Source organism: Cyclopterus lumpus, chromosome 9 (genome assembly GCF_009769545.1).
Source record: "Cyclopterus lumpus isolate fCycLum1 chromosome 9, fCycLum1.pri, whole genome shotgun sequence".
Lineage (NCBI taxonomy): Eukaryota > Metazoa > Chordata > Actinopteri > Perciformes > Cyclopteridae > Cyclopterus > Cyclopterus lumpus.
The window spans coordinates 12,355,732-12,644,089 of NC_046974.1; the positions used below are offsets into that span (position 1 = coordinate 12,355,732).

Genomic DNA, 288,358 nt, shown 5'->3' on the forward strand with positions numbered 1-288,358 from the left:
GTAATAACTGTGTGATTAGAGAAAAGTAAAGTTTATTTCGTAGTTTTGGTGAGAATTGGCAGGAACAAGGATTTTCCTCCTGCTACCTCACCTTTTCTGAAGCTCGTGGTTCACTCTGACACCTCAGAGGTTTTCTACTGTGTTTACACTGAATGCACACAGTCAAATTCAGCTGCTCCACTCAACAAGGAGATAGGGTGGAAGAGGTTATGTCATATGTGCAGCTTTACCTGCATGCACTGTGTGTGCTCCTGACTCTGGCGTGTCTGGGCAGTCCGCTTTTACCCCAACACGCACAGCAGGGCCCTTTTCCCCTCTGCCACACCCAATCATTAAAGGCTTCAGTGTGTGTTTGTTCACTAATCACAGCAAACCAAGGAAAGCACACCTTACAAAGTGGAATGACCTCAATTGATACAGCTGTTTGCAAGTTATTCCAACGTCAACATATAGATAATAAAGACAAAAACAAAAAAACCTATGCATGAAAGGTCTTGTGGTTCAAGATATATATACTTTGTAAGAAATGAATGCTATTGTATTTTCATCAATGTTTACACTTCTTCCCCATAACATTCCTGTTACTATTCTATACAAGAGGCCATATTCTGCATGGTATATGGTGTAATCTGAATAAACTGGTCTGATAGCATATCCAGCATAGACTGATAATCAACTAAGCACATGATTACAAGACTTTATCCAACTCTATCAGTAGCAGATATTGAAATAAGTGTCATCTATCGAATGGGACTTTCTGTACATAAGCATTAAAATCTCTCCAGTGTCTTGTTTTCTTTGCACAGCAGCTCATGTGTCCGTGATTTAAACACCCACCAGTAGCATCACACACTGTCCTATGTTGTGCTATTTACACTACAGTGATCACCAGATGATGAGCAGCATACAAAATAACAAGAGTTTTATTTTTTAACAGGCTTTTCTCTGAGCTTTAACCCATAGCTGTCTTCTACTTGATTCTGCCAGTTCAGTGGAATGCTTATTAGTTTATCTCTGTATTTGTACATAAATAGTGCATGCACTGGAAAACATGTATGTTTGCAAATAACTTTGCATGTAAAGATTTTGCAGAAAGTTTACACAGATCAATAAAATCTAAAGAAAAGTGACACGCCTCCTTTGTGTAAGGACTTATCGGAGTCATGGTTTGACTTTGTGACAATGAGTGAAAACCATCACAGAAGATGAAAGTGGAGCTGCATACAACATATCATAATGAACTTCACTAGTAAAAGTTAAATGAAGGACACAGTTAAAAGAATTCAATGGATATGGAAAGAAGATGTCCTGATGATTGCTTGCTTCTTATTTCAATGGCAATGTTACCAGTATATTGTGCATACCATTATAAATCACATATAGCCATCAAACAAAAGCCTATCTTCAGTCAGAATTATTCAATACTTTATTTTGCCACACCTTAACAGTTGTTCCTATTTTTCAGTTGGAAACTATAGGTAAAGACAGCTCTGCAGCTTTTTGGGGGTAAATCTAGGTGGAGACTAAAGTCTAGAGGAGTTTCTTATGGGGTCAGATCAGTCTCAATAATTGCAAATGCACACAGAGAGACACACAAATGCAAACACAAAGATTTACAAATGCACACAGAACAATTTACAAATATGTTTGATTTACAAATGCACACAGAAGGATTTACAAATAAATTAGACTCACAAATGCACGCAGAACGACGTGTCTGTGTTTATTTATTTGTCAATCGCACTACATTTATTTGTGGATTCTTGTGTGCGGATTTATGAGACTCCTCTGCGGTGGCTAGATCCGCAAATGCGTTTTTTCAACATAGTCCTAGCTGTAGCCAATCAGATGTCGCCCTCATTTTCAGCAGATCACATGAGCGCATCTCCCCCTCCCCTACCCACGGGGCTGCCAGCGTTACAGTTGCGCAATGTGCAGAGGGATACACAACTAATGTAGCTACACTCCCTCACCCCCATTGTTGTAAATCATTGAAAGTTCAGTATAATCTTGTAAATCTTGTAGAAAATCTTGGCGCGGCACGAATGACGCGAATAGAGCGAAGCGAAAAGTTCGCCAGCTGTCATTCAGACGTCGTCGGTGAAAGTCCCCGAGCTGTGATGTAATGTATAAATATATATATATGATATTAATGTTATGAACCCAAACACGAGGGCGTTAGATGTTCCGACGTTTATGGGATGTCCGCAACAAGTATAAAGCAGAAATAGTGGATGACGGAAGTTATAACTGTTTCCACGGAGTAAAGCCACGGAGATAAGCCACGCCCCTCTAAGGCGCAAATAAAGCGAATGATTTGGTTTAAAATGAGACCGATATCTGATTGGCTACAGATAGGTCTGTTTAAAAATAATGCGGATCTAGCCACCGCAGGGGAGTCTCATAAATCCACACACATGTGAAGCAATCCACAAACAAATGCAGTGCGATGGACAAATAAATAAACACAGACACGTCGTTCTGCGTGCATTTGTGAGTCTAATTTATTTGTAAATCCTTCTGTGTGCATTTGTAAATCAAACATATTGTTCTGTGCGCATTTGTAAATCTTTGTGTTTGCATTTGTAAGTCTCTCTGTGTGCATTTGCAATTATTGAGACTGATCTGACCCCATATTATGAATTATTGGTCTGAGTCTCACTCACAAACCCGCAATAGGGAGGCGTGTCATATTTCTGACGAGCCTCTATTGTGGAAGACCAATAAGAGGACCTCTCGGCACAACCAGCTCACACCAGAGGCACACATGCCCTCGTCATATAGAAACAGACGCCTCTACGCTGGCTGGTGCAGAAACATACACCGAGGCTACATTTCATGTGGAATAATTCGTCCAGACGTTCATTTAACCATTCAAAGTTTACTGGATTAATTACACACTCATTTTACATTGAGATGCAAAGCAGGTGCATACAAGTTGTTTTCGTCATATCGTCGCTAATTTTATTCAAAGCACAACATGTGATCGGCTCAGGGCTCTCCTGTCTCAGATCGAGTTCTGCAGCACACAGACAGAAGCGCATCACGTTTCTGCGAGAGGACGCGGACGGTGTGCGCTCCTTGTACACCAGCCTGTGGTCCGACGATACGCGACCGGTAATATGCGAGGTAAATACCGATCCAATTGTCACGGACAGATACTGCAGGATTTGCGAGAGGACCGGAACCCAGGGCCAAGAAATCACCCAGAGGTTTAACATCAGCATGCTGTTGTCTCCGAATTCTCCCTGTGCGCTCGTCTCCTCCTCCAGTGTGCCAAAGTTTACCAAGCGCACAAGGAGAGCTGGGATAGAGGGAAAAGTTCGGAGGAAACGGGCCTGGATATTCCCGGGGACGCTGTGGTGCGGTACCGGTAGCAAGGCGGCCGGATACGAACAGTTAGGTGAGGATGGTGAACTCTGATTTTATGATTTTGTGACTTTTCCTCCATTGTGTGCCTCGGGTAATTGAGGTCATCAGAGGTCAGAAGAGACATTCGGTAGGGGTCAATCACACTATGGTTTATGAGCCCTCTGAAAGAATGTGAAAAACAGACCAACGGGGATTTTTCGGGGCACTCTGTTTGGCCCTAAATCATCCACACTGTATGACATTGTAGATTTTTACCATAGGAGATTCAATTATTATAAGATATGTATTATACATTTATTATACAGTGACTATGAACTTCAACATTAAATTCCCCATATTCCTATTAGACAAACATCACTAGTATTTGTCATGAGATTAAAAACCCAAACTGTTATTTGCATACATATTTTAGAATGATAAAGATCACTATTGCTTTGTTTTTATTAAATGTAATTACATTGAACTGAACTGAACTGCTTGTCAATGTAGAAAGCATGACAAAAACAGCAACATATTTGTGATATTATGTAAGATAATTTTTTTTTTTTAGATAACTGCCAATGAAGAGATGACTTGCATCATAAGACATTTTCTTTTAAAGTGGGCTTGACATTTATATAGTATTCACATCAAACATATTTTCTTCAGTAGGTATTTTATATGAGATATCTTGGTTTTACGACCCACACATTTATAATGATCAAATAACTGTTTTTGAAGCTTTTTGATTTTCAATTAGGCAAGAGCTGCTTGAGGACTTCCTTCCATGCAAAGTGCCCTTTGATATGTGATTGCATACTAATCTTGTTTTCCTGCACAGGGATGTTTGAGAGTGCAGACAGATGCTGCCGTGAGCATGACCACTGCCTGCATGTCATCCTGGCTTTCACAGTGAATTATGGAGTCTTCAACTCCAACTTATTTACCGTCTCACTATGTGACTGTGACCAAAGGTGAGCCTCAGAATGCACACCCCTGGGTGACTAATGCTGAGTCCAAATATGTACTGCCTCCAGGGAAACTGCTGCAATCTCCATCTCCCCTCGACCTGTCCCCATAATGTTCTGGCAAGCATAGTCAAGTCAGGATAGACCAAGTGTTGCGGAAGTTGTGTGCATTGGCATTTTATACCTTACACTTCTTACTCCTCTCTGGAATGCTAGTATCATACTATTCATATTCCTCCAGGAGTAATATATATACATCACTGCAATTAACCCTCTAATCTTTCAATGTCAAGAGTCAACACGTTGCTTTTTTCATTTTGTGTTTGCTGGGCATAACATTCCTCATTTTTTACAGTCTTTTTCATCAGTCTTTTGATCTGGTGCTGACAGGTGCTAGTGTAAAATGTTTGCCCTCCAACTCTAGGTTTTCATTTGCAAGTAACTGACACTCCTTTCAAGAATTCCCCTCCTTGGTAAATATAGTATCTATAAACAGTTTAGTCTACCCCAAAGATGTATACGAAATAAGCCAGCATTCAAAGATATCTATCCTCCTTGTGCATTTTAATTTTGATTGGACTGTCACTTGACCTCCGCTTGTTCTTTTTACACCACCCAGGTTTCGACAGTGCCTTCTCGGGGTGAATGATACCATTTCCAGCATGGTGGGCTACAGCTTCTTCAACATCCTGCAGGTTCCCTGCTTTGAGCTCAAACAGCAGAAGCAATGCACAGAGATGAACTGGTGGGGAACGTAAGAGACACACTTGTGGGATTTCCCGAAGCTTTAACTTGCATATTGTTAGACGCAGCAGCTAGTGCACACTATATTTCAGTGGAAAATGCAGGAATGATTAAATGGAAAGCCAGAGCAGTAGATTGCTTGTAATAACATGCCTGATATTCATTCAAAACTCACAAAATTATCAAAGGCACCGTGCCACACCCCTGATCTGTTTCTACAACTTTATTTATCAGGTAACTAACTGTCTTTAAAACAAGAAGTAATGAATACTAAACTAGCAGTCTAATGGCACTGCAGTGACAATCAATATAATAACCATAATCAAAGATGTGTGTGTGACTGACTGATTCTTGAATTTCACTGTCACTGTAATACTCTTCCTTTAAATGACAGATCATGATCCCAAATAGCAATACAAAGTATACCTAAATAGATATGCAATAAATGTGGTATATTTAATTTGAAAATACAGCAGATAGAGTTTTATTCATGGCTTTGTTTTAACATGCATTGTTGCTCTCTACAGGTGTAAAGTAACCAAAAAGGCTCCCTATGCTGTCTTCAAAAGCCCCCTTCCATTCTCTGCTGTTACAAGCAATAATGGGGACAACACTGATAGCAACATGGTAGCAAGGAGCAAGGGGAAGCATGTGACCGAAAGCTTTGTGATCAACCCCCACAAAAAGTCCCCCAAAGGTGAACGTAGGTGTAACTCCAGAGACCGACTCAAAGGAGACACTTTCTACCTCAGAAGGACAGAAGGAAAAGGATGTAAAAAACACAGGAAACTGAATACAACAACACCATCCCAATTGCCCCCGATGTCAATAGTGTACACCACTAGTCCTTCAATAAAAAAAGGTATTTTAAATGCTTCTAAAAGTACTGTGATGATGCCAATTAAAAAAAGAACTGGAAAAAAAAAGAGCAACATGAACGGTCTGTCTGATTACGTCACACAGAGGCAAAACTCTTATCCACAAACAACATCTGCAAGACAAAGCAGCCCATCATTAACACAGAAGCCAGCGCTGCAGCTACACTTATCAACAACCATCACAGCAGTGACCAAAAGTCACAAAGAAGTTCCAAAACAAAGTCGTTGTTGTGGATTCAAGATGCCTCTAAGAGGTGACACATTTCAGCCTCATTGTAAAAGTTGTCTAGAACAAAAAAAGACATTGAGCGTGACACCTGTTACACCCTCAACAATTACATATGGATTACCAGTCAAAATGGCAACAGATATGACTCTAAGGCTCAAACAGACAACAGAAACCCCCAAACAAGACACTCTACAAAGACTCTGGAGTGCAGCTACTTCTGCAACGGCAGTCATAACAAAACCGGATATATCAACCTCCATTCATAAGAAAGGCAAGCCACAAAAGCAGAGGAAATCCCTTCTACGTCAGAATAATACACGCCAGGAGCACATGGGTAGTACCACAGCCCTAAGTACAGGTGCAGGAAGAGACCTGATGCAAAATATTTCATTAAATAATATGACAGGTGAGTGCATGAGGAATCCATTACATCTGCTGGAGCCTTTTTCAGCATAATAGTTCACTATTACACTATTAAAACCATGTATTTAGTCATTATTATTATTATACTATGATGGGCAATGCTGCCACTATGAACAGTTGATGATAACAGCTGACATTTTGAAAGAGCCCACAATGGCACTGAGAATATTCCACTTAAAAAGGAGGCCCAGGGCATTATTCTTGTAAGGAGTTATAGCGACCACACTATCCCGATGTGCCCCCTACAGGTGGGACGGAACTTTCACCACAGACGATAGCTTACTAAAAAATGTAGAAGAAATGTGGGTACAGTTTGATATTTTACAAGATAACCAGTGTTTATTTGTTACTCCTTCAGAGAATCAACTCCTGTGTGGAAGCCTCATACTTCTGGATGAATGTAAATACAACATCCTTCCTTTGGAGAAGAAGTACGATCTACAGAACAGGGAGTCAAAGACTGCATACCATTGTGATTGCACCAGCCGGTAACATTTATGCATTCCTAACCAGCTTTTCCCCATATTTGTATATTCACATATGTAAATCTCACAGATGAAAAATATATTTTTTCCTGAATTTACAATCATTCCGATATATCCCAGGGACCTGATTCACAAAGGAGCTGGAAAACTATACTGAGTAAAGAATTGAGCATAACTTTTTCTCCAATCCACATTTTAGGTTTAAATGAGCCCAGGTTTTAATCAAACAATTTGTCCTTTTAATTTAGTAATCCTACTTCCTTAGACTAATCAATGTTATACTACTGTGTTTACTGCTGTATATACAAAATTATATCATTAGACATTTTAAATGTTGTGTTGTCTTGTGTGTTTTGGCCACAAAACCAATAATTCAGCATAACGTTATTCTCCTCCCAGGAACAGCTTTACAATGTGGTCTATTGAGGCCAATTATAATAGCCTTACAAGCCTTACTTACACAGCTTTCTGAACCCATCCAAACTAAACGCTGTTATCCCAGTAATCCATTATGACTTTGTTTAGCATTCCTGAGCTACTTCGAGGTTCGACCTGCATATTGTAGTGTGATGAAGTAAGCAGGCCAACGTCATCATAAGGTCTAAATGAAGCACAAGAGGTTTACTTTTCTTTTTGTTTTAAGAACTATTGTGGTGGCGCCATTGAAAGTAAAGCTGTTTCCAGGAGAGTTTCCACATTGTGTATTAATAGAATATTTTACAATAAAACCAAGGTAATAAAACAACAGCATTTCTTTTCACCCATTAAAATACCTGTCAATAGACCTTTTTCACAGAAGACAGTGGGACTTGTCATGATGCAAAACGCACAAGTGTTACTAATAATCATCACAATGGCTTTGTTCAATTAAGCCACGACAGTGTGACAGTGAACCAGCAACAATAAACCTTTTTCACAGCATATATTTTGTTCAGTCAGAACAGGAAAAGCACAGATGATATTAATAACATTAACAATGGCGGCATACCATTTAGTTTTGCTAGTTCGAGAGCTCTTGCATTGTGCATGCTTGCTCAATAGGCCCTTTTCACAGCAGCTATTTGACATGTAATTGCAGGATAAATACAGGTGTAATTAATAACAGGGATTATGACACGTGTTTACCTTGCTATGACATGTCAAAATGGCTGCATGTGGTTTTTCTTTATAATAAGTTAACATGTCTGCTGTGAAGTTGGCTGGCCTATACTTTTTGGAATGATGGCAGGTAACATATATGTTTTAGTGATGTTTGATTATGTATTGTGACTCCTAATACTGTATGCACTCACCCATAGGCTACAGTAGCACATGCATGCAGACTATTATTGTTCATTCCTATCTGCAGCATGTTAAAAAGAACGAGGAAGGCCTTTCCCCACAGGCAGCTTTTTCTTTCTTTGTCTGTTTCTCTCTCTGAGTCACGCACAAAATGCATATACCTTGATATACATCACACTCTATTGTTTCATTCCTGCCGTGTTGCTCACTTTTTTTGTATGTGAGGTTGTTATTGTCCTCTACTCGTCTTTTTGTCTCTGTTACAGCTTGGCTGTTCAGATTGGAAGCTTCAAGCAACCCAGTATTCTCCCCAAGCTACTAATGGATTTCGTCTCTCAATACTGCTTCAAACTGCCAAACGAGAGAAAATGCCACCGTCGCAAAAGGTTTTAAGCTCTGATAAACTTATTCATGTTAATCTTAGACAACTTTTGGCTAGAGGAGTACCAGTCTAATGTGTGAACTCAGTTTGCTTGTATTTTAGATTATCAGGTTGCTTTCTGACACTTTTTCTGTTTCTTTTCTAGCTGTTCTGGAGGCTTCTCTAAAGCCTCTGACCTACTTCAAGCACTTAGTGTGATGGAGGAAAAAGACACTGCTGGGGTGCAAAATGCAGGCAACGGCAGAAGAAGAGGGATTCCTACTCGTCTTTATAAGCGATGCCTGAGGCAAGTAAGGGAAGCTGATGTTCTGGCACAGCTCACACGATTTTAGACTAAGCTTCTGTTAATAGCAACAATGAATTTGATAAGCTTCATATTTCATGTAGCGTTTTCTGTTTCTCTCTGGCAGTTTGTTAGAAAAACATTCAAGGACTCAAACTCTTAAATATATAATATTTGTAAGTATGCCATGGATGTAAATGTCATATATTTATAAAGACTTGCAATAAAAACTGAAAACCGTCAGACCGTGCATTAAAAATGTAATAAAAAAACATTTCTTTTTTGTTATTTAGTTGTGATTAAAATGGTGTGTCATGGGAATTTGTGGCATCTTATTACTACCTCCACTGCATATTGATTTAGTTAAAAAAAATAACTAGATCCACACTGCTTTCTAAAACAATACATATTTGTTAACGGAAACAAACACTGTTACACGTCAATGTTGTGTGATATACAGTATATACTCTCATTTTGTGATATAGATGTATATGTTTTGCTTTGTTTATAAAACATAATTGATCCAAAAATGCATTGTGATCTATCATTACATTTCATGAAATCCAGCTCTTACAATGTTGCGCATTTACCTCCCAAAATATTTAACCAGGGCCAGGTGTCAGAATTTAGGGGTCCCAATTTGATGGTATTCTTTTGTCATAGGCTCCATAAAAATGTTAGATCCTGATGTTAAAAATAGAAAAATATTTTTCTCCACTTTTATTTTGCTTTTACCGATTGTACACTTTAATAGAGTGATAATAGGCAAGTAAAAACAGGCTATAGTTGTCACCTTTTAACTTCTCACTGTTCTTTAAAAATGTACCTTATGTGACAAAAAAATAAGTTTTTGTGTGACACACAACTCAATATCAAGGTTAACATAGTTAAGTGCAATAGTTTATCTCTAAAATGTGGTCAAATTTTAAGTACAGATAGCAAATATACAGGCTCCTACTCCCAATGGCTCCTACTCCCAAACTGAAGGTTTATCACACAATTGTACAACAAACTCTGAACTAAATGACAATTGCCACGTGTCTTATTAGTACATGTATATGTTGTGCTGTTAGACAACAAAATATACTGATGAATTTTTGACAGCTTTTATTCTGGCCCGCGGTGCATGCTGGGAGCCCCAAGTTGGCCTTGGAAACATGGCGTCGCACTGACAGCTGGGAGACTCTCATTATCTTGTCCAGCCACTGACACGGCGCCCGGGCCGTGAGCGAAGCTGTCTGCGTTCACATGTATGCTGTGATAAAGAGCTTACTGCGGATGCGGTCTTCGTCCTGAAAAGACACTCGTATTAACGGTGCGGCGCAGTAACGGATTTAGTCCTGGTGTCACGCCCACTCTGCTTGGTAACGTTATAACGATACCTTACGGTAAGTTAGCATCGCTTCCAGCTAACCGAACCAGACAGCTAACAGCTACCGTTAGCTCGACACGAACACTCCGGTTACGCGAGGAGGAACCTGCCACAACTGTCTGTTCTCTGCCCGGCTGCGGTCCGTCAGCACGTTTCAGCCGGCCCCGTTAAACACTATTGTCAGATAAGAGGGCGACTGTTTTTGTTGTTGCTCGCTAGCAGGCGAACTAGGGCGTTTCTGTCATTCTGTCACTGAATTTTTAATGTTCGACCCCTTTGGCATCGCTGTCGGAGGAGAGAGCGATGGGCTCCGGGGCTGTGGATTCGTCCCAGTGGCTTTCGGTGAAGGAGGAGACCATTTTCCTCCACGACGGACTCATTCGGGTCACAGATCTGGCCGAATTGCCCAGTGAAATTGGAGTGTCGGAGCAGGGAGACACAGAGCAAGAGGTGGGTGAATGCCATCTCACACAGGCGCATGTTTGTACGGTATATAGAAACACACACTCATTGTTGTGTGTGTCTTTTTGTTTATTTGAACGTAAAGCGTTACATGTGTTTTCACTGCCGGCTGCAACACACCCTAGCTAAGTGCAACGGCACGGCTAACGTTGGCAAGATGCTTGCTTGTGTGCCGTTGGCCCGCTTGTCAATGAAGCGACTATTGTCAAATAATTTCCTGTCATCTCCTCCAAAATACAAGTTTTCCAAACCTTTAGGTTTATATCACGTTAAAGGTTTATATAACGTGATGTTATAATTGATTTGCAATTGTTGCAAAGCTTCAACTTTATTAGTAGTGCCGGGGCAGCAGCTTTCTTAGACAGGCAACTTATCAGATTGCACCACTAGTGAACCTCTCTTTGGATCCTCAAATGGCAGTGTGGAGACCAGTGTTTTCTGTCACAACATGTAAGCTTAACCACAGTCGATTGCTAATTGAATATTGCATAGCTCTAATGGTATTTGAATAGTGGAAGTGCAGTGACATAATTTGATCTCAAGTGTTTACTGATCACTGCAAGTGTAGCACACATTACAATGATCATACACAATCTCTTTCAATAGCTAATACCCTAAAATCGTGTTCCCTAAACGCATAGAAGCAATATGTTATGTTATGTCACATTCTGGGTTTTAGGTATATGCTGTGTATGACCGGTGTGGACTTTTTATACCTTTTTTAAAAAGCTATATTTCTTCTTTTATTTTTTCTATATTTATCAAGTTGTTCCTAATTTTTATTTTGTGCCTTGTGCAAAGCAGAATGTATTTCAATTTTAGTGTAAAGGTATAATGTGCCCTAAAGTGCAGTGGATTTTACCTGGAATTTAGGCTTTTACTTTGAAGGCCACATTTCGAAAACCGGACGTGCTTACATTGCTAGATTGTAGCGTCTTTACAGTGGTGCTGATGGAAACTTCGAACCAACAACATTAAATCCTCGATATTTCGGTATTATGCCTAATAAAGCTAGAGCTCGTAGTATCCACCAGTCGATGGACTACATTTGGCGGCCTAGTGTTCATTTCTTAATTGTATTACGTTAGCTATAATATGGGTAGTACCCATAGAAGCATGTGTCATTTAGGGCAACATTGAGATTTTACATGAAAAAACATGTTTCTCAAAATGTTTTCAAATCCAGAACCCTGTGATTTGAGTCACGTGTATTAAACTTGACTTTTACAAGAGATCACACCTGCAGTCAAGCATTCCCAATACAGACTCTCCACTTCATGGCTGGCACTTTGGTATGTTTCTAATGTTTTGCACCTATTGGATTTTAACAAGAGTATGCTTGCAAATTCCTGGTTTGTGTGCACACATGTCTTTTTTTTTTTAAATAATTGTTTTGAAAAAGTCTTTATGTGGACAACATAAAGCAAGCTAAAACACTCAAAATGAAAATGACTATCCTGAAGATATTGTTATTGTGCTAATATTCAAAATCATGTTTTTTTTTTTTAAAGGATGCTATAACGAATAGTCACGCTCATAACAATGTGATCAGAGAAGTGGCAAGTTCTCACAGTTCCACACTTGTGACAAGTTGTCACAGTCACAATTTTTTATTATTTTCTTTTACAAAGAGTATGTTGAGATTGGCTTTTTGTGCTCCTCAACAGACACTGGCTGCTTGATTTTAATTTGTTACAATGTACAGTGTGGTGCATTCAACTGTACAAATCCAGCTGTTTGTGTTACCAGAGCCTCTTTTGATCTAACCTATTTACCAATTGTTTAACTGGTGCTATTAATATTCAGCTTGTTATTCTCCAATTCAGTGCCACATCATATTCAATACTAGTAATGCTATTATAATCAGTCATCTATTACTGGTCAAGTACTAGTTGTTCTAGTAGAAACACAACAGCTGCAGATGGCTACTTTACTATTCACCCATCAGCCACATGCTGTCCTAGTGTAACTACATATGTTTAATCAGCTGCTTTGACAGATGACAAATCACTGGTTAATTAATGAATGTGAATGGTCAGGTTTGAACCCCTAATCTGCTGTTTTTTCATTTTGTTAAATTGAACATCATACATACAGTGACACAGCTTCTTTCTGAACTCAGTTTTTTGTTTAAGCTACTCAAGATCAAGAAGAACCAATGTGGATTTACTAGTAAAGGCAGGATAACTGACAGCTGGACTTTTTTGGTTTAGCGACATGCATGAATTTAGGGCAGCTTTTACTTTTATAAGTCTAATCTTTGTAGGCAGTATTTCCTTTTAAGTGTATTCTAATAGTGCCAGCCATGGTGACCTACAATAAAGAACACTACATTTTTATGAAATATAGCATTTTATGTACTCAAAATGTTCAACATCCATATATACACCATGGATTTGGTACCTACAATATTAAATACAAAGTATGATTACATTATCCCTAGGATCCTAAAGCAATTTTAACCTGAGCAAAAGTGATAACATGTAGCCTATGTGTGTTAGACTTATTAGGTTGCCATGTTAATTAAAACATTTTGGAAATGAGATTGTTCTCGTACAAATATAGAAAAACTAAACTAATCTAAAATGATGATAGAAAATCTGGCCAATTTCACATTTATATAGCACATCTGCATAGAAATAAAGTAGCCATGTTCTTCCTGTGTATGGTAGATCAAAGCATATTCTGTCCTCTTATTCTAGGTTAAATTGATTCTCTCTGTGTGCATTTTCATGGCTGACTGGTTTGGTCATTCAGTGCTGTTGTCGTAGGTGTTATAATGCTAACTATTTTTACCCGTAAGCAGTCTTTTGCAGAATAAGGTGGAGAAGGCCGAGCATAGTCAAGACGTGTTACTGTAACATTAGTAGCGTTTCAATACAAATTGTGCCTGCTAAATGGTATAATGGATTTTTTTTCTAGTCCATGATTCTTTGGCCACAGAGTGTAATCAATATCTGAAATGCTGCCTAAGTGCACATGAAGCACATTGTTTCACTTGTGATAGGCTATCCCAAATGTGCCGTGCTATCTCTGACCATTATTTCACAGTACATAGACACAAGAGTTTATTCTGTGGAGGTGATGCATAGTTGTACTGTGGAAATACTGGAAGTTCTACCAATGAATTATAGCCATGTAAAACATAATTAACAAAGTTTTAACAAAATAATTGACTGCATATTAGCCTACAATGTAACATGTTGACAAACAGATTTTTTTTAATCTACTGATGGTAGACTATATCTACCTGTTCTTTTGTTGAAAGACGTCAGTCTAACATGTTTTTTATCATCTTGCTGTTTAAGCATATAGACTATGGATAAAGCGTTAGGTAAATTAGGTTAAGTAGAACACAACCCCGAATTCAAATCAATGTCACTCTGAAGTGGGAAAAATATTTTGCATTTGAGAGACCAGGCCAGTTCTCACATTGTGTGTCTGTCTGCCATCTCTAAATGTAATTCTTTTCTAAAAAGTGCAGACAAATTGCCACAATTTTGACTTCTTTTCGTCTTTGCTATCTTCCTGTGTCCTCCAGATTCTAACATTTGAGACAAAGAACCCAGTAGAGCTCGCTGAGCGTCTGCGTGCTGTCTGTGGGAATCAGAGCAATGCATATGCGCGCCTGCTGGAGTACCGTCTCAATGCTCTGCGTGGCCTGTGGGGGGCGCAGCGGCAGCTGGCCCTGGAGGAGCAGCAGGAGCGCGAGGGGACCGGAGGGGCCGATGAGGAAACCTTGGCATTGCTCAAAAGGCAAGGTCTGCTACAGCAACCTGAGCAGGCGCCCTTCACCTCCCGTGTCGGTCTGCTGCTGGTCTTTCCCCTTTTGCAGTCCCAGACTCGCAGTGACCCTGCGCTCTGCGGTGTCACAGCAGAGGTACTGCTGTCTTGCCTCCGGGATTGCCAGCCTCTCAGCCTCAGCAAAGAGCCTGCTGACTGCCTCAATGGCCTTGAGGGGCTGCTTTGCTCTTGGCTGGAAGATGGTGCCAAGGAGTCAGGCCAACCACAGGGACAAGCTCATACGCAGATCCTGCACACACACAGACAGAGGGAAAACGCTGCTGCTGCACTTGTAGCACTTGCCTGTGCCAGGTGAGGCCATACATTTACTCCTTGCTGTCCCCCATCCTAATTCTTAGGAACCCTCGGTTGGCTGTTGTAGACAATGTATTGAACCAACAATATTTGGTAAAAGGTTAATAGAGTAGCCAAACACTTCACAGAAGGCCTGTTGTTACTTTATGCACAAGTAACAATAACTCATTGAGAAATAATTACAACGGATCATAAACCTCACGGTTCGGATTGTATCACAGATTGGATCATGATTCGGATCAGCACAAAAGAAAAAAAGGAAGTAAATATAACTTTTGGAGATTCCTGATAATTTTTTTTTTTTTACCGCAGATACTAATTGACGATCATTGATGATCCATATTGGCAGATACAGATCTCTTAATTGTTTGATTATAGCAGCTAGTCTACAAGTCTCCAGTTTATTAGTATTTTTTTTTTCTTACACCATCCCAAAAAGTATTTTTAACCACTCTGAATTCAGTGTAAACTATTATGAATTCTAAATGTTATGCTTTTACTTTGTTCTAGTAATTTATTGGAGTTTTCCTTCATAAAAACACACAATAAAGAAATGATAAGGAAATAAAAAAATTTAATTTTTTTTTAATTTTAATGATGTATTATAAGCTGCTTAGACTGTCAGGTAGTTAAACAGATCATAATTCATCTCTCATATCTTTTCATCTTCTCCTTCAAACAATTGTATTTATTGAAGTTTATCAATAAACTAAATTTTACGAGATTACATGTGAACATATCATAATAAAGTTATAATTTACCATTCCCCAATACTAATTTTAACTGAACAGAGCCTAAACGTATCATAATGTAAGTGGATACCTTTGTTCCCTTCATGTCAATTTAAAAACAGATTTGTTGTTCACAGTGTAACATTATCAGGGATCAGCGAACAGAAAGCAGAAATGCCAATGTCTTGATTGCATAATTTACGAAATATTGCTGATAACGATCGTCAGTAAAACTTTATTTCAGATGGTTAATGTTAAACTATGTAATTAATCCTCGGTTCACATGCGAGGAGGGAGCTGTACGGATCCCGGGTCGACAATGGTCTGTTGCACCACTAGTCAAGATGCAGGGGTGAAGAAAATATCTTAGTGAAAACACTTAATTACTAACTCCACTCACAAGCAATCGGAGAGTCAGTTATTCCTGGCAGCCAAAGTCAAGTAAGCACATCACTGTTTCTCTCTTCAGTGTACATGTTACATAAATGATCTTGCCTGATCCAATGCACAAAACCATCCGACACACACTGAAACAGTCTTGCTTTGATGTTTGCACTATTATATAAAGGTGTCGCTGAAACAACCATACATACTTAAATTAGTGGGCACTCAGGCACTCAGTGGCCACTCTTTTTTGTGTTTGTCACCTAGCCTGCAAAAGAGCAGAATGTGCTTGTTTTCATGAATTTGCGCCTGAACTCCAACTACTGCTGGTGACAACTAATCTTGACATGTTAAAACCAGAACTCTCCACTCTTTGTTCAGCCTCTGTTAGGGCTCTTTGTTGGGGGGAATCATCCAGCCCTTTTCATCAACAGTGTAATATTTGTGCTCCCTTGCTGCCACGCAAGTTTGGTGGCAGGGAAGGTTGTTGGCAGTAAAAGTGATGTAATCACTGTAGGTTGCTCATTACACCCTGCTAAGTGTCGCAGTGCAAAATAATCTATCTGACGGATTCAGAAAATAGTTTTTGATTCAGATTTTAAAAAAGTACATGGAATCCCCTCCATAGTATTATTCCACTTACAGTTCCAGAAATACTTAACAAAGAGCTTTTACTTGTGTTTCTTGGTGCTGCCTCCTGACTAATCTGCTAAACTATTCTCCAGGGGATCTCTGAAGACCTTCATCCACACAGTTCACCTGCTGCAGAAACAAAGTGATCTGGGCCAGCTCCCTGTGTCAGATGTCCTGTATAGGTGATGGCAGTATTCAGGTTAATTTTAAAGATAAATATAAGTAAGTTTCCCAACATTTAACCACCCTGTATCTCTCTTGCTTCAGACTTTTGCTCCTGGAAGGAGGCCCAGGCTCTCCATCATGCCTTCTGGGGGGCAAACACAGTGTTTCCTGGGGTTTTGAGGACATGCTGCCTACACCTGATAATTCTGCTGGAGGAGCAGAGAGTAAAGGTAAAAAACCTTTTCTAAAAACCTCTGTGTGATCAGCCTCTACATTTATTAAAAAAAACATGAAAAACTGGCCACAGAAATACGCAGTTCTCTTTGCTGGTAGTGATGAATTATTTCTATCATATTGCCCCTTTATAATACTGCCCTGCTTTTTGTTATATTTATTCACCTTCAGAAAATATATATCAGGGATACAGGAGATGATCAGGAGATACAGTATTTCCATAGAACAGGTTTGCATATTTACATTTTAAGGTAACCTGACATTAGATCAGATGGGATGTCTGGAGGCATTATAGTCCCCGTCAATGAAACACTAAGCAAAGCATACAGGTGCCATGACCTTGTTCAGCACCCAAATTCCTTGCTCCCACTCTTCACTTCTTCCATACCTCCCCCTATTTGTCTGTCCGTCGTTGCCCTTATATTGAATCCATTGTACCTGTATCTAGCAGACACCGACCTGGGACGCTGTCTAGCCACAGACGGGCTCTATCTGTATACTACTAACTCCTCTGGGAGAGGAATAAGCAAGCTGGGCTCTGGTTTACATGGGACACTGAGGTAAGGTGACTCTCCTTCTTGTCTGCCTTCAGCAGCATTCAGAGAATATCAAGAAAGAAAGACAGAAAAAGAGGGTGAACACTAAAAATATCCTTCATCACTTACGCATCCCTTTGCACTGTGTTATTTCCTGGACATTTTAAAACTAATATCTGCATTACACAGTCATACCCCCTCTCTGTCTTTTATTGATTTGGTTGATTTTTTTAAAAAAGGACAAAAGGGCATTGTGTTCTTTGTCTCTTAATTCCATGCGGTGGTAGCAAATGCCCCAGTTTGTAAGCGGAGGGCACACGGTGGTAGGATCCCCAGTGTGTTTTTACTTGCAGAAATGATACATGTTTAAGTCTGTGAGTTAGTTATTTGTATGCTAGAAATATCTCTTGTTTTCTTGATTTCTTACGAAACAACAACTGTTACACATTTCTAAAAGGTATTGGGACCCATACTACAGCAATTAGTACAAATCTTAGCAATTGCATGTAAACATTTAGATTTGTAGACCCACAACAGCTTTGAACTGGTACGCCAACTTTTTCTTTGAAGGACATACTCTTAATTAATTGTCAATGTCAGCACTGAAGATCAGCACTGAATATGTAAACAAGAGTTCTGTTGGAAGAATTGGGATTTTGACGTGTTCTATTAGTACACATACAGAACACGTAGATAGATGCTCTGTTTGTGCTTGTGCAGGGGTTTTGTGTACTGTCGAAATGAAGAGTTGGAGCCTGGCTGGGTGGTGTTCTGCAGTGGTCGCCTCCTCCACCGTCCCTCCTCTTTTGATGCCAAGCCTCATCAGCTGTGCCAGGTCATTGACCCCTTCACCCTCCAGGTACTGTATACTTTCATTTCACGACTATTTTGTATTTTATGTTTAATTTAGTAAATTAGCCTTTGTAAGTCTTGATGCTTGTGTGCAAAATTATCTGATCATAAAGCAAGGGTTACAGATGTAACTACGCTTCTATGAATATACTTGGACAAAGAACCACACCCAGTGGGTGAGGGGTGGCAACGTTCACTCTGTAGTATCTGAGACTACATGTGCTCAGGGATGCCCATGAGGCTGCAGCACATATATCCTCCATGGGCACACCTCTGAGGGTTGCCCATGACATGGAGGCACTCCTGGTAGAATGGCTTCCTACTCTGGATGGCAGAGCACGGCCGTTTGCTCTCTATGCACAGGCAATGGCCTCCTCTATCTAGTGGGACAGGCGCTGTTTTGAAAGAACCATCTGAGTTCCATCTCAGATAGGATTAACTCAGCGACAAAGCTTGTATCTCGCCTACTCGCTATGCCGAAGTAATGGCAAGGACAAAAAAAGTCTTTGCCGACAGCCATCTCAGCAATTCCCATGGAGGAGCCTTCGGGGTGCTCAGGGGACGCAGTCGCTGAGCCCCCTTTTTTAAGAAGAGGTACACCAGCCTGTGGCTTCCTACCGTCTCATTGTCAACTTTAGCATGCTGCCATGAAATAGCAGCTACGTACACCCTAAGGGTAGAGGGGGACAGGCCCTTATCATCTAGGAGGGACTGCAGAAACTTGAGTACAGTAGGAACAGAGCACTGTATTAGGTCCTTGTTGTGAACCACACACCAGTTGGAAAACATTCGTACTGTAGACGCGTAGATAGCGCTCTGGCATTCAGAATAGTCCTCCTGACTGGTTCTCTGCAGCCGCTCAGTAGCTGTTCGGGCCCTGCAACGGCCAGGCCCATAGTTGAAGGTGGCGAGGGTTGGGATGCCAGATCCGACCCCCTAGCTGCGATAGGAGGTCCCTCCTGTCTGGGAGGTGCCACGGCATCTCGCAGCAGAGTCTGTGCAACAGGGGAAACCAAGTCCTGGATGTCCATAAGGGGGCCACCAGCAAATAAAGGTGGCCCTGTTGAAGAACCCTGAGGAGCATTGGCAAGATCAGAGGAAATGAGTGGAAAGCATAAAGAAGGTCCCTCTGGCCACATGTGAGCCGGGGCATCTTAACCCAGAGGACTGGTCCTCTCCATCAAGAAGAACCCGTGGGGGCAGTGGGTCGATATCTCTGAGGCAAAGACATCCACCTCTGCCCTGCCGAAGAGACCCCATATGCTGTGCACCACCTCTGGATGAAGCCGCCACTCCCCTGATGAAGGCTTGTAACGGGAGAAGGAATCTGCAACCTGGTTCCATTTTCCTGGTAGATACATCGCCCAAAGGCTGGTCAGGCAAGGGGTTGCCCAAGTCAGAAGGGCACGGGACACACGTAGCAGCTTTGCAGACCTGGTGCCCCCCTGATGGTTTATGTGAAACACGGTTGGGGTGTTGTCCAGCTGAACAAGTACATGTTTTCCTCTCAAGTATGGCAAGAAATGTTTGAGTGCTAGGTGCACGGCCCGTAGCTCCAGAACATTGACATGCTCCATGCGGTCCTGAGCGGACCACTGCCCCGAGCACACTGCACCCCACCCTGAGAGGCAGGCGTCTGTTGTGACGACCTCCCGACGGGATGGAACCACGCCCATGGGGACACCCCTTGACAGGTATGCTCTCTCCCTCCACGGTGATAGAGCAAGAAGGCATCGCTGTGATACCTACAGTCCTGTGCCTGTGGCACCTGGTATCCAAGCGAAGGCTGTTCAGCCATCTCTGCAAGGGGCGCAGCAATAGCAAGCCCAAGGGAACAACAGCTACGGCAGCTGTCAATTTGCCCAATAGGCAAAGAAAGAGGATGTAGGGCAACCGCCTGCCCCCTCGGAGTGAAGACACTCTGCTAGTTATACCAGCGGCAATGTTACACGAGTCAATGTACACGCTATCAGTATCGCCATCGACTTAACCTCACTAGCGTCCTGCCAAGTTGCCCTGAGTGGGACACTCTGTTCACTGAAAGCCGGTCGCGACAGTGTAGCAATCTAGCCACACCGAGCGGACACACTCTCGTTAGCTCTCCAATCAATTAGCAGGAGTGAGAGCGCTCTGCCAACCGTGGAATCTGCTGTTGTAGAAAACAATGTTAGTCGATCTCACCCGTTGATGTTTCACGGTGTAAATGTGGCCAACCTGGTGATGACCGAAGATAGGTGTGTCCGCCGGGCCTGCTCGGTGGCCCGAACATAGAAAACGGACCGTTCCCTCCTAAGAGGGACAGCTTGTCACAGCCTTTGGAGGGCGAGAGACCCGCAACTCCGACCAGTGGCCAAGTGACGAGCTTTGTGGCTTTGTTGTTATAAAGACTCGACCTGTGTGTGTGTGTGAGAGACAGAAGATATCCACTGCTAAGTACTGCCTCTGGCAGTCAGGAAGGATGAAATAGAACTAAAGCTAAGTTCAGTCCAATGTGGTGATTAAAATTCAACCAGCTCTTAATTGAAATGACAAGCATAGCCATAGCTCGGGCTTATGTTCACAATGTGATTTTCAGGTGTGCCAGATTGTGCCCATGCCAGCCCACCACTTCCCTGTGGGCAGCAGCATGACCACGCTGCACCTCTGCTCAGATGGGACCTACCTGTACTGGGTCTGGTCCCCGGCCAGTCTCAATGAGAAGACACAGAAAGGCCATTCTGTCTTTATGGATGTCTTTCACCTGTCTGTGAGTAGTATATGCCCTTCCATATACAGTGGTTTCAGTGTTTTGTATGTCCTTGATAAATCCTTGATGTTTTCTCTTCCATCCATGTCCATGGTGCAGACACAGACAGGGTTGTGTGTTGCAGACATCTTGCAGGAGAGGGTTATTCTAACTCGCAAGGAAGGCGAGTCATCAAAGTGCTTGAATGAGCTTCTCTTGAGTCGAATGTCACGCTTCCGAGCCTCCCATTCTGCCACATTGGCTGCTCTCACAGGCTCTGCAATCACCAACACTGTCAAAGAGGAACAGTCTGGTAATTCATCAGCACAACTTTTAGTCATCCAAAAATCATATGTGCTTCATTGTGCAATATGTATGGATTAGAATACTTTTTGGTGACACTTTTATGTTTAACTCTTTAATAGCTGTGAACACTAGCTGTGGACTCCCTCTAAAGACCCTGAGAAAGACCCCGATGTATGTGTGTGGAACCTATCTAGTGATGCTGGTCTCACCTCCTGGTGTGTCTGGAAGCTCTGCCACACGCTCCCTATTTGGAGGTACCAGCAGCCTGTCCTCTCTCAAAAGTAAGAGCGCGCACACACAGACACTTGAAAATCCTCAGTGATGCATTACAAAGACTTTAAAAAATAAGTAAACAAAGCATTTTACATCATGTTAAGCTGCTGCAGAATAACAACTATTCTGATTACAGCAGGAAGTCCAGTAAGGATCAATGATATGTATAGTATATAACATTCAAGGGGTACATTATAATTGCGTGGCTTTTGTGATGCTAAAACTGTATAATTAAGACAAAAGAGAAACGCTATATTGAAATACGCACATAACTTTGCTGCCAAGCAAATAGCGTATCTGTGCTTGTGTGCACATGTTTCAATTAGGTATTGTGCAAAATCTATTGTGGAATTGGGTATTGTGCAAAACATTTATATTGTAATCATTAATTATGTATTACCCAATGATTTGTACTATCAAATTAATGAGTTTATCCACTAAACCTAACTTTACATTTCTGCTCAGTCTTAGCTTCCAGCTTGGTTTTTAACCTGGCTGACGGTCAGTTCAGCAGCCGTGCAGACCTCATTGATGCGCCTGGAAGTTCTTTAGGCAGGGGAGCCCAGGTGGCGGGGCTAGGTGAGCTCAGCGTTTGTTACATTCTCCTCTTATGTGTCAAGCTCACAGAGGATAGTTACACAATGCATGGCCATTTTAAATGACATATCATTCTGTAATCTTTGACTTCTTAGGAGCATGTTATGACGCATTGAACAACTTGATCTGGACCTGCTCCAGTGATTACATAGATCAATGGTGCAATCCTGGGAACCAAGCCTTTCATCATGTGTGCCATAGACTCGGTGTCAGCCATGTCATCAAAGAACCCAAAGGTAGATAAATACTGCCTGGAAACCACCAGATGTTCTTTGTATCGGGTCAAGTCAGACATTTGAACATCTGCAAAACTTGTCCTTTCACAGAGGAAACTGTGGGCACTGGCGAGGTGATCAACCAGCTGCTTCATCATGTAGGTGCTATGTGTATCCATCAGCTCAACCTACTGGCGGCTGGCAGCAACAGCCTGCCGCTGGGGGCCCTACTGGGTAAACAACATCCCATCGAGGCACGTCACTTCAGCAGCATCTGTGACATCATGGAGAAGGCCATGGTCAATGGAGATACATGCATCATCCGCTGCATCTTGGTGGTGTTCCAGGTCAGTTAGAGGTGTAGCTGTGGACAGTTTCGCTGAAAAACAATAATTTTCTTTGTTTTTTAGTTTTGTTTTTTTCTCTGTTCTGTCCAGGTGGTGTTTAGGTTTTTCAATCCTCAGTCAGAGCAGAATAGGGAAAGTGTGCGTCGTTCAGGCCTACTCCTGTGGCAGCTACTCATGGCTCCGAAGGATCAGATAGGAGCAGAGATTCAGAGAGAAGTGTGCCTGGCCATCAGGTAAGTTGGAAATTCCACATGTATATAGATGTTATATGTGTAATGGATACAAACGGATGTTATAGTTAAATTGCGTTTTACTTAATCAGTGATCATAATGGTATTCACATAGGCTTTCTTTGTTTACTTTCTCTCTGTCTATGTAGTTCAGGCCTGAATACTTTGTATCAGGGGGAGGCTGAACTCAACAAACTGCTGAAACTGGTTTTAACTGAGGGTGACTATGACAGTAAAGACACCTTTTGATATAACTGCCATGTACACTGATTTGTGATACATTTAGCTAATATTCTGCGTATTTGTATGTGACACTCAGGTGAAAGGAACAGTGGCCTGTCTCAACTTCGGGATGTCATCCTTACCAACTTGGCAGACCAATTGCAGAAGAATAGATTTGGGAGTGAAGAAGAGGACTACTACAGGTAAGTGGCTATTCTGTAACTATAGAGTGCACTATAATTTCTATTAGCCTTTGATAACGGCACAGAAAAATGTCATATGATAGCTTAAAAACACAAGTTAGCTCCCGGTAGGTCTATACTTGTGAATCACAAAGTGATAGAAAACGCTCTCTTTTACAGATTGAATGATGAGCTGCTGCACTGTATCCTGAAGACTGTAGTACGGGAATCCTGCCTCGTCATTACCAAATGTCAGACTGTCGCTCGAGACGACTTCCAGAAGCTGCTCTCCACTGTGCCAGTATGACTCTCAGTTCAGCAGAATTAAATGCCATCTGTGTTGATTAAGATCACATGTTTTGTGAGATTTCACTTGCACAAACTAAAGATGGTTTTCCCTCTCTGTAGGTGGTCTCCCCTAGTCTCCGCTACCTCATGGCTGTTCAGAACCACCTCCTCAGTAACACCATTCTCATCCGTCCGGATGATAGCGACGACAGTGACAGCTCCCTACAAGGGGATACAATGAAGGTACAGGTAAACACCCCCTTTAAATACCCCTATCTCTGTGCACGTGTCAATGAGAGACCAACCCACCAAACAGAGCAATGGGAGAATGTTCTTTTACTGCACTGCATAGTAATTTATGCTCATTGCACTCTTAATAATATCAGTTAACAGTGCGATACTAACTAAGGACATGTTTCTTCTTCTTATCACTAATCATGGTTACTGATAAAAGGATGAAAGTGGAACAGTCTCATGCAATCAAACAGCTCAGATTAAGCTAATACAAGCTAAAAGTTTGTTTTAGTATGCAGACATAAAATTAAGGAAATTCTGTTTGTATAACTTCCGTATTGCATGATGGTCATTGAAAATCTTGAAAGCCGTGTTACGTAAGTTTGGGCATATTATGTGTGCGTGGTCCTCAGGAGCTGCAAAGCAGTATCCTATCCCTTGCAACCAAGATCTTGGTGGGATGTGATGAAGTGCTGGAGACCCTGCAGCAGGTGACCACAGCTCTGATTAACAGTGACATCGCTGACAGAGAAACCAGGTGAACTTTTAACTGCATCTGTAAAAAAATAAAACCTTTTTCAGGGTGGGAAATGACTGTTCTGTCAGCCTGCCAAAGTAGCTGCTGGATACCTTCTCAAAATCTACTAGCTATCTACTTATTTTATTATATTGCATGAGCAGACTTTTAATGTTAATCTGTGGTGTCATCTGTATTCTCATCAAACCATGTTACTGACAAAAAATACAACCAGACATAATGTTCTTTTTGTTGGCTCTAATGCTCTATTTCACTGTGAAACAAGATTTCGCTAAATTTGGGGAATACCTCTTTTAGGAAGAAAAAAAGGGGGTGTAATAAATCATTTATGGATGCAGTTTTTTAAATTTGTATTACTGTGGCTTTGTTTTACATTACAAATGTCCCTATTTCTTGTCTTGTTTTTTTTTTCTTTGGATTCATACCACTAACATTCAATGTGTTCTCTCTTCTTGTTGTTCAGGTTGAAAGGCCTGGAACAGGTAACTAAGGCCACCATGCTTGGGCACCTGCTGCCAGTGCTGCTCACCTCTTTGATGCACCCCAACCTGCAGACCCTCACTCTAGCTGACGCCCTCATGCCTCAATTGGTGCAGCTGGTCCTCTACACCAGCCAGGTTGGAGTCTTGCCAGTCCAAAAGGCAATTCTTGCATTAAATTAAAGGTTCTTGAGTAGAAAAAGTAGTCATCATTCAAGTATTCATTTCCAATCTCTGTTTTCCAGACTGCCCTAGTACTAAAGACTCAGTCTCCACTTTTCACTGAAGAGCCTCCACCTATGGGTGGTTCTCTTGGGCTGGGGGCGAAGGCATGTGCTGCTGATGACAAGTACGTTTTCTGAAGGTCCACCAAGAGAATGTTCACAAATAATTCTCATTAAATCCACCTGATTATATATTGGATCCTTTTGCTGGATAATTAAGTATTTTCATAAATAAATGATCTTGGAAGAGGTTAACATAAGTGCCAGCTGTTTTGTCTCTCACAAACTCGGTTTTCAAAAACCACATATTTTATTTGTATCCTTGATATTAGAATTCTGGACGAACGAGAGGAGCCTGGTTTCCTGACTGGGCTGAAGATCCCTGCCCCATGGGCTGCTGGGAAGACAGTAGAGACGGTGCACCCTGTGAGGGACAATTATAAGTTCAAGGAGACGGTACACATCCCAGGGGCCCGCTGTCTGTACCTTCGTTTTGATTCTCGCTGTTCCTCACAGTATGACTATGACAAGGTACTGACTCTCTCAATACACTGTAGGTCCAATGGCCATCATCCCCTGTAACTCTTGCATACATTTTGTGTAATTTGACAGGTATAGCAACAAACCTGTTGGGGATATTTTGCACTAAATGTATTCTCTGATGTTTTAGTTGGTTCTCTATGCTGGTCCCAACACCAACAGTCGTAAAGTAACAGAGTATGGAGGGAACACTCTGGGATATGGCAGTCGCAGTGTCTTAGGGACAGGATGGCCCAAAGACCTTGTCAAGGTAAAATAAGCTGTTTTACACAAATGTATACTGTGAGCACATGCATTCTCGAAGAGCTACAGTTTGTCTGTGTCCTGTTTTAGGTTGAAGGAGACACAGTGACGTTTTCCTTTGAGATGAGGAGTGGACGTGAACACAACACCCCCGATAAAGCCATGTGGGGGTTCTCCTGCACTGTCAGAGCTCAGGTAAAACGTGTGACCACTGGCATGTCCCAAACGTTTGTAATACTGTTGTTGAATCAAACTGGCAGTCAGTGTGGAACATGAAAAACAACAGCTAATTCTGATGATGCTATTTGTTTTTGTTTTTGTTTTCAGGAGTCATCCGAGGATGTCTCTGGAGGCCTCCCCTTCTTGGCAGATCTTGCCCTGGGTCTGTCAGTGCTGGCTTGCTCAATGCTCCGCATTCTCTATAACGGGCCAGAGGTGACAAGAGAGGAGGAAGCCTGCCAGGATTTGCTCTGCTCAAAGCTGCTGCAAAGGTGACAGTTATATGAAATTGATATTGATTGCCAGTGTGATTAATATAGTACATTGTAAGAAACGGTTTATTGCCAAATGCGTTTGGACATACAAAGAATTTGGCTTTGTGATTGGTGCATAACAGTATCCACAATTAGTTTACGTTCTTGTACTATTACATATGAATGGTACCTCATTTAACACAGAAAAACTGCTGGCATCCAAGATTACTGACTGATGTTTTCTTTTTTAATTAGGTGTCAGTGGCAGGTGGAGGCGAATGGTGCAATCTCTCCTGCTCTCACGCCCAGCCCTTCCCCTCTGCCACTCACTATTGAGGAGGATCGGGAGTTCACTTACCCCTCTGATGTGCTCATCCCACCCCCAGGCCTCATGCCAGGGACTTACTTTGACTTACCTCGTATCCGCCTCCCTCCAGGCATCATGGGTAGGCTACGAGAGGTGTCTGGAAGGGCTCGACCACAATTCCGTCCCAGCATCAAGTAAGAGAGTCATGCTGTCACGGTACACAGGGTATGCAAGTAACATCATTGCTGTTCATAGAAAAGAAACTCAGTAAAAACATTGCTGAAATGATTAAGTGCTGCCAACCAGGCTTTCACAAATCCAGGCAGAAGTACAGAAGACTAAGGAGAGGCGAAGCAACATTTTCTAAGAATGTGCAATTGTATGTAGTGTACAGAAATGTACAGATCCAAGCCCACAGTTTATTACATATTGTATTATTTAATAAAATATTCAAACTGTTTTACAAATAATCAGACTATCCCTTTGAAGTCCTTGTAATTCTGATCACAAATTCTGTCTTAAAATAGAACATTTTGACTTTTGGATGTCGTCCGGCTTTGTTCATACAGTACATTATTGATTCAATTCCTATGGCTGTTTTTAGTAGTCACCATTAGTTTTCCTCTCGGTATTGTAGCTCTTCTCATTCATAGCAGCCATAGTTGGTTAGTTTTTGTTTGTTTATGGGATAAGGAATGTGATATTGCTTTAAATTGAAGTGACAATGTAAAACCTTTGTTTTTTTGTCAAAATCATAACTTTTTTTTACTCAACCATTTATTTCGTCAGGGAGGTGATCAGGCCAGATGTTATGGAGGAGGTTATAATATCCTGTGTCATAAAACACCTCAGCCTGGTGGATGCCCTTCAGTCACTTGTCAACTACCAGTACCGTGAGGACCACGCCGAGGAGTACGACCTTGTCTGTAAGATCATGGCTGAGACCTTCAAGAAGATCAATGCTATGGAGCGTCAGCTGCAGGTGAGCTTCTGTTAACACAGTAATTGAAAGGTGTTGTTGCGAAGCTAAGCCACATTTACATCACCTTTTTATAATATCGTTAATCACCAGTATGCTGTTGGAGTTCTGCTGGGAGTCTTACTCTGTTTAATTATCTCTGGTGTTACTTTCAGAGTGTTGGAGAATTGGAACAGAAGTGGCAGAATGAGGTAGAGGAGGCCCAGCAGGGAAAGCTGGAGAACAACACTCCTTTCTTTCACGACTACCACTTCTTTGAGGTACCCTGCTCTTCACACAATTACCAACTTTTCCTCTGGAGATTATACCATTACCACAACAATTTGCTTTGATATTCATAATTATTTTTTTCTTCTTCATTAGAACAAAATTAAGGAGCTGGAACTACTTTGCTCCCTGAAGGAGGTTGCACTAGATTTTAGTGATCTGGAAAATGTTGTCCTTGGCTTGAGGCAAGTGATTAAAATAATATCCTTGCACTTGGAGCAGATGCCATGGGTCAGATTGTGTAGTAACATTACATGTCTGCAACTACAGGGAGAAGTTCTTTCAAGAGGTGAACGTCATGCATCTCAGAAGTAGCACTTCACTGGCCAAAACTAAGGCACTCGTGAAGAGTCTGATGAACCGGACTGAGCTGCTGCTCCATGTAACCATTGCTCCACATTGCAGAAGCCTCACCACCACACCTGCTGGCACACCAGGTCCAGGTACGCAATATCTTATGTGTCCTCTTATGTTACTAATTAGCAATTATTTAGTATTGATAACTAACCTTGTTGGGCAGCAGGGTTGGGATTAGATCTTTGTTCCTTTTTAATTAGATGTTTAAGTTGCATAATGTCAAACACTCACACTATTGAAACATCCATCCACTTGTGTTTCTATGGGTACAGTTATGTAACTTATATAGGAGTCAGACTTTAATAAATTTAGATATATATTTTGTATCACAGCCTTATTTTTGTGAATCAATATTTTCATCTGTCAATGTTTTAGTTTTCAGGCCTTGTTTGAGTTGCTCCAAGACATCAGTCATGGCAGACACAAATGCTGTGAGTTTGATTCTCATCTAATTTCTCCACAATTGTTTTGTTCCAGCCTCTAAATCTGTATCAGACGCCAAGACGGTGATCCCCATGGTGAAGCAGCCGGTCTTCCTACGCAGCATGTCAGCACCCTCCGATTTGGAGATGATTGCTAACCAGGACTTAGAGTTTACACACGCACCTCAAAGGTATTTGCCTTTTTTTTGTTTGAGAATCATGTAAGTGAACTGGAGGTGAATTCATTTTTAACCTTTAGACGGCGACACCACCCTACTAGTCATCGCAGCAGCTCATTTACCCTGCTGCAGTCTCTGGCCAACGAGGACAGCCGTGACAAACCAACATACAGTGTTCTGCTGGGGCAGCTCTTCGCCTTTATCGGAACTACTCCTGATCAAGCTGTAAGTCTTCTTTTTTGTGTGACTTGTTTGTTGCCATAGCTGCATGCTAATCTTTAAGTGAATTATAGTCTGACATTGAGATCCTTTATACTGGTTATTTCTCTAGGTGTCGAGCAGCAGTTTTCTGTCTGCTGCGCAGACGCGATGGAGACGCGGTACTACACGGAAGCAGGCGCTTGTTCATATGAGGGAGTTGCTCACTGCTGCTGTCAGAGTTGGTGGCGTCACCCACCTGGTGGGGCCTGTGACTATGGTACTGCAAGGTGGCCCACGGTAAGAAAGAGGGGGCTATAAGCAACAGCAACAATCCCATCCTAGTCTACTTGTAATACAAGTGCAATGTAGTATTCAGATTACAATATAAAACATTTTAATGTAACTGTAAAACGATGCTCGAATGTGTCTGGTTCATGTGTGTGTGTGTATATATATGTGTATATATATATATATATATATATATATATATATATATCTGTGTTTGTGTGCCAGGATTGAGGAGCTGACCTGCGGTGGAATGGTAGAGCAGGTGCAGGAGGCCTTTGGGGAGACCATGACATCTGTAGTGTCACTATGTGCTCGCTACCCCATTGCTTGTGCCAACAGTATTGGCTTGCTTTGCACAATCCCCTACACCAGGCAAGATGATTCATCTTGCATTCTCTCTTTTTTCATTTGTCTCTGTATTACTCAACCTTCAGATTCCTTACCTCCATTTGTTATCTATGTTGTCACAGGAGTGAAGAGCAGTGCCTGGTTCGGAGTGGTCTGGTCCAGCTCATGGACAGCCTATGTAGTTTAAGTGGTCAGAGGGAATGCAGCTCGAATGAGAAGCAGACCAAAAAGCAGAAGGTGGCAACCATGGCTTGGGCTGCTTTCCAGGTTCTGGCTAACCGCTGCATTGAGTGGGAGAAGGTGGAAGGTAAGTTATGCTTGGATCAATATACCTCAAAATATGAACTTGTGCACATTAAGAATGTTTTTTTTTCAAATGGCCAGAGGAAATGGTTACACACTAAAATGTTAGTAGTTTGTTGTAATGGTTTGTAATTTTTTTCTTTTTTCTCTTTCAAGGCGGGTCTACAGATGCAGTGCACTCTGGTCTGGCACGGCAGGTGTCCAGCCTGCTAACAAATCACCTGGCCAGAGCAACAGAGTGTTGTGGTAATCAGGCAGCTGGCAATGATGCCTTACAGGATGTGCTCAGTCTGCTCAATGACCTTTCCAGGTAAAACGTTTTCATGTATTTTTGGTTTGCATCATGTATGAAAAATCATCATTTATTTGTATATATGTAATTTTTGTTTTGTATTTCAGGAGCCACATAGGGAAAGCTATCCTGAGCCAACCGGCTTGTGTTTCTAAGCTCTTGTCTCTGCTGCTGGATCAGAGACCTTCACCAAAGCTGGTGCTTATCATCCTGCAGCTATGCCGAGCTGCTCTGCCTCTCATGAGTGTGGAGGACTGTGGTAATGTGGCCCTGCCATCGTGGAGCTACTCAATTAACACGCTAGATGCTGAGCAACAAGATGCGAGTGACCCTGCCTCACGCATTGCTGCCTTGCTTCTAGCCAAGCTGGCAGACTATGTCGTACCAGGTTGGTTTCTCTTACCTAGAAGTACTAAATATATATTTAGTAAATGTACTTTTATGAAAACATTTAAATACCAAAACATGCTGGATAGTAATAACGTTATTTTCTCCCACTAATTATTATTTTTTACAATATTACCTTTTTTACCAGGCTGTCAGACCCTCCTCTCCCCCAGCTCTTCTGAGCCAGACACTAGTTTGTCCCGTGCCAGTTCCAAAGGAGCGCTGAAGTCTGAGGATGCTGGGGAGGAGGGCGAGGCGGTTGATGGCAAGCTATCAATCTTTATCCACAAGAGAGAGGACCAGTCATCGCATGAGGTCCTACAACCGCTTCTCAGGTAAGTTTTCCACAAATGTCTTTGCCATTTCCCATTAGGGAGCTTAGTCTGGGTTTCTATGACATGAGTGTTCTTCCATCCACTCCAAAATGTAGCAGCTCAGAGGGACGCCCCTTTCGGCTTGGCACTGGAGCGAACATGGAAAAGGTGGTAAAGATGGACAGAGACATGACAAAGGTCAGATTTTAACTGAAAAGAAAAGAAAAAAAAAGAAAAAATCACCCATAATTTAAAAGCACATACTAACAATAAAACGTCCGTGTGTTCTGTAGCTTTAATCCAAGTGTCTTCCTTACCGCTGCCATCCTTTTTAAACCATCTCTAGAGTGGCAGCTGTGAAGTGATCACAGAAGAGGCCGCTGCTGCCCTGAGGAAGGCCAACAAGTGGGCTCAGTCGGGTCTGATAGTGAGTGTTGGTCCACCTGTAGAGACTCTAGTCCAGGAGACCACTGGAGGCGTCACCACTGGTGACAAGAAGAAAACTGCTCAGACTGCTGTGTGTAGGGACAGGAATGCTGAACTGGCCAGGTAAATAAACAATAATTATTTTCCTGTATATATGATTCATCATTCAGTTCTAGGCATCAGTACATTAGGTGTGTGTGTCTGTGTGTGTCTGTGTCTTATCAAACAGTGTATGTGACATTTTCTGACTTTTACATTTATCTTGAACAGGTCGGACCCTGTCAGGCCATTCATTAGTGGTCATGTGGCCAACAGTATGGCTGCTGAGGTTATTGCTCTGCTGCATAGCCTGCTCACTGCCCCGGAGTCCAACACCGCTCAGATCTGGACTAGCACTGCTGAAAAGGTAAATAACTACTATGTGTTGGACTTTATCAGAATGTTTCTGCTCATTAATGGTAATTGATAACATGTTGCTTAAAATAGGGTTGTAAACAAATATATAAATAATCAGAATTTCTATCTAGACTGATTTGAATGTGGTTCTGTATGATGCTGTTTCTATTAGACCTAATACTTTCTCCATTGGGGTGTGTTGTAGGTTCTCTCCAGGGCTCTGATGTTTATCCCTCAGCTGGGGAAGTATGCTGAGAGTATTCTGGAGAATGGGAGCAGCAGTGGCAGGAAACTGGCTAAGCTGCAGGCAATTGGCAGACAAGCTGTTGCTGCACTTTGTGCCCTTGGAGGCTTTAAAGAAACTATTAAGATCGGCTCTGAAGTCCAGGTTAGTGAAGGCAGAGGAATCGGTGAACATGCTGTACTTTCACCACAGAAAAAAGCAATTCAACATGTAACATTTTCCCCTAAAAGCTTAGAAATGTTGACATTGTTACTGTGATTCCTTTGCAGGTTGTAGGTAAAGGAGTGCTGGGCAGTGTGGGCATAGTTATGTCCATCAATGAACAGGAGGGCATTGCTACTGTGAAGTTCCCTTCTTGCGAGTATAGGAGAGCTTGTCAAGCCTCAGACATCCTCACAGTCCCTATTTCACGCCTCTGCACACCCAGATCGGAGGTATAGGTTTCAGCTTTAAACACAAAACGGTCCTTTTTTTATGGGAGTATCTGCTTCATTCTCACTTGTGTCTCCCTTTCTACCCTTCCCCAACAGGCTCTTCCCCTCTATAAGCTCTCAATTACAGAAAAGGTGGTACAGGCAGTGCAGTCCATGCTGCTGCCACAAGAGGGCAGTCTCTCCATTCACACTTCTCTGCCAGCTACAGGAGATGGCTCCAGCCCGGTAATGGCTGCAGTTCGCTTGTTGGCTGAAATCAGAACCAGGTTAGTGAACACTTGTGTAGATCAGCATATGTGCTTCAAAAAGGTCAGCCTTTCTTTTTAGCCCTCCAAGTCATCAGTTTAAACTGTTTTTTCCTTAATTGTTTAAGGTTGAGTTATGTTGTTTTAATGTGCTGTATTTAAAATGTAGGAACCTTTTTGAAACTGATCCTGTGATTAAATGTAAAAAATCTAATTGCAGTTTCACTGCAAAAATCCTTATGTTGTTAATGGTTTTCAGGGCATGTCTGGTGATGGCGCAGCTCCTGGAGGATAGCTCCTTCTGTGAGGAATTCATCCAGCAGTGTCCTGCTGCTGTCGAAGTTCTCAACCTTGTTGCCCAGGAATGTAGCCCCGGTGAGCATGCATACTGGCATGACAAATCATTTGAGTAACCAAAAGCATTCATGTACAATACAGTGTATTTGGTCTGTAATACATCTTTCACTTAGTTCTGTCATCTTGTGCAGGGGAGCGTCTCGGCATGGTCGAGGCTCAATGTGAAAGAGTCAGAATGCTGTACCGGGACTGTGCTCGGCCTCCTCCTCCACCACTGCAGACGGACAGACGCCAGGTGGGAGTTATTATATAGTATAGGTTTTGTTTTTATTACTATAACCAACAACGCCAGCAAGAGAGACCCCCGTCATGCAACATACATGTGGACTGGATGCAGCTGGAAATACATCTTGGAAGAAGGTGGAAAAATAATTGTTTGTTTGAAGAGGGAAAAGCTCAGTTATTGCTTTTTCTGTCTCTGCAAAGAGAGACTAAATTCAGTCTTAAAAAGTGTTTATGGAAAACCACTCAAATCTGTTAAAATTGACAAAGAGCTAAAGGCCAGAATATTACAGTATGAAATTAATATATTGCTGCAATCCTTAACTCACATTTTGATAAATTTAAATCACTTCTCTCCACATTCCTTTTGTCTCATCAGCCCAAGGAGATCACTTGGTGTCCATCCAGAGTGTTCCCTCCAGTCCGTGCCTGCATGTTCTCATCCCGTCTGACCTCTGTCACCTTCTTGGCTGATCCAAGTGCTGGAGGAGGCCTGCCCAGAGGCACCTTCATCTATGCCACCTGTCCTGTGCCAATTCAGGTGGATACATGCTTTAATTTATACCATCTCAGTGTATTCTAGTAGTAGGATAAAAGCATGCACTGATACTGCAGCATGTCCAAAGTCTTTAATGTTCTTCTTTTTGCCCCTGCAGGCCCCATCTTTTTACTGGGAGATAGAAATTGTCTCCTATGGAGACTCTGAGGAGGACAGTGGCCCGATTGTGTCCTTTGGTTTTGCCACTGAGGCAGAGAAGAGGGACGGAGCATGGACCAACCCTGTCGGCACATGTCTGTTTCACAAGTACGTTTGCCTGCATATTAACTGAGATCCTCTTCCCACTGCTGTGTCTCGGACTTGAGTGCTGACTGCTATTCTTCTCTTTTGTGGTCTTCCCTTTTTGTGCGCGCGTGTGTGTGTGTGTGTGTGTGTGTCAGTAATGGTAGGGCAGTGCATTATAACGGCTCCAGTCTGCTGCAGTGGAAGAGTGTCAGGCTGGATGTGGCTCTACTTCCTGGTGAGACAGTAGACAAAATATATTTTTCTTCATATACAGTCTACTATCTCTTTTGTTTGATGTAGTCAACTGAGAAATCCATACAGCGATGTATGTTATGGATTTTAACTAAACTCCTTAAAGCATTGTATCCTATCTGGCTGCCCTTTCAAAAGAAACTAATTTGCAAGCATATGCTGCTTCCTAAACTCAAGCTGTATCTAATTATCGCATGTTTTAAAATATGTCATAACCTGTTGACATTAAGTTATTATTGAGAATGTGAACGTACGTTTTCATGAACACAGGCGATGTGGCTGGAATAGGGTGGGAGCGTTCTGAGGGCACTCCTCCCCCACCTGGTCAGGCCCCTAAAGGCAGGGTCTACTTTACCTACTGTGGCCAGCGGCTCTGCCCCATCCTTGAGGATGTAGCTGGTGGAATGTGGCCCCTGGTACACATTCAGAAAAAGGTGGGTTTCTGTTGATATTTCTAAGCTATAATTTGATCACTCACAATATTTCATACGTATTATACTGTATAATTTTCTTTGCGGCTTCAGTGACATCATTTTCCCCTCAGGGTTACTGCAGTTAATCTTCTATTCGTCTTTCCATTGTTTTGTAGAACTCAAAGATCCGCGCCAACTTTGGAAGCAGGCCGTTTGCATACGCAGAAGGCCAAGCACACAGAAATGCGGCTGACTTGTGTGTAGACCTTGCAGAGGAAATAAGTGCAAATTTTGAGGCACTCCCCTTTGCTATGGCCTCAGACAGTGATAATGATGCAGGTGCAAGTGTTACCTCGGACTCTGGTTCTCATGGACCCCCTTGTCGGATTGCAGCCGTGGCAGTTTCCCAGCAACGTATGTTTATCACCAGCCTTCTCTTCTTAAAGTTCATCCTTGTCATTTTACTTCTTTGAGTTAGCAATGTATTTGTTTCTCCTTTCCTGTTGATACAGAGTACAACAGCGACCTGTCGTGCCATTACAAAGTTGAGCTGAGCTTTGAGAACCTGGTCACCTCTGGTCCTGAGCCTCATCCTCCTCCTATAGCAGATGATGAGAGTGATGACGAGGATGACGATGATGTCCCAAGAGTGAGTGAGGTCTCCTCTTATCCACACTAAGTGGACAACGCTCCAAATTAATTTCAAGTTTCCACTCTTCATTGTTCATTTGTATTTGTGTTTTATTCTAGGAGGACCACTATGCCTTGCTGGTAAAGGCCTGGGAGACCAAAGTATTCCCTACAATTCGTAGGCGGTTTCGTAACGAGGCTGAAAGAAAATCTGGCCTGGACCAAATCAAAGGAGCTCTGCAGCTAGGTAAAGAATGAAGAAAATCATTTAAATCATAACCTAAAAGTCCAATGTAACACATAGCAAATTACCACAACATATAACACTCTTACCCATGTTGCCAACATCATTTGATCAAGGAGTTGACTGGTCAATAGTGATTTGTTTAATATTTTTAAATAAAGCTGTCAAGACATTTTACTTTGCAATTGATTATGCAGCTCCTTTGCATGTTTGTTCCACAAAACACTCTTCTACTGTCAAAACTATTACTACTTTATTGTTAATAATTCATCTGAGCTCATGCAATATACAAGTAGGGCACTGTCATAAATAATTTTTCGGAATGTATTGTCCTTTGAGAAATCAGTACACAGTGAAGTTACCTTAGTGCTTCAAGTAAATTTGACAGGAAATTAATTGACAAAAGGAGTTTAAAGCATAAGCTTGATGTCACATTTTTTCTGTTCATGTTACGGTAAGCTTATTTGGTAATTATAAGTTAAACAAGGATACCTTTGACACTGTTTGTCTTTGTGGTCTATTTTACTGACAACAGGCATGGTTGACATAGCAAGACAGACAGTGGAGTTCCTTTATGAAGAGAATGGCGGCATTCCTCGTGACCTCTACCTCCCTACCATTGAGGATATCAAGGATGAGGCCAACAAGTTCACGATTGACAAAGTTCGCAAAGGTACTATTCACCTACATTACTACCCGTATACACTTTAAGTTCAAATTGGCTAACTTCAGGGTATGTTGTCAGTAAGCACTGTAATATAACTGCTGTTTAAATAATTTGCTTACTCAACACAGGCTTGACTGTGGTCATCCGCTCTCCGGACAGTAACAATACCAACAGCACTACAGGAGGGACAGCCCTGCCCAAGTTTGCCATTCGGGGCATGCTGAAGACTTTTGGTTTGCATGGAGTAGTGCTTGATGTGGACTCTGTAAGTACAAATACTTGATGATTCAGTGTTTTGCGACATTATTGGAAATGTATACACTAACTGGTTTGGTGTAAATCAATGAATGAATCATTTTATTATGAAAGACACATTTACACCAAACAATACCAGTTTTTCTTCCCACAAGGGGAGCAGGCTGGTCACATATTAATTCAAATTATTTTACCAAAAGAAAAGGGAAAAGAAATACCTGGTAAAGATTCTCCTCTTGAGCTCCCATGAGTTCCTTAAATATGGGGCCAATTAAAATGTCTCCTTTTCATACAACCATTTTGTGTCGTCGTGACTCATATCCATCATCTGAGTCATATCCTTTATATCAATAAAGTTTCCAGTACAAACAACCATAAAATAAAATAAAGGATACTCATTGATTCACCCACTGGGACGAATTAGACTTCCAAAGCAGTGTTTCAATATCAAAAGGGAAATTACCAGCTCTTATTTGGACATGAATATATCTATCTTTTCTTTATTAAAATAAAAATAAAAATGTCAGTAGAATAATCATATTTAATTTCTCAATAAGTACCCAACTTAAGTTGATACATTTTCACTTATCAAACACCTGCTCTTCTGCAACATACAAAAAATCTATATATATATATATAATGTGTCTTTTGTAAACTTCAACTTTCTAGGTGAATGATCTAGTACAGGTGGAGACCTACCTGCGCAGTGAGGGGGTGCTAGTGAGGTATTGGTACCCTATTGAGATGCTGGAGCGCCCGCCTGCTGGATCTCGACGGACTGCGGCTAATGGCTTAGTCTCCTTAGACAGTAGCAACATTCAGATTCATAGGTAATGTATGAACCTAATGGGAATGAGCATAATAGAATTGCATCCTGCACCGGTGCTTAAAATAGTGTCTTGTTTGGCCGATTTGCTGCAGGGAACTGCTTCGCTGTGAGAGCGCGCTGGCTCGGCTATACTGCCGTATGGCCTTGCTCAACATCTTTGCCCCAAAGAGTCCCCACACCTTCACTCGTCTCTTCCACATACCTGCTATACGTGACATCACCTTAGAACACCTGCAGCTGCTGTCCAATCAGCTGCTGGCTCCACCCCTCCCTGGTGAGTATCTATTTTTCTTGTGAATCACTGAGTCTCTCAATGTAATAATAACGTTTCCGTTCCATTTACTCTGAAGTTGTTCTTCTTGTAGATGGCACTATTAGTTCTAGTTCTATCCTACTGGCCCAGTCGATGCTTCACAACCTCCAGGGCCAAAGCTGCTCTCCCTCAGAGCTATTCTACCAGGGCAATGCTCAGCCCATCCGGGAGTGGCTGACAGTGGCCATCACCCGTGCCTTGCATCAAGGAGAGGAAAGCCTGCTGGAGCTCACTAAGCAAATCTGCTGCTTCCTACAGGTTAGCTCTGCCAATCAATGCCTGATTTAATAAACTTGCCTCTGGCTACCTGCCCAGTTTGTAAAAATGCTAATCTTTTCATACAATTCTATTCATTTTGACAGAATTCACCAGAGCAGTTTACATCTGAGGAGTTTCCTGTGACTGAGTCGAAGGTAAGCATGGATGTCAGCTTCCCAGGTGCTGCATTTGTGATCGTATCGTGCAAGGAGAGCCAGCTAGGCTGCCGCAAAGAGTGAGTTCCTCAGTAATGTTCAACTTCAATTCATGATTAACTCATATTTCTCACCAACCATTTTCTGTAAAATGTTTTAAATTATCTCCTGTCTTTTCAACTACATTAGCTCCAGCCTGTACAAGGCCCCATGGGCTCGAGTCATGGTGTATGGCCTAGGTCACAAAGTGCGTAGAAATGGCCAGCTAAATCTGATGGAGGCGGTGTGCTATCCTCTAGATGCCTCACCTACCAACACAGGCCTTACTCCCCCTCCCACCACCAACCAATACCCCTCTGTTATCATACCCACTGATAAAGTGCACATCAAACTGGGTGAGTATCTGAAACCAAAAGAGGAATTCATACAGACTGCTTCAACTTCCAAAGATTAAAAACTGTTCCCGGATTAAATGTAATTTAATATCGCATTGTCTTGATTCTAGGGGTGTCACCTCCTCCGGGTGCTGTGTTGGTGTTGCACTCCTTGCCACTGGAGTTTCCTCTGGCCATGGCATTTGCTGAACAGCTGTTGACTTGGAAGCTGGGTGATGGCAATGAGCAATCAGAGGACGAGCTGGACACTGTGCCCTCTTCTGTGCTGCTGCAGGTGTTAGAACTTCTAGGTAGGTTGACCACCAGCTATGACTTTAACGATTTTCTTTTTTTGACAGTTGGATATTATTGAAAATTTTCTGATTTTAAAAATACATACAAAGACAAACATAGGATGTGTTACCTCTTTCAATGTAGGATTTCAAGTCTTTGCTTGATTTTTCAAAACTGCACTCCACCTTACTTACAAAGTCATACAACTTCCATCTTATAAATGTTATTCCCTACTCGTTTCTTTGAAAGCTTGCAAGATAAATAATAACAAATATACTAAACTTTCAGTGTTTTCTTTGTTCTTGTTGTTTTTATTTTAGGTGGTTTGCTTTGGACTACTGATCTTGCTCCCTCCATAAAAGAACTCCTCTTTCACTTGTTGGCTGAGCTTTTACGGAAGATCCACCACTTGGAGCAGCGCAAGAGCCCCGCTGGTCTGTCCAGCTCCATTGCTTTGCTGCTTAACCCCTGCCTCGCAGTGCTCATGGCCCTGCAGACAGAACTCCGAAAGCTCTACGACAGGGAGACGCAGGGATGGACTGCTGGAGGGGCTGGAGCAGGGGGGTCTTCGTCAGGAGGTGTTGCGTTGGCTCTCGGGGCGGAGCAGAGCCGGTTTTCCACCTATTTCCACGCTCTGATGGAGGTGTGTCTGGCTGTGGCAGAGGTGACACTTCCCCTAAATGTTGGTGGATCTTCAGTGGGAGCCCTGTCCTCCACCAGTGCCCCCAACCTTAGTGACTCTTCTTCATCCTCATCATCGTCCCCAGGCCAAACGCCGCAGAGCCCCAGTCTTCTATCCAAACGTAAGAAGGTGAAGATGAAGCGTGAGAGAGCAGCGGCTGCAGTGGCGGTAGCAGTCTCTGGGAAAAGGGGAAGTAGAGGTCCACGGTTGTCAGAGAGTGACAGTGCCCTGCTGAACATGGCGGGTAGTAAACCTGAGGACATGCTGTGGTTTCACCGCTGCCTCACTCTCCTGATGATTCTTCGACATCTTGCTAATAAAGACCCACAGGGCTTAAGTGTGACCAGTGACGCAGTGACAGATGCCTGCCAAGCCCTGGTGGGCCCCACTGCCCACAGTCGCCTGCTAGTGCTCTCAGGTATCCCCACACACCTGGAGGAGGCCGTGGTTCGAAATGCTATCCGCAGGGCTTGCAACGCACATGGAGGGCTCTTCAAAGATGAAGTCTTCATTCCTTTGCAGGAGGAGGACCCCAAGAAGCCCAAAGCTGGAGCTGAGGTTTCTAGTCCTCACGATGGCAAAGCGGGACCTGAACCTGAGCGACCCTTCCCCAACAACGGAGGTCCTGAAAGTCCTGACAGCTCGAGCAGTGTGACTCCAGCTATGAGTGTCAGTGCTTCAGCTTCTACCAGCCAGACTTCGATCTGCAGCTCCTCTCAGGGAGTGTCCCGCACTGCCAGTGAACTTTCTGTCGATCAGGAGCTGTTGGCTGTTCCAGGTCTCACTCCTGCTGCTGCAGCTTCAGCTGTTACATACCCCCAGCAGGGACCCCAAGACCCCCAGACTGTCTCTAGTCAGGAGAGTCTAGACACCTCGTTGTGTAGTACAGGAAGCCTGGGGAGTCTGGGCAGCTTGGGGGAGCCACTCGACAGCGCAGAAACACCGTCCATGTCAGATGGGGGCTCTATGCATACGGTCACCTCACTTGAGAGCAATGCAGTCATGGCTAGGCCCATCAAGGGTTATGCTGTCATTGAGGTGGGTTGATTAAAAGCCCAATAATAGATCTAAACCATTTGATTTTGTGTTGTTTAAATACGCTCGGTTTTCTTGTGTTAATCATAGGTTCGTTCTCGGGCAAAAGTGGAAAAAATCCGTGCCAGTCTTTTCAACAGCAGTGACCTGATTGGCTTGTCCAGTCTTGAAGGTGAAGAGGAACTAATGGAGATGACCAATGAAGAGATCCTCACAGCCTCCAGTGTTAACCAAAGCCTGTTTGACACACAGGGAAGCTCTGCCCTTGAAGACTACTTCCTGGACAAGTCAGTCAGAGGTTGGTGTTTGATTACCATCTTTTCTGTTTTTTCTACACCATTCCACGAGTTCTGCCAAATATTTAATAATCAATCTCCATATTTCAAGGTGACAAGCTTGTACCCGGAGCACGAGATGTCCTGACGGATGTGTTTAAGAGCTGCGTGCACTCAGAGCAGATGCTCAGCCTCACTCCGGCCAAGCCAGTGAAAGTGTCTGACATTTACCTCAGCAAGGAACAGATCAATGCTCAGACCCCTGGCAACCTACTGCATACTTTCTTCACCAACGTTAGACATCCAAAGAAAGTACTTGAGGACCAGCTTACTCAGGTATAATAGAACACATTGGCAGCAAAGATGTCATTAAATGCTGAATCCTTCAGTGATCGTTTTGAAATTCTCCCCTTCCTCCCTCTGAAGTCAAGCACAATAAGTACATTGTTAAACTACACTGTATGTACCTTCATGTGTGTCAATATGATTTATTTGTACCAGATTCTTAGAAAGTACGGCACTCCCAAGCCCAATAAGAACAAATACAGCAAAGCAGGAAAAGAACAGCACCAAGGCAAGGTAGTGAGCACCAAAAGGCCCATCACCAAGCCTCCCACCAGGGAAAAGTCTGTGCTTCACAGTGTCAGGTGAGTAATGTGTTTTCAAGCACAAGTTTAGATACATTTACATTTTGGCACAATAATGCTAATGATTAAACTTGCCGGTCTCCTGACTCTACCAGGACTGCTCTGAGTGAAAAGAAGACCGTCCTAAAGCCAAAATCTCCGGAAAAATCAAGAGCTGATGAGAAGGAAGTGGAAAAATCTCCTGCTAAGAAAGCTGAAGGTGGGCAGTAATGAGACACACTTTGACAACACAAGTCACTGAATACCAATGTTTCAGTTCTAGATTGTGGGGTTAAAGTAGTGTTTGCAAAATGTTTCCAATGGAGACTAAATTGTTTCTTAAGAATTACATAATTATCTGTATCCAGAATCGCCTTTGCTCACCCCTTCCTTTGCTTAAATTTGTGTTTCATCATGAAAATTAGTCTATTAACTGATCAATCCAGTGACAAGCAAAGATTTCGGCTTTTGTATTAGTTTTATAACACTTAAAATGTAAAGGTAGTCTTTAGCTTTCCTACAAGAGTTAAATCTGAGTTCTGTTTGGAAACCAAGCTGCCTCACATGCTGCTTTGTCTTAAGTTCTTGAGGAGAAGTACCTGACACTGGAAGGCTTCCATAAATTTGCTGTTGACCGTGCCAAGCAGGACATCCGCAGTGTCTGGAGGGCGATTTTGGCTTGTGGTTATGACCTCCACTTTGAAAGGTGAGACTGGGGAACGTCATACCCCAAATAACCAGCCGGCAGAATGCTGTAAGTTGTAAATTGTCACATAAGCAAGCAACATGTGCCCTCTTCAAAGAAACGGGTCACTTCTGATCAATTTCCAAGCATATAATTCAATTTTAAATGTCTTCATTGTCACACTAGTTATGTAAGTTTAATGCAGCATGACATCTGCCTATAAGGTTTGCACTGAACACAGAATACTTCTGTGTATCTCGCATCCAAACACCTTCATCTTTGATAAATTGCTAAGTGACTAAACATTATGGAAGATCTCTATTTAACTGCAGCTGTCCTCTGTACCAGGTGCACCTGTATAGACACTCGTCACGCCCAGAAGGCCTGCAGAAAGTGGAACTTGGAAATGGACGTGGCATTGGTCCAGTACATCAACAGGCTCTGCCGTCACCTGGCCATCACACCAGCCAGACTACACCCCCATGAAGTTTACCTGGACCCTGGTGATGCTGCTGATCCTCGTGTGGCCAGCCTGCTCAGTAAGTACACCTCTCGTTTGTTGCTGTCTGTCACCAAGATGAACAAAAGTATTTTTGTTCAAATCCAAGGCACACACAGTCAAATATAGTGGTACACATGCATACTTGCTACATTCTGTAAGTCACACTGGCTTAGTTGTTTTGTCATTTAGTACACTTTGACTTGTGTGTGTGTGTTTCCAGATGTACCCATGGAGAGCCTGCGCTTGCGCTTTGCTCTTCTGCAGTCCCTCAACAACAGCTTGGAGAGTTTCTTCCTGCCGCTAGTGGAGCTGAGACAGACACTTACCTATCAAAACAGCATTGCAGTGCTGTTATGTGAGGCCAAAGGTGAGCAGGATCTCAGAGAGGGGACATAATGGGCCAAGTTGGTTCCACTGTAGGAAACCTGCCTTGGTAAATCTGTATAATTTCCCTCACCATCTACTTTCTCCACTGGTTACAGGTCTAATCTTCTACGACACTAAGGTCACTGTAATGAACAGAGTACTGAATGCTACAGTACAGCGTACAGCCGACCATGCTGCCCCAGAGATTACACTGGACCCTCTGGAGATTGTGGGAGGTATGCATTCCTTTTACTTTATTATTTTCCATTTCCTCTCACTTGTACTGGATCTTTGCAAACATCCTTTAAATTGCTCTGGCATCTGTTCTACAGGTGAGATCAGATCATCGGAGAACACATATTTATGCCAGGCAGCACGCCAGCTTTCTTGCGTGCCGTCGTCCCAGCTTTGTGTGAAACTGGCCAGTGGAGGAGACCCGACCTATGCCTTTAATATCCGCTTCACTGGAGAGGAAGTTCATGGCACAAGTTAGAATTTCTCCATCACATCTTTTTTTGTACTGCCCTGCTGTTTTCAGGCCTTACTGTAGCTTCGATGAATCTGTCTCTCCAGGTGGCTCCTTCAGACATTTCTTGTGGCAGGTGTGTAAGGAGTTACAGAGTTCTGCTCTTTCTCTGCTGCTCCTCTGCCCCAGTGCTGCAGCCAACCGTAACAAGGTAAGGTTTTTCAGGATCTGACATGTTTTCAGTATGACCTTTTTATGACTCTCTTGTTCTTCCAACAAGGCCAATATACAGTATGTCCTAGCTTGGACTGACTGCCTGCAATCTCAATGTTTCCTCACAGTTTTGAAATGTCAATGACAACATTAAACACTAAACTGTGGTGACATTTTTGAGTGCAATAACAAAGCAAGTGCTCTGTTAATTACAATCTCTAGAATGGAGGTTTTCTAGTAATCATATCTGGGGGGTGGGGGGAGGGATCATATCTAGCACAATAAAGTTAACCAAAGATGATGCAATATTAATCTTTGTTGTTTGTTGGTGTTCTCAGGGGAAGTACATTCTGACGCCTTGCCCTATCAGCTATGCAGAAGAACAGTTGTTGCACTTCTTTGGTCAGCTTCTTGGCATCGCCATCCGTGCTGATGTGCCACTTCCTTTGGACCTCCTGGGCTCCTTTTGGAAAGGTCTGGTGGGCGAGTGCCTCGACCCGGAGCAGGACCTGCAGGAAGCTGATGTGCTGACCTACAACTACATCAAGAAGTTTGAAAATGTAAGGGACCAGTGGTGTATACCTCATGGTGTTTCCTGCTAATACCATTATTCTATTGACCTTAACGTGCCTTTTGTTTTCTGACCCTGCAGACGAGTGATGAGACGGAGCTGGAGGCCCTGTGTGCTGAGATCTCCTCCCTACACCATTCGGGAGAAAGCCCTGACTCTCCCAGCCGGCCCTGCTGCACATTCACCTATGTCACTATGATGGGTGATGAGGTGGAGCTTTGTCAGGGTGGTCGTAGCCTCACCGTCAGGTACAGGAACCTTTACCTTAACTCAATCAACTTTTTCAAAACTGCATTTAGAATAAGACCGAGCTATTAATAGCCTGAAATATTTTATACATTGTGTGCTTGTTAATGTTTGTGAAGCTGGGAGAATAAGGATATGTATGCGCGGGCCGTGCGGAGTCTTCGTCTGAGGGAGCTGCAGAACAAAGAGTGTATGACGGCGGTACGTGCAGGGCTCGCTTCAATCATTCCCCTGCAGCTGCTCACCGTGCTCAGCCCCCTGGAGATGGAGCTGCGCACCTGCGGCTTGCCTTACATCAACCTGGAGTTCCTCAAGGTATGTATGTTTGGAGGTGCCTGTTGAAATCTGTGTAAACATACAAACATATTTTGCAAACCTGTTGTGGGCCAATCACTAATAAATATGGTTTGCATGAGAAACACCTTATTTTCCTCCAGGTTAGTATTAATACAATGTCATCAAAGTATGCCCTGCTCTCTCCCTCTGTAGGCTCACACCATGTATCAGGTGGGTCTGATGGAGACCGACCAGCACATCGAGTTCTTCTGGATCGCCTTGGAGATGTTCACTCAAGAAGAGCTCTGCAAGTTCATTAAATTTGCCTGCAACCAGGAGCGAATACCATTCACCTGCCCCTGCAAGGATGGGGGGCCGGACACCGCCCATGTTCCCCCTTACCCCATGAAGATCGCCCCTCCTGATGGAGCTGCAGGTAAAGGCTAACACGTTTTCAACAGGGCTGTGATTGGACACAGGGGGTGCTATCTCTGTGTGGGGTTCTTCTTAGTGCAGAAACTACTGATAGTGATTATCAAAGCCCCTCGTCCTGTAATCTGTGATAGACTTTGAATATGTTGTTTGTCATATCTTGTTTTTAAATTAATAGATGTTCCATGTCAGGACACCCTGTTTCCTTTGTCACTATTTAGAATGGCAGACTAAAACAAACTGTCTACTCAGGTTTACTACAGATAAGATACGTTAACACTAATCGTTATCACCTAGACGAGCTGGTAATCACAAACACTTTCTACCCTGCTGCAGTTTCTTGTAAAACTCCAGTAGTAAACATACATAACAAGACTCATTATGCAAGAGAAGTAATTTGAGGTAAAGTGACCTGTTTCTCTTCTCTCCAGGTCAGCCAGACTCGCGCTACATTCGCGTGGAGACCTGTATGTTCATGGTGAAACTGCCCCAGTACACATCTTTGGATGTGATGCTGGAGAAACTGCGATACGCCATCCACTACCGCGAGGACCCTCTGAGCGGTTAGGAAGACTTGACAACCCCATGTTCCCAAGCGTATACAGCTCTTTTACGCTCTGCTGCTTCAACAAAATCACACATTTGATTTCATTTTATTTTGGGTGGCTATTAACGTTTTGCATGTATATCCCTGCTTTTTTTTTGTTGCAGTTTAAACAAATATTACATTTCATGATATGTTTGACGCATTTTTGTGAAGAATTCAGGGAAGATAATCTGACACTGTTAACACGTGTCTGTTCTGGTTGCACTGAGTTTGAGGGTGGCATTGGAGTGAAACAACTGTGACACACTTTTTTTGTTTGCCTTTCCCTTCCCCTACCTTTAACAGAGGGTTTAACAAGTTTCAGTCAAGTTCTGTGAATTTAACAACTAAATAGGATGATTTCAGATCAGCACTTTACAGTTGCAAATTTAATTCAAGATTGCTGAATCCTCTTTCTGATAACATTTTAGTATTGAAAGCCCGGTTTCAGCAAAACTACGAATTGTGGAACTTTGCATTGCTGTGAAGGCAACAAACAAACAAACAAACTGTATCTCTCCTAATGCTTAACCTTGCTGCCTCCCTCTGTCTCCCCTCTGTGGGGGCCTTCGCTGTAGGAGCCTCTCTCCAGAGGGTGATGCTGGATGTGTGTGAAGAGAAACCCATGATTTCCATAGAATTATCTGACGTTTGAGAGGCAGGTACGACTACTACCAGAAAAAAGGAAATGTAAGATGAGCAGGCACAAGATGTAAACAAGTGCTGTACAGGATATTATGTAGTTTACTGCCTGTTTAATATGAACTTCTAATGGACAAACTAACGTATGCCTATATAAACTGAATACATTTTATCCAAGTCTCTGCAGAGAGGGTATTTAAGTCGTGTAAAAAGTCATATTAATCTATTGGTTCATGAAATTGCTCTTTGATTTTTGGAGTAGCTGTGTAGGCATGTTAGGTCAGGTAGATTGGACGATAGGAGAGGCCGGCTGGCTCTGATATGCTTGCGTTTCAGGGTTATGAAATCCTGTGTGGCTTTGTGAAAATGGGAAGAGACCTTTTCAAGAGCTGCCCTCCTACATGGTTTGTGTGCTACTGCTACTGAATGTGCAACAAACCCCCCTCGCACCCCAACATACACAATCTACACGCATAGGGGAGGGGCGGCGGATTATCCTGAGTTCTGCCTTTTCATAATTTTCTTTATTGAAAGAAGAACAGGGTCTTGCTGGTTTTCTTTGTTTGTTCATTTGAACCATAACCAAATATTTAGCTGTGTAAAATGTAATCGAGAGGCGGGGGAGGGGGAGGGGGTGTAAATAGACTGACGTTATGTTTGTTTTTATTAATTGCTAATTCACTTCACCTTTATAATTTTTGGTTTTGGTTTGCACTACTCTTCCAAGAAAATATTTGAAAATGAGCAAACTAGGCAATGTCTGTTGGATATCCAGTTTGTTGTGTTGTTATTTTTTATGAATTTTGGAAATACCAGTAATCGTATCACCTTTTTGTCTTGTACTCAGATGGATTCAATTTCTTCTACTCATGGTGAAACACGTGTTCTTGTATGAGTAAAATCACCATTTTACTTGGATAGAACTGAAAAACATTTGACGCATATTGGATTGTCGAATTGCTTGCAAGTTTTTGTTTTGGTTCAGTTCTTTTGAAGGGTGACATACCGCTGCTAACAGGGACGCTCTCTCATCTACTTCCTCCTCCTCCGGGGGTAGATAAGGTTATAAAAAGGACATGTCCATACAAAGAGGTGTTGCGATAAAATGTGTGCTGTACATTTACTTGATATTTATTACAATTATTTATGGTTGCATTAACTTAACTTTTACTGTCTTACCTCTGCTCATCAGAAACTTAACATATCTAAAATGGATTATACAGATGTAAAGAATCAGATGGCATTTGAGATTTCTGTGTCACAATAAAGAAATGTCTTCATCTACAAATTCAATTGTTCCCTCTTATGTATTTTATATTTTGACCCACAACATGTTTATGCTTACTTTTAAGGTCCCAATGCGATTTGGGAAAAACATGTTTTCTTTTGCTAAATCCTCTGAAAACGGGACATTTGCATACTTTACTGAACAGCGTTGACTTGGTGTAGCAGACATGCCTGTTACTAGTGTGCATAGACAATGGCTGTTGGTCATGATGAATGATGACTGTTTTGTCTCCTTTTAGGACATGCCTTTTATGTAAGGACCCCCTAACTCTGGTTATGTCACCAGACACCTTTTCAAATGGGCCAGGCCAGTTCCAGCTGGATCTCCAGGCATGCTCCTCACCGGCTCTCACTGTCCGTTCAGCTCCTTTTTATATGCTTTTTATAAAGGAACCATCGAGAACTACATGTACTATGTTTCATCAGCAAATATTCCTAACTAATAAGTTTGATATTTCCGCTGCAAACTCAGTTGATAGGAGATATGTATTACATGTATATAGCTCTTCAGCTGACCTGGGTTGGGTTGGGTTGGGTTGTCCTCATATTTTGATTTAATATGTCTAGTTTTAATACCATGTCGAAGGGGTTACCCAAGAGGAATGTCTCCAGTATATTTCAAAGGAACCAACCCTCACTTACAGCTGTCTCCCCTCTCTGCGACATAAGGGCCCGCCCCCTTTTAGTGATCCTCAGACCATTGAGTAGCTAGCAAAAGTGCCACTTCCCTAAAATGCCAGCCAATTGAATGCTGGTAAGTTCAGCAGTCAAAAATGTCTGCTGTGGTCATGCAACATGTGATTGATCCAGTAACGGCTTATGTTTAGCAACCAGTGAGGCCACTTGGTCTGCATGACAATGCTGTTTACTCAAATCCTTTGTCTAGGATGTCGTTGTTGACCAAATTATTATTTTTTAAGTTTCTGGTCGAATATAAAACTTTAAAATGTTCTCATTCATTCATAAGGGATCACATCTGGTTTCAACTATTTCCTCTACTTGTCAAAGCACTCACTGAGAGGGGAACTTAAGTGGAACATAAGCTACTGAGACCAGAGCTATTAATGAATTGTTATATTGTGTATTTCATGGTCATTAAACTGTGGCCCCAATGTGTGGCACTGTGCTGCCACGGTTTAAACATCCCTGTCAGAGGTTCAAATAGCAAATGCAACACATGTACAACATGAAGACATACAGTATACACATTGTATATAATTAAGTACTTTGGATTTTTCCTTTGGATGCATGTTTTGAAGAGGAACATATATGATGATTTCCAAAGTCTATAGTCATCAGAGATATAGAGTCTAAATTACAGCGCGATTGATACTGGATTTTTAGAATACCACTATCAACACACTGGCCAATAGTGGGTTATCTTTTAGCTTCAGTATGAAAATGATTCTTTGGGCACAATATTCAGAAATGTTGTTTATTAATTTTAAATATAATTCAATGTACAAAAGCAGAACAACACACAAGCACACTAAATACAAATGTAACCTATGTACATTTCTTTTCTTCTGAAAGGTTTCTCCAGTCAAATACTACCTCTTATGCTGCGTTCACACCAAAAGCGTTGCGAATATTCACAACGCTTTTGGTGTGAACGCAGCATAACAGAGCAGCATCACAGCCCTCACATCTGTCAGTCTCAGTGCTCAGAATAGTCTCACAGTCTGGAATGATTTGGTCTGTAGAGCACATGAATATGGGGCTTTATGGATTGAGACCAGCTGATGGTGGAAAGGAGGAAACGCTAGATAATACCCAGCTGTTTTTTCAGCCTCCTCAGCTGCTCCATGCTGATGTTGTTGCCACCACACACCACAATGACCACCGGGCCCAGGCGCTGGGCCAGCTTGCCCTCATCCTGCAGCCTTTTGATAATGTTACTGTACACAGCTGCCAGGGCAGCACCACAGGCAGCCTCCACCAGGATCTTCTCATCATCTGCAGAAAGTTGAGATACCAGGAGAGTTCAGTCTCACAGCTGATTGGTGCCATGTTAGATCTGTTCAGGTGCAGGTCACACTCACCTACAAAACGATCCACAGCTTTTACAGCCTCCTGGTCTGTGACCACTTCTGAAAAAACCTTGTGCTCATGCACCAGTTTGAAAGTCTGTGCAGACACCCTCGTCAGGCCTAGTGTGGTTGCAACACTTGAGAGCAAAACAAAGGGTTAGTCTTTGATGCACAAAGAAATTTGGGAATTTTTTATTATTTGAATACAATATATCTAGTAGATTTACCTGGTAATTTCAGGTAAAGTGACCAGTTCCCCAGCCTTAATTGCTGCATTGAGGCTATGTGCTCCCATGGTTTCCATGGCTACAATGGGTACGTCAGCCCAGTCGGCACGACGCAGTCCCTCCACCACTCCGTTCAGCAGGCCTCCGCCTCCCACCGACAGCACTATCGCTCCCGGCTTCTCCTTTAGGTCTTGCTCCAGCTCCTTCACCAGAGACGTGTGGCCTTCCCTGCACACACAAACACAACCATACTCCTTCAGTTAATTTAAATTAAATTAAATTTGAGTGTAATGTGATGTCTGATTTGTGTCTTTCTCTTATCAATAATTAGAATAATTATTAATAATTCTTCCTTGAATGCAGGTGCGCTATGAAACTCTGATCATATTAATAGCAGCCAAAGGGGTGTCAGTAATTTACGGTCTGTTACTAAATTATCTGACAATCCCTAAAAGTTAGCACTGCGATAAGATACCATGCATCTGACATAACACCTCATGCAGCCCCTGTAATCCTGCATTATATACATCACGTGATAAAACAGGCGTTGCTATCAGTCACTTGCACATCCTAAAACTATTTCATTTGTAGAGAAAAGGTAAAGAATAATCTGTTTTAACACGTCTTCGTCTCTTATCTCCTTATGACAGATAGATTACTATGCAAGAATTACTGCACAGTGCATATACCGGTAGTTATGTACATGCAGTCACAATCCCTGAAGGACAGACATACAGAGGTCATCTCACCAGATGAGGGGATCATCAAAGGGAGAGATGAATAGCCAACTGGGGTTATTTGCCACAAGCTGCTGTCCATATTCAATGCTTTCATTTAGAGCCTGAAAGAGACGAGATACAATGACATTTCATCTGGGAAATCATTTTGCATTCTCCGCCTGTTCTAAATGTAAAAAATATGTGACAAGAAATACAACAATTATAATGATTGTAGACAAAATATAACCAGAATCCAACAATACATGTATCTATTCATGCTTAAAATAGAGTATGATTGATGTAACGATTGTAGTGAGCAATCCATGACATTAACTAACCTTGCCATGGATAACCACAGTGGCGCCTTCGTCCTTCAGCCTCTCCACTGTTGGGTTTGGTGTAACACTTGGAACTACTATGGTGGCAGGTACCCCGAGCTGACGGGCAGAGTAAGCTGCTGCCATACCAGCATTTCCTCCTGTTGGGACCAAAAACATCAACGATTACACACCAAAACACACCAACAGAGGCAAAGATAATCACACATTGTTCTTTAGTTGTCACCTGAGCAGCAGACGAACCGCTCACATCCTCGCTCAGCCCACTACAAGAAAAAACAACATTACAGTGAAAAAGGGTACTAATACATCATCCCAGTGTTCAGAGTGAAGCTGAAAACGGGTCCACACTGGTTCATATGGATCTATGCTCAGCATCTCAGCCACACCACATCACTCCAGAGCAGAGGAGAATTACTCACAGTTTTACAGAGGTGTCCAATGCCCCTGATCTTAAAGGATCCTGTTGGCTGGGAGGAATCCAACTTGAGGTAAACGGAGGTCCCGGCTACTTTAGTCAGGGCAAGGCTCTGCCTCACTGGTGTGGCCACATGAAGATGCTCCTGGGTCTTCATCTCACTGTGGTACAGAGACAAGGGCCAAATCCTTTATAGATAATATTTTAGGTTTGCTTCAATTTACCAGTCTCAGATGGATGGCAGGAAAACACGCTGTACTTGGTATCACTGATCCCAAACTTCCTTATTCACTTTATTCTGTCATCTTTCCTGCCTATATACCTACTTGAACTGTGGCTTGGCAAAGGAGGCCCACTCTCCGACCAATCAGCGTAAGGCATGAGGCAGACCCTCCCAGTGACTGCGAAGAGGAGCGAACACTAAGTACGAAGGAAATTCCTCTTCATTGAATTTCATCACATTTTCTTTGACAGTTCTAGAGAATATGAGTCATAAATCTACCTTGTGCTGACACAACTAAGAGTGAATGTTTTATTGACAAATAACTTGTTCTCATCAAGTCATTCTTCTCGCATCCTTCGAGACCTCCCGTGACATGTTTACACGCTGTCCTTTGCGTGCTCCTCTTGCCTCTAAAGGAAATGCACGCGCCGCCGGCATTACCAAAAGAGTCGCGACTATTTTCGCCCGGACTACCAAAAGCGTGAAGAGCCTCGGGGAGAACGGTTCAAACCTGAACGATCCAGTGTGGTGACAGGGAGCTGCTGTCTCGGGATGACTGCGCGACAAAGTGCTTTCATATGAGGTTGTCTTCAAAATGGGCTTTCAATGAAATGCGAGTGGTAGAATGTAACGAAGATTCAGCTATTTACACTTTCTATACATACTTTGTATTATAATGTACGTTTTACTCCATGTCATTCATAAGTATCAGCTATTCTACGTTACTTTGCAGAATTACATTTGACATTAAAAGTAATATTATTATATTATAAAATGATACTAATTAAATTGTCCGGCAGTGGCCTATATAAAACAATAAGAATTAGACCAGACATCAAAATAAAGCGTACATGTTTCGGCATCATAAATATAAACATGCACTATGAATACTTTTAATATTTAAAAAAATGATGTTGGTAATACAGATTTATGTTGTAAGCAAGACTTTTTACTTTACTTATAATAGACTTTTTATATTTTACCACAGTGCGTCTTCCATCACTGCATGTAGGTCAGACTGTCAAACAAGTTGTCTCATTGTGTCAGGTGATCAGCGACCCAGAACTTAAGGGACTGAGCTGCCTTGATTTCAAACACATTGATATTAATGGTCATCTTTTTCTGAATCTTGTAAAACCCTCTTTGCTAATACTGGCCTTGAATATAACAGAGAAAATATGTGAGCGTGCGTGTAAAGACATGCTGATATTTATATTATGGATAAAGTGGAAATAATGCCAAATATTAAAAAGTCTAAATTACCAGCAATTTAGTAGACCGTTATCAAATTTCTGCAAGTAAAGCTTGCGTATATATAGAGCGAGATCCGTAAGGAGCTATTAGTAAAGACTGAACCAGTCTTGAAATCAAACAGGAGCAGTGGGTCAGTGGTCAACATTGTAAATTGTTAATTGAAATGAGCTTGATCTCCGCCCTTTTCTGTGCAGAGACTTTCTTGTCAGAATTTGATTAAATTGTTTGGCGGGAGGGAGCCATTGATACAAAAGTAGAGTCAGCAAGTGATCAAAAGGCCTTTATATAAAAAGTAAAAACAAGAAAAGTGTCAGTATGTACTTACATTTGTGTCTTTGGAACCAGTATAACATGTTGAAACATCAAAAGAAAACCAACAAAAGCTTTACATCATTATTTTATAATTTGTACATGCGTTGCATAATTCTAAACCTTGCGCCAAGAGTGCGAAGCCTTGCCTACTCCAAACATTTTAAAATTCCAACTTTATTTAACTGATTTTTCAGTTGGGAGTCAACTGATAAGCTTCTTCACAGTTCTTCAAAAATCAAGAATTTGGAGGCTTTCCCCTATAGTCCCACATCTTGGTTGTTTTCACAGTAATTTATGGTATGTGTGACGCATAACAAAACTGCACACTACAGGCTTTTTTCACAGCAGAAATTTTCCCTTGTCGGAGCAGGATATTGTGCATTCACAATGGCTCCATACTTTTTATATGTCCCAGGAAAAGCACACATGCACAATTTCAGAGCCCCCAAACTGAATGCAATGCATCCATTATTAATGCTGTTGATTACACCTGTGCTTTTTCCTTTTTCTCAGTTTGGAGGGAATTACAGACTGCTGGTGTCAAGGCCGAAGGCCACTCAAAATTATCTTTACACCATCTGCTGGTGAAGAGCTGCACATACGTTTTTTCATCAGAGACATATAGTTACACTGGTTGGCCTCATATGCTTATTTCTGTAATATCATTTTTGAAATCTTAAGTTTGTATTGATTCATATACCTGAAATACCTGCAGGGTTGGGCAATTCATTAATTATGTGTCAGTAGTGCAGAATATTATGTAACATGGAAATACACTAGTATTTTACAAGCACTATATTTGTCAAATCTAAAAAACAAACAAACACATTATTATATTCTGTTAGATGAAACTTAAGATTCTGAAAGTGTTACATGTGCTGTTGTGCTTAACTTAGGTGTAATTAATATTAATACAAACAAATAAATTTCATTATATTGACATGTTTGTCAGTTCAGCGAGAGTAAATGAAAAAACTGAAGGCACAAGAGATTATGTTGTTGTTTTGTATTTGAAAGTTTGATTGCTGTTCTAACATTACAGTGTTATAGTATCTCTGTTATTGAGTTAATCAAACAATCATGATGTCATTTCTAAAGCACATACAGGATGGTGTTTGATAACATTCATGGACATCAGTTCAAAAAGTTGCATTGCAAAACAGTTCCATTGCAAAAAAAAACAAAAAACATTCATACATTCCAACATTTCTTGCCAGGGTCCTCATTGCTCTGCCAAATAAACATCTGGATTATCTTCAACCGGCTCTTCTTGACTTTAACAGGTGGACCTTGATCAGGTGACTCGTCAGTGGCTGGCCTCTCCTGGACCGGCTGCACTGTGGCTGACAGCTGGTTCCTCTTCAGCTGATCCAGAAGTGTCTATAACTCAAGCAGCTGCTGCTCCATTGTTTGAGCGAGGCATTTTCATAACGAGAGCAAGGAGCCTGTCATGAGGTGTGGGTGAAGCCTGGTTGTCAGAAGGAGGTTCTTTTCTGAGTCATCGAGGAGTGGCTGAGCCTGCACAGAAAGAGGCCCTCCACTGGACAGACCATCATTTTATCAAAGGATTCCTTCACACTGAATAAAACAGGGCAACCTATAAATTAATCAGTCAAATCTGAATGCAAATATGTCTATTCATCCAATGATGCATCGATCCAACTGTATTATTATACCGGACAAACAGTAACTTACTAGAAGCTGGTGTCCATCTCATCCACCAGATTGAGCTGCATTTGAAATATAGTATTCAGTTTTGTATGACAATGCAAAAGGTTTTATTTCAGCATGTCCTAAACAAATAATGTGTTAATTTAGTGTTCTGCTTTTTGTCAGTTCATTGCTGCTGTAAATGTGGATTGCATGTAGCCAGCAGTACACAGGGTTGAATGCTGTGACTTTTTTTGTTGTATCACAAACTTGTTCAATTCAGTTGTCGGCGCAGTTATGAATAAATACAATTTCTGCTTTTTAAAAATATGATGCCATTACAGGTGGTCTATTTTCCTCAGTTGCTCAGATTTGTTGAGACGTATATTAGTTTTGCAGTATATTGGGGAATCATCTCTATCTTGATACCTTTATTTTCATGTTCAACATATGATAATTGCATTGTTTCATGATTTACTCCGCGTTTAAACAAGATATCCCACAATGTCAGTATCTCAATACAGTGGTCTTTTCCTTCAGCCCCAAAGTGCACTATACACATTTCTGAACAATGTCTTACTCACAAAAATGATCCTTTGATTATCCTTTCCTCTGACGCCAACCTCAGGCCAAACGTTTCACTGTATGGTGTTTATCTGAAAAGGTGCATGTGATGCACTTCTAGTTGATTCTGATACATCGATTACTTAAAGATGAAGCATGTGATCATGATTTTCTTTAAGAATTTTGTCAAATGAAAAGTAAAAGCCCTGCAATGCATTGGGTCTCAGTGTTAAAGGTGCCATCCATAAGTTAGGGGTTTTAAGTAAACCACTCCATTGCACCCATGAACTGTGATTGAAACTGAGAAAAACTGTCGTGGAAACTGGAAGTATAGAGGTAATTTGATGAGGCCGTATTTACCATGTCATATGCAGATATAAGCAAACCTGTACAATGTGACATGTGGTGAGTTTGACTACATACAATTCAAAGGTGAACAAAAAAACATGTGTCTCTCGTTGACCAGTGCCTCTCTATAGTTTGTTGACATTTAAGTGGTAGTTGCTGTCAGAAATTCCTGATATATGACTGCAAATATAACTCAAGATGCTGAAATGAACGACTCTTCGCACTTGCGGTTGATAATTACGGTTGAACAATAAGACCTGAATGCAGCATCAATTAGCGCGAGGCGTGGTCAATAATCTGGTGCACGCGGGCGAGCCGCATACTCACCTCTGCCCTCACAGAGTTTATGAACGCCGAAGACCTGAAGTTAGCTAAAGTTGGCATTGAATTCACTTCACTCATGGTTGCAAACGAAGCATAACCTAATGATGCATTATTTAATCTCTCTTTTCTTTTTCTGCCTCAGCCTCCCACAGACCTCCATGCCTCCCTGTCCGCTATGGCAACAGAGGGAAAAAAAGACAAGAGGAAAAAAAAAAGGGAAAAGATTTGACAACATGGCGCACTCTCCTTGAGAAAAAAAGTTTCTACTGAACGCCACATAGCTCAGTCTTTGTGGAATTTCTTCGCAGTTCGTCGACACTTGCGCAACATCGTGGGATTGGGGCTAACTTTTGAACGCCTTGTCAGACGTTAACGGTCGATTAAAAAATCCCGAAGGAGTGTGATGGGATGAGAGCGATAACCCGTCGCACAAATCAACGCCGTCAGACAGGATGGAGAAGCAAGCTACTCGGAAAGAAAAGGTAAATAAGATTTTTTTTAAAATTATTATTATTATTTTTTTTAAACCCCACTTTCTACATTGTCACGCGAGTTGCCATTTGTGTAGTTGTTGGCACTTTTTGCTTCACCGAATAACACTTTTTAGCTCGCGTCCCGGACAGGAAATACCAAATGACCATTGCTGTGGAAACCTCGTAAAAGAGTTGTATCGATTTTCCAGTCACGCACGCTGCAGTGCATGTGTGGGCTAACCTGGCGTAAGCAATAGCCGACGTAAAGGAGGTCATGCAGATTACAGAACTGACTAATAAACCGCACTTAATGCACTTAATGTTCATGCACTTAGTTTGTGCATGAACAGTGAAGCTTGCACAGGGGCAGTACATGTTTGTGCATTTCAATGAGTAAATCTAGTTGCCCAACAAACTGTAAATATGTGCGTTCCAGCAATATTTGTGTGTGAGGGGGTGAGTTCCTCTGCTTCCTTGTGATTAAGTTGGTCTGCATGAGTGTAGGTTCTCATTATCGCTCCCTCTCCACCCTTCCTGCCCGGTGCTGCCCACAGACAGTAGACAGCCCCTTGTAGGAGCAGATGTACAGCAGTCCCAGTGAACCGGTCTGTAAAACCTCTGATGAGTTTCCTTCTCTGTCCTGCTCTTCAGATGAGATCCGTGTGTGCAGCTTTAGCTTGAAGGGAAAACCGACAGGCTCTTGGGCCCTGAAAGAAATAATGAATAATATATATTTTACCGGACACATTTCGAGAGCGAGCCTTGAATCTAAGCATGCGTGACAGTGCTGTCAGTTGTGGACTGTAGGCCTACTGCCTCAGTGTGTTTTTGTTTCCCTGAAAGGTTGGTTGACGGTCCATGGGACTTGCAGCAACTAACCCAGCAGTAAACACTTGTTTTGAAACCTCTGTGCACACACCACACTGGTTTACCTATTGCCGCAAAGATTTACCAAGCCACAGGTGTTGAATTGGCTTTTATAGATATAAAATACTGGATACTTTAAAGTTCAGTCAAAGTATAAAGCAGGACGTTTTTGCCTTGTTTTCACGTGATAGAAAAGATTATTTGATGGTTATAACGCAGAAATGAACAAGAAACGGTGCAAGAGATGAAGGTCAAAGGGTCAAAGAAAGAAACTGGTTGGCGCTGCACTGTAACTGGACTTTGAATCTACTTGATACCCAAAGCCCCCATATTTGCTGCATCTACTCCCTGGGCCTCTGGAAGTAATTACCAAGCCTGCCCTATCCCAGAATTCATACTGAGGAGGTGTGGTGAGAAAGAGGTACAATGGAAGCCGGCCTTAAAAAAAAATGCAACCCTGACGTGAATGTCATGATTCAGTAATACTCTGTAAACCATCCCTGTTAAATGGATACAGGACTCATCTACCGAATCAATGAGACTGTGCTGGTTGGATGCAGCAGCTCCAGTAAGACAGTCACACATTCAAATGGTGGGCCTGCAGTTTGATCATGAGTGAATGGGAACAATAATAGAGTTAATCCTACACTCATGCTGATTTGCTCTAAGGCAGGTATTATCTTGCTGTGGTTCAAACTGTATCGGCACAATGAAGATGTCTATATTACTTAAGTTGAACTTTATACCATTGTTTTGTGTCTAAACTGCAGTACAGAAGAATAACAAGTAAACGGCTGTGGACATCAGAATAGATATGGTCTTTATTTTGAACTAACAGGATGTGAAAGATTAAACCTTGTGCTCAAGACCTCGCTGGTTTTGAACCTTGGTGGATCTGTTTTATATAAAGATGACACTATTGAATTAACGTTACTTGGAATTTAGTGAAAAAAAGTAATATTACATGTGCTTTACAGATGTACAGATCAGAGGTCGAAACACAGAACAAAATCAGCATTCTCACTAGAGTCCTCTTTGAAAAACCCACAATGTTATTTAGACAACAACTTTACTGTACTGCAGTACAATTCAATATAATATGGATTATCTGATGTTTTTTGGTCACAATATACCACAAAAGATATATTAATCATTAATTTAGTTTTACATTATTATTTATATTATTTGAGAATGGGATTTTCCAGGTGACTTTGTAAGCTGTCAGTCTATTAGTAATTTGATTTGAGCTAAATAGAAGTAACAATAGACAGAACCTTCATACAGGTATACAAGGCCAAATATATGGATCATCTCTTCCCTGGTTTTTATGTAAATTTTTCACAACAGACATTGATGTTCCATTTTCCTAACAGGAAAAGCACAAGTGGAACAAATATGATTAACAATGGCTCAGTTAAGTTAGTGCAGTGACAGCTTGCACAGTACCAGAGTCCTGCAGCTGACCAGACTAAATACAATTCAGCTACTATTGATGTTCCTTGATAATGAAAACATGCAAGTGAATTATCAAATGGGACTTCAGTCTATGTTTTTATTGTGTCAGTGGGAGAATATTAGTCCTATATTATCCTGCTTCATATTAACAAGGTTCAAGGTTTTTTATTTGCCATCTGCGCCTAGACCAGCAGTCCAGACACATCGGAATTATTTTTGCAGGGTTCTCCGAGTCAACAGAGGTACAAAACAAACACACTATAATAATAATAGAAATATGAAAAATGAAAAATATATTTAAAAAAAACACTGTACAAAAGACACACTGTACATAGTGGTAAAGTGTATGCAGTATTTAGTATTTACAGTATTAACAGTATTACGTACAGGAACAGGTTATCAACAATAAACATAAGAAAGGAAAGGAGAGTGCAGAGATAATAAGTAGGTAAGTAGTACATCAAACAAATAAACATTCCTTCACATTTTAGCTGCACATTCTAACTACAGCATGATCACTTTGTTATTGATTTCCTTGCTCAAGTGCTGTCGGTTAAGTTCTGAGATTTCTTTAATTCGACTGACTATAGTTTTCTCACTCCTTTTGTCCGTTTCTCCAGTTTTCCATCTTCGGTTCTCGGACAGCGGGCATACCAATGAGATGTGTTTCTGGAGTACAGGAGGCCAGGTATGGTCTCAGCAAAGCAGAGTTCATGGAGAAAGTGCAGCAGAGCAATGACGCTTGTCAGCGTGGTGACTTTCAGGCAGCTGTTCATTTGTACACTAATGCCTTGCAAGCTGACCCACAGAACTGCATCCTCTATAGTAACCGGTCAGCAGCGCGGCTCAAACTGGGACAACACCAGGCGGCACTGGAGGATGCTGAAAAAGCTTGTGAGCTCAATCCCAAGTGGCCCAAGGTAAGTGTGCCTCAACTGGTTAAACTCGGGATACACTAACAATTGTCCAACAGTGGAGCACCATAAGGATCCTTCGTGTTTCACCCTGGGTATAATAACATTTCATCTTGTTAAACAGAAATTAATGACTCTTCTCAAGTGCACCAATAAAGCGTCATTACCAAGGACTGTAAATCTCAAACATAAAATCTAATTTGGGGTCACTGATGTCCAGATCATTGCCAATTTGATCTTTTATTATCAGGACTTGGCTGCATAGATTGAAATGAGGTTGTGCTGAGAAGTGTTACTGACGAGTTTCATTTAATCAAATACTGGGTAATAATAGCACAGCACATAATACGGTAGTATCATAGATATAATATTATTTTATTCACTCTTGCTTTTTTCACAGATAGTAGATGATTTATCCTCAGTTTAAAGTGTTTAAAATTCCACTCGCATGTTCACTTCTCAGTTGCGTTCTTGTGGCTGCTGATCAATAGAAAGTTTTCTGGGGTCTTGTCTTTGATCTTGTCCAAGCCATGTGGACTAACTTGCGATAGATTTCACATTACCTAGCCGCAGAGATCACTGGGAGACCAATTCCTCTCAGTGATAGAAATGCATTGATTTCATGATTTAGCATGGAGAGATACTTTTGTCTTTCTAGAGAGAGATTGATGATAATGTGGTAGAGTGGTATTGATGATAGTTTGTCGCTACCAATGATGCATCAGTGGCCACTTCTTCTTTGATCTGAGGTTGTGCATCTTCAGACCCTCAGGTTGGTTTCTTCCTCTGTAAAAATGTGGCATTGCAGTGAGAACTGAAACTGTCGCCTTTTCATATATGCTGTGTGCTTGCTGCATTGTCCCATATGGGCTGTCACACAGTCTGTAGTTCTTCATATTATTGTTCTTATGAATAAGCGGTTGCTGTCCATCAGTTGTTCTAGATGCTTCTCAGTACAGTGCTTTTTCCATGTCATTTGATATGACCACTTCTACAACAATAGTCTTGCCTCCATGTTGTCACTTCTCCCTTTGGAGCATCTGAGCATTCACAGAGAGTACATCTCCTTCATTTCGGGGAGATTTGACAACCCTCCGAAGCCAAACTATATAATTGAAAATCACTGCCAAAATCATTCTCCTTTCTCTTCTTTATATGCTATCCAAGTACAATGAATCTCTTTGTGTTCTGACTGGGGGATTGCTGGCTTAATCTAGACATGTAGCTCTGCTTATTCTTGGATTTACAGTCTGACAGCTTTGACTCTCATGCTGATGTTTCTGTTAGCAGACTCTGTGCCGATGTATAGCCTGACCCTTGTGCTTTACCTTGTAACATGAGACAAAAGGATTAATATGTCTGTGGTATTGACAATTATACAGAGGGGTGTCTGTTCATGTTTTAAAATAAGTGTATTGTATCACCACTAGGGGTCAGTCTTGTCAAACAGGAAGGCTTGTAAAAGTGTGTAGTCTGTGCAGGACAAAAAGGCAATCAGGCAATTTAATTACCAAGATGCTTATTTTAAATTCTGTGGGTCCAAGGAAATGTTTATCATGGCTGTCATATAGACTTATACATGTGCTTAAACCTGTATCAACACAGCCACCATGGAGACAATTTTACTACCTGATAAATGTACAGGTGGAGGCGAAGGTCCCAACAAATCCATCTTCCATTTCTAAAGAAAATCAGATGTATCAAAAAAACTACAATCACATTTCTGATTTTCTAATCAAAGTTTTGTAATTGTGTCTCATTGAGCTGCAGCAGATATGAATGAACATGCATGCATACTTGTACATGAATTTATTACAACTCCTGTATTAAGTTATTGTTGCCTCAAAGAATTGATTACTAATGGTGGTCTTGACACTTATGGCGTTGGCCTCGGGGAAGGAGAGGTTTGGCGTTGTACAGTCCATCTGCTGCACCTGGATGTTTGATGAAGGAACGGGGATTAAATCACAGAGCTGTACTAGCATTCAGATCCTGTGTGAGTACATAATATCATCAATCATGACCACACTTCTGGATTGGCCCATCAAACATTGACAGGCGTGGTTTTGCTGCCCCCAGCATCAGCGAGCAGCCCACCCTCCTGAAGCCCGCAGCCAGCCTGTGAAGGAACTCCCTGTCCAATCTGTCAGCTTTGCCTGCTGTAAATGCCAGAAAACACATTCCGAAAGAAGAAAGAAAATGTGTGGCTTAATGACCCGAGACAGCTTTAGGCCCTTTGTACCTCACCCTCTTACTGAATATAAAAAAGCTTAAATGAGAACAAAATAGGGTGTCATTTCAGAGACACGTGTGTGTCTGTTCACATTTGGTCTCTGTGAGCCTCTCTGGAAGGGAAACTGTGAGAATATACGTGTTTAATCAAGCTTCTTTTCCTGTGCATGATACATTTTTAAGTGCTTCATGTTTTAAACACTTTTTGGTAGGTGTGAGATTGAAAACATTTTGGCTTCTATTTCCAGTAAGTATTTTGTGATTCTGTGTAGCACGGCAAGTGTTTTTAAGCGTATACCAGTGACGGAGAGCACAATACCCTCTCGAGATGGATTCCCTGTCTCTTCTGCTGCTCCATCTGGTCCCTCCCTCTCAACGCGTTCCAATGACATGTTAAACAAACAGCCCTTTCTGCTATCACTCCCATTCTCATCCGTGAGCGCTGACAGGAGAGTTTCAACTGACACTGCAGTGTCAGGGGAAATATCTCTATCATTTGCATATCTTCTGATTATAGGTTGTGATGGTACCTATCAAGGGTGTTCTGTCTCCTCAACTGTAGTTGCCGGGCACTCTTTCATAATGATGGTTAAAACCCATGGAGCCTTTCTTGCCAGATAAGGCTCTAAGACATTTTTTTGTGCATACTTGAATACATTTTTCGTTTTCACCAACAGAAAAATGTCCATTCACATCCCAGTAGAGGGACCTTGAGTGTTTGCATTGGAAAAGGTCATGGTGTGTGCAGCGCTGAAAGGCGACTTTAATTACAGCGGCTGAATATCCAGTGTGAGTGGATGCTGACGCCGTGATGAGGCATAAAGCTTCTCTCTCCCGCAGTGCTGGGTGATGACGTTGGCTTTTGCTAGTACTGTACGTGGAATAAGAAGTAAAATAATTGTGTGATTTGAAGACCTCATTCTTTGCCACTCAGCGGCGCTCTGCTTTTCATGTGGATGGAAACCAATGGGGTGTAATGCTCCCCTGTTGGTATGACAGTCCGTTAAACTCGCTCTCATCTGATCTCGGAGTGTGTGAAGAACTAAGAACCTGGCTTTTGATCTCCTGTGGAGAGTGGTTATAGCTCTTGTTCCTTTCTTCTCGCTTTCATTCGCACCATCTGAAGTATTTATTTGATAACACCTCGGTGACCTGTGCTATTATTTTGATACATGCTGAATAATGAACTGAAAACCTCCCACTGAAGCCACAGCAAACCTTTTGGTAGTTTTTAAAGTTTCACTTTAAGACTCAAACTTAGAAATTACAATAATGTAACTTTTTTCCTTTTCTCTCCTGGCTGTGCAATTTTAGATTTAATTAAATCTGTAAATTAAAACAGCTGACTGTCAGGGCCCATATATTTCCTCACTAACTGGTAATAATGCAAATAGTACAATACAAATATAAATCAGACAAAATAGAAAATAAATTAGTAACTATGTATATTGGTGCCGCAGTATGCATCAATGATTATTTATAATATCTCTTGATGCATATTTATGATTAGTTTGATTGAAAAGAACTCAATGCAGTTTTCGTCAATGTGCATATTCGCCCGTATTTGGTAATAAACTGTTTTAAAATATGAATGCCTCTCGTTAGTCATGAGAGTACGGATAGACAGCAGAGACTCAGAAAGTTGCTCACCAAGTAGCATTTTCAAATCAGATGAGTTGCTTCTTGCAAATAATTGGGTTATTGTGAAAAATGGGGCACTGGGGCTCATCTACAACTGCACTTCCTTCTGGATCTTGCAACACAAACAAGGCATATTTCAGTATTGTAATTATCAAAAGTAATTACTGATGACTTTCTGAAGTTTTTAGAGGAACTCAAACTATCTAAAATTAAGTGGTGAAGCTGACATTGAAGAGGAGCTCCATATATGTTAAATATATGAATTGCAAAACACTGACATTTTAGCAAATGCTAATTAATTAGCTAGACAGAGGTAGAGAAAAATGTATAGATGTATTAGAAGATTTGGGACTTGCAGCAATGTATTAATTTATCCAAGTTAACTCAATTCTGTGACAGCATACTATATATAACCTATAAGATCTAGTTTCCAGTTCTAGATTGTGCCCATGAGTGTATTACTATAGCTGTTGTGCACAATAATAGAGCCGTTTGTTCACTGGAAAAAGGCAGATTTGATTAAATTGTCTCAAAAGCACCATGGTGCATATCATGGATACATTTTAATATGATTGATACAGACTTCCTTGCCAAATATTTGTTTTATACCTTCCGGTTTTGTTATCTGTAATATCAATGTTTGGTGGTCATTGGTTGGTTGACCTGCTGAACACCACAACCGTTATTTTATGGAAGAGGTTTTACGGATATACACGTATTATGACCATATGCTTTTCCTGCTGTCTCTCTTCGTAAAGATGTGTGCTTGCTGAGGGTTAAAATAAGGTCTTCCACTCTCCCACGGCTGTTTTCTACCGTAGCTCCAGAGAGAGTGGAGTCATGAACCACTAATAAGAGGGTTCCGTTCTACTTCTACCCAGCCGAGGCTTGAATTAATGAACAAATCAAATGAATGGCATGTAATTATAGGCCAGAGAGAGCGGGATGGACAGAGGGTTGGCGCTAGTGGGCACAAACCCGAAATTATTTGTCTGGAAAATCTGTGAATGCGGGAGCAGTTCAATTCTGTCTTCTTCCTTTGCAAAGTAGAACCGGCCATAATGGAGGGAAAGTGACACCACACACACACACACACACACACACGTACGTCTGCTATGTCGTTCTTTATAAAGATGAGATGAAACTCTTCCTGTGCTGCAGTTGTCTGTCTGCTCATCGTTGCTGCTCTCTCGCTCTCTCTCTGTTTCTTTGTAGACGTGACAATCTGCTGAAAGACGCTTCTTTCTTAGATTGCCCTATTTAAGTATTTTGTATCCCATGTGGTAGTATTCATTAATATACAACATAAATGTATTTGAGCTACTGCATTGTTGTGAACCTGATAGATGCAATTTGCCGACCAAATCAAATCCCCTTCTTTCAGTCTAATAACTCACTCAAAATTGAACGCATCAACATCCAACGCAGAATCTGTTCACATTACCATTTTCTACAATGTGTTGCTTCTGTGTCTGTTGAATTGCCAGTGAGTAATACAGCTCAGGCACAACACACACATTATGGCAGTAATATGACTGATAGAATTTATATCCAGATTTGCGCTGCTATTTTTTTTTGTCCACTAACTCAATATTCTGTTGATGTGTTCAGTATTTTTTCCTTTTTTTTTCTTTTGGAACGGCTGATCCCAAATCCTGCTTACCCAGATCGCTATGATGGTGGCCAAGTGGTTTTCCTCTCTGCCACCCAGGCGCCCCACCAAATTGTAGTGTTGAGTAAAATTTTATCTGCTTTCAACAAACACCAGGCACACACACACACATACAGTACAGTAAAAAAAGTTTTTTACACTAACCATAAGCTCTGTAGAATATATATCTTCGTTGCTTTGCTGGATCCCACAAAGTTCGCAAAAAATATGTTTTTAGTGTCTGGTGACATAATGTGGTATGATGTGTGTGTGTGTGTGTGATGACCTCACTCTCACCCCACAGCTGTCTCTCTCTAGGTCCTGGGGGCATGGATGAGTCAGAGCTGTGCTGATGTCACCCTCAGTATAATGTGTAAGGCTTATCAACACCCTATCAAACACCTACTGACCAGCTCACATAGATGTATGATTTAAAATCATCTTCTCCCCAACAATATTCCACCCAAAGTGTGTTTGTGTGGGGGTAATTTGGTTTGGCTAATTTAGTCGGTATTGAGCTTTTTTTTTGTGTGTTTAGCGTTTCAGAAATATTTGTCTTTTTTTGTTATGCCGTTTTGCAGATAAGCCATTCAGAAAATTAGATGCAGTGACCTCTTTGTCCCTAAAGAAATATAATCAAAGCCTAGGTAAGCAACTCGAACAAGAAACTTTCAATCATGTTAGAGAATGTCTGCACACTCAGAAGGCCTTTTCCCTCCGGATACATCAATTGATTACTAGCTTAATAGCTTTTTGCTTGCTATTACATGGCAAGAAATGTCAAAAGGCCCAGAGAAAGCCAGCTCATTGCCATGCTGATGGCATAACAGTGCGCCGCTGATAGTGGATCAGCTTTACAAGGCCAAGGAAATGAGGAAAACAATTGCTCTCTGCTCCTAGAACATAACCTCTTGGGATACACAGATGCTCTTTTTTTCTTTTCTTTCAGGGGTTCATATCACTGTCAGCCTCGTATTGTGCTGGCCCCTCCCATCAGGGATCTTGGAAAGGCTCGGGTCCCGAGACCTGGATGTCTCCAGAATTAGCACAGCACAGCCTGGCTCTGCTGCAGGGAGGAAACAATCCCGTTGGGAAAATAGGGCAGAGCATAGAGCAACCTGCAAGAAGCCCATTAGTATAAACTGCATAAGCAAGATGAATAGCAGAGCTGAGAGTTCTTCCTCACTCTGATCTTCATCCTGAGCCCGTTGTCTACACATCTGAACATTAGGTGACTAGTTCACAAATTCTTTCTCCTGTGTCAGTGCCATCAGCTGTGTCGAATACATACCAATATTAGGCAGATAAGAATAGGAAAAGTCATTCTGCTGATCCATAATATCACAGATGTATTGGTATATCTTGCACCTCTTTAAGGAGGTGCAAGGTTTGGTCTGTTCTTACGCCTTCATGGAAAGTGTTTCCTCTCTGAGCTTGTGTTCTGTTTCATACGGCACCTATTTATGATGTAACCTCCTTCCCAGAATGAGTCATATGCCCTAGTTCCTCCCAGAGAAATAAATTGGTCGGGATAAAGGTGCCACTAATTCTGTTTCCAGGTGGTTGTCTAGCATTTCTGTAGTTTTATAGCAGTTGTGATTGGCTTGAGAGCATACTCTTCTCCTCTGCTGTCTAGCTGTAATTTCAGTATGTTCTTAACAGTCCTAGCTTTCAAACACACTTCTTTGAGATTGTTGTACGATGGTTGTTGTTCCTCCTTAAAGCTCTGAAACTCACACATAGTTGGATCGGTTATCGGTGACTGGAGACCAATTTGGTATTGGAAACCATTATATCAATAAATAACAATTCACATGTATGCATCTATGTATTACACTTTGTTAAGCAATGTTAAAGTCAAGCCTGATATTGAGACACAGCTCACTAATTAATTACTGGTTTTGGATCGGTACTCCATATCGTACCCCAAAACCCAGCTATCATTATGAGGACTGAAAAAGAAGGATCCTTGCATCCCTATCTTGTGGACATGCTGTGGAAGTTTAATGTACTATATGATGGGGCACATTGCTCACAGTGCCATTAATGGTCAACAATATTATTCATCATATTGCAAATAGAAACAGGCCACATACTTTGCAAATCAATGTGTACACCAGTGCAAAATGTCATTACACATTAATGGAACACATTTGTTCAATACTTACATACTTCAAATCTGTCTCTGTTTTATTTCAAAAGCAATCAATTGATGCATCAGCAAAAAAACAGTCCTATTTGTCACCGCTGCTCATGTGGAACCAGAACATGAAATGTAATCAGGCTTTAGTTTAAGTATGACCTAATCCTTTCTGTTAAGTAAGTGCTGCGTGGTCACAATTCTTCTGTAATTACTGACTTAACTGGCATGTCGTAAATGATTAATGATGATTTCTAATACATAAAGGAAGTTTGGGAGGCAGTCAGGAACAAATAAGTTAACTTGCTTCTGTGATAATCTCAGATTTTTTCCTAAAACGGCTAGTAGGATCGTTTAATATTCAAATCCAGCCCAGTTAAAGATGGATCATTTTTTTTCTTTCTAAGTGTCTTAGTGTGTAATGGCCTCCAGTCTAATTCATTCTTCTAAAGTGCTCCTTCTAGATCTCAAGGCTCGTTTTTAGGCTGCTGGATTACTCACTTGTGTCAGGTTATTACAATTAGCTGTTTGAGTGCCTGCACTGTTGTCTCTTACCTAGATACTTCCCTCTAATTCTGTCTCTCCATAATGAGTTTTACAGGGAAATGCACCAGCGACAACAGCAGCTAAATGGAAACGCCTAGAGAGATGTATTAGCTAAAAAAGCAGGAATGCAGGTGGTGTGTTTGTGTGTGCAAAGCTGACAAATGACTCCGATGGTTATGGATACAATCTGAGTATTTGACCAGAGGCTGAGCAGTTCCAGTCAGGCATTAAAACGCACGCACGCACGCAAACATTTTCTCACGCAGAACTCAAGTGTGTTGCTGTTTTCATTAGCTGGACAATCAAATATAGATTCAGTGACCAGAAAAAACATGCACATCTGCTCAGTAGCACACTGAAGCATCTTTGGCCTTGATTTTAGCTGCCAGGCATTGTGGCTGTGAAAACCTGTAGCTTCCCTTGTTGAGGTCGAATTGTGCACACCTCAACAGCATTTTGGGAAGATGATGGCCATGTATGGATACATTTCAGTCCAGTGATGCACATATAAAGATAAGCAGTGTTTAACAGTTGTAATGCCCTCAAAACCACCAGTCTTACGTACTACACAGGTATGTATCACAAGTCCAGTAGGACCAGTAGGTAACACCCTGCCTCCTAAAAGTTACGTTCCCATACAAACTGCATTGTGAGTCACATGTAAAGGGAAATGTGTTTTGTCTGCTTTTGACGTATCACAATAGTACGTTGTGTAGGAAGGAGGTCGTGGTGGACGGTTCAAACATGTTTTGTTTAATGTTGTCGTCATTTTAAACCAAACCATGAAGTCCATTACTAAACCTAACAAAGTAGTTTAGTACCGATAGTCAAGAAGTCCTCAAGTCCATCAATTACCTGAAGGGAAAGTTGAAAAGAACTTTGAAGAGAGAGTTTTGTCCGTTAACTTTTTGTTTCATACAATTAATAATTAACAGTGCAATTTCGTTGTATGGGAACGTCATATTATAGAAGACAGGGTTGCAGCCCGAGTCTACCTTCTGATGCTCCTAGCTCACAGTAGACGCCTTCAGCAGCTCACCACATACAAGAGAATAACCTGCCTGGTCATCAGCGTGGAAAGCCTGCACAGGAGTGATATGCATTGTGCTCTGCTCCCCCTTATGTGGTGATCTTGAGTCCCCGGTATTTGTGGCCCAAATCCCCTGATGTCCCCCACATTCACCTCTAGCAGCCTCCTCCCACGGAGCAAATGTTTTCAATGTCTCGCATTGTGCTCCTTTCATCGTCGGTCTTTGACGTTGCTGCCATTGAGAAAATGTAGTAACTCAACGATTTTGGCATCGTTCAAAATGGAACCGACAATTACGCCTTTCTCAAGGCGTGTCCATGATCATGACTAAAGGCCACTTTTGTTAACCCATTCATATGCAGAGAAAGTGTGTAATTGGAGACGCTGTTGTCTGCACCTGCTTATGTGGTGATATATATGCAAATGAATGGTACCACTTTGACTGCAGGGTTTTTATTTCCTGATCATTCGAGTGTAGATCTTTGCATGTGTACAAAACCAAGTTGGTCTCAGAAGAACGGATTGATTTTTAAACAATAAATGTCCACAGACATGGATGTAGTGTTTATTAGTGTCAATCGTTATCTACAGATATTTTCATACCTTTTTCATACAGTTCAGTTTTATTCTATCTTCTCAATTTGAATGCTTTTCTTTGTCATTTATGTCATTCGCATTAGTTTTTATGTACCCTTGCTGTTTCACACAGTTCTCTCTCTGACCATAATGCAAAGGCTGTCAAGGGTCAGTCACCCACATTACATTAAACAATAAATAACAACAGTAAATAGTTATGTAATAAATATACAAATCTCAATAAGATGGTAATGTGCATAATGGATCAATAAAAAATAAATAAAATGGTCATAATAATGATGCGCTTATAGTGATCAATTTGACCAGTATGGATGTGATCACTGTGAACTGTTTCTACTGTACAAAAAAACCAGATTATCCTTATTTACTGCAACATCACAATAAATAATGTCTCTTTAGGTGGTAATTAAGAATAATTACCTTGCAAATGAGTCCTCTTAAACGAGTGTGTACAAGATTCTCTATCTTCTCATTCATTATTTGATGGACTGTTATTTTAGAAATACATTTTATGTGTGAGAACCAGACCAGAGAACCAATGACTTAGTGATGCAGTTATTATTCATCCTGTTACCTTGATACCCAGAGACCATATGTTACTCATGGCTGAAAGAAATGAAAGGTTAAGCATCACTTCCAAGCGAATCAACACTTAATTTTCTACACACATCTAATTGTGACAATGTTTCCCTATTGGACTACAAGAGCAGGTGGCGAGTCAACAAGTCAACAATTGCTTTGACAATCCACAGATGTTGTGTCACATCAAATGCTATTTTACTTACAATCATGTTATGCCATTGCTACGAAGATTTAAACAATTATCCAGAGAAGGATAATGATGCTGATGTGAACATCAATTATGTCCTCCCATCGAGACAGGTGTCATCCTGTCAGCGCAGCAGAGCGTCAAATCTGGCAAAATCTGTCTTTTGAATATCAAACACTCTACATTGTCCATTTGCCCGCTCGGTCTGTTCCAAACAGTACTTTAAGACTGATACATATGACTAATACCATTTTAATCCTCACCCACAAGCAGGTGCTTAAGTTGGTTATGCACACCATCATCATCTACACTCTTTAATGTTATTCAAATCATACATCTTACTCCGTCATCTCTTAAAGCACATGTTCACTTGAATTATATAGATTTCAGTCATTCAGTTCCAACTTGATTTGAAACAACTGCAGGACTAAATGTGACAAATTAAACTGGGAGAAATGTTGCATCCATAATTGTGGTCTTGTGAGCTCCAGTGTCTGTTTATTATTGATTAATGCTACCTAATTAGCACTTGCCACCTAACTATGTTGGTTAAATGATGTAAGATTGTGAAAGACAAGAAAGCTTTAAAAATAATACTATTAAAGAAACATGTTTTGCTTGTTCAAGACTTTGAAGCTGCACAGTTGGAGTAATATTGTGGCCAATATGTGCTTGTAGTTGTATTAATGGTGGAATCAATCAATTGTGTTCAGGTTGTGCTTGATTAAACGCTACTCACAGCAAATGGTAACAACCACTGAAATCCTTGTCTAGCAAAATAACCCCATTATCAGGAAACTAGTGCAATGCAGTTATTTTTTACTCTCAGAGCAGTTGTGAAGGAGTCGAATCAATCACTTTAATTGTGACTGCAGCAGAATGAATTTTGGCCACGGCCCTTCCAATCAAATGTTTCCATAAAACATTGTTCTGCCATACTGTTCTCTTTTTGTCATTTAACTCAAGGTGACGTGAAGACAAGGACACATTTTACACCTTTTTGTTTGTTTCTGCATTTTCTGCCATGCATGAAGCATTAACACCCGGGTTGTTCCATTAGTTCTGTTTCGCTTTTTTGGGTTTATAACACATATGGTGCAGTGTTTGACATTGAATCAGCCACATGAAATTATCTCCAGTGTTACGCCAAAGAAACGGCCCAAAAGAAAATGAGGTCAGAGCCTTCGTAGTGCCGACAGTCCTTTGGAAATGCATATCTAACAATGAGCTGAAAACGGGAAACGCTTTGGGAAGTTTGTCAACAAAGCTCGGAAATGGCCTCTTTCATTTGACAGGGTCACAATTGTGGCTGAAAAAATCAAAACACTGAGGAGATTTGTACTTTTCACTCATCCAGACTGATGTAAACATAGACTATGACTCAATTATCAGCATCTAACACAACATCGGAACATATTTCAAGACTTGCTGTTGTTAGTCATGTCTAGCAGATCCTGAGTTTATCTCTAACTCTGACACACATTTATTGTGCTTCGTAACTCATTATGGGAGATATTATGAAGACTTGCTTTGCTGTAAAGCCTTGCACACTGATCCTTTTTAAAGGCTGATACGCTTTGATTACAAAGTTGCTATTCAGGGATCACACTGGAATGTAAAACTGTTTATCTGTTATTTTCATAATTTATATCCGCCTTTTATAAAGTTTGTTTACAGATACACAGGCACTGAGCATCATAATGAAATATAGATGTATCGAGGATTATAATGTTTCTAATTACTTCCACAGTTTTCATTGATTCATAAATGGAATAAATTATGCATTTATCCTAAGCATTGGCATGTTTATTTATGATTCAGTCTCCTTACGATTTACGTACTTCATGTAATTGCATATTTGCATCCGCTGTACCACCACAGCTCTTATTTCCCCGAGCAACACTTCTGGCACAGCACATTCATTCATGCCACGTGGGGTTTCATCATCACAAAGTCTGTGGTTATTATTCCACTATCGGGGTCTGTTTGTGGACATATTCAGTTTTCATTTGAGGAAAAACCGGACAGCAAATTAATGCGATATATACTAATATAATGTGATTCATCCTGCTGCTATTTAAGCACCAAGGTTAAAATTGTATGTAAAAGCGTAACATTTTATTTTTCAGAATGTCAGGGTTTGTGCACAACTGGATGTCAGCCGTCTGGCTGTTAGTGAGTTGATACCAAAGCACAATTAAACATGACGCTTATGTGGATGTGCAGAACCCTCAAGGGAATTTAATTCTCTTTTGTCTGACACGTTTGATTAATATATATATATATATATATATATATATATATATATATATATATATATATATATATATATATATATGCATGCATGCATGCATATATATATATATATATATATATATGCATGCATGCATATATATATATATATGCATGCATGCATGCATGCATGCATGCATGCATGCATATATATATATATATATATATATATGCATGCATGCATGCATGCATGCATGCATGTTTGGCCAATTGGGACGGGAGGAGGGGAAGGCTGTCTGACAGGTCTGCAGACTACTGTGACTGAGATCATCCTTTATTGAAGCTCTGATATATGACTTACAATAATGTACTACCTAACTATATTAATATGTAATATTTGAGCATCCTTGGTGAATTGTTAAAGGTTTTCAGTTGCGTGGCCTATGCCTTGCAGGCATCCCTAAAGCAAAGCAGTACTTATAATTTACTAGCAGTTATGTTCAGAGAGTCTGCGCTTTCATTTTATCCACTCCATAAAGAACCTGACGGAATGTGTTAATTTTAGTGGAAAAAACGAACCATGTGATAATTCTAATTTGTTTTGTGAAATGAAACTGTCTCTTTCACTTGTTGAGACTGTGACCTGTCATGCAACCACAAGTCTTAAGTGTGTTCTGAATTAAGTTTTTTATTATTTGTTTAAAAGTTTCAGTGTCGTATGACTCGCATTGGCACATTTTATGAAATAGCTTTTACGAATCTGCTCGTCAGTCTCAAGCATTACTCCTCTTTATGATAACTGATATATAATACCTGTTTGTTTAATTGAATCGAACAGCTTTGCTCCAGCTACAAAAATTATAGTTTTCTGCTAGTATTGACACTAACAAAGATGAAGGCTTTACTCCCATTCTAATCGTTGTTGATGTATGCCCTTGATGAATTGTAACGCATCGTTTGATTGCTCTGCATTTTCTCATCTTTATCCCTGCTGCTCAGTTATGGTCAATACCCCGGACCGTCTGGTAAAATTTCACAGAGAAGATTCCATTGTGTGTGTGTGTGTGTGTGCTTATTTGCAAATATTAGACTGCTACCACATTAAACAAACGTGGTAAACAATGTACCTGCTAAGCGTCAGCATGTAAGCATTGTCGATGTGAACATATTTCAGTGTTGGCATAAGCAAAAGTTCAGCATCACAGCTGCAAGCATCGCTTTAGGCTCCTCGTCTTGTTATAGTGTGATTAAATTGTATCTATCAGAGCATTTGATCTAATACTGATAATGGGAGTAAAATTATAGATATTTTCTGTATCTGCCAAAAAAACTTTTAATATTTATGTCGCCAACTTAATTCTGGAACCAGAATCCTAAATCACGTATATATTTGTGATAATTGGTTTAGAGTTGCATGTTGACCTCGGCCTCATGCTGGGGAAGGTCCAGTGTCTTTCTCATGGACAGAATTGCAAAGCCGACAGTTGCCAACATCAGCATTTCAATCTTTTTATATCCACTTTCGTCCTACATGTAATGGTAACAAGGGTTGAGCAGACTGTCACTCTATAGAAACATTGTTTATGTTTTAGAATGTATTATGTCCAGGGTCGGTAGAGCATCTGTGGTTACTAGTTGGTTGATTGGCTGGTTAACTTAACATCAGTACGTCTTGATGGGCTATGATATGGCTGAAAAACATCTGATACAGCTGTCTCAACCTCTGGTCTGATCCTTCAACAGCAGGAAAGGAGGCTGGGTTTCATTCTGCTATTGAAGGAAGGTTTTATTGGATGTGGCAGACTAATAAAGAGATTCACCTTGGAGTTGAGGTGAGGGGTCAAAGCTGGTGATAAGGGTATAGATGAGAAGGTCTGTCTGTCTGTCTGTCTGTCTTTCTTTCTTTCTTTCTTTTGGGCCCTGGCTCATATTCCACAAATTCTCAGGGGAGAACTGGTCTGGGATTACAGCGTCTCAGCGGCGTGTCCCTGTCACTCACAGAGAAGCACTTCCTGTACGGAAAGAGTCTGAGAGGGAAGTGAGACATACAGGAGGGCCAAAGGTGATAATGAAAGAGATCCTGCAAACTCTGTTTCCACAGGACAAACTATTAGAAAATAGAACTAACCATCACATTTTATATTGAGACATCACTCTTAACCTCGTGTGCCTTTGAGCACTTACTGTACACATTTCAGTGTTTGGTGGAAGTGGAGCACACAGGGCTTATTAGCTTCATGGCTATGCGACACACATTTTTAATGCCATAGATTGTAAACTGTAGTGCTTTGGGTAGGTGGTGATACATGTTCCATATCTGTTCCCTGTGGTGTAACTGTTGTTGTTATGGTGGGGGCTACAGGCATATAGGGGGTTGCACTAATTAGGACCTCTGCAGCCTTTGTGGCATTTTCATTTTTGCAGTTCCCTTGGCAGCCTTTTTTTTATTAAAAAACAAAAACTCTTTACATGGTCATGCATTATTCACACATGTGTCAATCTGACCCTTGGCGACACCATCTCCCAAGACTGCAAACTCCACCACAAAACCAGAGCCCACTCACAGCATTGCAGCGGCATGTAGTGGTATACATGAAGGTAGTTTGGAAAACAGATGCTTGGGGATTAGAAGCGTTCTCATATTTTGTGCTGTTTGGACCTAATTTCTTTCCTGTCTGGATTCAATTCAGTTCTGTTTACTGAAATGAGAGTACATTCTGGTACATCATTAACTATATTTATATGTGAAAGCACTTTAATCAGTAGATCTAGAGGTATAAGTAGGACAAGGACCTGACTGTATTTCACTGGTCATTCTCTTTTTTAATGGAGTGAATAACTGAGAAGGAAAGTAAAAGCGCCATCATTTTGAGCCTGTCTCTATGCTTTTTTTTTTTACGAGTCATGTCTCTTCACCTTTGTCTGTCTGTCTCTCTATCTTATTATGCAGACTGTCATGGTCCCATTATTCCACTAGTGAGGTCTCACAGGGCATGTTTTTCCTTAATAAACAGCTCTCTGTGTTTGTCTAATTTTCCTCATTAAAGGGGATGCGTCTGGCACTGAACTGCTCTGGAGTAATAGGAGTTCCTAATTTGCCCTGCAGAGACATTGCTGCCTGAGGATGGGGGAAGAGACAAGGGCCTAATCATTAATGTTTCATGATTTCATCATGCTTCCCACTCTAGTTTGCTTTATAAGGCGATATGGGTTATGTGTGTGTTGTTTACCTGTGTGTCATTTTACAAGAGAAGGTGAAACTGTAAAAGTTACAGGACTAAAGATAAATTGAAGTTTACTTTAAGATCTTGATTGTTCATCATATTTTTCCATGGGATGAAGTCACCTCCTATTGGCCTGAGTGACAGCGAATCCGTATCGGTGGACAATCAATCACCTTGCTGTGGCAGCCTGGTCACTGGGGGTCACTCTGAGCAGTTACCTGTTAACACAGCTAATGGAGGACAATATTTGCATAAGCCTGAGTAAAGAGGGGACGGCCGCTGGATAGCAGACAAGCTGGGCGGGGCCTTACTCATTGCACAAATGAAACCATTTATCATAGCTTTGTTTGGCTGTATGCACCTTCTCATGAACAATTAATGTGCTGCAGACATTTTAGTGCGTATCTTATCCTGCTTTATCTTACCGTACCTCTCTTTGTCTGCACATCACTGCAGCACAAACCCTCCCGCTGATTGTAACTTTAAGTCAATTTTTTTTTAAATTATCACTTTCTTTCACAGCTGAGGGGCTTCAGCACATAACGCCTTTGGATTTTCCTTCCCTCTCTTGGTGTTAACTGGCTTCTGCGTCTTACCAGTGATGCGTTCTAGGCATTTTCTGACACCTCAAGAAAACACAGCAAACTGTGCAATGCAGGCAAGATTCAAGCGCAGGATTAAGGTTCATCATCGAAATAATTACCCCAAAGATATCTGCAACATTTTGATGCTCCACCGGATCTTTGGCATTTTTGTTGCCCTTTCAACATTGTTATTGTTATTTTTTTTCGAGGAATGTTGTTACTTAAATGGTCCACATTTTTATCTGTGATCGATATACATTGTTGGATATTTACCTAAGCAATTTGGTTTAAGTGCCCGGCTGCCTGAGAGGTTATAGAGAACGAGGCCCACCTGGGAATAGATGCCGATATATCCCGGACAAGAGTTGTCAGCATAAATCAGCTGCCACTTAACATTAACAAAACACATCCATTAGAACATTTTAATTTTTTGGTTTAGCAGACTACTTAATGTTATCTATTGGTTTTCACATGAGGGAACTATTTGTCTCAGCTTCTTCAAATATTAAAGCGCAGACATGAGTTATTTTTGTGTACATGCCGGCCATGTTTTTGTCCACTGCCTCGGCTAACAGCAAGCATCATAAAAAGAGAAGTATGAATAATGAATGATAACAGCGATAGACAATGGTTTGGTTTGGACTCTTTATCTTTCACGGTTACATGTACACGCATGGTGTAACATTACTGTTGGCCGTATTTCAGTCTAAGTGGTAATCAGGGGAAGCTGTTTGCACAGGCTTTGTATACAGATTGAGCGTCTTAGTTTCCCTGAGTAGACCATTGAGCAGGATATTACACTTCATATTTGTACTCTTCTTAACCTATTATTTTGAAAAAATACTTATTATATTCCTCTAAGTAAGGAATATAATATGTATTAATTCAGTTAGTAATATTGCCAATTAAGTATTATATTGAATCTACTCAAAATGTATTCTGTGGTAGTGATTGGTTTAGTACTGTAAGACTACAACGAAGGATATATTGCACTAATTATTAAAAGTAAATCAAACCTTAGACTTACTAAACCTAATTGTGGCTTTATTGGAATTTACAATACAGCCATTAATCCAGCCATTAATACTTGACTTGAATATAACCACAATTATATTTGCATGTAGACCTACCAGTCTGTCATGTCTCACTGCTCTGTGTGAATGTTTCTCAACATGAAAGATCGGATCTTTATTATGTAGTTTTATCAGGTGGGATTAGTGGACGTGTCAGTAATCCACAGTAAAACTACTGGAGTCAAATACAGACATTCAAATCCATTTGGAAAGATTTAAAGTAAAATGGTGACCATTTCATGTGATGTGATTAACTAATGAGTAGAAAACACTTTTTTTCCCTGTATCAATCCAATACACTTGTCGCTGAAACCCATTAATTACAGTTGAATAAATTGCATTAATCATGCAGTTGTTATTTTTCTGTTCATGTACACTACATGAAGCAGCAGCAGCAGCAGCTAGTGTCGGGAGGAAGGACCCCCCTGCACAACCTCTCTGAGGCAGAGTGATAAAACATGCATTCAGAGACCTTGGGAATTCACACACATCTGTGCCGTTTCTATTGCACACACTGTTTGCAGATAGAGATCTTGGGATGAAACATTAACAAACAACTGACACCGAGAGCTAGATCTCCCCGTTTAAAATTCAACACAAGGAGCATAACATCATTAATCTATATCAATATTAAGACTTCATTTTTACCATCTGGGCTGAAATACCAGAACAGATATCGAGAGATTCATTTTGCTGTTACCGTTTCTCTCAACTGTGATACAAACAGCAGTGTTGCTCTAAGCATTGCAGTGAAGATGATAATAAAGATGGATTAAAAATCATAGAGTTGTTGTTAGAAAGCAATTGATTTAAATGTCAGGGAGCATCTCGCCCCTCCCCCTGCTCTTCTTTATTGGATATAGTCACTGGGATTGTGTGCAGTCTGATTTTAGGCGGCTCAGTGAAGCTCGGAGATCCTTGCAGAGGGGCTGGTGTGTAAGGGATTGGGGGAGGGAGGGAGACATGGTAACATCAATAATTCACAACGGTATTGCTAGGGAAACAGGATGTAAAGGTATAGGGGCATCATACCAAAACGAATAACACATCTCTCCAGGCACTGTGCAAATGAACCAGACCTGAGCTCCAACATTTATTTTCATAGCATTTCACAGCAATATAAATGTATTGAGCCCATAAAAATCCTTAACGATTGCATTGATTTCAAAGAAGCTGTTTTCCTACATTCAGCGTGTTTAATTGACTGGTGTGTTGAGGCTTCTGGTTTTATAAACCCTGGAGTTGTAGAAGGAAGAAAAAATGTACTGCATAGGGAGCCCAAAAGAGCATGGGGCTGTTTCCTGGGACTGCTTATTAAATGTCCAATCATAGCCTATGGTGCAAAGGCATTACCACCATAAAATACCTCTTCGCTGTGTAGCAGAAATTGCTTTTGCTTTGTGGAAACTTGAGTGTTTCCTTAGCATTGATTTCTGTTGAGATGGGAGGAAGGGAAATGGAGTTTAGGCTATCATTAAAACTGAAACACAGAGGAATTCCTAAGAATTGCACACATTAGCTGCAGCTTCTGTAGCCTCTACCACAGGTGCTGAGTGGGCTTTATGAAGCACTCCCTCTTGTGTTTTTGGCTGCTCATTCTCGCTGCTTGGAGCTGGTCCCTGTTATGGATATAGGCCTAATCCATTATCACGCTGATTGCCAGTGTGATTTCTGTCACACCCTTTCCCAGGCTTGGGTCAATTACAAAGCCGGGAGTAAACGCATCAGTTATTCATGGCCAGATCACGATCAGACGAAGAGCATGAAGTCTGATGATTACCTTTTTGATAAGCAGTGAATCTGATTAGGATTTGGATCTATGTTATGATGATGAAAGCCAGATTTAGTTCTTATGTCATAGTCTACGTTATACTACCTTTATAATACAGCTCACTATACTAGTGTTGAGCCGCTTTTTTCGTCTTATCCCAACTCCCCAGTGACTCTCACCCTCTTCCTCGCCCTTCCACAATTTTCTCATTAGTGATTAGAGCAGAGTTTCCATTTCCAGGCTATTGACTGTGCTGTTGGAAGCTGAGAGCCCATTACATATGTTGCTCCCACTAATTGTTTCCAGTCATAATGAAGTTCATCACAGTAGAGGAATGGTAGTTAAGGCACATTATATCATATGGCACGTCCAATGCATTACTGTGAATGCAACCTGTCTGCTGTTTCTTCAGTTATTCACTCCAGGATTGTGTATTAATTCAGTGTTGTGAAGGGATTTTGGTCGCCATTAATGGGCAAACTCATTTAGCATACCTCCTCTTAGCAAAGTCAGATCAGATTAGTTTTCTCTTTACTAATGCATTTATTTGGAGGGTAGACAGAAGTATGTCTGCAGCCGACAGTGAGGAATGTTGTATCTGAGCGGGTTGTTGAGCCATGGGAGTCGAGGATTAGATTAATGGGAGTTAACCCTCTATGGCATGACTTTTTAGGGGGTAAAAAAATAAATCACCTTGGGGGTCCCTGATAATATATCAATCATAAAATGTGTCCCCCAGCTAGATTTTGGATTGTTGCCTCAGGTGTGTGTGTGTGTGTGTGTGTGTGTGTCTTTCTAACCATAGTCATTGTTTTTACTGACTATCTTCTGATAATGAAAAAAAATGGACACAGGAACATGTCATGAGCATAACAAACAAGATCCGGCAGTTAAGGTCATTTGAGAGACAATTAGGTCATGGGTCAGCAGAGCAATGTGTTTGTGTTTACCGTCTGGCTGTTTCTGACACTGCTGGCTGTACTATACTTTCTAGCACTTGTCCTGGATATGGTCTTCCTTGCGAGTGGACAGCAAAGCGGCCCAGACGGTCCTCTTGGGGAACACACAAATATCAGTGTGTCCATACATTTTTAAACTCCAGCCTGTACTACTTCTGTGACACTGGGCTGTCTGTTCCTTACCGCTGCGCATGAATGCAACAGATGTAATGGAAGCATTTCTTGCTTCTTCTTCTTCTTAACTCGGAGAATCACGAAGTAACTGCATGTTTTGTAAAGGATTTGCGCCCCTACACAGTCATTGAGAGTCAGATTGTTTGCACTATGTTGCACACTTTGGATCAGAGATACAACATCCATCCCGACGTTTTTACTGACAGTGATACTCAACAACCAAACCAAGTCATGCAGTCACTGAGGCTGGTCGGGTGGCAGTAACACACTACGCGTGACAACCGCCTCAGAAGCTGGTCACCGTAAACTTGCACTTTATTACTGTATGTATAGTTTTAGCACACGTTCCAGAGTTTTGTACGAGAGCTGAATGCTCATTGCCTATAACAAGGGGATTCTTTTTAAGAGAAGTCTAGATTATTTATTAGTGAATAAGGGCAGCTTGTTATGTCAAATGATTCAGAACTTGCTGAATTCTGCTACAGGCTCCATTTTATTTATTTTCCTCTTGGTACTTTTTGCAGCGCTGGGAAATGTAACCCTCCAGTTGACATGTCACTTCTATTTGTTTCTAATATTCAATGATTAAAAGATAATGGAAGTAAATTCTTCTGGGTTTTTTTTATCATGAATTATTACAAATATGCAGTGTTTCATAAAAAAAACAAAAAAAAACCCAGATAAATCATGTATATATTTTGATCGATAATCTTTTTATAAAAGCATCGTAACCCTCTGAGTCAGAATCGATTCGTGAGGTGCCGAGAGAATCCCACCCCATCTCCCACCCCTAGCCATAAATGAGGGTGGGAAAATAAACTGACTGGTAAGAGCTGCCCCACCAGTGCTTACCTTAAACAGAAGAGCAGACACACTCCCTTATCAAAGGCAAATGTCAATTGATGCTGAGATCAACACACAGCTCTTACATTTGACATAACACTGTTCTATGTTGTCCACTGGCCATAGACATTGGACACAGCAGTAATGGCTGCCAACTTTGTCTTTGATTAACAGTAAATGCGTCATATACCAATGTGATGCATTCTCAAAATGAAGTTATTTAGATTGTAGCATTATGTTATATTAAGTAAATTGTATTTACGACACTAAAACCCATTTAAATATATGTTTTGATGAGATTGTCTTTGGAAGTGGAAGTAAAATTGTTTGCCAAATCATGAGCCAAAATTAGACTTTTCCAAATGCACTGCTTACATGCATCCCTAGCTGTGCTGCTTCACCCAAAGGTGCTGGCCATGCCTTGTTCCTACACAACTGGTGGGAATCAAGCTGCTTTATGCATGGAAATAAATCCCTCGACTCTATAATATAAAATCCTATCTTTAAACTGGGTTTTTTTCAGTTCCTTCCTTGCCTACATATTAAGTAGAAATAAATGCAGGTACATGTGCACATTTCTCAGACATTAAGCTCTCTGACTTTTTGTATAGTTGGTCATGCACAAGAACATCATGTTCAACCAGTCAGATCACAAGCCTCCATGTTCAAACACTGAATCACAGCAGAGCCAGAATGACAGGCAGTGTGAAATGGAGAGTGATGACACCGGTACAAAGAGGGGTCTGGTTGAGATGACCCTTAAACAAGGTACACCGCACTCGGCTCCAGTCAAGTGTTTAAAAAAAAAGCTTTTTCCACTCCATCTCAGCCTGCTGGGGAATCACTCACCCCACACTGCTCGCTCTACCTGCCTCCTCAATATATACTGTCATGGCTTCTGTCCATGTCACATCTCTCTTCTGCCACTACACTTCGCTCTGGAGTAAGACTCATAATATGTCTTCTGAGCAGCAGCATCATGCATCGCATCATGGCGTACGGACCTCATTTCATTTTGTTTCATAGTACATATATCAGAATGTAGCATGCCATTACAAAACGTGGCTCGGCCCCAGGGTGGAAGTCTGAAAGAACCAATGCTTCAGTGATCCTGTAGTGTGATTAAATACAGTATTTTGTCTTGGAAATGGTCACCGTCTTGTTAGTAGAGCCGTAGCCATTTCTGAATGATGAACTGGCGTTAGCACCCAGGCAAAAGTAAATAACCAGGCCTATGAAATATTGATGTAGTGCAGGACCTTTTTTTTTTTTTTTTTCAAGAGACACATCTTGATTCTCTTACTTAAATCTCTGTTGCGAGGCTGCTTCTTTTTGTGTGTGTGTGTGTGTGTGTGTGTGTGTGTGTGTGTGTGTGTGTGTGTGTGTGTGTGTGTGTGTGTGTGTGTGTGTGTGTGTGTGTGTGTGTGTGTGTGTGTGTGTGTGTGTGTGTGTGTGTGTGTGTGTGTGTGTGTGTGTGTGTGTGTGTGTGTGTGTGTGTGTGTGTGTGTGTGTGTGTGTGTGTGTGTGTGTGTGTGTGTGTGTGTGTGTGTGTGTGTGTGTGTGTGTGTGTGTGTGTGTGTGTGTGTGTGTGTGTGTGTGTGAGAAAGACACACACGTATGCCCACTTCAACTTAAAGATACCCTGTGGAGTTTTTGACCACAAGTATCCCTATGGAGCAATGTTTTGTGTGTGCTCTGGCCTGGGCATGCATAATGGTTTCACATTATTCCATTGATCTAAAGGGGGCGGTAACACATCAAGAAATGCAGCAATGTGCCACCCAAGGCAGAGAAGAAGACTGCTTGCAATTTCACTTAAACACAATGCAATAAACACAATTGTTAGACCAAGTATATACACAATGCGTTTTGGTGAGTCACACTGAATGTAAACAGAAAATTTGTTTTGGCATTTAAGTCAATCAGTAGTCACAACAATGATGATTTGAGACTTGACCTATGATACTGGCTTCATACTTGAAACCCGAAAGATTGGCCATGTTTATGTTCACGCCATAGAAAGCAGGGGTCGCAATGAGCAGAAGGTTTGAAGTGATGATGGCTTTGTTGGATGCATGTCTTCAACTTTCTTATAACATTGCCCTCACTATCTACAAGCTCTGTCACTATCCACAACTTGCAGGAGAAAGAAGCCAGTCCACAGCTTTTGCAGTCCCCCAAGTTTAATCTTTGAATCCCTGATTTAGTAGCGTGCATTTGATTAAAGATTAATCTGAATGTTTTAGAGAGAAATGGACATATGTTGAATTTTCCTTTTTTTCACTGTTGGACACACATCACACAAACAATATGCAAAACTGCTTGTTTAAAACTGCTTGTCTTAAAGGGACAGCGTGTACGTTTAATGAAATCTATTGGTTTGTGGCAGGTTGCAACTAACTGAAAACCCTCCCTTTCCAAGCGTGTTGGAGAACTAAGGTGGCCTACAGGCAGGGATAGATATCTTTAGGGTTTTAGTACAACCAGGGGATACTCTTCTCAATACTTGGTTCTTCTACAAAGTCCCAAAATAAAGTTATTAATATCTCACTAGAAACAAATGTATAATGTAAATAAAATATTAACATTTCTGAGTGAAATTGAGCTCCCTAGGAAGATATACATGGCTTCTAAGCTCAGGAAAACATAGTGATTTGCGGGTGATTATACACTGATTAAAACAGTTATGAATATTATGTTCAATATCTGCCAATAACCCCCCTAAATGTTACACACTTTTTGTAAGAGCTGATGTTTAATATTCAGTCACAATCACTTTGATGATGCTTAACAACGACAAGTATTTTTGAAAGGATGTTTGAGTTTTTCCTGACAATAGCAACTTGTTATATGTCCTAAGCTTTTGCCCTCTTATGCTCGAAGGGAATTATGCAACATGCTGAGAAGGATGATCAAAAAGCTGATGCAAACAGCGAGTGTAATTTTAAGAGCCGCTGAATGAACTTTACAGTAAGAGAGCATTTCTCTGCGGCTGATATCACCACGGACAATTTTTCTCACTTGATGATGCAACATAAGAATTGCTTCAGCAATAAGTTTACCACTATATGTGGGGAAAAGATCATGTGGACATCTTTTCTCAGTGTCAAGATGAACACATGGGAGTCATTTGGCTTCACCTGTTTGTGTGATTCTATGAACTGTGGTATTTAAACAATACATTAGGTACATTATGGAATACACAGAATAATAATGCCATACTATTGTAGCATCCTGCACTGTGTACATGCATCATTTACACATTTTAACATAATTTATTATATCATTATAACACTTGCTATAATTTAACAAATTTGATATTTATTCAAACTCAAAAATGTGTTTATTGTTGATGGGGCATTCCATGTAATACAGCTCAATTTAGGAAGAGCTATCTGTAGAATTGCTTTAACTGATGACTGCATTGTTTGTGTACACTGAGGTCGGCCTGGTGTCGTACGATTGAACAGCATTTTTTCCTTTTCTGCATTTGTGCCATTCATTTTCTTAATTTAATTTCTCTGCCAATATTGCATTTTACAGTAACGCAGTGTGACCTCATCCGAAATTCATTATCTGCACAGTAAACATTTTTTTACATACATATTAAACTCTTTTGCACCAAACAGTGTGCTTCCTACCTCAGGCCCTTTCAGCGTCTTCCTTCATTTGCATTTGCCTCATATTTGTTTTAGCCCCAGAGACTGTTGATGTGGGGTAATGCAATGAACATGCAGACAGGCACTCTCACACGCCTGCCAGCCCCTCCACATCCAGCCGTCTGTCATGTTAACGGCTTTAAATGCTGGCGCTTTGCATCTCTTTCATGGAGGCTAAAGTGTTGCGTGCCGCTACCTTGTTGTGCTGCGGCCCTAAAGCAATGTAGCACCAGAAAATCGACTTAATTATTAAAAATAGTCAATGAATTAGATAGTATCTGTGCTTTGGATTTTTTATTATCCAGCCTGTGATTTGGATTGGTCAGCAATATAATATATTGGCCTCTTCGCCTCACAGGCTGTCCAGTGCTACAGCGTTCTGATTAGTCTGATTGGACTGTATTATCATGATAAATTATTCAAACTTCCATTTCTCCTCTAGTCTGCTCAGGTCCAGTATACTGTACTCCACACACACTCTGAGCACCTCATTTTAGATTTTTCATTCATTTCCTCGTCTACAGCAAACTTGTCCATTGTTTGAGGCTTCCTGTAGCTGAATGGAAGAACCTCAGTGTGTTTGCTACCAGCGCCAAACTCCTTTTCACTCTTGCACTTGCTCATTTCACCCAGATTATCATCTTCCTCCCCTTTTCCACTTATTGTTCATCCAGTGAATGACTCGGCTACCTTATCCAACCTCCTGTTCCGTTACCACTTGGTTTAGAAATAAAAAGGGTGGTTTCTGTGTTGGCATTGCCAACAGATCTGGCGGCTTGTAGGCGGTGTAGTGCTGCCTGCTGCTCCAGATGCTCAAAATTACACCGTCCACACTGCAGCCCCCTCGCTCCCCCAGACTGCTCGCAGCTGCCACTGAAAGGCTGGGATTTCATAGACGCTCAGTCGGCATTTCTTTACGGGCGGCGGCATAAAATTATACTGCATTACTGCAGTTTCAGCACATCGGAATCTTGCTCAGTGCTCTCTTTTAAAGACTATTCTTGACACATTTAAATAAGATAATGAACGAAGCAAATGTTGGCGCACAGATGGGGGTTTTAATGTTTTAGTGCCTCATGAACACAGTCCAATTACCAAAACGCAGATAAGATGACCAGTAAAAGAGCCGTCACTTTTCTTCCTTACTTTGACATTTACTCACACATAAAGTGTTAGCTTTTGGTCCACTGAGAGCGCCATTGAGGGGGACATCTGAGCTTAGCATGGCAATTAATCCTGCCACTCATCAGATGCTTGCTTGAGAATGGCAGTCGTTTATAGTGGAATTATGCTCTGCACTAATTAGCGTTCAGCATTGACAGTGTCAAGGAGAAAACGTGAACTGGAGGGTTATCATGTGACAGCACAGACAGAAGAAACTGGCTGTTAACGCTGTCTTTAACACACTTATCACTCAGGCGGGAGAAGACTCTGTCAATATCCTCTCCCCCAATTCGATCCATTTCTATATTCATATTTTTTTACAGACCTCCTCTTTCCTGTTCGCCTTTCTCCATCCTTTTTTCCTCCACCCTTTCTTTTATTGTCATCCAGCCAGCCCTCTGGCTGTGCTCCTCACAGTTGCCATGGTAATGATGTAGTTTCTCATCTCTTTAATGTGATGTCTTATTAGGTTTCATTGGGGCGTGTGTCACTATTTTATTTCACGCGCCATTTGCCTAGCTTCGGTCTCCTGTTGAAAAACCTCATGCCTGAGAGGTGAGCAGTGAGTGCACTGACAGCGAAGTGTTACATCGTGTACGCATGTAGAGGTCCTGATGGAGAGGAAGGGGACAAGATTGAGTGAGACAGACCAAGAGATATGTGGAGCAGTGTCTGCTGTAGCTGCAATATATTCCCTTCTTGGCTCACAGTATTAACTTGCAGAGTAGTTCTATGAATCGTTATGTGAAAGGCGTGCTCTCCCTGGGTAGCTCTGTCTTTCTCTGTTCTATGAGGCTGGCACACCAGGGAGGGGCTTCAGCTGCTACCCAGCAGGAGGCACTGTGTGCGTTTCAACCATCCAACTGAGAAAGTACTTTTGCGCAATACAGTGTGTGCCTGTGTATCTCCATCTGTTTTGAGGGGGTTTGTAGAAAGGTTACATGATGTAGACCATTGATGGTGGTGATCCAGTGAGACGAGAACTGCTGGTGCTGCTGCTGTCTCTGCTGTAGACACATTAAATGTTCCTCTTTATAGCTCCTTTAGCTATGAACAGTATTTGTACCTGCAATGCAGGCATGTGTGCTTGTTGAGAACATGTCCTTGTGTGAGTTGTCCGTTTGCCTTGTATTGTTCTTGTGTGTGTGTGCAATTATAACCACCGCTTTGAACCGCTGTGAATTGAACGGTGGGAAGGGGGCGGCAGTCGATAGCTGATCAATATAAGCCCAGATGCCACTGTCAAACACATCAATAGAGTTTCTCCAACGGTGGTTTTTATCCCCCACCGTGTATTAACTGCCTTACGTATGCCCACAGGGCTTTAAAAAATTACCCTTCCAGCTTCTCTGTCTTGTCTTTGCAAATGTGGACTTCAATAGGTGGCCTCTGTTGAGAAGTGACAGCTAGGACTGCGATTGTGGCTTTTGAACTGGCTATTGGGGTGGTAATTGCACAACACCACTTCTATTAATTTGCACAGGATTGTGGCAGCTGAATGAAGCTGTCCTGTATCTCACTATTTCCAATTTGAAAGTATTCCACATTTCAGTGAGTGTTAAAAATGATTTTCAGCAGCCAAGATGATGTTTATGTTTTGTACTTGAAAACTGCCTATTTTCTGGTGGAGCAGCTGGAGCTGGCATCCCATTATACTGTTTTTGTTGCAAGACCAGAACATTTTGAATGGAACAATTAGACCTAGTATAAAGAGCCCTTTTATTAAGTTTGCAGAATAACAATCAAGGGAGTGTAACGTATCTCTCTTTTCCAATCTCAAGCATCTCTGTTTGATTGGCCTGTTCAGTTAGTAAATAATTAGAATAAATGTGTGAATAACACTATGAAAAATATAAACATGTGTATGTTTTTACCTTTTGGACTTCGTCAAAAATAACGACATATGGTTTAATTTACACAATCTCCACCCACCCAACTGTGCTGATATGTAGCTTTGAAGTTCCCTTGTAGTCCCTCTTAATAATGCTCTCAGAAACCTCTTTTTGGCTGTGTGGGTGAGGAGGCAGGTGACATAAATACCATCCTCCTGTGTGTGTTTGTGATGAGACTTGAGCACAGAAACCTTGTGTAAAGTCGGCGTTATGGGCTGTGTATGTAGAGCTTTGGTTATGCCGTGGCTGACTAGGTGAAGCATGGTTTGGGTTTGTCCTCTTGTGGTGCACTTGTTTTTTCTATGTATCCTATAGGAGGGATGGTGTGCTTTGGAAGGCATCTGTTGTCTTTCCTTCTCCTCTGGGCTCCATGCCAGGCATGTGTTTGTCAGATGGCAGTGCTGGTAAGATGGAGGTTTCTAATATAATTTGACACATTCACTCTGCGTTCTCCTTGACTAGGTAATTTGTAGTATTTTGAGACAGAGGCACATTATAATGTGCACCTACATTAATCACAACGACTCAAATTAATATTATTCCCGCTCAATACTGTTGAAAGAATGTAATTAGCGTTTGACCCATAATAGACGTGCACTTTATAGGCTTTCCATAAAAATATATTTAGAATCTTTTTCTCTTCAAAATTAATGCTAAATAACTTAGTTTACCTTTTGGAAAAAACGAAAAAGATCTTGCTCTCAATTATTAACATATTTGGAAACACTTTATAATAACTACACACTATTTATCATTAGTTAAGTATGAACACTTAATTCATCATTTATAAAGCATCGTTTCAACATTAACACATTAGTATGCAATTCATAAACACAGTTATAAATGTTTTATTCTTGATTAATAAGCTTGAGTATTATGCGTGTCATGATTAGTTTTTCATACTTTATAAATGATGTATTTCCTATTTGTAAATGAAGTAATGTATATTACAAACCAATTATTAAGGACTTAGAGGAATAGAAGATTAATGAGATCATTCATAAAGTGTTAGTAAATTCAAAAAGTTCTCCCCTCGCTTACAGTTGCACATGCCACAGCGATGCCCTTTAGTAAAGAGCCTAACCTCAAACTGCTGATGCACATTTATCAAGATTGAAGACTATTCTCACCCTGCAAAGAGGAAGATGTTGATATAGGTGACCATGTAAATTTGAACTAGGAAGATTTTCAATTGATTTAGGTAGAAAAGAACTACAAATAAATTGTTCTCTAAGTAACATGCGGACATGCTACTGCCAGGGGTGGCTTCATTCGTATTAGCAATACAATTTATTGTAAATGAGTCAGTTTATCATCTCAAACATTCACAACGTGTCACGTTGTAAAAACAACAAGACAGCATATGGGTCATTTTTGTTTCATGGAATTTGGATTCAAGCTCTGTCAGAAAGATAATGAATTACACTGTGTGAAATATGAAGGTGTCCACTTTTCAGCTCCTTCTTTCTGCTTAGGAGAAGCAGGAGCAGATTTAGGTCAGGGAGATTTGGGGGTGGCAGAGCAGCTGGGGAGCCGGTTTTGGACTGTCATAGCTGCCCTGTATACCATCTGTATGGGCTGATAGTGCTGCAAAGCCAGTTATCCTCTTTAGAGAACTGTGTGGATCTGCATAGCAAAAAGCCTCAAATGCAACTCCACCTCTGGTGCATCAAATCTTCAGGTGATCGTGGCATGCTTATCACATTACCATTCTCCTCCTTTATTCTTCTTGTCACACATTCATACAATATGACAATTCACCTGTATGCACACTCAGAGACAGATCTAACCTGGCAGAGTGTTCACCAATCAGTTGGGACTTTGGGAATACATTAACAATTACTCCTGAGCTCCAGAAAGTGTTAACAACAACAATCTCACAGATTTCTTCCTCAGCCATCTATGTCCGTACAGTCCTGCCCAGGATGTCCAGACTGTTCCTAAAGAGTCATCCAAGCAGTCACAAATCTCATGCTCAGTAGCAGCCCTTTATGCTTCAGTAATAATCGCTACAGACTTATAAAGATGAGAACACTTAACACTGAAAGCTTTCACAGCCGGGATTCACTTGTCAGATTTGAGAAGTGTAACGCAAGTTTGCATTCTCAGATATCACAGTGCACCAGACAGTTTGAGCCCTGGTGTGAAAGCATCAGCCCCCCCCCCATCTGCCTCTGTGCTACTCGCATTTCTTTCCGGTTCAGAAGGTTTCTGATAAAGCAAATTGAACAGAAATGCCTCAATGGTGAATACAATTGATGGGAAAATCCACTTTTTATTACTAAACCCTCTTCTTGTTGAGATGTCATTTACTGTAGTATTCACACCTCGAGTACCACTCAGCCTTTTGTGGAGCACTCTTCTCTAAGTGGAAGGTGAAAATGAACGTGTCACCTCAAAATTGATGCCACTCATCGTACCTTTGGTTTCATCCCTAAGTGTTGATACATTTTGTGTCAATGTTGATGAGCACATAATCCACTGTTAATGTCCACAGTCTACTTGTGTGCGTCTTTTTCTTTTTTCACCCAGTGTGGGCTATGAAGCCCTACAGAGTGATTCACACAGCTGGTAGTTTTTGCTAGGCAGTGAAATAGATCAATGGGACTCAAATCCTTATGCTAAACTATGTCTTTTGATACATCAAATCTAGACTCGAACAGAAAGTAGATTTTCTGATCTTTCCTTTTTCCATAATTCATGTTTTTTGCCATTAGGAAAACCCACACATGAAACTTTCACAAAATTGTTCTTTGAGAATGCTCTTCTATCTGTGACTAGTTCTAGCTATCCACACGGACCACACACTGTGTGCAATGAGTGTGATGGAAGACAATGGATGATGGATGCACACAGAGCCTCCACACATCTGTTGAGCTCTCCGGGGGAGTTTTGAGGGATGCCCAGCCCCTTTGAGAGGTGCTGGGGTGTGTGGAAGCTGTATTTTGGACGCAACGTGGAAATTCTCAAACTCAGCTTTCTCCAGCATTACATCATCTACAATCACATCAAATGGTCCTGAGGCAAGGTTTGTTGACAGGAAAGGGCAGTAGATGGGCTCCACTGGGCTTTTGGTTCTCTGAAGCCTGCCTCTTGTATTCCCATTTTCTGGCACCTGTGGACTCAAAATCTGCCCCTGATTAAATGTGATGATTAAAGTTTCAAAGGCATTCAGTTTGCCAAGAAAAACATGTTTAAATTGACAGAATTGCTATTACGAACAACGTTGCATCTTTATTCGTCAATGATGCCATTGAGTCCTAAAACAGGGGGCTTCTAGCAAAAGAAAGAGCTTACTTAGTTGAAGCTGACTTGTTTGAAGGTTTGCAGGATTTTTACTATGACTCCACTGGAGACTGGATCCTCTACTAACAGTGAAAGAGTCCGTGTTATATTAGTCAGGTGTATGAAATGTCCTCACTGCGCATTGGTCATGGGTCACATCTGTCCAGGCGCCATCTCACTCTCTCTTCCTGTCCTTGTAGTTCTCACACTCATAGAACTAAAGTGTCATCATGTAAATACTCTTTTTTTCTTTTTTGCGAATTTTGTTGTGGCGACACGCCAGCTTAAAGCTCAATAATGTACTATGGAAGCCGGAGCTCATGGATTGTATTTTAATATTTTATCTGAACCTTAAGCAACTGTCCTGCACTAAGGGCCTCACTATGCTTTAAAAAAACTATTGGATCACCTGACGTCATTTGTGTGGGGTGCAACATTATGTCTTTTGAGAATTGCGAGTCGTAATTGCTGTTTTATTCAATAAAAAAAACTGACGTGGCCGGACGTCTTACGACCTAGTTTGTATCAAGCATTCAGAATACTGTTTTTGTAAAGCAGAGCTGTTTGCACCCTGAACACCCCGCTAAGTGTTTATTGTCACTGTTCAGCTCTGTCACTTATGTTTAGCACCTGGTCATCACTCCCAACTCCATGAAGTGATTAAATTTAGCTTGAAATAAATTCTGAAAATAAGCCACTGTCATATTAAGCATCACTGTAGGCATCTTAATATAGCCTTTAGTTACGAGTTGTCAACATCTTGTATTGAATGCTCTGACAAAAGTGCATGGCATAGTTTGAAATAAGATATGGTTGATTGAAGTCACTGTTTTTTCTGATGCATTTCAGTTGGCTGGTGATGGAGATGCTGTGATGTGATAATTGCCAAATTGAGTTCGATGAAGTGATGAGTCACAGATGAGTGTGTCAGTATTGAGGCCCAGTGAAGGCTCTATCTGTATCTGGTCAGGCTGGATATGGAGGGAGGGGGATGTGCAGCGCAGGGGGTGATGGATGAGGACGGAGCAAGAGAAGGACGAGGCATGAAATAGAATGAGGATGAAGGACAGAGAAGTCCTGGCCGGCACTGGGGAGGGGGAAGGAGACTGTGAGACAGAGATGGAGGGACTGGGAGTAGAGAAAGAATGAGGGTCAGAGAGAGACTAACCTACTCTCAAAACTGCTGATGTTTGCTTCTCTCTGCTGCACCGTGGCTTTGCGCTTAAATTAGCATTTACTCAGACAATATCAGGCAAAGTGTATCAGGGAAGTATTTTTCCTCAGCTGACCTGTGAAGGTCAACATACCAAGACAGGGGAAGGGTATAAACCTCTGCTTACACCATTAATATCTTTGAATTTGTTGACCCTGAACATATTCCCATCAGATATAGAAGCACATGTCTGTCTCTTTTTATATAAGCATAGTTGCACAAAAAAAAACACAATGGTGTCAGAGACGCTCACCAAAAGTGCATTAATTGTTGAAATTCACAGTTATTTTTGTCAACATAACCTCCTTTGTAAGATTACTAAGGAAAGTAGTTGTTTAAGATGCACTTTGGAAATGTAGACATTTTCTGTCTTATAATATAAATTATTAGATTAAGTTAATTTGAGCAAAATGTCTGATTGAATTCTGATTAAAATAAATATTTAAAGCTTTGTTCAGGGCTGCATTTGATTTTCTCTGCTAAGTATTTGTGAGTTGAAACCTTTTAGCCCTGATCAAAATGTAAGAATTAAACATGCTTTTGCATTTATATGAACAAACTGGGCTACAGAAATTATACACTTTAACATTGTCATTTATGATACAATCTTTTATTTATAGAGCAAAGAAATGCCAGACAACATACGGTATATTAACGATATGTATTGCAACTTTAAAAGCCCAAAAGACCTGTTTTTGTGCAGTGTGTCACACATTAAGAATGTCTTAACTTCTCAACCAGCACCAAATTATGCTATTTCTGTGTGCTTTGTGCTCTCCAGCATAAACTGGGATTGAAGATGAAGAGAACAATATCATGTTGGGATGGAACAAACTCAGCACACTGAATGATTAAAAAAATGTTCTCAACCTTATTTCGAGGATCCAAGATTAACACATTCATATTCTTTCCAGTGTCATAGTAATGTCAACGTAATTATATGTTAACACTGTAGCATTTTTTTTTACCCATTTCTAATGACCTTCGAAATGGTCATCTATACTGGAAGTCCTGCTGTGGAGAGGCGGATTACTGCTGAAATGTGGGTAAATTAAGCTTTTGTTCTGGCTGTGAGCTGTCATGATCTGTTTGAGAAAAGCGTGATTGTATTCATGCGTGAGCACATGCTCACATACAGTGTGTACACACACACACACAACACACCACACACACGCAGGCGTGCTCGCGGTGGAAGCGAAGGCAGAAGATTCATCAGTCATTGAGTCACGCTCAGGGTGGTAGCTTTAAGTAGCAGTGTCCTTTCTGTCTCTTACGGTCCCTCTCTTACTTTCTTCCTCATCCATTAGTTTATTTGTCAACCCCTCTCTCTCTCAGTCTCTCTCTTCCTGGCCATCCTAGTGTGGCCTGACCTTCCTTGGGATGTCTTCCTGTCTGCAGCAGGCAAACCGGGGAGAAGGCCGGCTGTTACCAGGCCAGCCAGATGGCAGGGTCTAGTCTGGGACTGGAGACTCGGACTGGGGTAAACCCACTGGCCAAACTGGTGACTGTGGCAGCAGACAGGAGCTCGGTGGGAGGCGTCTTCACCACTACTGTAACCTCCCCCATGGTCAAGAAATGCTAATTAGCTGTCGTTCAGACAGGTGAAGCGACACTCCTGGATTTGTGCTATAGCTTGAACGAGTCCCAGCTGTAGAGTTTGTCCCAGAGTGCTGTTACAAAGTTTCATTGCGGACTTTCAGCTGAAGCTGAGCTGGAGTGGGGTTGGGTTGGGTTGGGTTGAAGATGATTCGAGTAGAAACCCGATGACAAGGAGGTTTGACAGCAGGGGAGGAAGCTGGTGGGGGTGAGAGGCAGCATGTGTTGAGGACTCTGACAGGAAAGGACTGGAGTGTTTCTGTCCTTGGAGTGGAGTCAAACCCTATACGACATCCTTCTCCTGCTGCATCACCTCCTGATCCTCTACATGATGTGTATCAATAACACAGGCTTCATTTATTTCTGGTGAAGTATTCCTTGCACCATGCCCGAGGGTATCCTGTGAGCCACCCGTTAATATCGCGAATCATAAAGTATGCTTTACGTAACCCTCGTTTCAAAGGAAGCAGATAGCACAGCTGTTTGACTCAGCTACTCTCAAAACACCGGCTGCATGCAAATGAAGTCATCTTGCTGAAACATTAGAGCGCGGCCTGTTATCAGAGCAGTCAGGGTGAGGGAGGACAACTAATTCTCGTTCGGTAACAACAGCGCTACTTTGCTGTAACTGAGCTCTCTGTATTCTAACCCATAAGTCAGGTATGGTGAGATGAAAGAGAGGCCTGCCTGTGCTACATGGCTAATTTAAAGGATTAACACCTGTTCTTCCAAGGCAGATTAATCCTAATCCTGCTTTAACCCATTTGATCTGAAGTCGGAGTGATTTAAGGAGTGTCTTGGTCTAATCCGTTCACAACAGTGACCAGAAACTACAGGTACCCGCTGGCTTCATGCTACAGTATTTACTGTACTCAATACCACAACTTTGTGTTCATACTTTTCACTTTTCGACTGTGCAAAGGGATTGAGTAATTACTGAATCCTGCCGCTCCACTTTAAAAGGGTTGATTCACATTTGATGCGCTCTCCCAGGGCTAGATTAGTAAGGGCAGGCAGAGCTGTCATTGGCATAATAATCCTTAAGTATTAAGGTATTATAGCCTGATCGTTGAAGGAAAAAATGTTTTGTTGAAGTAAAAGCTGCAGTATCTGGTCTGGCTTTGGCTCAGCCCTACTTAGTTTTTATAAATCTATATTTTAACAACCACAGTTACCAAGCGAAACGCTACAGAGGAGATCTCAGAAGGAGTTCAATTTGGCACTATTAATGTAGTCTGTTCAAGAGATCATCAGCCATAAATTGTGGCTTTAATGTGCTTATTATGATTACCAGATTTTGGTGTGTACATGTGTATGGGTGTGTGTCTGTGATGGCAACACATGGATACATTTGATATGAGAGAGAAAGGAACAAAAGACGGTGGAAGAATTTAGATAGATTTGGCACGGTGACGATGGTGGGAAGAAAGCTAATTGAAAAAGAGATGTATGAGTTTGGCTTTGAGGTTTTCTAAATGAGGAACTAGAGATGGGTGGGTCTGACCACAGCATGGTTTTGTGTGTCTTTATGTATGTCTGTGTGTGTGTGTGTGTGTGTGTGCGTGTATTTGTTTTCGTGGAAGCAGATAGACACAAACATAATACAATGTCGTGCTCTGTCTCTATGTTTAGTACATAGACTGAGCAGGACCACACAGGATCTCTGTCTCATGCGTCGGAGTATGTGGCAGCACTGTTATTATTGATTCTGCCACAGACATCAAACCCCAGCGCATATTTTACTGCCAGCCTGATTTAAACAATATGCTGGAGCCTGTTTCATCCATGTCCAGGACCACTGAATTAATAAACACATCTCTAAAGCAAAGGTCCTGCTGAGCAACTCCGGGGGATAAACAAGCCCTTCTTCATTAGTGTAATTGGGAGTAGAATAAAGAAAGAGAAAATTACGGGATGTGACTTAAAGAGAATAAAAAGATCATAATCATATTCCTTTATCATACTCTGTGAAGAATGCTTGATTAAACACTAATGTCTCAAAATAAAGAGCTTTCAAAAGAAATGTTCATTATCACACATTACAGGATCCAGATAAGGGATTTAGTTTTCTCTGAGCTTTTGGTTGCATCAGGAAAAACATTTCCACTCCAGGGGCCTCAGTATAAATGTTTAAACGTTTGGGTGAATGCATAAAGGTTGTTGTATGTAGATGTAAGCAATGTTTATACCTTTAACCCACAAATAGGGAATTAACTCCAATCCACACGAGATCTGGCAGTTTTGTCTTGATGATGATCGGGTCGGGGAGCCAAAATCTATAGATTTCTTTGTTTGCATTTTCATACGGTTATTATCATTCCTTTATGTGTACCATTGATCCTTGTTTTTACTTCTTACTTATTGCCAGGGTCACTCAATTATGTCACAGCAAATCTGGTCAAAACTGAATGACATTTGAGGGCATTTTGAAATACATTTTCCGCAAGAAAGGCTAAATGGTAGCGAGTGTGTATTGGTAGAAATTGAGTTATTCACACCACACACACCACACCACAAATGGCTAAATGATGGCAATTTCCTTAGCTTGTGGTCTAACTTTACACCAAATGTGACTAACATCTGTTAAGAAGTTATTGTTGTTGTTTATAGCTTAATATTAAACAGACAGTCATGTTTCTGTCAGCACAGTGTAGAATAATGAGCACAGATGATATGGGTAATTTAAAGTGCTCACTTACAATAGGCAGTGCTCCTACAGTGTAAAGAGGTGATGTTTTGTGTCAAAGTGACACATTTAGCTTTTAACATTGAGAGATGTTTTGTTGTTATACAATTATTGCTGGAGCAATTTTTTTGTTTACTTCTATGTTATTACATTTTTTTAACACGATTTTCTTCCCTCTTTTTTGCCAATATATGATACGGTTAATTCTCCTGTACTGCAGTCCTTGTCACTGCTACCTGTTTGGATTGGGCAGGCTGTAGACAGCCATGTAACTCCTTTTATACACATTCAGACCCTTTATTGGCCATCTCCTTTTCCAACTACTAGAAATGGCATTTGTATTTGCTCACCACTTCCAGGGTTGAACTCGGCTCTCTATGTTGGTGAGTGAATGTTTTCCACGACTGCATGATAATTGGTGCTTCTAGATGGTCTAAATGTTGAGTGCAATGAGATCTTCCTCCATCGCACATCTCTGAGTGTGCAACCCGCTGACCAGCAGATGTTGAATAAGGGCATTGAAGAAAGAAATTTGAAAAATATGTATTCTTTACACTCTACAAAACGCCCTTTATCATTCAAGACCAAAACATCCCAGTATTTGAACTGTTTATTTAAGTGCATATAGTGAGTAGTGATGCTTCCAGCTGAACACTGACTTGACTAATTCAACCTGGTGTGAGTGAGGGTTTTTCCTGCCGTGAGTCTCCTCTCGAGATGAACCACTCGGCTCCCCATTGGTAGGACCTAGCAAACAAATAAGATTTTAAATGTTTTTTAGGGCCCATAATGTCAGCCTTTGCTCTGGGCATGTTGGGTGGTCAGTACATGTGACCTTCTCACAGTAGGCCTCTCTAACCCCCATCCATCCTTATTAGAGGACACTTATCAGGGACAGCAGCCAGAGTGACACACTCCCAGCTGGGCTTCCCTGGAGAAAATGCTGTGCAGAGCCGGGAAACATCCCCACGGTGCACTGAGGTGTGTGTGTGTGTGTGTGCGGTGTGTGGTGTGGGTGTGTGTGGAGTTGTTCTCTGCAGATAGGACCCTGTGACTCTGAGATATGCACAGGCTCATTAATTAGAGGTTCTCATTATCCCCCCCCAGGCTCCAGACACTTAATCAACACCAAGCTCCAACTAAGACACGCGCAGGCATGTACCTACACACACACACTCTCGTGCACACCCATCTCGCATGATCCATAGCAGGCTAAATTCTGACACATCATCTATGAATAGAGCACTGTAAAAAAGGTGAATGACTGAATGCTGATGAGGGTTATTTGTTTTAGGTGATATACGGCACAACAGAGTGGGTGGGTGTCATCGCTGTTTAACACTTTTATTATTATAATGTTGTTAAGCATTTCAAAACAGATTCATCCATCTGCCATGTCTTACAGTGGAAGCAATCTGTCAAACACTGTAAATTATATTCTAGTGTTATACATTTCTATGCTGGAAATATAATAGATTAGTTTTTAAAGGTCCTTGCCTCTTTGAATTGTGCATTTTGTTGATGGTTTTTCGTAGTATTTTTATTTATTTATTCACTCTTAATTAGTCTTTGTATGTATGCTACCTTCCATACACGCAGGAAGAACTGAGACCTTGGACAGCATTGTATGTGTGCGTATAATTACAGTTGATCACATATCGCTATGTACGCATGTTTGTGCGTGTGACATTAGGGTACATGTCTTTGTGCTCATACCGTCGAGAATTTATTGCCTTCAAAATCCAGCCCTTGTATGAAAAAGGTCCTTGTTTATTTGAACAGGGGGCAGATAGCGCACAGCGACTCTCCAGTGTCTTGACTTAAGAGGGAGATTATGTTTTAGTCCGTTTCATTAAGAACACAAAGAAGATTTTTGTGCAAAAATGTTTTAATGTGTTCATTTTTCTGTGTTCTTGACATTTCTGGGTGTGGACCTCTATAAAAACGTAGCGACCGGGTGCTAGATGAGCACGCCTCCAAGAGCTGTGGAAATGGCACACAGTGGTGAAAAAGAGAGGGAGAGAAGCTGGTGTTGGCTTTCACCCACTGGCGAGCTTTGTGACCCTTGTTGAGCCGAGGAGGCGATAACTTTGATTGTTGTGTTTACAAACGGCAACCGACACATCCTACTTATTGTGACTCTAAAGTACTATCTGATATATACTTTCTTTTTCTTTTTTCCAAACAGCTTCTGTCTTTCAACCTGATTGATTCACTTTTGAAAATGTGAGGTCCAGTTAATAAAAAATACTGCCAAATGTTTAGCAGTGTACAACACTGTATTACTCACACCAGATGTAATGGTTTCAGAAAGAAAGATTTCAGTTCGACATTAAACTTCACTGCTGCCACAGACCGTCATTAATGGAACTGGTTTGTTATATGTCAGCAAATTTAAACTATTTAAACTGAAAATCTGGCTCACTGAGCTGTAGCTACTAAGCGTTCATTCCTGCAGAAAATATGTGCCTTATGGAAATATTTAAGTTACAATGACATTTTACTTGCAACATTTTGTGATGAAGTGAATAAATGACATTAGCCAGAGCCAGCTCTATCTACCCTTTTAGTGATATAAATGTCTGGTCTCTGGGGGACCTTTAGAAAAGAATAAAAATGTAATTTCTAAAAACTTCCTAAACAAAAACTTTAAAATCATTTTTTGCCCATTTTTGTCAAAAATATTAGTGACAAAACAATCAGCTTAGAGACAGGCAAATACAAAGTTTGGGTAGGCTAAGTCATTTATTGTTACTGCCACCCCAAGGATTCTGTGGTCAAAACAAAAAAACACGTTGCTGTTTTATTAGATATAAGTTAAACACAATTATTAACAGGACAAGAACAAACGGGGATACGCATCCTTATAGATTTCAACCTGTTTGGAAGTAATATCTATCTAGCCTCTGCATTCATTTCGCCTGAAGGCAACAGGACAAGATGTTGATGTCCCGAGTAGTATTGATTGACCAATCACGTTTGAGCAGACTTTGGTTCAATACAGGTTAACAGTTCGGGTGGAGAGCAAAAGAGGCGGAACATTTGACCAACAATAGCCCAGATATGCCATGGTACGGATAATACTAATAATCAATTGAAGTAAAAAAGGATTACTTGTCTTATTCCAAACTAGTGCGCCAAACTACAGTTACTGCAGATTAACTGTATTGTTCCTGTCAACATGTTTACATTTTAGAAGTAATTTTGCCTGTTTCTTTTTCATTAAAACAATGCTCCTTTTGTCTTTCTATGTCATTTGATCACTGTACCAGATGTTGTACAACATGGTTGCTGTGCATCATATCTTTTTGGTGGTGTCATATCCTTTTTACATTTGGACATCTTGCACATGAAGACGGGGGACATTCAGCCCTTTCCGATGACAACAAAACCCTCAGATATGCATCATACTTTAACCAGATTCAGCAAAAGGCACTGAGAAGGATCATTCATAGGGTTAGTGGGTAATGAACAAATAGTCTATTTAAAGGAGGGAAATGTTGCTGCTAATAGGTCCCACTTAAATCTACATGCTTATTTGTACATTATTATGTTTGCGTAACTATTTTACAATACACAAGTTGGTTCAGTGCCATGTGGACATGTTGCAATGAGGGGGGCGACCCAAAGCAAACCCTGCTGAGGGCCCCCACAAGTCCAGGCCCTGGCAGTCGCTCCACTCCAGGACAAATATAGCGTATACTGTATACACTCTTGCCTGTCATGGTTCTCATTTGAAATTAAACTCCACTATAGCCTTCTCATGTTTTTCCGAAATGTAGTATTTAATCAGACACCTGAATATTTCTTCAGCCAATTTGAACAGCATGCAACAGCCATAACCCTCACACAAGGAATGCTAGCTCAGCTCACTTGATACACCTCCATCACCAAGAAGAAACCTCCTCAAACGCATAGTTATCTACCTCATATAATGTATACAGCTCAAACTGTTGTTTAACAAACACTGAAAGACTGGCAACAAGACTAGAACTCAGTTACCTTTCTAGCCTCTTGAGCCTTTGAATAAGTGAGGGATGTATTCAGTTCTGATAATAAACATCCTAGTCTTTTAATGTACTTTGTCTCTGACTCTAATATTTTAACTATTCTGACTACTGCTTTACTGGTTTGTTTTACGTCATGTTTTGTATTGTTTTATGTTTTGACCTCTCTGTGGACCCCAGGGAGATTAGTGGCCGCTAAGGCATCGGCTAGCAGGGGAACCAGTAAAAAAAACTAAACAATTCCTAAAGGGTTGCTGGTACCTCTATAAACGATTTCCCTTCACATAGCTCAGTCTAGAGTATTGTTAGCAAACCACAAAATAAGTAATGTCATCCTCTTTTTGTCAGTTGTAAGACAGTTGACTCTGACATTGGAAACACAGCTCTTCGTTGATGAGTTTTTTTTACAGCTGCTTAACATGGGTGACTCTTTTATTTTTGTTGAGCTGTCTGATTCAGAGCAAAACTTAACTCTTGAAACCGCTCCAACCCATCTTTATGAAACCAGCACCCGATCACAACATGCAGGAGACATTTTTGAGGGCATGATTGGCAAGAACAAGAAAAGGAAGTGCAAACTTTTAAACGGCTCCAAGTGGTGGAAAATGAAAGAGGGTTTTTTGTTTCCCTCTGAAGGCTGGAGTCTGATTTCCTGTGCGGCTCTGATTGGGAAAACAGAGGCACGCACAGGGAGCCTGCTTCTGTATGGGGATGCCAGATGACAGGCTTCACTACGAACAGACTGTTGCTGAACAGCGCGCTGAAGTGGCCTTTGAGTGATCATCAAACAGGCCTTTTATGAAACAATCGCTTGTGTAGACCTGTTTTAGATGGCAAGACTTCAATGTCTGTGAGCGTGTGGTTGAAAGGGAACATGCATATAAGTATCTTTGGATACAGGAGTCTGTCGCTAACTGGCCATGCAGTAGGACTAAAGGTGCTGCGATGTAATCTATTAAAAAAATATATAGATACTGTCACACAAATAACTCCTCTTTGACTCTAAATGTGTGCTTTGATCACAGAGCTTGACCAGAGTGCTATTCTGCATTGGTGCCAGCTGTGGCTGTATGGAGGTAGTGTCGAACATTTTGTTCATGTTCACCCATGTGGATACACAGTGTCCCATAGACTCACTGTGCACAGCAGGAGTTTGTCCATAAGGCCATATGCCAGATTGACCCCCTCCTCCTACTTGTCTTTTGTTATCTGAGTGACCCTTAGGTGCACCTCAACCCAGCTGACCCTGAAAAACACCAGTTTATTGACCAACTCACAGCTCCACAGAGTCCATTACCTAAACCAATTTAAATCAGTCGTTGTTAAAATCTGATTTCACCTCGTTTCAATATCGACCATTTCTTTGACTCACCTTTCTCTTACTTTGAAATAATTCCTCTTGAATAGAGGATCATGTAGTTACTGCATCAATGCTGTCACATATCCAGTGATGAATATTTAGTTTTTGTTGCTGCATTAACTGGATTCAGCACCATCAGATCTGTTGTAACTGTCATTCGCTGTTTTCATTCTCTGACTGGCAGTGATTGTGGTGAGAGGTTTCTTACAAGAATAACCATGTTCTCTGTTTTCCTCTGTCCTAATTATTCAGCCCACTTCTACATTTAATGATACAAAGTCTGTTTTTAAGCATGGAGAGGCTCTGCCAATAATGCCAAAGAAAGTTTTTTGGCAATGTTATTTATGCCTCTGATGGTTGTGTGGGGTAACATATTGCACATTATATGATATGTGACAGCTGCTCTTAGACAGAGAAAACTGGGAAAGTGTACACAAAACGGGCTTTAGTTTTCTCCAGGCACTCAGTCCTTTGTGAATCGTGTCTTTTTATTTTCAAGAATTCAATTTACAATTCCCACTAAAATAATCAAGGAGGGCAGCCTCTATAGAGATCAAGACAGCGCGTTAGTGGAGTGTGATGTTATTTGAATGCCATTAGCTCATTAACACAAGTTTTAACTGTGATGAGCTTGTGTAGCATTGCAGGGTTTATGTAAACCTGCTGAGCAGATGCACCTCATCCCCTTTTGTTTTGCTACAAGATGCGTTTTAATAATAGAAATGTGGTTACAAATACAGTTATATGTAAAGTATACTTGTCTTTGTTCCTTTGGACAAACCACCAAACCATAGGTCAGTGTGTGTGTACACACAGCGTGGTGGACTGGCACAGCGGGGTAACATGGGGCTGGAAGAGACTGTCAGGGGTCTATTTCCTGGCAATGTGTCCTTGAGCAACACACCAAAACCACAGCCTGCCTCCTGTCTGGACGGCAGCGTCAGCTCAGTGAGTAAATGTGAAACGCACTATTCGGCGACCCTGTGTCCGGCGGCGCTATGACCCTGCGGCATCCTGCCTGCTCAGCTCCGGCGCTCCGAAGCTGCCAACTGCAAAGCTGGAGGAGCGCAGGGAAGGAAGTCATCTGATAGCTGGAGTCCAGTTTGTTGCTGGAATCAGGATATCCTTCGAGCTCCTCGCTGAAATTCCAGGGATTTTTTTTTGGGTGCTTGTACCTCCTCCTCCCCCTGAAAGTAAGCTCCCTGCTTGTCGCGCCGTCTCCGCCGGCCTCTGTTGGACTGTTTCTCAACAAATAGTTCAAAGAAAAGTGCGTATCCACCGCTGGAAAACGGGATTCAACCACTGTGATGAATATTTCTGCGTTTCGGCACACATTCCGTCTTCCTGTCGCTGCCTCTGGATCGAAGCGGACAGCTTGGACAGTCTCCACGTAGCACGCCGGACTAATGCTGTAGCCAACCAACAAGGACGACTTCGTTTCGGAAAAAGTTGAAGATAATTTTTTCCCTAACAAACAGCCCGGATTGCTTTTCGTAAAGGACTCATACTTTGGATTTACGCACAAGAACCTTTCGCCCAAAACACATTGTCAGTCGACACCATGTGTCTCTGATTTATTCTCCGAGCTCAACTATGGATTTAACCGGTGTGTGATTTGTGTGGACTGAGCTGATTCTCGTATACATTGCCGCAAAGCACAACACCATGCATCGCTTCTTGGAGAAAATCTGCTGCAAAATTGAGGGAAGTCGAGAGGCAGCATGACTTCTGCTCTGGATTTCTTTGACTCTGCATTCCATTCTCATATAATATCTTAATGCTGTTCAATTTTGGCTTACAAATATGATGAAATGGCAGCCCCGGAAGAAGGTGAGTCAGGCTGATATTTTCTTCCAATTATGGCGATAAATAACGTTTCTCTGGAGCACAAGTTGGAAAGATTGAGCTCGGTCACAGACTGCTGCTCTTTCTAGTCCTTTACTGTACATAAAATGACCTGTAGATAGAACCAGATCAGCTGAACTGTGACCAAAGAACACTTTATAACAATAATCAAGTTTACGTTTTCTCTCCCACTCCGTTTAAATGATTGTGAGAGATACAGTAATCAGCTGTTGTGCACTGCACTGTATAGACCTGTAATATACCAGCATATTAATAATGCTCATCCAGGGGAATAACCTGTGTGGCTTTGTTAATGTTTTATACTTTTAATGGTCTGTGTTTTGTCTGTTCTGCACCTCTTAACAGCATCAGACAGGCACCCACTCTTTTTCTGGACTAATCAAGATGTCAATGATTCATGTATCCTGGAGTGAATATCTATATTTGTGTCTCGCAAAAGAAAACAATAACACTCTTTTGACAATTGAATATATACAGTGGGAAATTACACCTCAGCAAGATTTGAACCTAAACGTTTCAGAATTAGCTGACCCCTCTCTACATCTTTTTGAGGATTCTGGCAGAGGAATAATGCGTCTGTCTTGGTTTCTTGTTTCCAAGAGTAGACTCACATCTTCAACAAATGTATACTACATTCTCTTATTGACCCATTTTTGGTAGGCTTGGACTATTACAACATGGAAAATATCTGAAAATCATCTGGGGTCTATAAAAAATGGTTGCACTAAGATGCCTATGGTTCGGATGTTTACCAGCAGGGGGCACATGTCTGACAAGAAGCAGCCTTCCTTTACAAAAGTGGGCTTTACACTGGTCGTGAGTGAAAGAAAGAAAAATGAAAAAATCTTTCCATCATCAACTGTTTTGCATCATGCGAAACTTCCCTCAAAATACTTTGTTATAGAGCAGCATGAACACTGGCAGGCTTTTTTTCCTTCTGACCCAGATATTTCTGCCTTCTCAGCTGAGACATGATGGTGATGATGTGTCTTTATAACCTCCCATTATACAGCTCACTGGTTACAAGTACCATACGTAGTATTACCACTACTACTGGCGCTGGTAGTAGCGTAAACCTACTTCAGTGGGTATGATCTAAGTAACTTGCCATCTCTGCCTAAATACATTTTGGTGTCATTGATGTGAATGATCTCATCCTGAAATATGAGATGAAAGTGAGTAATCCAAAACCAAGCATCTTAATGTCGAATTATGAACAGAGAAAATAAAAGCCGTGAGCATGCCCTAATGATTTCTCCAGCTGTGCAGTGTATCTGGCAGAATCATCCACGAGACCCCCTTTGAGGACTAAAAGCCTCTCCTCACTGCGGGAATTTATTCCTGCCACACTGCAGTCATATGTGCTCAAGCTAAAAAAATCCTAAAAGCAACACTGTCCTTCATATATAGATTCTCTTTTCATCAAAGATTTTCCGAAGGTACACTAGAGCACGCTCATCAAGGAGGGAAATGGTAACTCAGTTTTGTGCTGATTAATTAACCTGTTGGTCATGTTGGATGCTCGATGCATACATATAAACACACGCACTTAGAGAACAGTGCATCCTATTTAAAATGACTTGCCATCCACATAGTGTTTTTGTATGAGTTTGTGTGTGTATGTGTGGCATTATACCTTCACCCTGGCCTCTGGTGTATTGTCCTCTGACTTAGATATTGAACGTAGCAGCCAGGACTGCAATAAAAACAGCTATTGTGCTCCACATGGTAAAGAAAGTGATTTCTTTAGAATGCAACGCTCTCTTTCAAAAGTGCTGGCTTCTTGTTTATCTGCTTTTCAATCTGTCTCTTCACTCCACTTGTTTGATGGGAATCAATAGAAAGTGTAGGAGCATCAAATTGATTCAGGCCAAGTGTCCAGTCCGCATCGTCATAATGGATTGCACTAATGAGTAAAAATCCCAAATCTGTGATGTTGAAAAGAAGAGAGCAGCCATTCCCTTAATGTTGCCACGGGATAGCTTATCTGTTCTGGAGTCAAGTCTTAGTTTTATCAGGGGATTTGTGTGATTAGCTTTTTTATACTCTGATTTCGGTGTTGCTTTGACCACCTGTGCCGATTCAGAGTGTCTATTACACATTGTTTAAATGTGGATAAGGGGAACATATGACTAAAGGCTGCCATAGCTTTATGATAAAGGTTAGATAAGACTGTCTCCCCGGCCTGCGATAATCAATGTTTTCTGAAGAGTGAGCTTTTTTGAAAGCCAAGTGCAACAATGCACATGTAGCCCTTTTCCTTTTAAAGTAAAGAGACACTGATGTTTTGTGTTTGTGAGGCTCAGGAATGCTAACATGGCTGAAAGCATGAGTCTGGTAGGGGGGTGTACAGCAGCTGCCACTGCAGTTGTCTGTGGTCGGGTTGTATTGGAGGGAGGTAATGTGGCTAGCACTTATCCTGAGGGAAAGTTAACTCATTGAGTAAGGTAAGAGATGGCAACTGATGCCTAAAGTGCACTGAAAGGAATGAAAGCCACTAGTTTGGATTCAGAGAATAAAGGGATTGTTTTTTAAGATACTGGGTGCTTCAAGTGTTTGTGTACGTGTGTGCACATAAATCCAAAGTGGTTTGGACATTAATTATGGACTCCATCGGCTTGTCAAGTTTTTGTTTGACTTATGCCTGCCTGTATCGGACATTGAGTTTGACTGTTATTTCCTTGACCATGAATTTCTTTCGCAACCGCTGAAAAACATTCCATTCTTCTTTCTTTTTTTTTGCTGCCAGATGTGTTTTTAAGTCATCATCAGCCAAGGTTTTCTTGAGCAGAATTGCTCACAACTTGTTAATTTGTTGGGTGGTCTCGTATTACAAAGCCAGGCGGTGCATTTACAGTTCACTTATGTGGCAGGCTGACCAAGTCAGAAGGAAGCGACTTTTTGTTTTTGTGGTTGTGCCAGATGTTTCCGTGGGTTCCACACATGACATGAGGTCTTCTCACCTGGGAGCGACAGGATGCCCTGCTCCTGTTTCTCAAGGGAAGCTTGGACTTTTACCATCAGCAGGCGCACTCTTACATCCCAACCATGTTCATTGGCTTTTCACTTTGGGGAGTTTCTCATGCTGCTTTTCCTCTTTGATTCTGTATTATTTATGAGCTCTCCAGTGGGGGGAAAGGGCTATCTCTCCCTCCAGCGCTCCATCAGTCCCTGTGACGTCTCCTGGCTAGCAGCTACGCGGCAGTTTTGGAATACATTTACAGCGGGGGAAAACCCATCAGAATGTGAAGAGAAGCGCTAGAAGACACATCTGAGTAGAGAAGAAAGCAGGGGGTGAGGCTGTCAGTAGGGGAAGGAACCACTTGGGAGAAGCCGAGTGCTGGACATAGATTGAGATACATCAGGGAACAAATGAATGATTGTAGGAAATAAGGAGATACATTGATGGATATTGAGGAGAAGATTTGCTGTAGAGCTCTAGACGTTTATAGAATTTGAGATTGTTGCAATTCGAGAGAGAAAATGGGAAAGGGTTGGAGGCTAGACAATAAGATGGTGCAGGAGATTTGGAGTTTAGGAGTGAGAGGCGCGAGAGTGATGCAGCAGGGATAATTAATGATAGGGAGTGATAGCACCTGCTGTTCCTGATGCTGCGCAGTATTTACGGCCCAGCATGCCGAATGGAACGGGATGCGGCTGCGTGGCCAGCCCCCTGGCCTATCCTCCTGGGGTGTGAAACGATAGCAGGGGGCGGCGGGGGATTGGTTCAGGTAAGGTGGGTGTTGCGTGGGGAACAGCGACTCAGCAATATAGCTGAAATTTATGTGCTGCACTCGCTCTGTTAATCCCAGTCCACCCCCTCCCATTGGGAGAGCTGGACAGAGATGGAGGACAGAAGTAAGAGCTTTCTGGAATGCAAGGCCTTTCTTGGTATTAATATGACGCAGTGGTCTGCAGTGGTCTGCAGTGGTCTGCAGTGCGCGCAAGCTGCAGGTATATGCCCCATAAGGCACTCTTGGGAGTCCACTGTCAAAATACAGGAGAAACGATAGAGACGATGGTGACTGGGCCATCCTGCTCTCATTAATCCTCATTCCTGGAGATGGATTTTTGGATAGCAAATGGTAAATGCAGAGATTGATTTATGTGTAGAATGGTCCATTTGTAATGTTCTCCTCTAAGCCTCAGCACACCCATTTCTGATTTGCCAGAGATTTCCTTTACCCCCCAGTGCTTCTATTCGAGCAAATGGAGCTATGTTGGAGTTTATTGAGGTCATTGTTCCAGGGGTGCGGTCAGCTGCTCTCAGGGCTCAGGAGGTGCCTGCCTCTGGGTGCCTCCACAGGGAATAAAGCAAACCTGACTTGATGGACCACATCAATAGGAACACATTTCCTTGTTCTATGAGGTGGAACAGTCCTCTGCAGGACTTAAGCTCTATTCTTTTCATTCTCTTCATTGGTTAAGCTTCGGTATTATGTACTCAGTCTTGCATATACTGAGAGCCAGTGTTTCACACATAAGCTGGCTAAAACATCTTTTGAATGAGGGCTGTCAATGATACTCAGACACATCCCTTCAGTATGTTGCTGGAAAAACATGCATTCTTTTCTCTGTTCCACAACATTTATCAGGGTACAGCTGCCAAAACCGTAGTTTCTACATTCCTTTATAACTCTACACTGGACTGGTTCCAGTGGGCCGGGCATAGTATCAGCTTAGTCTTCAGGCCCTGCAGCTGTCTTCATCCAACGCAGTGCTGTATGTTGTGACAGACATTTGCTGCTAGTGTATTCTAAAGAGGGCCTGTGATCCAGCCTGGATAGAAATGTGTGAAGAACACCACTAATATCACCCTGCCTCATGCTGACGCCCCTAAATCCCCCTAATTCCATCTCTTCTTTTGTCAGAGATTGGATTCGTAAGCCCTTCTTTGAAGGTTCAATTTACCAGGAGTGTGTCCATGGCTTAGCTGTAGGCTTCATGTAGCCAGGACTGGACATTCCATTCCTTGGATTGACGGCCTGGTCTGGCACCTGAGTGGTCAGTATCTAGTTCTTCAGTAGATTATTGATGATTATTGACCATGGAAAAAAAAAGTCAATTAACCCCTGAATCTTCATGACAACTGCCCACTCGTCTAAATGGCACAGTGCAAGAGAGAATCAAACAAGATTAGTCGAGCTTCTCTGTCCCCTTCAGAAAAGGAGTAGGTGCTGTGCAATGTTTTTGCAGTCAAACGGTGTAGCAGACACACACAAACTGCCTCAGCAGAGTACTTCTCCAGGGGTCACAGAAACAACCAAAGCAGATTGTTTTACTTCCCCTCACCGTCACTCTGGTCTATCTGGCCCTGCCTCTCCTTACTTTTCCTGCCATGCTGAATGTGGTACGGGTAGCTTTGAGAGGTTTTTTTACTGCTGGCTGTAAAAGCCTGCAGGAAGGAAGGAGAAATGTTGCCGAGCACGACCCACTGAGCCCTTTCTCTATCCGTCTCTCAAGGCCGGGTTTAGCTGCTGTTCCCTCTCGTAAGTTTGGATTTATTTATACGAGGCTTATATTAGGATACTTATGCCAGGCATATGCTTATAGTCACTAATATATGTGGGACAGGAGCTCTTCTATATACTCTGTGGGATTGTCTCCTATGGGAGATTCATGATTCCAGCACCCTTAACAAGGCAGACAGACAGGTGGTGACTGACAGCCACACTGGGATAAATTCAGTAATGAGGACTATAGAACAAGCCTCCATGGTCCACCCCCTCGTGTTTCCCTATTGCAAATGATCTCATGCCTCATAGATTTTATATATTTAACTAGGGGTTCTGTTACAGTCTAATAGAGCCATAGCTACGCACGGTATGATGCTGTCGTTGCCCCCTCCCCCCCTCACTGGGGCTGCTCTCTGCCCCCTCTGTGGTCATCCCACCAATGTTACCTCCTGTTGTGCGTGTTCTGGCAGTTTGCGTCTTAAGCCTGAAAGTGTTTTGGTTGTTTGTTTCTGCCACTCTCTGCAGCCTAGATTTGTGGATGTGACTTGAACCTTAATGTGTACCGCGCCCCTCTGGCTCGAGCAAATTTCATTGCCACCTTCCTTTTAAATGAGCTGTGTCGGAAAAAAAAAAAGATGTGAAAGATTTCTTTGTGTGCCCATGAATATATGTGTCAACTTGTTTCTCTCCTGTGCTGTGTGTTTGTGCCCGTTTCTTGTGTTTGTCTTGAAATTTCGTGGAAAAATGTTGTCTCGAAAGTGAGCGATATCCTTGTGTCAGAGAGAACATGATTTATGACAACTGCACAATATATTCATCCATCAGAGATAGGCTACTAAAATACTGTACCCTTTCCTTCTTTCTCGCAGCCTCCAGCCCTAGCTCCTGATCTATATTCCTGTGACTGGGGTCAGAGGCCACATTAGAGCATGTATTGTTCAGCAGTCTAGAGAGGGCTCCAGTTACCACTGTGAAATCTCAAGCTTCAGCGGCTTCTTAACTGTTTAAATATACTGTACCGGGCTGAACACCCCTTCAGGGCCCGGCCAGACACTACACAATGTCTACGGTGTGATATTACATTATTTTAAGTAATGCCTGCCTTTATAGCCATGTACAATGTGTTTGCTGCCTTTGCCACCTGTCTGGGTGTTCAGCATGATGAAATCATGTATAGTGCTGTGAATGCTACTCTGTCTTCTGCTATAAAAACTGGTATATGCATCGGTCCAGCTGCTTGAATGAGGGCTGTAAAAAAAGATACATAATCACTCATTGGAACAAAAGACCATAACTTGGCACACAACAGTTGGTGTAACACCTCAGGTGTGAAATTACTCTCCAAATTTACATTTAGGAGTATGTGTTAGCCCCCTCCTCTGCGTCTTCCTGAACAATGTTGTTTTTCAGTTGCAGAGAAGGCTGCGACTGATGTACCGGTAGTAGTATTTTCCGGGCATAATGCTGCAGTAGTATCTTTGTCAGAGTAGTATAGTTCAGCTGCCCCATTAGGTCTGGATAAAGCGTACAGCTCAGGTGCTGACTCAAACTGCTGAGCCTTGTGGTATAATGAATGGATATATTATACTGTACAGACACTGAATGCGTCTCGTTTGTTGCTGCTGGGTAGAGCACAGTTTTACAACAGTGCCCTGGGGACATTGCTGAAACACAGCCATGCTGGCTAGCATTTGGACATGTGAAATTATCCATACCTGAGTCTGTCAGTGAACACGACTGCATGTATCCATCATGCTCTGACCAGCAGCAGAAGCCTTCAGCAGGTCCGCTTTAGGCTGCACTGCTGAACTTGCACACAAACTTCTAACATGGAAGCATTGGGCTTTTATTTTCTTCCAGACAACTGGGACGTATTATTTATTGTGTTGCCGTGCACACAAGCTCAACAGCTTGAAATTCATTTGAATACATATTAGGTCCTCAAATGCACTAGGCTGTTGACATTTACGCCAGCAGATCTATTTCCCCAAGCTTTCTAACACTCCATCCCCTCGCTCCCCCATCTCTGCATTGTGCTGCTGCTTCTAGCGAACAGAGGAGGGCCTCAGGCAGAGCAGGTGCAGGCTGCTGCGATGGTGGCTCTTCTGACTCACACACACATGCATGGGTACACCCAGGGGAGACGGGTTGGCCATGGTACCACTCTCAGTGAAATGGCAGACTAGGATTGTTGGTTGGAGGGTAGGAAAAGCTCTCTACTGGTTGTATGCTGTGGCCTAAGTAGAGAGTGAGCAGGTGTTTAGAAATTAAAGCAGTCCTCCATGTGCCAACGTGCTCTTTGTCCCAAAGGAGCAATTTTGATCTTGTAAAATCCTGTTCGCTGCAAATCTGTTGACAATGCTGGGTGCCAGCTGGTGTTTTCAAGTGTGTCTCTTTGGCACTATGTTAAAAAGCTAATTTAATAAGTTTGTTTGTGCCTGTTGTTGTGATTCAGCAATTGCTGAAATTACATGGTTCAAGGCCTTAAAGGTGCAATATATGGGATTCGGAGCATTAATATAGCAGCAAGCAACTATTTGCTATGTAAAGATTTGATGGAGTAATGTCTACCTGAGCAGAGTTACACATGAGGGGTACACCTGAAAGCACCCTGTAGTCCCTGGCGGTGCCCACATACTTTAATGTAAAAAGCTTGAGAGGCACTAGAAATGCTCCCAATCTCGTATAAATATCACCTTTAATCAACATAAATCTCTGCTTAGATGCAATGTTTTGCAATATGGCCCAAAATGTTATGGCGATATGTTTTTTATATTGATAACCATGTGGATGATTATCACAATATAATAATAATACATTTTCAATTTATAGTTTCTAGAGAATGCTCCATTGGACAGACCCCTAAAGAAGAAGGTTAATTATGGTTCATAATATACAATGATTTATTATCAGAATGAAACTGGTGACTAATATTCAGATTAAAGAATGAATATGTTCACTGCAGTGACTCCCATTACATCAAATACCTGGTTTCAAATGAGGAGGAGACCTTGTACCTGAGTCTGAGTGGTGGGCGAGGTCCGGGAGGCACAAGGACCTCGCACCTCAGCATGAGGTCCGTCAGCTGGAGACCTGCGTCGCACGGCCCTGTTGAGCCGGCAACTGGTAAAAATAACAAAATATATCATGTCTAAAAGGAGTCTTTTATGTGAAAATGGTCAAGATTGTTTCATCACCCAGCCTTGAAAGATGCACAATAACTTGGTCTATCAAGAAATCATGTTGTCAAAAACAGAAGAGGCCCAGTTATACATCTGGATAGTTGTTTCTTGCTCTTCTTGTTTCAGCTGAGTCTGTGTTTTGTTCTGGAAAACAAAAAATTGACTTGGCATTTGAAATGGATTTGTAATCAAAGTGAGAAACAAATGCAATGTCTTCGTCATTGAGCTGTCAGTCTGATGATAGACAGACAGCTTTGATAAAATACTTTGGAACTCGTTATGTCGACTACAGGAGTAATAATTAGAAACTGATGAAAAATGTTAAACGACAGCAACATTGCTGATCAGTCTGCCACGATTCTGTCATTGCACAGTGCATGAGATGCGTGCTTCCTTTGTAAATGGAGTTTGTTAGTCTTCTGAGCAATTTTTGTCAAACCGACAGATGGACTGGCAGGTTGACAGATAATGTAGATGTGATTGTGGCGGGCTCCACTCCTTCTCAGACACGTCTTTGACTGTTATCACAGCCACTTGTCCCCATTCCCATGCAGAGAGACTCGTTTTCTTCCCTGTCCTTGTTTCCTGCGATGACGGGAGGACGTACACAAAACAACATGAGGCAGAAAGATGTGTTTCTTCCTTTCATTCAGTGCACGTTGTGTTACCTCCGTTTTTTCATCAGCTATTGATGCACACGCTTACTTGTCTCAATCAGAGAGCATCTTTAAGTGCTTTCCCGTTTGGGAAATTAGCGTCAAATGATCTTGTTTGAGTGCCCGTCTCTTCTTGGCTTTTGCAATGGAGAGTCCCGAGGGATTTGTGAGAAGATTCAGATCGGAGGTTGCTAAGAGGAGGAGGGGGAGTTATGAAACCTGATTAGAATATGGTTTGAGTTAATTACCTAAGAAGTTTTTCTCATTCCATATATCTATTTGTAATCTAATTACTGATGGTGGTTTTCCAGTTCCTATCAAATAAAAAACTGTAACCGGTCCCAAGAGGCAGGGAGGGGGGACATGATACTCCTCCCTGCCGCCCACCCACCTCCTCCTCCACCTCCTGCTCTCATCATATCAAAGCTGTACTGAGGAGTTAACAGATGTGATGTCAGAGCAATCAGAAACCTTTGTTTCCGTTGGTGCTTCGTGTATTCCGCCAAGCGGCGTGAAACTGACACCATGTCTGTCAAAGATCCTGTCAGTGTCTCACCATTTAATTAATTGAGAATAAAAACGCAGACTGCTAACAGTCTGTAGGCAACAATGCACACACATGACTACTTGAATAATAATTGCAATGAGAGCTTTAGATATTGTAACAGCGATGTGGCAGCACCCTGGGAAATGTTGTTCTACAGAGTATTTCAGCTGCAGTGTGGACCCCAGACATGATTAGAAACAGATGGCGGCGGACCTATCACATTCGTTTCTGTCGTCCTTACTTCCACCGCCTTTGTTCTGCCTGCTTCTTCCAACTTCTTTCTATCTTTCAAACTTCTCTGAGTGTAGCAAACTTCTTCATGCTGACATCCGCTTTTGTTTCCGCTTGTTGAATATCTGAGCAGCTCTTGTCATGGTAGCTGATTGGAAAGATCAAGAGCTGCTCTTCGTCTCCAGTTTCTTTGTATAACAGAATCTAAAAGCCAAAAATGCAATTCAAGCACTTCTGTCTTCCCTCAGATGACACGCATATTAATGCCAACGTCTTGCTTTCCTGTCTCACATCTTTCTCTTTTCCTCTTTGTCTAAATTCAAACCCCTCATCTCTCCCCATCTACCTCTGCATATCCTCTGTACTCCATCTTTATGTCGGTGCCTCTTAGGAAGAAACAGCCTTCAGCTGTAAATTGCCCCATTTCTCACATTTTATTTCTGAAAGTTGAAGCAGGTAGAGAAGAGTATGGGGAGAAGTTGCTGCTAGCCCAGCACATTGGGAGAACTGTGAATTCATTAGTATCCCTCTGTCCTTGAAACAAGAGAACAAGAGTTTTTCTCGAATCAGCCAGAACTTGTCCTTTCTGTGGCCGTGTAAGCTCATCAGCATATGTACACAAGCATCTTATACCAGTCATGAAATGAAACCGGAGAAGGCAGTTAACATATAACAATTTGCAGCACACCAGGCTCAGTGCTTTTCTAAGTGAAGAAAAATATCGAGACATTTCCATTATTCTGCAAATGTGTAAGTCCATAAAAGCATAAAATTAGATATCTGTGGAGCATAAAATTAATTCGGAGCCCTCTACAAAAGGTCAAAGGATATTTTCAAACTAAACCCACGATTAGCTTCTTGTTTGACATACAATGTTAATGCTTGGTAAGAAGTTACCCAGTGTGGAATTGGTATGTCCAGTCACACATTAATCCAGCTTTGAAGTCTTTTTAAGTCTTCTGTGACCTACTAAGGATTAGGGATGAATTTCTCATATTGTTCTGATGCATGTACATAAAATTTGAGACAATATTGAAATTTGTGGTTACAGAGCATTTTTGCTGCTGAGGCAATCTGTTCGTGCTCGCTGTCCCATTTTCCCAAAGTCGCCACTCTCCATGGTTGGAGATTAGGGGAAGGAAGGAAGGAAGGAAGGAAGGAAGGAAGGAAGGAAGGAAGGAAGGAAGGAAGGAAGGAAGGAAGGAAGGAAGGAAGGAAGGAAGGAAGGAAGGAAGGAAGGAAGGAAGGAAGGAAGGAAGGAAGGAAGGAAGGAAGGAAGGAAGGAAGGAAGGAAGGAAGGAAGGAAGGAAGGAAGGAAGGAAGGAAGGAAGGAAGGAAGGAAGGAAGGAAGGAAGGAGAGTGTAGCAGCCAATTACAGTTATATATTTGTCCTACTGTAGACTCCCCACTGCAGCTCCTCTCCTCAGTCAAATGGGCACCCTCTTTTCTCAAGCAGACCAATTTGACAAGATCACTCATTCAGGTTGGTGTCATTTTTGAGTGGGGGCTGGTGTCTGCCTTTTTAGAGAGATGATTACGGCGAAAGCGGATGAAAAGGCAAAATGCAGATGATTCTTAATCTCTTTTGAGGAGTCCCACCTCCTCTTTCTTTTCTTCACATCTTTATCTCATGATCCCATTTCCTTTTCGTTCAAGGTCTTCCCAGTGTCCCGTTGACCTCATTTTTTTCTCTCCTTGATGTCGTTCTCTCTTGATCTCCTTTCTACTCTTCATTATCTCTTTTCTGTCTGATTACATTTCCCAATGTACCATCATAACCCTTTTCTTCTTTTTCTTTCACTCCGCTTGGTAACGGACTCCTTTTAATGTGTGGACGGCACAGCACTGACCCTATGTAAATATGTAGGCTAATCTGGGCTTTCATTAGTTTGTGTACATGAATATTGCATGGCTGGTTCTCCTGTGCTAGCACAGATTAGTCTCCAGTATTTTCCCTTGGTTAATTGAAAACCATTATAACTGACTGCAGGCAGGAGCTGTACCTCGAGGCAGCTCTGATCACCCCTCCCGTCAAACCCAAAGCCCGCTTTTCAAATGGACACCAATCAAAAGGCTCTTCTGGGAGAAGCAGAACAGAGTGATGGGAAATGAAGTTAAGTGCGCAGACTGACCGACCTTCAATATTGCAACGCCCTTCCATATCAGAATCTGACAGCCCGTGAGAGTGTGGAAAGAAAGGGCTTGGTGGGACGAGTTGTAATTGGACTGGGATACCAGAGAGTAGATGAAGCATTTAAGGCTCCGACCTGTCTATTTGCAGTGCATGAATGGTATGAGACAGTTTCACCTGGTTTTTTTTATAATGTATTTCCTTTAACGAGCACTTCTGTTTCATTTTGACTGTAATAAACAACACAACAACATCCACTCACACCACATATACATTTTGGGTGGTAAAAGCCAGATGTGTAGAAAATGTCAACGCTGAGTTCCTAATTTTACACTCTGTATTTTTTTGCTGTTAGTTCAAATCTTCAGAAGAGTGTCTGGAGTGCTATTTTAAACAGGTCCCCCTCCCTTCGCTATCTGATCTTGTGTGTTGTTACTCGGGGATATGGGGGGGTTGAGCAGAGTGTGTCGAGACTCTTTGGAAACAAGGTCCTCCATGTTGCCTCTGGACACGTTCCCCTTGTCAAGCAGCTAATTTTATGCAACGCTCATCATGCCTTCGGAACAGAGAAAGAGACAGAGAGATATTATCTTTAGGATGGTGCCGAAATAAGAGGAAGAAATTGAGTGGAAACTCTTGGCATGCATAAAAGCAAGCGGTGTATCATCATGGGAGCATGTTTTTCTGCCTCCATCCTCTTTCCTCATTTGATATTTTTCCAAAAGACTTTCTGTTTCACTTTTTATGTGCTGGAAAGTTAGAGAGCGATATGAATCTGTGTGTGTATATTTGTGTATATACAACATATATATATATATATATATATATATATATATATATATATATATATATATATATATATATATATATATGTATATATATATATATATATATATATGTATATATATACATATATATATATATGTGTGTGTGTGTGTGTGTGTGTGTGTGTGTGTGTGTGTGTGTGTGTGTGTATATGTGTCTATATAAGAGAGAGAGAGAGAACATATTGTCAATACCAGTACCTGTAGTGACTGTTTACCCAAATCTCAAGACTTTCATATATTTTCCACACCATTATTTCCCTGTTAAATATCCATGCTTTTTCTTCTGCTTTTACCTTCCTTGCACCTGTGCCGGTTGGTTTAAAAAAAGAGCAACATCATTCTATTTTCTATCTTGACCTTGATGATATTCTGCTGACAAATAATGTGATTCACACGGACAAATTTGCGTGTGAGTCACATTATTTTTCAAACTGAATACTTAAGCATTTTCTTCTCGCACACATAAAACCACATCATTCCCTCCTTCCTTTTCCTCTTTGCTCAATCTTACTCCTTCCTTTCTCAGTTCCACTACATGACACTGCAATGCTGGCTTCAGGAATAACAATGAGATGCACGGTGGCACAGTGTCAAAGAGCAGCAGATTGAACATTGGCCTGAATGGTCGAGCAAATGTTTTCAGATTTCTTTTATTCAAATTAGCCCAGAATATTGGCTCCGAAGTCAAGGGTGCAGACAGGGCTCCGCAGTGGACACCTGCTCTATTAACCCCACAGGATGCGTTCATGTGTTTGGGTGCGATTGCATGAGTTCTCACAAGATAGAATTCCGTGTGTGCATCTGTGTCTGTGGCCCCGGAGAGTGGGACAATACAGAACAGAAAGTTAGATTTAGACGCTTTTAGCATTCTATTAGTTGTTATGTGGGGTATGTGTGCTTTGTGTTTGTCTTCTCGAAAGCAACGTTTTCCACTTTTAGTCAAACAATGAATCTAAACCTGAGCAAAAGGCTGCTCCAGCCTGACATCAGACAACATTATTTATGGTGTGTGTAGCTGTTGGTGTTTGACTTATTGCAGGGTCACAGGATGTGGGTGGATTTGGATGGTACTTTATCACTCTTACCTCACCATTCTTAATCAAGTCACGTCCCACCCTGTCACTGAGCTGGGTCACCTCCAGTATCTGCATCTGTATCTGTGTGTGTGTGTGTGTGTGTGTGTGTGTGTGTGTATACTGTATATGTGTGTTTGCACAGCATCATTTGATACTATCAACTTGGACCACACGCACCTTCTTTGTCAAGATACTGACAACATTTGTCGAACAGCAAATAGGCTCACGGTGTTCTCGTGACCATTTGCATAATTAGAGGCCATGACTTGCACTGAATACATTCAGCAAGTTCCTGTCAGATGATTCATTGCAGAACAACACTTTTTACCTATTAATTTTGTTAATGTTATTTGTTTTATTTGCCTTTTTTAATGCTGGAGAATGACAGAAAAGGGAGGAGAGAGAGGGATGATGCAGCAAAGGGTTGCCGTTGTATGAAGCAATTTTTGGCACCATAGAGAACTCCGTGAAATGTTATGAATCAAGACGGTGCTCTGCAATATATAGATCTATTGATATCGTCTTAGATTTGGGATAGAAATGTTGACATAAATGTTGTCTTTTCCTTGTTTCAAAGGCTGCGTTACAGTAAAGTGATATATATCGATAGAGTTTCCATTTAATTGGGAGGACTAACACCCTGTGGTCTGTATCAACAACTGTAACAGTTTCATAACAGAACATAACTGTTCCTGACCTTGTGTGGATTTGTGATATTTCTTTACGGTATACAGCATATTGCCCTAAGCCCTTCCGCTCTGTCCTTGGTCCTCAGTGTAAAGCCATGACTGATGGGATTCACAAGCTTCACCTCTCATAGATGATATATGTGGGATATAAATTTACCTATGCCAGTTTGCGTGTGTGTTTTGAGTGTGCCGATGTGTGTGGGTTTGTCAGATCTTTGACTTTGACCTACGCTTGTGTGTGTGTGCATGTTTTTTGGTTTTTTTACTGTGGGAATTGTCTTTGTGTGATTTAACCAGGAAGAGAACAAGTCTCTGCAGCTCTCGATCACACACGCGTCTTGACTAAGTCTCGGTTGACTAGATATCATGTCAGGCGGGTATTAAATGTTTAATGCTAGTGGATGTAGAAGATTGGCTTCTACTTGTCCTGATTAAATATGTAGGGGTGTCTGAATGGTGCATTTGACATTGCTAGGTGCTGAGGGACCCTGCTCTCTGTGTGAACATAGCTGACTGCCAGCTGTCTATTTGGTTATGACTAGGGTCCAACTGGGACCTTGCGAGTAAAACTGGTGGCAGACCCACAATGGGAGGTGAGAGGGGGAGGTTATATTTAGCCCTGTCCCTCTTAACACAGCCCTGTTTCCTCTCGATTCAGCTGTATGAGAACCATTGCTTTGCCCTTTTAAATATAAGGGGCACTAGACAAGGATAAAACTTAAGTTGGCATACAGACCTAATTTATATATCTGCAGACAACTGTGAGACATGTATTTCTTAGTTTAACTTGATGGAGACTGCAAGGGCTGCCAATTTCAGAGCCCTGTCAAATGGAGTATACATTAACTAAAATAGTGCTTCCGACTACAGTAAAAGTTCTCCAAAGGAAAGATATTGAGTTTATTTCAGTTTCCATCTGGAAAAATCAGTGAGGCACAAGTAAAAAGACAGGCTTGGATTAATATCTTAAAATCAAAGAGCCACTTGCGCACCAAATGGCATGATCCATTTACCTGACGTCTTTGTCCACACTCAAAGTGGAAAAGACAGGCGAAGCGGCAGTATTTTCTGGGTTGCAGATAATTCTTTATAGTGGCTGCTGGCAGACACCGTTTGGTTTATAAATAAATGAATGTGGAATTTATTCAGATTCATTTTTAGTTTTTTGGCTGCTTGGTAGATCAAGCGCTTTCATTTGGAGATTGCAGCGTTACACTATTTTACTTTCTAGCATTGGCAACAGAATGCAAAATGTACAATACAATGTTAACTGAGCTTTAATATGAAATGGCAATGTTGTAAAAAAAAGAATGTACGTATATTGAAATACATTTCCTGAATTGAGGTAATGCAAATACATATGTGTTGTTTGACAATGTAGTCAGTACGCTACTTGCCTAGAATATGTACTTCAGGAGATAGTGCCTGAAAAATGTAAGATATGACTTTAGCATGTTGCTGTGGTGGGTTGTGATCTTCAGGGGCCTCTTAAGTTGGCCAATAGGACCCCGGGATCAACTCAGCAGACACCTGGGCACACCACAGACCACTTTACAGTGCTGGCTCACACTGACTGCATTGTTCTAAGAATCTCACAATGGAGACTTGCACACAGAGACGTATTCTGCATAGAGACACATTCCTGTGAGGTTACGATGTAGTATGCATCCAGTCCCTTTCCCCCAGCGCACACATCCATATTCACATCCCCATGGTGAACACAATCCAATAGTGTTTTACCCAAATCAACGGCAGTCTGCAACCGCAAAGATAAAGAGAAGGGAGGCAAACTTAGTCCAGCTGGGCAGCATTCCCTCTAGTCAACAGAAGTAAGTAAGCGAAAAGCATGTCTGACTTAGCCTGTCGGCTTGGCTGGCCTGTTGGACGACCCACAAAGGGGCACAGGGAATTTATCAGAGGAGGAGACGGTCTTCACAGGAACAGCCTGGAGGCAGGAGGAACCTTCTGTTCCACAGTCAAATCTACTTCTGAAGAGAAATGCTTCAAGGATGAAAGCAGACTCTACAGATGCGATCACCACCTGAGCTCAGTAATGCCACAAGATGTATGTAGATGCTTGGATCACAGTTTGGCATTTGCTTTAGTGTTCTCTGCATCTACCCTGCTGGTGGTTGGCTGGCCACACCCTTTTTTTTTAAATTATTGTGGCTCTCAATACTTTACAGTATCTGATGACCAAAGAGCAGACGTGGCTTTCATGTATTGATAGAAAAAAAGCGTTAGAACTCCGTGGGGGCTAAACTAATGATTTAATGTAACTTGTTGTGGTCTTGCACAAAATAACACTATGTAATGACAATCTGCCCCCACATTAATTACAATAATCCAGAGGTTTGTGTGCAATGGCATTTTCATTGTGTGGTTGATTGTTTGCTCTGGTGTCTGTCTTGTTTTTAACCATTCTTCTGAGGAATGTTATTCTCTGCTTTTCATTAGCTGGCTGCATCAGATTCTTCTGAAGCCTTTTGCGCCTCTCTCGTAACATGGCCTTGCATCACTATTCATTCGTGATTCTGAGGCTGCGGCTCCAGCATTTACTGTGGTCAGCAACCCACAGGACTGGATGGCAGAAGCAGATTCACTCAAGTGCTGCTTGTTAATATGCTAATGTGGCCACATGACGGATTGGTTTACATATAAAATGATAATCTTTCAATTTCTCTAATTTAATCTCTGATGCACCACTAAATTGTCAATATGTTTCTATGATCACACTTGAAACTGCACACACACACACACACACACACACACACACACACACACACACACACACACACACACACACACACACACACACACACAGTGTAAACGCCCAGTGTTCAGGGAACTTTGCTGGGTGGATCAAGGCGGGATAAGTGGTTAAGGTATGAAGGAGGCCTTATAGGCCCTGTTATGGCTGGATGGTTTAGCTATAATCCGATTGAGCACGCTGGGGAGACTTGATGCGGCCGCATTAGGTCCTCACAGCCAGACAAACAGTGGGCTCACACCTGCCACTCCATTTCATCTCAATGTTCTAGCTGATTACTGACAGTAATTAAAAATTCTAATTATATCGGATTCACTATCAAGCAGGATTTGAAGAAATACAGATTATTAGCTGGTTTCGTTTTGGCTCAATTACCCATTTACATCTCGTGGGAGCTGTAAACTAGATATGAGCTCTGCCAGCTCCATCTCTAGCAGCTCACCACATCTCCCCCGCCGTAACACCTGCAAGCCACCAGGTCTGCGGGACTGTAATGTGGGGCGAGAACAAGATGCCTTCCTGTTATGAGAGGCCCACTCATCGGTGGCTCTTGTTGAAGGGAGCTAATGAATGTTCAGAAGTTACATTGCATGTAAAGAAACAGATGAGCAGAGTAAAGTATTCAGAGCAGCATGCCACTGGGGTTGTTGAAGTTTAACCAGTCAAACCCACAGAAAACATGAGCAGGATTCCCGAATGGTGAAAAGAAGGAAAAGACTTCTTCAGATTAAAAGCGTGAAACCAGTGGTGGAAAACATGAGTGGCAGAAGCAATCCTCTAAAGCAATCTATACCAGCCCATCCAACCTTGAAGGAGCTTACAATAGCCCGAGCAGTTTCCTCGGCATTAGAAATCTTGTGTGGGATGCTGTATAATCTACCTGCCAGATTAAGATGACATGGTCATTGTCTAGAAGAGAGAATTGAATTATGGTGTGTGAAGGGGGTTTAAATGAGATTATGGGGAAAGAACTCATCCAGCATGCGTGAGATGTGCAAAGTCAGGGGCTCGGCACCGACTATGCTCACTCTTTCTGACACACGCACACATGCGCGCACTCACACACACACACACACACATACAAATATGTGAACATACAATGCACATGTGTACTTGCACACACTAATATTGGCCTATATTTGGAGCCACACTGCATTGTGGTTCATTCCCTCCTGTTTTGCTGCATCCTTATCAGCAGAGATGATGATTTTCTTTTATAATTATTTTGTGGTGACAGTGCATCCTCCCTCTGAGTTTTCGTTTTCTCCTCACTGTGTCTACTGCGTTGGCTTGTTGGAGTTCCCTGAACATAAGTATATGAGCTAATCCCCAGGACGTGTGTGATTAGCCAACAACAACAACAACTCTGCAGTATATTTATTAGTACAAGTATCTCTGTTTAAGCACAGCTAATCTCTTAGCATCCCAAAACTGCTGAGTTCTCATGATCCTCCCTCTCCATGTTTACACTTTAACTCTATCTATTTTCATGTTTTTCCTCAAGCCCTGAGTGTGGATGCACGTTTGCGACTCACTATGATGGCTGCATGTATGTCTGTCACACTGTGTGTGTGTGTGTGTGTGTGTGTGTGTGTGTGTGTGTGTGTGTGTGTGTGTGTGTGTGTGTGTGTGTGTGTGTGTGTGTGTGTGTGTGTGTGTGTGTGTGTGTGTGTGTGTGTGTGTGTGTGTGTGTGAGTGTGAGTGTGTGTGTGTGTGTGTTAGTTATCTCAGAGGATGTTGCTGTGCAAGTGTCTCCCCTGAGGGACAAGAATATGTTTAGAGATGCTGCAATAGCAGCTTGCCATTAATTTTATCATAATTTATCATCTATGATGTACAAAGGCTTTATAACAATAATGATGGTATCAATTAATCACATTTACAGTATTGTGATCCATCAAATAGGATGTGATCTCATCCCTTCGACTGGTGTTTATGCCACACATACACAAATGCATGCATGTATGTCTGTGCCTGTATATCAATTGAAGGTGGATGGATTAGAATTAGCAGATGGACTGTATTTGCATTAGCCACCCATGTGCTAACACAGACTGAGTCAATCTGGTGTGCAGGGCTGAGACCAGGTTGTTGCTCACTGGGGGTAGAGGCAGGCCAGGACACCCTGTCTGGGATTTTGCAGCAGCAGGGGGTCTGGTTGGGGCCTGAGACCAGTCTGTCTGCATGTGTGGCGAATGTTAAGGTGGTCTCTAGGGCAGATGGGTTAAGTGGAAACATATTTGAATAGCTGTGTTTGTGTCAAGATCAAAACAGGCAAACAACTGGATATTGAACGGTGGTGCTACTCTGCAGAGGTGCAGAAAGAAAATGTCAGGAACATTAAAGGAGAGGAAGAGTAGGTTACAAGTTGAGGAGGGCAAGTAGAGTGAGAGGGGGGAGCTCATGAACTCTTCAATTAGCTTTCTTCCGAATATGTTCATGCTTTTTAATTTCCCTTTTGTTCTCTGTCCTCTTTCCCCATTATCACAGTCCCATGCTCTCCACAAACACTGTTCCAGTGTTTTGCAAGGCGAGGCTTGTGTTTGTGTCGACTGTTTTATTTCACTCTGAATTCTTACTTTGAACAAACATTTTTGAACCATTACGGCTTCACAATTCAGTAAAAACAGTTTTTTCCCATTTGTTTTTTCTTCCCTTAATAAGCTCTGCTTATGTTTGTCCTATTTGCAAATCCCTATCGCTGTGAAAGGCAATATGCATGTTCCTCCAAAACCTGCCCTTTCAAATAACATTCTGCTATCGTTGTCTAAATGCTAACACATGAGTCTTGGAGAGGTCAGACAAGGCAGACTGTGATTATTACTCATCAGGACCCATACAAATCAATGTGAACTAGCTTTCTTAGGAAGTAGGAAAGCGAGTAAATGGCATGAGGTTTTCGCCGAGCCGGAGCCACCACCAACCACAGGGGGAAATATGTGTCCAATATTTCCTGCCAAAAGCAAACAGCGAGAACTCCTTTTTTTAAGGAGCATCTCTCGAGTTTAGAATTAAGAAGTGATAGCAACTTGGCTGGAACTACCCAAGGGTGCTTTGCAGTGAAAGACACAGAGATGCTGACAGATACTTAGTGGGTTGTTTTAGTGGCGGTTTACAAGCATGGCAGTTGTGGAACAAAAGGAGAGATGAAGGCTACTAGTCCCCAGAGTTTTAAAGCTTTAGTGCAGGCTTCTATTTTGGGAATAAGGATTCTTCAAAGAACAAGAGTGTAGGAGAAGCTGCCCTTTTTTTATTGCACCGATTACATGTCATCACTCCAAGCTAATCATGTCCTGGAAATTGAGCCTGAGGAATACTGCTGAGCTTGGATTTTCCTCTGTTACCCCCCCCCCCCTTTCCTATCTTTTACCTCTAGCTCTCCCACTTCTTTCTCCCACCCTCACATCGTTTTGCCTCTTTATCTCAGTTCAATCTGTAACCCTTCCCCCCTTCCTCGATCCATATTTGTGTCCTCTTGTATTACTTTCATTCTCTTTACTGACATTGTATTCCTCCTGCTCCATTTCTCTTTGCTCCCCATCTTTCAGCTTTTCTTCCTCTCTCCTTCCCACTCTCTGGTATTCACTGTTAACTACTGAGCCAGGGGAAAGTGCCCTAGCTCCTCTTCACTCGATTGTTTACTCACAGACAAAGAAGTGGATTTTTAATTAACTTGGCTGTCATCAAAACGATGGCGGCATTCTGCCGTTCCAGCATGAGCAGCCTTCATGCATGCTTTGATGATGGCTCATTTTCCTGAACGTTGTTCCCTTTTCTCCCTGATCCTGTCTGAGACACTTGAGCTCCACATCGTCTGCGTCTGTACATCTCAGGCGCAGAGCTGTTGCACCAGTCGTCTGGGCTGCAGCAGGTCTGCTTATAATAGCACCTTCCACAGTCCTGAGGTGGAAGTCTGCCATGTGTTAAGATGCTGACTGAACCAAGAGACTCCCCGTTTGGTAATTACATTGGCGTAATAGTACCAAGAATGCTATCTCTACATGACAGGTAGTCAGGAGATGTGGCATGATAAATCCCTGCATGATTTATCCAGCGTGGTGGATTTATTTTTGCTGAAAAGGGAAATGCAGGCATTTCATGGGGAAATGTGATGGGAAGTGGTAGAGGGGATGTAACCATGACACAGGGGAAGCAGGGACTTTTAATGGTGGAATCCTGAAACGCATTGTGGGCAGTTGTTATCTTTCAATTCAAAAACCCAAATATTTCAGCTCTGGGTGAATGAGTTTGAAGAGCAGGAACACAGGAGCCTAGGGACAGGCAGCATACAGATTACATGCGTGGTCTATCCTCCAGGGTGGGAAGAATACACTTTTTTTCATACACAGTATTTTCATACATATTTGAACCTCTCCTGGCTGTGATTACCACTCTCAATTTCTCACCACTTCCAGCTTGTCCTCCCTTATGTGTGTGTGTTGGGCTTGAATGGGTGTGTACATGCACACATTGTGGGGAGAAGGGGGGAAGTTATATTAGATTTGGCAGTGGCAGCACAATTTGTCTGACATGTTGAGGGAGAAGATTAGAAGGGGAAACACAAAATGTATTCAGTATTACACTCTCATCTCACAGCTGTAGCAATTGATTTTTTAAAAAGTACACATTGGAGTGCCTGGACTGCCGATAGCTGAGAGGGAGGTGTGGAGAACTGCCATTATCAGGCCAAAGACTCCAATTCACACATGTAGAAATTCAGAATGAAAAGAGGATAAACAGCAATAATCTGTTTCTGCGGATGGAAGCGTGTCTAAAGTCATTTGGGGGGAAGCCGCTGTGTATGAGTTTCTCCACTGCGCTGGCTCATTGTCCTTTACTACATGGCTAGGCCTAAGCCTGCCCTCTGGGTCAGATTACTTACAAAATGCCTCATAGCCTTCCCAGGATTCCCCCAGTCTGAGTTTATCATTCTCGCACACATTCAGCAACCCCGCTGGAAAGCGAGGGGACTGTCTTACTGCGAGTCAACGTTATGCCTGCCAGTCGACCAAACATTAAATACAACAAAACAATGAGAAAAAATGCATGCATGCGTCATCAGCGGATTGCTAATATGGGTCAAACATCTGAAAAGCTTCTACAGCAGTGAAAAGGACATCTCACTCAAGTGAAATAGATTGTTTTATTTAATATAAAACAATCTATTTAATATAGAAATGTCTCAAAGTACATGTTAATACACTTACTGCTCCCAGGCCATCGATGAGGCTGAACTTTATATGAAAGCACCAGTCAATGCCAACCAGTTAATGTCGTCCTTTGACAATTAATGTTTTTAAATGGTTGGTCAAGAATGTGCGTAGTCTCATATGAAATGATTAGTGGTGCATGGCAATGTTAGGAGAGGGAACATCAATGAAGCCTGAGAGAAAGGATGGCTAATGACACGTATGTCTGAGAGGGAGGCCTGTGGGGGTGGGGGGTGGCGATGGTGGTTGGGTAGCTGCCGCTTTGTTCTCTATCGCACAACTTGTCATTATTAGTTACTTGCACAGACATTACTTGAAAAGTAAATTCTCAAAGGAGCACACAACATGATCCCCCCCTGGTTCTGTGGTATCACAGCCACAGTCAGGTAAACACATGTGCCTTAGAGTTTGTGTTTGCTCTGTTGCTGTTGACGTAATGCCTGTGTTGTTTTTATGAGTCCCCTGTGCTCCATGTGTCGAACGTCTCTGACGTCAGCATGTGGCGTGCCCGTGAACTGTGAAGCCCCACACATCATGAGAGCGTAGGAACAGAAGAGACTCCACTCTCTTTGATCTCAAACCAGTTTCCATCATACTCTGCCAGTATGCAGGAGCAGCTTTGCACAGTATTTACCTTGATGGGGAATTGAATCTGACTTGGTGGAGCAACGTGACCCTCTTGGGGTTTAGAACAAAGTGCTTGTGTTTGTAAACAGATGCATAAATTGCATTCTTCTGAGCTGCAAGTAACAGTTCATAGACTGGCACAGCCTGTGAACGGGTGTGTATAATTTCAGCATCCCTCAAGCTTACCAAGGTTTTGGTTAAACATTCCAGAAATACCAGCCTGGCAATCAGTCTTTGGCCACCAAGCCAAGGAGTGGCTTCCTCCTCCTCCTCCTCTTGAGGTTTAGAGATATGTGTGCATTTCCCTTCTGTAGCGATCAGCTGGCACTTTGTGCTCCATCCATCTGCCACTCACACCTTTTCTGCTCTTGTCTTATTCATGTGTTCCTTTTTTCTATGGAGGGAGCAGTTTGTGTTGTCACATGTGACGCTGGTAGTTTGATATCACATTCTTTCTATGATAATTGTAACACAGGTCAGGTTTTTCTTCCCCAAAAAGAGGATACCAAGGAGCTTGGTATGCCATTTCCATCAGTTTTCATCTTATATGTGACTTCAACTTTTTGGAAAGTCAATTACAATTCTGAAAGATATGCCAGAAAAAGGATCTAAGTTACTAAATCAAGTTTTATTCTTGTTCTACTATGTAAATCATAAAAAAAAGTTCTAAAGGAAAACTATGAGAGTAGCATACTGCAGTCAGGGTTTTGCTAATTAAATGATAACTCTACTTCTGACTGGGTTTAGATAACAAAAATCAGGTCATGGGTTAACTCCCAAATGCAGAGTGTCCTCAAGCTACATGTCACACTATATATATATATATATATATATATATATATATATATATATATATATATACCTCTGTAGAAATTATAGCATGGTATTGCACTAATTCTAACTCAATTACGCCCTCCCCTCTTCTGAGCCCCAAGCCTAACCTTATCTTAGATGGCCATGAACCATAACTGATATAATCAGAGCAGTCCCTGTGTCGATGTGTTACCAGCACATTATCAAATGTAGTAAATCAGTTTATGGATTAATCAAATTTAGCCCCCACATCTTTAAATAGCGCCCTCCCTCCCTTCCTCCTCCACAGTGTTCCTGCTGCAGTGGAATCCGCTAAGCGCTTCGCCCATTTCCAGAGCATTCAGGTGTGGCTCCACCTCCGCACTCTGTTAATAAGGATGTAATGGCTCCATATTTGCTCCCAGGCCAGATGAATTGAATCAGTTCCACAGTGTGATTAGGAATGTGGAGTTGGTGTCCTGGGTGTCCAGTGCGAGGCTGCTGAGTGTAGCTGAGTTCAGGGGAGAGGTCCTGGCCCATTCTTGCTTGATGCCCGAAGCACCAGGCTAGAACACAACTGATCCAAACTGCTCAGTGGGAGACCTGACTGCAGAGATTGTCAGGAAATATTCTTGGTATTTTTAATATAGAAAATCTATTTTAACCAGTGATACCACTAGCCAAGTAATGAGGTAATTCAACCTATATGGTATTAGTATACATTGTGTGAAACATACATCTTTCGCATCTTTTCACACAGACACAAATATAAATCAGAATCCGTCTTTTTCCGTTAACACATCTTTAGTATGAAAGCAGCCATCACCCATAATCTTTCTGTGTTTTAATGATGTAAATACACATCAGGAACAAAGGAGCCAGACAAAGCAATAGCATATAACCCGCCAACTAATTAGGTATTTCTGTAGCCAACAGCCACAGATAATGAAGGAAGCGGGGGTTGGTGGGAATGGGTTTGACAGCCTTTTCACAGTTTCTCCCTCCCGCAGCACCGTTCTCTTGGTCCTCTGTAAATACTATTGAGATAAATTAGCGTCAATGATAAAAACAAGCCTGCTTCACAAAAGATGGCATAAGTGACGGTAATTGTCTTTCTCAGATTACATTTCTAACCTTTGCACCTCATTCCCGTCTCCTCTTAGCAAGCTCACTTCTCATAAGCACAGCAGCATTGAACTGACACATTGTGTTATTCAGATACACTGTTACATGGTAGAACTTAAGAGACACTTTCTCTCCTATTTCTTTGACTAGTCATTCTCTCCAGTGCCACTCATGGAAAGAGTCTTCACTCGCTGTCAGAGCAGCCCTGTGCAGTGGACAAATATGTGACAAACACCTTTGATGCTTTGATCTTTTCTGCTATTCACTTCACTTCACAGTTATTCATGCGATGCATCAAAAGTCTTAGCTGGCATTGATGCAGCCGGAATATTGTATATTGACGCATACAGTTTTCACAGTAAGCTATGTGCAATATTGTGTTCCTTTTGAGGTAGACAAAGTTGTTGGATGGCTCATGAAGACAAAGTAAAGTGATGGATACAATAAGGTATAGAGATGTAGGGGTGGGTGAAAAGATAAAGCAGGTGTGAGGGAGGGACTGAGAGAGGAGTGAGGGAGAGATGAATAACTGTTTGACAGATGGAATGAAAAAGCTGCAGAGGCTGTTTGGAGCACTGTGGTAGGGGTGTGTGCGGTGTGGTGTGGCGCAGCAAGGCGTTTGGGTCATACATCACACTAATACAGCAGGAGGACAGAGCCTAGCACAGCGCTATGCAGAGCAGGGGGAGAATAATGTGCTGCGCTTGCACCCGCTCAATCTGATTGAAACGCATAGCACAGGGGCTACCTTTACTCACCTCCCACATGCACACTTTATAAATCTACTCTTGGCCCGTATATTCTCCTTGATAATCCTCGAAAACAGAAACAGAATAATGACACCTGGGTTCTCCATCATGGTGGGAGGAGAGTCTACCGCATTGTGTGTGTGTGTGTGTGTCAACTAGCTACATGTTGCTGTGTAGAGGTGGTTTGCCAAGGCCATAAACATTAAAGTACAGTGACGTGATGAGTTAATTGCAAGGCGTGCAATTAAAAAAGCATTAGTTCGCCATTAAGAATTGGTTTGGCATGCTATAAAACATTGATCGGGATTGTTTATTAATATATAAAAAGAAAAATGAGGGAATAATAACATGCATTCTTCTTTTAGTGTGCTCATGGCACATGATGTGCTAATTTATCTTACCTGTAGATCTCTGTATTGCTTTATTCTTTTCTAAATGAGCCTTGACAGATGGCCGTAAGAGCCCCAAATTAGGGGTGGAGCCTTAAACTGCTTGAGCTGCTGAAACTGCACAAAAAGTAATTATTGTACATGACTGAGGTATAAATGTCTTAGCACTCTCAACGTAAGAAATCTAACCTTCGTTTAACTGGGGCCGACTCTGTTCTGCTCTTTCTGCATACCTTTGATCACTGAAGCAAGATTCAAAGCAATTCTGAAGAGAGCTCTGAGCCTCTTTCTCATAGTACTGACATGCACATTAACCAGCCTGGTCTTTCTTCAGCCCTGTTAATCAGCTCCAACACTGCAGTGCTGCAAAAGAAGAATGCTATGAAAGCTATGTGTTATCAAGCAGCCTGTCACACAAACTGAGTTTGGCAGGTGATGGCCCAATCGCACCTGATGACATGCAGCAGACAGGAGATGTGATCTTCATGCCATGAGTATTACATTGCCATCCCTTCTGTGGGTGTATCTAATTGGCCAAGGGTTCAGGTCTGGAAGCCTGCCACCTGCTTACACTTTCATTAGCACAGGGAGTGTGCTTTGCATTTGTCACCTCTCACCTCCTTCAGGGAGCTGTGGTGTTATAGGTGGGCTGAGTGTGGACCCTTTGCTGTTGTGCTACTCCGACCTCAGGAGGTGATTAATTAAGGCTGAGGGCCAGCCAGATGATCGCACTTACAAAAGACACACGCAGGGGTGATGATGAAGAGCGTTTAGATACCCCCCACCAACCCATCCAGCCTGATTGCTCTCACCTCCTTGCCGTGAAGCTGATTGAATAGAGTCATCACCAATGGCAACCTCCTCCTCAGATGTGGGTGGGCTCCTGGGGACCCCAAGGTCTGCTTTGGAAACAGAATTGAATTCCCTCCACTAATAAGAATTTGCTCACCAGGGAGTTCACAAAAATGCATGGTTGTCTTTGAAAGCTGTGCCTGGAGGGTTTTCTTGGGTTATGTTAGGGGTTGATAGGTTGAGATATAGAGGTGGATCTCACTGTTGACTAGGAAGCTATTTTCATTATTGTCCTGGTCTTGTCTTGGGCTGTGTTCATTAGAGTTCCAGGGTTGGTGTGCAGTAACTTTCACAGGGGTTGAAATTGGGCTTTCAAGGGGTATGAGAGGGCCCCTCAGGCGGTGAACTGGTCCTTTGGAGCATTGTGGTATTTGACAGGGCAGCTGTAATTGCTCCTCAGAGACCAAGAAGAGTCAGAATCATCAAAACGAGCACTTCTGAAAGGGATTTACTCCCAAAAGGAAAGAAATGCTGCATGGGAGGGGGGAGACCTTCAGAGGGCTGGGCAGAAAAAGACATTTATTCATTTTGTTTTAATAACTTTCATGGAGAAATTACCTCAGATGTCTCTTTTTGGGGCATTAAAATATCTTGCCCCTTTTACTACCACGTTATTTTCTGTGGCAATCTTTTTTCTTCTCAAATTTATTTTCTTTTCATTTGTGTCAATGGATGTGTATTGAAAAACATGAGAGTGACGCCAAGGCTCCGGGTCCCCCGAGGCCAGCTCTGAGGCTCTCTTTCAGCATGCGGCATGAAGTTCAAAGGCTCCTCCAGTTTCCAGCCCAGCTAAAAGCCAAGTGTTTAGGTTGATTCACAGTAATGGTCGTGTCCTTTGCTGTGCCGGGTTATGAGTGGCTAGGGTCATGGCCGTTTGAGGGCTTTTGGACGGTGCCGTTTGAGGATAACGAGACTGTAATAGCCAAATTCACATCAGCTGGGAGGCGATATTGGTCGTTGTAAAGAACTTTGATTGAGCCTTTCTCAGTCAGGGCTGTGTAGAGGCTGTGATAAATATACCTCTGTAGTTTTCCTGAGTGAGAGGAGACACTCACTTTTGTTTGTCTGGATTCAGTGAATGTTGGTTTATGACTGAATGACAAAGACAGCTGCAGAAACTGTGTGGCAGCAACTGTGTGTGTGTGTGTGTGTGTGTGTGTGTGTGTGGGTGTGTGGGTGGGTGGGTGTGGTGAATTATCCAGGTCAGATGGGTCACCACTGGAGTGATGGGTGTGTTTTTGATGGTTGACCCAACATCCTCACCCTGTCACCTGCCTCCTCACTCTTCCATCCTTCATTATATTCCTCTACTAAACATGATGTATCTCTGCATGAAGAAATACGATGTTTTAATTGTACCAGCTGGCGATTAGTCCTCCGCCCTGTGTAATGAAAATATATTTGAATTAATAAGACTTTCATGGCTGACTGACTGCGAAAAAAAGAACCCTTTCCATAAACACTTGCTGGTGTCCCCTTGGTAGGACCCAGTTGTTGACCCATGATGGACCTCTGACCAGAGCTGCCATGTCCTCCTGACTTGGTGCAGTGAGACTCTAGATTGGGACTAACAGACAGCGAGAGTGGGAGACAGACTGACAGTTTTACTCAGACACACTGGAATGCAAATTAGGGGAGAGATTATACTGCCTGCTTTTTAAAATAGCCTTGGTCCTTCAGTGTGCAAGTCACCCCTGCCAGAGAGGCCTGGTCAAAGAGATAGGTGCCTTTTTTCTTATCATGTTGTAAAATGTAGTTTTGCTGGAACTGATTTGTCGTCACAAGCAAATTATTTTCTTTCTTTTGCAGAGGTTTTTTTGGCACTACTTTCGGTGCGGCTCAAACCGAATGCAGTGGTGAAAGATATACTGTTGGCCCTAATCTTATCCTCTCTTTTGTGTGTGTGTGTGCAGCCCTAAACCGACGGCCTCTTAACTACCTTTGCCCCTTATCCTTTCAGTCTTTCTCACCCTCTCTCTCCTCCCGTCTCCCTCACCTCTCCGACTGCCACATTGAGATGGTTTAATGGAAATTATTCAGAAATGGAAAAAGACGAAAAGTCCAGGGTTCACTGGCTCTTTGTCAAACCATATCTGTTCAAGTCAGAGAAGGCACAGTGGTAACTGGGGCACACATTTATTAACTTTGCTGAAAGGCCATTTGTTATTTAGCCACTGTAAGCACTGCCTTTCTTTTGCTTGTAGTGGAGTCTTTTACGACTGTAGTGCTTTCCTCCCCGTTAACAATGAAGGCCAGTGTCCTGAGTTCACATACTTTATTCCTTATTTAGTTCATTTAAAACCTACACCTGACTTTGTGATCTTTGACGAATTTATATATTTATATTTCCATACAAACTATAATTGTATTTAGGGTTACAGACCACCACCATATTAAGGGGGACCAGATCACAGAAATCCATTAATCACCAGCGGCAGATCAAAATGCCTCAGGGCTACACCGCAAGGTGCCTTCTTGGTTTACTTCAACTTCATGGTTTATCTTTAAGTGCCTTTGGAAATAAAAAATACTGACGGTCATTTGATACACTTTTTGTCTGTCAATATCGACATTGCTTTTAAATTCTTCAATTTAAATGGACAAAGAGATCAGAGCTTTGACAGTTCGTTGGCTTTACAAGGAGAAATTCAGTGGATGTGCTTGTATTTGGAGCATCATAGTCTGTCCTAAATATGACACTTTGTATTAATTGACATTAGAGATGTTCTTATGTGTTTGCTTTGAATATTCTCTGTGGTATGGGACATGAAAATGTCCTTCTCAAAATCCTTCCCCCCTGTTCTGTACTGTCCCTGTTCAATCACAGGTAGTTGAACATTGGACTACTCTGTAAGCCTGGTGTCACTCTCCCAGAGCCTGAAGACAGCAAGGAGAGGAGGGGGATTTGTCTTCCTTCCCCCTTCACGTATCTCTTTTGTTTGTCCTGGTTTCCGTAGATGAGCAGCAGCCCTCCATTCTCTTCTCAAGCGAAACTAAGTGCTGCCGCTACTCTCGACCTGCCAGCTCCAAATTGGCAGCCTGACCTTCTTTTTCTTCCTCTGGGCATCTGCACAAAGCCATACCTCTACCATGGGGGGAAAGCGCAATTAAGAGGTGACATAAACACTGAGCGCCCGTTGTATCAGTGCCCAGGAAGAGGGAGGGGGTAAGGCAGCTGCCATTGTGACACGCATGCAAAGATACTGGTCTATTCATTGGACTTTACGCATTGCAGAATGACACAGGGAATTGACAGAACAGGGAATTGACAGAACAGTGCATGTGACTCGGTCTCACTGAATGAGCTTTGACAGGGGAGTGGTGTCAAACTTTGACCTGGCTGGTGTACGCATTAAGTGTGACGGCTCTCTAACCTTGTGTTTTGATTCGTTGTAACCAATTATCACCCAATGTTTCTCCACTCATGACAAAGACAATATGCAAAGTAGGGATGCACACTTTCACTACCATCCTGAGATATCAACCCATTGAATTCATATAAGCTACAAAATGGTTTTCCTCAATGAAAGCTTTATAAAGTCCTTTGTTATATTTTGAAATAGCTTTAATTTCAATACAAATTTGGAAATTATTAAACATAATAATTGTGTGGAACTTGCCATTACTGGACAACATTGAATGGATAAGACTAAAGGTGCAGGACAAAATCTAATCCATTCTTTTAGTAAGACATTTTTTTCTAACTTACAAATGCCAATCCAAATATAATGGGCTGCCCATATCTCCATGTGAATATTTTCATAATCATTGATGTAATGACATCAACGACATCATGTTGCTCTAATTGAGCTTAATAACTTGAGAATATTTGCAACGTATATATGAATTACGCTCCATAAAAGCATAATAATCTTTATTGTAACCTGATATGTAAGCTTGCTGTTTTTATTTTAGAGTAGAGGAAGCCCATTAAAACTGGTACTGGGGGAGAGGAGTGTTTAATTGCCAGCTAAGGTGTGTGACATTTGAAGCAGCACATTGAATCTTGCCCAAAGTCCAAAAGGTGTTGTGAAGGGAGTGAGTAATTACTCTGGTCTCTCCCGGCAACAGATTTAATAAGACAACTCTGTGATATAAGTGGAGCAAAACACGCGAAGACACATTCACACAGCACACACAAACATTTCAACAGGTTACGTAGACCTTTGTGGTGTCACATTTTGTTTGTTTATGTCTGTGTGTTTTAGTATTTGATGGAGAGAATTTAAGCAGATTAATTAAGATGTATTTTTTTTTTTACCATTTAATGTGAGCTTTAGACTTTTTGTTGGAAGGCAATGGTCAGAGATATGACTCATCATCTTTTCATTTTTGAAGTATTGGTTTTCATTTCTACTGATTAAAACAAACTACATAAAAGCTCAAAGTGATGCTAATTTGAGCAGCTAACTGGTGGTCCTAAGCTTACATTGATTGTCATCTGTAAGAACTCTCAATCTCAATGCATCTGCCGTATCGTGTAATTATTACTGTGTATGAACATATCATCTTCATACTGAATGATCTCTTCCGAGGCCCTCTTTAAGAGTAATCTATCTGCTTAGTTAGGCTTACAAACAGCCTTCTGCTCCACCATGTCTGTGCTTACCATGTTTGTACAGTAGGTGAGTGGCTCCCCGGCCCTCTCTTCAGGGTTGTTTAGCGTTCAGACCCCTGATAGAGGAAAATAAACCCCCATGGGGGGAACATGAAGCACTACATGTTGAATGAAATTCTCTCTATACACTCCAAAGCTCTCTTCATCTCCACAGGCTCTGGGGGAAAAGCAGCAGAGACATGTTTAAAACAGGATGCTTAATCCAGCAGCACTGAAAAAGCATATAGTAGCACATAGACTATAATAGACATATTTTTTTTTACCCAAGAGAGAAACCACTTTAAAAGAGGCCTAGATAGGCCAGCATAATGAGCCATCACTGGCTGATATTAGGAAGTGTATTCATAGAGTAGCACTAGAAGATGGCTTCGTGCAGGATGTTATCTTAATGCCACAACATGATAAATGATGCAGGGAGGATCATGTTAGGAAATGGTTAGGAAATGTGTTGTAACATATTTCCTACCACAGAGAGCAATAACATATTTAGCAGAAAAAAGAATATTAGAAAAAAATAGAACTGCATGCTCTTGTGTGCTGGCATATAACTTCTAAGATAATAATAATAATAATACATTTTATTTTAACAATCTCAAAGTGCTACAGATCAGAAAATTAAAACAAGAACATTTTCAAGATAAATATAAAATAAATTTAAAAGCAGAGCCTATAAAGGATATTTTAGCAGTAAGCTTTCTTAAAAAGGTGAGTTTTCAGGTCACGTTTAAAAGCCTGGGTTCACAAACTGCAGGTAAAAGGGATATTAAATGTAACTGACCCTTTGCTCATATTTTATAATTACCTCAGTAAGCATGATATAATATGCTTCAATATCTGTATTGTAGTTAAGTAATAGAACATCACTCATACACAGTGTCATCTAATGATAAGTTATGAGTGTGTGTGTGTGTGTGCGTGCGTGCGTGTGCGTGCGTTTGAGAGAGTGTGTGTGCGTTTGAGAGAGTTATGGCAGGGTCTCAAACAGGAGCTTGTGGCTCAGTAAATGATTGCAGTGGGGTTGGCTGCATCACTGGGGTCATCACTCCCTGGAAAGCTTGATAGGTAATTCATACACCTTTACTTTATCGGGGGTGGGAGGGCCTTTTCACCATTTATCACGCCACATCTATTCCTAAAACCACCAACCGTACTGGTTTGCGCTCAGGCAAACTGTTGCATTAAGAGAGATGAGAAGTGCAGTGTGGGAAGCCTTCAGTATTTATTATGAGCCAGAGAATCATTTCTCTTATTAGCCAAAATCTGTCCTTGAGGTATTGCACCACAGAGCTGTGAGTGTAGACCGGCAGGGCCGGAAAATGTGCTAATTTGAATCTGCAGGTTTGATGATGTTCATTTGCAAAGTGGTGTTGCGGACCTGCACCTTGCTCGGGGTAATCATTAGCACGAGAGGTGAATTTAATATTCTGCTCAGCTGAGGCATTGACATAGAGGGGTCCTGTCTTCTGTTTCTATTAGTGTCTAGGCCTGCGGCTTCACAGCCCACACTTCAATGAGTGCTTTCTCAACGCGTGGCCATTTCTCTGCTGCAGCTGCTGCCCTTCTAACTCTCTAGCTTAGGGATAGAAATATGATGCTTGAGAGCACCCATAGTATAATCATGCCCTACCCCTATGTCTTCTCTTCTCTACTCCACTCATGACTTCACATCCAATGTTCCCATCACCTGGTGACGCCCATTCCCCTAAGACCCCCAGCTACTACGGGATCACTGGACTCCCCTGTGAGTGTGTCTGTGTGAGTGAGTGTGTGTATTCTTATTGATCAGGGTCTTGTCTCTGTGGCTCTGGGCTCTTGCTTCTGTTATTACTGCAGTGTGGAGGGCGGGGAGGAGGGAGTGTGGTTACCAGCACTGGGAGCCGTGCGTGTGTGTGTGAGATCTAATGGGATTTACAGTATGCACACTATGTTTTTTTCAGTTTTACATTTTTAACTTCTTTTTTTAGCCCATATATCTGCAACAAGCACAACAATTTACACAATTAATCTGACAGCTAGGTAACTGTTGAGCAGGAGAAAGGTGACTACATAATACAGGATGCATTAACAGTGAATATACACAGGCTCTCTAGAATCACTGTCAGTAGGAGTGGGGTGTCTAATGTGATTAAAAACAATACAATTTTAAATTTGTCTTTCAATTAAAAACTGTTTGTATGAGCAATTAAAATGGGATGGATGTGAAATTGGTTTGAAGGATGTCGCTGAAATACTCCAGTTTTCTTTTCAGAGAAATTAAGCGATTTCAAGAGGGGGGAGACACTGGCCATGACAGAGGGAATGTTGTTTATGTTACATTAAGGAGAAGTAAGTTACCTGCAGCAGAAGCTGTAACTCCTTAATTTCACTCTGAGCAAAGTGAAGGTGAAGGAAGGAGAATTCTTCCTCATTTCCCCCCATTTTTACCTCCATTATCCACAGTTCCCCTTGACTGTAGTTCTCTGCTCAGTGGGTGTGGATGGGACTCTTATGATGGATTGCTATGCTGGTCCTCTTGAGTCCATGCATGTGAATAAATGGGTACAGTGTGCGCATGTTCCTTCCCTCCCTCTTTCCTCCATCCTTTTTTCCCCTCCTTTTCCCCAAAGTTCCCCTTTCCACTCCATTCTTTCCTTGCACTTCAGCATGGACATGTGTGCAGAAATGTGGGCCGGAACACACGTATGTACTTATATTCACATATGGCTGCACGTACAGATGTGCAAACACACTCGGCAGAGCTGCGTGGCACTCAAGGCACCATTCCTCCGTGGCCACAATGATTAATTACTTTTTACTAAGCAAACAGAGTCCTGCTTGTCTGGATCAATCTTTTTCCCGTCTTGGTAAGAGGAGTTTTCACCAGTGATTGCCAAACTGTGTAGTATGAAATGAGGGCCACTTTCACTTCTCCCTGTCCTTTATTCTACACCTATGAACCTGCTCTCCTGGCTCCCATGGCTCCACTGCTCTTTTCCCATCCCTTCCTCCTCTGTATCTCCACCTTTTTTTTCTTGTAATCCAACCCCTTCCTTGGGGGTTATAGTGCTTTTACAGTTATACAAATATAGCATCTTCCCATCCATGCATTGCTCTGCCAAGCTGATCAAACACCATTAGTCTATTTGTAGTATATATTTGTTTCTAAATTAGAAAATTAATACATTCTGCTACTACAGCCAGCTGGGTGCGGTGATCCTCATTGATTGTTGGCACCCACAGTTTGAGTCATAGCTCTGAGCAAGTGCTTTTATTTGGCTTGCAGTGTGTTTGTGTGGGTGTGTGTTTTCTGGCGGTGGATTCCTACTCTGTTGCGACCAGTTGCCAGAGGAGTTTAAATGAACATATTTACTTTTTTTAACTTATAAAGTGTCCACAGGTGGTACGGAAACCTGTTCACTTCATCGTGTTACTGGTCACGCAGCATGCACAGAGGTAGATATCAAAGTCAGGGAAATCCAGCTACGGGATTAGCAGGCGCACACAATTAATGATGCATGGTGATGGCCAAAGAACGCTGTGAGAACTTTATGTTTAATGAGCTAACACAGAGACTGTGCAGTTGTGTTACAGGACCACTCAGTGTTATCAGAGGCAGACACCTCCTTTCATTAGAACTCTGCCAATTAGCCCTATTATGGGAGTCTAAAATAGTACTTGTTGCTAATATGTGCATTAGTATCATTGCACTTGTTACAGTGCGCAGCACACCACATTGTTTTTATTTCCTTCTTTGGGTGTGACATTTCCTGTGAAAATGGTACTATTGATAAACTCAACAAAATCTGTGATTGACTAATCATTCTCAATATTAGAAGCACATAAACCCCCTCTTGTCATTTATAATGAAATATCATCACTGATCCACACATAATCTTACTTACTTCAGCTTCTGATTTCTTTCCCTTTCCCAGCAATGTGCATATCATATAGTGATAAGTAGAGGACACTGTCTGTGTGGGACTCATCACACACTTAAATTGGTGCAGGATGGAGTTCATATTGCAGTGTGTGGAGGGGGAATTAGCGAGTCTATATACAAACCCCTTCCGCATGCGTTTTGAATTAAAGTGCATTTATCTGGTAATCACTCGGGAGATCTCTGTGTGCACAAGCATGGCAAAGCAGTGCTGCCACAACAGCCCCGTATGCTGATGCTGCTGCTGCACTGGGAGATGGGAAGGAGAAACAGGTCATGCACAATAAAATGCTCTGATAGCGTGGATGGCAGCAGATATGTATAGTACACTAGGAAGGAATACCAAGAGGCATCTCTGTGTCCTTCACGTGCTAACCTTTATTTCTCTCTCTCGTCCTCTTCCTCGGTCTTTCCAGCTCCTCCTAGTTTTAAATGTATGTCTTACCCTCTGGGTTACATCATCATTGTCTTTCCTCAATCATGTACAACTCCTTACCAACAGAATCAAAAGCAGTGGGTCTCCTGTCATGCTTTTCATTAGAGCTCGCTCCATAAAGGCTGACATTGAGTCTTTTGAAGTATTGCAGGGCAACTCTGGATCCACACTGTCAAGCAGCCTGTGCTGCTGCATCTTGTTTGATGAAGCAACTTCCCACTGAGGCCAGAGCAACCTAATGAACCCGACACAAGTGCTGACACTGACAAGGAGCTGTGCCTACTGTGTGGCAGTGTGAGGGGGGTAATGACTTGGTGGACTGTGTACCTCTTTGGGAACTTGAGAATCAGCAAGTGATGATAACCAAACCCAAAAAACACCTCAGGCTCAGAAATACTTCTTTAACTTGGCTGCCGATTTTTCACACGTATAAGAAAATGCCAGTTTGAACAGCTTTCATTTTGCACAGGCTAAATGGTTTGTGAATTGAGATGTTGCATTTGTCATCGGCAGCCTTTTTCTCCCACTAGAAATGCAATACATCAGCTAAGATGGCAGCAACGTTTGAGATGTGAAGCTCGGAGTGTCAGGCTTTAAAGAGCAGTGAGAGAGGGTCAGTTGGACATGACTACCCATCCTAATGGCTAATAGGGGACACCTGGTATCCCATGTTGAGAACATGTGTCTCTCGGCCAGTGTTTACTAAGAGGAGGTTATTTTTCAGCCATGCTTGAGTTCACTGTCAAAGCCAATTAAGGGAGTACAAATGAAGATGGAGGATGTGGTGCCTCAGGCCAGGAGAGTACAGCACCGGGGCCAAGTAGCCTTTTCTATCGGTACTGTGGGGCTAAACACATCAGGCACACACACATATGGTCAGGCCTGCTTACTCAACTGGCATTGGCTTTGCATAATGAGGACCTATAATTTGTATTACAAAAAGTGAGTTTTATCATGAGCATTTTTAATGATTAATGAAGTTCAGTTCTGACATTGCTTAACATTTTCTGTAGAGATCGCAACTTCTTGCATGATGAGACTTTTTGTTTGCAAAATACACTCTACATCAACACAACTATAAAATGTAAGCCATGTAGGTATTTTGTAATAAAGCCTTTTATGGCCACTTCAGGTCTATTCTGCAGCCTAGAGTTTGCTCTCTTTTTCAGGCTCACCATCTGGCCTTGATTGATTAAAGCTCCTTTAAGTAATTAATGCCTACTTTAATTGAGAGTCAGCCCCTGTGGCTGTGGGGTTTGTGTGCAAAGCGCAGGCAGAGCAGAGCCTAAGATCTAGTCGAGAGGGGCACGGAAATGTGTTTAGCACCCTGACCCTCTCAGCCTCACATCTCAAGACTCTTAAGATGCTAATAAGAATGCAAGTATGCTAGCTGCATCCATGTGAGAAATCAGGCTATAAATCATAGTGGAAGAGTGTGACATGGTTTTTCTAACATTGGAATTATCATACTTGGAATGAGCTATAGGCATGTTGCTATTTTATCTGCTGGTTTTTCACTTTCTATTGGGCTGCTTCCTTGTTGAAAACCCTCAGTTATGGTGGACATGCACGTAGTGGAAAGAAAATTGAATTCCCTCCGCCAAACATTGTGTTGTGACAGCAGGTCCCTACATCACAGCTTGCTCCTATTGTGCTGTTTCATCTGTTTGTGATGAATGAAAAATATATCCCTATTTCACTTTGACTGTCGCAATGGATGTGCACCACATGACACCCTCTCCTATCACAGGCCCTGACCTTCTTTATTGGAACTTCTTTGTCTTTTGGTAATTGTTTTTAGAAAACGTTAAACCATCCCCCAGCCATATAATAGAAGACACAGTGAATACAGAGTGCTCAGCATTGATTCCACATACCTGACTATGACCTTTTCCCATCTGAAGTCCGGTGCTGGCTGACAGTTTGATGTGAGCTTGCTAATCGATTCCTCACAGCTGTAAGAGAGTACTACAAAGTCTCTCATGCTGAAGCCTCTAGCAGGCATTCTGGATTTTACCTGGATCTTATTGTCGCCACTTACTGAATAATGAAACATTTACCCTTTAATTGCCATCTCCACAAAGAAAGATCATTTTAATTTGCTCCCATTAAAGCCATCTAATCTAATGGGCTAATTAAGGACTGGATGGAACAGCAATCACCAGAGTCTACAACGCCCTTAGGGAGATCTACATCAATGGATCATAAATACTTGACTGCGTCTACCTACATGCAGATTATAAGGTGCTTTTAATTTGACTTGCATATGTGCATAACATGCACCTTTGGTGTGGCTTATGTTGTCATAAAATCATTGTGGACTTGAACAGGGTTGGTCCACAAAAAGCCCTCCAGATAGCAGGACAAAACAAAATCCTGAACATGCAAAAATCTTCATTGATTTGCTGGATTAATGCAGAAATCTTTCACTCCATGTGAGGAAAAAAGAGTCTGTCACTGTTTTGCTTTCTACACAAACACAATACATACACACAGATACACGCACACATGATCGATGTAGGTCAGGGGTGTTTGCTGGTATAAGGTTTGGTCTTATTAGATTGGGGAGATGGTAATAGACAGGCAGCTGTGTCATGATTCTATCCCAGTGACCTCGAGGCCAGAGGTTTATGTTCGGCCCAAGGCAATGGGTGTAATGCCCCCACTGCTGCCTCTGTGAGGACCGACCTCAGACCTTTTTAGGTCCTGTGGGAAAGAGATCTGTACCGGCAGTGAGGTGCAGGAAGATGGGAAGAAACTCACTGACTATAGGTTAAAAATAGATTGAATTAAGCACAGGCCCCATTGTGCTGTACTGTGGCTTCCAGCATGTCAATTTGAAGGACAGAAAACCCAAAGCAGCAATCATTCCATTTTACGTTCTACAGCTAATTTGTCATGGCTGACAGTTATCCCTGGATATTAAATTCAAGCAGTTGACATTTTGTGTACCCTGTGAATCGACGGTGTCACCTTGAAAGTGTAGTGGACGACATTTGAGAGGGATGTCTGAAATCCTGGTCGACAAATGACATTTCTAGGTCACATTGGAAACCAGGCAACGACACCTATAGTTAAAGAACCAAGAAACCGAGGGAAGAAAGGCAGCAATCCCTTTGTCTCTGTCACACCATTATTTTTAATCTGATCCCAGTGTCCTTGCCTGTGTGGAAAGCTGATTTCAAGTAATACATGTTTGTTTGAGACAGATGGGTGGTTTTCTTGAGGAGTTATTGATGTATTTTTCTTCAGTTTGTATTTGTGTGTGTGTGTAGCGTATTTGCAGTCTGCTGTCCCTATTTGATGGTCTTATTTGGGTTCCATTATGGTGTCAGAGGGGGTTCTGTTGAGAGTGGTCACATTGGCACCAACTGCCCTGTGAGTGATCAGAAACCATCTGCAGCAGGCGTATCCTAAACACACTAAAGCACTGAAGGGTGTGGCACGGTCTAAACGGAGCCTACGCGGCTTCTATTGATTTCCACATTTGAGAGCACCTCTATTATTGCTGATCACCGATCAGGGCACAGCAGGCCACACAAGTCCTTGGGCCATTGGAGCACAGCTGGAACAGTCGGTTCAATGACAGACAGCCTGCCTTGTTGGGGAGGAGTTATATCGTTTGTTTAAAGAGACATCATTGTGGTTGAGATTTTCCAACTCTGAAAGTGTTGCAAGAAATGGCTTTAACTGTCTGTAAATAACCGGACTACATGGGCTTGTTTTTAGCTCCAATGCCCTTGTTACAGCGGATTTACAAATTACCATAGCAATTAGATTTCTTGCTGAAAATGACAAAGAGATTTGGCAGTCTTTAGTAAGTGTTTTATCTTGGAAGCACTGCATACATTTCATCGTGCAACCTGGTAAAAATCAAAGGTTTTCCACATCTGGGGGAGACAACACTTTTAGCATTTATCCTACTTTTAGATGTTACATGAGGAACTGTGTACAATTAATGGTATCAGGCAGAAGTGTGCACCTCATACTTTTATTTTCAATGAATTCTTCTTTTAAGCCTGTTAGGCCTAGATTTTGAACAAGGATAGACAACCTCAAACATAGACATGTTCCGAGGGGCAGATGACACCTCTCGGGTTAAAGGGTTCTGACGAGGAGCCTAAGAAGGAGGCAAGGACATATGTTGAGGACAGTATTAATCTGCTAATAGGAAAGGAGCCTCTAACAGCTGGTCTTGCACCAAACTCACAATCTTAATCTTGTCAACTTCTTGTCCAGCTGCTCTGACTGTGAGCCTTATTGTGAACAACAGAGCTGTCTCTGAAAGAAAATTGTCCATGTTTCATTGTAAGTGTCTTGTTAGAGAGAAAGGGAGCGAATGTGACTGGCGCGCAAGAGCTTGTGTGGGCATATGTGTGCGGAGAATGTTGGATCCCCACAGTGTGTAGCACAGTGTACCAGAGTTTTTTTTTTTGCATCATTTCCCTCTCCCTCCAAAGCATAAAAACATGAATATTCAAAACTACATCAAACAAGCATTCATGAAATATTAAAATGTTCGAGAAACAAGAAAAGCTTTTATCCTCTTTTATTCGTATGTTTTCAAGTCTCTTTCTCACCCTCTCTCTTTTGCGCGCACACACACACACACACACACACACACACACACACACACACACACACACACACACACACACACACACACACACACACACACACACACACACACACACGTAATACACATGCACATCCAGAATTTACCCACGGGTAAAAATGGCACGCCTTCCCACTTGATTCACTTGTTTGTGGTATCAGCACTTTGCTCCATTAAACAGATGAGGCTAAGAAGGAGGACGGGTCAATAATTTACCTTGGATTGAATTTTAGCCAAACACATTATGAGTAGTATCGGTTTGTGGACGTCATGTTGTACAAGATGCCTAACTGATGCATCCCATTTCAGGAGGGCCTGTGTTCTGTGAACTTTGCCTTCAGAGGAGTAGTTCTCTAATATGCATCCTGTTTAGGGAGATGTGTTTTGGCTGTGATGAAGCACTGACTTGTACCATTCTGTTGTGTATGTAATGCTGTAAATTGACAGGGCAAGTTAATCTGTGGAGCCCTCTCTTTTCCTGTACTGCTCTCTCCTTCTCTCTCTCCCTCTCTCTATCTCCCTGTCTATGCTAATCACTGTAGCAGCAGCTCTAAGCAGATGCTGCTGTGTTTTTAGAAAATATCCTGTCAAGCGTGAATTAAGAAAATGTTGTCTCCCATAATGCCTTATGCCAATAGCATAACCAATCTCTTGGTGTTATATCTGCAGCTTTGTCCTCTTAGGTGCTCCCGTATACGCTAGTATTCAGTTACTGTAATGCAAATTCCAGTGAGTCATCTGTTTTATGAGCATCACTGGTTGAATTGGCTTGTTGGGTTATGCAAAGTTATATTATGTGTATGTGTTTGTGCAGCTAGTATGTGTAAGGAAGAATAATGACAGAATCATGACAGAATTAATGTGCCATCCAGCATTGTAGAATTGCTTTTTTTATTCCATTCTTGCCATGGCTCTTTCGTTTATGCATTTATTCTCGTGCTTGTGTTTGCATTATTTTAAAGCATGCTGCACAGTCTAGTCTTTCAGCCTTATTTAGGACAGCATTGGGTAAAATAATAGGATTAAAGAAGTTGGCCATTTTTGTTTAAAGCAAGCCTTATTTAAATTATTTTTTTTCTCACTCTCGTTCCCTGGTCGTCTCAGTCTGGGCATGCCGCTCAAGAGAATGAAAGAAAGATCTCTGGGTGAGCAGTCATACAAGTAGGCTAAATCTAATCAAAGGGAGAAGTGCTTTTAAATGTCTTTTGTTCCCCCGGGCGAAACATTTGTGGGCCTCCCCACTCTCCCCAATGCGTTCTGCCCAAACGCCACCGCCACTTGATGCAATTAATATTGAGCGGGTACCCTGGCCCTCTTATAATAACAGTGTTAGAACAAAGGTTAATGCTTTGAATCTAATCTCTGTCCTCGTCATTTTCAATGGTGTTGTGATGCAAGCAAAGGGAGGTAGAGATGTTGAGGGGAGCAGCAGGTACGGAGAGAGATTGGGAATCAGTAGGGGAGGGGCTTCGTTCGGAAGCACAATTAATTACTGGTCTCTATAAATTCAATGTCTCATTTTCTCTAATCCTATCCGCCTTTTTTGCCGCCTAGCAGTGCTAACAGAGAAGCTTTGGAAGACTAATGAAAAGGCCTCTTTGATGCTAATGGCCCTGGTGTCACTTTTGGAGGCAGTGAGCAGAGTGACTGCTCAGTGAGGAGGTGACCAGAAGGCAGATTTGAATTCCTAGCTAAAAAACATAAAAACACCAGCGAAAGAAAGGTTCAAACTATTAACATGACGGTGTACATTTTAGACATATTCTTGCTTCTTAGCCCCACACAATGCTTGTCCCTCATTTCCCCCAATGCTTTGCTGCTATTATGATGCGTTTCTGATGTCTATTCTGAGACGGTTTGCTTTCTCATGGTGGGGATTTAGTCGTTTGGATCGTTTATAATGAGCTGGATCTAGTTCCATCTCTCTTTGCTGTTTAACAACTCACAAGGGTTATTGTCTGACCAGGCCTCAAACACAAACATTCTGAGTCACAAACTTGCTTGGATAACACATATCTCTTCTCTGGTTAGTCCAAACAGACAATGTGAAGGAAAAAAAACCTCACACTTATTGATGGAGCTTTGAATCCCAGAGACTGCGTCAGTTTTAGTTTTTCAATCTGAAGAATGTTCCAAAACATTTTGGTCTCTCACAGAAAGATACAGTATGTCAGCAGTTGCATGCAGTTTATCTCAATGGAGCTGAATTATTCAACTCCACAACAATGGGACTTTCTCAGCTCTGAATAACAGACTGGATGACAAATGTAGTTAATTTCTGCTTGAAGAGCGATTCTCATACCCAAAACATGACACATCTTATGTGAAAATATGGCAAAAACAGACTCCAGCCAGTTGTTATTATTTTATAACTGAGCCCCGACAAAGGGAATGCACAATCTGAAGTATTTATGGGTGTTCTTTTATTGAGCTCCAGACTGACTTGAGTAAGTAGCTCTCTCTCATTCTCCTTTTTCCTTTACTCTCTCACAGCCCAAGAGAAATGCCACTCCCCTACTTTGTTTTTACTTCAGTCCCACAGCAAACCGAAAGCAAAATATTGAAGAAAAAAACAATAGTTGATCCTCAGAAGGCAGCCAGCCAGTGTAACATGTGCATTTATGTTAAACTTATAATCCAATTAACAAGTACAAAACCCCCAGTGATCACTTTATTATGGGAATACAGAGGAGAGAGGTGCCGTGTTCAGAAAACTGCTCATGTGGAAAAATTGCAAATGGCGTGAAATGAGTGCCTGGTAATGTGTTTGTATAAAGTCTGTGTCACTAGACTGGATCCCTAATGCCTCTTACTTCTCTCCTTCTTCAGGCATACTTCCGACAGGGTGTTGCCCTTCAGTACCTTGGTCGCCATGCCGACGCACTGGCCGCCTTCGCCTCCGGGCTGGCCCAAGACCCCAAGAGCCTCCAGCTACTGGTGGGAATGGTGGAAGCCGCCATGAAGTCGCCGCTACGAGGTAAAACATTTAGTTGCGGAATATGTTTGTATGTGTGTGTCGACGGCGTGTTCATGTGTCTCGGTGTCTCCGTCTGTATGCGTCACCACCTCCACATGTCCCCCAACAGCTGTCTATAAAATAATCCCCACACTCTGTCAGTCAACAAGCGTGTTGGGGTGACTTTACCTGTCACTTTTTTTAACCATCTTGTCTATCTGTCTGTCTTTCTGTCTTTGCGACTGACTGCTGGTGTCAAGTACTTACCGGCGGACTCTGAGGCTTGACGCCTGCGGCCTCAGCATATCTTATTGTCAGACGGGCTGATCACACACACAGATAGCCCGTTATCTTAATGAGCATCCAACACTAATGCCATTGTCTGTGTCTGCCCCTGTGTAAGCCTTTTTCCTAAAGCTGATCGGATTTATAAGTAGCGCATTCAAGCCAAGATTGTTACTAAATGTGTTCTTTCTGTTATGAATTATTATCTGTTGTATTAGCCAACTGCAGTGACCTGTGCATGAGTAATCACTGTTGGCCAGCCTAATGAGCCTCAAGACAAACCTGGCAACAATTTTAGCTAAGATGACCACTGCAGAGGATTTAAGATTCTTCAGATCTGTATGGCAGCGACTGCCAAAACAGACTGAGTCATCCTGCAGTGTTGCTTTGTCATCCTCTTTTTTCCAAAGTGTTGTGATAACTGCGCCTGTGAATAAATGTGGCCTTGTTTTATAATCCAAAATTTACTGAACTGTACAATGAGATCAGCCGCTCTGAAGGGCTTTGTTCAGTGAGGAATCAGGTTTTCTTTGATTGAATACAGTGCTCCTCTGAATATTTGTGCGCAAATGCAGAAGAAAAAAAATATTGCTAAAAGAATAAAGAATGGAGAGCCCATCTGAGCAACACTGAGTGTATAAGCCTCTCACTGGAGCCAAAACAAGAAAAGGTTTTGGGTGCTAGCCCAGACCTGAACATCATGGACCAGAATGGATTCTCTCTGTAGGGGAAGAACAACATTTAGCCCAAGCCATTTAATCTCTTAATTGTTTACCCTATTTCCCACGATGCCAGGCAACCAGCGGAGGACCTAATCCAAGGTGTGTTGAGAAGAGGTAGCTAGGTCAAAGGATTAAGAGCAATGATGATCCTCTCAAAGGGGCTCCTGGCACAGGGGGACGATAATCAATGTTACGCCAGCAAACAGGGAAAATAATCAGTGTTACTCAGCCAAAGTCCCCATATAAGTAAAAGGTAGGCGTGTGTTGCTTTCTTTCCTTCAGGGAGGAAGAGCGCCGCGTTTCTGCCAACTATTGTTTGTCGACCACGTGCAGTAGCACACTCATCCCAGGGTACCTCACCCACCTATTTCATTGTTGAGCAACGCTAAAGCTCTTAGAAAGTTTTCTTCAACACCTCAAGCCACAAAGATATCCATTTTCAAGTAACTACAAGACCCATATTCATGAAAACATTGCACTCCACCTTCTTGTTTTGGGGTTGTAACAACAATGTAATCACTTGTAACACTTGTAATCCTTTTGTAATTATGCTTTAATCTCTTATAGCAGTTCTGCAAACAGCACATTATTCCCTTCTGTGGATAATTTAAATGTTGCCGCCATGTTGCCATGAAAGAGCTGATTGTATCTAGCTGTGATTACAGTGTATTTATCTAACCACAGACACACTGATGTTTACAGTCCTCCCAAAAGCACCTTTATGTTTATTTTCTGCCACAGAGATCCATAGACATCCACATCAAATAAGCAAATAAATAAATCAGGATAGAGGGAAGACAAATAATGAACCTCAGAGAACAATATCAAGGCGTATGTCTTCAAGGAAACAATGCATAGTGAATTCATCAAAGCTTTCTTTTGTTTCTGCCATAAAGTTAATATTACATGTATAATGCCCCAGTTCTTAGAGTCATATACAATTCAACCCTCTCTCCCTGACACACACACACACTTCCACTCGTCTTTGCATAGATCAAGGTTTACTCTCATTATTCAAGTCAAGCAACTGTTGTGCTCTCATGTGATTCATACTGTACCTCCCCACACAAAAGGCTCACACACAGGTGAAAACTGGTGCGATCTTACCTCCCTCTTCTTACTGCCTCTCCTCGTCTGCCATTTCCGATTATCCCGGCAGCAATTCTACCCCCAATATCAGCATTGTCCATCTGTATCATTGAACGAGCTGTGAGAAATCAGCCTCTCACAGTTTTATGTATTGGAAGCCGTGTTTCATAATGTATGTAATCACATGAGTAACATTTTACTCCATTAGCCATTAATTATCTGATTTTCTTCCCACACATAACTCCAGATAAACCACAGAAGAGATGGTTTCACAGCATGGCAGCTATTGATCCATGCTGGATCATTTGCCATTAAAAACATTGTCCTTAAACTGGAGGGTTTGGAGGCTGTGTTCATTAGCACCTGTCCTGTTGAGGAACCTCTGAGTGCTTTTGATTTTCACAAGCACAGAGGGGCTTCCCTGACATCTGACCTCCCTGGAGACAACAAGCAAGAGGAGCATTTCAATCAATAAATGATCACTTCATCACTTTAAGGATAAGGGGTTTGTTCTATATTTGTCTTGTTGTCCTACATTGAATTAATTCTATTATTAAGAAAGGCTGTGTTGCCAAAGCCTAATTTAGTTTGTGCCATAAAGACCTATAGTCCAAAGCTATTAAAACACATCAGTGAGCCACAGTGTTGCACTGGATGACATGCTCCTTCATTACAACCACCCTACTGCCATAAATACTCACTCAACCTCCAAATCCACTGCTGAAAAAACATGTTTTAGAAAATTATCGAGTCCTATTTTTATATTGACTGGATATATTTATTATTTGTGAAAAGTATATCGTCAGTAGGAATCAATTGACATAGAGAGAGCGGGGAAGTTAGAAAGACACATTACTGAAATATAGGAGGGAGAGTGCATGGCATATGTTTTTATTCATATGAGATGTTGGGCTCAGTATATATTTGGTACATTGCATACATGTATTTTTGTCCGTGAGCATACTGTCATTACAGTAAGGTGTGGCCTTGGCTGCAAATGCACCCTTAAAAAGCCTCTTACAGTACCAGACAAAAGGGGACAAAGATGAGGGCTCTGTTATGACTTTCTGTTAGCCGTGTGCATATCAATGAGGTAGAGGTTGTAATTCTTGCTGCATATCTTGATACAAGCCTCAGTAAACACTTTAGTTTTAGCATTGGACTGTCTGTGTGTCTGTCTGTCTGTCTATGCGTGTGTGTGTGTGTGTGCCTGTGAAACAACACACGCTGATGTAAACTACCTTTTTATGAATGCAGCATCCATGACACCTTTTTAAAAAGGATTCTCTCAGTGTTTGATTTATGACTCGGCTCTCGGTGTCACTTTGAAGGCAATTACAGCCTATGAATGGATATAATATGCATACAGTCCGTAAGCTCGACATTCTGCCAACTGCTGGAACAGAAGCTATGCTCTTGAAAGAGCATCATCAGTTATGCTTTTGAGTGCTTGTGTTTCATCTCATATTGCGTGTGTGCGTTTGTGTGTGTCTAGGTGACTTATCATCTGTGTGTTTCCAAGAACTATTGTGACTATTCACTTGTGCCTAAATGTGTGTCTAAACAAATGAAAGATACGGTTTATGAAAGCTTGTTGTAGACTACACACAAAGCCAGTTTGTACAGGCACATAACACCATGCAGTCTTCGGTAAAGCGCTTTGACCTAATTAGTAGCAATCCTGTTCAAAATATTTGCAGATAAAGGGTCTTGAGAATTAAGCATCCCCAAGATACACTCCTATACATGAATGCAAATATACACTGACACACACACTTGGGCGTGCCCCCCCACCCCCCTCCTCGATGTTGGTGTCTGCCAGAGAGGGCTTTGTAATCTGGAGGGGCTGTGCATCCCAAATCCTGTGCGACCCACCATTGATTTATGTCATTGTGTGCATTTTCAGCCTCTTCAAAGGTCACCTTGTGTGTCTCCTTTGTGCTGCATTTCTCTGTTGCTGCTACTGTTGTGCATTAGTTGCATTAGTTTCCCCATCCCTCTTTAAACTCAAAACCCACGCATTCTCAAAACCCACTCAGCCCTCTGTATTCTTCTCAAACAACCATATCAACTGACACGCAGAGAAGGCCAAAATGGAATTTTGCTTTGTGGTTTGTAAAGACAGTTGCCCACAATGCTCTAAACTGCTGTTGGAAATTGCTTGAGATTACCCCAGTCAACGTGGAGGGAACAGAAAAAATGTCTCACATGTTGATTCATTTTCAAATTGCCAGTAAAAGCCATCACTCAGCCGAGCTACAGGCTGTCCAGGCCGACAAAACACAACCACTACTGGAAAACCGAAGAATCTGAATCCAGCAGTCAGATAAACGTGTAACACAATTGCTTCAATCAACATCACATATTGTTGTCAGTCGCCAACGTCAGCACAGTGTTATTTATTTGGCATATTTTGGAGCCTGTTTCTAATCTCTGTCTCACTCATGTCCTTCCTGCACAGAGTCTCTCGAGCCCACCTATCAGCAGCTGCAAAAGATGAAGCTGGACAAAAGTCCCTTTGTGGTGGTGTCTGTGATTGGCCAGGAGCTGCTGACCGCAAGTCACCACACAGCCTCTGTTGTGGTGCTGGAAGCCGCTTTGAAGATCGGCACATGCAGCCTCAAGCTACGTGGCTCGGTCTTTTCGGCCCTCAGCAGCGCCCACTGGTCCCTGGGCAACACAGAGAAGAGCACTGGCTACATGCAACAGGACTTGGAGGTGGCCAAGACCCTAGGTAAGAGGCCTGCACTGGGAAAGAATGAATAATAAGGTAGATTATGGCATACAAGAACAATGATTTATTTTTTATAATTTATAGTTTAGACTTTGAAATATCTGAAAGAACAGAACACGATATCCCAGAGATTAAGTTCTTGAAGATAAAGAAATGACCAATACATTATTAAAATGGTTGCCAATTAACTTTAGCCAGTGATGCACAAAATGTGGATGGATTGCCGGGAAATTTTGTACAGACATTTCTATTCCCCAGAGGATGAACCTGACTGTCGTGCAAGAAATTGGCAGTTTCTTTGTCAAAAATAGATGTCACTAACTACAAGTATGAACATAATGTGTGGGTGTTAATATAGGTGGAGGCAGGATGGTTTGAGAGAAAGGCGGTTAAGGAAAGAAACAATCTTGTAATGTAGGGAAAGAAATGAAAATAGAGAGTAGCACAGACTGGCTCCACTCTTCTCACCCCCACACAGTTTGACACATGACTGGGTAGAGCAGCTGGAGATAAGGAGCTGAGGTTCTCAGGTGGAGCACAGAGCTTGCGCTTTACTTTGGCCTTGTCTGTGAGGCCTCTCTGTCAGGCAGAAATAATAAGGCTTTCCCCTCTCACCCTCTGGAGCATTGAGATCAACACTACCAGCTGTCAGGGAAGCCGCTCTACTGTGGAGAACTTATGACGGCCACTTTCCCTTTTAAGGGTGCAGTGGCATGCCAGTGGCATAGATGTGGTTCATCGCATCGCTGTTCAACAGCCGTGTTGGGATGATGTGACATCAACACTAGTTGCTTTATAATCACCTTGGCTTTACTGTAAATATACTTTGTTGGCTCTTCTCATTTCTCTTCTCATCTCTTTATTTTTTTCATCTTCAGGTGACCAAACAGGGGAATGCCGTGCTCATGGGAATCTGGGCTCGGCATTCTTCTCCAAGGGAAACTATCGAGAAGCGCTGACCAACCATCGCAACCAGCTAGTTTTGGCAATGAAGCTAAAGGACAGAGAGGTAATTTGTTTGTGTGTGTGTGTGTGTGTGTGTGTGTGTGTGTGTGTGTGTGTGTGTGTAGATAGTGTGTCAGACCGCAGTCTTTAAATGGATAGAGCAGACAAACTGTTATTGCAGAGGACAATGACTTGAGGTTAAAAAGTATTTAATTCTCTGAGTCTCTTATCATTTTTGTAGGTCTGGGATTGTGCTGTCCCCAGCATTTTTTTCTGTTCTGGATTTTTAGAGGGTATGTCAAGGAGGAGGCTGAAGGACACAGAGATGCTGCTGCTCTTTGTCTATTTAAAAACATGCGTGTCAAGTTGGTGCGGAGAACAGATGAAGGTGATCGGGAGGAGAGAGAGTGAGGCAGTTGAAGCAGGGGCCAACAGAATAGCCTTAGCAGCTGGTTCACCTTATTATCAATGCAAACCATTTATGCAGATATTAGGCAGATGTTTATCTGGTCCATGTAGTAGTAAGTCTGGGGCTTTGTAACATACGGCTGTTTTGGAATGTAATTTACACAGATTAGGTTGTTCTGAATATGGGCCAGAGAGTGGGAGGGAATTGAAAAAATGAGGAAAGGGAGGAATATTAGACGGACTGATCTACTTTTTCTTACGGTTTGGTGCCCTCTTTCTCTTCTCACTCTGTCTCAGGCTTCTCTCTCTCTCTGGCCAACCAGGTCATTTTGGGGGGGGGGGGCTTGTTCCAACACAATTCCCGTCACACAAGGAGAAGAATGGCCTCCGTTTCCCCTTCATACCTTATCCTTCCTAACAGGCCGGCAGGCCTGCTTGTTTGTGTTCCCTGATATCAGGAGACATTTAAACAGTCCAGTCAAATGCAACACAATGCACCAGGATGAAACTTGTAGTTGAAGAATGAGGCCAGAGGGCCCATTGACATCTCTCCCTCCCACAGTTTGAGGATTTGTGCAGAGCAGATGTATAATTATGAGTTTACAGACACCATTGCCAAAAACCCTCTGCCATGTAACGAGGTTAGATATAGAGATGGGTGAGAGACATATGCAAGGTCCTTAGTGTCTGCTGTGAGAGTTAGACTGCTCACAGTAAGTGGCCGGTCAAATGTCTGATTAAATGTTTTTGTTTGTTATTGTATGCGTGCAAGTGTGTATATGCCCACTACCATATCCAATGTCCAGACTAGTATGAGTCTGCTCCTAATGGGTTTTAAAGACCGAGTAGTAAGGTATCAGTATATCAGTATCAAGCTGCTGTAATCCAGAGTGGACCACACTTTCAGCCACTGAAGCCCATACTGCTCACATGTTGCTTCTTAAAGGAAAACAATACCTAACCTGCACCCCATGCTTGCGCACAACTGCCAAATGGGCCACTCGTGTGTTCCAGTGTCCTGGGGCCCAGTGGAGGTCATTGAACACCTTTTAATAGTTACATCATATACTGTAGAAAACATCCTGATTGGCCCTACATTTAAAGCCCCCCCCCTTCTTGTTCCTCGGAAGGCCCCCTAATCAGAGTCATATGTGTGTAACACCACCTGGTCTCCCTCAGAACACACTGGAGCCTGGCGGATAGCTCATTACGGCCGGCCTGATGTTTTTGTTTCTGATGTGGATGTTTTATCTGGCCTTTCTGAAGCTGAGGTCACTTCCTAGAGGCTGGGGACAGGATGTTGATTCTGACTGGATTTCCAGTATGCGGGCTAAGGTCTAGGAGTGTGGAGAGGAGAGAGACTTGAAGTGGCATCGATTCCAATCCTCAGTGATAAAGGAATATGTGCCATATGTGAATTGTAACAAGTTTAATGAGAGCGCATTGCAGTGACAGAGAATTTTCTAGAGACTTTAATGAAATCATATACATAGTGAAATGTTTGATGTGATAAAAGGACCTGGTGAACCATGTGTCTTTGATATGATGTGGGATGTGGGTTTTGATTCTGTTGAGCATCAGATTTTGATTGTGTGGGTAAAAAAAGCTTGGAAGATGACAGACACTTTTAAATTAACTCTTTGAACTTGTTGCTGTGTGTGTGTGTGTGTGTGTGTGTGTGTGTGTGTGTGTGTGTGTGTGTGTGTGTGTGTGTGTGTGTGTGTGTGTGTGTGTGTGTGTGTGTGTGTGTGTGTGTGTGTGTGTGTGTGTGTGTGTGTGTGTGTGTGTGTGTGTGTGTGTGTGTGTGTGTGTGTGTGTGTGTGTGTGTGTGTGTGTGTGTGCGTGCGTGCGCGTGCCAACCCTAGTAAGCTCCCGTCATTTATTTATTTGATCCACCTTTAAAGGAAAATGTGATTTATTGCAACACTTGTATCTGTTATTTTGGCCATCATTCCTGTCTGTTATAGAGAATTAGATTGTACTCTTCGGTGCATGTGGGGGGATGTCACTGAAAAAGGAAATCAAAATTAATGATAAAAATGACCCATACTGTCAATTCATCCAACATTACCAACATTTCTGGTACACTCACTTTCAGTCTTACTTCTGAATTAAAAGGTTTAGATAATGCGACTAAACTGTCGACCAAGGAGACTGCAACATGTAGACTACAGGGGCCAGGGATTGATTATATACTGGGATTATCAATTTAAGGAATGAACACCTAATCCCTTAAAGACAGTAATATGATATATTGTTTGTCACTAGGCAACATCTACTTCATGTGTATGTCTGCTAATACTTAAACTGATACTACCACCAATACTAGTAGTGTAACTCAAAGCCCTGGTTTACCACAGCACTACTACAGGGGGAACAGTGGCCTGTGTGTGATGAAGGAGCAGAAAGAGATACCAGATGAGTGTACTCTATAAATCAAGTCCAGTACCTGGGTCCTGTTGTATCGGTAAAGGAGCTACGGGATCTCATTTCTTCTTCTAATTACCTGGAAAGAAAACCCTTTTTGTGGCTCTATAGCACAACGCAGCAAAATAAGGCAATTTGTGTGTTGGCTACTTGCCTGTCGCTGACCAGCAGACTTTGTGACACTATTAAATCTCCCTGAATCTGAACAGAATACAATCTGTAAAGACGGAGAGCTGTAAAAAATAGAAGAAACAGAAAAGAAGGAAGAGCTGGGGCTAGGCTCAAAGAGTGAGTGCTCTGTCATCCGCGACTGGGACTGGAAGCTACGGTCCAAACCTGTGAAGTCATAGGCTAGCGTGAAGTGTTTTTCTTTAGCTTGCTGCCTTTTGGAAACATCCTTAGCACAGTTTCAGCTGTCATACATACTGCAGATAGAACATAAACACATTGCCTAGTCTTTTTAGCTGTGTGTCTTTTCCAACTTTTGTTTTTGTCCAAGTTTCCACACCTGGCTTTGTCCAAGGCTGGCCAGTAATCATCTTTAACAAAGGATTTCTCTGTCATTGTTAAACAAAGTTTTTAAACTCAGTCTTTCCTCTCCAAACTCCCTTTCCTGTCCCCTCTGTTTGTCTGTGACATTTTCATCTGAAATAGTAGGTTTAACTAGAAGGAGTTAACCCCTAATTTTGGGGTGTGAGTATTTAGGAGAAACTGAGGCGGGCTGGCAGTGGCGTGCTCTGTAATTATGTCTTGTGTGATGTTAAAAAGAGGCTCCGCTGCTGACTCCCCCAACCCCAAGTTGAAATGGAAATCACGATTAGGGAAAATCACGATTTTTCCCCCCATAGGCTCCACAGTTCGACTCTGTATCTTACCGCCACTCTCTTTTTTAACTCTAGCTTCTTTCTTTTTTTTATCTATGCCTTATCTCCTTTTCGCTCCATCTGCCGAAAGGAATTTACTCAAACTTTGCCACTCACTCTGAAAGTGACACAGACTGTTTTATCACGGGTGTTTATCTTGCCGCTAGTTTGGGGCTGGAAGGATTCTGCTGGACACTAGCTTGTATAATGAGGTGGATGGCTGAGAGATGAGCCTCTAAATAAGGGGTGAGGAAGAGGGCCAAGTGTGGGTGTTCCTCTTGTCAGGGTTTGTCAGTGTTTGTCAGCACTCGAGTAGAGGAGGGGATCATTAAGGAGTCATTAGGGTATGGACGTGTGCCTCCACCACCTTTCTTGGGGACCATGCTAATAGAGGATGGCAGAGGGGGGAACTTGGAACCTCTGTCTCCTTTCTTTAGCCTCCACTGCTTTGCTGAATATGAGGAAGGATTTAGGGATGTTTAGAGGGGCTAATTTAGCTAAAATGCTGGGTGGGGGCACAAAGAGAGCGTTGTCCAGCTAAATAAAAGGAAACACTTCTCCTGTACACTGAGTACATTTTACAGGGCAATTTAGCCCTCTGAGTGCACTCAGCTGTTGATATCACTTTTCAAGTAAAACCACTATGAGACATGTATAGATGCCACTGCTCCTTCACCTCCTGGTGTGCTAGACTGAGGCACAGAGCTGGCCGGTGTGCGCCCGTGTGCCTTAATGACACACGGGCGCTCCTCGGCCCAGTGGTTTAGAACTGCTCTACAGCAGCTTTCTTAGCCATGAATCATGAGAGATGGACGGCAGGCATCAGCCAATGGGCCATGACCATTGTGTGTGTGTGTGTGTGTGTGTGTGTGTGTGTGTGTGTGTGTGTGTGTGTGTGTGTGTGTGTGTGTGTGTGTGTGTGTGTGTGTGTGTGTGTGTGTGTGTGTGTGTGTGTGTGTGTGTGTGTGTGTGTGTGTGTGTGTGTGTGTGTGTGTGTGTGTGTGTGTGTGTGTGTGTGTGTGTGTGTGTGTGTGTGTGTGTGTGTGTGTGTTAAAGGGAGCGCATGTTTTTGTAAAGAAATATTGGCACTTTTTTTTTTAAGCATGTATGATGGTAAAATGTGTGTACAGTTTTAGATGCTTTTCCACCTTAAAGGTTTGCTCAAACTTACGGCAGAATCTTCAATCTGATAAATATCACAATAGTATTTTTTCTGGTCTTTCAAGCCTATATAAAATACCCACATGTTAAAGCCTATTTTTGTATACTTAATATGTACCTGACACATTCTCTCATTTCACAGTTTAAAGTTAAATTATAGAGAAAAGGAGAATAGATATTTCCAGGTATAAACTCGCTATGTTTACATGCATGCAAAAGATTAACCATATTAACTAACAGTTTTATTTAACTATTCCCATGAGCTGAATTCTTATCAATTGGCTGTTGCTGCACATATGCATCAGTTTAAACACATCCGCAGATATGCTTTTATGTCTGCATGCTGTGTACGTCTAACTGACGCCTGTGGCTATGACTTGTACTTGTACTGGTTGCAGCGTAATGGTATATATACTGATTTTCCATTTCCTGCAACATCCCATTGACCCAGAACAGGGAGCTCTGCATGTGCATGCACAGCCAAAGCAGAGGTTTATAGACATGTATTTGTTCTGTGTGTGTATCCACATGTGTGCACATGTGCGTTTGCTGCATTCGAGGTGACGCAGCTTTGTGTCTCCCCCAGTGGAGCATTTGGAAGGCTGTCAGAGAGATGAATGACTGCCGTAACATCGACTACTGCTCTGCCTCTCTGCTACCTCCTCCCTCCTCCCTCTCTTCTTCCACAGTGCCCCATGCTCCATTTCTCCTTCCCTCCGCCCTTCCACATCCCCCCGCTTCCTTTCTTTACTGCTCTTCCATCTCACCACTTTATCCACACCTCCTTTTCCCCCTCTCTTCATTTATTTTCTCTCCTTTCCCCTGTTTATTTGTCTTATCCTTTCTCCATTTTGCAGAATGTGCCCACACTGTGTGTAAGAGTGGCCTTTAGAAAGAGCAGACACAATCCACTGTTCAAGGATTCTTTGCCATCGGGAGCATCTGATTTTCTTTTTCACAAAGCTTACTGCTGTTCGGACTCGTACATTTGCTGATCAAAGCGTCAATACACAAGCATCATAAGCCCTGCCGCTAATGCTATTCTAACAAGACCTTAATCTAAACACCGCAGAGGCTTGTGTAGATTGAACTGCTTCCCGTTTGAAAGTTGAGTAATTTGTCTTGAATATTACACCTTGTCTATCTTCTTCTCCCAAGCTGTTCCAATCAAGGGCAATACAGAGGGACAGATTAGATAACAAATAAACAGTGACATGGTCACGGGAGACTCCTTCACTTTCTCATATGCTGCTGTGGTGCACTATATGATTATAAATGACATACACAGTGCTCATCAGAGGGAGGAGGGAGTCCAACAGGCTCCTGGGGTTTCTGCTGCACCACAGGACACAGAAAACGCTGTAGAGATTTTAATGATTATGAAAATCAAAAGTCCGATCATTAATCTTGGCAGAGGGGTTTGATGTCACGCGGCGAGAGTGATGAAGACAGAATGTGCCAACTCATCTTCCCTAGATAATGGCTGACGATAAGGGACGGAGTTCGATTAAATGCGCCAGCCAGCGTAACGCTGGTTCTCATGGTTTAAATTGAAATGAATTGCGTGTCAATGTAGCCAACTGAAACGGTCCCACCTCCTCTTGTTCCCGGGCTTTTGAGTGGTCCCATAATAGTTCTGACTTTCAGGAGAGCCTGCATGTAGCCTGAAGAGGCTGGCTGATGTATTGGCTCTCAACCTGTGTGATTAATTAATTATCTGATCTCATCAGCGTAATCCCTATTACAGAGTTGATGAGTCTTTTTCATGTCTATTCTGATGCCTGCCATCACAGCTATCTAGCTGTTATTCACAGGTGACTAGAAATGCATCAGAGGCTAGACTCGAGGCAGACCTCCCGGCTAAACCTGGCACTCCCTCACCCTCCTCCTCCGGCATCAGTCCAGCCCAGCCCTCATGGTTGGCCAGAGAGCATTTAAAGCTCTGGAACTGCATCCCTTTCTCCAACCCAATCGATAGTGGAGCTGTCAGCAAGATGAATGGAGGCTTTAGGAAGTCCATTTTAATGAAGGAGAAGGAGCATGGGAAAGAGAGGTACTTGGAAAAGGGGGATGGAAGGAGATAGGGTGAGCCATTGAACGTAGTTATGAAGGGAAGGAGAAAAGGAAGAAGCAGCACAGAAAAGGAATGTGCATGTGTTTATTGAACTTGTGTGTAGAATGATGTGTGTACTGTGTAATATTGTCTCCAGTGACAAGGGTAATGGAGGAGTGGACTGGGTGGATTTAACTACAGTAAGACCTATTTCTAGCTCAGCAGTGTGGAATAGTTCCTTAGTTAAGGGAACTTGTAAAGCACACCCAACACAGAAACCTATATTAGTGGACTGAGGGGATTTCATCTGGCCGGCACACCAACACCACATCAAGTCCTCTGGCTCATGAATCATGTCAGCAGCTCTGTGGTAAAAGGTTATTATGACAAGGGAGAGCTACAAATCCAAGGCAACTCTCTCCACAACTGCCCTCATCTGACACACTGGCTCGAATCAAAAGATTTGTGTACATTTGCATTTAGAGGCAGAAGATGTCCTCTGGAGCAAACTTTTTACTTGGGATTCTGTTTATCTTGTAGTTTTGTTTATTTTCTGCCTTTTTTTCAGCATGCAGAAAAGGGCTCCAGGCTAATTGATGATTAGGAGCTGAGGTCAGAGGTTAGTCACAGCCAGTGTTGTAGAGCAACAATCTCCTCTGGGCAATGGCCCAGCCCAACCCAGTTTTCTCTGATTCGAGCAATTACTGGCTCTGATTAGTCAGTGTGGCTGTGGAAATGATTGTCGATTTATGCATATGGCCAAATAACTACTCTCGTCAGCCAGAGCTCTACACGTCGAGTGTGCTCAGTGCCTGATAAAACCACTGACATCCAAACAGAAAAAAGACTAAACTGGTCCAGGGAACTGAAACAAAACATTGAATAAAGATGAATGTTGTAGAAGACGCCACATTCACACTTTCTGTCTGTCTGTTTTAGAAGTAAGCCAACGTGGTACCGTGTTACCTTAGTTAGTGCAACCCGGTCTCACTCCAAACTTGTCAAATACCACTGCTTGGCCAGTGCCCCTTAGCGTCTGATACCGATGCATGGGAGCACCCTTTAGTGTCTGTATGGGATGCACCGTGCTGTCAGTTAACTCCAATGTAGACGTATACTCGTATTTATTAGATGGCCAGAGTAACTGCCGTAGTATAAAGAGCGAGAAAGTCCCCTTAGGCCGGATGGGAGGGGAGGCTGGACGGATCAAATACATATGGGACTTTCACCCAGGAGACCGCTCTCGTCCCCAAGAAAACGTTTACTTATTTTACAGTAGTTTTATTGCGTAACCTCAGTTCTTTACGCACGCCTGTTGTATCAAGTGCATTTTTTTTAACTTAACAAACACACTTATTTTAACCCCACCCTTGTTGTTTCCCTAAGCCTAACAAAACAAAAGTACTTTGGTTGTCTAAGCATGGGGCTGCACAATTGATCGAATATTTATCACAATTTGATCTTCCCGCAAGTATGATCAGCTGCGATATTGACATTTAAAATGTGTGCTCAAAGTAACTCATGAAATACCTAATGTTAAATCAAGCACAAGAGCAGATGGGCAAAATGGAAATTCACTGAATTCAGGACGTTTTGATACAAATATGTTTTACATAACTACAAGTCTCACCTAAGCCAATACTTTTGTTGCGTAATTAAACATTGAAAAAGTAAACCTACGTTGGAAGTTTATTTTAAAACTGTAAGCATGTAACAAGCTGAGACTGTTTCCTGTGAACACAGAAGTTTATTTTTCAGCAGAAACTGACACGTCCAAAACTGACGGTTGAGGGGTACCTTGATTGTGATAGTTTGAATCGTAGGGACATGGACTCAGCATTGGCATTTGACAAGTTGGGAGTTAGAACACGTGGAACGTTGGATCGTAACTATGTGTTAGTTTTCTGGAATTATATCTTAAAGACGTGTTTGATTTCCTTTCAGTGGCCCTGAAGTAGCGATCAATATAGCAGACAAATCAACAATGTGTGCATCATTCCTGATATGTTGTGAGAATGTATGTGCAATTGGCTCTGTTTCCCGATTCCTGTTTAATTTACATTAATAACACAATGACAAAGGCGCTACTGCATGTTCATGATCATGGTTCAGTATATTCTGTTTTTTCTCCCCTTCCTTCTTTCTCTGAATAAGGATGCATTGTAAAACAAATCCTCAGACCTTTTAAAAAGTGAAATCAAAGACATCTGAAAAATAGAAATGAGCCATAAGGTGAAATTCAAATGGTACGGTGGAATTTTAACCACTCTCTCTTTGTGTGTGTGTGTGTATGTTTTGTGGGGGGGGGGTCTGTATTACGAGGGAACAAGGGGAGAGAGAGGTCAGTGCAGTTACAAGCGTTTGATGTTTGCATTATATATAGCCGAGGCGCACACTGGGATGTAGGAGACAGCATTTTTGCAGAGTGAGGAAATGGTCTTCTGCAAGACTCCCTGACATCATGCCAAAGACGGGGATTATAGTCCTCAGTTTGGCTCGGCTGAGGCCTCCTAACAACTCCTATACACTGAGACACTCTTTCTCTTTCGCACTCTGTCTCTCTCCGCTCTCATCTTCAGCTTTTGTCCCGAGCTACAGCAATGTCAGCATTCTTGTCCCTGTGGCACAGCATCCAGACTTTCCCCACTCTCTCTTGGACGGGAGCCCCCGTGTCTGTATGAGGAGGTGGAATGTGTCTTTGTGAAAAGTGCTCAGAGAAAGCAATAAAATGGAGAGAAAATACGAGGCCCCAAGTGAGTGAAATGAAAGTACTCCATCTTATGAGGGGATGGAGGCCTCAGGGTTCTGCTTATACTTGACCTTGCAGCGCACACGGTTCGGTCTCTAAATAACAATGGAGATAGACCTTCGCTGGCTACACGTCTACCTCAGAAAAAAAGCTCTTGAATGTCTTAAATTGAGAAAGGAACCGAGTGAAATCACGGTTCTAAAATATTCAGTAGAGGGCCCAGAGGTAAAGGCTGCTCTGGTATTTTATGTAGCCAGACTCAATTTTTAAAAGTAAATAGCTATTGCTCTCAGCTTATTTAATTGCAGCCATTGGCTTCTGCTTTTGGCAAGGTGTGGCCATCTCAGATTGGTGCCACACACACACACACACACACACACACACGTGCAAAATTACACACATACACTGATGAGATTACTGCTGTTTTGGGTTTTATAATAAATACAAATGCTGTGTTAATAACTGCATTATTAATGCACTTACCCAACTTAAAATCATGTTTACTTTCTTTGATCAAGACGTAATACTTGACAAATAATGTATTTTCATCTCTCCTTCAAAGAACACTGTGCTTGGCTGTCTTATTTTTGATTGTTGCCTAATTTTGTGTGTTTTTTAGCTCTAAATAAAAACTTAATTTGTGGAAATTACACCCTTGATTATAAGTGCTTCTTAGTTTTATAATATTCCTGAAGAATTGCCTTAATTGGTTAATACAGAATTTGGTATCAGACCTGCTTCTACAGATTGCACTCAGCTGCTTGTGAGTATTCCGTTTTCTGATTGTGGGGAGGAAGAATCCGTTGTGCGCTTGCGTGTAATGAGTTGGGCATCTGTGAATATGTGCATGGGCACGTTTTTGACTTCATCGCTATTCAGTGAGGCTTAACGTGATTAGAGTAGTGTGATCCCCTGAAGAGTTAATGATGAGAGAAGCAGTAGCTCCACAGAGGCCAATCACACACCAGCCTCTGACAGCATATGGAGTCTTATCTTGCTCTATGTATTGTTTGTGTGTGTGTGTGCGTGTGTGGCTGTGCGTGCACCTCATGGGTTTTAATACGTAAGAACATGTATATGATGGGAATTCAGCTATCATTTCTTGTTTGAAAGTGTTTGTTATCTACCGTGAACACCATTAGAATATGCATAATGCCTTTGTCTGGATGTTTGACATTTGTGGGTTTGTTGACATACAGAGCAGAATTTATAATCATATAGCTTCATTATGCTCATGTCAGACATGGATCCAGCCCAGGAGAGGCTCTTGGAGGGGCTCTTGGTAGGCCGATGGCGGTGTTCTCCTCCCCACACTCCAGGGGTCTGACTGACTGGCTTAATGACTCTGCCGGGGTTACAGCGCATCTCCAACTCATTTTCGAATGTGATTGAAGTTCGCAGTGGGTAGCTTTTCATCAGTGTTGAGCAGACAAAAGGGACCTTTTCACTATTGTCTTTTCATGTGTGTGGAGTTTGTGTGTTTGCACATGTAGACCTGCAATTCTGAAGAGATGCACAAGAGAAAATCGCTTTATGGTTGTTATCCATGCTGTGTTGGAATCTCACGTTCCCAGAGATGATGAGTTTTGTTTGGGTATGTCTCCAGTGTGTTCTCTGCTTGTTGTGTGTATGTATACACACTCAGGAACTTGCAGGCAGACAGTAAACAGAGGAAACTGCACAAATATGATTTAGGTGTGGGTCAGTGTGTCATTAAACCAGGTGGCGTTTGCGTAGTACCCAACTTTACATGAAGACTAAATATGAACAGAAGTGAAATTCAAAGAGAACATTGTCAGAGCTGTATTGGACAGGAATAAGAGTTATACAATACACAGGAAGGGCTATGTAAAGAGTCTAGTTGTGTATAGTCTCCAGTGTACTTAGCAGTGTGTCTATTGGCTGTACTGCTCAGCTAGGCTCTGATTACAGTCCACCTTAGTCTCGGCCCGCGCCATTCATGGCTGCAGATGTGGGATGAGTCATGTAATAATTGTTGGTGTTGGCTCAGCTTTACTTCTAACCCCCTTCTTCCTTCTCACCCTTTTCATTTCCGCCCCTTTCTTTGCTCAGTTTTGCTTAGTTCCTCCAAACTCAGCCGCTCACCTTTGTTAAGCAGCAGATAGGCATATGTTATGGCTGTGAAAACTGCATCTCACTTAATGGCAGCTGAAAAGTGGCCTCTGATTGCTCCAGTGTGAAGAGGACAATCTAGCACAGACAGAAATCCACTTTGTTGGAAGCCACACTGGTGTTTTTCCTATAATTTTCACTCTTGACTGGTGGAAGTAGAGTTTGATTGGTACTTATGTCTGCTTTGAGTCAGATGACACTCTTCAGGGTTTTGCTCCGCCTACAAAGTTCCCCCCACCAGGAGCACCTTCTTTTAGCTTTGGCTTGTGTGGATAGTTTAGCAGAGCCAAGTAGTCCTCCCACACTAGCAAACTTTCCTTCTTACATTGCGTGACCAAAACACGAAATGCATTCCAGAGAAATTCCAATAGTGTCCCTGCATTTTCTCTACATATTCCCCTCTCTGCTCTGCCTCTAGCTCTTCCTCCTGAACACCCCTCATCCCTCCATGTATCTTTAGCCATTAAGATGTGTTCCTCAAAAAGCATCTGTTAAAGTAGCAGATACTTTTTTTTTTTGGTGGGCACAGGGTGGGTTTTAGGAGCAAAAAACTGATCTAAGCAACGTGGTTTTGGGTGGCTCAGCTGAGATGCCAACTTAATTTGTGGCTGAAGGACTGTAACAAAAGCCATTGCCCTTCCACTCTGACTTCCATGGTGCCAGTGGCGATAGATACAATCAGGGCCCCTGCTAGCAACTATTTACCCTCTCTGTCAATCAGAGTCCTGTGGCGTCTGCTCACAGCTGGAGGCATCACTGGCAGGTGGCCCAGCATCTTCCAAAAAACATCCCTTAAAAGCAGCGATTATTTCCTGTTCGTTCCTTCCTGTCTCATCCGCACCACACCCCGGCACGCCCTTGATCCCTCATCTGCTGTCATCTTTTTCTTTGGGTTTGCCTGCTTCTCGGTAGTCAATCTTACCTGCAAATTAATAGCATCAGTGGAGATCTGCTGTACCGTCCTGGGAAATTTGGGACTTAAGGAAACTAGTTAGGTAATTCTGATTTTGATCCTTCTGCCTTTATACACACACACACACATACACACACACATATCCATTAAAAATAGGCACACAGTCCCCCCAGGAGGCAAATGTGTCTTACATGGGACATGGAAAGGAATGTTGCTGGAATTTGGTTTCCATCATACTGCACTAAGGGAGCTTACTATCCTCATGGTCTTAAATATCTGTCACAGTGGGAGGTTGTCTGTGTCTGTGCCTGTGTGTGTGTGTGTGTGTGTGTGTGTGTGCGTGTGCACGCATCTGTGCATATGTATGTGTGTGTGTGTGTGCATAATGCATTTATGGATGTGATAATACAGCCCAGTAAGTAGTGAGATCCTCTTTTCAGTCTTTATCAGTGGGACCAGTTCTTTCCGCCTGGGGCCAAAGCGAAGGACCCAGTGGTGCAGAAAGCACAGGGTTTGTCTAGTGTAGTTTGGAAGAGCCACAGGCTATGGAGCACTGAGGCGCTTATGAGGGACAGCCCTGTCTCTTGATCCCACCAAGGGCTGATGTTGATGCTGTGTTCTGCAGTCTTCCCAGGCAGCAGTAGCCACCCTCACCAGGCTTGTAATTACATTTGGGGAATAAAAGCACAGAGGGAGGAAGGGATTTAAATGGTTTGTGTGCTAGGCTGCAGGTGGAACGAGCTCCTTTTACTCTCTCAGCTGCATGTCAATGCAGATTTATTCGCCCAACACTTCAGAGCATGATAACAAGGTTCTGTATAAGGCATGATTGCGCTTACAGGTGAGAGATGGTAGGTTGTTTTGATGGGGATACTTTTTTATTTGTTTTATAGATGTTGACGTAGGGTATACATTACCATAGGTATACCTTGATCTGTCATGCATATGGCTGTTTTTGAATTTACTCAGCATGCAGAACATATATTGTGAGACTTATATTGTTCCCTGACATTTATGTTCCTTATCTGATCACCTTCAACCAAAGAAATACAACATCTGACAAAGTCTTAAAAAACAGCTGACACAGAGCAATATTAGCCTTCATTTGAAGTAATGTTTCTGGCTAGCTTACACATTTTAGTCAAATATTCATTGTTCTTTTTTGTTGTCATGGTCACCACCAACTCCAGAGAATAATATGTGGATCTTTAGCTGCTAGATGTTCCAATTTCTTCAACAGTTGCCAACTTTATTTGTCCTAGTAGCATAAAGTGTCGACAGCCGCCTGCTGCTGAAAACAGGATTTATTAGAGAAGAATTTGTGGGTCAGGAAACAACAAAAGAGACAACAATGCTTTGCAGAGCTGCAGAGTAGGATGATACATCTCTGTGAGTTTGTCACCACGAGTGACACCTTTCACATATTTGATCAAATGTTAATATAAACATAATTGAATTGTGTAGCTACAGGAATCTTGATGTAAATTGAATGCTGTGTAGTTATTTTTTCCTTTACCTGTGTACAGTACTAAGGCTGTCCTGGGTGTCTCTTAACAGTCAAACAGTTCATTTATTAACACAGAATTAAAGCAAAGCCACAGCGAGGCCTAAGCCTTCTGGCCTGTGGCAGCCACCATTGTATTTCGTAAACCAGGAATGAAACATCCCCTCTGTTTCACCGCTGTTGAGCTGATACTGACATGACATGAGGTGCAAATAAGTCAATTTTTATTTCACCGCTTCAGAACTACACACATACTCACTGCCTGCAGTGCTGGACATTTGAGACCTTTCTCACTAATGAAAAGAAAGAGTTGATCGAGGGACATGATGCACACAGTCGATTTAGCTAATTGACAATTATTTCTCTTTACTCCTTTCAACATTGATCTAGTTTTTATTCACAGCCATTTTATGAAGCTTGCCTTTACATATCACAAAAGAAAAACACATTTAAAAATAAGGCAATTGAAAGCAGCCATGCATCCTTCTATTTCACAGAAATCTGATTTGATCTAAACTCATTAAGTATGAGTTCCTTGCTGTTGCAGATGGATTAGAGGAGAGCAGAACAAAAGCTCTGTCTCCTTTCTGAAAGGGAACGGTGAGGTGCTGAGAGTCTGGACATTTGGTTGTCACTCTTCATTTCTTTCATTGTGTCAGGCTGCTGCAGGCAACAGCTCTGGCCAGCTCATTGATCTGGGTCCTCAGACCTTAACCTGTGTTCTCTTATCTCTCCTCTCCTCTCCTCTCCCACTTAAGAAATGGAATTTTTCGTGTACCACTGAAAAGGGTTGGACTATGTGTAGACCTATATGTCAGGCCTGATTTGTTCAGTTTTTTGGGCTAACAGGGACAGCACCACCCATCCCTATGTCTCCAAAATGCCCTTGAATAACCCTGGACTCCTGCTACCTTGGATTGATTGCCTGGCTTCCTGCTGAATGCTCTCAAATGCAAGTGGGCCCTGCAAGCGATTCAATATGTGTCCCTGTGTTCTCCGACCCGGCAGGAAGTCATAACAAAACAGATACACTTTGATATCTTTATATTTGTTTCACTGTGGCTCAGAATATTTCTACTGCTGACAGGTAGGCCAATTTGAATCACCACCGTCAGTTCTGATTACATCCAGAGTCCAAAGAGTCACTTTAACTGCCCCTAACCCCTATTAGTGTTTAAAGAAAGAGTTATCCACTCCTTGCAGCATCATGCTTTGCCCCTAGTTTGAGGCCTTGCAAAGTGGCAAACCTTGATGTTTACCTCAAACCCCTCCCGGAATTACTTTCAAACGCCACTGTGATTTCCCCTTCTGTCACCATCACAAGGTCTCTTAAGAATTGATTCCCTGCACCAGCAGGCATCACACAGTTATGCCCGTGGAGATTTGACTTCAGTACAGAAATAAACAGCAGCCCCGTGCAGCCCTTCAGGGCTTTGCTCTGATTTAGAGTACATTAAGATTCATTCACAGTGCCCCGCTTCCCGGCAGTGTGCCACCTCTTCAATTTCCTCCTCAACCAGACTTAAGATTCATGTGTTTATATCAGAAGGCCGGAGGGCTGTTTGTGCATTTGAACAATGCTGACATCCTGTCACTGGGGACAGGCGCTGGGACTGAGGTAGGGGCTCTGGGGGCTGCAAAGGTGGAGCAAACCTCCAGCTCAGTTACAGCGCCTCCCTCAATAGATGCAGGAGATGCTTTTCCTCACTTAACATTTGGCCATTTCTGTAAACCATGTTTTGTCGAGTGTATTGTCAGAGAGAGGGAGCTTGAAATATCAAACTCCCTCATTACTTGAAGGGAATAGTCAAAATGTCTACTAACACTAATGGAGGTTGTCGGATCCAATTTAATTCAGTGCCTCTTGTGTTTCTTCCAAACAAACACACAAGCACAAGCATACATGCCCTAGCACAAATACAAAATGCGACCGCGCACACACACACACACACACCGTGACAGAGAGAAGCCACAATGCTCTTGGATACATTTGGTATATTTGAGTATTACTTTGTGTGTATGCACCACTGCACTGACTACCACAGTTGAGACAAAAAAAGATAGCTTTTTCACTCATGTAAGCGTTGCCTGCACTGCAGCTTGTATGTATCGTAAGTTCACTTCATGAAATGCTGCATGGGTGTTAGTGTGTTTATGTGCTTGTGAGTGTGAGACCGTTTGAGCAGCAGACAGTCTGACAGACAGCGTAGTAGCTGTCACGAGTGCCCTTACCCGTAGCTTGACCTTTAGTGACAATCAGTCCTTTGTGAACATCTCCTGTGAAGGCTAAAGGAATTATCAAGCTACAGACCGTCTGGCGTCATTTATCTATTAGCTGGATGTCACACAGGTTATGGAGAAACAAGTGGCTCCAGTGTTAATAGATCTGATTAGCTCTGTTGATTGATTATTGAAACCAGTTAACTGCAAGGTAACTTAGATATCTCTGTTTGTTTTTCTCTGAAACAGCCTTTCAAAACAAGGTTAATTCTAGACAATGCCTGCTTTGCATTGATTTGTTTATTCTGGAAAGAGTAATGACATTTCACGAATATCAAAACCTAAAGACAACGGGGTCTATAATTTGGCTTCAGTGGAAGCAAAGTTAAATTTGTTGTGGCCTGTGCGGGCTTATTTGCCACAGTGGACTGCTGAATCCTTCTGTGTATTCTCGTGAGTGTATGTATTAAAGAGAGCAATCGGGCACAGCTGAACCTGTCCTCACTTGGCAGAGCACAGCATTTGCCCGGTTAAAAAAGCAGAAGGTGTTGATATGGCAGAGAAGCAGTCATTTGGCTGATCTAATGGTGGCTCCCATAGGATCTACTGTATATCTGTATGCAAATACTGAGCGAGGGAAAAGAATCGAGTATACACATGAATATTTTATCATATCCATCCCCGCCCCAGCTTGCACATCATCAGCATGCCTTCGCTATACTCCCCCTCTTTCGTTCTCGTGCATACATGTTTCTTTGTACATACACACACAGACAAGAACATGCCCCTCTCCAAAGGATCTTTGAAGCGTCTTTGAAAGCCTCTCTGACTGGTCTGTTCCATCTTTGAGTTTATTACAGTTGAGATGTTTCCTTTTTCGTCAAAATGCTTCTCTGCAGGTGATTCAGATCTAAAGACATCCTCACCCTGGGGATGTTTCCAGCATTCTCTTCTCTCATCCTTCAAACACAATCTCTCCTGTAGCCTTTTATCCCCCCCCCCAACACACTCCCCCACTCCCTCCAGTGTGCCTTTCTGTTCCCTGCCAGCCAGCTCCTGTTGCTGCCTGAGCCCAGCTCGTTAAGGGAAACACTGGTGCATGGTCCTCCTCACCTTCCCTCTGCACTGCCTTTTAATTAGATGTGTGTGTGTGTGTGTGTGTGTGTGTGTGTGTGTGTGTGTGTGTGCGTGACACGTCATCTTTTTGAAGTGATTGGTAAAGCAGTGGCTTGTTTTTCTCTGCTGTTCAACCCCTTCATTAAATAGCAGTCTGCACTCAATACATACTGTATGTAGCTCTTGAACACACAAATACTTCCGCTGGAATATATTTGATCATTTTGGTCTGTTAGCGAATTGATGAATTCGTCAATCGACAGGAAAACTATTTGGATAACTGATCTCATATTTGATTACTTATTTTTGATCGATAGATAGATAGATACTAGTTATTCATCCCCAGGGGGAAATTTGGTTGATATGAGTATTAAGTATCAAAAAAACCTTCTTCAAATAAACGTTTGCTGTTTCTCTTTGTTGTACTATTTACAAATCTCAGAAGTAACATGTGTTTATTCCAGTGAATGCAGTTAGTGCAAGTGTCTGTATTCTTGCAAACAATGGTTTTTTTTTTTCTCGGCCTAACATCTGTATTGGTGTCCAGTGAAAGACTGGTTTGTTCCCACCTCTGCAGTAATGGAATCAAACCTGTTCTCCATCCTTTCTTGTCAAGAGAGAGTGACTCCTTTCCCATATAATCTTATTAATAGCACTTTACTGACGTAGTGGCTGCCCTGCCCTCCTGCAGGACATGGCTTTTGGACAGAGGGCAAACTAGGCTCTTTAACACCTTACACCTATCTGCCTCTCTTATGCTCACTATTCCTTCTCCCATCATGCCCTACATTTTTTTCTGAAATGATTTAAATTTATTAATAATTACAATTATTTGTAATATAATTTGTATCTGTACAAGTATTATAATTAAACAGTTGCCTTACTAACATTGGGTTTCATTGGGAATGTCTGCAAAATTATGTCAGGGAAGAAATTTGTCTCAAATAAAATGAGCAACAGGTGCAACAGGAAAGTCTTTCTTTATGGAATTTAATGAATTGATGCCAAAGCAATGGATGCTTGATTTCTTTTTCCATTTCTGGCCACTCAGAAGGAGATTCCACACAAATGTTTTTTGTGCTTCTACAAGGCCTGGTCGGCCATTATCCAACTATTTACATCTCCATGACGACCCTGGTTGTCTTATTTGCTCTCCCAGTCTGTGATGATAGCCTTGGTCGTTTGGCGTATATTAGAGCTCATATAGGTCCAAAAGAAATAGGGAGGATTTTTAAAGGCATATTCACACAGCTGCGAGGCACAACCACAAAGTTCAACATGGAAGTGAAATGGTGGGCAGGAATAAGAACATTAAACACACCATTGGCTCAGAGTAACAGATCTTGCACCAAGCCCAGCCATCAAGAGCAGCTCCACTCCGTGGCATAAGGGGACAATTACGCTAAGTACAATACATTACCTCTCGCATGTGCTATGAAAGCAGCCATATCTCTAATGTTCTACAGAATATAAACATACTTAGTAAAGGGGGCTGACGGAGGAGAATCAGCAAGGAATCCGAAACCACTGTCCTTGTCAGAGGAAAGAAATGGAATAATGTTGTTGGAGCCAAGTATTTCTGATTAACATATCAGCCCTCTCCTGCTCTCTTTCTCGTCTCTCCCAGGCAGAACTGGTTTACCTTTCATTAGGAGACCCTTGGCGCAAAATGAGTTTGCTGATAAGAGCCAGCGGTTTATCAACAGTTTATAAAGCACGGCGCTTGGATTAATCAAATAAGCACACATCCAGAGAAGGGCTGGACTCTGTAAACACAATCAGATCTGACTCTGCAGACGGATTGAGAGAAGTGGGGGAGATGGTGTGGACAGGGCGGGACAGGGCGGGAGGAGTGCAGAAAAGAAATGGAATCAAATTAGAATGAAGTCAATTTAGCAGAAATTATGTATTTTGGGCAATTATTTCTTTCCCAGACAGAATGTTATTTTGCGATACAGGTGGGAAGTCAAAATGGGCAGTGATGGGAGAGGGCTGCAGTCAGAAGTGAGCAATATGGTCCCAGTGTCTGTCCTTGAGCCAAACACATGCATCCCATGTGACTAGCGAGGCTGGCTCCTCATTATCTTGGCGTCCATCGGAGGAGAAAATGCAGCGTTGCAGTCTCACTTTAGAGGGACACTGATCACAAGAGCAACTCATCCCAACTGGAGAAAGATTGCTCTCCCCCGTCTCACATTCTCTCCCCGTGTCTCCTGCTGCACTGGGTTGCAGACAGACGGAGAAATGGAATCATCTCTGATTTCAGCTCACAAAAATGGAAGTTTGAGACAGAGAGATGGAGCGAAGCTTCAAACGGCACATGTAATTGAGCAGCCCTAGATAGGCTATCTGGGAACATGAAACAGCAACAGTTGTGACGAAGGGTAATTGCCTCCCTGGGCCTGTATAATGCCTTGTCGAGTCTTTAAACTTGAGCAAACTGATGGAAGTCCTTATGTCAGCAGGTAATTGGTTCCAGGCATCAGCAGCTATGTGAAATGAAGGAAAGATAGGTAGGTGGGGTTTACGTACGTATGTGTGTGTTTAGAAAAAGAATGTATGAACGATTCAAAGAAAAGCGTCTTTAAGAGTGTTGTATTCTTTTTCTCAACTATATGCTTTGCTTCTCATTTATTCCGAGTTTCATTATGTGACGCTGGAGAAAAAAGAATATATATCGGGCAAAAAATTCTTTAAATGACATATTGATGTATATATGGGATAATACATATGTAAATTTTTCACATTTAAGAGGATGGCACTTGTGCCTCCACTGAAGCCCATTGCAAGCATCAGTGGCCAGTTTTGCAACATATGGATGTGACAAGTGCTTTCATAAGCTTACTACTGAAACCTCATTGAGTCGTCGAGCATTCACTGGAGCCGACTTTTGACTTTGAAGTTGTCTGTTTCAAAATGCTCCCAGCATGACCCGGGTCATCCCTGTTGCTGAAGCTCCAAGCTGGGCAAGATGGGCAGCACTGTGGCCTTCACTGTCTGTCCTCTCCGCTGGCCTGCATCCAACCCCTTTCCTGGCTGGAGGATGCAGAGTGGGACCTCAGGAAGTAGACGCTTTATTAGCTGGCCCTGCATGATTAATTGAACATCTGGTCACACAAAAACAGCTGACCCCAATTCCCAGCTGTTTACCCTTTGTATAAACAGGTAATAAGCCTGCAGTGAATGTGTCACATAGAGGGTCAAGACTGCATTTTGAGGAACCTCTCCATTTTCCTGCTAGACCTCCTTTTGCAGTTGTAGCTAGTGTTCAGTTTAGTTGTGTTTTCACAGGTGGACTGTGCTTGTAAAAATGAGAATATTCATAATATTGTTATTTCTGTTTTAAGCCTGAGAGGTCTTGCCAGCAGTCAGTCAGTCAGCCAGTTGGCCCCCCACAGCTCTGCTGTGAGTCTAAAACCTCTCTCCTCTCCCTCCTGATTAGCAGTGTCTTTGTTCCATTGGTGGTGGCACGGCATGAAGCGTGATTGCAGTGGACAAACTGTCGGCTTTAAAACAAGCCTGCTGCTGCGCTGATCTGCATCACACTTTACCTCCCTCCTTGCTTAGCAACGACAAAATCAAATCAGGGTGTGCTTGTTGTTAGGTCTATGAGTTGTAAGCCCCCTAACAGATTTAGGAATTTCTTTTTTTTCCATTTGATGTACAATATTTCTGTCTAAAGGAACAGTTTAAGTGTGGGTAGGTAATCTGTGATGTAAAGGCAACATCAGTACTCAGTAGTGATGTAATATGGGTATAATAATATATTTTTTTCATTTGACCACAGTTTTATTACCTTGCTTTTTTCTTATCTGCTGTCTATCTTTTTCTGTCTCTCTATCCATAGGCTGCTTCAATGGCGCTGAGCAGCTTGGGCCATGTATATACAGCCATTGGCGACTATCCGAACGCCCTGGCCAGCCACAAACAGTGTGTCCTACTGGCCAAGCAGTCCAAGGATCAGCTGTCTGAGGCTCGCGAGCTGGGAAACATGGGGGCCGTCTACATTGCCATGGGAGACTTTGACAATGCTGTCCAAAGCCACGAGCAGCATCTGGGCATTGCCAAGGCCCTGGAAAATAAACGAGAGGAAGCTCGTGCTTATAGTAACCTAGGCAGTGCCTACCACTACCACCGTAACTTTGACAAGGCCATGTCCTACCATACTCACGTTCTGGAGCTCTCCCAGGAGCTGGAAGAAAAGTCCATTGAGATGAGAGCCTACGCAGGACTGGGTCATGCTGCTCGCTGCATGCAGGACTTGGAGAGAGCCAAGCAGTACCATGAACAGCAGCTGTCTATAGCTGAGGGTTTGAAGGACAGGGCCGCAGAGGGAAGGGCCTCCTCCAATCTGGGTATGTATGCAAAGTACTAAAAGACTTAATTTAATATACTGGATATCTGGATATATCATTATAATTATCTCACATTTTGGGAAATGATATCTGTTAGTAAAAAGCTAAATCATAGACATTAATTACAAATAGATTTTAAATCTGTATTTGGTATAAACAACAGTAGAATGTATGGATTGGTATGAGGTGAGATTTGAGTTTGATAAGCAAGACCAAAAACACCTCCCAGATAGGTGATTAAAATCAATACACTGCACAGTGGATTATATTTTGTGTTGTGGAAAAAGCTAAGCCAGGTTCAACTGCAGACAGTTTTTTTTTTGTTCGAGCCCTCTATTGTTGCTCTGGACACAGCCTCAACAGTTATATATTCTAATGTATGGGTCATTGATCACTGGAGAGAATCTCGGTATTAAGAGTTCTCTTTAGAATAGATTAGAGGGATCCCCAAAATATTGCAAGCCCATTTTACACAGATTTGGGTATTATCTCATCCCCTCTAATGGAAATCCATTCAGAGCATGTACAGTATCTAATAAGGGAAATTCCTCATAGACCCTTTTGATGACAATGTAAAGATTAGTGCAGAGCAGCTTGTAATAAATACAGTTGGAACACCTGGTAGTTGGATAGTAAGATATTGTGCAGACTGGAAGTAGGTAAGTGTTTAGCTAAAGTTATTTTAGCTTCATTTGACCTAATCCACCGAAAAGAGGGATGGGAAGAAAAACAGAGAGTAAAAGGGTTTCTGGCTTCTGCGTTGTTGTTCTGAGGATACAGTATGATGGCTCCCATTTCCTGCTATGGGGTTTTGACAGTCCTGCTGGTTACAGATCTGTTTGTCTTCATTTAAATGAGCTGTTGGCTCACTATTGTTTTCCATTACATTTATGGTTAGTGAGACCTGAGTATTTGTGTTACCTTTAGGCATAGGCTGGCATTATGTTACCGTATCATCATCACTATTTTATGTAAAGTTGTTTTGAGGAACCGTATTTAATGGTTACATAATGTTCCACAGTGAATGGTGACCAGTAGATTATGTGAGCATAAGGTAGAGGAGTGCAAGCCTTCTTGGGAGCCAAGACAGAAGATGATGCATCTGAGAGCCAACAGTAATGTGTGAGCCCAGGAAGTTATGTGGTGATAGAATGCCAACATGTAACGAATGCTGTCAGAGTAGAAAATGAACCCCATAAAAAAATTCTAAATTTTTTACGAGAAATCTCTTCAAATTAATCTGCTCTGCTCTAACCTCCGCACTGGCTTGGACTTAATCATGTCTGGAAATGAAAGGTGGTGTGAAGACGAATACAAAATGAGACGGGGAAATTAAATATATACAATCAGGTCTTTTGATTGAAACTTAAAATGTAATTATTGTACCCTATACAATCCAATATCTGACAGCCAAATCGTGCTAGAATGACATTATTAGCGATAGGTAACCTTGTAGAGTCTGCAAATATAATGACTAAAGGAACATTAGTGATAAAGGTGTACCTTTTGGATATTCAAAACCCCATGAGTTAAATGGTATGGACAATTATCCTGTATTTGGTCAAGCAGTTACAACCATCGCTGGGTGACTTATGATATCCATCAAGATAGTAGTAAACCTGACTCTAATGGATAAACTAAGAGGCATAATAGTTCCTCCCAGATGAATTATTATTTAACCTAATGTGTAAAAGTGGGCAAGCAGAAAGTGGGGTTAATCGGCAAAGTTGTCCTTTGACCAGCCTAATGGTTGCACATCCTTGAGTGATCTCAGCACCAACACACACCTGATTTTAAAAGTGAGCTGGTAACTGATTGTCATAAATTAGAGGCTCTAGTGAGAACATTTTCTGATCCTACAGTACCGTACGTGTGAGCTTTATAACGAGTGACTATATGTCAGGCAGCAAATGGTATGTGTTCTGTGGTATGATTGCCATTTGGATGGCAAGAGGGCTGTTTTTTCATTATTAGTTGTGACATTACAGTTCTTCCAGTCCCTGATAGGGTAATGATAGTGTAGCTGATGCACTGTAAAGACCTCCAGCTGGTGAGCGCAGAAGCTAAACGAGTGGGTGGTAGCGATGAAGCCTGTTGCTCCATGGAGACAAGCTCCATCATCATGTGGCTACAGTACCTCTTGACACCTGAAGAAGCTTCCTGACCATCTCATTGCTGCCTCATCTGTTGGTACTTCTTGTCTATTTCCTCTTCTCTATTTTCAGTTCTTGAAGGCTCCCTCTCCTTTTCTTCCCTCACCCCCTACTGATTGTAATCTGCAACTGTCAAGCTCCCAGTAATTGAAACTGACTTGATGAATCGCTTAATTACCTTTAATAGCTGATTCAAGAGGAGCTGAATAATGAAGATAACAGAGAATGAAGTGGAGGTTGTGACACATCAGTCTGTAATTGCCTCAGAGTTGTTGTTGTTGTTTTTTGTTTGCAGCAGTGTGCGTTGCTACCCCGTTATCAATGCCTGCAAATCTGCTTAGCACAATAAGATATGTGCTACAACTAACAGGATGTTGTTTCAGACTTCAAAAAATGCTGCCTTTACGCTGTGCACAAATAGGGGAGAGATGATCGAGTGAAGATTAACGAGCAGCGATAAAAGTAACAAACACTGTGTGAGAGATGGAAGTTGGAGAAGTTGCAGAAACAGGAAAGAACAAACTTTTATTATGCCCTCTCAGCTTGTCGTTAATGTTGCGTGTAGTGTGGGTGGAGCAGCAGCTGACATGGCTCTGAGGTACAGTAGTATAGAGATCGCCATGTAATATCTAAACATGATGCCCAGCGGTACCAGCAGCCCTGGCTCAGCACACTCTGACCTATAAAGGATATGAAAATGTTGCTTTCCAGCCCCATTTATTATTCATTAATTGACTAACTTAGCCCCAAGTCAGTAATATTTAATATCTGAGGACTGAAGTGGTGGGTTCCCATGTAGCTCGCATTTCTGGTATTCATGAAACAGAATTGAATTTGTATTATGTTCTCTTGCCTTCCACTTCAAAGAGACTTTCAATACGTTTTTTTGATCGCGTTTGTGTTTTAGCCTGGTCTCTCTTGTGCTCTCTTTTCCTCAATTCGCACCTCCTCATTTGACCCTATGTCTAAAAGAAATCCCTTGAAATGTCGACTCCATCTGTGAGAATAGCTAGAGGTAACAGTCCTAATTAAGCTTTTTTCCTTTCCTTTTATCAAGTATCCCCCAGGGAATGTTTTCTGCTGATGCTCACAAAAACAAAGCAACAGGAAAAAGAGTTCACAAGACAACACACAGTCAGACAATGTGCACAGCAATGCTCAGTATTCAAATATCACTGGTATCCAAAAACAAACAGGACATAACTTCTAGATGTAATTATTTTCAGACCTTTTACTCACAACTTTTTCCACTTACTTTTAGATTACCATGTTTTGAAACATGTCTGACAGAAACAATGGCACACTAGTAGATTCAGCCTTGTATTGCTAATGTTGTTGGCTGTGTTTGTTGACAGTTAAAATATAGTAACACTATAGTAATTATGTCAGCCTTTTAAGTGAATCATCAAATAATTAGTTTCTCATGATGCTTTTACCACTAGTGCATCATCATTATAACAACAAAAAGGGTTGCATGACCATAAATCCAGTACTTACAGTCCTTTTCATAACAAATTTCAGACTGCCCACAGCAGGGACAAACTACAGACAGGGAGCAGACTTGCCTGGGGCAATGAGGCACAGAGATTATTCAGTTTTGTACCTAAGCCTTTGGAAACAGCACTGATTGTATATTATTAGTCTGACCAGGAAAGCGAGCAGGAGAAAGCTGAATTTAAAGAGGAATTTAGCAAGCCTAATGGCCCAGACAGGATGATTGAAAGAATGCTGTGAGGGAAAACGGGGAAAGAGACAAACAAATACATAAAAAAGTGCATTTATCTGAGATCGGTGACATCTTCAACACTCCATTAATGACTGGGTAAATACGTAAGTAGATATTAGCTGGCCTGTAAAAGGAGAGAGTGGTTCGAGAAGAGGTGATGGGATTGTTAGGGTGCCATTAAGTTGCTTGCCTTGGAGAAATGTTTGCTAGCTAGCCGATCTTTGCAGCCTGGCAGTTTGTTGAAGAAGCTGCCTCCCTCTGCATGGCCCCCTTCAATGTCCTGACGGAGGACCACACCAGAAACTGGACTAGAGGCCCTGCAAAACACACTTTTCTAGTGTGTGTGCTTACACCGATGTTTGGCTCACTGTATGCAGCCTTACTCTCCACACTGCAGAGCTATTAAGTGAAACAAAAGAGCTGCAGCATTCTTTTGCATCTAGCAACTGTGCCCTGCATTAAGCACATCTGCAGATTTAGCATGAAATGTGATCTGTTCCTAAATGGAGAGGCGATTGTGCAGTGCTAAAAAGAAAGTGGAGCCATTGAGACTGAACATTGTTGCACTATGTGGTTGGAGGAATCAGATGTCATGCGTGTGGACAGTACAGCGACAGTTGGTTTGAAGGAGGGGTGAGGGTCAGGAGGAGCACAGAGGAGAGAAGCTCAGCTAATGCTTAGAGGACACATGCAGGACTTGGCAGACCACCCAGGCAGCACACATCCATACCCTGTCCTTTTTTAAAAATCTGCCTCCTTCCTGTCTCTGTCAGTCAGACACAGGTCTGTGAGTGAGGATTTGCTACCTTAAGACCAGACCCCCAGCTCCTCCCCTTCCCTGCCCCTGCAAACCCCAGCAGGATCTAGGCTCTGCCTCAGCTCACTACTTCCCCCCACAGATCATAACATACACTATTGTATATTTCACAACTCGTGCACTAAGACTCTTATTAGCATATTATAATGGTGTCTTTCGACTTCCATTCACCCTTTCATTTTCGCAAGATTAGACTGGAAGTCTATATGAAAGTAATCCTGCATAGTATGATATAGTCATCCATATCATATCTTTATAGGTTGTAAATACTTGATAGGAACCTTTTCCTATATTTCTTTTTGATAAAATGGTGAAAATGTATGCAAAATCCAAACCGGTGCATCTACTCAAAAATATGATTGTGAAAGGTGTCCTACCTTTATCTTTTCTCCCATCTCTTATTTCTAAATTACTTCAAAGAAATTAATTATTCTGAATGTAAAACATAATGTAGCATGATACAGCCTTTATTGTCAGTCTCATTGCATCCATTAGCACTAACAACATATAATGTGAGCGGCTTTGTAAATACTCTCACAGTGACAAAATTATCTAGAAATTATAATAATAATAATAATTTTCAGAAGTACTAAACTAAACATGCTAGCTACGGTGTTTTGTGAACACTGCTCAGTTTTAATGGATTTTCCTTTAAAGGAGACTTCTCTATTGTGGTATTTTACACATGCCAATTTCTTGGAGCTGAGACCTGGATAGGCATCAACATTTCCCCAAACACCACAACTCCAGCATCCTGTTGTGGTCTTTACTTCTCAAAAATGAACTTTTACTTCATAAAATCGAAATGAGGAACACACCCAGGTCATTATTTTAGGATCAGGCTGGTCATCTCTACTATCACACCAACCCAGTGGCAGCAGCCCCATTGTTGGTAAAATCCTCTTAGCTGACTGTAGGCAGCAGTGCGTTGGACCTCCATAGCTCACTGGAAGAATGACACAGGGATTTACTCAGAACCAGACACCATTCCTCAAAGTCATCACTGCTGCATATCCCTCCTATGTACAGCCAGCTGTGTAATGAAAAGTGACAACACACTGCCATGCTTTTAATGTCTTTTGTTATGGGGGGATGGAGAGGGCTCTGGATGGATTGGGCCCTCTATAAAATGTCATTGTCTCAAGCTGTGTACAAAAGAGAAATAATTGAGCCATGTTGTGTAATATATTCCAGTCAAGTGTATTTAGTATGCACCACAGACTTATAATGTTAAGACCTACGTAAATGTAATCTGACTGGAGTCATTTTGATTTGGACAACATACCAAAGTCACAACTTCCGCCAGAATACCTATACAAATTCACAATTGTTGTTTCAGCAATCTTTACTGGCATGTTTGGTATGGTTTTATTTACTATCCAGCTGGATACTATACCCAGAGGGTTCCATAATCCTCTTGCCGTATTGGGAAAGGACAGAAAATATTTTCTTGCTTCAAGCGTGGCTCCAGGCATAGCCTAAGGCTTATGGCAATTTTGGCTGCAGCTTCCATGCACAACCTCAAGCCTCACCATACACCCCAGCCTCTGTCATGGCTGTCTCTTCTAGCCCTCCGTCCATTGCCGGGACCCAGATCCATTTTTAGCCTACAGCATGCAACATGTTTGCTGGTAATACATCAGTAGGCATTATATCCTCAGTAAAATCAGCCTCCATTGGGGAAATAATAACCTTGGGAGCGACTTTGTGGCCAGAGCTGTCAGTGCTCTTCCAATTAGCCTGCTATGAATCCCAACATGCTTCCACTCTTACAAAATACACCCAGGAAAAGCAAAGCTGAGGGGTTTGTCCCAGGTGTAGGAAATGTCTGTGCCAGTAGAACCTTCACATCCAAAATGTTTTATGCCTCATTCATTTATTTAGTTTTACTGTATTTGTACTGTACACAGTCCAAAGAACCACATGGATTTTAGTCACTGTATAATCCGTAATCTGAATACATCTGTATCATTTGGCAGCACTGCTTCTCTCCTTGTTCTACTCTGTGATACACATTGCATATCAATTCCTCAGGACAGTGACCTGATGATTACCAGGTCATAGTCCAGGTGGTATTACATTAGCCTGAAAATACAAGCAAGAAAACAAACAGCAAGTCAGGTTTTCCATTTGTCAGTAGGTGTTTGCAGCATGCAGAATCAAATTGAATTAAATAGGCTTCTTTGATTATGTTTTTTCCCATCAAAATCCAATCTGTCTGCAGAAAAAGCTGTTGGATTTTTGGATTGTTGGATTAAAACTAATCTTCTCATTTAGACTTCATTTAGAGTAAACTACTGATTATGCAACTTTCACACTTGTGGATTTCTTCCATGTCCACCACTCTACATAGGTAGGTGGGTGGGTAGGTAGGTAGGTGGGTGGGTAGGTAGGTAGGTGGGTGGGTAGGTAGGTAGGTAGGTGGGTGGGTGGGTAGGTAGGTAGGTAGGTAGGTGGGTGGGTTGGTAGATATGTGGTAATTTGTCCAACCAATAGTGGCTCATACTGTAGAGGCACCATGTTTTTTTCCATTCTCATTGTCCTAATGTGCTGCTTTTTAATTTAGCCAACATCTGAATGTATAGCCACATCTATCATATAATTTCTGCAGTCATTTGAGCCGTCTGTTTAGTTTTAGTTCCTATGTTTATTTAGCCCGTGTTCAGGCCCAAACTGTGGCAAGTTTCAGATTAAATAAATGGGAAAACGCACATGCTGGTAACTAATTACGGCGGCACCATCACATACTCACCACAAGCCACAGAGCTCTGGTTCCCACCCATTCAGGCCATTTCCATCCCCGGTGTCCCATCAGTGGCTGAAAACCCGTCCTAGTAGCCCATTATTATCCATGCTGATGCAGCAAAGCAATGATGTCCAGACTGGTGAATGAAGGACTACGTTATTGGCTTTGCAGCTGGTTTCTCTGTCTCATCCAACAGCCTGCAGCCATCCTGTCCTCTTTCTCATATTATTATTATCATTGAAAGTTGGTGGCAAAGCAAAAAAAGACCCAGACCCACAGATTAGTATTGAGTCTCAGGAGGAAGGAGGAAGGAGGAGCAATACGGCAGATATGTTGATGTCTCTTTACTCTCTCTGTGTGTGTGTGTGTGTGTGTGTGTGTGTGTGTGTGTGTGTGTGTGTGTGTGTGTGTGTGTGTGTGTGTGTGTGTGTGTGTGTGTGTGTGTGTGTGTGTGTGTGTGTGTGTGTGTGTGTGTGTGTGTGTGTGTGTGTGTGTGTGTGTGTGTGTGTGTGTGTGTGTGTGTGTGTGTGTGTGTGTGTGTGTGTGTGTGTGTGTGTGTGTGTGTGTGTGTGTGTGTGTGTGTGTGTGTGTGTGCGCGTGCGCGTGCCAACCCTAGTAAGCTCCCGTCATTTATTTATTTGATCCACCTTTAAAGGAAAATGTGATTTATTGCAACACTTGTATCTGTTATTTTGGCCATCATTCCTGTCTGTTATAGAGAATTAGATTGTACTCTTCGGTGCATGTGGGGGGATGTCACTGAAAAAGGAAATCAAAATTAATGATAAAAATGACCCATACTGTCAATTCATCCAACATTACCAACATTTCTGGTACACTCACTTTCAGTCTTACTTCTGAATTAAAAGGTTTAGATAATGCGACTAAACTGTCGACCAAGGAGACTGCAACATGTAGACTACAGGGGCCAGGGATTGATTATATACTGGGATTATCAATTTAAGGAATGAACACCTAGTGTGTGAAGCTATTATTTTTCAGAGGATAGTATTTTATTAGAGATAATAGGTTCAATGCACCGGGTTCTCCATTATTTATTGTTTCTCCACACTTATCTCATTTTTCTTAAGTTGTTTGCAGAGCTTTCCATCAGCACTTCACACACTCCCCCATTTTTACTTCCTATTTAACTATTTCCAACCCTGTGGAAAAGTTGTTGATTTGGTTAAAAATCCCTCTAAGACGCAATCATCAAAGACAGCTTAGACAGTCAAAAGAATCTATTTTGGTGTTATAATAACTCTGTTGTTTTAATGACCATAATTCTGTGGAAGAGTGTTGTGTAAGCAGAGAACAGATGGCTCAGAGAGCATATTTTAACAACTAAATTACTTGTTTTGTAAATGAAGAGCTGACTAGGCACTTGAATTTTCCTCAACTACAATGTTCCCCTTCAAATGGGTCTTTAACTTTATCCTGTGTCTCTCACACCTCTCTCAGGCATAATCCACCAGATGAAAGGGGATTATGAGACTGCACTGAAACTCCACAAAACACACCTGGCCATTGTTCAAGAGCTGAATGACTATGCTGCTCAGGGCCGGGCCTATGGTAACATGGGTAATGCCTACAACGCCCTGGGAGCCTTCGATCAGGCTGTTCGCTATCACCGCCAGGAGCTGCAGATATCCATGGAAGTCAATGACCGGGCCTCGCAGGCCTCCACCCATGGAAATCTGGCTGTGGCTTACCAAGCCCTGGGAGCCCATGACCGTGCTCTGCAACATTACCAGAACCACCTCAACATCGCTCGTGAACTCCGAGATGTCCAGAGCGAGGCGCGGGCTCTGGGCAACCTCGGCAACTTCCACTGCTCTCGAGGAGAGTTCCCTCAGGCCGTGCCCTACTATGAGCAGTACCTCCGCTTGTCCCCGGACCTCCAAGACATGGAAACCGAAGGAAAAGTTTGTCACAATCTGGGTTATGCCCACTACTGTCTGGGCAACTACCAGGATGCCGTCAAGTACTATGAGCAGGACCTAGCTCTGGCCAAGGACCTTCATGATAAACTGAGTCAGGCCAAGGCCTACTGTAACCTTGGGTTGGCATTCAAGGCCCTGGGAGACTTCACTAAGGCAGAGGAGTGTCAGAAATACCTGCTGTCACTGGCCCAATCCCTGAACAATGCCCAGGCTCGCTTCAGAGCACTGGGGAACCTCGGGGACATATTTGTCTGTAAAAAAGATGTGGCTGGAGCCATTCAGTTTTACGAGCAGCAGCTGGCCTTAGCTCACCAGGTACACCCACACACAATGAATGTAATACTCCTAACATAGAATATATACTAGAAAAATTCATCATATAAATAGGAAATGTCATGTGGAATGCATGTTGATATCACTCACTCACATCCATCATACTGATATTATGAAATTCTATCTTGTTTCAGGTTAAGGAGCGTAGGATGGAGGCCTGTGCCTATGCTGCCCTTGGGGCCACCTACAGACTTGTGCAGAAATATGACAAAGCACTGGGCTACCACACCCAGGAGCTGGAGGTGTATCAAGAGCTGGGCGACGTGTCAGGAGAGTGCAAAGCCCATGGTCACCTGGCAGCTGTCTACATGGCCCTGGGAAAGTACGCTATGGCCTTTAAGAGCTACGAAGAGCAATTAGAGCTTGGGCGGAGGCTGAAGGATCCTGTCGTGGAGGCTCAGGTGTACGGAAATATGGGCATCACTAAAATGAATGTAGGCGTGATGGAGGAAGCCATTGGCTACCTGGAGCAGCAGCTGGCCACTTTGCAGCAGCTGAGTGGCAACGAGGCATTGATGGACAGGGGCAGGGCCTATGGAAACCTGGGAGACTGTTATGAGGCTCTGGGAGACTTTGAGGAAGCCATCAAGTACTATGACCAGTATCTGTCAGTGGCCCAGAGCCTCAACCGCATGCAGGACCAGGAGAAGGCCTACAGAGGCTTAGGCAACGGACACAGGTGAGTTTGCTTTAAATGAAAGGCTTTAAGTTTCAAATTGATTATTTCACACGGTGAGAAAAAAACGTTTCAGTCTTTGTATAACACACTAGAATCGATATCCCCAAGCTGTTGTCGTATAATAGACCACAGCTAGGGGATAATTGTATTGACTGGGTATTACTAATATTCACAGTAATCCCACTTTGCATATTATTTTTCTCCTTACACTCACTATAAAGGACCACCGTAGTTTAGAGACACCTTGGAGCTTGGATGTGAGCCTGGTGCTCGCTGTCTCAGCAGCAGCCTAGTGGCCCTGGCCTTATCTGTATGCAAAGAGGCTTTGGCACACAGATGTCTGAAACTGAGGAAAGCGGTTATTTCCAAGCAACCTCTTACATCTTGTGTCTCGTCTCCCTTCTATTTCTCCTTATGCTTCAAAGAGCTGATAGCATCCTAGGAGACAATAGTGCAAAATACAACACGAAAGACTTGCTGAAACCCTAATTTCGGAGATGATTTTCTTCTTATTGTGCGTCATCAGCATGGCACCACAGCAGTCACACATGGCAGTATTAGCCACGCATGAGTTCAGAGGCGAATAAAAGACATCACACTCAAACCCTTCTCGTCTTCTAAAAGCTCTTAGTCAAGCACATACATTATCACACAACATTAATTAAGCTTACAGCTTTTATTCTTTTTAATGCTCCATTTGAACCGAAATCCGTCAATTGTTGGTGTGAGCATGTGAATAAAGTATTTTTGAAGGCTGTGAAAGCAAAGAAAATGCAGAGATGGGATGAATGACTCTCCGTCAACACAGACACAAGGGGATGGAAGCGCAGATCCTTTGACAGCTCAGGTCTCTAATACCATACACAGCTTTTTCTAACACACATTTCTCATAAAGCCTTCCACACACTGCAGTCTGTCCACATCAACAGCTATCAGCAGTGTGTTGGACATCTAAATATATATTTCATTCAACCCCAAACTGAAATTGTCTGGTGCTTTGCAAACGAGTGTTCCTGCAATATGTATTCCATGTTGCGTTGTAATGGTGCTCTTTTCCAGGAGAATATATATATATATATATATATATATATATATATATATATATATATATATATATATATATATATATATATATATATATATATATATATGTATATGTATATGTATATATATATATGTATATATATATGTATGTATGTATGTTGAATCGGGAACATAGTTTCCCATAGATTTGAGATAAGCCAAGAGCGAAAGATTTATTTTGAAGGTTGTGGGCGTTAACAATCTCTCAGTATTTGTTAAATTTGGTTGGAAAAAGCCAATGACAGATTTTCTCGGAGGTTGTCTTGTTAGTTTCTTATCTCACTTATCTCACTCCTAATCTTATTGGTTTTCTGTCTTTACCTGCAGGGCCATGGGAAACCTACAGCAGTCACTGGTGTGTTTTGAGAAGCGGCTAGTAGTGGCTCATGAGCTGGGGGACTGTGGAGGCAAGGCTCAGGCCTATGGTGAACTGGGCGCACTACACAGCCAGCTGGGAAATTATGAGCAGGCTATCTCCTGTCTGGAGCGTCAGCTGGTAATTGCCCGTGACACCCAGGACAGACTTCTGGAGGGGGATGCCAGCTGCGGTTTGGGCGTTGTATATCAATCTATGGGAGAGTATGAGACAGCCCTGCGATGCCACCAAAGTGACCTGGAGATTGCAGAGGAAGCAGGAAGCGCCGCGCGCCAGGCGCGCGCCTATGGGAACTTGGGTCTTACCTATGAGTCGCTTGGAAACTACGAGCGGGCAGTCGTGTTCCAGGAACAGCACCTAAGTGTTGCGGCTCAGACTAATGACTTGGCTGCCAAGACACTGGCCTATGGCAGCCTGGGGAGAACACACCACGCACTGCAAAACTACTCACAGGCTGTCATGTACCTGCAAGAAGGTGAGTGAGTCAGGGAGAGAGGATTGCCTTTGTTGCCTGAGCTGATAGGCTTAGAGTTTGTGAATTCATGAATATGAAATTCAGAGCCTATTTGTTGCTAAGCCTGTGCCACATTTGTATTAGGCTGTGTGTGTGTGTTTGTGTTTGTGCTTATGTGTTATAAGTGCACAGGGGGATTTTATGTGCATATTATGGGTCTGTGTTGTCTTCTGTGCTGTATAGGTATACCAGCATTTCTGTGTGTATTACTGTGCAAACCAATCAGGATGCACGCTAAGGCTTTTTCCTGTTTATTGCTAGCTGTTCTTCACACCTCTATATCTACTTTTCTCAGAGGGTTCTTTGCAGTGAGGTGCCAAAGGATCCTTTCACACAGTGGCTGACAGATGCCTGCTTCACAAGCTTCATTGTCCCCAACCGATTATGGTGAAATAAAAACCTGCAGCTTTGCGTCTCAAAAATGAATTATGTCAGTGCAAGTGCAGGTAGGGTTTGTCACCAAGGATGTGATAAGTGGAAGCATCCATAGATGGGAGCTGATTGTCCAAACCACCAGCCTCACCCGTGCCCATCGACACACCTCATTTCCAGGAACACCCACTGTGTTACGACCCAAACCCTGTTTGAATCCAGGAAAATTGCAGCTCATATAAGAGGACAGTTGTATTGTTCACACTACAGGGAGTGAATGCAAGAGAACAGGAATATATCTCCTCCATCCGCTCTATTGGAGTTAGCCAGGCCTGCAGTGACCCATACACCCTCAGCAGGCCTTCTTGTTGAGCTTTAATGGAAACAAAGGTGACAGGCCATTCTGTCTCCACCCTGTCCTCCTGTTGTCCCCTGCACTGTCCTTGTATTGTTCCTCGGTCTGGCTGTGAAAAAGAACAGTGCCTTCACTATCCTCGACAGCCAATTATTTCTGGCCAACCTACCCAGACCAAAAAGTTGGCACGTTTTTTTTTCCTTCAGTTTTTCTACTCCTACGGCATGTAATGTGATTTAAAAAAATAAGGAGGAAAAAAAAGTATTGTTCTTCATGCTGGACTGCTTGTTTTTTATCAGAAAAGATTAATCGGTAGGAGGGATGGAAAGGCAGCTCTAAACTAGTGCAGATACTGTTGACAACATGTGACCTCCAAATCAGTGCGTGTGTGTGTGTGTGTGTGTGTGTGCACGTGCGTGTGTGCGCGTGCATGTGTGTACGTGTGTTGGTTATTCTGTGTTGCACAGTAATACAGAATGACAAGGCTTTGGTGGAAGACACATGAAGATACCAATTAATTTGCTGATGGGCAGACATAATTTCTGTCACTTCAAGTGTTCTTCACACTGCTCCACAAGTTATCTTTCCGTAATTTTATATTAAAAGACATTGCACATCGCTGTCTCATTCTTTAACAAAAGAGGCATTTCACACCAAGATGCACTTTCCAACGATTAGCATGACGCTGTCATTAAATCAATGCCGTCATTGTAGCGACTAATGGAGGTGTTTAAGTTTCTCTACGCTTCATTTATGGAACCCTAACTAATGAAATGACAAAATGTACCTTCACAGGCACAATGTACCTGATGCTTGATATTTCAATCTATTAAAAATAAGGTGGTATATTGCTAAATGCAGATTGGAGATATAATAACCAATGTGGACTATGCAGAATATAACCTCATGGAGAGAATCCAATTGAATTGTATCAGTTTAAAATGTAGACTTTATATAATTTGTATTTGAACAGACCATGTTTTTGTATCTTGGCTTAAATGTACAATACATGTATGGGATGGTAATTAAGTATACGCTTGTATGAAATCTGCATGATCTGTAAGAAGGGGTTCTTAATCATGTGTCTGACCAATTTGACCAACATTGTAGGTTCGTAAACAGAGTATGTAAGTGGTGCATTTTCAATATATTATATTATGAAGTGTTATAAACACTTAACAATTGTAAGAAAACAAATTTGAGTAGGTAGGCCTTTGAACAGCATATCAGGAGGCGTATCAAACAAAAAGTAGTTGGATGGTTAGTGAAATGTCTGGACCTTTTATCATCAATATTGTGGACCCCTATCGGTTTTCAGTCTCAATTTGTATGTTATAAATCTTGAATGTTGGTTGCTGTTCAAATGACAGTAGGGATTTGACTGGTGCCATAGTGAGCTGCTGATATACTTTTTTGCTTTCAACTTGTGAAGCTCCTTAGTGGCTTTTTTATTTCTCGTTTTATTTCTTTGGCTTGAAACGGACAACATCTTTCAATTCAACATCTGAAAAAGGGAGAAAAATGATTAGCCTGGCCCTCCGTTATGTTATGTCCGTTATGTTATGTCCGTTATGTTATGTCCGTTATGTTATGTCCGTTATGTTATGTCCGTTATGTTATGTCCGTTATGTTATGTCCGTTATGTTATGTCCGTTATGTTGTGTCCGTTATGTTGTGTCCGTTATGTTGTGTCTGTTATGTTGTGTCTGTTATGTTGTGTCTGTTATGTTGTGTCCGTTATGTTGTGTCCATTATTTTATGTAAGATGAATTTGGTGGAGGTGTCACAGTCCCCATCATGCTTCATATTCATTCTACATGTCAGAGGTCTGTGGGGACAGAGTGGAGAAGAGGGAGTCACAGTAGTGAGATTGTGTATCCTCAAACTGTCTATAGAAGTTTATTCTACAAACATTGTTTATGGTACGCTTACTGTAAATGACATGCAGTTCTTTTTCACATGTGGTCATGATCAAAGAGTACTGGGTTGTCATGAGTATGCAAGTGCCGGGGTATTTTCTGTTTCGGCATGAGACGTTGTGCCCTTCTTCCAACGCACATGCATCTGCACGTAAAGCTTCTGTCTCAAGCCAGAGGTGCGTGGGCCTCTGGGGCTGCAGAAAATCTCTCACCCGGCTGTCAAGCTGCCTTTAAAGTGTTCTCTAGTTGCTCTTCAGGGTGCAGCCAGCCACGGCCACATCCTTCTGTCAGCCGCTGCTACGTGACTGTGCCTGCGGGGTGCACCAAAGGCATGCACGGTGACAGACACTGAATGATACAGGGTGGGGTAACAGAGGGAATAAGATAGTTAGGGAAAAATGGAGGGATGAAGAGAAAGGCAGAGATCGGCAGGAGTCATAATTCAGATGTATAATTTCACTGTGAACTGGAGAATAAAGAAAACATATTCTGTTGACATTCAAGCTTGATCATAAAGAACTATCACAGTGCAGCTCCGAGAAAAAAAGGTGTGTCTGTATGCACGTGCGTGCGCGTGCAGATGAAAGGATTAGAGATAGCGTTGAGATGAGTGAGCGGTGAGGCTGTCAGAGAATGAAAAGGATAATTTAGATCTGTTTCCTCTCTTGCTCCAGCGCCTAATGAGCCCTAAGCAGTGCTGAGTTCCCGCAAGCACTGCCACCACATTCAAGATGAAACAGGTAGAGAGAGTACCGGGGGGCCAGAGACACAGGCACGGAGATGAGAAAATGAATACGAGAGGAGCACAGCAGATGCATGGGGGAAGAGGGCAGGCATGCAGGCAGGCAGAGCGAGGGTGTGTGGAAAGATAAGGCGAGAGGGGAGACTGTTTCAGGCTTCAAAGACTGCCGACTAACGTGGCCATGGAGGAGTCGTGAAGTCTATGGTTGCCTGGTGTGCGGGGTCTTGCGGAATAGGCTGGCTGTTTCAGGTCACACTCTCTCTTCCTGGCTTATCTGGTCCAGCCACAGACTGTTTTCAAGGAATGCAGAGAAAAGCAGACTCGGATGAGGGTGGCTTGGCCCATTTTCTTCTCTCTTGGACCAAAAGCATGTTTAGACCCCTCCATCGCACCACTGAGTAGAGAGAAACAACTTGCAAATACAGAGCCGTGTTAAGTGAGACTGTGCATGAGCAATAGCCTATTGCAAACTGCAGACTGCTTGCTGTGCATTTAGCACCTTGTGGGTGATATGTGGCCCAGCAGCTGTCGTTTTTTTTCATCATTGTCCTCTGTGGAGTGGCATTTTCATCTCAGTAATTGGGCAGCAGAACTGGGCAGGTAGACTGCATGCAAAGATGTGACATACGCCTCATTGCTTGAGGGATTGGAAGTGAAAAACAAACTGCATGCTTGCCAGGTGATCTGATACAGGCACACTCAATGAACATACACACCAAGAGACACACACACACACACACACACACACACACACATTCATGCACATTCGCCTCTGGCTTCCCAAACAACTGAGTGTATCACAAAGTATCACAGTTAAATAGTCTTTGCTCTCTAAGTTTGCACATAGTCTATTATTAGCTCATCAATGTGTTTGCAAATATTTGAAGACGTCTTATTGATATTGTGTGGCTTCTTTTATGCAAGCATTAAACGCGTGTTTGCTCAGCCAGTCAATGCTTAGCATTGATTACTATGCGGTGCGATTAGTTCTCTAGCGGCTTTCCTCTATGGCAGAGGATGTGTATGTGAGCATTATCTTACAACTGAGGCCAAATATACAAACCTGTTTGCTATCAGAACATCAGCACCACGCTATGCTTACATCTGTTACTCTGAAAGATACCTAAAAGTCTGCCTGCTTTGAATAATGTTTACTCTCCTCTCTCTCATCTGCTCCCGTTTCCTCCCCTTCTGACAGGCCTGCGGCTTGCAGAGCAGCTGGCTCGGCGTGAGGACGAGGCAAAGATCCGGCATCGTCTTGGGCTCTCTCTGTGGGCCAGTGGGAATCTGGAGGAGGCTCAACATCAGGTAAAGCATCTCCTTCCTCCTCTCCTCTCCTCTCCTCTCCTCCATCTGGCCTCCTTCCAGAAAATCCGGCATCTCTTGTAGATAAAACTGACCTTTAATATGCACACATCTGTTGGTCGGGAAATAATACAAATGAAAGAGGGAAGTAAATGTCCAAAGACCTGGTGGAATATACATTTTCACTAATGCCCTTATGGTGAAAGAAAGAGCCCAGAGGAGGAAGAACAAGAAAGGAAAGAAGAAAAAGAAGGGGTGGCTATGCAGCTTGAACACCTCCCTGCTGGCAATATGTCGGGGCCTGAGTTGAGCTGTTAAATGCTGTCATCTGAGCAGACAGGCGACACATGACTGAAGATTTTTTTTGTATGTATGCGCATGGTCTCAGGAGTCCAAAACCTCCACATCAGATACACACTCACTCCTCTTCAGCCCACTGCCCATCTGGCAAGCATGGAATATCCCCTTAACTTCTCTCTTTACAGTCTATCCATACACCCCAGCTCAAGATTTGATTTTTTTTTTCTTACCTTGTGTATCCACATATAAGCCTGTGAACAGTCAGCCAACAGCAGTGTCTGTCATGTGTGTCTGTAGGGATGTCATTCAGCTGCTTTCATTTTGAAAATCTAGTCCAAAACATTTCTGTTTTGATACACGCAGACTACGTACATCTATGTGACCCAGATAGCTTTCTTTTTCAGTCAAAACGTAACTTTGTCTGTTTGCAATTATCTGCAACAAGAGTTGGAAAAGAAAGACTGGACCAAGGTGGTAACTAGAGCAGAGGCTCATGAGTCATGTTGAGGAATTTATGTTCAATTAAAGCTGAATATTATTCTCCCAAGCCAATGCAACATATTTTCCACTGCATCTTTCCTATCCAGTTTAATGCTTGACCTTAAGACCTTAATAGTGCATATTAACATTGTGTTGTCTTTGTTGCAACATACAGAGATCCAGTGCTTTGCCCACATATACCGCAGCAACGCTCACATGTTCCCCCCCCCCCCATGTCAGCTTGTAGCCCCCGGGGTGAATTCGTGGTGCGAAAGAAAACTGTTGTCCTCAGAGTACACTTCAAATGGTTATTCATGAGCCAGCCTGTTGCTACACATGACCTTGGTAAATACCCTGACCCACTTCAAACCTCATTTGTGGAGGATTGTCTTGAAATTCATAAAGCATCCATTGCTGATGAATGAGAGTACTTGACCTCATGTTCCTCATTCTCTATATATTTAAACCCAATTGTCGTTCAACAACATGGCTGTGATCTCGGTGTTCACCTTGACTCGCTGATTGACTTGTTCTGATTCTAATCAGATGTTTCAACAGCACATGCTCCCTCTGATAAATGCTCACATTCATATCTATGGAGAAATTGATTAATAAATAGTTTAGTTAAATATCAGTGGCCTTTTGTAGATTTTTTAAAAAACGTTTAGATAATCTGTCAGACAGAATGAGAGTTTACCAGGGAGGTTGTTTTTACAAAGCTCTTTAGCGGCACGTCTGTATTAAGCTCCATTGGTGTTACCGATGCAGTGTGACATTGACATTCACTTAACATGTCCGCTAAAAGCCATGTTAGTGTCAGTGACGGTAAAACATACAAGTGATATGAATGCATATGCAGCTGAAGAATGTAGCAGATTTGACCTATACCACAGCCAAGGCAAGTCACTGCAGACGCAGCACATTTGGGATTGTTTCCCTTTCATCTGTGCCAGGAGGGGTCAGGCCAGAGGAAAGGAGCTGTGAGAAATTAGTTTAACTCTTAAAGGGATGTCTGCAAGCCTTACAGAATAAACTAGCACTGCAGCAATCCGTCCACAGACCTATCATCAAAATCAGCCTGAGACTAGCAGCTCAGTCTACTAGCACTAATGCAGCAGGGCGCACAGATTCAATGCTGATCTCTACTCTCCCCATCCACTCCCTCTGACACACTTTTCCTGCATGACCTTGGGATATGCCAGACGAGCTACCTTGTATGCATATGTGTGTGCGCACAAGAATCACACACGTTTTCTCTCTTTCTTTCTCTTACCCGACCCTGATAGAATCCATTTCATCACACAAACAACCTTTTCTTCGCTGCAGCTCTTTGTCTTGTATGAACTGTGGTCAAGCAGTGTGTGGCGAGTGCTTTACCCTCTCTGCTGGCCCAGGACTCCCAGAGAGTGGCTCTATAGCAGTCCCAGTCACCCTACAGGGCTGCCATAGGTGCAGAAATAGGAAATCAATGAAGGCTCCCATGAATCAGCACTCCTGGCTAGCTCCAATTGGGCATTTTGCAACACTGCTGTCGCCCCACCTCTTCATTGTCTCTCTCTGTCTCTCCATCCAATGTCTGGCACTGGATGGAAAGGTCTAATAACAGACGGGCCTTCTGAGCTCACAAAGAATGCTTTTCCTTGGACGCTGTCTGTCCAAGATACCCCGGTAATGGTTTAGCTTCTCATTGCCCTCTCTCATGTCCAGACGAATAAGAGCTGAAGAGAGGTGTACTTGTGTTGAATGGTGATTTATCAAGCTACATTACAGTACTGTCTTTAGTTTAGAGAAGGTCTCATTAGTGGTGACCAGTTGAGGTCGGATGGTGCCATCTAGCGGCAACAATTATTCTCTCACCAATCAATCTTCTCTTCTAATCAAACATGCCTAGTAGCAGATTATTTGTTGGACATTTTTATCCATAGTGTCTTAGTGTAGCATGACTGCTTAAAGTATAGCATGGGTCAACACATTAGGAATCAAACCTATAAAACAGACAGTGATGTTCCCTTCAATAGTCAGACATAAAGAGTATTAATAGTGTTACACTTTTTAAGGAAACAAGCCAAGACTATTTGAAAACCCCTTGTTGTTGTTCATCCTCAGCTCTACCGGGCTTCTGCACTGTTTGAGACCATCCGCCATGAAGCCCAGCACAGCACAGACTATAAACTCTCCTTGTTTGATCTGCAAACCTCCTGCTACCAGGCACTCCAAAGGGTCCTTGTCAGCCTAGGTATGCCCGTAGACATTTCTAATAGCCTCACTACTTCAATTTGTTGGAAGTTTAGGTATTAGCATGTACTTATTAATCATCATTGAACTCCGAATACACACAGGCCACCATGATGAAGCTCTGGCAGTGGCAGAGCGGGGTCGTACGCGAGCCTTTGCTGACCTCTTGGTAGAGCGGCAGACAGGCCAGCAGGACTCAGATCCCTACACCCCAGTAACAGTGGAGCACATCTTGGACACGGTCAACAGCCAGAGAGCCTTGGTGCTTTATTTCTCCATGGCTGCTGGCTACCTGTACAGCTGGCTGCTGGCTCCAGGAGCAGGTAAGGACTGACTTTCTGCTTGGGCGACTGCTCTCATTGCAAATTGATTTTTATCGGGCTGTTGAAATACTATCATGTCTTCTTGTTATTGTTTTCTGTTATTTTCTCTGATGTCAAGCACCATATAAACTCGCATTTAGTGATTAGGTTTCAAATTTCCCCCTTTTACTTGGGTAAAATAAATTGTGCCAGTTGGCCATTTGGTGACACTGTGACTGACAACTTTACACTTACAATTTTGTTAGTATTTCACCTCCAAAGTTGTTTCTGTATTGTACCTAGCATCTACTCTTGTAATACATTCATAGATGCCTGTATATATAATAATAACATTTTTTTATATATATATATATATATATACACACACACACACACACACACAACAGTTATTTGATGGATGCTAAAGCAATCACATGACATCTAATTTTAAGGATGGACCAATATACTAACAAATTGTAACATACTGTAAACATATGGACATAAAAAGCTCAGATCTCGTCTGTCTGTATTGAAGCAGCTTTCTTGTACATAGTTTAAAGCTATAACAGCTATCCAGGTGAAAACATGTACACAAAAATAAACGCACACACTTGCTTGTTCTAATCAAAGTGGAAAAAAAAGCCTTGAGGCTGTAGCTTGTTTTCAGCTGCAGGAGTAAGAAGGCCAGCTTTAACACCAAGCAGCAGTGCCACCTGCCACTTGGTGTTAGGATGTGCCCCCTGCTTTGCTTCTCACCCCAGAAGGCATCTGCCAATGAACCATGCTTATTAAAAACGACACAGCCAAACAACATCAGCAACATCTTCGCACATGCAAACAGGAAAGCAATTCTTTGTTGCACCAAGACAAACATAATGTATCTGTCTCTTTTCATTCTGTCTCCTTTTGTTGTTGTTTCTTTCTCTGCTTTTATTCAGATTTTCTTGTGGTGTTGCTGTGCTTTTGCACTTCTTTATACTTCTCAATTTCTACCTCTTTTGTTGACACACAGGCAGCAGGATTAAGATGCAGCTTGTATATATGACTTGTGAAATTCAGGTTTCAAAGAGAATAGGCAAAGCTGCAGGTGAACTAAGGTGCATGTCACACAACTCCTCTAGCTGCCACACTGTTAGCTGTCCGTTGGCTCTCATCCGCTCTCTGCTGTAAAGAGCGTAAATGAGTCATGACCCATGTCCCATGCCACCAGCCTGAACATTTTATGAAATCCAGCTCCCAGGTGAACTTGACCCCCAGCACTAGTCATACGGAGGAGAGGAACACTACAGGGACCAGTGAAGATCTTCAAAGTGTTGAATATTACCCGAGGCTAAGAGGGAACCACTTTCTCACTAATCGCCTGTCTGTCACTTCCTGGCATTGCCCGGCATCCAGCTGGCACACAAACATGGCCTCCTCTAAAGAGTCTGCAGTCAATACAAAGGGCTACTATGGTTCTAATTACTCCAGTAGAGAACATGCTGTCACATTTTATAGACCTAAATCACATATACTGTCTATTCAATGCATTTGATGCATTTAATACAAAATATGCATGCAGGCACATCCACTTATCCACAAACTCCTCACAGCTCCCAGTGTGCTCTTCCCCGCCTCATTCTGATGCTTGAAACTCCGCTGAGCTCTCATGGCGGGCGGCAGATGGCACAGGCAGCCTACTCCTATCTTTTATTGAACACTATTTGTTTTATTTATTTTGCTCAACAGATGCACTACTGCACGTGGCCTCACTCACAGCTTTCAGTTGAAACCATCCAATATTCCCTCCTGTCATGAGCAAGTAATGCACACGTATAAGTAAATAAAAGAGGCGTTTAATTTGTTTCCATTTTTTTTTTTTTTTACTTTTCACTTTGTGAAAAACTAAAAGCAGCCATTCATGTTTGCCCTCTCTCCTTTCTCAACAGGCATCCTGAAGTTTCATGAGGTGTACCTAGGCGAGGGCATGTCAGAAGGAGGTTCAGATTTCCAGGAGGGAAGCGTCAGTGGGGTGGTCAGCGGCTCTTCATTGGAGCAGCACATTGCCAGTGCCCGTGAGGCTCTGGGAGTAGAGTCTTATTACAGCAGGTAATCTGTCAGTTTGTTAGCTCATTATCCAGATCATAACATACTCATTTAGGAGTAATTGCTAGACTGTTTGCACAACACTGTTACTGATATCTAATCTAAATAAAAAAATTCAAATTTGCTGCTATCGCTGATTTAAATAACTCAGTAGCCCATAAATCTGTACCCAACCTGTTCTTTGTTGTTGTTTTCCTGAGCAGGGGTAGCAATTATGGCTCAGCGCACAACGAAGAAAACACACACACATACACTTTGTTGACAAAAGAATTAAGGAGGTAGTACAGATCACATTGTTTGATTTACAAGTGTTCTTTGGAAAGTGCTTGTTAACCAGTCATCAAAAGCAAGTGTAAAAAAAAGTATTTAATCAAAAGTGTAGCCAAAACAAATAACAAAGATGAACACTTTAATTTGTAGCGATAGCTGATGAAGGTATATTTTATCATTCAGAAGGTGTGTGTGTGTGTGTGTGTGTGTGTGTGTGTGTGTGTGTGTGTGTGTGTGTGTGTGTGTGTGTGTGTGTGTGTGTGTGTGTGTGTGTGTGTGTGTGTGTGTGTGTGTGTGTGTGTGTGTGTGTGTGTGTGTGTGTGTGTGTGTGTGTGTGTGTGTGTGTGTGTGTGTGTGTGTGTGTGTAAAACAGTGTTATTCTGCTACATTGCACCCTGTGATGACAGGCCTCCACGGCCTTCCTAAAGTACTCCGATCTCTCTCCAGTGGGGATAAATGAGATGGAATAATGGCTCTATGGCCAGACTATTTAACCTACCAAACAGATATCAAACCTGGCAATGAAAGGAATAGAGAATGGGGTTTCCTGAGAATCTAAGGAAGAATGAGAACACAGTTAAGATGCAGTGATGAAATCGATGTAGTAAAATTCAAAGAAGCAAAACCTGGTGGTTGAAGACCATAACAGGCAACAGGGACTGCAGCCAGAGGGACTGGTCACCCATTGACATCAGTGTGTCTACACCACATTTGACTGTGGCTTCGTTCTCTAGTTGGTGTTTGATCCATAGAGGCCAGCTGGTCTGCCCAGTGCCAGCCTCCGCCACCCCAGCAGCCTGGCCCTCCTGCCCTATTACCAGCTCATTTACTACCCCAATGGGAAGCTGCACACACACCACTGCGCCTGGATGGGCACAATATGGCACCACTTACCGGCCCATTTATTCTCCAGAGTGGGAAAAAAACCTCTGAAATGAGTGGAAAGAGAACATGAAGGGGATGGAGAAGAATGGGGGAGAGCATATGCATTTGAACTAAAGGATAATATAGAGAGGAAGGAAGGATGCAGCCCTTATAACAGCAGACATATATGTTTTAACAAATGGATACTTTTGTACTATCATCTTTCAAAACTGCATTTGTATTCTGCATCCAACATTTCTTCAGTCCACAAAGGTCTTTCGGTATGTACACCCCGGGTGAAAGAATCTCAAATGAGACACATGCTGCAAGGATTTCAAAACGTGGTGGTGGTAGTGGGAGCACAAGATGATGAGACATCCCATGGTGCAAGTTCACTCTCAGCTACCATAAGAACAAGAAGCTGACATGGGAGTTACATGATGTAGGTGCATCAGAGGAGAGGTTCAGGCATGAAGGGTGAGATGGAGGGGAAAGTGTTGCAGAGATAGTGATTGTGGTGTGGGGATGGTGGGTGACTCCCCACTGACTGGATCAGCATCACCAGTATTATAATAAAAGGATTTAACTCTGCTTACCGTCAGGGTGTTGGACCAAGCCTGGGGAATTAGGCCAAGTGTGTGTGGGATGAACAATTTGTGTTTCTGGCAAATCAGGAGTGTGCGTAGTTGACTTATCCGCTGAGAAACAATGTAAGTCTGGGTATTGTCTACTTTGCTGAAGTGCCCTTTCCTGCCAACATTTCAGCAGCTGTATATGTCTCTCACTCCATCGCGATCTCTCTCTCTCTCTCTTTCTTTCAGAGGATGTTCGAGCAGCGAGACAGAGAGTGAGGCAGGAGATTTGTTGGACCAACAATTTGAGGAGCTCAACAACAAGCTTAACTCCGTCACTGATCCAACCGGCTTCCTTCGCATGGTGTCCAGAAACAACCTGTTCAACAGGTAGGAGATTTTTACAAATAACCTGGACCTTCCTCCTCTCCTACTGTGAGACAGTCTTAATCAACAAGCGCTACTTAGACCCACTTTTCCACCAAAACTCTGCCTGGATAAGGAGATTCATGGGTATTGTGGCTCATCTGTGAAAGGAGTCTTTTCTCCATTGTTTAGCCAGCACACAGGCAGCATGTGAATCCTCCTTATTAAATAGACTAGTAGAGTAGAGCCGAGCTGCTAAAGCCTTTATCATCTGCCTACTCCGATGCGTGCGTGCGTGCGTGCGTGCGTGCGTGCGTGCGTGCGTGCGTGCGTGCGTGCGTGCGTTCTAGACACGACGTGGGTCGTTGAGAGTAATATTTAACGATATGCAGCAAAGTATTCATTTACTTTGTGCTGATTGGTTATGTATATCAATAGAGTGTGCCCATATATGTGTGTGTCTGGTCATATTTCACTGTCCTCGTCCACAGTTGAGCTGCTCTTTGATGAGAGGGTAATTCCAGCTTTAATTGAGTCTCTGTGCTCATTAAGCCCCTTTAATGGGCTGCCGGTAATAATTCGCTCATTCTTTTGGCCCTCAAAAATTCTGAATTCTAAAGCTCCTCATCCTTCGGAGCCTATCGTCTATCACAATATTAAAGCAAGAGAAAATTAAGAAAACCTCATTGTCATTTCAAGTCATCTATCCTGGGGTTTGATGTCAGATATTGTCCATATATGTGCTTTTCAAGGGCTCTTTTTGACTTCATTTCCCCTGTGAATTTTCCCTGATGTTAAGATTTAGGCTATTACTGGTAAGTATTACTGGTAAGTATATCAGTATTTCCACAATTACTCTTAAGAGAAAGGAGAACAATGTAATCAACTCTAATTAAAATACAAGAACAACATATTCATATTAAAAGATCAGTGCTTCTTGATGTGATATCTTCATGGTATTATCATTGATTGGCCTACTTTAACACAGAGATCTAATCTCTACCAGGGAGCTTGGAATTATTACTATGGGAAGGTGATAATAAAAGTATCCTTGTGTTTAATTCCCTTAGTGTCTAATTTAATATGTTTTTATGCACATGGATAGCAGAAAGAGATTGTTTGAAGATCTTGATGAAGTTGTCACTGATTAAACAGGATGTCTGCATCAAAAGAGTCAAGTGGCCACTTGCAATAATTCCGAAATTATTTCAGTATAAAAAGCTTAATGTTTGTGTAATAGAGGCTAACTTGTCCACCTTTGTAGCCCAAAATAGGCCACCACTGAATGCGATCCTCGCCTCTCTTGGTCTTTTCGTTACGTTGTTTTCCTCTTGAAACTCACCTTCTCTTGGCTTATCCCTTGCCTCCTCTCTCATTCTTCCTGTCAGGTTAACAAACGATTGTTTGCTTTCCCGTGGAGGCTCATGCCAAGGCATGGGAGAGAGACAGAGTGTTGGGAGGCTGGAGGGAAGCCAGTGGCCAGGGGCTACCAGAAGGGCAGGATAGATGTCTGTTGGCTGGGGCCTGGAGGAAATTGTGGCTGGTGGAACAGATGGAGAGTAGTGACAAGTGTGGCCATAAAGCTCAGCCCAGTGTGCCTACAGCACCGACGGCTTTTAACCCCACGGCCACCATTAGCACAGTTCTCAGTATGTTGTGTGTCTCTGACTGAGGAGGGTGCTGCCACCCCCGTCAAACAGCTGACATCCCTCAAACATACAGGGCTGTTACCTTACTTCTGTTAGTACTGCAAAATACTCATTGGCAGTGCATTGAAGACACTCATCATCTCATTTTACATCAACTGGACACTCTTGAGTTTTGATTGTATGTAGAGTAAAGATGAGATGAGCCCTGCTCTCCGCCTCCTCCACTGGGGATTCTGGCAAACTGATTGCTACTTCGTATTTCTGTCAGTGCTTCTGTAAGCACAGTACAATACTGCCATCTAGTGGAGCTTTTCATATTGACATTATATCCTCAATAGGATATAATAAAGTATTGCTTCACATTACGAGAAATAATATATGTTTGTGTTCACAGAGGGATCCAGTATGGCCTCCCTTCATCTGCATTGTACTCTCTCAGATTTAGATCTGACAGTGAGCATGTTAGAAAAAGAAAGATGGGTCTCTGTCATAGAGAATATTGGATCACTCTCTTCTGCTGCAGCTTTGTAGTGCAACCACTCAAACTCACAGTTGGCTGAGTTTGCGTCTTTCCTGCGTCGTATCTGATGTAACAATATGCAGCAAGTTGGACATGGAGCTCGTCAGCCACGTTTCCAACTCATAAGCAAAGCGCAATGACTGCAGCAGGATGGTTAGGTGTGAAAGGACTTGATACATGAAACCCCTGTCTACATGCAAAGCCTTTACATAGATTTTTAAATGTTATAGTCTTATCAAACATTATATATTCAAAATATCACACAGCATTTTCAATTACAAACCTTCTGTTGACCTAAACACTACAGAAGCTGTTTTAGTTTTTAGGACTAAATGTGCACTTACTCGAGCTTACTCTAAATGCATGATGTGGCAAACTGCCTAAAGCTGCCTTGGGTCTGCAGCATAAAAGTATGAGGTCCTTAATTAAAACAGCATTACTTTGTATTGTGTTTGTGCAGGAGTTGCCAGAGTATGACAAGCCTGTTTAGTAACACCATGTCACCTGCCAAAGATGGTAACTCTTCCCTGCCTCGCCGCTCCAGCAACCTCGGAAAGCCTCCACTTCGGGCACTTTATGATTTGCTCATTGCACCTATGGAGGGGGTGAGTGATGATTCTATAGTTCATTGCCTACCTATTGATGTAGTTGTATGGTAGAGAGACTAGTATAAGAGAAAATGCAATTCTGAGTATTTTCATGCTAATCCTTTTGTTTGACAGGGCTTGATGCACTCGAGTGGGCCAGTTGGCAGACACAGACAACTGGTGATGGTGCTGGAGGGAGAACTGTACCTCATTCCCTTCGCCTTGCTAAAAGGAAGCTCTTCTAATGAATACCTGTATGAGCGCTTCAGCCTCATTGCTGTTCCCTCCATCCATGGCCTTGGATCCAGTGCAAAGGTTGACCTTCTCTTTTAGATGATTGAATAATAATGCAATGCTTTCATTTGAAACGCTTATATAAAACCGATGATGACTTGGCCACGAATTCAAATTTTTTTAGATTGCAAAAGGTAGCCCTGTGGACCCACCACCCGCAGGGAGAATTATCGGGGTCGGGTGCTATGTAGACCGGGCGGCGGGCCAGGCGGGAGACCTGGGCGGGCCGATCGCCGGCAGCATGGACTAGCTCTAGGGACGTGGAACGTCACCTCACTAGCGGGGAAAGAGCCGGAGCTGGTGCAGGAGGTGGAGCGGTACCAGCTAGATATAGTTGGGTTCACCTCCACGCACAGCATGGGCTCTGGAACCAAGCTCCTGGAGAAGGGTTGGACTTTGTCCTTTTCTGGAGTTGCCCAGGGTGAGAGGCGCCGGGCGGGAGTGGGGATACTCACGAGCCCCCGGCTGAGCGCCGCTGTGTTGGAGTTTTCCCGGGGGAACGAGAGGGTCGCCTCCCTGCGCCTACGGGTTGCGGGGAGTAAGGCTCTGACTGTTGTTTGTGCTTATGCACCAAACAGCATTTCGGAGTATCCGGCCTTCTTGGAGTCGGTGGGAGGGGTCCTGGAAAGGGCGCCGCCTGCCGACTCCATAGTTCTCCTGGGAGACTTCAACGCTCACGTGGGCAATGACAGAGAAACCTGGCGGGGCATGATTGGGAGGAACGGCTTGCCCGATCTGAACCCGAATGGTGTTTTGTTGTTGGACTTCTGTGCTAGCCACAGTTTGTCCATAACGAACACCATGTTCGAACATAAGGTGGCTCATAAGTGTACCTGGTACCAGAACACCTTAGGCCGGAGATCAATGATCGACTTTGTAATCGTATCATCTGATCTGCGGCCGTATGTCTTGGACACTCGGGTGAAGAGAGGAGCAGAGCTGTCAACTGATCACCACCTGGTGGTGAGTTGGATCAGATGGCGGGGGACTCGGCTAGAGAGACCTGGCAAGCCCAAACGTGTAGTGAGGGTGAACTGGGAACGTCTGGCAGAGGATCCTGTGCGGGAGGTCTTCAACTCCCACCTCCGGAAGAACTTCTCACAAATCCCGAGGGAGGCTGGGGACATGGAATCCGAGTGGACCTTGTTCAAAGCCTCTATTGTGGACGCGGCTGCTCGGGGCTGTGGCCGGAAGGTCATCGGTGCCTGTCGTGGCGGCAACCCTAGAACCCGGTGGTGGACACCAGGGGTGAGGGTAGCCGTCAAACTGAAGAAGGAGGCCTTTCGGGCCTGGCTGGCCCAGGGGTCTCTTGAAGCAGCTGACGGGTACTGGCGGGCCAAAAGGGCTGCAGCGACGATGGTCGCGGAGGCTAAAACTCGGGCATGGGAGGAGTTCGGGGAGGCCATGGAGAAGGACTTTCGGTTGGCCTCAAGGAAGTTCTGGCAAACCATCCGACGGCTCAGGAAGGGAAAGCAGGGTCTACCCCAGGCTGTTCTCAGCAGGGGGGGGGAACTGCTGACCCGGACTTGGGACATCGTCGGGCGGTGGAAAGAGCACTTTGAGGAACTCCTAAACCCGGCCAACATGTCCCCCGGAGAGGGGGCAGCGCCGGAAGACTTTGGGGTGGATTCACCCATATCCCTGGCAGAGGTCGCTAAGGTAGTCAAAAAGCTCCTTGGTGGCAAGGCGCCAGGGGTGGATGAGATCCGCCCTGAGATGCTGAAAGCGCTGGACATTGTTGGGCTGTCTTGGTTGACACGCCTTTTCAGTGTCGCATGTGGGTCGGGAACAGTGCCCATGGACTGGCAGACCGGGGTGGTGGTTCCCATCTTCAAGAAGGGGGACCGGAGAGTGTGCTCGAACTATCGTGGTATCACACTGCTCAGCCTCCCGGGAAAAGCTTATGCCAGGGTGCTGGAGAGGAGGCTCCGACCGCTTGTCGAACCTCAGATTCAGGACGAACAGTGCGGATTCCGTCCCGGTCGTGGAACAGTGGACCAGCTCTTTACCCTCGCAAGATTACTGGAGGGGTCCTGGGAGTTTGCCCAACCAGTTTACATGTGCTTTGTAGACCTGGAGAAGGCTTTCGACCGGGTCCCTCTGGGTTTTTTGTGGGGGGTGCTGCGGGAGTATGGGGTGCCGGACCCGTTGGCACGGGCCATCCGGTCTCTGTACGCCTGCAGTAGGAGCTGTGTTCGTCTCCTCGGTAGTAAGTCAGACACGTTCCCAGTGGGTGTTGGCCTCCGCCAGGGCTGCCCTTTATCACCGGTCCTGTTCGTGACCTTCATGGACAGGATATCTAGGCGCAGCCAGGGGGCGGAGAGGATCCGGTTCAGGAGTCTCGGGATCGCCTCTCTGCTGTTTGCGGATGATGTGGTCCTGTTTGCCTCCTCGGACCGTGACCTCCAGCATTCACTGGGGCATTTTGCAGCCGAGTGCGAAGCGGCAGGGATGAGAGTTAGCACCTCCAAATCTGAGGCCATGGTGCTCTGCCGGAAATCGGCGGATTGCTCCCTCCAGGTGGGGGCAAACTGCCTACCCCAAGCGAAGGAGTTCAAGTATCTCGGGGTCTTGTTCACGAGGGTAAGGTGGAGCGGGAGATCGATAGGCGGATCGGTGCGGCTGCAGCAGTAAAACAGGCGCTGTACCGGTCCATCTTAGTGAAGAGGGAGCTGAGCCGGAAGGCAAAACTCTCCATTTACTGGTCGGTCTACGTTCCAACCCTCACCTATGGTCACGAACTCTGGGTCGTGACCGAAAGAACGAGATCTCGGATACAAGCGGCCGAAATGAGCTTCCTCCGTAGGGTGGCCGGGCTCAGCCTTAGAGATAGGGTAAGGAGCTCGGACATCAGGGGGGAGCTTGGAGTCGAGTCGCTGCTCCTTCGTGTCGAAAGGAGTCAGCTGAGGTGGTTCAGGCATCTAGTTAGGATGCCTCCTGGACGCCTCCCATTAGAGGTTTTCCGGGCACGTCCAACTGGTAGGAGGCCCCGGGGAAGACTGAGGACACGCTGGAGGGATTATATCTCCCGGCTGGCCTTGGAACGCCTCGGGATCCCCCAGAATGAGCTGGAAAGTGCTGCGGGTGAGAGGGAAGCCTGGGTCGGCCTGCTGAACCTGCTGCCACCGCGACCCGACCCCGGATAAGCGGGTGATAATGGATGGATGGATGCAAAAGGTAGAATGTAACCTTTTTTTTGTGCTCCTAGGCTCACCCCCGGCGCTCCGGACCAGCTCCATGTGGCGGTGTCTCAATGGCAGCAGTGGTGGGGAACCCTAGACTGCCCTCGCCTGTGATGGACCGCTGGCTGTGGGGACCCATGCCCTCTGCAGAGGAGGAGGCTCTAATGGTGGCTGAGTTGCTGGGCTGTCAACCACTGGCCGGCTCTGCTGCCACCAAGGAAAGGGTGATGAGTGCCCTTACACAGGCCGAGTGTGCCCACTTTGCCACCCACATTTCCTGGAAATTGGCAGCTCTGGTGCTCACCCCAAACCCTGAAAGTGTGCCCGGTGGGGCCAGTGCCGGTGTGGGAGTTGGAACAGTTGGGAGAGGTGCAGGGGGAAGGGGAGGCAATAGTGGTCGAGGCACGAAGGGCTCCATTGGAAGTGGCTACACCATCCCAGAGTCTCTCCACATGCAGGATGACAGCAGTGACGTGGAGAGCATCTGTGACAGTCCGCCCTTGCAGGAGTTCTTGCTCACAGCTGCAGATATATTGGACCTGAGGTTGCCTATCAAGCTGGTGGTGCTAGGGTAGGTTGGCTGGTGAAGGGTTATGTCCTCACGTTTTGATTTACATTTGTTAAGTTATATGGCAGTAATTATGTGATTTTATGTCCAAACCTATGATTAAATTAGTCCCACTGTAGATGTGAATTGAGGTTTGATGAAAGGCATTATGTACAGCTCAGTACTAAAAGAGAGATTGTAATGTTACTGATGAGAATGGAATAGCATAGCCTAGAAAGATGATACAAGCAAATAAGGCTTGAAACGATGTGCTTTCTAATTATATTATGTGCTTGTGTGTCTTTTTGGCTGCAGGTCGTACCAGGAGTCCAGCAGCAAAGTGACAGCAGATGGTGTTGTGGGATTGACCAGGGCCTTCCTGGCTGCTGGTGCTCAGTGTGCTCTTGTGTCCTTGTGGCCTGTCCCTGTCGCAGCCTCCAAAGTTTTTATCCATGCCTTCTACACTGCACTGCTCAACGGAACCAAGGCTAGCGCAGCACTGGCAGATGCGATGAAGACTGTCCAGAGCAGCAAGCAGTACTCGCACCCCTCCAACTGGGCAGGTTAGAGATGTTATTCGCTTTTGTGTTGATTTCACATTCACATAATACAAAGAGATGATCCTGTAATGTAACTCTATTTATTGAATTGTTTTCTGTTCAGGATACATGCTGATTGGCAATGATGTGAAGCTTAACAGCCCATCTTCCCTCATTGGCCAAGCTTTGGCAGAGATTCTACAGTATCCTGATCGAGCGCGTGATGCTCTTAGAGTTTTACTCCACCTGGTGAGACATGGACACTCACACACAATGACAAACTTACTATTCAAAATATCCCAACCAAAAATACTTATGCTGCACTTCACTCGCACCTACAGGTGGAGAAGTCTCTTCAGAGGATACAGAACGGCCAGCGTAACTCCATGTATACATCCCAGCAAAGTGTGGAGAACAAGGTGGGGGGGGGTCCCTGGCTGGCAGGCCCTGTTGACAGCTGTGGGCTTCCGTCTGGACTCTGTGGGCACCGGTATGCCTTCTGCAGTCTTCTTTCCCACTGCTGATCCTGGAGACAGACTTCAGCAGTGCAGCACCACTTTACAATCACTACTGGGTATGAACCTAAGAATCTGTCTAGTGTTTTACTTAATGGGTGATTATGTGTGTTATATGATTATGTTTAATATTTTCCACAACGTTCTGGCCTCTGTGTTTGTTAAATTGCATATCACTCCACGGATCATCTGTTTAGTTCTAGTTTGGAATATAAAGAGTGTGCCTTGTGTTTAATTAATGAGGATTTTCCTTTGATCCCATCCCTCAGGTCTGCCGCCGCCAGCTCTCCAGGCTTTGTGCAAACTCATCACAGCTTCAGAGGCAGGAGAGCAGCTCATCAATCGGGTAGGCCCCTGCAGCTCTGAGCAAATGCTACTGGATTTTTAAATCTAATGCACTAGACAGAAAGTGGTCTTTGGCTCAAACAACAAACACCATTGCTAAAATTCTGTGTTAAAAGCTATTGAGACAGTCCCTCTCACTTTCACCGACACTTTTACATGTGGTTCTCGAGAATATCAGGGATACAGTAAATCATTGTGTAACTTAGTTACGTGAAGACACGCTAACACACTGGAAACTCAAGCTGCAGCTTTAATCTGCATTGAAATGCAGCATGGAAGCCTAACTAGCAGTACTGCAAGTTCAAAGTCTTAACTACAATCTGAGTCCTGTTCTCTTGCACCCAAGCATGTGACACCAGAGCATTAATCTTACACCTTTATCCCTCTTAACGTGTAACGTGTGGTTATCACATGCTTACAGTGTAAGTCTATCCAGTTAGTTGGTGATTAGTTTACGTTGCCTCATATTGCAAATTCTGGTCTCAAAGCACAAAAGATGGGACATGTTCAACCTAATCTGTGTATGCTGATTGCATAAAATGATTAAACAACTCTGTTACTTGTTGCTGTTATTCTTCTTGTTGACCTGATCCCTTGTACGCTTTGTGAATGTCCGTTATGCATGCAATTAAAAGCCTATTCTTTCTCCCCTGCCCCTAACGTGCTGTCTGAAGGCTGTTAAAAATATGGTGGCAATGGTAAGTGTGGCTTCACTACCTGCACTCCATCCCATTCTACCCTTTTGCGCCATTCTCTTTCCTGTCCTGCTAAACTAAAATACACCTTCTTGCATAGAAGCTGCATGGCAGTTTGATAATCAGTTTTGTCGTTTTCGTGCCATTCAGTATATGCATGCATAAAGTGTAGCCGGGCAATCATTGACAATGTCCATAATGTTTTCCTTACCAGTCAGATCTTAGGGATTTTGAGTATTAAAGGATTTACAACCCTGGTTCATTACAGGTCAGAAGAATGCTTACGGGTGATATAAGGGATAAAGCTATGATGTAAAAACAAACCTCCCACAATTATGAAGAATGAAGTGAGCAGGCGAGGCATGTTTCTACTTTCTGCACAGTTACGTCATGTTGACAAAGGTGGCTCTGTCCCAGGCCAAGTAATCCCAAAACAAAAAATACAAGCGTGATCTCAGGGCACTTGTAAACCCCTGGTAAGCTGACACCCTTTAGGACTCAAACATGTGGAGAAACAGATTCATACTTACTCCAGAAAATATGTTTACAGTAGTTCCACAATAACATGTAATAAAGGCCATTATTTTACATAGATGAAAAGACAGTATTCTTTAAGAGCATGGAACTATTTAACTTGGTAATTGGGTGATTTATATCTTGATAGAATATAAATTGTTTGATCACACAGATTGTGCTTACCCATTAATCAAATCTTCAGTAGAATTCACCAGTTAATTCTATTTGTGTACTCATTTCTAACCACTGCTCAGCTATTTTCCCTGTTTGTCTTCCCTCGCTTCTTCTCCAGCTCCACCAGGTGCTCGTGCAACTCCAGACAGGAGAGAAGGAGCAGGATTTCTCCCTCCTGCCCATTCAGGTGTCCATCAGTGTGCAGCTGTGGAGGCTGCCAGGATGCCATGAATTTCTGGCTGCGCTTGGTGAGTCATCTGTTACCGACAAAAACTGTAGACCCATCATGCATGTCTCCCTGTGGACTGCAGATTGGCAATTTTACACGTTACAACTGTTGCGCTTATGTGTTTGTGCAGGATTTGACTTATGCGAGGTTGGCCAAGAAGAAGTGGTGCTGAAGACAGGCAAGATAGCCAACCGCCGCACCTTGCACTTTGCTCTCCAGTCTCTGCTGGCACTGTTTGGTAAATATACTCATATGCTAATATTCATTGTATCACTTATGTTCTTATTATTTGTTCAGTCACCTGACTCTACATTGTATTTATCTCTAATTTGATTTGATGAACTTCGGTCAAACAATCCAGTATCTCCTTTCTTTGTTCAGACTCCACAGAACTGCCCAAGCGTCTGAGTCTGGATAGCTCATCTTCCCTTGAGTCGCTAGCTTCAGCCCAGTCTGTGTCCAACCCTCTTCCCATGGGATACTCAAGCCTTCCCTTCTCTCCTCCTTGCCTGGACAGTCAGGCATCAGATGCTATCTCTGTCTATAGCCTAAGTTCTGTAGCCTCCTCCATGAGCTTTGTTTCCAAGTCAGAGTGTGATTTCTTAGGTCATCGGCAACGCGGTGGGGTCACAGCACACTACTCTATCCACAAACACCCTCATGTTCCTCGTAGTCGCTCCTCTCCTCATGGAGCAGCTGCTGCTGCAGTGGCAGGAGCTCGGGGAGATGATGAGGAATATGAGGGCTTTTCCATTATCAGCAGCGAGCCTCTGGGAAGCCACTGTGACTCTCTGCCCCTGCCACTAGGCCACAGCCAGCGCCACCACCGAGGAGGCAGGGGGGTAGTTGGTGGGTCCAGCACAGGAGCAGGGAGAGGCTACACTGTATCAGTATCGTCAAGGGGCAGTGTCAGCACCCCCACTTCCCCTGTTAAAACATGTCTGGTGGCCAGCCCAAACTCCCCATTCCAGAAGGTTGGTAAGGTGAGCAGCTCAGATACAGGTGAATCTGACCAGTCCAGTACCGAGACGGATAGTACTGTCAAGTCTCAGGAAGAGAAAATTGTCCCTATGGATCCTCAAGAGCTGGCCCAGAAGATTCTGGAGGAGACTCAGAGCCATCTCCGAGCTGTAGGTAGTCTTCAGCGGGCTGGGCCAGAGGGTGCAACGGCTGGAGGAACATCAGCACGGAGCAGCGCCTTCCGTTCTTCTGAAACTAGTGCATTCAGCCGTCCTAACAGCAGTGCAAGCGGCAGAGCTCAATCTTCCCCAAGGCCCAAACCTCCCTCCCGTTCCTCTTCGCTGCAGAAAATAAGCTCTGGCTACAATAGCCCTGCAATCTCTGAGTCTTCCCAAAAGGAGGGCAGCCATCCATCACCCACTCTGGACAGCCATGCACAGTTCAGATTAAAGTATCCAAGCTCCCCATACAGCGGCCACATCTCTCATTCCCCGAGTAATGTGTCTCCCAGTTCTGGTCACCAGTCCCCGGCTGGTAGTGCTCCATCCCCAGCCCTGTCGTACTCCTCTACAGGCTCTGCCTGCTCTACATCGGCAGATATCCCAGACTTGGACCGGCTAAGAAGAGGAGTCATTGATGAAAAAGTCCAAGCTATCCACAATCTGAAGACCTTTTGGGCTAATGCTGCAGCCCAGCAACATCTAGGTCCTGTCCGAGGCATCCATGGGACTCCCGGGCCCCTTGCTTCTGCCAGTAGAGATGTACTGAGCCTTCTGAACCTCTCTCCACGCCATTGCTCTCCTAATGATACCCAAGACAGCCTGGAGCTGCGAGAGCTGGGGCTGCAATCACTGGATAGGGGCAGCAAGAACAATGGACACCACTGCTCCAACCCTAGAAAAATGGCCCCATCACCTACTATTTCCACAAGCAGTAGCCCTGGTCCTCGTTCTATCCGACTACCTGCTGGGAATGGATACAAGTTTCTGTCGCCTGGAAGATTTTTCCCTTCCTCTAAATGCTGAGACATTTAAAACAGTCCTATACTTTTATCTATCTATTATTTACTATTGTGTGCGAGTAGGGCACTTTTTGAGGGCCACTGTTGGTCCACCAAGCTTGACTGACAATGAGAAGGATGTGATTGGTCAGTGGGTGCGATTCTGAAGAGGCACATGAATGCTTTAGAGAGAGTCATGTCTTTGTGCCCATAACACTGTAAATGGCAATGAGAAATACTCAAAGACCTGATACTGTGTTTGTGTGTAACTGTGTGTCAGGTAGATGTAAATGCCATTCGGTATTTTTCTTTGCTGTTTGTGTGGGCCAAGATGCAACAGCTAGGACTGATTTCCTCCATTCTATTTTTGTTTTTAAATTGAATAATTATTGTTATTATTGTTTGTTATTGTTATTGTTATTAATATTCTAATTCTAATTATTATGTTTTGTAAATTAATTACAGTGTTTCACAATCAGTATTAAACGTTTTATATTATTAAAAAGTGAACAAACCTGTACCTTGTAAAGATGGATAGACTGGGGGGAAAAAAGATTTAATATTTTTTATTGAAATCAAAAGGGCATTTTGCCTGATTTCATTGTGAATTGAGTGTCTGCTCTGAAGCATGGATTCTCTTGCTATTCAATGTTAAGTACCATGTATGACTTTTTAGCCGATAATTTTTTGAGATTAATCATGAAGTTTCATGACAACCATCTGTCATGTATCAGTAAACCGTTTCAATAAAAAAAAAAGACATCATGTTTTCATTCTTGTATTTCTGGCTTTACATTGTTATGTTTGTGTATGAAACCAGTGTCTGACAAGTGATATAGATAGATAGATAGATAGATGCACTGTAGATACTACAGTGGTTCTCCCTCAAGGGTTCTAAAGAAACATGAGATGATAATTAAAAATCAAACATATATTTCTGACACACAATGGTAGCTTTGCTCCTGCTTTGTTCATGTGATTAATTGAATGAGGAACTGACGCAGCGTCATATATCCAGATGTGCAATAGGCGGGCTTAAAGACACCAGTAAGATATTCTATTGGTTAATACGATTTTAGATTGTCTGTCCATGCCTCCTACTGCAAATCACCGCTCATGAGGGAGGGACCGACACCGCTCTGGGCGGCTCATGACGTCTACAGCAATCAGCGGCGGCTTCTGGGCAGTAACGTTAGTATCTAAAGGAACAAGCAGCGATGACTCTCATCAAGGAGTAGTAAGTTTGTTTTACTCATTTCGAACATGTTGAAGCAACTGCATCGTGTGGTAACGAATTCGGATAGGTTTTTTTTAGTGGTTTGACACTAATGAAAACTTTTTCATCTTGTCTCAATGTCTGTGTCAATCACACGAGGGAAGGGTGGGATTGCTCCAGAGCTGCTCTGGCCTACGTTACCGGCGTTGACAGCGGTATGGCACTGTGTGACAGCTGCTGTTTAATCCTAGTCGTCCCGTGTGTTCACGGAACGTAGCGTTTGCTGGCTTCAAAACACTTCGGTCTGTGGTTTGTGTTGCGTGTTTTTTTTAAAGATAAAAGTACCGACATTTGTGCTTTCAAGCTTTACAACTTTAATTAACTTGAGCTCCCACTTAGCTCGCGTGTTGCTAAAGCTAGCTAACCGCTACGTTAACGCTGCACCTAACGGTATAGCTTTTCCGTGACTGGAAATCACTTGGCCCTACTCATGTTATCTCTGCAGCTTTGACACGTACACTCGTGGCGGCGCCAACTAATCTTCCCCTAGATTAGAGACTTTAATGGCGGCTCCGCTGTTTTTGTTATTCTCGTGCCGAACTATTCCCATCTACTAAGGTTAGCCTGCTAGCGGTTGTCGTGTTCAGGTGACGCTAGCGAGCTGTTAGCTCTGCAAGTTAAGAAGTTGTCATAAGATGCTCGTGTTGACGTTAAAGCTATTTTCAGTTAGAATAATACGTCAAACCACAGCAGTAAACGGAGTTGGTCATGACTTAAGTCAACCTTTGTAAAATGTGTGCCTGCTGGATAAATGTCAGTGCTAGTTTTTAACTTCGCTTCCATCGGTAAAGGAATTGGTCTGTAGATCAGGAAGTCCTGTAGCACAGGAACGTGACACCAGTCTACATAATATAATAGACAAATGGATTGATTAAATATGCACTTTATATTATTTCAGCAAAGTTCTGAAACACCTCGTTTGGGTAATATCTTTTGACTCATTGTTTGAATGATGGAAAGATAATTGTGGTTTGATCTGGCTCTTGAGGAACTTATTCCTGTCCATACTGTGTTCATGCCTCTCCCTCTAATTGCTTTGTTGTATTCAAGTGACCTACAAAATTACTTTTGTGTGTGTATATTGCAGTGTTTGTGGTTTATACCTAATTGTTATTTCTTAAATCCATAGTTTTAGCACCATGTTGTTTATTTGGATATTTGAGTGGATGAATGGAAAGCTAGCTAGTTTAATTTCTGTGTGCCACAGAAACTCTGGCTATACACATAAGGTGACTATTATAACCATTATTTGCCTGTTTTGTCGGCCCATAGTAAGTTCAGCTGATATTCTGTGATCCATTTCCAACATTGCTAACCCTAGAGTCTAAGCTATTCCAAAAAACTTCCAACACAGACGTTCTGTGGAATAGCTTTCCTAAAACAACACACCTGTTAATTCCAGCATTATCATGCACTTGACACTGTGGTAAGCAGAAAAGAAAAAAAAGCACTCACTCTGAGGCAAATTTGTGATTTTGGGCTATACAAAATTAATTGAATACATATATACAGCACTAGATGTGGTAAGCAGAAAAGACATGGATATAAGTTGCTTAGTGACGCATTAAGCTAAAACAGTTTGCCTTCCAAGTATAAAATTCAGTTGAAAATACCCAGATCTTCTGGTGATCTTCCACATCCATGGGTCCATAGAACAAGCACACTTCACCCATTTCCTATAATCACGCCTACCCCTCAGTTCAGCCCTGTTAACCGCCTCAATCATAAGACCGGAGGAAGAAAAATAACTCATTGTTTTGGCTGTTAGTGCAATTGACAACTTTTAGGACCTAATTGATTTTGATGGGTTACTCCTCCGGTTACAAAAATACAGATTGTATGGAACTCTATGAGAAATGTAAACGGTAAAGTCAGCATGACTCGGTCCACTTCTTATACAGTCTATAGTTTATGCCAGCGTAAACAAACACATGTCAGCGTAGAATGCTTTGAGAGAACATCCTCTGCCACTGTGTGGTTTGTAGTTATTCACTGAAGCGTCATATTCCTAAGGGTAAATTATGCAATTGGTTGTGTCATACCACACCCTGTCTGTTTTAGATGTGAAGAGTAGAGTAGAGTTGGGTTGCAGTGTACTTAACAAGTAAATACCATCTTTAATGTTTGGATATGGTAAATGGACGGTAAATGGTCCTGTACTTGTATTGCACTTTTCTAGTCTTCCGACCACTCAAAGCGCTTTAACACTACATGACATCATTCACCCATTCTCATACTGATGGGAGGAGCTAGGGTTCCACCTGCACATCAGGACTAACTAACATTCACACACATTAGACACAGCTACAGGATGGAGGAGCTATTTTGGGGTTAAGTGTCTTGCTCAAGGACACATCGACATGGTGTAGCGGAGCTGGGGATCGAACCACCAATCCTCTGTTTGAAGGACGACCCTGCTCTCCACTGAGCCACACTCGCCAGTCGATATCTTGTCTCATAAGTATTCAGAGAGAGATAGATAGATAGATAGAATTAACTTTTTTTTAAACAGCCTCACCCATTGTTACTGGTCTGTGCAGCACTTTTGTTGTTTTTAAACAAGGTTTTTTTTTACCAAAAATCACTCGCGTACATTTTCCGTTGCTCCTCTTTTCATTGTAGTTTTCTTCACCTATTGACCATATCCAATCTCGGCTTTACTAAGCTCTAACCATTCCACTGGGCTAGTGATGGGTTCTTATGTTGCTGATGTCAGCAGTGTGTTGACTATGGGCAGTGGAGTCTTTACCTCCGGAGAAGTGACCACAACTGGCTTCCTGTTCTTTACTAGGGAAAAGGTTTCTGTGCATTGTTAGCCATGCGTGGCTATGGCTACTACTTGTTCTACTATGGTTTATCTTGTGTTTTATACTTGTTGGACACTGTCTTTTAAGAAGGTGTTGTCTGAATGTTACCATAGTTTTCTCTCTCTTGCAGCCGTGTGGTTTTACCCTGCAGTGTTGAGGAGGTGAGTAATCTGTTTTAGTCTCCCTTATTATAACATGGACACAATGAGTCATGTTATAAATGGCTGTTTTAAATGTCTATGTTAGAATGTCTGGGTTCACTTTTGACACTTGCAATTCATCTATTGGTGTCACATGCAGCGGAACCTTATCATCCCTTATTTGGCGGAACCTTATCATCCCTTATTTGGGTTTAAAGTGGGTCATAGAGTGGTTGTATATAGCAATTACAACAAGCCTCTGTAATGCACCTTTCCTAAAAAAAACAGTTAGTAATTAATGTACTACAATCTTATAATTTCCAGTGTTTCAAACAGTCTCATCCAAAAAAGCATCACTTGTAGTTCTTATGAAGAGCAGAGTTTCATCCCTGTCTTTAGGTTTATGTCAAGAATCCCAGACTCACTCTGCTGCCTTTTATATGGTGATTAAAACCTCTTGGCAATTAGTGATGCTTTTTGAATAGTTGAGACATAGTAAGAGTTCTGGTTGTTGAATTATAAGCAAACACCCACCCTTCTGTTGCACCCTTTGTTGTTCAAACAGCATACCATGCAGCACTAGTTAACTTGCTCTGCAGAATGTAGGGTGGACTTGAAGTTTGAAATACAAAACACTGTCCAATTTATGGCTGCTCTTCATTGCAGAGCTAATATAATTGTAAAGAAAGGAGCCTTGCTCCCACACCACAGGCTGGAGACGAGCTCATGTGTCTATTGAGTTTGTGCAGTAGCTTTCCTTGCCATGTTTTATACATCTGCAATCTACCTCTGACAGCAGGACAATAACGCATCTTACTAAGTTCGTGTTGGCTCATGTGCTTAATTTTAAGATGCAAATCAAGTGATACATGTGCTGTGTCTCTATAATCACAACATAAACATACCAAACACAGCTTTTATCTAACAATAGTTCCTAAGTAATAGTCCATGATGAGGTAGACTTTGCTTAATTTTAAGGGGTCACATGCAAAGAAAGATCACGCTGCCTTTAAACACTAAAGAAAAGCTTAAATACAAAGAAGAGGAAAAACTTCTAATATTTATATATATACCACATTTAACCTAAACCATTAGCAGGGCCAGCTTTAGTTTATGTTAGGGATGTACTGTAAGTGACTGATGTATTTTTGTGTTTAAAGTATCAAGTCGGACAGCTGTTCTCGGTGGCTGAAGCAAGTAAAAATGAGACGGGTGGTGGTGAGGGAATTGAGGTACTCAAGAATGAGCCCTATGAAAAAGACGGGGAGAAAGGACAATACACACACAAAATCTACCACATAAAGAGGTATGTGTCATATTGTATTTTTTTATGTTAAACCTTTTTCATTGATCCCATAATTATCGTCTTAAAGTGTAATGGCATCATTCTTCCAGACAGTGGCAGCATTGTCTTACCTCTGGCCTCTTCTTCATGTTGTGAAGCATTTCAAGTTGTTCAGTAGGTTTCCATCGGCATGTCAATATGTCCCCCCTCTCTCTCACTCCACTTGCGTCTACTTGTTCCCATCCTCTTTACTCACCCTACAGTAAAGTCCCAGGGTTTGTCAAACTGTTTGCCCCTGAAGGCTCCCTGGTATTCCATGAAAAAGCCTGGAATGCCTACCCCTACTGCAGAACCAGTGAGTCCCCCACCCCATATCACTTTACCTTTACCCTGAAACCCTTTGTCCTCTCCATTGTTAAATGCACTTGTGTTACTTGCATCATGTGTTTAGTTGGTGTGAATTGTTTTTTCTTCTATATGTAATGGTGTTTTTGTCTCCCCTCTTTTCTCCTCATGGCTAACCTTGATACAGTTGTGACGGTAGGAAGTCCTTAATGGCTTGTTTTGTTGTATTTTTTTAAATCATCAAAATGTTATTTCAACTAAGTTTACCGTGCTTCCGCTTATTCAATTTGCTTTCTGTACATTCAGTTCTGTAATAACCTATCATGTCCCGACTCTTCCCTCCAGAATGAGTATATGAAAGACAATTTCTTCATTAAGATTGAGACGTGGCACAAACCAGACCTTGGAACACAAGAAAATGTAAGTACCTCTGCATCTTATCAAGCAAGTATACATTTTGAACATCAGATTTGAGTTTGTCACTCTGCTTACGATTGTTTTGTGTCTTTGTTCAGGTGCACAAACTAGACAGTTCCACGTGGCAGAATGTAACGGTTGTGCCCATTGACATTGCAGACAGAAGTCAAGTGTCCAATGCTGTGAGTAGAAACTATTCTTGCACACTTCCAGTGTAAGATAGAAATGCAGTTTGGTGCCTTCATGTGGACACGCCTCATCATTACCAAACTACAGAATCTGCAAAGCCACTTGGGATTTTCAAATGGGGGTTATTGATTTATTTTTAATCAGCATTAGTCTAGTCATTTCATTTACATTTGAGCAGATTTTTTGAAGTAATTTTCTTTAGTGACACAGGAACTTCTTAATTTGTGTTGATTCATTTCAGAAATTTTGGAGAATCAAATAAATAGAAACAGAATTACTAAACAAGTATTGTCCTGTTTACAATTGTATGTATTTTACAGATCAGCATTAAGTTATATTTGTATTTTTTGTATTCTGTCAGAAAAATTTACAAAATCCCTTTGCAAAATCCCCAGAGCCGAGAGCAACATCATCCAATCGGAACAACATTTATTTTTATTTTGTATAATGATTTAAAATGGAAACGCCTGTAAATCATCACATTAGAGGAGCTGGAATCTATTAACGTTTGATGATTCTATTTGACAGATTACTAGTTAGCATTTATGTATTTGCTGTTCAATTATAGAGTGTTGATTTACTGATGAATTGATCTACTTCCTACTTTTCTACTTAAACTAACTCACTATTGTGATGCAAAAATAATTAGTATTTAGCTTTTGATTCCCGTCATTGAACAGTGCTGGAATACCTCCATGTATTTGTTGTATCTAGTGGAACTGTTTTAGTGGAACTAATGGAGCCAAGGCTGGAAATGTAGTTTTGTAAAATGTATTACCAGATGGTGAAATACCATGAAACGCATACCTGTCCCTGACAGTGGATGGCAAGAACTGGCAGCAGAAAATTACATTAGATGAGTAAATTGATTTAATAGTTTCATTATGTTTTCAAGCATCGCCTTGAAATCTTTTTAAATAATTTCATAACTATACACACCATTTGAGCATCCTAAGATTGCCTCAATAATATTTCAAAATGTAAACATGAGTTCTGGATGCTCTGAAATCTTTTTTTGAAGATGTTACACGTTATTGCTGTTATTTTACATCACATTGCCTCATTTCACTGTGGCTCTGTGTATGTGTGTCTATCTGAGGCTATTTGGCTGAGAAGCATTGGTTTCGGTGAGTGTACGTGTTTGTTTGTGGTGGTTAGTTAACGAGGCGGAGGTGTTTTCCTTGCTGGAGGAGTGTGTTGTGTCTGAGGACCCTATCAGCCCTCAGCCTCAGGCATGGCTGCAGGGCCTGGGGCGTACCGCCAGCACAGATGAGTTTGTTAGTGTAATTAAGGCTCACAGTGCCTCGTATCCCGGAACTAACACACGACACAAACACATTCGCACTCTAACCCACACTGTTTTACTTGTGCAGTAGCTCCTTTTCGTCTACCTCGGCATATCGATTCACAGACCTCATTAGTGCAGCAGAGTGTATTGTTATAGTGATGGAGCTCTCAGCGTTAGAACAGCCAAATGATTGTATGTGTGTGTGTGTGTGTGTGGGTATGTGTTGTATCTCGTTTGGCACCCTCCTGTTGGCCAATAGCCCTGAAAAGTAGCTTTTTAGCTGCAGGCGCATCATGATTTATTTAAAATTGCTGGGCCCTTGAGCTGTTGATAATTTGAAAGCTATTTCATTTATTGGTATTACTACTTTGTCTATGATGTCAACTTTGTCATGTGCTTAGCATATGTGCTCCATATTTTTCTATAGGCTTAAAACATATTTTTGATTATTGTGTGCAGTGGGGAATAATGCAGGTCGATGCAAGCATATACATTCATGTATATGACCCGGCACCAGTGTCCCCCTAATTAAACAGTCAGCGGTGGCATCAACGCCCCATCCACAGTCCTTTACCGTTGAGCCACTTAAGGAGGAGTTGTGCTCTGGTCTTACTGCATTACATTATCTCCGGGGCTGGCAGGTTTTGGAGAATGCGTGCAGTACTCTTTGGCCTTTCAGTGTCTGCTGTGCCGCTTAGTTTAGAGCACAGTGCTTGAACAGCAGTGTAGGACAAACGTATCACAAATGATGTAACCTCTTGAATGCCATAATGGGAGAACACTTTTGATTGGTGCTGTGTTTTAGAATATTATGATACACATTATGCAATATATTATGTGCTATGTATTGTATTCATTATATACATTTCTCTCACTGTAGGACTACAAACAAGATGAGGACCCTGCCAAGTTCAAGTCAGCTAAGACTGGAAGAGGACCCCTTGGGCCCACCTGGAAGGTAATACTCTTGTGAGCTGTGGAAATTAACAGATATGACATTCACACACAAATGGCAATCAATGTCACAGGAGACTAAACAAAGACTCAACCCACATGTTACTCCTTTATACCAGACTACTTGAAAGGGATACATCCCTGGTCTTTGTTATTCACACAATACCCGGTTTTGCAACTGTGGTTTCTTGGACCTCGGATTCATCTGTGCATGCATTTTCCAAAGCACTAAATAAAGTAGTGTCGGTGTTAATAAATTGGAAAGAATATGGAACATCTGTAAATTAGTTTAGAGCAGACTCTTCTCCCCCACAGAGTGGCCTATGCCTCTCTGGAGAAGCTACATGTTCAATGGTTGAGATGGGTGACACTGCATACAACAAAACAAAAACCCTCTGTTAAAAACCAAACACATTTTGGCTACCAAACAAAGATTGAGCCTTTTGTGTGGTGTTTAGTAGTGGCAGCATCATGCTGTGGGGATGCTCCTCCTCCGCAGGTCTTGGAAGGCTTATGACTTTAACAGGGTAAAATGAATGCAGCAAAAAACAGGGAAACCCTTGAGGGAAACCTGCTGCAGAGTCTGTAAGAGAAGAAGATGATTTATGATACAGCAAAACAACAACAACCCCAAAAATAATGCTGGAGGGAAAAGCCAAAAGAAAAACAAAACAATGTTCTTTACATAATTAGTTACATAATCTGAGACCAGACCTCAAGCAAATCAATTTGTGTCTGTGCTTTGTGTGAGCAGTAGAATTAATAGAAATTGCAGTGTCCAGATGTGCAAAAATAATGCAGACCTATTTACTGTAGACATCACTTCTAAACTTGGCATGAATGGGGCGAAAACGTACACATTCAGATATTTGGTGTTCGTTTATCGCCAGTAATAATCAGAATAGCTCTGTGAAAAAGACAGCACAGAGCTGGATTGGGGTTGACAGAACTGTAAGGCTGCAATTTGATGAAGACAAATCACTTATTTCGCAGCCCTTATTGAATGTAATAGATATTTCTACTCACCAGGTCAGATAAAGGTGTTACTCGTTGCTCTGTCTGCCAGACTTTGTGTGTGAGAGAAGATAAAGACATGGAGAATGGGAGAAGCATACTGTGTGTGGACATTGATTGTAAATTTGACAAGCGGCAGTTCTGTAGTAAGACAGATATACTTTTGATGATAGTAATAAGACGATGAGACATAGCTTATCTACGCCGAGAAACTTTGTTGAGTTATGTAGCTTTCCGCACTATACCCCCGCAGCCTCACAAACGGGTCCTGCTCACTGTTGGAGCATTGAGAATTTCTACTCTGCAGTGGAGTCCTCAAAGTTCACCATGGGAAACTTTCCCCAGCTTTTCAAGAACAAAGGCAGCCAAACAGCTTTAAAAAGTGTGAATAAAGAAGTACAACTTTTTGTGAATTTGTTTTTAATTAGATCACTTTCCCGTCCGCTGTGGACATGGAAAAGAGTGTTTTTGAAAAGGTGAAAAAAAAAGCAGTTATGTGACAACAGAGGCACAATTTCTGCCAGCTTCTCACAGCAATAAAACTCTTGTCTATCTCTGCATGCACACATGCTTGCATATCGGTACCCTTTGTATTTCTGAAAACTTCTGCTCCTTTGAGTAGGGCACAGAAAGGGAGAGAAGAAATGTCACCGTAAGTGTTTTGATGTAGAATCCGTTTCATGTGAAGTTCTCCTTTAGCGATGACAACTTTTCTAAACCCACTGCAAATTTAGAAATGTTTCTCATTTCCCCTCTCACGCTCCCCTCCATGATCGTAGCATCAAACGACAGTGGGATGATGGTGATTGAGTCTGTGGCATTTTCTGTTGGAATGCCGAGCCAGAATGAAGTGATTAATTAAACAGGTGTTCTCGGAGGGAGAGAGTGTGTTCTGGGGGCGAGGAGGTCCTAGGTGTTAATAATGTAACCAGCTTTGCACCGCGACGCCCTTATCGCTTTGCAAGCACCGTTTTATCTGCCTTCCATGGCCACAAAGGCATGCCTGTCGGGAACGGTGTCGCTGTCAGGGCGGAGGCAGAGAAATGGTCCCTTCATCTGGAGTTTATCCACTTTGCTCTGCCTCAACCCCCCTCCTCCTTTTCTTCTTTTCTTCAGAGGGAGACAGAGTGCAAGCAGCGGATGGATTTAGAAAGTGTGTTGTAGATTAGTGCACTTTTATCTCTGCACAGCACATCTTCATATTGATAATTATTTCAGCATGCTCCATACCCAAAGCATTATATATTAATGATTTTTAGCTTTGAATGCAGCTAAGGTTAGTCTTAAATAATATTCTCTCAGCCTTCTGCTGTTTTTCGGATCAGTCTCTCATTGCAAAGTTTCTGTCAAGTTTTGATTTATGTATTCTGATACAGCACTTTAAAAAGTGCTGGGTTGTAAATCTTGTCGTTTTGCTTTTCTTCTCCTAACAGAAAGAGCTGGTTAGTAAGACTGACTGCCCAAGGATGTGTGCCTACAAACTGGTCACAGTCAAATTCAAGTGGTGGGGCCTGCAGACCAAAGTGGAGAACTTCATCCATGAGGTGTGTGTGTGTCTGTGTGTCTGTGTGTCTGTGTGTCTGTGTGTCTGTGTGTCTGTGTGTCTGTGTGTCTGTGTGTCTGTGTGTGTCCGTAACCAAGACTACCACTGTGTCCCTCAGCAAGAGAAGAGGATCTTCACTAACTTCCACCGCCAGCTCTTTTGTTGGATTGATAAGTGGGTGGAGCTGACAATGGAGGATATCAGGCGGATGGAGGCGGAGACACAGAGGGAGCTGGAAGAGGTGAGGGCATAAGTAAAGATTACCAACCATTTAACCGTGTACATATCATTGGTCCATGATGGGTTTTGTGCACACAACTGCCCCAATATCAAGAGTGTTCAGTCTCTGGCACATTTCTGATGCCTGCCCGATCTTCATATGAACCAGTGCTGCACCAGTCCGGGTGGAGCTGTTGTCGCCCAATCTCTATACACATTAGAGAAGTTGAATAGACGAGGAGTGTGCTAAAAACAAACGGGTACTTGATAAATCGGGTAGCCTGCTTCTGAAACATTTTGAGGCTTAATCCGTTGTTTTTGTGTAATATCCTGTTCACAATAACTACTAGGCTGATGAAAGCACTCATAAATGCTTCACGCTTTTCTCTGTTGATATTTTCCAGTACAAATATGACTTCCTTAACACCGCATTGCATTTCTGAATACAGACGAGTGGCCGGGCCAGCTTTAGGTTTGAGTGTTGCTGGTTGAGGCCGGTCTCGGATGCTTTCTCTGCTCGCTCTGGTGTTTCGGTCACTGCACGCCGATGCTGCTTTCATTCTGTACGCTTCAGTGTTGTCAAAGGGATTTCTGTCCACTGTCTATATGTGTATGTATTTCACTTGCTACTCCATAGCTCACTCTGAATAACTTAATCAATAACACCAGGTTGCAGAGAAATATGTTTAGGTTGCTAGGTGTTTTGCTGACCCAGTAAAAATATCCTACCATCTTTTGTACCAGTGACTGTTGCTTATGTGCACATGCATGTCTATGCATTGCCTTGACATCTGGCCAGACCTTTTCTCAGAATCACCCATGCTATGTTTTTAAGAGGTGGCCAGCAGTTAAACGCATACACAAAAGACCTGTTTGTGACCAGTACCTGCAAACCAGAGCCTCCCCATAGAAGAATACAAGGCAGAGAAGAAAAGCGGTCCAGGCTTCAATTTCTGTGAACCCTTACCACTGGTTTGCTCTTGGAACCACTCTCAATATCTACCTGGCAGCTCTGGTCGTACAAGGAGGAAAAGGGAGGAATTGAGAATGCACTGGCCAAATTGGGCCATGCTCAAACATTCCTGACCCACCAAAAAACACCCTTCCTCCCCCCGCACTCACATCTTGCCCAATTCAGCATGTGTTTCTCATTTTCTCTTGGAGTAAGTAAACAAGCGGGTGCCATCAAAGAGGGATGTGGAGGCCTACATGCAGACACTGCCATTCAGGTTCTTGACAAGACTGTACCGGGTAAATGAGAAACTCGCTATGGAGACGATGCGCCAACAGTCATGTCTGCCCTTTTTAGTGTATACTGGTTGAGGGCTGTTGGTATAGAGGGGGAGTGCTCAAGATGGCTCCTTTTTCCTCATTAACATACAAATGGAATTTTGCAGTTGAGAAGGAGTCTGTGCTATGATTGAGAAGAAGAGGGAGGGGAGGAAAGGAAAGGGATGAAGAAGTTGGAGGGTGAATCTTCATGCCATTTCATCAGATCTGTCTATTCCTCTGTTTAGAGTCACTGTTAGTTTGAACTGTTCCATTAAGGTGTTCGGCTATCAGATTCTACCACTAATTGACTTTCCAAAGCCATCAGCCTCAGGGTGGGAGAATTTGAAAGTGATGCTTTTATCTACCTAGAAGACAAACAAGGAGACTGATAAGGGCTGTTGGAGCAGATTTCTAAGGAAAGTCCTAAGACTTCCATTTGCAAAAGGACATTTGTTCTATTTCTTTTATGGTTTTTGATGCAAGAAGAAAAACTCTGTTAATAGAATAGAGGTAATAGAAATTAGTCCACAAACTTGTGCGCAGTAACCAGAAACCATTCATTAAGGGTTCCACTGAAATGCAAGCATCCAGTAAACCTGCCCCTCACCTGTTAGGCTTGCATAAATCTAATGTGGTGTCTATTTCCCTCTGTTTTCCCACAGCTTCGCAGACGGGGAGCAGTACGAGGAACCACTGCTGCAGACAAATGAAAAGGCAAAGAATTTTAAACGCCTACAACGACAGCTAAGAGGACTCCTTCGGTGCCTCTATTTTACCAGAACGGATTGTGTGCAGTGGTGGGGGAGCTCTGCTACCTGCAATCGATAGAACAGATCCCTGACTTGCATCCAATCATAGACATTCTATACACTGAGGAATTGATTTCTAGAAACCAACACGATCCTAGCTGATAAGACTGGTTCAGTTTGATCTCCTGGGCAGAGAAAGGCCAGCTATCAGCATCATGTTATTGACAAGACCTAGCCTGCTGGAGAGATATGAAGACGAGCATCTTGCAGTAGAAATACTTTTTTACAAAAGCAAATTCATTGACTTGATTCCACAGTGGCAGGTGTTGGACCCAATATTTCTTCTGTCATATTTAGATTTTCCTGTTCCTGCATAACATTCCTCTTAAGATGATGTCCTGTCCGATCTCTCTTTGTCTCCTCCTTGGTCATAACTGTACACATTGTGGCTCAGTGGTTTGCATTCCCGGCATGAGTCTGTCATACTCATGTTCCTTCCTGCCACATCCTCCATTTAGAGATTACTAACACCCTTGGCCCGTTGTAATCCTTCCCCCATCACCCCACCTTCCCCAAAGCACTGCATCTTATTAACACTGACGATCATGCCCGTACAGGTATTCACTCACATACAGATTTAATAGAAACCCACACGCACGTGCACATTACGCATATACATCGCTCGCACAAGGATAAACATGTTAATTAATTCTCACACTCACAGGTGTGGATGCCTTTGTGGTGACTGATCTCTAAAAAATCTCAAGCGGGACAGATCTATTCAAGCTTGTTCAGCTAAGGGATGTTACTTTTGGAAGTGTTTACAGCTTCACACTGATCCGTGTCCCCCCCCCCCCAACCCACACACACACACACTCCCGATTCTAAAGACATTCACACACAACACAGCATTCACCTTCCTAACAGAAGTCCCTAGAGAGAGAAAAGACACTGAAAAACAGCCACAGATGGTGCTTCACCCCTCGAGCCTCTTGTCACAAGCCAAACTGCACCTCACCCAGCCCGCCCCAGAGACCTGTCTCACTCATCTGGTTCTCAGAGGTAGACGGTTTCCAAAAGGCCTTTTAGCTTCTGCTAAGTTGTAGGTGTGTTTACAGAAAGCCTTACCAGTGCCCCGTCGACACCAGCGCCACACACTTCTTGCCTTAAACTCCAGACCTCTGGACCTATTATAACTATTGTACCTCTGCTGTCAGCTATTGCGCTAGCTACCTCCCTTGCTTCTGGCTGGCAATTTGCTTTACACCTAAAGGTTAGAACGAGCCTGCTACGTGTTCAGAGTAAATCATAGCAGAAAGAGCTTCATGAGCAAAGTTGTTTGTGATGACTCTATTTTCTTCTGGTTTGTAGAATTGCATGTGGCTCTTTTTTATGTTTCCTGATAAGTGTCACAGCGAGTGAGCCAGTGCAATTCCTTCAGCATGCAACAATGTGTAAGGAGCAGCCAGAACAGCTTGTGCACTGCTGTTGGTGCAACGAGCTGCAGATTTACATATTTGCCATTTGATTGATATGCCATATTAATGAACTCTTCAACTCCATAGTGAAGGCTTTACAATCATGTGGCACTGGTCATCACTAGTGTTACATACATATATAGTAGAAGTGGTTTCCTCATTTGATCGTTGTTTCTAATGTATCGATGTCTTAAATTGTCCAACAGGATTTGATTTTAAAGATTTATTTTCCATATTTTCCTTTCAAGACACGTGTATAATTAAATAATCTTGGTTCAAAGATCCAAATGTTTTTGTTGTCTGTAAATCGTATGAGGGAGTGTGATCACTTCTCAGTTATGGTTATTGGCTTGTCCAAAGAGAATGAATGGATTTCTGAGATGTTTACATGAATTCAGCATTTGTAGGCTGGTAATCTAGGAAGATCGGGAAGGCAACATTTTTCTTCACAAGAAAATCTTCTCAGGTCAACAATACGACACGTATATTATTTTGGGGTTATTGTTGCTTATCACTTGATGATAATTGACTTCTTTATACCATACCATATCCTTTTCTGTGGGAAATATGGTAATACAATGTCAACATGATGGGGAGTGGTTGTAATATATCCACAGTATATTTCACAGTATATGAGACAGCCAGTCGGTCATTGTTACTGTACTGGGATTGTATTCATATGTCTTAAAAAGCATAAAATGTGACACAATTGATCTTCAATGTAACCAATGAGTTCTGGTCTGTCTAAATTCCTGCTGTCTGTTCAATAGAGAAAGCAGTCTTTAAAGAGAGCAACCTCAATCAACGGTTGCAATCAAATGCTGCTACCATCTGTCAAGACAATGCGGAGGGTGGGGGGAAAGTACTTGCAAAGCAACTGTACAGTCTTATCCTAATTTATGACATTTACAACTTTAATTTCTGAACCACTTGCTTTTAAATGTTTATGATCAGCTTTTGAAATTCAGGGGACATGGTAGTGAATGTATGAGATGTTGTGCCTTTTCTTTCTGAGATCTCGTGTGCCATTAAATCTTCATATTGTATCTAAATATCAAATAAACTTTGTCTAAAAAGTACATTTCAGATTGTGCTTCTCTTGTCTGATTGTATACAGGTGGTTGTTGCAGATTGAAGACTAAACCTAAAGAGAAGTGGTAAGACTCCATTCCTTTTGCATTCATAATTACCCCCAATGGGCAATGAGGGCCGTTTCTCCCCTTGCATAAACGTACTTATTAATAATTCACAATAACACATTTGAATTGAAGATGCAACAAGAGTTTAATCTTTATTTCAATTATTCCAAAAATAATATCTTGGACAAGTATTTGTTCTCCACTGTAAAATACACATCAGATAGTGTGAACATCCCCTCGGTATAAAGCACCTGGTGACTCCGTCATGGACTAGACTTCCAGTGACCTGCAGGTCAGAAGAGTCACACAATAACAGCGGAATCTGTGCTAAAGAGCAGGAAGAGCTGCCAGTCTGCTGCCTGAGATATCCGTCTTTTTATTGTTTGTGGAGGAATAGTCACATGTGCCTGCTGCAAGGAAACCAGTCATATCTGCCCCCAGAACAAGCATTAGATGCTGTTTCTAAAAGCGGAGATGGGAAGGCTCGCCCACACGCCTCCTGTTAAGTGGCAGCTCAGTAGTTTACAGGAGGCATGTATCCATCCATGTGTCTCCCTCACAGAGGATGAAGGGACAAGTCACAAGTTTAAATAGACGAGGCAACAGATGAAGAGAAGAAATGGATCTCAAAGGGAGGCTCAAGACTTCTAGGCATGATGCCGAGGAAAGACTTGATGTTCAGTGCTAAAAACACTTTGTGATGGCCAGAATGACCAGCGTATTGCTTTCAACGCATAAGCAGAAGCAACAATAGTCCTAAATGTGTCCAAAACCAAGAAACCAAAGCTCTACCACTGTTTGTTGCACCACATGGCTGCGTCCGCTACAAGATGACACCGTGGGGTGAGAGTGTGTGGCGCAGTGAAGATTTAGCACCATGTCAGGTCCGCCCCTTCTATGTTTGTGTGTGTGACCTTCCCCTGCGGCCACATTTGATCAGAGGCTGCAGGTTTTCTTTGGGAGGAAAGTTATTTTTGGCGGGTTGGCAGTGATGTCAGGAGTGTTTCCTCATCCTCTGGGCTTGGATCATGTTTAGCTCCAGAGATTCTACAGAGTTTTCCTGTTGTTCTGGGAGAGGTGGAAACGGTGTGGAACCAACCGACAAGGAGGGTTATGGGATGGGGGTCTCTGTTGAATCCTTCCACTCAATACAATGGTTCTTTTCTAGATGACAGATGCTGCTTAACCCACCCTGACCCAGGGAGTTGTGATGGCTCAGCTGAGTGACGGGCCCATACAGGACTCCCTAGGCTCTGCTTCACATTGGCCCAACTGCACAGGAGGCTATCCGCCCCCCAACAAGGGAAGGAACAGTCTCTTTGGGCAACCCCCATGGTAATATATGTGTTCGTCTGAGGAACACCCTGAATTAAGGGTAGAGGAGGGGACCCACTTCTGCTATCTTGTCCTATTGACTGAAATATTGAGACAAATTGAGTACTAAATCACTTCAGAGAAGAGTGGTATTGTGACAGTGCTTGAAAGCCTGTAGACTGTCTATTGTCACAAAGTCGCCTCTGCAGCAGCTCTGAGCTGCATTTATCATCACTGGGGACGGGGGGTGAAAGAGACCATGCCATCGGTTTGTCATACTTAACTTGTCTGTCCCCATCTAAGGAGAGTGTAGAACCAGCGGGAACTGTATCACACGGGCCTTGGTATTAGTCAGATGAAACTAAATCTTGTTTTTTTTCTAGTGTTAATTGGGTTTTGTATTACAACAAGCCTTTATCAGTTGAGAGAGGAACATGAGTCCTGGTATTCCTAAGGGGCTTCACATAGCGGGGACGGTTGCCTCGGCTAAAACAGTTTGATACCCCCACATTTGTGCTTGTCTGGGTAAAACTCTAATGATGCTGCATCCAGCTGGCTCTCTGATATGAAAGTGATCCTCTTTATATCTCGTGATACTGAGAATAGGTGTTTTTTTTCTCTCCGAGCAGAACGCCACACAAGCACAGCAGCCTTCAGAACATCTCAACAGCTCAACCTGCTGCTCCTTCCTTCTGGAGAAGACAGGTACTTTACACCATGTCTCCTTCACAACACAACCACCGTCTCTCCCTGCTTCCTCGCTCTGAGCTGCTGTCCTCTCAGCTGCAAGGAGTGCACATCTCCCCCCCCCCCCCCCCAGAATTCCAAATATACACACAAACTTCTTCCTATCACCTTACAATGCCTTGTCCTGACCTGTCTCCACCCTCGGCCCTGACAAACAGCCTTCTCCTCGAGGTGCAGGGCTGAGCCCATAGCCTGCTTCTGTGAGCCAGTTTATGCCATTTAGAGCTGGTTGTTTTTACACACATTATAGCTAAAATTATCTAAAACCTCCACAACATTAAAAAGGAACATTTTAAAATGCAGTGTTGTATTAAACATTTGATTATATTTGCAAATCTAACACATTTATTGTGAAATATCATACACATGCATTACTTTTTTTCTTCTATTTACCTCGCCTGCAGTTGTTCTCAAAGAAAAATAAATATGTGGACTTTAGTAATCTTTTTCCCAAATACCACATTCTTGGGTTCCCGTAAAATAACAAGATTCAGTGAGACAGAACATAGTCTCTTTTTTAATAATTACACAATGCACTGGTTTAAAACAGATACCGGAGAGGTGAGATACAGAAGTGGTAAATTATTTCGCACTTCACACTTTTACCCACAAGTGTGTTATGTGATTTATGAACCAAATTGTATATGTCTGCTACAGATTAATTTTTAAATTTTTAGCATGTACCAGGTTAGCCTCAGATTTCAAAGTTGTATCTCAATGCTTCAGCATGAACGTTGGTAGCCGCTAGGTGGCACTGTGTCCGTTTGGTAAAAGTCCTCTTGATTCCCCCCCAAAGGTACAGCGATGTCTGACAACAAATTCTCTAAATGCCCACTGTCCACAATGTCGGGAAAATAATAATATGGTGTTCTCATTTCACCAAAGAAAATATCCATGGTTGTGAATGGAAATACATTGTGTTAAGTGTTCCCACATGTTCCTTTTCTTTCAAATATATACAGAGTTGTGTTAATCTTAGGAGGCACGACTCCCCACAATACACACAATCCAATTAATTGTAGGATACATCAGATTAAAATAAAAATATATACATCACCAGTAACAATTGTATTAAGCAATTTGACACGAAAAAAAAGTGAACTCGGTCATGTCACAAAGAGGAACAAGATCCACGGTCTCTCCACAATTCCCAACCAACTAGATAAATACACTAAACGACACAAGAGATACGTGTGAGCTACAAACGACATAAACATAGTCTGAATTACATAACAAAAATAAAACATCCGAAACATGACTATGAAACACTCAAAAAAAAAATAGAATGTTTTTGTTATTATGGTTGACTTCCTTGTATTGGGATTCTTGCTTCAAACTCACATAAACATGAAGATATGCTATTTGCAATATGTTATGTCTTATCTCAGGTTATTGCACCACTTAACCTTGCACATATAACCTCGGCCATTGTATGCCTACAGCTAATTAAGCTTTGGAGTAGCTTATCCTAATTTGGCCTTTGAAAAAAAGTATTCTATTTTATAAACTATAATACTAAGAGAATGCTATTGATTATCGGAACCGAAGCCCAATATCATCCACATGATTTAGTTCAGATGTTTTTTTTTAAGGGGGATTTTCATACGTGGGTTAGTTTGATGACACACACACGACAATATCATTCTAGTTATACCTGGTTATCCCAATATCAATATTAGCTTAGATATTTCGGCTACAGTTCTGACAGGTGGTCATATCTCAGTCCGCACTGTTAGTAAATCTCTTGAGGACAATGTTGACTATTTCATCATTCAACTCATATTTTCATTTTACAGAGAACACATGTAACATCCTCAGCATTGGTGATTTGAGACCGATTGACGTGAGACTGCATTGAATTAATAAATCCTGTAAACAACTTTGGCCGTTTGTTCATTGGACAACAGCGTGTTGTTATTGGTGTAAGTTATTGCATTAGGCTGTTGTAATGGAAATGTTACAGCTAGCTCTAACGAAGGCTGGTCACTGAATGGATGTGTGGGTGCAGGGGCTGAACAACAGTGTGCTCATCATCGGTGAGGAAGGCTCGAGCGACATACAACTTTAACAGCAGTGTGCTGACACTTACTTCATCCTCCAGTGGAGAATAGGAGAGTTGCAGCAGTGGTTCCTCACCTCAGACCGTTGACCGTTTAGAGAAAATAAAATTATTTTCAAGACCAGTTCAAATGTGATGGTGTTTTTGTGACAATACTGCGAGCTCTGTGTTGGTGAACACATTACATACACTTGTAATGTGTGTGTAAGCCAAAAGCCATTCCTAAAATCTGATTTTCACACAATCTCGAGGACCACCTTAAAAGCGTTTGTCCCGCCCTGGAAGCTTTCTTTGGTCGTTCTGATTGGCTGAGGGCTCGCTGATGGAAGCGGCTGCAGAAATGCAAAACTTGTTGCTGGCTCACACAGCGCCAAGCGGCAGAGCGGAGTGAGAGTGTATCTGTGAATCGCTCCAAAGTGCACTCAGACCACACCAGACCAGACTCGGTAAACGAAGGGACGCACACGTTCGGAGCGACACGCACCGAAAGGACTTTAGGCGAACGCGCTGCTCTCCGAGGCGCATGACCGGCAGCGGGTGAAGGATGCTGTCCAGCCGCTCCGTAGTTGTGGAGTGCGGGTAGTGCATGCCGCGCTGCTCCGGGTCCAGGTCGCGTTTACGGACGCTCCGGTTCTCCGGTACCCGGGTTGGAGATCCGTGTTTGTGGACTTTCAATCACTCTGGACTTTTGGCTACGTGCCTGCTCGGCAGTTAAGCGTGATTTTGAATGACATCAGTGGGCAGTATTTATTTAAAGAAATATTTTTTCCTCTAAGCTACAGGGGTAGTTTGAACTATACGGCTCAAATTGGACTTTTTTTTTCTTGTTTCCAGTATGGGACCTTATCCAAAAAGTCGCTCAGGGACTTTTTACATTGGACTGGAATAAAGAATTAGATGTCATAAATCGTCATATTACCTTTTCGATCGCTCCACTTCGTTTAGTTTGTCAAGGAGATGTTTTTGTGTCATGTTCGCACCGAAGAAATAAGCACAGAAAAACTTTGGAATATGGTAGGTCACTCATGCAGCGAGTTAAATAGCAGTGCTTTTTATGCGTTTGATTAATCAACTACAAAAGGAAGAGCAGTCAAGTGCACGCATAAATACGGGAGCGGGGACACAGTTTACGTGCGTATTTGGACGCAGTCTATTCCCTCTCGTCCGCGTCCTTGGAGAAGTTGAAAAACAAAAACAATTGATTCACCATATTGATAACTTAGTTGGTGAGTTTTAACATTTAAAGAATACAGCGCAGTTTGATTAATAGAGTAATACAAACATTTGAAACATTTCTTGTATATCCTTTTTTACTTTTTACTTTTGGGGTCAGACGGTAAAAAACAGACAGTGTGCTGATGTCTGGCAAACTATCCGTCATGTGGGATTGATTGCCGGGGAGTATGTTTGGGCTGGAGCAGTTTGCTTCTCAGATTAATAGCAGAACTCCTGGCCAGTCAGAGAGAAACATAAGCCAACCAAGACTGACCATGGGCTCCCATTATAAAAGCCCTGGTTTTCACGCTGGAGGCCCGCCTGGAGCTGTGGAACCCGGCATGGGACCCCTGAGTGAGTCGCAAATGCTCGGGCTCAATATGAACATGAACGGAGAGCAGTACGGGGGCTTTCACCCGCGGGGCCACTCGGACATGCATGCAGGTGGCGGACTTCAGCAGCAGCAGCAGCAAGGACCCATGCATGGATTTTTTAACAACCAGCAACCTCATCAAGGACATCCTCACGGCCATCAACCTCACCCCCACCAACCTCATCCTCATTTCAGTGGAAATTTTGGAGGCCCAGAGCCAGGGTCGTCATGCCTGCATGGTGGCAGGCTAATGGGCTACAACAACACTGGCATGGGACCACAGCAGGGCTTTGGAGAAGGATTTGATCCTCTCGCTGAGGGACAGGCGGGGGATGGCTTTCCCCAGCAGCAGCAGCAGCAGCAGCAGCAGCAGCGGCCCAACATGCCTGACTTTCAACATCACGGTCCTCCCAGTGCCAGCCATGCTGTCCCTGCTCCCTGTCTACCCCTGGACCAGTCACCTAACAGAGCAGCATCCTTCCATGGTCTCCCATCCTCCTCATCCTCCTCCTCTGAGTCTCATGGCCTAGAGTCTCGGCGGATGCCCAACCAGGGAGCTGTAGAGGGATTAGAGTATAACTTCCCAAGTGAGCCTCCATCTGGACATTTTGATGTAAATGTATTTTCCCCATCAGAATCAGAATCTCAGTTACCCCATTTTGGGCCAGGAAGGCCAGTTCCCACTGGTAATTTCCCAGGGAACCCTGGCATGCCACGGACACCAGGTATGCCGGGCATCTCTAAGGGACACCCGCTGCCGCCCCAGCCTCAGCCCCAGCCCCAGCCGCCTCAGCATGGAGTGTTTTTTGAGCGTTTTGGAAATGGCCGGAAAGTGCCCGTGGGAATGGAGCCGGGGGTCAATCCAAGACATTCTCTCATGCAGCAGCAACAACAGGCTGGCTTGATAGCCAGACAAAATTCATGCCCCCCTGGCCTCCCCCGACCCCCTCAGGCTGAGCCCGGCTCTACTAATCCTAACATACTGGACGGAGGGGTCATGATGCCTGGCCAACACAACCAGTTTGAATATCCCATACACAGACTGGAAAATAGGGGTCTGCACCCCTATGGGGACCCCGTGTTTAATATGCAACAGCCAGCTCCTCCTCCCTCCCAACAACCGCCAAATCAGAGGCTGCAACACTTTGACTCTCCTTATATGAACATGGCGAAAAGGCCTAGATTTGACTTTCCTAATGCACATGGCGGTGAAGGCTGGTGTGGTGGAATGGATAACCACCTTTCTCCCTCTGCCTATGCTGGCCTGCCGGGTGAGTTCACCCCACCTGTGAGTGAAGGTTTCCCACCAGGTCCCCTGCAGCATCCAGGGCCTGAGCAGCAGTCTCTTCAGCAGCGGCAGAATGCAGCCATGATGATCAAACAAATGGCCTCGCGCAACCAGCAGCAGAGGATGAGGCAGCCCAGTCTGCAGCAGCTGGGTCACCACGGCGATGTACCTCCTGGCCCAATGACTCACGGAGGCCCAGTCGGGAACATGCCTCAGCCCAACTTTGACAGGGAGAATGCTGGCAGGATGCCCAACATTGATGGACAAAATCCTCATGTAACTCAGGAGAACTCCTGGTTCCAAGGGTCCCACCCACCAGGGGAGATGATGTCACGGCGTATGGGTGGAGCGGGTAATGAATCGGGGCCCCATGACATAGGGCTACAGCAAAATGGAGCTGGAATGATTTTTAGGCCAGGCATGGGCATGCAGGAGCCTATGAGAATACCAGGAGATGGGCATGGACAGGCTCTCCATTCTCCAGGCATGCATTCACAATTCAGCGGTAACATGGGCAACCTTTCACAAATGCAGTCTCCAGGAGCAGGGACAGGCCATCCAAATGCCCCGGCAGAGAGGCGGCCAGCTGACTTCCCTGCACCTCCAATGGGAGCACAGCCAACATTTCCCTATGGGGGGGCTAACCGTCAGGGGCCTGCCCACAGTGCTCCCCAGGGGGTGAACACCTCACCAGGGAGCTACCCTCCTCAGTCAGAGTTTCCCCCAGGCCAGCGGTCGTCAGTTAGTAAGCTTGGAGCTCTGTCTCTTGGGAACTTCAGCAAAACCAGTGCTAAAGACAGTGTTTTTGGCCAAAGCTGCCTGGCGGCCCTTTCAACGGCCTGCCAGAACATGATCGCTAGCCTTGGGGCCCCCAATCTTAACGTAACATTCAACAAGAAGAACCAAAATGAGGGCAAGCGAAAACTGAGTCAGACAGAGCAGGACATTAATAGCAACACATCTAATGGGACTGGCAGTGCTGGACCTGAATATTTCCAGGGCAGCACTTCCCAGAACAGCCAGATGCCTGGCACTGGGAATAGCAACTCTAAGCCTGCAAGTCAAAGCCAGACGGTGCAGGGGGAAGCCAGTGCCCTCTCCCCAAATTACAACATGGACGCTACCCCATGCAGTGAGGGGAAGGCAACAACAGGGAGTGGGAGAGGGAGAGGCCGGAGAAAAAGAGACAGTGGACATGTGAGCCCTGGAATTTTTTTTCCCCCTGAGAACGGTAACCCTGTTGTAAGTCCAGGCCAGCAGACCCCCTCTGCTGGTGTTGGGGAGAGGGGTGGGGGTACGCCCCATGAGAAACACCTCCAATCACCCTCTTGGGGAAAAGGAGGCGACCTAATGTTGGGGGACCAGGCCGATTTGATGTCTTCCTTGGACAGTGGCATTCAAAGTGTCGCCAAGTCTGACGGCAGCTCACCACGAGTGGACTTTCCTGACGATGTCAGCACCCACTACGGCAACGAGGATGAGGTGTCCTCCAGCTCAGATGCAGGAGGCCCCTCTGCCGCCAAGCCTAATCGCAGCCCTATGATCACCGGCTCCCCCATAATGCAGAGGAGTGACCATGGGTTGATGAATGGACAGAAGCCTCTAGTCATGGGCATTAACAATCATACTACCTCAACACCAGACAGCTATGGACTGAATGCTGGGGGGGTCACAGGGGCCAGTGGGGTGAGCCACCCAGGCACTCCTGGGGTGGAGCAGGTACGCACCCCATCCAGCACCTCTGGCCAGGATGAAATCCATCCTCTGGAGATTCTGCAGGCCCAGATCCAGCTACAACGGCAGCAATTCAGTATCTCTGAGGACCAGCCCCTGGCCATGAAAAATGGCAAAAAGAATGGTGACTGTCCCTCACAGAACGGAGACAATGAGCTGGCAAGCTGCAGTCCTGATGCTGGGAAGGGCTCAATGGGCACTATTGACCTTGACACCCTTATGGCAGAGCAGCACGCCACCTGGTACGTGCCCAGTGACAAGGCCATGATGGACGGGTCAGAGGATGACAAGGCCATGGGACCATGGGAAAAGAATAAGGTCCAAAACAACAGCAAAGAAGGTAAATAAAACAGTTTTGTTTCTTTTCTCATATTTTAACCACTTTTCCTTCTTTCTTTCTCTCACCTTCTGTGTCCCACACTCATGCAACACAGGCTTCACTAACTGATACTTTTTGCTCAATAAATTAGTTTACATTTTACATTTTCTTTCTTTTTTAAAATGCTATTTATTTGATCTGAAATGCAGTGTAACATCACATACATAATATGTAACATGCTCTGGTAACGATGATAATAGAAGTCCTTTTGTCCATATTGTGCCGCCATAAGCAGCCGTCTCTGTTGAACTCTTTGAAGGTTTAGAAGGAATACATTTAATCGTAACGCCATTGAAGTCTTTACAAAGAAAATAAAAAAAGAAGATTTATGCGGTATTTCTCTTGTTAAATTGGGTCCGTTTTGAAGAATGTAAAACAAATCTATATTTTCAGCGTGGAGCAATTTTAAATGCCATCTGGCTGAACAAAGTAAACCACGTATAACGACAATGCATTTTTTTATGGTATCTTCATTGTATAGGCACTTGAAAAGAACAGCTCAAGTAAAGTAAACATTTCCTGAGGCTCTTTATCTCGGTTTTCAGGGTGAACAACTACATTGAGAAGATTAATAGCTTTTTGAGGATATGCGTTTGCGCAGCGGGGTTCCCCTTGCCTTGTTACGTGTTTGTTTTTGTTATTACCATGGGATAATACAGAGCTGGTGAAAGTGGATTGGCAGGACAGGATTTCAAGGATTAGATATCATGGTGAAATGAATACAGCCATTCAATTCCAATTTTATTTTCCGTGGGAAATATTTAATTTGGAGACCTTTCAATACTTTGTAGTATCTATTTTTAAATTGTAGTTTGATTGTTGGTAAGCAGTTTATTAATAGTCATAGTGTACAAATATGTTGGCAGTAATTTAAGAGGCTTTACATTACAAAGTTTCTCAAAGAAAATGTCAAATGTTCTGGCTTAAAGTAACAGGCAGTTCTTTTAACAAGACGCGATATTACAGTCCGCAGAGTTCATGGTTTCATGTTTTATTACATGGTTTTCATGAAATTTAAAATGCAGGTGTAGAATTTTACAGTTTTTAAATTATTGTTCCTATAATAATAATAATAATAATAATGATTGTGTTATTGTTAATAATAACACTCTATTATATTGTCGTTTTAATTATTTTGTATTCCATAATCGTAATAGAAAACCATTTTGATAAATGATGGTGCATTATAATTGCAGAATTAGGCCAGTTGTATTTATTAAAATATGTTGGTTTTCTCTATTTATGCCTGATTATTTATTGTTTAATGTTATCTTTTCTTCTTCCTTGTTTTACGTTGGCTATTTCCAAATTTCAAATTAAAGCAGCAGACAGAAATGGTTGATGTTGCTGCATAATAAAATATGGAAGAACTGCCAGATTTACAGAACCTACAGAAAGGGTTGTGGATATATAATAATATGTATGTATATAAATGTGGATATCGCCTCGCGCGTCTCGAGCGCCTCTTTGTTCTGCTCATTGCGGGTGCAGAGTGGCGGGGGCGCGCACCGCGCGGAGTGTGGACTCCATGCACGTTGCTTATCCGAGACTGAGCAGGATGTCTGTACTAACACCAATGACATTACTTCGGGGGACCACTGTAACCGGCCGTTTACACAGTTGTGACTAATATCCCCGTTCACCCCAATTATAAATCAACAGAAAAATTACTTAAGTCCTTTTTTTTTCTTTTTTCTTTTAGCCAGAATGATGAAAACAAGCACATTTCACTTCAGGCGGGTATTTGTTTTCTTCATAAATGATGCTCACAGCCCTCAGCTAAATTAGAAGACACATTACGTGTGTGTGTGTGTGTGTGTGTGCGTGTGTGTGTGTGTGCGTGTGTGTGTGTGTGTGTGTGTGTGTGTGTGTGTGTGTGTGTGTGTGTGTGTGTGTGTGTGTGTGTGTGTGTGTGTGTGTGTGTGTGTGTGTGTGTGTGTGTGTGTGTGTGTGTGGGTGTGTGTGTGTGTGTGTGTGTGTGTGTGTGTGTGTGTGTGTGTGTGTGTGTGTGTGTGTGTGTGTGTGTGACAGAATAAAACGCATATAAGGTGTCAAAAGTGAAAGAAGCTGATGCCAGGAGATGATAAGTAGCCCAATGTAATCACTTTGGATATTGATTAATGAGTATTATTTTGAGTCGGAAACCCAACACTGATAAGCAGTCAGCCAGTCACCCTGTTGCTCTCGCTGTTTTCATTTATCTTGGGCTGATGGCACATTTAATAAAATAACTTTAGAAAAATCTGTAGGTATTCAAAGGCAGAGTAGTGTAATTTCTGCTCTCATTTCCTCCCCCCTCTCTCTTTCTATCTCCCGTCTCCTTCTCTGCACTCTTCTCTCCTCTTCCAGCCCTCCCTGCATGGACAGGAGGCATGCAGCTCTGGAGCGATCGATAGCTAGTTAGCACAAATCACGGCTCCTGACAGTTTCTCATTTGAGTGCTTCAGACAGCAAAGATGAAAAAAAGGGTGGTGGTGTATTTGGGAAGGGAGGGGAATTTCAAGATTGAATCTGATGCTTAGGCTACACAGAAGGGAGCACAATAACATAGTAATTTAAGATAAGTCATAGCCCACAGAGTAGTTCCATAAGAGCCAGCATCCCACAGGCTTTTCACATTGAAGAGTATCCTCCTCTGACACACAGTCTAGTCCTCAGTGTTGTGAACACAATGCTACACTTTGGGAGATAATTTCAGTGACACTTATTTGAAAGAAATCACCCCAAATTCATAAAGCCATTAGCATTAAATAAAAGTAAGAGGCATTCTTAAGATTATAATCTTTCTTAAGATTATAATTTTCACAAGGAGAAAATGTGACATTTGTTTGCCACTTATTAGAACTTATATTATTTTGCAGTGAAAGTTTTCTTAACAGTTATATGAGATATGAAATATAGAAAGATTAGTTTTCTAAAGTTGATATTAAACCTACCTTTCCAACTCAGGAGTGTTGTTGAACTATGCACAAATTATTTAAATTCTTAAACAATTAGCATGATATCAGGGTATTTATTCACAAAAATATATTTTTAATACACACTTAAAAATGAAAATGTAATTGAAAATGCGTTTCAATTAAATGTGTTGTAGTTATAAGCAAAACTTTGCTTTCTCATTTAAGAATGTTACAAAAAATATGAGATTATCGGTTTCTGATTTAAGATTTTGACCTAAGGGCTCATACATTATGCAGATTTCTTACGTGTTTGTGTTTTTGTTTTTTTAAATTGCTGTTGTATAGGACGTTAACTTTTACTGCTAGAGAATTTAAACACATGTCTTACGGTGTTGTGATACAGAGGAGTTTGCTTCAGGTACGTGGATTGCAGATAAAGTAAAAAAGCCGGGAGGTCAAGGGTCAGCTTGGTAGTATTAGGTTAATGTTCCCATCGCTCTGTGCCTTCTTCACGATAAGTGCTCAAGGTGACGTTGTGGGAAACTTCAGAGGCACCGCAGATCCTTTTGTTGCCAGGTGTGTTTGTGTTAGCGCTAGAAGCAAGAGAGACTACAGGAGCCACACATCTTTCCATGATTCGAAGAAGACATTTCATATTTAGCTTTCCTCTGAATGTTTGAATGTATATAAGTGAAACTTAGCTTATTTGTAGAGGAACTTTGCTCTCAGAGCTGTTGTCTGTTCACTCGGTGGATCCACCCTCTCTGTGCTCCCTGTATGCTTGTTCAAAGTGCTGCAGTAAAGACCCCCTATGGACCCCCTATGGACCCCCTTTGGACCCCCTTTGGACCCCATATTTGGCCTCCTCTCTTTGTGATCGCATGTAGCTCAAGTTTTTCACCAAGGCACAGTCATACCTGCTGCTGTCAGCTCATGGCCTGCAGAGTCTTTTGTGCAAGTCCGCTTCTTGTGCTCCCACGGAGGCAAAGAGTAGAGCAACTTTTCCTTGTACGGTGTCAGTTAATACCATTTCCCCTTTGTTCATATTTCTTTTGCGCTCTTCCTCTTCCCTTCTCTTCAGTATATCTCAGCCAGAAGCCAACCGTTTATTTGGAAACTTATGTGCAGCCTTGATAACAGGCAACCAGCAGGCGTAGGAAGTGATTCAGTTATTTTTATTTTTACTTTTTGCCATACACACTTACTTTTTTTTTAATCAGCCCAGTTGAACATGTCATAGTTGACCCTGTGGAATAGATTCACTCCTCCCTCTCAATAATCTGCCCATAAACAGCTCTAATCATGATCAAATCTCTTTTGCTCTGACTTTGACAGGTTTGAAAAGAGGGAACTTGCATCTTATCACACCTACTAGAAAGCACTTAAATCCACTGAAAGAGCCGTATTGATATTCCACCATGGAGAACAATCCTGTGGGACTACCTGCCTATGACATTTCAGTACGACAACAACCCCACAAATCACACCAGTAATTTCTATTTCCCTTTTCTAAAAAAAGTAGAAAGTGATTGGCACATGCTTGAATATGGAAAACAGCTCGGGGCAGTCTATGTTCTTTACCTGTCATCACAAGGTGTTTCATATTGACTTTTTACAACAACACACATCCACTAAGCACACTCCTGCACCACTGCAGTAATTATGATTATTATGATAATCATAACAATTAGCCGGTAATATTGTTTCCAAAAGTCATAATTCATCCTCAGGCAACTCCTTTAAGTTAACTTGGTTATTGACGAGAAAGAACAGCAACATAAATACATGATTACAATGTTAGTTTAGAAGCTAACGTCCTCCTGAACAAACCCATCCCTGGTGTGGACACAAATAATTTTCCTGTGATGTTATATTTCCGTTCTTGCCGTATGTTTGTGATTTTATGCACATGTGTGCTGGTATGCACGAGAGTGTGTGACGAAGGGCAGGTTTGTAGACACGGCAACTTGATAGTGTGGATTTGTCAGGTGTAGACATAAAGTTTAATTCATTTAGACTGTGTGTCAGACTCACGGCTTCAGCCCCTGATTTCAGGTGTTTCGCTCGGTGGAAGACGCACACTTAATACTAATGTGTTGAAAATATTTAAGAGTATTTACTTGACTTGTAAATAGCGCAAGACTGAAAAGCACTGCTCATGTGTTTAAAGCGTCTGGAATTTAAGAGTGTGTGTGTGTGTGTGTGTGTGCTCTATGTTCTCTGGCTTTTTGCAAGACATTGAGCACTAGTGACAGTCAAAGGAAGCCTATTAAAGAAGCGTGTTTGTGACTGATGAAGAGAGAAAAAGATGAACAAAGGTGTCAGGCCTTGCTGGATTTTCAACTCTTCAAAATAGCAGCTCATCCGGTGTTTTGTTTTCCCCGGGGAAGGGTGTTAGAATAAAATAAAACTTGTCTCAGCATGTGGTAAATATTCTCCTTGGATGCAGCCGGGAATGGAAAACTGAGTTTATCTGAGAGATGCACAGAACGAGCAGTCTCAAACCTTCGATTGTGGATGTATGTGACGTGCCTCCAAATGTCCACTGTCTTGTTGAATGACTGCCAAAACAGAAAAAAAGAAGCTACTGACAGGTTTCTTAGGTTCATATGTTGTCTGTGATACAAGTACAGCTTTTAAAAGGTGTGTGTGGGTGTGTTTTCAGAGGTTTAAATGTTGTCACTCTGCCAGCATCATTTATGTTATTACCCGTACAGGCGCCTTTTAATTTGTATTGAGCAGGTGACAAATGGGTTATGACACTGGTGCTGTTTCTCCTGGGTGACAGAAGTAGAGGCTGATGTAGTGAAAGAGAAAGCAAAAGAGATGGTGTTTTATTCAGAGAACATCTGTAGTTCCGTTCATAAGGCGAGTGACTGGGTAAGAGCTTTGCATTTAAGGAAGAGAAGATAATTTCATTTAAACCTGTTTTTCCATCAGTTTCATGCTCCGTGCTAGTTTTACACAGAACAGCAAAAAAAAAAGAGAATATCATTTATAAATTGTATTAATTACACGGATTCTAATAAAAAAAATTTGTCACAATTACCCAGGACAAAATTATTGCGATTCATAATATTATACAAATAATCATCAAAATGTGTGTAACACTCTTAAAATGGCACTACACTTCCTGGAATCACTTTATCTTACATTTTGGTACATCATTTGTATTGCATCACAGATAGGACACGCATCTTTCTTTAGGGGACATCATTATTAGTGGAAAACAAACCAATCATGAAATAATAAATACTTTTTTAAGACATTGTGTGTCTGTTCTTTCTCACTTGATAATTCCTGTATTTTGTCATATTCTTCATGTCTCTACCATGACAGCGAGCTAGTCAGCTTTTTCAAGTCACTCTTATTCCAGATTATTAGGACAATGCAAATCCAACAAGATCAATGTATTGTGAGTTTGTTTATCGTGGGATCTGCAATCTTATATCGACCCATCCCTAATCTGTTTACACTTTTGCAGTTCGTGGGACAGAATTGATAACTTCTACTATTATTTTCATTCAAAACAAAAGCCTCTCGCATGCATGTGCTTCTAACCTCAAAATTGCCACTGTTTTCATGTGTCGTTGACCTTTTTAAAAAAAAAGGTGAAAACAGAGAAAGCAAAGTGTTGCAGCACTGCGCTGAAACAAAATAGAGACAGCGAAGTAGATCAATATGTCACCGAGTTGGACGACACGCTGGACAGGTCCTGGACATGGTTGTGAGTTATGAAGGAGGCACTAAATCACTTCCCATGTTCTGATTTGTGTCTGGTTTCCGAAGCACTTCTTGTGGTTGGGGGGGGCGGTGAGATGAGTTTGAGGTGATGGGAGTGTTGCTGGAGAGAAGGTAACAAATGCTAGGGGCAAGCCTGCCTGGGCAAGTTTTTTCCACTTTATGTTGCAGGCCAGAGGACAGAGAGGTAATTCAAACCAAAATAACTCTTGTGTGAGAAATGTCCCCCTGATCCCTCCAGAAATCCTCCCCATTCTGAGGGACCAGCCACACGTTGGCAGCTGGGCTGAGGTTGCAGGGAGCCCAATGTCACCCTACCCACCCCAGGGTCAGGGGATACTTGAATAATACCTCTGTTAGCCCTCATATACATCATTAAGACTTACCTGAACATAACTCTACTTAAGGGATATTTTTAAATTTTCTGGGTGGCTTAATAATTCGGCAACAATCTACATGTGCTGTCACTTCTGAGACAGTGATGAGATGCCATAGGGAGAACCTTAAGTTGTTATATTTCCAGAAGTGTAGAAGACTTTCTCTTTGCTTCTTTGGCCCTCTTGGTTGAAATCAGACCTTTTCTCTTCTTTTTTTTTTCTCTGCGGATTGTGATGGGTGTTTTGTGCTGACAAAGACAGAATCCTCTCACAAGACCGTAGTTGTTATGCTAAAGGAATCTGACCTGATGTCACACACTGTCATAGGAGCAGAGGCCTTTGGGTGTTTTTGTCAGCGAGCGGAGCATTCTGATTGGGCTGGTTTGTGTTCAGAGAGGATGGGGTCGCGCCCTCTGGAGCACAAGGTTAAAGGTGAAGTGTCGTCATGGAAGTAGAGCTTGGGAGAGAAAGGGCAGAGGCCTGCCGCATGGGATTCTGGGGCCTGTGAAATCAATTTGACAGTTCTGAGGATCTTGCACCGAAGAGAAGCTTTTCTTAAATAAATACATTTCTTTCCCATTTTTTACAAATAGTCACAATATCTGTGTCAGCTTCATGTGTCATTATTTTTTATTTTCCTTTTGTTTTTAGGATTAATTAGAAAATTACTTGAACACTGTAACACTTATTATTAAATTGCTATAAACACTGTCTTCAAGCAGTCCTTGTTTACCTCCCTGCGTTACTTCGAGTGTGTTGAGTGTGTGTGATATGACATGTAAACCCATGTCAGGCGTCAGCTCCCAGACACATTGGTGTCATCCAGACAGCCAGAGCTGTGCGCTGTGCTCCCAGCATTCATGACACTCGAAGCTCTACTTATCTCTGTAAATCGTTTCTAGCTGTGTCTGAGACGGCTCCAAAAGCCCACTAATGTGTGTGTATGCACGTGTGTGTGTGTGCACGTGTGTGTGTGTCCATGTGTGTGAGAAAGCACTAAATAACAAAGTACTGCACTTGGGGCGAGAGATATAGTGATATAAGTGCATCACATTAAAGTCAGTATTTATTTAACACATCACAGTGGTAATCTTTTCTAGCTGTAATGTGGTTAAGGATATTTAGGTGTATTTGTGGCTGAGCGCAGCTGCTTGCGCTGTTACTGTTCCCTTTTTATTAGGTATTTTCCCCCTCGCTTGCTGATGCTAAGCACTGGTTCCCTTCAGATGAATAGGCTATTATAGAGATATTACCGTGGATATGAATTCTACGTTAGTCAATGAACAGCCATAACAAGAAAGATCTTATTATATATAAAAACTGATGTCCCTGCTTGTAAAATGTCATGGTGATTTGGGATTTAGACTTGTGTGATGTAGAATTTCACACTGCCTTTTCCACTTGAAGTAATGCGCCGCCATGGATAATGCTTACAATTTAAGGCGAGTGTCTTGATTTTTTTCCCACAAAAATCTCATCCCTTGAATCCCCTTTGGCTACACTTTAATACTGGGTGATTCTAATCCGGTGGTGGTCAAGTGGTTGGCTTATTTTATAAATTGTGTATTTTGCATATGCTCTTAAATTACAACTGTGTTGTAACAAAATCAGCCCATTCAGCAGGTCATAAATGTAAAGAGATAAAAGAAAAATTAACAACCAAAAACTATATCATATAATCCTGTTTTTACCTGACCATGAATCCTGGCATTACACAAGCAATACATGTGTGCGTGTGCGCGCGTGTGCGCAAGATAAGAGTTATCATTTTTGTAATTTGATCTATATGAATCTTTCTTTCTCAGTATATTTTCTACTCTTGTCCTTGCATTGAAGCTGAGTGACGTGTCTGGGATTCTATGTGTTTTTTTGTTTTATGTGGGTGTATGTGCATGTGGAGCAGCAGCTGAGGGCTGGTGTGGGTATGGCTGCGGTTGGCGTGTTGTGTGTTTTTGGCTGTGCGTGTTGTCAGTTTGCTGTGTGTCAGCAGTGAGCCAGGGGAACGCTTGGCTGCCTATTCAGGCCGGTGCGGACCCTGCTGTGCCCAGCTAGCATGAGCTGCTGGCGGGTGCTGGAGGGCACAGCGCTGGGAAGAGGGAGGGAGGGAGGGAGGGAGGGAGGGAGTGTGAGTGGGTGGAGGGGTGGGTGTGAGGGGGGGCTGAGATCCGCCATGCTGAGGTGTATGACTTGGCCCTCTGGTAAATGTTAGATCTTGTCACCGCCTCCACCAACGCTGCTTTAAATCCTAATTTCTCCCTTATCAACCCCCCCACCCCCCACTTGAACCGTGTTTCTAGTCCTTGGGATGGAGATGGAGAGAAATTTACAGAGACCGGCAGTCGGAGAGAAAACGAAACGGGGAACAACGGGAGACTTGGCTGCCTGACCTTTTACCAAATCCCCCCACTTTTCCATTCCAGTGGTCGCAGCCTAGACAGGCTGGGGGGCAATCCTGCCTCGCTGCCTGCATGTCTGCCTGCCTTCTTCTCTTGGTTGTCCTAGCTGCCTGGCCTTGGTTGGCCTTCTCTACCCTGGCTGTGTTTTGTTAACACTTTCACTGCTGCCTCTGGGCTTGTGAAAGCAGAGAGGGAGGGAGATGAAAACAGTAAGCGAAAAAATAGTTTAAATAGCAGAGAACGATGAACTAAAAAAAAAATATGGGGAGACAGGGTTGTGGATGATATGGAGGTCTTTGCGGCGCTTCCCTTGTCTCTCAGGTGAGCAGCAGACTGACTGGAGTGTTGTGATCTGCAGCCTCTGTGCCCAGACTGTGTCGTCTATCACAGCCTCTCCCTTCTCTTGACTCGTGTAACTCAGCTTGTCGGAGCGGTTTTCTGCCTGTCTCTACATTCAGACACCCTGTACCTCAAAGTGTTTGTGCAGCACACTGATCTGCTCACCATCCACACGGAGTGAGGCAGGTGTATATTTTGTGTGGTGAGAAGATGGGTGAAGAAGCGCACCGATTCAGTAAAGGATCCCTAACATCTTCACACTCACTTTCTGTGTGCTTTGGGCTTCCTTGGAGTCAAAACCCAAAACACACGATGCAACACTAGTGTCATAACACATAGCCCCCTTCTTTCCTCTTTCCTAGATGCTGTGCTTCTCGTTCCCCTAAACTTGTATTCATTTCTGCCCTCTTCTCCCTCTGTATGCTGCAGTCTGTCTCTTAGCAGATGAAATGACGCTGCGCTTTTATGTATAGTTTAGCAAAGCACTTCCTGTCCTCATCAATTTTCCCCAAGACAAATTTTTTCGTTACACCGCATAAAGGGATTTTTCTCCATTTGTGAAGCATGCATCTCAGACAACTGCGTTTACTTTTTTTTATATGACTTAATCAACCTGTGTATGGATTTTTCCTGTTAGCTTGGTCCAACCATTTAATATGAGGCTCCATACCTTGGTGATACTGGGTCGATACCATGGCATGGTTATTATGCCACTAAATCGGGTCAAGCAGGGTTAAAGGCCAGTATTCTCAGTGCCCTTTGACCCTCTGACCGGAGGTCATGCAGGAGGGCTCTACATTTGCACGCCTAACTGGGAGCAAATGAATGCGTGTATGTTTGTATATGTGTTTTTTCACTTTTATATATCAGGCATGAGGAGGTGGAGTGTGAGCAGAGGAAGCTTTGCGTACAGCCTCCTTTTTGGTTGGTATTGATGGGGTGGTGGAATAGTGTTGAATTAATTTCACAGTACAGATTTAGAGTGGGAAGTGAAAATGACACTGGTTTAATTAAAAGTGTTTATATCAAATGTTTCATCTGTATCAGTAAATGACAATTTGCTTGAAGTTGTTTTTGTAGAGTCTTAATTATCATTTTCCTCTCTGTGCTTGTCTGTAGAATCAGAGCTGTCCCAGAGTAAGGCTGGAGCCGGTGCCCCAGGAGCCGGAGCCGGAGCAGGGGGAGCAGGGGGAGCAGGAGGAGGAGGAGGCGGAGGCGGCGGAGGCGGCGGAGGCGGCGGAGGAGGAGGAGGAGGAGGGGGTGGAGGAGGCGGAGGTGGAGGAGGCGGCGGCTGTGGGGGTGGAGGTGGTGGCAGCGGAGGTGGTGGCGGAGGAGGGAACGGTGGAGGTAACCACCTGCAGTGCCTGTCCGTCCACTGCACAGACGAGATGGGGGACAGTAAGGGCCGAGGGGGGCCCGTCTCGTCCTGGCGCTCTCTCCACTCTGATATCTCTAACCGATTTGGGACATTTGTGGCGGCACTGACTTGAACAAAAGGCAGGCCCAGCAGGAAGAAAGAACATTAAGACGAAGAAAAGCTTCAAAGACAATTAATGTTGATAACGACGACAACGATGATGACGACGATGATGATGATGATAATGATAAAGTGTTGATGAGGCAACTGCGAACAGCTCCTGCCTGTTCAAAAGACATTCACGCTCATAAATGAAAACAACACCACAGACACTCACTCACTCTCTCTCTAATTTCACACACACTCTTACACACACACACACGCACACATGCGCACATGCACACACGCACACACACATACACACCTTGTTTCTTTCCTGATACATGCAGTCACCTTTTAGGACACTCTCCTGGACAATACAGTGCGGGCTCCCCTACTCAACAATGCCCACATCTCGTAAACCTCAAATCAATATTTTTTTTATTTTTTATTTCTATTTGTTGAAGAAGATAAAGAAATGTCAAAAGGAGGAGACTACAAAACCAGAAGAAGCAGAATAAGATATATTCAGTTGTCATTGGCTTTGATTGTATAACAGTTGAGTCTTGTGATATGACTCCCCAACACACACACACACACACATTCACTGAAATGAGGCCTAATTAGAAGTGACCTGAACACTAGAAGCTAAACTAGAGGAAGATTAAGAGGTGTGGTTTTGCATGAACTCAACTCATTTGTGAACACAACTTTCCCACTCTTTGTCAAAGAAAATGTTAACTTTTATCATTTGCTGCTCTTAATCATTTATAATTTGTTGTGGTTTTCTATTATTTTTATTGGCAAGAATAACTTTCCTGTATTCTTTGCTCTTCTTGTACTCACCTCTCCTATCAACCTTATAAGCTCATCTTGCATACAATTTAGCCAATGAGAACTGAAAATGGAAGTCAAGGGATTGTTTAATAAGGGAATTGAAAAAGATACTATTGGTATTGCACATGTATAATAAGAGAACATTTGCTGTGTGTTAGGCAATCTTGTAATCTTTAAATAAAGCTTCTGTTGAATTTGAATTTCTGAAACGATAGACGGAGGACTGTGACGGCAATTTACGAACTGATATTTGTTTTTGGGTTTCTTTTTTTTAATAATATGTAAAGTGCAGTCGTCTGTTTTCCTGCATATTGTATATATCTGTATATGTTTTATTGAGTAACTAAATAACAATAAATATGACGTTAAAGGTGGCATTTCCTTTGGCAATTAAATTTGTTCTTTCGAAGTCTCCAAAACAATGGTTTGGTATTCATTGCACAGTAAGTATTCTGTTTGAGGAATGTTCAAACTGTAGAATATTGTGTGTGCACCCTAAAAAGGGTCATCAGTGAATTACAGAGGTGCCTGCAGTATATCCCCAAGAGATAGATGTGACAAGAAAGTTTTGGACTGATGCACAATACCCTGAAAGCCTGCAGTAAGTGGTGCCATATCAAAGCCAGAAGCAGCAACATAAAGAACATTAGAAAATGTTGCTTCCTGGTGGATTTGGAAGCCAAGACGATTATTGCCATATACACCTGCTCACAACCTGTGTCACATTTTCAATTCAGTTTATTTTGTATAGCCCAATATCACAAATTACAAATTTGCCTCAGAGGGCTTTACAATCTGTACAAATACGACATCCCTGTCCCAGGACCTCACATTGTATCTTCTCTGTCATTCCTGACAGTCGAGACACATTTTCCTTCAGACTAGCCATTAGAGAATTACTCCAAATACAATGCATGTAACCAAAAGAAAATGTAAAATTGCAACCATCCTGCAATATTGTATTTTCTCCAATATGTATTGTATATAAGTCTGCTCTGATTTGTCTTTTTTCCTCATCTGTGTTGTTTTTGGTGACCCTACACCATCCTACTCACTGCTCCTCCCCCTGCAGCCACGCGCACACCCCTCCCCTCTTCCCACTCCCCAGGCCCTCTTTGGCTCACCTGCTTTTTATTGGCCATCTGCATGGATGCTTAATGCTAATCAATAACTCCCCTGTGTGCCAGCTCTGAGGTGGAGACGTCAATGCTACCTAACAGGGCTAGTGATCAACCTGTATCACTGCTGTCTAGCACACACACACACACACATACACAAACACTCAAACTGGAGCTCCCTGTAGGACCCCGTCTGTGTTATTCAGGTGTTGTTAGAGCCTCTCATGTCACCTGGGAGGGCCTGTTTAGGGAGGGAGAAAGGGTGAGAAAGTGGGAAATGGCTGGGGAATAAACACAGATTACACTGTGAAATTGAAGCAGGAGGTTCTCTGTTAGATTTATTCACTGAATCAGTAAAAAAAATATCTGAATACTCAAGGCAATTTATTCTTTTGTTTACACAATTGTTTTCACTTCAATATCTTAATTAGATACTTCCAAGCACTTAATACCAGCATACATGTAATGCATTTGGTGCCAATCATTCAGTCGCCTTTCTATTGTTCACAGAGTACACATTGTACAAAGGGACAAGAATCAAAATCTCTTTTTCAGGGACGAGTCATATGGCTGCTTACGGATCAAAAAGTTTTAGAAAAGCTTTGTACTTTTTTGTACTTGTATTCTGCGCATGCCAAGGTTTTACATTTCTTAAGAGACACCACAGTCTGTATGTGCCAGGAGACTCCTGTGGTGAGATAATACCTGCCCTCTTTAATGGCAGGATAAGGGCTTGTGCTCACAGGTTTGTGATGAGCACTCAGCTGTGGACAGCTGTTAAACACCAGGTTATTGTTGTGTACTCGTAGATCTGTTGACTCGTATCGCCAACTCAGAGACGAAACGCAATAATTAATTTCAGTCATGTTGTCCCATTAACTGCCCCAGTAAGAATTTGTTTCTGATATATCTAAATGGAACAATGTGTTTAGGTCCAAATCAGCCGATTACTTGTCTGGTGTGTGAGTTAGAAGCGGAAAGGTTACCCTGCTTTCCCAAACATGCTTGCTGCGTAGCCACGGCTGTATGGCTAGGCACAGTGACAAAGAGGTTGTACGATGTTGGCTCTGGTCGAGATGTATGGTGCTGGATCTCTTCCTTCAATGGGCTCCTCTGCGTGGCAGCCATATTGGGAGGGAGAGTACTGTGTGGTCGCCTGAGAACTTGTGTGTTTCCCAGCCAACGCGCATCTAAAGAATAACAATTTCACTAGCCATGAAGACCATCCATGGAGCCATGGGGGCCGTGGCCAGAAAGCTCAGCCAAACACTCTCCTCTCATGCAGCTCTCTATGTACTCCTATAAATACATCTCCTATTTGTATAGAGGCGATATGCATCTTTGGGAAAATACCACAATGTTGACATAAGAGCACCCTCTACTCCCCCTACTCCTATTTTACTGCCCCTCCCCTCTCAAAACTCTTTCTACCCCTTGCTGAACCTTTCACTGCCTTAGAGAGAGAAGGAGGGAGAAATGAAGGGAGACTGGGAGTAAAAGAAGTGTCTCTTAAAGGCCTCCACGGTCTTTAAGCCACTATGGTATCCACCAGAGCCCTCACATACACTCGGCCTCTAAAGGGCTTTTGTCCTGTAAAGAGGGGGTTTGGCTAAATTGGGGGTGCTTGTGGATTGGCGGGTGGGATTGGGCTTGGTGTAGTATATTTGGCTCCCACGTCTCCATCGTTGGAATGGTGAACTTTTTTTTAAGCCAAAGAATTGAGAGGTGGGGAGTGGAGGGGCAACCGGGATTCTGTTTTTTGGGGGGGCAGAAAGGTTTGGAAATCTTCCAAACAGTGCCTTTTTGCTTTCAAAGAAGGCTCCACTTGTGTAAATGTGCTCTTTGTCCCTCGGCCTATTGTTTGAATAGCATTGTGGACTTTTTGTGGGAAGCTCACAGGGGCCTGGGGGGCCTAGGAGGCCAAAGGGGGCTCTGCCTGAATGACTTGGACCCAGGATGATAGGGCTGTGAAGGTACAATTAGGAAATGTTCATACATGCATCTACACAAATGCTTGCACACACTTAATTACACATAAACACAAACATGAATATCAATTGAAAGTAGAGACATTGACTGCACACATGTGAAAGTGATCGAAAGTATTGGGCTCTCATCACCCATCTAAAGTTATTGAAGTACATGTTGACAGACCACAACAGAGCAGTGAACTTGTCTTTCTGAGGGCTATCCCATTGTACCCTCTTTGCTGACAGACACAATATGAAAACAGTCTGCCTCCCTCCCCCCTATAAAGGGATTTCTTGATAGAGCTGAGTGTCTGGGGTCCCTCGCTGCAGCCAATTCATGACTTCCATCTGTCCTCTCAAAATGCCGGCAGGTGGAAGAGAGGCACAAAGCATTTGCATCATGGGTCCAATTATTCTGCCTTTACAGAGACCATGGTTCATTAGACAAAAATGTTTACCCATGTTGTAAAATTGTAGTTTCAGTATATTAAAACAACTCCTTGGATTTATTGGATCTGGGAGTTAAATTACATACTTTTTAATTTGTGTTGTAAAATATAAAATATATCTTTGCATAATTCCAAAAGCATTTAAATAACGCCTTTGTAATGATTTAATATTGCTGCAACAGGTGCATGTAGTTACACAGACCAGAAGCAGACTTACATTAAAATCCAATGAGGATAATCCAGTGAGGATAAAAGAGGACCTAGTAAATGAAAGATTTACTAGGTGAGGACGGTCTACCTCTAGTTTCTCTTACTCTGTCTTCTCTGTTTGTCTCTGGTAAAATCCCATCACAGCCGTATTCCCAAACCTCAAATGTTCCCTATACTTCCCACAGTTGGTTAGATACTTGTGTCTCTTCTGAGCTCTCCTCTACTGTCATCACCAGATATCCTGTGACCTCTCTTTCCTCTGAAACCCCCAGAGCAGCACTCAGGCTTTCTGCTGAAAGGTGATTGAGCATGGCACACTGCTCCAGCCCTGTCCTGCTTTGTCTGGGGACGTGTGCCTGTGTCAGGAACCACAATTAGTGGGGCGCGTCCCCTACCATTAATCATAGAACAGTCCTGGACCTCAGTGCAGGCGATATAAGACAGCATGTTTTATTTTGTTGCGTTTCCATATTGATATATTATAAATAATTTTACCCAGAAGGCGCACCAGAAGAACCAATCAACTATTAATGCTCACATCTGTAATTGTTGTAATTTGGATTGTCTTACTATTTGACGACTCATTAATACATTTTAAACTCAAATCATGAACTCTAGTGTAAACCTTTAGGAGGTTTCCTATGCCTATTTCTTTGGACTCTTAACTCTTCCAAAACTGATTTAACTCCGTAAACATTGAGCACTGTAAAAGCAATTTTACCTTAAATATATATGAAAATCAATGTACCACTTTACAGCTTCAGATGCATCCCATCTAGACAATAATTTACAGTAAAGACATGGAAACAATGCATGCATTTTGCAGAATGTACACCAGACAGAGGGCAAATACGAGCTTGACCTAAGAAAAATATCCTCAATTCCATTTTCACTCAGAGTATTCAGATCAATACTGTGGCAGGATGTTAAATATTTGTCATCAGACAATCACACATTGATGAAACAAATCAATGGATGATAGGATTGAATGACAAAAGGCGCTGTGCTTGTTTACCGTGCTCCTGGGATGGGGAGGGAAAAGGGAAGGAAAGATGGAGGGAGATGTGTGGCTCTCAGGGAAAGACATTCTTCTCTTGGGGACTATCAGGTTCCTTTTTCTTCACTTATTTGTAGATGGGACATCCATGAAGAAAAGTTTGAGGGGACTTTGGGGGTGGCGGGGTGTGAGTGTTCATGAAGAGATCTCTCTGAAAATGCAGGGGACTACTGTCAAATTGAGCTTTTTGTACTTCGTAGCTTGGCAGTCTGTTTGCCCACTATTGCTTCTACACATACATGAATACAACACATAACACACACAGATAATGCTTATAAAACATTAACATGTACTGAAGCACACACACACACACACATACGCACACACTCACACACACACACACACAAACACAAACGCACACACACACACACACACACACACACACACACACACACACACACACACACAATATCTCTGTCTCACACACATACCCACACTACTCTGTATGCTCCCCTTTCTCTCACTGTCTTTATTTAACGCATAATGAATTCTGAGTCCGGTCTCTTTCGATCTCTCTCTCTCTCTCTGTTCCCCATGCTTTATAAAAACAGAGGAATGAAAAGCAGCCAGATGGTAGCTCAGGCCTAATATAAAATCAATACACTGCCTCCAAGAGAAGTGAAGAGGGGAAAAAAGAAGAAGAGTTGGTAAAAAAAAAAAAAAAAAGGACACTCAAACACCATAAATGCCAAAATAGAATTCTTTGGTCTCTCCTTTTCTCTTCACCCTATCTCTCTCTTTCTCGCTCTCTTTTCTCCTCTTTTCATCTCTCTCTGTATTTTCCTCTGACACAAATATGTCCCCCCCCCCGCTCACACAAGCAGATTGTATCAGTGTGCTTCAACCATGCTCTCCAGCTTTGAGTAGACTCAAACCTACAAACTTCCCCACTCACTGCCTCAAAATGCACCTCCAGGGAAGGCAAGAGGAGCTGCTTGTGTGCGTGTGTGTGCGTGTGTGTTAGTGTATGTGTGTGTTTGTGTTAGTGTATGTGTGTGTGTGAGAGAGTGTGTGTCACTGCTGGCACACAATTCAGGACATCTCATTGTGCAAAGTGAGAGAGAGAGGAAGACATGGTAGAGATAGCCTTTGAAGAGGGAGAGGACTAAGGGCCATTGAGAAGTCATTAGGGTAATGATAATTGGCACGGTGAATAAGCAAAGAGAGAAAAGGGGGAGGAGAGAATGTGCATGTGTGTGTGTGGGTGTGGAGGGTAGTTAACAGATGCAAAGAGGTGGTATGTACAAGTTAATTTGATTGACAGCCACATGTCGAATAGTGGTGTGTGTGAACCAAGATGCACCAGTGTAGTTTTGCTTGTTTTATATGAAAAAAAGAAAGAATACATGCATTTGAAAGAGGGTAAGAGAGATAGTGTGTGTGGGTTGTGTGTGTGTGTTTGTTTGTGTGTGTTTGTCAGCAGCTCCACTCTGTGTGTGAGGAGCAGTAAAGCCTGTCCTCTGGTGACTGGGCCTGCTTGCTGGGTGACAGATAGCCCAGGGAGAGAGGGGACACCAGGCTGTTTAGCTGATAATTAAGGGGGTTTTATCTTAATTTGAGCTGTTACTCTCCATCCTCTCCTGTGATTTATGAGTTGCTGGCCCAGCCCTGCTCCCCTGTTCTGCCCCTCAGCATTGGGAAAAAGACAAAGGAACCTCTCCCCTCTGTACATGTATTCTGTAACACACGCTTGTGCATTACAGACGTACAATTACGTGCACATTATCACAAACTCTGAAGCATTGACACATACAACTGATAATTATAAAAAGCCAAAGGAATACATTTGCACATTAATTCTTAGTATGAAAGCACACACTTTTAGCACACAGGGTGATTGATATCTGCCTGCAATGGTGCAGCAGCTCTCTCTTTGGGCTTTTATTCATCCTCAGCCAGGCTCTAGTGGTAATGAATCATATGAGAAAAGGGGCTGAAGTTTTAACCTCTTGCCGGCCGGCCCAGGAGAGAAATACAGAGCCGTGCAGGATAGAGTTCCTGCGAGGTGGAGTGACCGCAGGCAAGAGTTAACTCGATCTTCAGCTGGATGGGGTACAGGGTGAAGTGAAGGCAGGGTGGAGGGGGGGGTATTACAGGCAAACAATGCCAGCCACTGTTCTCAACCCATCAACCCCCAGGGTCACAGAGGAGAAGACATGCTAGTGCAACCTCATCTCCTCCAGTCACCTCTCACATAAAGGCCGGGGATTTCTCCAGCGCCCCGGCTCGGATGTTGTTTTTACACAGTTTACGGGTAGGTCTTTTGGCCAGGCGTGTTTCAGACTGCGCGGTAATAATCCCAAAGGTATTTGGCTGGAGGGAGGGAACTTTACACCTCAAAAATGGAGGAGGGCAAGAAAAGTATGGGCATTCTTGTGGGTGTATAAGCCAAGACGTCACACTCTCTGTCTTTCACCTTTAGTTGTCTTGTGTCCTGTCAGTCTGCATTCGGGAGATATTTCTATCAAGTATTAACAGTCTCAGTCCTTCTAGGACTTTGCCTTGCGACTATGCTGCCCCTGCAGTTGTCAAAACAAGTTTGAAACTAGTTTGACAAAATAATAGAAGAGCAAAACATCTAATACACGGAATTCCTCTGTGAAGGAATTCATAGATGTTCTACAGACCAACACTTTGAAAAAAGGCAATAAATGACTTTAGTCAGAGGACGTGTATGTGTATGAGATAATGTGTGATGAGATGTACAATATGGATAGGAGTTCACCGCTGGAGGTTATTGTTGACCCTTGACCCTTGTGATTCCAAAACCTGTTTGTGTTTCCATAAGGTCCCTCCTCTTTTACTCTTATCTCTTGCATGGCGGAGGGAAGGAGGGCTGCAGTGGAATCGGGGTTTCAGCCAAAGGCACAGAGACTTCTCAGGGCATGAAACCTCATCTGTCTGCTCCTCCTCCATCCATCTAGGCTCTTAGCTTTCACCCCTGACCCTGTCACACCCTCCTCTGGGCTCCAGCAACAACAAAAGGAGGAGATTAGGGAAATCGACAGGCTGGAGGGGATTACTGTAGCCTTTTTCATCTCGGCCTGCGCTCACAGTTGACACAGTCTGTTAGCAGTACTTCAACTTAATCTGTGTGCAGTTTGCTTTTTAGCTTGTGTACTTATGTTAGATGTGGTTTGTACATAGAATTAATTGTAGCAAAATCCACAGAAATAACAGAAGCTGTCAGTTTTGTGTTCTTCAGGCATGTACTATCCATATACACCACTTATTATAATAAACATGCACAGCCGCATGCAGCGCACATTGAATAGTTTAGCTGACGAACATGTTGACATGTATTTGCTACCTTCTGTCAACTTCAGAGGTCTCTGATGTGCAGTGGGCGGTCCCTGTAGACACATCAAACCCAGACAGGAAGTGGAGAGCCCCAACAGGAAGTAAGTCAATTGAGTGGCACAGGACTAGAGATGTGCCTCGGCCCAGCTAAAAGGTTTTCACTGAGTGTTCAATTTCATCTTAATGTTTATAGATGTTGCCGGAGTGACACACAAGTGATAACAAGTTGTCTTATCGGACACTTGGTCATAACAAAATTTGAATCAAGATACTGGAATGTGTAAGTAAGTTGAATGGTTACAGTTGTAAAAGTATATCTTCTCCCTTGCTGAAGCACAGCATCCAATTTATGCAAACCTGTAACGCTTAATTATAGTTAAGTCTTTCTTCCACCCACCTCTCATTTTCCCTTTCCCCTTTTAGCCCGGTGAAGCGCCCCTGAATGGCCTCGGTTCTCAGAGCCTGGCAGCAAGTCAAAACTATGTGCTCGACCCTCTAGGAGCACGTCTGCTAACCGGTAAGCCGTTTAGCTCCTAATACCAACAACAAACACTCTTTCTGTGCTGGCCCTGGGCACAGAGCACAGTGCGCTGCCTGTGAGAGAGGTCAGACAACTCTATAATCGGACTCTACCCATCTGCCCTCTGCTCTCCCACACTGAGCAGCAGGTTGGGCTCCTCGGCAGGGGACTAAGTGGGACACGGGGACACAGATGCCCATTGACACTGCACCATTCATGGAGTTTAAGCCCCAGCATAGCCACCCAGTGATCTCACAATGAGCAAATTATTTAATGATGTGGTATTTGTATGCTTTGCTCGTGTGTGTGTGCGTACTGTATGTATTCTGTACGTGTGATTGGGAGTGAATGTGCGGATGTGTGAGAGCCGGTGTTATGAACATGCATACTTGTGTGTGGAGAGGTGTATGTATGCCTGTATATTTATGAAGTGCTAGTTCAGACATTTAATTTGCCACAGCCTAGTGAATGTGCAGAGAGGCGTCTCGGTAGCTGTGTGCTGTCACCACCCTCTCCGCCCACCTCTGCCTTACTGCATTCCTTCTCCCCCACAAGTCTCTCACCCTCATTCTCTTTACTCGTCTTCCACCCTCCCTCCCTCCCTCCCTCAACCCCACCCCCGCTCCCCTGGTTCTGCACCCCATGCTGGGGCTAATTTTAGAGCTTCTTCCCTGGATCCCAGCATCCAGCTGGAAGTGTCTCTCCACCCCTGCTTAGAGCATCTCTCATGGATGTGCTCCACCAAGCGCTCCAATACACCTCCAGGGCATGTAAAAGGTGTGCTGGAGGAGAGGGATGGTGGAGCATTGGGGCAGGTGGGGGGAGGCAGGTTAGCTTAGCTCTCTGCTCTTTAACATACCAAGGTGCCATGGTAACAGTAATATACCTCTCTGATGGCTGATTTTCTCATTCTTTTTCTATTTTTGTTCGTTGTTGTCGTTTTTTTTCCCTCACCACGATTCACCCTATTCACTGGAAGAGTGCTGTTCTCCACTCAGGAGTGCAAGCTTGCAGGTGATTGGCTAAGCGGAGTCCCTGGTGGTCTATTAGCAGTTAGAAAGTACACCAAATAGTGTGGTGAACACATTTAGAGGCAGCTTTATGTCAGATGAATTGAAATGGGACACACACAGCTGCACAAGCACGCACTCAGAACACAATTTACACACATGAATTGGTGTCAGCATTAAACCTGTCCTAACCGGGGTAGTTCTACTGTGCTGTAATTTGTTTTAATCACTATTTCTGGAGAATGAATACTGTGGGGAAAAGGGAGCTCTGGGGTTTTCTTGAGATGACAGTTTCTAGCCTGATTGTGAACCATCAGTTGTCAATGAATAGAATAGACTTTGCCAAACAAAATCTCTGCTTAATTTAGACTGAACAAGAGATGAGTCAATACCTAATTGCTGCATTGGGTGAGATTGATTTATAAAAGCAGCTTGTACTTAAGTAGTTACATTACAGAGATATGAATTTGGACTGGGGTGCCTAATTTAACTTTTTCAAGTTTTCGTTAGGGCTGCACGGTGGTGTAGTGGCTAGCACTGTCGCCTCACAGCAAGAGGGCCGTGGGTTCAATTCCCAGTCGGAGCGGTCCTTCTGTGTGGAGTTTGCATGTTCTCCCCGTGGCTGTGTGGGTTCTCTCCGGGCTCTCCGGCTTCCTCCCACAGTCCAAAGACATGCTGTGGGGTAATTGATCTCTAAATTGCCCATAGGTGTGAATGTGAGAGTGAATGGTTGTATGTCCCTACGATGGACTGGCGGACTGTCCAGGGTGTCCCCTGCCTTCGCCCTATGTCAGCTGGGATAGGCTCCAGCGCCCCCGCGACCCTAATGAGGATAAGCGGTATTGAAAATGGATAGATGGATGGAAGATTTCGTTAGATGAAAATTAATACTTGGCCCAGACTTTTCACATTATTTTTGCTGTAAAACACATGGACATAGGCAAACGTACTTCTATACAAATGATAAACAGAGGCATTTTGCAGTTTCATTGTGAGTTTGTTGTTTTCTGTTTGATGTAACACAAACCCCTCAAAGCAGAGAGGAGAAATAGGACGAGTACATTTGAGGCTTTACTCAAATTGGATTTCTTCCTCTTTTGTACCACAAACTGTAATTGAAATTGGAAGTGTTTCAAACAGCAGACAGCAATGATCTCAATGACCGCTGTGCTGCCTATAAAAAGCAGCAGCAGAAAGTTACAAAACAAACTGGGCAATGTCTCACTTTGTCGTCTGTCCGCATGGATTTGCTTTCTTGTTGTTGTTTTTGTCCTAGCTTTTGGGCGAAATCCTTACATGTAGGCGTTCATTCAACTGCTCTAACAAGCCTACTGGGGCATGAGCTGAGCTATCTGTGGGACATGAATCGGACCTGGCCAAGGGCACAAATCACAGAGAGAGAAGAAGAGAGACCCTGACAGCAGAGGGCTGCGGCTCAGCTTACTCCCTCCTCCCCTTTGCTCTTTGGTGGATTTTCTGCTTTTCCTGCTCTCCGTACTGCTGTTGAGAGCTCTGTTGGCTTGTTAAAAATAATCTCCATGCACGACGAGGGAAGAGGACAGTTGTTTCTCCTGCTAGGACCTCTCTGAGCTGTGCTGAGAACTGGTGGGTTAGCAAGTGTGTGTGTGTGTGTGTTTGTCATGTTGGATGTCGTAGGGATGTGATTCATCATGTGGTGGTCAGGCGGACTCAACAGGCATGACCACAGCCACCCACACCAGGCCGTCTGAGACCATGCAGCGCTGAGGCATGGTTGCTCTCTACACACAGCATCACTTGAAACACCCCAGGGAGGCAGCAGAGGTGGCGTGTGAAACACACACAAGGGAGAGACTGGAGGGAGCATGAGCTCACATACAGTATGTGCGTGTTAATGCGTGTATGTTTACGTGCTTCAACTCTATGCATGTGCGCGTGTGTGAATCCAAAAAGACACATGCTTGTGGAGGGATACAACATGATGGATCTGGAAAAAAAAATCGTAGGTTGGGGGAAAGCTTGTCTTACTTTCCACGACTTGCCTGTGGAGAAAGTTTCCGGCTGTCGCTGAGGCCTCAGGTTCCTGAGACACTGGTGGGGGGCTGTATTTCTATCCTCGCTCCTTCTCCATTGCTCCATTGCTCCATTGCTCCATCCCTCTCTCCCTCTCTCTTTCTCCCTATGGATTGAGCTGAAGGACATGTCACCACAACTGAGCACTGGATAAGACAAGCCCACACCTTTCCCTCCTTCCTCCCGCCCCCTCCGCCTCCCAACTTCCTCTCTCCACACACTCTCTCTTCTTTTTTTCTTTTTCATGCTGTCCCCCCAAACACAAACACATAAACAAACTCAATTAGCTAATGACACTGGCCTGGCCATTGGCTGGTCCTAATTAACGTTTACTGGCTGCCTGATGCCAGCTCTCAGGCAGTGATTAATAACCAGCCCCCTACCAGAACACACACACAGACTCACACACACATACACAACATGCAGGCAGTAAGCACCGAGGTGAGAGGTGCTGCTTTTTTCATATTATGATATTAATATATTACCATGCAATTGTTTAAGGCTGCCACAACTTAACATGTGCCAGTTGGCCGCAAACCAAACTTTTTTTTGTAAACAGTAGACAAGCCCTCCAGAGAGGTAGAAGCTGTAACATGATCATTAATCCTCTGTGCTGTAAAACAGATTAGAGCCTCAGTGGAGTATGGTGGAGTAGTAAGAGGCTCAGTCCAAACATACCAGACCTAGCAGACAGTGTGCGAACAGGCCCCGTGGAGCACTGCTCAGGAAAGCTGCTGTTTAGCTTGCAAAGGGTTAACATCTTTTGGGCTTGCAGACTCCCTGCGTGTGACGCACTGTCTCGATGACGGAAAGTCTAACAGGAAAGGCAGTCTAAAAAAGGTCCCTGTGCAGCGAGGGCCCAAGGTACGTTTTCTTTGGCCCTCTCCACACATTTTTTGCACTTGTTTTTCCAATTTGCTTAACTACAGTTCAATGTTTTTTGCATTTGCAGATTGCTGCACAGTTCCTCTTTTAATTCCGGTGGTGGGAGCTTTGCCTTTTATTGCTATTGTGGGGCTCATTCTGTTTTTCTCTTCTTCTTTTTTTTTAAATCTACGTTTTTGGCATCAGTCCCACTTGCCTGCTACTGGCCCCACTCCCCCTTTGCAATTCTTGTGTCCTTTTTGACCATAAGTTCACCCTTTGCACAATCCCTATAAGCCGCCCAGAGATTTCTAGTGATAAAATGGCATCACACCTGACCCAAAGGCTCCATGTGTTTGTGTGTTTGTGTGTTTTTGTATGTGTGTGTGTGGTGTGTGGAGGTGTGTGTGTGTGTGTGTGTGTGTGTGTGGGGGGGGGGGGGGGGGGGGGGGGGGGGGGTATATGTGTGAGAGAGATTGAATATGAATGAGGTCAGTTGGAAGGGTGGACACAGCAGTGACAAGGCTTCATATGTTAATATGCTGCACATGTGGCTCTGGCATTGGAGGGCTGCGGTGGTCAGAATGACCCCCTACCCATTTCCACTCCATCCCATTCATCCCCACTGAATGTGACTCTCCATTCACGCTGTTTTCACAGAGGAGGGAGGGAAGGAGGGAGGAGGGGTTGGTGGTGGGGGAGGGGGAGGGGGGCGGTGGTCTCAGAGGGAGAAACGTGGTCTTTCTCTTCTCCTGGCTCAGAGAGAAGGAAAAACAATTGGTGTGCAAATGGATGCCTCTCCCTTATTCCTAGATGACCCGTCCCTCCCTCCCTCCGTCCCTGTCCTCCATCCCCCCTCCATCCTTTCTGTCATCTTTGGGTGTTTAGAAAAAGGGCCACAGTGGGTTACGCTATGAGCGTCTGTGTAAAATCTGAATAAACAAAATAGTGTAGAGTGTATCTTGAGGATGTGTTTTATACTGCGTGTGTGTGTGTGTGTGTGTGTGTGTGTGTGTGTGTGTGTGCATGCATGTGTGTGTCCGCTCACTTGTCTGTGTGCTAGCAAACCTGTCAGGAGAAAGGCCCCCAATGTCCTCTGTAATTTTCATAGGTCAGAACCGACAATGGGCACTTTGATAGAGAAGCTGTGGAGATGTAAATCAGCCAATGGAGGGAGACAAAACAACTGTCCTCCCACTGCCCCCCACACCCTCCCAAAAAAGGGGAAATTAAGTTTAAAAGAGTGAGTGAGAGAGCAAGAGAATAGAGAGAAAGAGCAAGAAAGACATCCCCTCTGCCTTTATTTTGATGATAGTCTCCTTTTCAGGTTCTCTGTGAGTTGGTGGTAGCAGTGAAGGAGGTGGGGAGCAGCGAAGTTTGTGCCGCTAAAGGAATTATTTTAGTCAGTCTGTCTCATTCCTGGGAAAGTTTGGAGCATCTTCTCTATTGACTGGCACCTGGAGTGAGTCGCTGGGAAGCAGGACAATAGCATTGAGGTTGGTGGGTCGTCGGAGCACGGTCCTGCTCGGCTCCAGACTTGGACACGCTCCAGGCCTTCCCTAATCCCATCACTACAGCAGCCCCGGGGCTGAAAGGACCCTCTGGAGAGGGCGGGAAAGCCTCCAGAAGCAGTCACATTGAGAATATGCCTCTGTAGAATATGTAAATATGTCGGTATACTTCTAATAAAAACGCGGAAGTATGAGTGTGTGTGTGAGAACGACAGAGGATTGTCTATAAGTGGATCATGAAAGGAATAGGAACAAGATGTCATGAACAAACTTTGAGAAACAAATTAGAGATAAAATCAAAATGCTTACAACTTATTAAGTACAGATTAAGTCATAAAGATGCCGCAAATAATTTATGTGCGCCCATGTGCCGGGAAGGCCTCCGGGATTATGGAATCTGCCCAATTTCCCGCAGAAGGATGACAAATTGCTTACACACGTATGACTCTAGTTCATAACATGAATGGGCTTGACGGAGGCCCAACAAAAGCAGTGAGTTGTTGCTTACGTATATGTCTGCATACCACATTTGCACGCAAAAAGAGTGTGAAAATGAGGGAAATTCTTCACTTGCAAACCTGCCTCAACTAATGGTTTTGGTCATTGAGTATGGTATGAGTGGAGTTTTTTTTTTTAGAGCTGCAGGATTGTGTGGAAGCCTCAGAGTGTGAATGAGCAGTGACGCGGTCAGTCAGACAGACAGTGGTCAGAGATAAGCAGATGAAAGCCCTGGGGATGGCTGGTGGGAGAGAGATTGATCCATCAAAGTCTATAGACAGCTGTTGTGACATTTGATGGCACTCTCATGAAAACAGCACATTGATGGTTAAAGAATGTATAAAGCAACAGGTGAAAAGCAGCACTGAAAATAAATCTTCAGACATTTAGATAGCAATGTTTTTGCCATGGTGAGAGATACAAACTTGACTTTACAAACCAATTTTAATTAATTTAAAATCAATTAGATAACATTGGTTTTGATAATATCAGAAATAAGAATAAGTTAAGGAGAAAAAAATGAATTATGGATGAAATGATTTGTTAATCAAGCAAGTTTAGTCAACTTAATGGATAGTTTTGAGGAAGAAGCTGCTGTCAGGGAAGTAACTTAGATTTTGGTGAGTTTTTACCCGTGCTGAATATTTACACAGTCCAGTATACTTGCAACATGTTTCATGAACATGAAAAAAGTTGGAATTGAAAAAAAACAGCACATGGATTGGCAAATGTTATACCTGACAGCAGGGATCTATCACTAGTTTGAGTGTAGATACAAACATATCTATATAGATGTAGGTAATTTGTGTGTTTTTTCTGGGCCTGTATTCGTTGGGAGCTTGTCTGCTTAATGTTTGCATGCAGGAGTACAGGCTGAGAACCACCACTGGAAATTGCTATAAGATAATGAACTCAGTTCCCCTCCAGTAGGTGCCAAACCGCCTGAGGGTTCAGAGCAGTCAAGTAACAACAACTCCTGAGTATACAGTGCAGCTGACAACAAGTACAGACCATCTTAGAAAAGGGCAACATACCTCATTAAAATGTATATCATGTTTGTACGGACTTAGTCAAGGAACTGTTCTGTAAATGGTACAAATCTGTATAGCTGGCATAGGAATAATATAATCTTCAACTATTGATTCTCTCTTTATGAGCAAAATCTTAATGGGCAGCAGTAAAATGTTGATTTCAGCCATTGGGTATTATGAGTGATCATTTTGGCCATTTAACGGCTCACATCACATACTCCAGGTATCTGTAGTTACTTACTCCTGGCTTTTGTCTGCTGTGCAGTGTAGTTTTACTAGGTTTTTGAGCCTGGCAATGGGGAGCAGTGTGAGAGAGTTTGCTCAGAGCTCCTGTGCTGTGGGAGCGACACATCAAGACACAGAGAGCGCTCTGTTCCAGATATCTGAAGAAGAGGAGCAGGAAAACGATGGCACTGAGGAGTCATGAAAAAGTGTCTTTGTGTCAGGGGGTTGAAAAACAGCCCATTTAGAGTGGTCTGCCTATTAGCTGAACAAAGACAAGGGTCTGTCTCTGAAATCTGCTGCAAAGACTATTTAGTGTGTATACTGTATCAAGGGACAGCAAACAGGATCTTCTTTTGCGCCCGGCTCTGGCTGTCCCCCATCTTCTTAGAAAGGACTCATCCTTTCTCTGCATTCCTCCTCTGGGCCCAAGATCCTCTCTGGCCCCTTTGTCTCTCCATTCATCTTCTCATCTAAGCCTCTCTGAAAACACCAGTGTTTCCATGAGCAAAACCTGCAGAATAGTTGTATCTGTTGCACAAGCAGAGAGCCAAATCCAGCTAACCTGAACATACTGTGATTTCCATCTTCTGACTAAACTCTTACGACAGGGCCAGTGGTTGTAATGTCTTCCACTGACCTCTTCTCTCTATTTAGAGCCCTCTTTTCCTCTCTCTTCCTTCCAGCTTTAAGTCACTTTAACATCGCTCATGATTCTCCTATATCCTCACACCAGCTTGTAGCCATATATGACACTGCTTTGTCATTTTTTTGACATAGACATGTTGTCTTTGAGGCCTCTAGTCAACATGCCTGTGTGGGACACAGCTGTGTCTCTGTGCCACCACAGGGCAGTTTGGTTGTGTCACATGTTGTGCCGATGTGTGAGGATAAGCACAATGTAACTATTCTATCGGGCATAATAGTTATTTTGTAGGCATGTTGGTTGTGTCAAAACTCTTTAACTCAGACATTTCTGAGTGGAGGGTTATAAAAATGGATCACTCTCTCACTTTTGATGTGGTAGCATTACGTATTTAATGGCCTGATGTTTAAACACGCAGAACATAAATACTACATGGTATAAAGACACACAGTTTTGTTAAACTGTAACCCCATGGAAGGAAATGTAACCTCACCTGTACTGCTGCACCTAACTCTATTGTCTCATGGACACCTGCATTGCTGACTAACTCTGACTTGTGTCCCATTTGAACCTAAAAGTAAACTTTGTCACCTGACACATGTTAGTGTCCTCAATCACTCGAGTCCCGTAAATCATACGCTAGTAATATGAGTCGTAAGTAAGTCAAGTTAAAGTCAACTCTATCAGCCATTTAGAAAAGGTAGTTTGGTCAGGTCCAGCCTCTTGATTGACAGATCAAATCGCACTTGCGTGATCGGGTGCACGTCACAGTCTATGAGGTAGGACCGAGGGGAAACATGCTTGTGTGATGCTGACCGGAGCAAATAAGTTGAATAAAAAAGTTAAACAGTTAAAAATTTAACAGAGTTAGTAAAACCAAATGTTACTACAAGCTCACGAATCAACACAGAAGGAAACCAAAGAAGAAGCAACAGGAACTTGGAACGCCTGTCATAAGACATCAGTGCGATTCTGCCTGCATATTATTAATGTGGTTCTTTGTGTGACGTTGTTGTTATGCTTTAGTATAATTATTGTGCAACAAATAGACAAACCAAAAGATACTGTCACAGGAACCGTCAAAGACATTGAAGAACGACGACAATGGATTGACAAAACAGATATTGAAAGTAATCACAAAAAACACAGACTTTATTGCCAAAACTAAACTAAACCCCCTTGTTATCTTCCAATTTAAGTTACATTTAAACGTTACATTTTGCAACTTACCTTGTTGCATGGTGTACACCAGGAGTTGTCAACACGGTGCCTATGAGCACCAAACGATGGTACTCGGTGAGATATTTCCTCGCCCTCAGAATGTCATGAACACACAGAGACCCGCAGGCCCGTCCTCTCTCCCCTATGTGCTTCAGCCTTCCCGCCACGAGCTAGTACTCTACCTTGTGCTTGTGCTTGACATTTTTACATCCGTGGATATTCCGTATCATAGCAACTCTTTCAGCAGAAAACACCCTAAACCTCAAGCACTCCCAGCTGGGAATTTTCACAAGAGCGCATGCTGATTTCAGCTGGCAAAAAAAGGCTTTGGTGGACACACAACTTTGTGCAAAAATGTGAGAAGTATGATACTGACTTTCAAATGTTTAACGGATACATTTTTTAGATTAACAGATAAATCATTAAACTTGCATGTATAAATGTGATTGAATAATTTCTCTGGTTTCCTTTGATCACAGCCTATTAAAAGCATCATATTCATTATTTAAAGGTAAACCAAGAAAATGTATTTTTTGGAAAGATTATAGGCCTCCATATTGCTCGTTACCTTTCAGGTATCCTTAAGTCTCAAAGAGGTCAGTGACCTGACCAGCTGATCACAGCCGAGATATTCCATCTCTAATTTTATACATATTTTGTTTATCTTACATTTTCCCCTATAATGCCTTCAAGGGAGCCCACAGTCAGGAAATAATCATCATTAGATGGCTAATGGTAAAGGCAATCAATATCTGTGGCTCTTATTGACACATGTTTTTGAAGTCCCTTGAAACACTTTTTCAGCTTTGACAATTTTCCAGAAATGTTGAATGCACCCCCCACTCTCGACCCCTCTCTCCCTAACTTCATATTGAATATTTGCCTCAAGACCGTTTTATCGAAAGGTGGTGTTATGCTCAGCAATATCTCTAAACCATACAGTACGATGTGTATCTCTTCACAGTCTAATTTGAAATCCTTGGCAAGCGCTTGGAGTAGGAGGAACTGGGTAGCCTACTCCCAGTTTTAGCACTGAGCTGTTCGGCACCGACTCCATCTGCTTGAATGTGTGTAGGACAGTATGGATCCCTCCAAGGAATGTTGTACCGATGCCATGATTATATTCTAAAGGCTTAGGTCTAGACATTGTATCTTCACAGAAAAGAAGCACCCACATACAGTATATCTGCTTTGAGAGACACCAGTTGTGTTTGGTGTCATTCGATATGAAGTGTGTAGACAGAAGAGACGACAATGAAATACAAGACAATTATTTAAGTAAAATACAGAATAACAAGCCACACATCTGATTTGAAGCCTGCGCTAGGTCGCCAAGTTTGAGTTATTCCACAGAAACAGCATGTGGACCATTGCTTAGCTCCCTTCTGTATAATGCACTATCAGGAGCTGTCACAACCTGCTCAGAATAATCCATACAGCCTTTTCCCCGATGCCTCTCCTCTGCTCCTCTCCCTCTTATTCACCTCCACTTCTCTTCCCCTCTTCTGTCTGGATCTATCCTTCCCACCCCCACTGTTTGAGGATGGGGGTGAGAATAATGGGAAGAAGTATTAGGAAGAACACAGAGCAAGAGCATGAGAGAAGGTGAGATCGAGAGTTTCCTCCTACAGTGACCGTATAGAACATGATGTGCACTTATGTGCTTTGTACTTTGCAGAGCTGCCCTTTATGCTCATAGATTTTCAGATGATGTTGGGAAGGAATCAATGGGACACAGCCAGTACCAGGAATGCAAGTCCATTGGAAGGAAGGCTGCAGTTAGATAGTATTGGGAAATAGATTTTCCTTAGTCCGCTCCCTCCCCCTTTTCTCCACCACCACAAGCTTTCTCTTCAATACTCACTGCAATTACTTCACAGTCAACGGAGAGAGATGGAGACTTGGCGGAGTAAATGTGTGTCTATGTCTGTGTGTCTGTGTCTGTGAGTGAGAGGGACCGTAGACAAGAGGTGATTTAATGTAGGAAGTTGTGAAAGTGTATACGTCCAGGTGTTCAACCTGGGAAAGGTGTGGACCGCTCATTCAACATTTACATTGATAACAATGCAAGAAATCTCCCAGAAACCCCTCTTGTCAAATTCCATACTTGTGCAGGCATGTGGACACACACACACACCTACACGTACACACCTACACTTACACACCTAGACCTACACGTACACACACACACACACACACACACACGTACACACCTACACGTACACACACAAATACGTACACACACAAATACGTACACACACAAATACGTACACACCTACACATGCACACACACACACACACACACACACACACATCTACACTTACACACACACACACACGTACACACACGTCTACACACACACACACACACACACACACACACACATCTACACGTACACACCTACACACAAACACCTACACCTACACGTACACACACACACATCTGCACATACACACACACACACACACACACACACACACCTGCACATACACACACACACACACTCACACACACCTGCACATACACACACACACACCTACACATACACACACACACACACACACACACACACAGCTTGTATTTTATCCCCTTAGGAATCTGGAGGAAGGTGTCAGGTCTGTCTCTGGTCTATCTCTGGCTCTGCACACAAGCTGCCCTCTCCTCCCTCTCTGTTCCTCTCTTTCCCTCCATCTCTCCTCTTCTTCCTCCTCCAGGCTTCACTATTATCTCTCTCCTTCCACATCCTGCCTGTCTTCCTCTCTCCCCCCCCACACACTTCTGTTGGCCTCCCTATCTCCTCTCTCCTACTCATTTCTCTCACTCTCTCTCATTCCCTGCCTCTCTTCTCTCCTCCCCCAGACCTCTCTATCTCCCCTCTCCTCCCTCATCTTTTTGTGTCTGCCTCACTCACTCTCCCTCTCTCTTTTTCCCCTTCTCCTGTGCTCCAGGTCTCTCTATCTTCTCTCGCTGCTTCTTATTCTTCCAGCCTCTCTTGCTCCCCGCTTGCTTCACTCTGCAACAATAAATTACGCACAAACTCAATGTACATCTCTTTGTTCTCCCCGCCAGATAATTCAATTCATTTTAGCCAGGCTCTGCATTCTGAATGATGAATGCATTGACTATGCAATTAAGCAGGACTATGCATTAAAGCGCTCCCAGTAAGCTCCCATGGACTGCACATTTTCTCGACAGCTATGTATCTGCAGAGAAGCACAGACAATTACTTCACACATTTTCTCATGTTCTGTAATCAAGTCAAAACATAGCCTCCTGTTTTTACCTATTTACACACATTAATTGATATTAAGTGTCAAAGTCATTGCAGGAATGAATGCAGGGGGCTGATTATTTCTTATTCATACCTGAAAAAACAAGGGAAAATGTAGACACTTTGGAACATGGATGACAACGTTGTGGCTTCCATCCTACAGTGAGGCAGATGGAGGGCTGTCTGCATACCATTTGGGGTTTACAGCACTTTACGGTGAGGTGTCCTGCTAGAGGTGACCCTGCAGTCCTTGGAGCCATTGGCGGGCGGTTTCTCCTTTGTCCTCCATCTTCCTCTCTGCTTGTGGGTTCCTGTGGTGTGATTAATGTTTGCTCAACAACATCCTGTATGCATACCCTTACACTTGGCTGTCAGGACATGAGGGCAGTGTCTGTCAGGTGTCTGCATTCAATGGCATAGTGTGGTGTTGGTGGGCCAGGCAGACTCATGCTCAGGTGAGGTGGCGTGTGAATGTTTGGTAATCACACCGCTCTGGGTCCCAAGTTGGAGTGATAGTCGAGATAGTGATCAAGGCCAAGGGCAGAGTAAAGAAGAGATAATAGGGGAACCTGAGAGGAGAAGGTGACCAGAGGTCTGGGCATCTTTGTTTCCTTCTAAAGAGGAGAAGAAAGAGAGATTTACACTTGCACCTGTGCGGCACAGTGTCCCCCGGACGAGCACCCCATTTAAATGCTGTGGGATTGTGGGAAGGCAGAAGGTGATTAATGGGACGTGTGTAAACAAAGCCCTTGAAACAAAAGCGAGAGTGTAAAGAATAGAGATAAGGCTCGACTCCAGTCAAGTTTGGCATCATCCCTCTTCCACTAACGACCTCTACTGTCGCCCACTGATGGTGGGGGCAGCGAGGATGGGGGGAACTTAGAATAGAAAGAAAGAGAGTCAAAGAAGCCCTGACATGCACATTCATTCTTTAAATGAAAAGAGATAATTGTGAGAGGAACCGACCTGTCTTCATTCTTTGAATAAATAAAAACGCATGACCTGCCTGAAATATGGACAATGCCATTACTGATTTAATTTGAATAGACCACTTGTTATTGTGCCTTGCTGTGGCTCGCCATGAATGCTAAAATGGTTGACGTGACTTAAAAACAGTGTAAGGGAAGATAAACTCAGTCAGCTTTGTTGAAGAAAAAAAACATAATATGCAAAACAGGTCTGGTAGATATATGCTTCAAACACAGGTGATGGTCTCTTGCAGCATTATACAATAGACTCATTGAACTTGCCTTTGTATGCAGCTCATCCAATGTTGCCACGTTCAGTCAATCTTGCATCATTATGACTGCAATCATGAAATTAACCACTTTGAAGATGAGTTGTGCCGGTCCTTACACCTTTCTTTTCGTCATATTTTCTCCCCTCCGTCAGCCTAAACCTGGTCAAGTGAGGGAAAACATGTTTAGTAAGCACAATAAATCATAACAACAAACGCAACGAATCTTAAGGACTGAAAGCATATTAATTTACACTCTTCAATATAATGGTCTCATACAGGTCTTAAACTAATACATTTGACAAAAGCAGACCAATTAAACAGATTGATTTCTCACTATGATGTAACCACGCCTTAATAAAGACAGGCTTGTTTTGTACCGATTTATGAAATACAGCCTGTCAACCTGTGGCACAGCCCAGTGTTTACATAATGATATAATGGAAGAGAAGGCGTCCATGTCCTCCCCTCCAAATACTTAAGATAAGGAGAGTTAGCCTCCCCCTGCTCTCATCCAAAACCCCTATCTGTGGGCATGCTGGCTCATTCCACAGAGCATCTCTCACCACATAGTGAGGGAGGTAAATCATTGGAAACACATCACGTCATGCCTAATCCCCAGGATGCTCTCCTCACAGGAACTAACGTGTCAGATTGAGGCGAAGGAATTCTGGGTCAGGAGGAGAGATTGAAATTAAGAGGTTGAATGAGTCAGGAGCTGTAGCTCTCTTGTTGACTGAACACAGTCAGGTATAGTTGCTTGGCTCTTGCCATTTCCCATTCCTCTTGTGTATTCGTGTCAACTATGGCAGGTTCAGCAGCGGGTCAAGGAGAGAGGCAAGCAGCCACCTTATTACCACCTCTACCATAAAGCACCTTACTACTGGAAAGAAGACGCACATCCCTGCAGCTCTGGGGACCAACATGTTGTGTCCACCTTTAATATATCTGTGATTATTTCCAATGCATATGAGCAGGATAAATTAATTGTTATCATGCAACAAAAAAGTATGTTGTGTAAATTCAGGAACATACGGCAGTTGTCAACTCTGACTTAAAAATACCTTTTTTTTCATGCAGTCATGTCATATTTATTTCTGTTATATGTCTCTTCCCTTCATGTCTCAGTGTGTTTATGTTTAGCTGTACGTTGTCAGTGTGTCTGTACGTGTCAGTGAGCTCCGTTTGAGCGAATACAACCAGCCATCCGCTCATCCCGTCGACCATACAGTGCTTCCCTGTCTCCTAGCAACTCGCCTGGTGCCTGCGGCCGGCTGTTACCTTTCCGTCAGGGCCCGTGATTTCTCCCAGTTGGAGTGAGGGGACTTTCATGTGTGATGTGTATTTGAGAGCCCTTCTCCTCCCCTTTCTCTTTCTCTTTCCCTTTCTCTTTCTCTTTCTCTTTCGCTCCCTCTCCCGTCCTCTCCGCCGGTGCTGTTGGGGTGTAACGTGCAGGAGCAGCCCTGCTGTCGAAAAGCATTGGTTCAGATTCCTGTTCATTCTCCCCCCAACGGCAATGGCTCTTTGAAACAGGGAAGACTTGAAAGAGTGGAATCACAGTGACTGATCTCTGGATGTGCTGTAACAAGAGGAAATTATGAGGCCCCAGAACAGGAGAAGAGAGAAGAAAAGGGTAGAAAAGAGACAGTGAGAAAAGTTTTAAAAAAAAGAAGAAGAAACTGTAACAGAAGGAAGTGAAATGTTTTGACAGGAAGAGAATGAAGTGCAGATTAATAGAAGAGGGGAACTGTAGGCACCCACTTTTCTGCATTTTGTTAATGGTTCCGAAAGAATAGGCGTGCAATGGTATAGTTGTCTGAACCAACACATGCATTTTAGCACATGCTGTTGAAAGCCTCATGCAGGAACGTCAGAGTGCTCCGTGACTATAGACATTTTTAACACTTCATTCACACCAAAGAGCCACTTCAATAATTCATCACTCATTCTCTGCACAGCGCCTCTCCGCAGCAGTTTTCAACACCCTTTAAACTCTACTTTCACACACACACACACACACATACACAGACACACACACACAAATGACCGTGTATTTTGTTGAAATGTAGACAGCACAAAAACTAATTTGCTTCAGCAAAAATACAAAAAAGCATGAATGGTATAGTTTAGGAGAAGCTATATTTATGCTTTCCACAGTACAGTGAACATGTCAAAACTAGTTTGATATAATGCCATTACCACCAATGTGACATTATATATGCTTGAACCACAGGGATTGCTTGAGTCTAATATCAGCCCATTCTGACCCTTTAATGACCCTTGATATGGCTACTCAGCAGTACAGTGCTTACAGTCTGAAAGGGATTTCTGGCCTGGCAGTTCACCACAGTTTTGGAAGAGTTAGTTCATTGTTTTTTTGTGAGTGTGTATGTATGTGTGTGTTTGTATTTGTGAAAGTGTGGACTTATATGTACGTGTGGGACTTTTCATTGTGCCATGGGGATATGGGTTTGGAAAGGCTAATTTGGGTTTAAGGGCACTGGGCCTTTGCCAGGCGCACCAACCAATTTCATATGCCATTTGTTATAGGACAGCCACAGTCTGTATGCACACATGCGTAAACATGCTCCCCCCTCCCCCCCATTCCTTTCCCTGAGCCCAGTTATTCATTCATCAATGAGTTCAACCAAAAAATACATTGTACGTTGAAACCAGTCCCAGCTTGTGTGGCTCATTCCCATAACCAAATTGCTCATTCACTTTACACGTCTCCTGCTCAAAAAGTCTATGATCAACAATTACTCTGTAAAATGTAATTTCATATAAATCAATTCTGCAAAGTAACGCTCTTCTAGGGAGGCCTCGTGATTGAATTTGAGAATTTTGTTTTGGATTGTAATTAAGAGAACAAAATGAAGCTCTACACATTTCCCTTTTATTTATTTTCCAACATGGCAGATGTTTTACTGACCCAAACTAGTCTTTTTTTTTAGGAGGCAAATGGATTATGTGTGCTTTTCTTCTCTGTTTAAACCCATTGGAAGGACATTTTTTTACTCTCACTGCCCCTCAGTCTATGTTGTTGAAACAGTTGCTCCTGATTAGGGTTCAGTCAGAAGCCTTGCAAAGGATGGAGGTTTGGTGGAGGGGCTACAGAGGCATCAATGACACAAATAGCTTTTCTCTCTTCCCCCTTTTCTCTTTCTTTCCCTCTTACTTAGACTCTGCCGTTTCCACCCCTCTCCATCTGCAGTCTGACCTCTGCTATTCTTCACTATGATTCCTGTGTGTTCAAAGGCGGCAGGATGTCAGTAATTGGAAGGGATGTGATGGAGCGGGGGGCCCCTCCTTGGGGCTGGGAGGCCCCTAGCGCTAGAGAGGTCAGGGAGAGCCTGTCTCACACTGACATGTCGACTTGGACGGCAGCATCCAGTCACAACAGGCCTGAGGCGGCGAGATCAGCAGCAGCTCTGTCAGGAGAGGAGCAGGGGAAGGTTCTGCTGCTGCTGCTATTCAACCCTCCTCAGATTTCCCATTGGATGTCTTGACGCTGTACTCGTGTATCCAAACTGCATGCTCAGTGGTTGCTCAGATTGTCACCTTTGAGCAAACAAGTAACGCTCTATTATTATTCTCTGCCTCATACCTGTTCGCCTTGTGTGCAATGGGTGTGTCTCCAATCAGCTGTGATCAAATTGTTGGGCTACAGGGAACTTTCCCGCTGGTCATGCACGCAGACATGGCAGAGCGATTAGCACACCTCTTCACAATGGCTTAGACCACAGAGGCGTGGAGAGGGCGGCTTAAGAGGCTACTTTAACCACATCAGCTTTAAATAAAGATGTCTGGACTGCATCAACATCAATAAGACCCCCACCACTGTCGGTCTGAGTCCACACACCCACACACACACACACACACACACACACACGCATGCACGCGCGCGCCCGCGCACACACACACACACACACACACACACACACGCACACACACACGCGAGTACGTGCACTGTATACACTTAAACATGTACTGACAGGCAGGCAGGCAGACGTTTAAACACTGACACACACCTCCATGAATACATGCGTATGCTTATGAGAAAAAAAAGTCATACAGGCATGCATGTATGTGTGTGTGTGTCAGTGTCAAATTACACATTACACACACACACAGTCAGTCTCTGCCTTCAGCATATGTCATCTTCAGCAGCCCATTGTGGTTGAGGGCTGTCCTGGTGTATGGCGAGGCTGATTTGGGGAAACACCCAGCTGACACATTAGCCCTGGCTAGCTATGACATAAAGCTGCCACTGTTCTCCTAAAACACTACCTGGGGCTTTGCCTGTGCCACGAGGAATTACCACTGGACCACGTTAGCACCACACTACCCACCCACTGTCTTCCAAAAAAACATTCCCACCACACCCAAGGGCCTGGCATTTCTACAAGGACGTGGCAATGAGAGGAGGCAAGGCTGATGCCCACCACTGTTACCATCATGTTAACCTTTTGTGGCTCTGTCTGTCTGCTTTGCCCCTGGGGGGTGCCATGCTCGGACACCCCTGCCTAGGGGGACATGGCCTCCTGCTGTGCTCACAGCTCAGCCCCGATGCGCTAATCCCCCCTCCCAATTTCTTTATACGCTTCCAAAATTCACCCAAATCTAAGTGACTCCTTTCCGTCTGTCCCCTCAAATCTTTTTAGGTCATGAATAATGCTGAGAATTGACATTTTCATGCACAGAAATACATTGTTTGTGGTATGTATTGCCTTGGTTAGAAACTATTGTTGTCATTGTACATTTCAATTGTTCATATTTAATTTACTTTGCATTTTATAGTTTTGATGGCATTGTATATTGTAGAGCAGTGGTTCTCAAACGTCTTGGCTTGTGACTCCTTAGAATAAAGCAATACTTGCGACCCCTCATCATCAGTTCAATATAATTATCAGTTCTGACTTTGGGGACCTAAGAGTGACTTTTCCCAGTGTTTCAAGCAAATACACTTGAGAGAACTCAGGGAGTTAAATGATCCAGTTATTCATAAAAAAAAGCCAAGATGAAAGAAATATAGAAAAATATTCAATAATTTTTAGAATAGATTTCTTTCCGGCTTTCTATCATGTTTATTATCCCACAACCCTCCAAACTTATCTTGCAACCCCTTACATTTTGGAACCTCTGTTGTACAATAACAAACACATGTGCATATCTCCACTGCCCACTATAAATGACAAAGTAACATGTTTTATCATGTTTATTTATTCGTTTATTATTATTATTAATAATTTATTTATTCACAATTTACTGTTCATGGTGGATCATGTCCTGTCAAATTAGCATTTTACGGCACATGCAAATGACTGTTTTTTACATTTCCATTTAACTTCATATTTACTACAGCTACATGAGAGTGGTAATGCTTGTGTAACTGAGGTTCTTTTACAGGGGTCGATTTACAGATGTTCCCTAAACGCCTCACAGGCAACAACTCCTCCGCGTTCAGGTCATATCTATTTATCCACAGTCAGATCCAGTCGAGCTGGACAGTTCTTGTTAAAAACAACTCAAGACATGCCTGAAAGACAAAGAGAAAAGTGATTAACTGCAAAGTTGCTGCTGTGAGAAACTCCGTCTGGCGTTTCCTTCCAAAGTGGATTTCCCTGTGAGTTAACTCCACAAAGTTAGCTGGTTAGTTAAGTTAGCTGTTAAGTTAGCTGGTTATTCCGCTCCAAAAGAGTTGAATTGTGCGTTTTACGATGTCAATAATGTGATGCTAATCCAAGCAGGTGATAACGTTTTGTGTGATTTGAAGTAAACATGGTTCTTTGTAATGAGCTGTTTATCCATCCCCCTCCGTCCGTGTTAGGTGAGGCCTAGAAGCTAAAATAAGTGCAACATATATTCCCGGATGTATGCTATAGCTGTAGCTCTAGTAAAGCACCATTATATGTGTATTTTAATTGTGGTTAAAGCTAATGTGGATACACTAAATAAAAAACGCAAAAGGCCAGAGATGTACTTTATGTTAACAGAACGAGACAAATGAAAATAAGAACTGTTCATTCTAGTTATTGTACGGGTTGTTTATGTCAATTCTAATAATATGGATAATGACTGTATGATAACTGTTCTACACTTTCTCTGCAGGCTGTTTTTTAAACGAGGGACGGAGCTGCTTCCTTTGCTATCTGGATCATCATCACTGCTGGTGGATCCCTTTTTCTTAATCTGGATCTGGACTGCAATATTGGTAAATCGAATTAGTAGATTTGTGTCTATGTGGAACAAATTTAGTTTTTCTAAAGAATGCAAAAACATTTAGTGTAAAATTAAGCTATAAGCTATGTCGTGCCTAATAGCGGCCCTTAGCTGTTGTAAAATCTGTATAAATTATGGCCTCAAGTGGCTTATTCCTCCTAAAAATGGTTAGCCTACGACATATACTGGCAATGTTTCATAAAATAAATACACAGCAACCACAACAAATATGGTATTTCCATAGTATTGTAAAAAACAAACTATATTTTGAAGCAAAAAAAGGTTTTTCTGCGACACAGACGCAGTGGAAAGCATGCTATCAGGACATTTGTCTGGATATTGTCATTAATTGTGCAATTGTTGACGTAGTGTTCAATAATGTTAGCCCTCTTCTTTGTTGCATAGGGCAGTTTGGACAGGTGCGTTTTAATTCCAGCGTGCCAGAAGCAAGGTTTTGCTCCAGCATCCTTTCTCGCTGTATTTGAAGGGACCATTTTCACCACTGGGAAGGCATCCGAAAGTTTTTGTACAGTAGTGCAAGGAGTGGTTTGTGTAGATTGTCGTGGTGACGGCTCTCTGGTATCCCTGCCATTGTGTTGTGTGTTGCAGTTACAATAGAACCACATATGTGTCTACCATGTGCAGCCACTTTGTTCACTTGCAAGCAATATCATTTTTGTTACAGTGTTACAGGACCTTTTTATATATATTTTATTACTGCTTTTCTAAGTCAGTGGTTGTGTTTTTTGTGTTGTGGATGCCAGAGAACCAAGTAAACGTGTTACCAAATCGAACTGTAACATCCTGAGTTTTAAGATATTTTAGAGAACACCATATATTGATACCTGAAAAACTAAACAAAGGATAAGCAGCTTAGATTCCCTACTCAGGGAAAGGTAACATGTTGCACAGATCACTTGAAGTAACAGACTTGATAGGGCAGCTGATCCTGCAGGAGTTTACAGTATGTACTCAAAATTGTTATATTACTGATTTCTTCATCTATATTCATTCCATAGAATTACCATATTTTGGAAACTAATACCTATAATCTCTGATGAACAAAGATAAAAAGACTTTGATCTGTTTGATCTGGCTAATGATGGTTGAATCACAGTCTATTTCCACCTGCCTCTTCGGAAAGCCCTCTTCCTCTGTCAGTGCTGTTTTCTGGCCAACATACAGCAGAGGTTTTGAGAGACTTCAGCTGGAACATCACCTGACTGTGAAGCTCTCCCCTTACACTATAATGAACTGGCCCTGGAAATCTATCTGCTGTCTCCCGTTCAAGCAATATCATCTATTTGATCTTGATTGTGCATCAGTGGACCAACACATACACGTGAATGAGTAGCACTGTATTTGGTAGCCATCCCCCTTTGTCATCCTGATGAAGACTCATGGGTGAATAGTATAGGTGACCTGAGCATGGCAAAAGGAAAGGAGGCATGTTACAAGAGGTGAAACAGGAGGAGAGAGACCCAGGAAATCCAGGACACCTGAGCTTGCAACTTGAGCCCAGGAGAAAGAGAAAACCTCATCCCAGGGGAGAGTGATGGAGCTGGAGTCGGCAAAGGTATGAGTCGGGCCCAGGTACAAGGTCGAGCCAACACACTGCTCAGACAGTAGGATGAGGTTTCACTTCAATGGGATAACCAGGTGAGCCAGGTCGGTGGCTCACTTAGCTGTACAGTACACTCTATCTCATTAGCAAACAGCCTGTGACATCTCTGTGGGATGGCCGAGATAAGGTGTGGTGTCCAGTGGTTTTAATAAGCAGGAAAAAAACGGTTTCTGAGTCCACAGGGCAGGCTAGTATTCAATGCCTGTCCATTCCTTTGTTATCTCTCCTTGGCTGTAAAGCAGTTAGTGAAGTAGAAGGAATGTGAAGTATTTTCAGAGTCTGACAAGGGTGCGTGTGTGTGCGCGCGTGTGTGTGTGTGTGTGTGTGTGTGTGGGGGGGGGGGGGGGGGGGGGCAGTAGGGTGGTCAGTCAGTGCCCACCCAAAGCAATGCAGTAGCATGATGCCTCCATAAAGGAAGCCTTGTCTAACACTACCGTCATTTACTTTCCTCTCAGAGACGTCGGGTTTCCACATGCTTTTCTCCAATTTCTTCTTCTATGGTTTGTCTTTTTTCCCACTCCTTCAATCTTTATATATACACACACACACACACACACACACACACACAAACTGACTGAACTAAACTGGCGAAAATGATAATTATATAAATCTTAATTAGTTTCCAGGGATTAAAAGTCTGCAGATTTGGTAAGTGAAGAAAATACTAACAGCTTGAAACCATGATTATCTCACTGCGTAGGTATAAAATTGGGGTTAATACCTGAGATGAAACAAACGGCTTAAAAGTCCCAAACCTCCTTGTGCCTGCCAGGGGATTCTGGCAGCATCATAATGACGGGGATTGAAATACTGTTCCATCATAGAAAGAAAACACAGAATATTCACAATTTATTCAAGAGACATATTTCATCTTACTAGGCTTTATGGGTCTCCGTACATCTTCTAAATAAAAGATGATGAATTGCACATGCAGCCATGTCTCGTACAATACGAAGAAAAAAAATCTCAGTGTTCAATGATAGATAAGGTTTTCTTATTTTCTTTCATCCCCCCCCACCCCCCAAAAAACTCCCTCCCTCCAACCACCCTCTCTCCTCCTTTCTGTGTTAATGCTGTTATTGTACACAGCATTATTTAGAGTGCGTGTGCTTGCAGCAGGATTCAGATATTAGGTAGCTCATTTGGTTAACTTATTGACTGCTATCAGATTACAGGTCAATGACCTAAATGACCAGACAATAGCACAGAGCAGGGATGGAAAGTGGAGAAATGCACACCAGCACGGTTGGTTTGTTGGTTGGCTGGATGGATGCATGAATGTGGGTATGGACAGATATCTATCTGCTGTGTGGGCAGTTTTCACTGTAACATTACTTAACGTTGAGCAATTATTGGGCAAAATGGTAAAAAACAGCATTAAAAGGAATGTCTGCCATCTTTTTTATGGTTCTGTAATTGGGGCTGATGGTCATTGTAGTCCACTGAAAAAATCAATTCCCCAGTGGGTGCTATATTGAAAAAGAAAGCTGATCTCCTGCTAAGGAGCCATGCTGGCTGTGCCTACATGTACCAGAATACATTGAGAGGGAGTGGCGATTTCACTATGTCTGATAAATACACACACCTTTGGAGTTTTTTTTTTTTACCAAAGCTGAGAGTAGACCTGTAGTTCTTCTGTATACTAAGTGCGTCACGGGGCTCTGGACAAATAACACATTTTGCAGCTTTGGTCCAGAGACAACTTCAGGCAATTTTAACACTTTATGCCAACATTGTCTAGCTAGAAATTTGAATGAAATGAAATGGTTTATAAGACTGAAATAGAAACAATTTCATTAAAATGTGTAGACGCAAAAACAAATGTAGTAGTTGTAAATAATTTGTAAAGTACATGGAGTGTTGCTCATTCCTCATCTTCATTAGGATTTGTTCAAATAGACAAAAAAATATGCTTTAAAAAAAAAAAATGTGATGGTGCCACTCCATCGATGCAGTTGGCAATGCAGAGGACTCTGGCAAAACAATGCAGAATCAATAAGGTGAGGCCATCTGGCAAGATGCTGGCCAAAGGAATACATACAAGCCCACATTCACGGGAGTTTACTTTGTAATTACTTTGGACAAGTACCTGCCCACACTAACACAGTCCCTTGTGTGTGTTTGTATTTTTTAATGCTGGCCTGTTTTCAGCCTAAACGCCTACTTACTTACCATACCACGAAGTCATGTAATTTGTCACACATCCTTAGGTGATTCAACATAAGGACTTCCCTTCCCAGTATTTGTTTGCACACTGATAGAGCAACACACATTTGTTTTGAGGGAAATACATTTATACAGACTTAATTGCTCATCAGGGTTGGTGAGAACCCTGATTGAAACCCTGAGCTCTCCCTTGTCTTCTGACAGTCTTCAGAAAAAACTTAATGGCAGAATATGATGGACTGTGAGGATGCAAAGGCTGAGAGAGACACATCCTAAATTCATATGGGGTAGTTCAACCTTCCAGCTGATCAGAGAGAAAACTCACTACGTTTAGAGAAGTATAGTATGAATGTGCCATTAGTAGATGACTCAGTCATGTCAGAAGAGATGTATAATGCTATTCACCAAATAAAGTTTTTGAAAGGAGCTCCGCTGGATGGAATAAGATTGGCTGCATCTTTTGTGTCTAGTTACTCATTTTGCAGCTTCTTCGCGGGATAGATAACGTATTTTAACAAAGGTGTTTGTTAGTGCAGCAACTATTATGTCATGTGTAATTAAAAGTATAGAAAAGTGATATAATTGCATTTCTTAAAGAAAATAACAGACTTTCATCCGGGGTAAAGACTTTCTGAGAACAGGCAGGAGTCCAGAGATTGCAGTGAACACATCCTGACATTTAGATTATTGTACACATCGACTTTTTGAAAGAATATAATTGTGTGCCACAAGGTCAAATGTCCCAAAAATTTAAAAGCATATGTTGTGGTACCATTATACTTGAGGTCCTGATGTTAATGTACAATGTCACAATAAGTACTCTGGTCCCCACTATAATTACATCTACAATAGGAGTGGGACACGGTTCACCTACTTTGTGCTCTTTGGAAATGTGCTGATCAGAATGATTAAACAAGAACGTAGAGAATATGCTTTTCTAAAATTGCTCCTCATGACAGACGCTAGTATCCTGGCAATGTTGAAAAAACTAAAACAACACAATATGACAGTATATGACTGTAAATTAAAGCAAACCAAATTTGTGGTAATTATGGACTTGACGACAGGACTGGAGGACAAAGATTGTTGTTTCTTTAACAATGAGAAGTTATGATAGCGACACCGGCTGTAGTGTTTTCTTCACAACTGATAGAAGTGTATTGACTTCACTGAAATAACATAGGGAACAAAAAGTGAAATATAATTGATTTGCTTCATACTAAGCCAAACATTGGATGACCAGACGTCCCAAATTATTTTTGACTGTCCCGAATTACGAGATGTTTTCCAGAATCCTTTCCGGTTTGTCCGAATATTTAGACTAAACTCGTGTTTTGATTAGTTATAGCCTAATACAACTTGAAAAGTGTTATACATTATTTTGCTGTGTCACTGTTATGCCTGTAGTCTCCATGAATTATGGTTGTTATGTCATTTTTTGGGGCGGGAAATACCCAGATCATTGCTGCCTTATGAGATCCATCCATTTTCACCCATTCTCTCACACACACACATTATCTCTCTCTCTCTCTCTCTCACACACACACACACATACACACACACACACACACACACACACAGTATACAACATAATATTACTATAACATTTTTATTATTATTTGAATACGCTGCAATTATCCTAAATGCTGCAGATATTGTTTATCGACTTCATAAAGGTCATGCAGAGATGCATTTTTAGGCCGCTAGCTGTGCCTTGATAGCCTCAGTAGTTTGTAAAATGGGAACTAGTCTATTCTGTCACCCTACCCTTATTTTTCTTTCGGTTTTCTTCTTACTCTCTTTCTACATGCCTCCACCCATTTCTCTTCCACATCCAACCCCTTCCCGCTCCCTTCTTCTCCCTCTCTTTGGGTCATTAGCATGTTGCTGATGGGGGCCGGTCATCCATTGAGTGGTGCAGGGAGGTTTGGCCGTGGCTGCAGCAGGCCTGTCAGGGCAGGTCATTAAGAAAACGACAGGTCGGGGAATACACAGACAAGGTTGATTGGTTTCCTGCAGCCGTCAGCAGAGCCCTGCAGCATCTCCTTACCCCGTGAGCGCCATCTAACCTGTACACACATACACAAACACATACTGTTCATGCACCTGCACAAGAACACACACACAGACGCACATTTGTATAAACATAGCCACGGAGAACACATGCACAGTATATGACTCAAGAAGCACAAAGGTATGTGCACACAGACACTATCATACACAAAGGTACCCTAGCCCTGGTCAAAGGCTCGAGATTGGGAAAAGACAAGGAGCCACAGCGAGAAGATTATCCTGATCCTGATCCGCGCAATCCAGCCTGTTGCCAGTTTTTAGATTTGCGAATTATAGTGTGCAGCTTTGCACTTATCCAGACAGCACGCCTGACGCTAACTTCTCAACATGCGTCAAGGATAGAGCCAAAGGAGAAAAAACTTATTGAAAGGAGTACAGACTATATGAATCAACAATGTGTTTTGATATTGTTGTCTCACCTTTGGAGTCAGTAACGCTGCAAGAGAAAAAGAAACCTGAAGTGGACTCCAGTTTTCTTGAAAGGTCGTATGTGGGATTGAATACGGCTGTGTGCAGGGAGGGGCTCTGTCATGCGTGCATAGAAGGAATGCAACCCAGCATCCATCTCTGCTGTCTGTTGTGCTGTGAATGTCAAACCCAGAGGCTCTGCTGACACCCACTGCCCTTCCAACCCGCCCTCTTTACACCCCCTACCCTACCTGACCCTCCAGTCTCAAGCAGCCCTGGCCTACCTGATGAACAGAGCCTCCTGCCTGGGGCTTATGTGCTCCAAATGAGCCCTATAATAACGTTACTTCAAATGTCAAAGCCAGGGTTATTAGCGCGTGTGTGTTCAGGGGTGTTCATGGTGTTGGCGGGGGGAGGGGGGTGTTGATGTCTCGTGTAGCTGCCACAGCCTTCCATCCATCCCTCAGTGTAATCAAATGCATTAATGTGTAAAAATGCCATTTAGCACAGCACATCCGACTGCAGGCTGGTAAGCAGATGCTGATAGACAGATAGGGTTTGACTGACAGTCCCCGGCTGTGGCCTGTCTGTGGGTGTCAATGACACACACACCATTCTTCATGCTTCGGCTCAGTCATAGAGCCAGCTTTCTACTTGTGGAATAGCAGTGATACCCACTAAATGGACACACCAACACACACACCCATGTAAGACAGTGCACAAACTCTAACATTAACCCACACATTGTGATTGTTAATGCTCAATATAATTGCTAATGGGACCTGTCTTCAGGGTGAAGTGGTGTTAACCTCTGATCAACCCTAGGTCAACCACTTATGGGCTAGATAGAATTCATTACATTTCACCCTCTTCATCATCAGCATCTGACTGACCAATTTCACACCCTTGACAATGACAAACATACGAGCGGAGGGATAAAAGACGCAAGAGGCATTTTAGCAATGCCCCGTCGTAGATACTATTAATTTCTTTCTCTCTCGAATATAAGTCTCATTGCAATTGTCTTTGCACCGTTCAGGCTCACTGATTGGGTGTTTTGTTGTTTGTCTAAGTGATTCAACCAAAAGTGTTTCCTCAGCCAGCCATCTAGCTAACTAGTCAGTCAGCCTCGAGAACTGCATGTCAGGGAGGCTGTTTAACTCACTGTGGCTGCCACAGCACAACACCGCCGACCAGGCAGCAATCAAGATGTTAATAGATAGCTTCATCAGGACAACAAACCAGAGGGAGGGATGGGGGAAAAGACCCAAACCGCAACAGATTTCCAAGACTTCTAATTAATAGCGATGGCAATTAAAGTGTAATTCAGCCCATTTCCTTCTATAGCGTTCACTCTCCCTTGCCTCCAATTGCCTTTTCTCACTCGCCAAAAGCACTGGAGGGTTGTGATGCATCCTCTTCTTTCATTATACATTTCTTCCTGTACTCTGTTGGCAGTTCTGATAAAACACCCATGTCGAACAAGTGGCCACATAACTAAATGACTGGGCCATCTCCTAATTGTCTGCTTAAGATATATTAATATAGTAGTATCTTTTTGTGGATGAATGTAGGTATTTTGTATTTATATGTGCATGCAGTTGTGTGTTTGTGTGTGTGACAGTGGGGCCAGGCGGCTAGACAGGGGCAGGTGAATGATAGCAACTCTAATTAGCAGGGTTGTGGTTTCTGTGCTGCGCTGCTCAAGAGATGAGTCGTCGGGGACTCCGAGGTGCCAGGCTCACTGGGGAGGACTCAGAAAAACAGCTTTAATTGGTGGAAGTTATTTATAGACAAAGCACCTCTTCAAGGTTAGTGGGTTAAGTCTGTTCAGTCCTCTGTGGGGACAGTCATGTTTGGAGGCAACAAACAGGCCGCACCGTACGCACATTTAAAATCCATTGACACACACACACACACACACACACACACACAAACAGGACTGCAGAACTGTATTGCATCTTCCCCATGCACTTAGACATTCTGTTGGCACCATTGGCTGTGTGCAGAGAAAGAGAAAGTGAGTGATAGAAAGAGAATAATGGAGAGAGGGAGCAAGAGAGCAAGAGAGATAGGGAGACGTGGATGGAAAAGACAAGGTGGCGAGGTTGCTCCTGGGTTGAATCCCTCATTGGAGGCATCTTCATCTGCCGCCCAATCCTCCCGGGGGCCCCTACTTCTCCATTTCATTAGTTTGTCAGCCTGCGCGAAGGATTGTGCATTAGGCCTTTAATTTAGTGGATAGCCAGAGGCTGGCTATGCTGCCTGGTGTGACTCTCAGCTCCAACATGCTGGAATCTAACTAGGATCAGCTTAGCTCAAGTGAATGCAGACACGCACACACACCGCACTGCACCCACCCGGTGAGAGATGCAGAGAAGAAGGAAGGTCCATTTATGTATATGTCTGAATATTTATCACCACTTTGAAAATCACATCTGTCTTTCTATCTTTGTATCTCTCTTTCTCTCTACGCTGTAATATATTGTATTAAATTATTTTGTATCAATTTGTATAGAGCTATTATATAATTAGTCACACCCTTTAGAGGGTCTGTCCAACAGTCCAAGCTCAGGTGACTGGGTGGGATGTGGGTGGGCAACAACTGTATGTCACAAACACAACTACAAACAACAAGCGCACGTGTACACTTTCTGAGCCACTCAATTATAAACACACTCGTGTGAATTAGCGTCAAAGCCATGCACCCACGCAGTAGTGGCAGGGACTCTGTTGCATAGAACAAAGAGGAAAAGACAAAGCCCTGTGTGAGAGAGCATCGTCGTCCATTTGACACCCCAGCTGAAAATGTCCCTTCACATCTTTTTCTAGTTTCTCTTTAAGTACTGCTCCCCCTTCTCTGTGACTCACCACACCCTCCGACTTTTAACCCTCCAGCACCCCTCACTCTCACTCACCCTCCCTGGCTAGCTCCACGACCCCCCACCTCCCTGTTTTTAGGCTGGGAGAGGAGGCTGAAGGGGGTGCTCTGGCTTTTGGTGGGGATGGGGACCCTTCTTTTGTTTCCTGTTACAACATGCATTTCATGGGAAGGCCTGGCTTCTGACCCTGCCGAGCACACACTGCGCCATGGCTGGGAGCTCCAAGGGAAAGGCCCATCTGTGGCATCCATCAGGGCTGTGCTCTCCCGCTGAGGTACTGTCAGAAGCCGGAGGGGGTGGTGGTGGAGGGGAGGCTTGCATGGGCACGACGGGGAGGGGCCGGGGGTATTGAGGTTTGTTGAAGAATGGGGATGAGGGGGGTGAAATCAAGTTGAAAAAACAGACATGAGGAACACAGGGTCCTCACGAATTCAAATTGGAGCTGAGGGGAGGCAGGGAAGGAGGTGTGTGTGTGTGTGTGTGTGTGCGTGTGCGTGCGTGTGTGTAGAATACACACTAAAACATATGGAGCACGATAATCTCAATGGAAGTGAGAGTAAGGGAGACAACTCCCAACAAATTGCTGTAGACAGCAGAAATGGTTATGATTAATTAAACTTGCATTATACAATACTAAAAAACTAAACAAAGTAACATCCTTTTAGTCGCACACAATGTCCATGATTTTGAGGACATGTAATGACTTTAAATTCAGTGGCAATGAATCAACATTATATTACAAACAGCAACTGAACATTTGAGTGAACCCGAGTGCACACACAAGAGCTGACACACACACAAATGGATACAGATGAAACGATCGCTTTATTTGTGAGGGCATACCAGAGACAGAGGTTTTCACATACCAGGATCCCAGGTAAAAGCTGTTAAGGGTGAAACTGAAAGACACCAGATGTTGTTCTCTGCCTTCCCTCCCCATTCCTTTCTCTCTTAGGGCTCTCTATGTTGTTGCACATACCTGAGGCACTACAGAAGGAGAAAAGTGGATTGGTTTGAAGGTCAGTTTAAATAAAAATACTTCAGCAAGTATGACAGGCAGGGTGTGCTCTGGATAAATGCAGTGCTCTCATGCCAGCTCGCTGAAACTGATTGATTGACTTGTAAGATGTCACGGACAGGTTGGGGAGGCAGGAAGAGAGAGAGAGAGAGAGAGAGAGAGAGAGAGATAGATATGGCGAGAAGGATATGGCTACAGTTGGACGGAAGATGAGACGTATATATGCCTGTGTCGAATAATGGTTGCGCAGCTGAAATGTGCACACACACACACACACAGACACATACATACATACAGCTGGCCAGCTCTGGCCTGGTTCTGGTCAGTTGCCCGTGGCCACGGCGGGCGCAGGAGTCAGCTGTCAGCCTGTGACGGATTGATACAGACACCCCCCAAACCCTCCACCCCCGACACTCCCAAACCTCCACCTCCATCCCTCAATCCCTCC

At 42.7% G+C, this 288,358-nt stretch overlaps 5 protein-coding genes across 15 annotated transcripts; 4 read left to right on the forward strand and 1 right to left on the reverse strand.

Moving 5' to 3' along the window:
* The first annotated feature begins 10,175 nt into the window (after positions 1-10,175).
* LOC117735799 (probable E3 ubiquitin-protein ligase HECTD4) lies at positions 10,176-47,939 on the forward strand. 11 transcript variants are annotated; one of them, XM_034540657.1, is made up of 76 exons: positions 10,176-10,846; positions 14,400-14,953; positions 16,797-16,886; positions 16,972-17,099; positions 17,552-17,663; positions 18,360-18,498; positions 21,067-21,237; positions 21,337-21,529; positions 21,642-21,803; positions 22,261-22,374; positions 22,488-22,628; positions 22,719-22,954; positions 23,045-23,187; positions 23,334-23,416; positions 23,504-23,609; positions 23,769-23,889; positions 23,997-24,125; positions 24,524-24,648; positions 25,112-25,289; positions 25,373-25,476; positions 25,684-25,882; positions 26,022-26,141; positions 26,225-26,329; positions 26,462-26,625; positions 26,863-27,108; positions 27,704-27,896; positions 28,049-28,153; positions 28,257-28,345; positions 28,431-28,603; positions 28,995-29,130; positions 29,199-29,343; positions 29,450-29,616; positions 29,833-29,979; positions 30,078-30,262; positions 30,415-30,568; positions 30,658-30,938; positions 31,086-31,272; positions 31,368-31,449; positions 31,598-31,800; positions 31,948-32,083; positions 32,279-32,461; positions 32,587-32,751; positions 32,848-33,017; positions 33,256-33,371; positions 33,485-33,588; positions 33,955-34,116; positions 34,232-34,380; positions 34,515-34,594; positions 34,882-35,045; positions 35,201-35,438; positions 35,537-35,673; positions 35,775-35,901; positions 36,434-36,571; positions 36,694-36,830; positions 37,490-37,650; positions 37,742-37,923; positions 38,000-38,220; positions 38,325-38,455; positions 38,565-38,770; positions 38,881-39,060; positions 39,364-40,763; positions 40,851-41,058; positions 41,148-41,371; positions 41,537-41,682; positions 41,778-41,881; positions 42,244-42,367; positions 42,695-42,885; positions 43,069-43,215; positions 43,331-43,450; positions 43,547-43,702; positions 43,788-43,891; positions 44,232-44,453; positions 44,546-44,712; positions 44,830-45,025; positions 45,200-45,422; positions 45,850-47,939. In XM_034540657.1, exons 1-76 carry the CDS (start codon positions 10,700-10,702, stop codon positions 45,984-45,986), a joined length of 13,413 nt encoding a protein of 4,470 aa, XP_034396548.1. In that variant the 5' UTR covers positions 10,176-10,699; the 3' UTR covers positions 45,987-47,939. The 11 variants fall into 11 exon arrangements, with proteins under 11 accessions (XP_034396548.1, XP_034396552.1, XP_034396555.1 ...); XM_034540661.1 differs by having other exon boundaries at positions 38,015-38,220; XM_034540664.1 differs by having other exon boundaries at positions 25,112-25,265.
* A 1,649-nt stretch (positions 47,940-49,588) lies between these two features.
* Positions 49,589-51,923, reverse strand: LOC117736599 (L-serine dehydratase/L-threonine deaminase-like). Its single transcript, XM_034542041.1, has 7 exons — positions 51,670-51,923; positions 51,474-51,513; positions 51,248-51,387; positions 50,940-51,031; positions 50,191-50,418; positions 49,976-50,100; positions 49,589-49,889 (listed from the first exon to the last, which is right to left on the reverse strand). The coding sequence occupies exons 1-7, from the start codon at positions 51,820-51,822 to the stop codon at positions 49,696-49,698; spliced, it is 972 nt and encodes a 323-aa protein (XP_034397932.1). The 5' UTR covers positions 51,823-51,923; the 3' UTR covers positions 49,589-49,695.
* A 4,808-nt stretch (positions 51,924-56,731) lies between these two features.
* Positions 56,732-212,479, forward strand: LOC117736495 (tetratricopeptide repeat protein 28-like). Its single transcript, XM_034541868.1, is given in 27 exon segments — positions 56,732-56,822; positions 59,756-60,055; positions 147,967-148,114; positions 152,651-152,923; positions 153,802-153,932; positions 175,263-175,770; positions 184,674-185,470; positions 185,623-186,167; positions 187,578-188,101; positions 192,727-192,836; positions 195,720-195,849; positions 195,953-196,171; positions 198,079-198,238; positions 200,191-200,331; positions 202,937-203,081; positions 203,199-203,378; positions 206,566-206,857; positions 206,942-207,110; positions 207,402-207,649; positions 207,750-207,874; positions 207,967-208,047; positions 208,049-208,199; positions 208,410-208,486; positions 209,160-209,183; positions 209,989-210,118; positions 210,230-210,337; positions 210,481-212,479. Coding segments are annotated over 27 exon segments (7,350 nt in total). The 5' UTR covers positions 56,732-56,792; the 3' UTR covers positions 212,085-212,479.
* Positions 212,480-213,190: 711 nt separating this feature from the next.
* Positions 213,191-228,114, forward strand: LOC117735762 (phosphatidylinositol transfer protein beta isoform). Its single transcript, XM_034540548.1, has 11 exons — positions 213,191-213,296; positions 216,273-216,303; positions 217,443-217,588; positions 217,831-217,922; positions 218,100-218,107; positions 218,258-218,332; positions 218,428-218,511; positions 220,687-220,764; positions 223,208-223,318; positions 223,436-223,558; positions 225,471-228,114. Exons 1-11 carry the CDS (start codon positions 213,277-213,279, stop codon positions 225,516-225,518), a joined length of 816 nt encoding a protein of 271 aa, XP_034396439.1. The 5' UTR covers positions 213,191-213,276; the 3' UTR covers positions 225,519-228,114.
* A 4,324-nt stretch (positions 228,115-232,438) lies between these two features.
* Positions 232,439-249,703, forward strand: mn1b (meningioma 1b). The gene is made up of 3 exons (XM_034540549.1): positions 232,439-237,244; positions 248,156-248,188; positions 248,342-249,703. The coding sequence occupies exons 1-3, from the start codon at positions 233,698-233,700 to the stop codon at positions 248,524-248,526; spliced, it is 3,765 nt and encodes a 1,254-aa protein (XP_034396440.1). The 5' UTR covers positions 232,439-233,697; the 3' UTR covers positions 248,527-249,703.
* The last annotated feature ends 38,655 nt before the right edge of the window (positions 249,704-288,358 follow it).

Excerpts from the sequence above, each read along its gene's own strand:
- LOC117735799 (XM_034540657.1), top strand. The coding sequence starts at position 10,700 with ATGGGCTCCGGGGCTGTGGATTCGTCCCAGTGGCTTTCGGTGAAGGAG. Across the intron at positions 21,804-22,260 it reads CAGCCTGTCCTCTCTCAAAA|TCTTAGCTTCCAGCTTGGTT; the intron begins GTAAGAGCGCGC and ends ATTTCTGCTCAG. Across the intron at positions 34,117-34,231 it reads CCTGTCCTGTGCCAATTCAG|GCCCCATCTTTTTACTGGGA; the intron begins GTGGATACATGC and ends TTGCCCCTGCAG.
- LOC117736599 (XM_034542041.1), bottom strand. The coding sequence starts at position 51,822 with ATGAAGACCCAGGAGCATCTTCATGTGGCCACACCAGTGAGGCAGAGC. Across the intron at positions 51,514-51,669 it reads TTGGACACCTCTGTAAAACT|TGGGCTGAGCGAGGATGTGA; the intron begins GTGAGTAATTCT and ends TTTTTCTTGTAG. Across the intron at positions 50,419-50,939 it reads TTTGATGATCCCCTCATCTG|GGAAGGCCACACGTCTCTGG; the intron begins GTGAGATGACCT and ends TTGTGTGTGCAG.
- LOC117735762 (XM_034540548.1), top strand. The coding sequence starts at position 213,277 with ATGACTCTCATCAAGGAGTA. Across the intron at positions 216,304-217,442 it reads TACCCTGCAGTGTTGAGGAG|TATCAAGTCGGACAGCTGTT; the intron begins GTGAGTAATCTG and ends TTGTGTTTAAAG. Across the intron at positions 218,333-218,427 it reads ACCTTGGAACACAAGAAAAT|GTGCACAAACTAGACAGTTC; the intron begins GTAAGTACCTCT and ends GTCTTTGTTCAG.
- mn1b (XM_034540549.1), top strand. The coding sequence starts at position 233,698 with ATGTTTGGGCTGGAGCAGTTTGCTTCTCAGATTAATAGCAGAACTCCT. Across the intron at positions 237,245-248,155 it reads CCAAAACAACAGCAAAGAAG|AATCAGAGCTGTCCCAGAGT; the intron begins GTAAATAAAACA and ends GCTTGTCTGTAG. Across the intron at positions 248,189-248,341 it reads CCAGAGTAAGGCTGGAGCCG|GTGGTGGCAGCGGAGGTGGT; the intron begins GTGCCCCAGGAG and ends GTGGGGGTGGAG.